We start from the raw sequence: 288,358 nt of genomic DNA, 5'->3' as shown, positions 1-288,358 counted from the left end.
CACTTGGCTGTAACCACTCTTAATGGAAAACTACCAAGTCTAAACCTCACATACAAGCTCTTGGCAAGTGATGGATTAATGAGATCCAAATAGGGTTCAAAAGCTGAGACTGGCTTGAATACCGAAAACTGTTCAGTCAAATGCCCTCTGTTCTCACTAGTATTTATATCATTATTCATGTAAGACCAAAACAGGGTTTTCAAAAGTCTTGCATCCTCTTTAGAGATAGACTGTGGCGCTTCCCAAATTCTAAGTAATCCCAACTTCGTACACCACCTTTGTATAAAACCTAACCACGGTATCTTTGCAGCTTCCTTCTGGGATAGCAGGTCTTTCAAGGAATCCCTATAATCCACTAATTCAGGAATTAATCAAATCGAGATCCAAAACAAGTGCTTCAATTGAGCCAAATCAGCCACTCGTCTCAGGCCCAGATCAGAATACAGTGGAATGACAGGGGTACGTACTGGTACAGAAACCAGAGCTCTAACAAAATGTTTTCTCGGCCACCTGCAACTTTTGCAAATCAACATAACCCCAAGTTTCTGCCCCATATAGGGCGGCACTCTGGGCTTTAGCCCTATATACCTCTTTCGCTGGGGAAATGGAACGGGTGCAGGTATTCTTTTGAAATTGAACTATGGCTTTGGATCGATTTGAGATTAACAATGAGCCTTTATTAATTTGTGACACTCATTTATATTTATCAGTCAAGGCCACCCACAAATAGTCAAATCCATAAGCCCCTTCCAAATGCTCCGTACCATTATTACCAGTATGTCTTTTGGCTGCATTTTTACCAAAAAATATAAAGTTTCTTTTGGTCGTATTTCGTTCTAGCCCCCTGTTCTCACAGAACTCGAAACATTTGTCAAACAATAGAAGGGGTATTTTAATCCAATTCAAAATTGGAAAATCAATAGCACATTGCATTAGCGCCTTAGCCACATCATTGATATATAATATAAACAGGGTTGGTGCCAGTACGCAACCTTGACGCACTCCCCGTGAAATGGCAAAGAGCTAATTTTCCCTCACGTGGCCTGATTTTAAGAGCTAATAAGCTCTGTGGGACCCCCATATCCGCTTATACACTCCAGAGTTTTTTGTGTGGGACCAAATCAAACACAGCACGCAAATCAACAAATGCCAAGTACAACTTTTGATTGCTAAACAAGGCATATTTCCAATACAAGAGCGAAAATGTAAATACCTGATATAAAGTACTTGTCCTAACTCGAAACCCTGCCCAAGGGGGAAGAAAACTCTTCCTTGTCCATCCAAACATGTAATTTATTTAACACTTGCCTGGCAAAAATGTTTGTAGATTGTCTATCAGACTAATAGGTCTGTAATAGCCAGGACAACCAGGATCACCTTTTTTTAAAATCGGCAGTATCTCTGCCTCTCTTCATGAGTCAGGAATCGTCCCTCCTTCAGCAATAGCGTTTGATAAAAGATTCACAAAAAAGGCCCATAAACTGGTTTCTGATTTGTAAAAATCACCTGGTTAGCAATCCGGACTTGATGCCTTAAAGGGCTTTAAGCTATCAATAGCAGAGTCTCCTTAAGGCCAAAAAGTACTTTTGTAGTCAGGGAATCTGCCCATCCTACTTCACTTCTAATACAATCATTAGTCCCATTACAAACTTTTTTAGGTTCAAGCTTAGTGGTATACAGTTTGTGGTTCTAAAAATTCTGGACCCATGTAATTTACTTTGCCACAGCAGTACAATTTTAGTATCAAAAGACCGATAATGACTAGTACACTAAGCATGAGCATTTTCGCTCAATTCCAGCACCGTTTTCACCTCGAAATCGCCATTTTCGTCCTGCACTCGTGGCTCCCATTTTATACACGGCAGCCATTTTTAAAAGTTGCCCTCACATAGGCTTATAATTCAGTCAGATTTGATTCCAAGGACACGTACACCTTGATTGACTTTTCTCTGACCTGGGCAAGCTGGAACCATTGCCTCAGGCCAAACCTGTTTGGTCAGTCCCTCTCCCAGTGGCCGAATCAGATAGCATCAAGGCACACCATGCCATAAAACCCTTATTATCGCTCACACACCCTGCATAATCTTGCTCACACCTGCACCTGCTCTTTTCTTCTTCTTACTTTACGAGGGGGAGGTGCCCGTTTTTATTGGGGGTCCACACTTATCTGATGTAAAATACTAGGCCTTGCCGGGTAATTTATTATGGGTTGGATGACATGAAATATGAGGATTCATCATGACACTGTTTTTTCCTTTGTAGTGAAAACATGTGAATGACCAACCAAAATGTCAAGAATGTTTGCCTGAAGCTTAAAAAACTGTATATAAGGAAACCTGACTTTGCATTGAAACACAGTCTCCTGAGAACATACAAACCGTGCTGTTGTACTTCTAGGACGCTTGTTACTTGGCTGCAGCCAATAAATTCGATCTTTGACTTCACCTAGAAGACTCTGAGTTTCTGTGGTCTGAATCAGGAAAGTACCCGAGGTCTTTGGGTGTACCCTGGCACCGCTGGGTTACCGGATCAGTACCGGTTCTGAAAAACCCAGTACCTCAGTTGGCACCCAACGTGGGGCAATACCAGCGGCACCGGTCCAAGCCTGAGGTCCGTGGGGAGCTTTGTGTGAAAATTCTGGAGGAAGGCCGCCACTTCATCGACCCCTGCATGTCGACGTGGTCCGAAAGTCTTTGCTGCGAGGTTCCCCGCTTCCCGACGGCTACGAAGGACTGCTGCCCTGGCTATCGCCCTGATTTGGAACCTTGATGTTTGGTAGAGCGAAAAGATAAGACGAGTCTTCTGGTGACGTCATCAATATTTTCAGTTAAGTATTAGTGGAGCGTCTCCCAGTCCTTAGTTGGACACTTGGTTTGGTCCTTAGTTGGACATTTGGTTTGGTATCCCTTTGGGATCACTTTGATTTGGAACTTGCAAGTACCAAAGCCGAAGGACTCGTGTATTCACGAGACTATCGTAAACGATAATCCTTTGAAGTTTGAAGCTAGACTAGTGAGCGAAGATGCCTGGTCTTAGCAGACTTGGAAATTTGTTTTGTCTTGGTTGTAAAAGGGACTCCCGGTTGGAGGACTCATGTCCGGTTCCTCCGATTGGAACTCCAACCTATGAACTATATGTGAAGCACGGAGTAGGCCCCATCACGTTTAATAAAGTATGGGTCCGCTATTCTTGAAAATAATTGAGAAAAGTTTTCTTTTTTTCTTGTGAATATGACTTACAACTAGGATCTGCAAACGGTTCTGTAAGTAAATTGCGACGGCGCTATTTATGAAAAATGGCTAAAGCGCGCTGTATTGTGTGTACTGAGTGTTTTCTGTTTATATCTGAAATGAGCTCAATGTGTGTTTGTGGGTCTTCTTGATGTTTACAGTTTGTTAAGTAAAATGTTGGTTAATTAATATTAAGTAGAAACTTAGAAAAAATCCAGAAATGAACCATGTGATGTGCTAACATAGCTATATGTTGCTCTTTAATTTATAGAATGAGCAATTGTGCACATATACAAAACTGCCGTTAAATGCTTAATAAATTAGAAAACACATTCAATAGATATAAATAGGGCCCCAAAAAAACGAAATTATCTATTTTTGCAAAAAATAAATAAATACATTTACAGCATTTTTCTTAGATGCATTGTATTAGATGTTCACAGGCAAACTTTTCAGCTGCAGTATATTTGATAGGAATGTTCAATTCAGCCAGCACTTTCCCAGTTAAACATGGGTGGAATTTTGCATAACCTTCCTTTTAAATGAAAGTGGCGCAAAAATGTGACGCATTTTAAGTTAGGCTTATGCGCTTAGGCTTGTGAGTTAATGTATCCCAAATAATAGGCAAGGGATGCAGCTTGCTTTTATATGTGGAATTATCACAAACAAAAAAAAAGAATAATTTTTTTTTTTTTTTTTTTTTAAAGGAAATTATTAATTATGGAAAAATTATTTAAAAAATAAGTGCCTTTCAAAATCGTTTTTTAATATTTATAAAGCTTAATACCTATACTATGACCTCCTAACATTAAAATTTAATTTAAGTTATGTTGCACTGCTAAAATGACATTTGTATGTGCAATTTTCCCTTGGCGCAGGAGCAAACAAGCTCATTTCTATAAAGTATAAATTAATATTTTCAATGGCTGACTCATGGATTGTGTAATAGACATTCTGGTAATGCATATTATGCAAGAAAATTGTAGGATATTGATTTTTTAATGCCTAAAATATCAAAGTCGATTTTGGGCAAAAGCACTGTTTAAACTGCATTTTCTTTCATTCAGAGTACTTTTTAAAGTGTCTCAGGCTTCAGTAAATGCATACATTTAGGTTTGATATATATTTGCAGGTTGTGCCTTCTTATGATTCAATGAGTCAATGTGCCAGTACAAAGGCTTGTTTTAATATCAAGGTTGAAGGTTCTAACTTCAGCTGGGCCTACTGAGACGTTCATTCATTCGAGGTTGATGAAATATGTACCATTGCATGGGATTGCAACAAGCATTTATTCTAACAACTGGTATGTGTGTTATTAAGGTTTGTGAATTATTCACAGTAAATGTAGTTTAATAATCTGGAAATAGAGATACATTTTTTTAGCGCCTAAAAAGGAAAAAATATTTTTTTAAATAGAGTGAATTATTGCAGGTTAGAAGGAAAATAGGAAGGCCTACTGTCTTTGACAGATTCAGAGTGGCAGAAGCTAGGAGAGCTACAGAGGCTGGCTCAAGTCACGCTGCTGAGATGCTATCTTTAGTTTTCCCATAAACAATGGAGGAGGCTGTAATGTTGACACTTGTGACCTTTTAAATTAGGGCCTTGTCTCTGTGAAATGCAGAATGACCCTACGGCCTCTAAAAGTGGGATTTCTGGTTTCTCCAGAAGAACATCAACACAATTAAAGAACTTAATTCCAAAGGGAAAATATAAAAAAAGGGGTTTCTTCGAAAGTCCCAACATCATGTTAAATGCTCTGCAGAACTGATACATTTGTGTCTCCGCTCTAAAAAAATAAAATGATGCCTGCTAGTTGCTTTTATTTGACAGAAAACGAAGTGTTGCATTAAGTCTTAGACAGAAAATAAGATGCAGCCCTTTTCTAAAATTTTGAAGGCTACATGCCTTAATGAGAACGATTTGCCAATTAAGACTTATTTTTCACAGTGGAAATTGTAGGTGCCAAATTAATATGGAGTGTCAGTGTAACAATTTTTACTTTTAGAAAGGTAAAACTAAGGTGGCTTGATGTTGCGAAGTAACTGACAAGAGGGTAACAGTTAAGTAATGGAAATTTATTTTTATGTATTTGGTCCTATCATGAATTGTTCTTGCTGGTCCTGTATGTTAGAAGAGAAACAGTAAAGTTATATTTGACAGCAGATTTCCATTTCCTGGTGATCTACTGTCAAAAGGAGGGTAAGGATTTTAAACCTGACAAATTAAACAGGCCCAAATATTGGGTTTTGGGCTGCAGGTTTACAGTGCATAAAGTACATGACATGGTGTTGTGTGTCACCGCTTATTCACACATGCTATTGTTTTGTCTATGCTTTTTGTGCTTGATACACAGCAAGTATATCTGATGGCTTGACGTTTTGTGCGTTTTTTTAATTTTTTATTTGTTTTTTGCATGTTTGTTGCTGCTTTTGATACTATTACAAGCTCCCCTGTGTTGTGAGGGGATGGTCATGACGATGCCCATCGCTACGCAACAGTTGGTTGAACTTGTTCTGGTTACTAAATTCCACAGATAATGATATTTCATGCTGTGAACATAAAAGACAACACTTCACCAGTGCATGTCTATTTGGCTATAATGGTATTGAAGGAAAATAAAAAAAAATATACAGGATCAAAGTGTGTCACCTGCAGTTAGTCACGTCACTGCCCCTTCCCTTAAAGGAACAGGCAGCCCTACATTTATGTAGCCTTGATTGGACCTAAAGATGAAATTATAGATCTGTGACTCAAGGTGGCCTAATTTCTATATTTCATTAGTTAATGATGTTCTGTTTCCTAAGTAGCATATGGCTTTCGTTCCTTAAAAGAAAACCAGGTTTTCATTTTTTTCTGAAGAAGGAACTGAAACATTAGCTAGGAGTACCGTATATGGTGTAGTCGCCAACGGTAGAGTTAAAATTTGTGTAACTTTGGCCTTTGTGTATCACCCGTACTCTCGGTGTTGTGTCACATGCCTGACTATCACCCAAATAATTTTTTTTGTTCTTCCTATAGATTTTTTCTTTTGTTACTTCCCCTGACCAATGTCGCATCATGCTTAGTTATTGAGATTTTAGCTATGTCCTAGTCCCATTTCTCTTTTTCGAATTCCTATCACCAGTCAGCCCTTTTATTATTATTGATGTATTGTTTAGGTTCACATTTCCAGACTGCAGTGATGTACCAGGGACCCCCATGTTATGTATAATTCCCTTTGGTATGACCAGACTGTTTTTCAAGAATTTGCCTTAGGCCTGCTTCAATGTTTTCCAGCCTGACTGTCAGGGTAGCGATAGACTGGTTAACTGACTCAATATTATAGTAAGACAAGTTTTCCATTTCAATAGGAGATATCTTATGTTTACCTTTTTGAACATGACGAATTTTCAATGTCTATTTTAATTTGGTTTTCGGTTCCCTTCTGTTCCTGCTACTTTAATTTTTGGTGGGATCAGATGTGTCCTAATCATGCAAATATCAGGACCCTCTAGTTCTTGTCTTTTTGTTTGCACATTTGACTATTAGCCTGTGTATTGCATAGTGCACCTGATGCACAGTTTTTAAAGGAAGGTTTCTACATGTCCCTGATAATCGGTATCATGTGATTTCTCTATTGAGATGTTCTAAGGTAAGGAGGAACACCTAGACTTAATCATTGAGGAAAATATGTGTTTACCCCATTAGACAATGCCACTGTGTGAGGAAATCCATTCAGATAGAATTCTCATGTAGCTATAGATGGCAGAGAATAATAGAGAGAACCCAATTAAAGATGCTAGAGACCCTGTTTTGCCCCTCTGCCTTTGTCTTTGTATTTTATGCCCATGGTGTATGGCTACTCCTTTGAAGATTGCAAACCACCTGCTTGCAGTCCCCTTGTTAAAAACCATGAACTGTTTTTTTTTCCTAAATTGAAGGAAACTAACAACTGTGGCACATTTCCTACGTCACTAGATTCTGCGGGTATCAAGTCATAACAACCTGCAGGACATTGATTTAAGCCTAATTCCCATCAGTGACAGCTACAGATGAAAGACGGACGTCTTGGCCCTACAGTCTCAGCACCCAGAAAGTAGCAAAGCTGGACAGCGATCGCCAGCGCATGGTATCGTACTTGCTCCATCAGACGGCGTTGGACATCGCAGAGCCAAAGTTTCAGTGTAAAGGAGCTAAAGAGAAGGATTCCTGTTGTTGATGGCAGAGCTGTTTTGAGGTTTCATTTCTCTACCTGTCATGTGCTGGTAACCTCTGACAGTGTGCAATCCCTTGAGCCCCTTGGCCTGAGTTTTGGCCACACACACCCTTTTCTTTGCTCCAACGGAAGAAGGGCAGTGCACCGGAGATTTCAAGTTTGGAAAAAGGCACTATATTGTAGTGCCATGAAAGAGCAGCTTGAGCATCCTCTGACACTAAATAATGAGTGTTGGAGTCTGAAAGTGCTGCTGAGCTTGAGCTATTTCCCAATTAATGGTGCTTGGGTCTGCACGAGATGATTTGTGCCCTTGATCAATGAAGAGCACATTGTTTGTAGTGTCTGCCACAGAGGAGAGACACTGGTGCATTGCTTTAAGACATTGAGACTTTCGAGTGAGCTGTGGGTGTTTGCCAGGAGGGCACTCCAACTAAGCAGTACTTTTCTCACGAAGAGGCCTGAATTGAGAGGCCCATGCGAAAGAAAACAACAAAAGAAAATTTGATGGACAATAGAAGCCTGCCAGAGAGGCTTTTTGAACGGACTCTGGGCATAGTTGGTTTCACAAGAGGTTTCCGTGTGATTGTATAGACTAGGTGTTAGGAGACTGATTGTTTTGCTGGCATTGTTTTAAAGTACTATTCTGTTTAGTAAAAGCAGAATAAAGTCAATTTTCTGTGGAAAGAGTACCCCCTTTTCACCTTAGAGCATTGATGAGAGTCACCACTGTTCCACCTGAACATACAAAAATTACTGAAATGCAGAGGAGCCCTAAAAATTTTACTAGATAATTTTAGGATTTGCTTTTTGGTTAGGGTTGTGAAAAATTATTATTTCATTTGTAATAGTGGTCACTACTTTTTCCCGTTGTCTATATGTTCTTAATAACGTGTTTTCTAGTGTCTTTTAAACATGACGTTGTCATTTATGGGTGGGATTGTTTTTCTCTACTCAATTGACTTCTGCACCCACTTCCCAACCTATGTCTTTTCCTAATATTGTTTCTTTGCACTCTTTTCACCCTTTTCCTGAACATGAGCAGGTTAGAAGATCAGAATTCGTAAGCAATTCTTTTGTACAGCTTCTGCATCAACACTAGTTAGTAGTGAACATCACTAATTGTTGGGTGTGTGATCTTATGCCACCTACTGCAGATAGAGGTATTCCTTATTTTTTCCTGCCATATGTGGCCTTTTGTGCTACTTCATGTTCGAGGAGACCTGTCCAGAGAGAGTTACCAAGTACTAGAATTTTGCTCCATCAACATCTCCATGGCCTTATAAACATAGACCTGGACTCAGATTAGCATGAGAATAGGTTTATTGCCTATGTAAGGGCAAAAGGAGGGTTTGTGGTTCTAAAAATTCAGGACCCATGTAATTTACTTTGCCACAGCAGTACGATTTTAGTATCAAAAGACCGATAATGACTAGTACACTAAGCATGAGCATTTTCGCTCAATTCCAGCAGTGTTTTCACCTCGAAATCGCCATTTTCGTCCTGCACTCGTGGCTCCCATTTTATACACGCCACCCATTTTTAAAAGTTGCCCTCACATAGGCTTATAATACAGTCAGATTTGATTCCAAGGACACGTACACCTTGATTGACTTTTCTCTGACCTGGGCAAGCTGGAACCATTGCCTCAGGCCAAACCTGTTTGGTCAGTCCCTCTCCCAGTGGCCGAATCAGATAGCATCAAGGCACACCATGCCATAAAACCCTTATTATCGCTCACACACCCTGCCTAATCTTGCTCACACCTGCACCTGCTCTTTTCTTCTTCTTACTTTACGAGGGGGAGGTGCCCGTTTTTATTGGGGGTCCACACTTATCTGATGTAAAATACTAGGCCTTGCCGGGTAATTTATTATGGGTTGGATGACATGAAATATGAGGTTTCATCATGACACTGTTTTTTCCTTTGAAGTGAAAACATGTGAATGACCAACCAAAATGTCAAGAATGTTTGCCTGAAGCTTAAAAAACTGTATATAAGGAAACCTGACTTTGCATTGAAACACAGTCTCCTGAGAACATACAAACCGTGCTGTTGTACTTCTAGGACGCTTGTTACTTGGCTGCAGCCAATAAATTCGATCTTTGACTTCACCTAGAAGACTCTGAGCTTCTGTGGTCTGAATCAGGAAAGTACCCGAGGTCTTTGGGTGTACCCTGGCACCGCTGGGTTACCGGATCAGTACCGGCTCTGAAAAACCCAGTACCTCAAGTTTTGAAAAATGCTCTTCCCACTTCTCTGGTTGAATGTTACACCGCCTGGGTTTTAGATATCAAGTGGACCCATGGGAGATAATGTACCAAAAAGTTCCACTATCGCCAACGTTTAGTGCCTGGTTTATCTGCTCCCAGTTGTTGTCCTCCTTCTCGCATTTGGCCTATGTGATGGCTACCTTGAGCAGGCTACACAAATCTACTGGCAGTTATGTCCTTTAATGGCTTTTCTAGGATCTTGCCTGGCCCTAATACAATCATTTGAGTACCACCTGGGCTCTTTAACTACAATGCCCAATTTCCTAAAATATTCTCTGCAGAAAATGCTCTTTAAATAAATTGGCATGGATGTCTAGTATAGGAATATCCCCTATCGGTGTGCCCTCATATTTGGACAAATAATGCACAAACAAATAATGAATCTCTGCATGAAGTTCGTAATTTGCCAGGAGACTAGGCCAAATCACTTTCTTGCGATTATTTGCCACAGTTGGTTCAGGGATCACAGTATGTTGAAAATTCCCAGATCTTTTAAAATCATCCCAAGCGAAATAACATAAAGGGCATTGTCATCACAGTCACTTCCATTATTTACCTCCATATCATTGAGTTGTGACCACAACCAAACATCTAATAGAATGTAATTAATAATGCTGGAAGTAAACCCTCTCTCGAAAGTGACAGCTCTCTTTGGGTCACAGCGAGTCCTCCCATTACAGACCCTTAGGCCTCAACACACAACTATGGAGGCAATTTGCAGGGCCACACTGTAAGGATGACAAAGCAATTTGCCTCTAACACTTAGGGCCATATTTATACTTTTTGACGCAAAACTGCGCTAACGCAGTTTTGCGTCAAAAAAATTAGCGCCGGCTAACGCCATTCTGAAGCGCCATGCGGGCGCCGTATTTATTCAATGACGTTAGCCGCCGGCGCTGCCTGGTGTGCGTGAAAAAAAAACGACGTACACCAGGCAGCGCCGGCGTAGGGGGATATGGAGCTTGGGCGCCAAAAAATGGGGCAAGTCAGGCTGAGGCAAATTTTTCGCCTCAACCCGATTTGCGCCATTTTGTTCGACTCCCAACCCCCATTGAAATGACTCCTGTCTTAGCAAAGACAGGAGTCATGCCCCCTTGCCCAATGGCCATGCCCAGGGGACTTCTGTCCCCTGGGCATGGTCATTGGGCATAGTGGCATGTAGGGGGGCACAAATCAGGCCCCCCTATGCCACAAAAAAATAAAAAATAAAAACTTACCTGAACTTACCTTAATGTCCCTGGGATGGGTCCTTCCAGCCTTGGGTGTCCTCCTGGGGTGGGCAAGGGTGGCAGGGGGTGTCCCTGGGGGCTTGGGAGGGCACCTCTGGGCTCCTTCCGAGCCCACAGGTCCCTTAATGCCGGCCCGACCAGGCGCTAAAAAACGGCGCAAAAGCGGCCGGATGTCATTTTTTTTGACCCGCCCACTCCCGGGCGTGAATTTTGCCCGGGAGTGTAAATACGGCGCACATGCCTCGGAGTCAATTTTTTAGACGGGAACGCCTACCTTGCATATCATTAACGTAAAGTAGGTGTTCACGCTAAAAAATGACGCAAACTCCATGGACTTTGGCGCTAGACGCGTCTAACGCCAAAGTATAAATAGGGAGTTAGTTTTGCATCGGAATTGCGGCAAAAAAAAACAACGCAATTCCGGAGCAAACAGAGTATAAATATGCCCCTAAGAACGCCTCAATACTCATATCGTGACTCAGTTATTAAATCAATAAAGGAGAAGGTTCAAATAGAGTATTACAATCACCTGCTACCAGAATTTTAGCTTCCCGTTGGTACTGGGCACTTAAGTCATCCAACAAACCCACAGTTGGCGAATCACTACAAGCTGGCATAGACCTATCATAGATTTTTAACACTGTCAATTTCAAACCAGTTGGACAGCTAATCAATATACCCATTAAATCAGGGGAATCAATATTCAATAAGTGGTGCGAACAAGCCAGGTCAGTTTTAACCAAACTCATCATGCCGCCTGTCCAAAATTCTTTGGGGGGGGGGTCTAACATTATTAGTAACATAACTATCAATAAATACATCTTGCACATCCTAAGTTTCCTGTAGTAAACAGAGGTCAAAACCTCCAATAAAAGATAACCATTCATTCTCACCAAGCTTTGACTTGATACCTGCCACATTCCGTGAAACTAGTGATATACCTTCCTTTAAGATGGAAATAGGGAAAGACTTTACATATATTAGGCTGCAACTCGAACTGAATACTGCACCATGACTAGAATTATCACCGTGGCCACATTTTGGTGCAAATACTGTAGAAAAATGACATTGAAATCAAATCGTCCCTAAACTCCTGTCCACCAACTCTATTTAGTCGTTCAACCTGAGCCCCCTGCTTGACTAACACAGTTTTGCTGTGACTATGACTGGTCTGGCATTTTTTGCAAATGCTGCTGTCACATGGGGTCTCTGATGGTAGATGATTGTACATTATGGATTTGACAACAGCTGATAAGTACAACTCATCTCAAAGATCACCAGTTTTAGCCTATCTGGGCCTCATCAGTAGGGTGGAGCTTGGCTCCAGTAGCACATTGAGCACATAACCCATATCTCTGCACACCTGTCACACCAAGGATTTTAATGTCCTAAGTGGCCATCGGCATGCCCCAAAGCAGAACCCTTGCTCCCTGTCCTACAGGATTGAAGCTCTACTTCACTGATGAGGCCAACCATGACGAAACCAGTCAGAGGTTTGGGGTGTTTCCTTGTGGTGGGTGTCTAGCCAAGCAGTTTGAGATGGACCGTTTCCATGATGAGCAGGGTCAGTACGTATGCCCATAAGTTGGGTCTCTATCTTGATTGGTCCAGGAGGAGAAAAATGATAGATTTGAATGCAATTCACTGTGACTTATAGTAGTATAGACTATTTGCAAGTATTCTTCCTATTACCTTTTGCATCTGATATGTGCCTGTCAGGCATGATTATAAGATGTCACTCTGTGACTGCCTAATATTTTGAGAGAAGCCCTTTTGTGATTGGTGGACATCTTTGCAAGATGTCAGTGTGTTATTGATAAACTTGTACAAAGTCAAATAAGTGATGCTGACAAAACAGACAAACATACTTCTAGAGCCAGCACTTGCTTTGGTGAGTTAAGGCAGCATTTGGACCTCACCTAGTAGTGGCACAAATAACCCCCAAAAATCCCCAAATAGTTGTCTTTTTTGGTGTATATAGAGCATTTCAGCAAACACAATTGACAAAAAAATAGCTATGCACATTGCTCACTACTGCTTTTCAAACAAATACAACACAGCTGACACAATACAGCACTGTAGGTATATATCTGGCAGAGGGACAGCTGCTAAAAGCAGAACCAGCAAGGCAATGGGCAACCATTCACTGTGGAATGGAAAAAACAACTGTGTCCTACAGCTAACTTGATCAGACAAAAGGCATCCACATCAAAAGTCTCCATAAAAACTCTGAAATAATAGGGCTACAGGGGTATCCTCAATTAAAATTATAGGCATAATTACAAGCCCTCCTCCAAACAAAACCATTGTTGTAGAGACCCAACAAAGTCTGAAACCTTTTCAGAAAGGCACCCTCAGAGCCATGAGCTCTCCTGGTTCATACAAGTGGTAGAATAGTTTTATGTAAATGCAGATCATAAAAAATATATTCATCATTGTGTGGATGAGCTTGGTGGAGTTACCATTATTAAAACAGGTGATTACGATTGCTATGGTCACTACATATTATGAGGTTGACTGAGCCAGCTGGGGTGAAAGTATGATGGGAGAAATATGTTTGATTGGGAACCTCTGTTGAGGGTGGGTTTAGAACTGGGGTTTGTGGTTGTCAGAGTATGCACTCTGTAAAAGCAAGAACCACCACTCTACTCAAGGCAACCCGGTACACAGTTAGAGATAACCCGTGCTTACCCTCTGGTAGCTTAACACAGAGCAGTGAGGCTTATCTAAAGAGTCAGGGGCATATATATACTGCACTAACGCTGTTTTGCATTGAAAAGTTTAGCATCGTCTTGCACCATTCCTGAGCATCAGCCGGGTGCCAGATTTATGGAATGGTGCAAGCCGATGCAAAGGGTGGGCTAGCGTAAAAAAAAAATTACGTTAGCCATGTGGGGGTGTCGGTATGGGAGAAGGTGGTTTTGCACCACAAAATGGCGTTAAATTAGATAGAGGCAAAAAAATGCTTCTAACCAGCCTAGCGTCATTTTCTGATGCAAAACCATCCATTCCACGACTCTTGTCTTAGAAGAGACAGAAGTTATTCCAACCACCCCAATGGCCAACACAGGGGACCAGTGTCCCCTGGGCATGGCCATTTTACCCTGTGCCATGCAGGGGGTCCCAGGTTGGGCCCCTGATGGCACTTTATTAGAAAACAAAATACTTTCCTATACTTACCCTACTTACTTCGGATGGGGTCCCTCATCCTCCGGTGTCCCTCTGGTGTGGGTGGGGGTGTTCCTAGGGCTTGAGGAGGGCGCCTATGAACCCATTCCATGGTGTTTAACTATGGAAATGGGTCCACAGGTCCCCTAACACCTGATCTGACCCAGGCAAGCTTTGCAACATTATTTAGCCCCTCCTCCAACCTGCGCTTCATTTTAGCCCAGTGGGATAAGTATGGGGCTAAAGGCTAGCACCATTTTTTCAGATGGTAACGCCTACCTTGCATTTCATTGACGCAAGGTAGGTTCCCGCATTTAAAAAATGGTGCAAACTCCAATATTTTGACGTTAGACGTGTCTAACGCCAAAATTTAAAGATGGTGTTCGTTTTGCACTGAATTTGCGTGAAAAGAATTCAGCGCAAATGGAGTATAAATATGCCCCGAAATGTGTAAAGTATTTGTGCAACAAACACATACAGCAACACAATGAAAACACCACAAAAAGTACTCATCACAAGGTTAGAATAATAGATTATATTTTTATGAATAAAACAAGACCGATATCCAATCAGTAGAAGTTGAGATAAGAACTTTTGAAGAATAAACCAACAATAGTGCTTACAAGTCAATAGCGCGAACAGGTCGCACTAGACTGGGGTAAGTCCAAAGCTTACGACGTCCGCAATGAAAGGCAGGCTGGCTACAGAAACCACGCAGAACTGCTGAGAAAGTACCTTGGATGTAAGAAGCATCAACGTCGAGGACTCGATGCATGAAACAGAGGAGGAGATGCATTGCTGTCAATCGAGGAGATATAGGCAATGCGTTGGCTCCAAGCTGCATAGCATCGAGAATGCATTGAAGAAAAGATAGTGTTGAGGGTCAAAGCGATGCTTTGTCATCAAACTGCTGGTTTGGAACAATGCGTTTGTGCCGAGCCGCGCATGGTCGTAGATCAATGGGCAACTCATTGTCCAGTTGGCAATGCAGGGTCCGCAGGTTGGGCAGCAGAGTTGATGCGTCACCATCAAGAGGAAATGCAAACTGTTTTTAGTGGTGGAATGTTGTTGATGCGTTGATTTCCTTGGGTTGTAGCACAGATTCCCACTTCCAAGGGCCTAGAACTGGATTGGCACCACTTGGAAGAGTAGGACTCACAGCAGATAGAGTGCAGGTGCTGGTTGCAGGTTGAAATTCTCTTACTAACAGGGTATGCCCAAATAACCCCACATACCCTGGGCAATACACAAAGTAGAGAAAAAGACAAAAGGCATTTAATGTGGGAACTAAGGCCCACATTAATACTTTTTTAGCGCCGCATTTGCATCATTTTTTGCCCCAAAAGCGGCACAAACTTACAAAATAGAATTATATTTTGTATGTTTGCGCTGCTTTTGTGTCAAAAAATGATACAAATGTGGTGCTAAAAGTGTATAAATATGGGCCTCGTTGTTGAACAAAACAATCACACAGTGAAAACTTTAATTAATCACTTGTATATTAGTATATTAGGGGCATATTTATACTCTGTTTGCGCCGGAATTGCGTCAATTTTTTTTTACGCAAAGCTAACTCCATATTTATACTTTGGCGTTAGACCCATCTAGCGCCAAAGATCTTGGAGTTTGCGTCATTTTTTAACGCATCATTTGCGTTAATGATATGCAAGGTAGGCGTTCCCGTCTAAAAAATGACTCCAAGGCATGTGCGCCTTATTTAAACTCCCGTGCAAAAATGACGCACGGGAGTGGGCGGGTCAAAAAAAATGACGTCCAGCAGCTTTTGCGTAATTTTTTAACGCCTGGTCAGGGCAGGCGTTAAGGGACCTGTGGGATCGGAAGGAGCCCAGAGGTGCCCTCCCATGCCCCCAGGGACACCCCCTGCCACCCTTGCCCACCCCAGGAGGATGCCCAAGGATGGAGGGACCCATCCCAGGGAACTTAAGGTAAGTTCAGGTAAGTATTTTTTTATTTATTTTTTTGTGGCATAGGGGGGCCTGATTTGTGCCCCCCTACATGCCACTATGCCCAATGACCATGCCCAGGGGACTTAAGTCCCCTGGGCATAGCCATTGGGCAAGGGGGCATGACTCCTGTCTGTGCTAAGACAGGAGTCATTTCAATGGGGGTTGGGAGTAAAAAAAAACGGCACAAATCGGGTTGAGGCCAATATTTTGCCTCAGCCCTGACTTGCCCTATTTTTTGACGCCCAAGCTCCATTTTCCCCTACGCCGGCGCTGCCTGGTGTGGGTAATTTTTTTTGACGCACACCAGTCAGCTGCGCCGGCTAACGTCATTCCATAAATAAGGCGCCCGCATGGCGCTTTGGAATGGCATTAGCCGGTGTTAACATTTTTGATGCACAACTGCGTTGGCGCAGTTGTGCGTCAAAAAGTATAAACATGGCCCTTAGTCTCTAAAAACATTTAATGAAATATCTTTACTGAAGCTCAAACCCTGTCGTCACATTGCTCCTCCATGGAGTGAATATATAAATCGCCATGCAAATGACATAAAGAATGAATACACATTATCATAAACAGACATAAGGTGGCGCAAGAATCTGGAGCATTCACAGACTTGTAAATCTGGGAATGCGTCAGATTCCTTAGCGTACAATGGGTGTTGCATGGAAACACCCCATGCAACACCTATGGAACGTCCCTTTCACGCAGTGTTATGAGTGAAAGGGGCCCATATTTACAAGGCCATGAAAAGCCACACAAGGTGGTGTTGCGTGGCCTTGTAAATATAGGACGGCACACTGCGCCACTGAAGCGTAAAAAAATGAGCTCTAAGGCCCTCCTTTACAAGAAACTGGTGCATCCCTCACGATGCGCCAGTTTGCTTCCACTGCCCTGCGCCCCCCCCCCTAACAACACCATTTATTTACAATACAGCACACCATGGTGGTCAGTAGCACAGCTGCGTCAGGTTTTCTGACGTAGTTGTGGCCCTTTGCTGGACTAGCGTAAAAAATGTTTAGGCTAGTCCAGCAAGGCTCAAGCTGGCCCATAGAACAAAGCACAGCAGGCGTGCTAGAGTGAAGCAGTAAAAGCTTGTAGATTTCACTGCTTTGTTCCGAAGGGCCTCCATGCCGAAAACACCTGCCTTGCATACATTATACCTGGCGCAAGTATAATGTGGCGTAAGCGTCTACAAACTGGTGCAATGTGCCTATTGTGCCAATTTGTAAATACTGTGCGGGGGGGGGGGGGCGCTGTTCTGCTCTGCCGTAGCGTAAAAATAAATTACGCCACGGAGGCGTAAAGGGCTTGTAAATGAGCCCCATAGTGCTTTAAACACCAAAGTCCACGTTATTACTCATGAACACCTAATAGGTGTTATTTAAAGCTCCTGTTAAATAAGTACCCCGTGGTAACGTTATGTATCAGGGGCGCTAAATAACTCCTTAGCTCGTAATCAGGGCCTTTGTCTTTGCCGCGCAAAAAACAGTAAATATTTTTTTTCCGATTAAAATCTTTTATGTGCTGTTGCTGCCATCCAGTGGAAAGATGATGTATGGCACCTACAAATGTGGCGTAAAAAGTAAATGTTGGCCTATTTTATAGACAGTGTATTTATCTTCCTGTATGAATGTATGAGTGCCACGCATTGATCAATATATAGGTAATCAAAAGAGCGGATGCCGCCAGGTCAAAGAAATACAAGAAGACCACAAATACAAGTGGTGACCCATGCATGGGTCGTACTTGTAGTCCTTCATTTTAGCAGAAACCTGCTCTTCCCTATGGATGTAAGCATCCACTGACCCTTTAAAAAGAGCTAGAATCATTTCTCTTAGCTAGCAGAATGGGGTCACTTATATATGGGCGCTGTAGAACACTGCCAGCACCTACCAACATAAAAGGCAGGTTATTTGGTATTTGCGGGCTGAAATCTCATTCATATTTGCACTCTTACGAACATAACTTTGGTGACTAAATGCACCAGTTTAAACTAACAGATGGGCATGTTTATACTTTTTGGTGTGAAACTGCACTAACGAAGTTTTCCATCAAAAAGTTTTGCACCGACGTGCACCGTTCTTGCGTGCCAGTCGAGGACCATATTTTTGGAATGTGCAAGTCGGCACAAAGGGTAGGCTCCCATACCACATGTCTTAAAAATGACAGGAGTCGTGCCCACCACCCCAATGGCCAGCACAGAGGACCAGTGTCCCCTGGGCATGGCCATTGCACTCAGTGCCATGTAGGGGGCACATTTCAGGGTCCCTAATGGCACTTCAAAAAACAAAAAATAATTTCCTGTACTTACCTATACTTACCTGTGACAGGGTCCTCCATCCTCCGGTGTCCCTCTGGTGTGGGTGGGGGTGCCCCCGGGACCAGGGGAGGGCACCTGTGTGCTTATTCCATGGTCTTCCACCATTGAAATAGGCCCACATGTCCCCTAACGCCTGCCCTGACCCAGGCTTTGAATAATGGTGCAAAGCAATGCACAAGGTAGGTTTACACTTCTAAAAAATAACTTTAGCTCCATAACTTTGGAGCTAGACGGGTCTGGCACCAAAGTATAAATATGGAGCTAGTTTTGCACTGAATTTGCATAAAAAAAATGATGCAAAGTCGGCACAAAACAAGTACAAATATGCCCCAAAATGTCTACCTCGTTCAAACTTTCTAAAAGTTCACTATTCCTATGTAAATCATTCTTTTAGTAATGCAAAAAAGTGGAAGTTTAAGAGTGACATAAAGGCTTCTCCTCCAAAGAATGTAAATTGCCAGCCCTGCAGTAGTCAGCTGATATAACATGGAAGCAGATTTTCACATCAGTTATGCATTTCAGTGTGAGTATAATTCTGTTTCCTCAGAGATTGATGCATAAACCTGGTACTTCTAAAGTCCCTGCCCGTGTGTAGTCCACCTGGGTTGGCATACAAATAAATACTCCTGTGACATCAAGTATGTTGTACTGTGGATACCTTTGACAAGTAAGTTCTGTAAATGAACTTGGTTGACGAGCAGAACAAGGCCGGTATGCAGCCTGGGCATCACTTTTTGTGACACATTTTGCGTGGCTTTTCATGGCCTTGTAGATATGGTGTAAGGCAAGGCAACGCAAGTCGCTGTGTTGCCTTAGATGGTGTCAGGGAGACATACCATGGGCATAGCGGTGGGTGGTCCTACACAACACTCAGGGCTTTTGACATGTTCCCAGATTTATAAGAATCTGTAAAGCTGGGAATGCATCAAAACTGTATGTCTCCCCACAACAGGTGCCGTGAGGAGAAATGTCTTTATTTCTCCTTGTTGCTTTCTCTTTCCATTTGTGCTGCATTCTGCAGCACACATTGAAAGAGTAAAAAATGCCTCTCTGGATTGTTTATTTGCAGGAAGGTATCCCTTCCTGCACAGAAACAATCCTGCTTACAACTCAGACAACCTTGCACCATGGTGCAAGAGTGCCTCCATTAGCACTAGGCAGCAATTTGTGCACCAGCGCAGGGGAAAAGGACAAAAATGCACTGTATCTTTTAAATACAGTTAATTTCTGGCCTTTTAAATTGGCGTAGGGTCGCACAGCCAAAAATCTTGTGGCACTGCCCTACACCAATCTCAGTATATCAGCCCCTAGGCTGGGCTGCACTGCAGCAGATTCACTGTGATTTTATAAGTTGGGGTTTCCACTTCGTAATATTAGTGGCAGTGTTCCTGCGCTGAGAAAATATGGGTGCTGGATCATCAGACCACTTTGAATTGAGCAGAGTGGCATTCCAACTAGGAATTTTACACCATTCTACTTATTATCAGGGCAATAGGATACACAGTCAGATGTAAACGACACACACAGGGCCATATTTACTAACCTTTCATGCAACGTACTGTAGGAAGGCAATTTGCTGCCCTGCGCTGCTTTGCGTGAAAGGGAGAGAGGAGAAATGAATAAGCACAAAACATAGGAAAAGGAGAAATAGATGATGCTCCTATAAATTCCAGAGCAATATTTGTTGGGAAACTACGCAAGGTTCTTAAACATTGTGGTGGGTGAGGGCACTTTTTAAGAACATTATTTCCTAACAGATGTTGCTCTGGAATTTATAGGCGCATCATCCACTCCTCCTTTTCCAATGTTGTGTGCATGTGGTTTATAGAGATAAGGGAGAATGGAAAAGGAGAAGTACCTCTCTCCCCTTCTTTTGTGTTGTGTGAGAGGAGTTATGCACCATATCTACTAAGATATGTCACACTTCTGCTCTCTCATAGTGCTGGCACACTTCAGGTAGCCTAGAGCCAACATAGGAACCCTTGCAAGTGAGCCTGCGTTACAAGGAGAATTGTTTTTGTGCATGAAGGGACACCTTCCTGCACAAAACAATCTCTTGAGGCATTTTCCTCTTTCTACGAGTGCTGCAGATTACAGTACACATAGAAAGAGGAAATAATAAGGAGAAAAAAGATTTTCCTCCTTGTTACGCCATCCTCTGGGAGACATAGCAATTTCATGCAATCCCAGGTTTACAAACCTTTGTAAATCTGGGATTGCGTGAAATCCATAGATGGATACATGAGAACGCTCATGTTCCACCCATGTTTCACCTCCCATAATGAAATGTAAGGCAATGAAGCGCAAGCTGCTGCATTGCGTTACATTTTTTTACAAAGCCATAGAAGGCAGTGCAAATCACCCCTTTCGAGGCTTTGTAAATATCTACTAGCATTTTGCATCATGGATGTCCCACAACAGTAGTGCAACCCTTACACAAAATTTTGGTAAGTATGGCCCACAGTTTTGTACTTTGACCCATATTTACTAACACTTTCCATTGAGTTTGTGACACAAATCTGCACAAACTGTCAAATTGGGATTAGCTTTCTAGCACAAATCTTGTTTTGTACAGAAAGTAGCCCTAAAGTAACACAAATTAACTTAACTTTGCACTTTCTTGCATCACATGGGTGATCACCATGGAAGGTACATGACCATTCCAAAACAACTACCCTTGGAATTTTATGCAAAACCCTATGTACTAAAAACGTTGTTATGGCTGTGCATCAAATATGTATGTCTTTTCAAGGTAGTTGTAACATTGGGTAAAAATTTTCAGCCCAGTTCTACTAAAATGTTGCAACTAATTTACATCAAAATGGGTGATGCAAACTGATGCAAAGTGTTTGTCAGAAATGGGATCTCCAGTCGGCAGGGGTATACACCCTTCTCCAAGAAGGGACCACAATCCTAGTTAGGGTAAGTCACAACACAATCCAAATTATCCTGTACCCACTCTCTGGTAGCTTGGCACTTGTGAGAAGCAGGCCTGGTTTGTAGTGGGTACCAGAGACACTTAAACCTTATACCATGTCCAATGATCAACCTTAATAATGTAGGCAGTGTCTAGCAGCTTAGGCTGTCTAGAGGTAGTTGTAGCAGATCAGCCAAGGCTGAACTAGGAGACATGCAAAGCCCTTGAAATACCACTGTAGTCACACAGTACTGATTCACAAGAAAGACAATACCAAAAATAAAGGTACTTATGGCCTGATGTAGGAAAAAGGGAAATTGCGACTTGCAATTTACGAGTCCGTGCGACTCGCAAATTGCAACTCGCAATTTGCCATGCAGAAAGGTGTCTCAGACACCTTCTGCGACTCGCAATGGGGTCGAAAAGACCCACCTCATTAATATTAATGAGGTGGGGCGCAGTTTGCGACCCCATTGCGAGTCTGGGCACTCACGGGGATGGTGGCCTGCTGGAGACAGCAGACCACCATGTCCGTGACTGCTTTTTAATAAAGCTGTTTTTTTTTTCTATCTGCAGCCCGTTTTCCTTAAAGGAAAACGAACTGCACTTAGAAAAAAAAACGAAACCTTTTGTTTCGGTATTTTTCCCAGCAGGCAGTGGTCCATAGGACCACTCACTACCTGCTCTGAAAAATTGTGTTTGTGATCATTCACAAAGGGGAAGGGGTCCCATGGGGACCCCTTCCCATTTGCGAATGAGTTACCATCCACTTCAAGTGGATGGTAACTGCGAGTTCATTTCTTGCATAGCGTTGCGAGTCGCAAATAGGAAGGGAACACCCCTTCGTATTTGTGAGTCGGAAACGCATTTTGTGAGTTGGATCCGACTCGCAAAATGCATTTCTGCATCGCAGAGAGGCTTTTGCGCCTCGCAAACGGTGTTTTTCGCCGTTTGCGAGTCGCAAAACCCTTCCTACATCTGGCCCTTAATTTCAGTGACACAAGGCAAAAAATATCTTAGAGGCTTTGGAGGTAAGTATTATACACAATATATACACTAGTAACCAAAATCTGGTAGGTAAACAGTCATAAAATAGTACAAACAGTGAAAAACACAATAGATTGCAATGGGCCTAGGGGCAACAAAAACCATGTACTAAAATAGTGGAATGTGAATGTCGGTTTCCCCCCTAGGCAATTGTAGTGTGTAGAGGGGCTCTGGGATTGTAAGAAAACACCAAAGATAAGAAAAATACCCCACCCAGAGCCTAGGAAAACAGGAGTAAAGTACAGCAAGTTTCCTCAGGACACACTAGAAGTCTTGGTAAAGGATTATGCAAAAACCAAGCAATACTGCAAGACACCAATGATGGATTCCTGGACCTGAAGACCTGTGGAGAGAGGAGACCAAGTCAAGAAGTCAATGAGGAGTCCAGGAAGAACAGGAGCCCTGGCTAACCCGGATGAAGGTGCAAGAGTGGATTCTCCGCTTGGAAGAAAAAGTCAGAAATGCACCAAAGAAGAAAGCTGAGGGTTCCTGCTTGGTGCAGGATATGTCCCACGTCGAGTCGTTGGATGCAGGCTGGTTTCCGTCATTGGATTCCGCCAACAAGCCTTGGCTCATGTAAATGTCGCAATTGGCAGGAAAAGGCACTACCTGGTCCCAGGAGGGACCTGGGGGTCTCAACTTGGACTGAGGAGACAGAGGGGACTCTCAGCACTTTAGAGAGCCCTCAGAAGACCAGGCAGCACCCACAGGAGTCCCAGGATATGGGGGCAAAGGAGTTGCAAAACAATGTCATCGCAGCACTACTCAAAAGGATCCCACGCCGCCGGAGAACAAACCAGGGTGCTTAGCGTCACAGGATAGAGTGCTGGGGACCTGGGTTACGTTGTACATGAAGGATTGCTGGAATAAGTGCACAGAAGCCCAAGAAGCTACATAACACGTGGTGGACAGGGGTACTGTCTGGCACGAGGAGGCAAGCTCTTACCTCCACCAAATTTGGATAGCTGGACCTTAGGACAGTCAGGGCCACTTCAGTCCAGATAAGAGGGTACCCAGAGTACCGGTTGTCAATGCAGAAGTGTGCCTGCTGATGCAGGGAAGTAATGCCTTCACTCCACTGGAGATTCCTTTGGTCCTTCTGGTGCAGAATGAAGACAGGCAGTCCTCAGAGCGTGCACAACCAGGAAACTTGAAGTTGCTGGCAGGTGCTGAAGTTATAGAGTTGCAGTAGCCTTCTTGGATACTTTGTTGCAGTTACCGTGTCCTTGGTGTAGTCTGCAGTTGATCAGACGGTCAGAAGCTGAAGCAGATGATGCAGAGGAGTCCTGGAGGAGTCTTGCAAACCGAATCTGAGGAAACACCCACAGGAGAGAGCCCTCAGAGGGGGATTGGTCACCTAACCAGGAAAGCACCTATTAGGATGGGTCTCTGATGTCACCTGCTTGCACTGGCCACTCAGATCAGTTCGGTTTCTGGGGGTCCCAGAACCGGTGTAAACTGGATTGTACAATGAGGTCACCGTTTGTGCCCTTCAAAGCATTTACAGAGGCTCTGAGTGGATACCCCTCCCATACATGTAACACCTATTTCCAATTGGAGAGGTTGTAACACCCCTTTCCTAAAGGAAATGCATTGTTCTGCCTCTCTGGGATTGACCTGTCTTTGAGGTGGCAGCAGCTTGGGCTCCAGTGGAAACTTCGGAGGGCTGGTTTGGCAGTACTGGGGATTATGGTGGGGCCCCAGGGTGCATGGAATTGCCCCCAAATACCAGAATGAGATTGGGGGTACAATTTCTCAAACCTAGACACCGCACGTGCCATATTCGAGGTTACCATTGTGAAGCTACATATATGTATTGACATATGTAGTGCACGTGTATAACAGTGTCCCCGAAGTCCCGTAGTCCGGGAAATTGGTACTGGACAAAGTGGGGGCACCTTTGCTAGTGCAAGGGTGCCCTCACACATAGTAACCTTGCACCTAGCCTCCAGTAACTGAAGTTTAGACATACAGGCGACTTATAAGTTACCATGTGCAGTGAAAATAGCTGTGAAATAGTGTTTGCACTATTTCACTCAGGCTACATTGGCAGTCCTGAAGGAGTGTTTGTATGAGCTCCTTATGGGTGGCAAAATAAATGCTGCGGGCCATAAGGATCTCCTGGAACCCCAATGCCCTGGGTACCTAGGCACCATGTTCTAGGGACTTATAAGGGGTGTCCAGTGTGCCAATTTGGAGTAGAATAATGGGTTACCAGCATTTAAGTTCAAACTTGGAATCAGAGAGAGCATAAGCACTGGAGTTCAGGTTAGCAGGACTCCAGTGACACAGTCAAGCATACTGACAAAACAGTAAAATATACTGACATGTAGGCCACAAACTATGAGCACTGGGGTCCTGACTAGCAGGATCACAGTGAGACAGTAAAAACACACGGACAAACACTGATAAACAGGCCAAAAATGGGGGTTACCATGCTCAAAAGAGAGTACTTTCTCACAGCAATGAGCAGTCAGACTTAACTTAGTGGGCAATGTGTAATGTATTTGTGCAATAAATCATAAAGTACCACAGTGAGAACACCACAACCCTACACCACAAAGGGTTAGTTAAATATTGTTGAAACAATGAAAATTCAATGTACTCAAGTGAAGGTATGAATTTCTAAAGGTTAAATCCAACTGAAGCGCTTAGGAAACAATAGCTCCAGCTGAGTCATTCCTAACAATCCGACACCACCGGTGCCGGTCACGGAGTCACACAGACCCCCAGGTACAGTACCTTTTGGAAATGAAGAACAAGGACGTCACACAGAGTCGGAAAGTGCAGTCACTGGAGTTGGTGTTGCTTCAGTCCCTTATGGCTTCAGAGGAGAGAGGCGTTGGTTCTGCGCTGCTAAGCAGGTGGAAGTGAGGCGTCGGTTCCACCTGGATGCAGGGGGAGATGATGTGTTTTCATCTGTGATGCGTCGATTCCTTGGGACCCGGCGGGGTTACTGGTTCCGGTCCATCAGAATGTGATGTGTCGACTTTACAGTGTTGCGAGGACCCTGAAAGACGTCGGCCGAGTTGCGGCAATGTCAGACCTGCTTTGCAGGCCGCGGTTGTTGCGTGCAGTGAGGTCCATGGAGCGCAAGCAGGCTGCAGCATCGCTGGCATCACTGAAGTCGTTGTGGAGTTGCTGGAGTCGGAAAACTAGCTAAAAGCTAGCTGGTGAAGCCTTTGTTGCCCTGAGACTTCAGAACAGGAGGCAAGCTCAATCCACACCCATGAAGAGCACTTTTGATGAAGCCAGAGTCTTTCCCGGAAAGTCAGAGGCCAGCAGGGCAGCAGGGCAACAGCAATGCAGCAGTCCTTCTCAGCAAAGCAGTTCAGATGAGTCCTTTGGGCAACAAGGTAGCTCCTCTGACAGAGATCAGGTGTAGATCCAGAAGTGTCTGATCTACACCTGATCTCCTTCGAAGAGTGGCTTTGAAGTCCAAAAGTTTCCCTTTCAGCCCAGTCCTGTCTGCCAGGGTCCCAGTGGGGACAATCAGTCCATTGTGTGAGGGAAGGTCACTTAGCATTTAAGATGTAAGTATCAGGCCCTCCACCCTACCAGCCCAGGAAGACTCATTCAGTATGCAGATTAATGCAGATGTGACTGAGTGTCCTGTGTTTGTGGTTGTCTCTTTGGAATGCAAAAGGGAGCTGTCAACCAGCACAGACCAGATGCAGATTGGAGATAGACTGTAAGGCACAGATGGTTTTAAGTGCAGAGAAATACTCACTTTCTAAAAGTGACATTTATAAAATAGTAATATTAAATCCAACCTCACCAATAAGCAGGATTTCCTGTTACCATTCGGGCCATGCTTAATATGATCTGTTTACCCCTTTCAGATCAGGATCTACCACTCAAAAAGTATATGAGAGCAGCCCTAATTCTGGGCTATGAAAGGTGCAGGTCTCACAGTAGTGGAAAACAAATTTAGGGGCATATTTATACTCTGTTTGTGCCAAATGTGCGTAAACATTTTTGTCGCACATTCGGCGCAAATCTTGCCCCATATTTAAGCTATGATGCCCGACCCCGAGGACATCAAAAAACCTCTGTGTGCGTCATTTATTGGATGCGGGAAACCGCCTTGTGTTAATGACATGCAAGGTAGGCGTTCCCATCCAAAATATGACTTTAAGGCCTGTGACGCACAGGAGGGGGTGGGCCTTAAAAAACAGCGCACAGCCTGATGTGCAACGTTTTTTAATGCCTGGGTGAGGGCAGGCATTAAGGGACCTGTGGGCTCACTTCCATGGTCTCAGACCATGGTAGGCAGTCCAGAGGTGCCCGTACCTGCCCCCAGGGACATCCCCTGCCGCCCTTGCCCACCCCAGGAGAACACCCATGGATTGGGGGACCCATGCCAGGTAAGTACAGGCAATTTGAGTTAAGTATTATTTTTTTGTTTTTTAAAGTGGCATGGGGGGCCTAATTTGGGCCCCTCTACATGCCACTGTGCCCAATGGCCATGCCCAGGGGCAGAAGTCCCCTGGGCATGGCCATTGGGCAAGGTGGCATGCCTCCTGCCATTGCTAAGACAGGAGTCATTTCAATGGGGATTGTGCGTCAAAAAATGTCGGAAGTCTGATTTGAGCCATGATTTTTTACTCAAACCTGACTTGCACCATTTTTTGATGCACAACCCCCATTTTTCCCGGCTAACTTCAATCCTTAAATAAGGTGCCCGCATGGCGCGTAGGAATTGCATTAGCCGGCGGTAACTTTTTTGACGCAAACCAACGCTGGCGCTGGTTTGCGTTAACAAATATAAATATGGGCTTTAGTTTTTCACTACCAGGACATATAAACCACATATGTACATATCCTGCCTTTTACCTACATAGCACCGTGCCCCTTGGTTTACCTAGGGCCTACCTTAGGGGTGACTAATATAAGAAGAAAGACAGTTTAAGGCTTGGCAAGTACTTTTAAATGTCCAGTCAAAGTGGCAGTGAAACTGCACACCTAAGCCTTGCAATGGCAGGCCTGAGACATCGTTAAAGGGCTACTTATGCGGATGGCACATTCACTGCTGCAGGCCCACTAGTAGCATTCAGGCCCAGATTTATGCAAAAGTGGCACAGATCGGTGCTCTGCTAAAAATAGCAGGGCCGCTCTGCACCACTTTTGAAATGCAATGCTCTGCCGTATTTAGAGGCATACGGTGCACCCCTGCATTACCCCTGCGCTGGCACTGCATAAAGCTGCCTAGTGCCAACGCAAACATCCTTGCAAAATAGTGCAAGGGTGTCCGCGTTGAGGGGATAGATTGTTTATGTGCAGGAAGGTGTCCCTGCTGGTCAGGACTCCAGTGCTCATAGTTTGTGGCCTAATGTGTGTGTTGTCAATAGTGCTTAACCGTGTCAATGAAGTTCTGCTAACCAGAACTTCGGTGCTTATGCTCTCTCTGCTTCCAAATTAGTCACTATAGTTTAGTGACTATATATTCCAATTCCAGTTGGCACACTGGACCCCGCTTATAAGTCCCTAGTATATGGTACCTTGGTACCCAGGGCAATGGGGTTCCAGGAGATCCTTAGGGCTGCAGCAATTCTTTTGCCACCCATATGGAGCTCATACAAACCTGTTCTTCTGGACTGCCACTGTAGCCTGAGTGAAATATTGCACACACTATTTCACAGCCATTTTTCACTGCTCCAGGAAACTTAGAAGTCACCTATATGTCTAACCTTCATTTACTGAAGGCTAGATGCAAAGTTACTGTGTGTGAGGGCACCCTTGCACTAGCAAAGGTGCCCCTACATTGTCAGGGCCAATTCCCCAGACTTTGTGAGTGCAGGGACAGAATTATAAGCATGCACTGCATTTATGTCAATACATATATGTAGCTTCGCAGTGGTAACTCTGAATTTGGGCATGTGAGTTGTCTAAAATTGTGGAATTGAACCCCTAATCCAAATCTGATGCTGGGGGGCCAATCCCATGCATCCTGGGGGCTCCACCATGGACCCCCAGTACTGCCAAACCAGCTCTCTGAGGTTTCCACTGCAGCCCCAACTGCTGCCACCTCACAGACAGGTTCCTGCCCTCCTGGGGATTGATCAGCTCAATCCCAGAAAGGCAGAACAATACATTTCCTTTAGAAGAGGGGTGTTACACCCTCTCCCGTTGGAAATAGGAATTACAGGCATGGGAGGGGTATGCTCCCAGAGCCTCTGGAAATGCTTTGAAGGGCACAAACAGTGCCCTCTTTGCTTTATCCAGTCTACACCGGTCCAGGGACCCCCAGTCCCTGCTCTGGCATGAAACTAGACAAAGGAAAGGGGAGTGATTACTCCCCTGTCCATCACCACCCCAGGGGTGGTGCCCAAAGCTCCTCCAGAGTGTCCCTGGCGTTAGCCATCTTGTTTTCCAAGGTGTGGGGACCCTCTGTGAGCATCTGAGTGGACAGTGCCAGCAGGTGATGTCAGAGACCTCTCCTGATGGGTGCATACCTCTCAGGACTCTTTAGGGTCTCTCCTCTAGGTGTTTCCTCAGATTCAGTTTGCAAGATTCCTCCAGGACTCCTCTGCATCCTCTGCTTCAGCTTCTGACCATCGAATCAACCGCAGACTGCTCCTGGAACCGCTGTAACTGCAACAAAGTATCCAGGGTGACTCCTGTGACCTGCAATTTCAGCTCCAGCCAGCATTTGCAACAGTTTCCAAGGTGTGCACACTCTGAGGATGGCCTGTCTTCACCCTGCACCAGAATAACCAAAGGAATCTCCAGTGCAGAAAGGGAGTCACTTCTGTGTTTCTGCAGGCACCCTTCTGCAATGACAACCGGTACTCTGGGACTCCTCTCCTGACGATGAGCATGCTCCCTGGAACACGGGTGGTGAACCAAAGTGACCCAGACTGTCCAAAGGTCCAGCTGTCCAAATTTAGTGGAGGTAAGAGCTTGCCTGCCCATGCAGTGACAGTACCCATGTGCAACACGTCTTCAGCAGCTCCTTGGGTTTCTGTGCACTTCTTCCAAGAATCCTTCATGCACAGTGTAGCCCAGGTCACCAGCACTCCATCCTGCGACGCACAGCTCCCTGAGTTGTTTTCCGGCAGCATGGGACCTTCTAGTGTAGTACTGCAACAATTGCACTTTGCATCTTCTTTGTCCCCATGTTCTGGGACTCCCGTGGGTGCTGCCAGGTCTTCTGAGGGATCTCTGAAGTGCTAAGAGCCCCCTCTGTCTCTTCAGTCTGAGTTGAGGCCCATTGGTCCCTCCTGGGTCCAGGCAGCTCCTTTTTGATGCAAACCACGTTCTTGCTTGAACCAAGGCTTGTTGGTGGAATCCAGCAACATAAACAGCCTGCATCCAACAACTCGACGTGGGACATGTCCTGCACCAAGCAGAAACCCACAGCCATCTTCTTTGGTGCTCTTCAGTACTTTTCTTCTGACCTGAGAATCCACTTTTGCACCTTCTTCTAGGTTGGCAAGGGCTTCTGTCCTTCCTGGACTCTTATTTGATGTATGGACTTGGTCTCCTCTCTCCAGAGGTCTTCAGGTCCAGGAATCCATCATTTGTTGCTTGTAGTCTTGCTTGGGTCCTGCAAAATCTTTTATCACAACTTGTAGTGTGTCCTGAAGAAACTTGCTGTACTTTACTCCTGCTTTCCTGAGCTCTGGGGTGGGGTACTTTACTTACCTTTGGTGTTTTCCTACACTCCCAGGGCCCCTCTACACAGTACACATTCCTAGATGGGAAACTGACTTTTGCATTCCACTATTTTAGTATATGGTTTGTGTTCCCCCAGGCCCATTTCTAACTATTGTGATTTTCACTATTTGCACTGTTTTCTCACTGTTTTTACAGCTATTACTGCAGTCTAGTGAATATACTGTGTATATTAATGACCTCCTGAGGAAGTATAGTCTCTAAGGTATTTTGGGAATTTGTGTCACCAAAATAAAGTACCTTTATTTTTGTAACACTGAGTATTTTCTTTCATATGTGTGAGTACTGTGTGACTACAGTGGTATTGCATGAGCTTTGCATGTCTCCTAGTTAGTCCTTGGCTGCACATCCACACTACCCCTAGGGAGCCTAGCTTCAAAACACCATCTGCTTTTCACCAATAAGGGATAACTGGACGTGGTATAAGGTGTATGTACCATAGGTATTCACTACAAAGCAGGCCAGCCACCTACAGCTGCTTACTGGTGTAGGTGGATTTTTTATTACCGTTACAGAATGCCACTTCTAGAAAGTGGGCATTTCTCTGTGCTGGTAGCTCTGGTGTTTTGCAGCTTGACTCAATCTACGTCTGGAGCAGAGTGACAGCTGGGCTTTGTGCATACTTTTCAGACAGCCTGTACACGGGGAGGGTAGAGGTGTCATAGAGGTGTATCTGCAAATTAAATGGGCTTCCTGGGCTGACAGAGTGAGAGGCGTGGCACACCTGCATTTGTAAAGGCTGTGCCCTGTCCTCACACAAAGGGCTCGTTTACCCCCCACTGACATCTGGAGCCTGTGCTGGAGGAGAGAGGGGACACTCCTAGAACCAGTTAGGACTGGTTGGATCCCCTTTTCCCCCTTTTTGTGGAGACTGTGCAAAATGAGTATAAGTGCAAAGGGCTTTCCCCCACATTTAGAGATCTTTTAGAACTGGGACCGAACCTCTGCCATAGAGGCTATTGGACTGCACAAAGGACTCATCAGGACTGCCCTTCTGTTTGTTGCCCTGTTGCCTCGCTACTGCTAGGTGGTACAAAGGACTCATCAGGATTGCTTTTCTGCTTGTTGCCCTGCAGACCAGCTCTCCCCCTAGGCTTGGGCTGGACTGTCTTTGCTGGGTTGGTTGTGGAGTCTACCCCTACCTGTCTCTGGGGTGCTGGTCACCCAGTCCACTACTGCCTGCCTTCATGTCCCCATGAGTATTACCCTAGAGCCCATTGCATGTGTAGCGCTGTGTGTAGCTCCTTACTTTATTTTTTTTCTTCAACTGATGGAGAGCACTGCATTCCTGCAGTAGAGTGTGGAGAGCGCTTAATTGTGTTTCTACATTCCTAAGCACGCAAAGAGAGCTTGGCTTATGTCCTCCTGGGCACCAGGGCCCCTTCATCATCCAGAGGATGGGCTCCTCCTCCCCTCTCTATGTGGTAGAGCGGGCACGAGTAAGCGCAATGAGTGTGCTCTCTTAGGCTCCCCCGGGGGCACAAGTGGACCCTCACTCCTGTCGGGATCCTTGGAGTGAGTCCGCAGTGTACTTTGTGGTGGCAGACGGAATCACTGCCGGGCCCGGCATCAGCGAGTGCCCACAGCCAGCCCCGGAAGTTAGGTGGGGAGCCAGGACCATCCTGCCAGAGTGGGTGACTCAGCGAAGAGAAGAGGAGTGGAGCAGCGGGAAGCAGCTGCTCCGTTGCTGCAGGAGGTGAGGACAGCTCAGGGCTCCCTGAAGGAGCCTGTGATGGCTGGGAAGACCGAGCGAGGTCTCTCTGTGGGAGTCTGCCCTCTGGACATCTGCAGCTGGGATTTCTTGGCCTTTTGGAGGTGAGACAGAGCCAGCAGGAGCTGCCCTCCCCCCAGCTATGGCACTGCATTCCAATTTCTTCCATGGGGATGCCCAGGGACGGTTGCACATGTCACTCTATGTAGTTGCAGCCCTGCACAAGGAGTTGGGCTGCTTCCCCCCCACCCCCATAGTGAAAGTGGCATTCATGATATTGTATAGCTCCCAAATGACAAGGTATGCCCTCCTCATTTATGCTGCATCCTCCATGTCCTGATGACGTGTCTTACTTACCATGTTGGGAGTAGCCACCGTAGTCACAGGGCCGGTATGTTTATTTTGGGAGAGTACGGTTTTGAGGACTTGCCCATTTGGTGAAGGCTTCACTTTATGTGCACTCATGATGGCGCCTGGCGTCTCTGATGTTATGTTTATGCTGACATGTGCATTCCTTTAGTAATGTTTACCTGACTATTGCTTATGTTGCAGGATGACCAGTAACCTATGTGTTTATGTGACTACTGCTTATTATTTCAGAATACTAGTAACTGTGTAATGTTCTGACAACTGCTTGGGTAGCAGGGTATTACTGATGTGTTATGTTTGGTCGAATTATGTTTTGTGTAATACATTTTATTTTTACATAACTGGGTGTTGTGTTTCCTTTGAGGTGTACATATTGCTTCACGTGTGTAGTGTGTGTTGTGCAATTGTTTTACACATTGCCTCCAGGTTAGGCCTGACTCCTCATGCCAGGCTACCATGGAGGTGACCAGGGGTTATCCTGGGTGTGTAACTCTCCCGTCCTAACTAGAGTGGGTGGGTTCTGTCTGGCTTAGGTGCATAGCCTAGCCAACCAGAACCCCCATTTCTAACATTGGTTGGCAGAGGTGAGGATAGGACTTGCGCTTGCACAAGACCTTTATGACTCACTATTGCACTACAATTGCACTTAGACCATTACATGTTCTAATTCTCTTTTTTTTTACTATTCTCCTGTTCTCTCAAAACAGTTGTTTTGATTTAGTACTCCTGTGAAAATGTATACTCTTTCTAGCATGGTTACCCCCCACTTTCAGCCTGTCTGTGAGTGTTTGTCAGTGTGTGTTTACTGTCTCACTGGGATTCTGCCAGCCAGGACCCCACTGCTCATAGTTAAAACTCTATTTGTCAGTGTGTTTTGCCTGTCTCACTGGGATCCTGCTAGCCAGGACCTCAGTGCTCATAGTTTGTGGCCTAATGTGTGTTGTTAGTATGCTTAACTGTGTCACTGAAGTTCTGCTAACTAGAACTCCAGTGCTTATGCTCTCTCTACTTAACAAATTAGTCACTATAGTTTAGTGACTCCATATTCCAATTCCAATTGGCACACTGGACCCCCCCCTTATAAGTCCCTAGTATATGATACCTAGGTACCCAGGGCATTGGGGTTCCAAGAGATCCTTATGGGTTGCAACATTTCTTTTGCCACCCATGAGGAGATCAGACATACCTTTCTTCAGGACTACCACTGCAGCCTGATTGAAATAGTGCCCACACTATTTCACAGCCATTTTCACTGCACTTAAGTAACCTATAAGTCACCTATATGTCTAACCTTCATTTACTGAAGGCTGGGTGCAAAGTTACTAAGTGTGAGGGCAACCCTGCACTAGCAAAAGTGCCCCATGATGTTTAGGGCCAATTCCCCAGACTTTGTGAGTCCAGGGATACCATTACACGTGTGCAGTACATATACGTGAATACATATATGTAGCTTCACAATGGTATGTGGCCATGTGAGGTGTCTAAGATCATTTAATTGTCCCCCCATTCCAAATCTGGTATCTGGAATCATGCCAATCCCATGCACCTTGGGGGCTCCCCCATGGACCCCCAGTACTGCCAAACCATCTCTCTGGGGTTTCCACAGAAGCCCAAGCTGCTTCCACCTCAAAGACAGGTTTCTGCCCTCCTTGGGACTGGGCAGCTCAATCTCAGGAAAGCAGAACAATGCATTTACTTTCACAGGAGGGTATTACACACTTTCCCTTTGGAAATAGGTGTTACAGGCTTGGGAGTGGTAGCCTCCGAGAGCCTCTGGAAATGCTTTGAAGAGCACAGGTGGTGCCCTCCTTGCATAAGCCAGTCTATACCGGTTCAGGGACCCCCAGTCTCTGCTCTGGAGTAAAACTGAACAAAGGAAAGGGGGGTGACCACTCCCCTGTCCATCACCACCCCAGGGGCGGTGCCCAGAGCTCCTCCAGTGTGTCCCTGTCATTAGCCATCTTGGATTCCAATGTGTGGGGACACTTTGGAGAGCTCTACCATTTTTACTTCTAGGGGTATCACTCCTGGTGGGAGGGCGCGGAACTCTAGAAGAAAGGGCAGGGTGAGGAAGGACTCTTCCCTGACCCCAGCTCAGCCAGAACAGGAGGACCCTAGGTTGGGAAGCCAGTTACAGAGGGACTCCTCTGAGCTGGTGGGTGAGCTGAGCAAGGCGACTGACACCAGCACCCTGGCAGATATAGATTCTGGGGGTACTATTCTCAAAATGAGCAGTGGGAGGAAGAACTCTCTCCTGACCCCTATTCATTCTATAGGACCAGTCCCTAGGCTGGAGGACCAGTGGCAGGGTAGAACCCCTGAACTGGTGGGAAGTAGAGTGGAGAGAGGATGCTGTGCATCTGGGGCTACCACCCCTGCCCCCCACACTCAGAGAAGTTTCAGACACCAGAGGCCCCTTGATGGCCTGGGACCTGGCTCTGTCCACAGACAACTAGGACGCCTTGATAGTTTAGCTTAGATTTCCTGGGAAGCATAGACAGAGGGATCCAACTGGGTTCAGATTGGCGTAGAACTGGAAGGTGCCCCTGCAGTTGCGGGCCAGGGTCCATTTTCTATTGCCCCAAGCAGTGAAGTCCATCAAGGTATTGATTGGTTTCCCTGGTTTTAGGCTTGTAAGGGGTCATTTTTTACCTGGCTCTTTTTACAGGGTCATTACCCAAGTTTTTGCCTTTCCCTCCTATGTTTATCTGACCCTTTTTGCTGACGTTATGACTCTGGTCACTTTATCACTGCTGATCAGTGCTAAAGTGCATGAGCTCTCCCTTGTAAATAATTGGCTTATACCTTTATATCACATTTAATTTTCCTTTAAGTGACTTGTACGGTGGTATCACTATACCCAGGGCCTGTAAATTAAATGCTACTAGTAGGTCTGCCGCTCAGCTTGCACCACCCACAGAAGTAGCCTTTCAGACCTTTCTCAGGCCTACTAGAGCAGGGCCTGTGTGCACAGTTTACTGCCACAGGAACCTGGAATCTAAATTTACTTGCTAGGCCTGGAACTCCCCTTTTACTAAATATAAGTCACCCCTCAGTTAGGACCTAGCTAGCCGTATCGGCAGGGTGCTATGTATGTAAAAGGCAGGACATGTGCCTAGTTGTGTGGTCTGTTGTGGCAGTGACAAACAACCTATTTAGTTTCTCTCTGCTGAGTGTTGCCTTCTCATAGGGTTGCATTGGAAATGCCCTTCCTTATATCTGTGTGGTATTGTCTGATCTATGAGGGGTAGCATAGGCATGTTTGGTATGGTTGTAATGGTGGTGAGAAACGCTGCTTACTGGTGTAGGTGGATTTTTATTACCATTATAGAAATGCCACTTCTTGATCCTGGGCATTTCTCTGTGCTCATAACTCTGGTGTTCTGCAGCTTGACTCCAATCCACATCTGGGGAAGAGTGACAGCTGGGATTTGTGCATACTTTTTTAGACAGCCTGCACACAGGGAGGGTGGAGGTGTCACAGAGGTGCATCTGCATATTGAATGGTCTTTCTGGGCTGAGAGAGGGCGAGGCGGGACCCATCTTCATTTGTTAAGGCTGTGGCTGGCCTCACACAAAGGGCTTGTTTACCCCTCACTGATGTCTGGAGCCTGTGCTGGAGGAGAGAGGGGACACTCCTAGAACCAGCTAGGACTGGTTGGATCCCCTTCTCCCCCTTTTGTGGAGACTGCTCAAAATGAGTATAAGTACAGGGGACTTTCCCCTACATTTAGAGCACTTTTGGGTCTGGGATCAAACCTCTGCCATAGAGGCTACTGGACTGCACAAAGAATTCATCTGGACTGCCCTTCTGTTTGTTGCCCTGTTGCCTGGCTACTGCTAGGTGGCACAAAGGACTCATCAGGATCGCTTTTCTGCTTGTTGCCCTGCTGACCAGCTGCCATCCCTCGGCTCAGGCTGGACTGTCTTGGGTTGGTTGTGGAGATCGACCCTACCTGCCTCTGGGGTGTTGGTCTCCCTGTCCACTACCGCCTGCCTTTGTGTCCCCTTGAGTGTTACCATGGAGCCCATCACGTGGGTAGCACTGTATGTAGCTCTTTAGTTTATTTCTTTTTTTCTTCAGTGCATGGGTAGCGCTGCATTCCTGAAGTAGAGTGTGAAGAGCACTTTATTGTGTATCTACATTCCAAAGCACATGAAGAGCGCTTGACTTATTTTCTTCTGAGCGCCAGGCACCCTGCATAATCCGATGGATGGGCTCTACCCTCTCTGTGGGGTACAGCAGGCGCGAGGAGCCCGGGGAGTGAGCGTGACGAGTGCCCTCTCCTAGGTGTCCCCGGGGCACAAGCGGACCCTCACTCCTGTCAGTGATCCTTAAAGTGAGGCCGCGCTGTGATTGGTGGTGGAAGACGGAATCACTGCCGGGTCCGGCATCAGTGAGTTCCAGCAGCCGGCCCCAGGAGTTAGGTGGGGAGCTGGGACCGTGCTGCCGGATAGGGCGGCTCAGTGAGGAAAAGAGGAGCGGAGCTGCTGGAAGCAGCTGCTCCTCTGACCTAGGAGGTGAGAAAGGCTCGGGCTCCTTGAAGGAGCCTGTGACAGAAGGGAAGACTAATCAAGCTCTTTCTGTGGGAGTCTGCCCGTCTGGACATCTGCTGATGGAATTCCTTGGCCTTTGGGAGGAAAGACAGAGCCGTCAGGAGCCGTCCTCCCCAGCTATGGCACCGTGTTCCTGGTGGCAGTAGCCCCGGTATGAAATCTTCCATGGGAAGGCCCTGGGAGGGTTGCCCACGTCACTCTTTGTGGTTGCAGACCCACAGTAGGAGTGGGGCTGCTCCCCTTCCCCCCCCACCGTGAAAGGGGCATTCATGATATTGCGTAGTAACCAAATGACAGGTTATGCTCTCCTCACTTATGCTACATTCTCCATGTCTTGGGAGTAGCCACTATAGTCTCAGGGCTGGTATAATTTCTATTGGGAGGGCACTGTTTTGAGGACTTGTCCATTTGGTGAAGACTTCACTTTATGTGTGGTGCCTGGCATATCTGATGTTATGTTTATACTGACATGTGCATTCCTTTATTAATGTTTACCTGACTTCTGCTTATGTTGCAGGATAACCAGTATCCTGTGTTTATGTGACTACTGCTTATTATTGCAGAGTACTAGTAACTGTGTAATGTTCTAACAATTGCTTGGGTAGCAGAATATCACTAAAGTGTTATGCTTGGTTCAATTATGTTTTGTGCAATACAGTTTATTTTGACAGAACTGGGTGTTGTGTTTCCTTTGTGGTGTACATATTGCATCACGTGTGTTGAGTGTGTTGTGCAATCACTTTACACATTGCCTCTGGGTTAGACCTGACCGCTCATGCACAGGCTATCATGGGGGGGAGCAGGGCTCATCCTGGGGGTGTAACTCCATCGCCCTGACTGGAGTGGGTGGGTTCTGCCTGTTTTAGGTGCATACCCTAGCCAACCAAAAACCCAATTTATAACAGTGACCATACTTGGAGCACTCTGCACATTGGGGTACAAACTTTCTTTGTCTTATCGTCAAAGAACCTTGTAGGAAAGTACCCTCTTTTTGGCATGTTACCCCGATTTCTGCCTGTTGTCAGTGTGTTTGACTGTGTTACTGGGATCCTGATTACCAGGACCCCAGTGCTTATGCTCTCTCTCCTCTAAATGTTGTCATTGCATATTGGTAACCCAGGATTTTGTCCCAAATTGGCATACTGGTCACCCCTTATAAGTCCCTAGTATATGGTACTTAGGTACCCACGGCATTGGGGTTCCAGGGGATCCCTATGGGCTGACGCATTACTTTTGCAACCCACAGGGAGCCAATGCAAAGGCATCTACAGGACTGCCATTGCAGCCTGTGTGAAATGGTGCAAGCACCCTTCCACACCCATTTACACTGCACCAGGTCACTTCTAAGTCACCCATATACCTGGCCTTCCAACCCTGAAGCCGGGGTGCAGAGTACCTGTATGTGAGGTCACCCCTGCACCAGCAGAGGTGCCCCACATGGTCCAGGACCATTTTCCCGGACTTTGTGAGTGTGGTGACGCCATTTTACAAGTGCACTGGACGTAGGTCAATACCTATGTTCAGCTTCACAATGGTGACTCCGAATATGGCCAAGTAAGGTGTCTAACATCTTGTAATTATACTCCAATGGTGATTCTAACATTGGTTGTATAGTTCCATTCACTCTGGGGGCTCCACAGTGGACCCCCAGCACTGCCATACCGGTCTTCTGAGGTTTTTCAGGCAGCCCCAGCTGCTGTCACTTCACAGACAGGTTTCTGCCCTCCTGTTGCTCAAGCAGCTCAGGTCCAGTGTAGAACCTGTGCTGAAGGCAGAACAAAGGATTTTCTTTGGGAGAGGTGTGTTCAACCCTCTTCCTTCAGAATTAGGTGTTACACGCATAGGAGGGGTAGCCTCCCAGAGCCTCTGGAAACGCTTTGAAGGGCACATATGGTGCCCTCCTTGCATAATCAAGTCTACACCAGTTCAGGGACTCCCAGTCCCTGCTCTGACATGAAATTGGTCAAAGGAAAGGGGACCTTTCCCCTGTCCATCACCACCCAAGGGGTGGTGCCCAGAGGTCCTCGAGGCTGTGCCTGGGTTTTGCCATCTTGGATTCCAAGGTGGTGGGGCACTCTGGGACCATCTGAGTGGGCAGTGCCAGCAGGTGATGCCAGAGCCCTCTCCTTAATAGGTGCTTACCGGTGTAGCTGACCAATACCCCTTTCAGGGCTATTTAGGGTCTCTCCTCTGGGTGTTTCCTCAGATTCTGATTGCAAGACTCCTGCAGGAATCCTCTACATCCTTTACTTCACCTTCTACTGACTAAACTGCATCTGGACCTTCCAGAAACTCTACAAAATGCAACAAAGAAGCAAAGATGACTTCTGCAACATTGTATCTTTAGCTCCTGCCAGCAACTGCAACTGCAACTGTTTCCAGGTCATGCATCCTCTGAGGAAATCTAGTCATCAGCCTGCACCAGAAGAACAAATGAATCTCCCTTGAAGTGAAGGAGTCATTTTCCTGCTTCAGCAGGCACCTGTAGGAAGGTGGTTTTCTTCTACCATGGTTACCCCCATCTCTGGCCTTCCAGTGTGTTTTTACTGTCTCACTGGGATCCTGCTAGTCAGGACCCTAGTACTCATAGTTTGTGGCCTATATGTCAGTATGTTTTATTTTGTTGTCAGAACGCTTGACTGTGTGACTGGAGTCCTGGTGACCAGAATTCCAATGCTTATGCCCTCTCTGATGGCAAAATTGTACTTACATTTTGGTAACCCAGTATTCCACTATAAATTGGCATACTCGACCCCCCCCTTACAAGTCCCTAGTATATGGTACCTAGGTACCCAGGGCTTTCGGGTTCCAGGATATCCTTATGGGCTGCAACATTTCTTTTGCCACCCATAAAGAGCTCATACAAACACTTCATCAGGACTGCCATTGCAGCCTGCGTGAAATAGTGCAAGCACTATTTCACAGCCATTTTCACTGCACCAGGTAACTTATAAGTCACCTATATGTCTAACCTTCAGTTCCTGAAGGCTAGGTGCAAAGTTACTGTGTTTCTAGTAGAGGTGCCCCCACGTTGTCCAGGACCAATTTCCCAGACATTGTGAGTGCAGGGACGCCATTGAAAGTGTGCACTATATATAGGTCAATACATACTGTATATATATATAGCTTCACAATGGTAACTCTGAATGTGGCCATGTGAGGTGTCTAGGATTGAGATATTGTACCCTCAATCTGATTCTGGTATTGGGGGGGCAATACCATGCACCCTGGGGGCTCCACCATAAACCCCCAATGCTGCCATACCAGCCTTCTGAGGTTTTCACTGCAGCCCCAGGTGCAGCCACCTCATAGACAGGCTTCTGCTCTCCTGGGGCTTGACTAGCTCAATCTCAGGAAGGCAGAACAATGCATTTCCTTTAGAAGAGGGGTGTTACACCCTCTCCCTTTGGAAATATGAGTTACAGGCATGGGAGGGGTTTCCTCCCAGAGCCTCTGGAAGTGCTTTGAAGGGCACAGATGGTGCCCTCCTTGCATAATCCAGTGTACACTGGTTCAGGGACCCCCAGTCCCTGCTCTGGCACACAACTGGACAAAAAAAGGGGGAGGTACCACTCCCCTGTCCATCACCACCCAGGGGTGGTGCCCAGAGCTCCTCCAGAGTGTCCCTGGGCTCTGCCATCTTGTTTTCAGGATGGTCAGGGAACTCTGGGAGCATCTGAGTGGCCAGTGCCTGCTGGTGATGACAGAGAACCCTTCTGATAGGTCATACCTGGTTAGGTGACCAATCCCCCTCTGAGGGCTATTTAGGGTCTCTCCTGTGGGTGTTTCCTCAGATTCGGATTGCAAGACTCCAACAGGCATCATCTGCATCCTTTACTTCATCTTCTACCGTCGGATCAACAGCCACACTGCTCCAGGAACTCTACAGCTGCAACAAAGTATCCAAGAAGGCTACTGCAACTATGTAACTTTAGCTCCTGCCAGCAACTGCAACAGTTTCCAGGTTGTGTACACTCCAAGGACTGCCTGTCTTCATCCTGCACCAGAAGAACCGAAGGAATCTCCAGTGGAGTGAGGAGTCATTTCCCTGTTTCCGGAGGCACCACTCTGCAGCTTTGACCGTTACTCTGGGTCGCCTCTCCTGATGACGAGCATGAATCCTGGAACACAGGTGGTGGACTAAAGTGATCCTGACAGTCCAAAGATTCAACTGTCCAAATGTGGTGGAGGTAAGAACTTGGCTTCCAGTGCCAGACAGTATCCCTGTGCATGCGTGTTTTGCAGCTCCTAGTACTTCTGTGCACTTCTCCAAGGCATCCTTCGTACACAGCGTAGTCCACATCCCAGCACTCTATCCTGTGATGCTCATCTCCATGAATTGTTCCCCGGCGGTGTGAGATTCCTTTGTGTTGTGCTGCAATGACTGCCATTTGCAACTTATTTGTCCATTTTCTGTGGGACTCCGGTGCATGCTGCCTGGTCTTTTGAGAGCTTTCTGAGTTGCTTAGAGCCGCCTCCGTCTCCCCCTCCTGGGTAGAGTTGACCCGGTCCCTCCTAGCCCCAGACAGCACCATTTTTTGTGAAATGTGTGTTTTTCATTTACCAAGGCTTGCTGGTGGAATCCCACAACACAAACCAGACTGCATTCATCCATACGGCGTGGGACATCTTCTGCACCAACCAGGAATCCGCATCTATCTTCTTTGGTGCAATACTGACTGTGTCTTCTCACTGGTGGTTCTCCTTTTTCACCTTGTAGGAGGCTGGACTGGCTTGTAGTGAGTACCAAGGGGTACTTGCACCTTGCACCAGGCCCAGTTATCCCTTATTAGTGTATAGGGTGTCTAGCAGCTTAGGCTGATAGATAATGGTAGCTTAGCAGAGCAGCTTGGGCTGAACTAGGAGACGTGTGAAGCTACTACAGTACCACTTAGTGTCATATGCACAATATCATAAGAAAACACAATACACAGTTATACTAAAAATAAAGGTACTTTATTTTTATGACAATATGCCAAAGTATCTTAGAGTGTACCCTCAGTGAGAGGATAGGAAATATACACAAGATATATATACACAATAGCAAAAATATGCAGTATAGTCTTAGAAAACAGTGCAAACAATGTATAGTTACAATAGGATGCAATGGGGAAACATAGGGATAGGGGCAACACAAACCATATGCTCCAAAAGTGGAATGCGAACCACGAATGGACCCCAAACCTATGTGACCTTGTAGAGGGTCGCTGGGACTATTAGAAAATAGTGAGAGTTAGAAAAATAACCCTCCCCAAGACCCTGAAAAGTGAGTGCAAAGTGCACTAAAGTTCCCCTAAGGACAAAATAGTTGTGTTAGAGGAATAATGCAGGAAAGACACAAACCAGCAATGCAACAACTGTGGATTTCCAATCTAGGGTACCTGTGGAACAAGGGGACCAAGTCCAAAAGTCACAAGCAAGTCGGAGATGGGCAGATGCCCAGGAAATGCCAGCTGCGGGTGCAAAGAAGCTTCGACTGGACAGAAGAAGCTGAGGTTTCTGCAGGAACGAAAAGGGCTAGAGACTTCCCCTTAGGTGGACGGATTCCTCTCGCCTTGGAGAGTCGTGCAGAAGTGTTTTCCCGCCGAAAGGACGCCAACAAGACTTGCTAGGCGCAAATCGTGCGTTTGGCGTTTTTGGACGCTGCTGGGGCCCAGGAGGGACCAGGAGGTCGCAAATTGGAACTGAAGAGAGAGGGGACGTCAAGCAAGAGAAAGAGCCCTCACTGAAGCAGGTAGCACCCGGAGAAGTGCCAGAAACAGGCACTACAAGGATGCGTGAAACGGTGCTCGCCGAAGTTGCACAAAGGAGTCCCACGTCGCCGGAGACCAACTTAGGAAGTCGTGCAATGCAGGTTAGAGTGCCGTGGACCCAGGCTTGGCTGTGCACAAAGGATTTCCACCGGAAGTGCACAAGGGCCGGAGTAGCTGCAAAGTCGCGGTTCCCAGCAATGCAGCCCAGCGAGGTGAGGCAAGGACTTACCTCCACCAAACTTGGGCTGAAGAGTCACTGGACTGTGGGGGTCACTTGGACAGAGTCGCTGGATTCGAGGGACCTCGCTCGTCGTGCTGAGAGGAGACCCAAGGGACCGGTGATGCAGCTTTTTGGTGCCTGCGGTTGCAGGGGGAAGATTCCGTCGACCCACGGGAGATTTCTTCGGAGTTTCTGGTGCAGAGAGGAGGCAGGCTACCCCCACAGCATGCACAAGCAGGAAAACAGTCGAGAAGGCGGCAGGATCAGCGTTACAGAGTTGCAGTAGTCGTCTTTGCTACTATGTTGCAGGTTTGCAGGCTTCCAGCGCGGTCAGCGGTCGTTTCCTTATCAGAAGGTGAAGAGAGAGATGCAGAGGAACTCGGCTGAGCTCATGCATTCGTTATCTAAAGTTTCCCCAGAGACAGAGACCCTAAATAGCCAGAAAAGAGGGTTTGGCTACTTAGGAGAGAGGAAAGGCTACTAACACCTGAAGGAGCCTATCAGCAGGAGTCTCTGACGTCACCTGGTGGCACTGGCCACTCAGAGCAGTCCAGTGTGCCAGCAGCACCTCTGTTTCCAAGATGGCAGAGGTCTGGAGCACACTGGAGGAGCTCTGGACACCTCCCAGGGGAGGTGCAGGTCAGGGGAGTGGTCACTCCCCTTTCCTTTGTCCAGTTTCGCGCCAGAGCAGGGGCTAAGGGGTCCCTGAACCGGTGTAGACTGGCTTATGCAGAATTGGGCACATCTGTGCCCAACAAAGCATTTCCAGAGGCTGGGGGAGGCTACTCCTCCCCTGCCTTCACACCATTTTCCAAAGGGAGAGGGTGTCACACCCTCTCTCAGAGGAAGTTCTTTGTTCTGCCATCCTGGGCCAGGCCTGGCTGGACCCCAGGAGGGCAGCTGCCTGTCTGAGGGGTTGGCAGCAGCAGCAGCTGCAGTGAAACCCCAGGAAGGGCAGTTTGGCAGTACCAGGGTCTGTGCTACAGACCACTGGGATCATGGGATTGTGCCAACTATGCCAGGATGGTATAGAGGGGGCAATTCCATGATCATAGACATGTTACATGGCCATATTCGGAGTTACCATGGTGGAGCTACATATAGGTAGTGACCTATATGTAGTGCACGCGTGTAATGGTGTCCCCGCACTCACAAAGTTCAGGGAATTGGCTCTGAACAATGTGAGGGCACCTTGGCTAGTGCCAGGGTGCCCTCACACTAAGTAACTTTGCACCCAACCTTTACCAGGTAAAGGTTAGACATATAGGTGACTTATAAGTTACTTAAGTGCAGTGTAAAATGGCTGTGAAATAACGTGGACGTTATTTCACTCAGGCTGCAGTGGCAGGCCTGTGTAAGAATTGTCAGAGCTCCCTATGGGTGGCAAAAGAAATGCTGCAGCCCATAGGGATCTCCTGGAACCCCAATACCCTGGGTACCTCAGTACCATATACTAGGGAATTATAAGGGTGTTCCAGTAAGCCAATGTAAATTGGTAAAATTGGTCACTAGCCTGTTAGTGACAATTTGAAAGTAATGAGAGAGCATAACCACTGAGGTTCTGGTTAGCAGAGCCTCAGTGAGACAGTTAGGCACCACACAGGGAACATATACATGCACACCTATGAGCACTGGGGCCCTGTGTGACAGGGTCCCAGTGACACATACATATAGGCCACAAACCTATGAGCACTGGGGTCCTGACTAGCAGGATCCCAGTGACACATAACAACCATACTGAAAACATGGTGTTTTCACTATGAGCACTGAGGCCTGGCTATCAGGATCCCAGTGAGACAGTGAAAACAGTGACAAACACCCTGACATACACTCACAAACAGGCCAAAAGTGGGGGTAACAAGGCTAGAAAGAGGCTACCTTCTCACACAACCCCCCCCAAACGAAGGACAATAAGGCTAACCTTGGCCAGTTGAGACTTTATTGTCTAAGTGGTGATAAGTAGAGAGTAGCTCTGCAATAGACTGGTTACTCCCTTTATCATCCACTATATGGTTACTTCCCTGTGGGGATGTAAACCACCCTGTTTGAAGTTTTTTAGCTAAGCAACAATGTGAAGATGTATTTTCAGAGTTTCTATCAGTAAGTTTTAGTTTAGAGCAGTGGGAATTGTCCACTGAACCTATTTGTAGTGATGGAAATGCTAGACAGGGATGCTGTCTCAATAAAGCCATAGCTGGGCAAAAACTTTGTCCATTTGGCTGGAAGAGAGAACAGGGATGCTGTTTCTCTTGAGTTGGAGCAGGGCAGGGATGCTGTCCTATGAGCTCCACACTAGGGCAGGGATGCTGTCCTAAGTGTTGTGAGGCAGTGCAGGGTTTCTGCACTAAAGTTTCTCTGGGAGGGTTGGAGGGATGCTCCATGTTAACTAAAATGGTGCTCTTTTTGTCACCAATGTTAGTTATCCCACAGAGAGGTACTTCTACCTCAGGGAGTCCAGCTTTGCCAGCTGATGATTCCCTTGGAACAGGTGCCACCCCAGGAGAGGTTTCTCCCACCACAGGAATGGTATCCTGAATGGTAGGGTGGTTAGGGGATACTGTGATACCCTTTTTACCTGTTGATGGAGAGGGATCCTGAGTTTTCAGGCCTTCTCTCCTTTGCTTTTTCATTTCAGTAGAAATGAGAGGGAACAATTCCTCAGGGATGCCCAGCATGGCTGCATGGGCATAAAACTCTACATCAGCCCAACCTGAGGCCTCTAGGTCATTACCTAAGAGACAGTCTACAGGCAAGCTAGGTGATACCACCACCTGCTTAGGGCCAGTAACTCCACCCCAACTAAACTGAATTATAGCTAAGGGAAGAAACTTAGTGGAGTTATGGACATCAATAATCTTATACTGTTGTCCAATGATGTGTTGATCAGGGTGCACTAGGTTTTCAGTCACCAAAGTGAAACTGGCACCTGTGTCCCTGTAGGCCAAGGCCTCAACACCATTTATTGTAACTGTCTGCCTGTACTTATCCATTGCAAGGGGACAAGCAGCCAGTGTGGCAAGGCCAGTGCCACTAGGTGTGACAGAAACTGTCTTGGGACTGATGACATCAGTTTCCACTATGGACCCATAAGTGAACCCAACTACACCCTTTGCTTGACTGTTGCCAGCAGTCCCACCACTAGTACCACTACTGCTAGGGGCACTAGAGCTTGATGTATTAGTGGTGGTAGGCTCAGGGGGTTTACCTGGACAGGACTTATCCCCTGGCCTATGGCCTCTATTTTTACACACAGAGCACCGAGGCTTTTTAATGTGTGCAGGTTGGGAAGAAGAGGAAGAATTTGTTTTATCCCCACCCTCTGAAGAGTGTTTAAGATTTGAAGTGGGATCTTTGGTTTTACCCCTATCCCCATGCTTATCTTGAGATTTTTCACCATCTTTCTTCTTATTGCCATCTTTGTCACCCCCTGTATGAACTTTTCTGTTCACCCTTGTTCTGACCCATTTGTCTGCCTTCTTTCCCAATTCTTGGGGAGAGGTCAGATCAGAGTCTACCAGGTACTGGTGCAAAAAATCAGACACACAATTATTAAGTATATGCTCTCTCAGGATTGTGTTATACAGGCTTTCATAATCAGTAACTTTACTGCCATGTAACCACCCCTCCAAGGCCTTCACTGCCTGGTCAATGAAATCAACCCAGTCTTGTGAAGACTCCTTTTTGGTCTCTCTGAACTTTATCCTGTACTGTTCAGTGGTTAAGCCATAACCATCCAGGAGTGCATTCTTAAGAACTGTAAAATTAGTGGCATCATTTTCTTTCACAGTAAGGAGCCTATCCCTACCTTTTCCACTAAATGATAGCCATAGGATAGCAGCCCACTGCTTTTGAGGGACATCCTGTACAGCACAGGCCCTCTCAAGTGCAGCAAACCACTTGTTAATGTCATCCCCCTCCTTATAAGGGGGAACTATCTTGTGCAGATTCCTGGAATCATGCTCTTTTGCAGGATGACTATGGGGAATACTGCTGCTGCCACCATGGGTATCTAAACCCAACTTCTGTCTTTCCTTCTCTAATTCTAAAGACTGTCTATCCAAATCCAGCTGTTGCTTCTTGAGCTTCAGTCTGGTTTGCTCCACTCTCAATCTATTGAGCTACCTTTCTAACAATCTGTCATCAGGGTGGGTGGGAGGGACATTTCTAGATACAGAGGTATGATGGGAATGAACAGAAGGAGACCTGTCCCTTACAGAGGGCACCCTAACAGCTTGGCTAACAGTATAATGTGAGAGCACACCATCAGTATGGTGTGATTCAACCTCTGTACCAACTATGCTAGACTGTCTAGTAATGGGCAGGCTGAGAAGTTTCTTTCCTGAATCTTTTCCTGGGGGAGTCCCTGGATCAGATTGAGAACCATTAGCTACTTTTTCACCAGATTGGGCACTTATGGCCTTATCCTGTACTCTAAGCATGTTAATTAACAGTTCTAAGGAAGGATTCTTCCCTACACTCAAACCTCTCTCTATGCAGAGACTCCTTGCTCCTTTCCAGCTAAGGTGATCATATGCAAGTTTGGACAGTTCAACATTTTTGCCTGTGCCAGACATTTTTTAGAGAGAGTTAAAGTGATAGAAAAAGAGAAAAAAGTTTTCAGAACTTTTTGGAAAGACAGAAAAAAAACTTCATTAAACTTTTAAGAACTTTGTGAAAGTTTTAGAAGTACTTTTCAGCACTTAGAAAAGAGTGAAAAGAGGAAATGCAAAACTTTTTGGCTATGTGTATATAAACTGACCTTGTTTTGTATATTTTTCTCTTATGAAAAGTACAATGACAAGAGTGGTAAGCAGTCTCAAGCACTTATCCCACCACTGCACAACCAATGTAGGAGGCTGGACTGGCTTGTAGTGAGTACCAAGGGGTACTTGCACCTTGCACCAGGCCCAGTTATCCCTTATTAGTGTATAGGGTGTCTAGCAGCTTAGGCTGATAGATAATGGTAGCTTAGCAGAGCAGCTTAGGCTGAACTAGGAGACGTGTGAAGCTACTACAGTACCACTTAGTGTCATATGCACAATATCATAAGAAAACACAATACACAGTTATACTAAAAATAAAGGTACTTTATTTTTATGACAATATGCCAAAGTATCTTAGAGTGTACCCTCAGTGAGAGGATAGAAAATATACACAAGATATATATACACAATAGCAAAAATATGCAGTATAGTCTTAGAAAACAGTGCAAACAATGAATAGTTACAATAGGATGCAATGGGGAAACATAGGGATAGGGGCAACACAAACCATATACTCCAAAAGTGGAATGCGAACCACGAATGGACCCCAAACCTATGTGACCTTGTAGAGGGTCGCTGGGACTATTAGAAAATAGTGAGAGTTAGAAAAATAACCCTCCCCAAGACCCTGAAAAGTGAGTGCAAAGTGCACTAAAGTTCCCCTAAGGACAAAATAGTCGTGTTAGAGGAATAATGCAGGAAAGACACAAACCAGCAATGCAACAACTGTGGATTTCCAATCTAGGGTACCTGTGGAACAAGGGGACCAAGTCCAAAAGTCACAAGCAAGTCGGAGATGGGCAGATGCCCAGGAAATGCCAGCTGCGGGTGCAAAGAAGCTTCGACTGCACAGAAGAAGCTGAGGTTTCTGCAGGAACGAAAAGGGCTAGAGACTTCCCCTTTGGTGGACAGATTCAACTCGCCTTGGAGAGTCGTGCAGAAGTGTTTTTCCGCCGAAAGGACGCCAACAAGACTTGCTAGGCGCAAATCATGCGTTTGGCGTTTTTGGACGCTGCTGGGGCTCAGGAGGGACCAGTAGGTCGCAAATTGGACCTGAAGAGAGAGGGGACGTCGAGCAAGACAAAGAGCCCTCACTAAAGCAGGTAGCACCTAGAGAAGTGCCAGAAACAGGCACTACAAGGATGCGTGAAACGGTGCTCGCCGAAGTTGCACAAAGGAGTCCCACGTCGCCGGAGACCAACTTAGGAAGTCGTGCAATGCAGGTTAGAGTGCCGTGGACCCAGGCTTGGCTGTGCACAAAGGATTTCCGCCGGAAGTGCACAGGGGCCGGAGTAGCTGCAAAGTCGCGGTTCCCAGCAATGCAGCCCAGCGAGGTGAGGCAAGGACTTACCTCCACCAAACTTGGGCTGAAGAGTCACTGGACTGTGGGGGTCACTTGGACAGAGTCGCTGGATTCGAGGGACCTCGCTCGTCGTGCTGAGAGGAGACCCAAGGGACCGGTGATGCAGCTTTTTGGTGCCTGCGGTTGCAGGGGGAAGATTCCGTCGACCCACGGGAGATTTCTTCGGAGCTTCTGGTGCAGAGAAGAGGCAGGCTACCCCCACAGCATGCACAAGCAGGAAAACAGTCGAGAAGGCGGCAGGATCAGCGTTACAGAGTTGCAGTAGTCGTCTTTGCTACTATGTTGCAGGTTTGCAGGCTTCCAGCGCGGTCAGCGGTCGTTTCCTTATCAGAAGGTGAAGAGAGAGATGCAGAGGAACTCAGCTGAGCTCATGCATTCGTTATCTAAAGTTTCCCCAGAGACAGAGACCCTAAATAGCCAGAAAAGAGGGTTTGGCTACTTAGGAGAGAGGAAAGGCTACTAACACCTGAAGGAGCCTATCAGCAGGAGTCTCTGACGTCACCTGGTGGCACTGGCCACTCAGAGCAGTCCAGTGTGCCAGCAGCACCTCTGTTTCCAAGATGGCAGAGGTCTGGAGCACACTGGAGGAGCTCTGGACACCTCCCAGGGGAGGTGCAGGTCAGGGGAGTGGTCACTCCCCTTTCCTTTGTCCAGTTTCGCGCCAGAGCAGGGGCTAAGGGGTCCCTGAACCGGTGTAGACTGGCTTATGCAGAATTGGGCACATCTGTGCCCAACAAAGCATTTCCAGAGGCTGGGGGAGGCTACTCCTCCCCTGCCTTCACACCATTTTCCAAAGGGAGAGGGTGTCACACCCTCTCTCAGAGGAAGTTCTTTGTTCTGCCATCCTGGGCCAGGCCTGGCTGGACCCCAGGAGGGCAGCTGCCTGTCTGAGGGGTTGGCAGCAGCAGCAGCTGCAGTGAAACCCCAGGAAGGGCAGTTTGGCAGTACCAGGGTCTGTGCTACAGACCACTGGGATCATGGGATTGTGCCAACTAGGCCAGGATGGTATAGAGGGGGCAATTCCATGATCATAGACATGTTACATGGCCATATTCGGAGTTACCATGGTGGAGCTACATATAGGTAGTGACCTATATGTAGTGCACGCGTGTAATGGTGTCCCCGCACTCACAAAGTTCAGGGAATTGGCTCTGAACAATGTGGGGGCACCTTGGCTAGTGCCAGGGTGCCCTCACACTAAGTAACTTTGCACCCAACCTTTACCAGGTAAAGGTTAGACATATAGGTGACTTATAAGTTACTTAAGTGCAGTGTAAAATGGCTGTGAAATAACGTGGACGTTATTTCACTCAGGCTGCAGTGGCAGGCCTGTGTAAGAATTGTCAGAGCTCCCTATGGGTGGCAAAAGAAATGCTGCAGCCCATAGGGATCTCCTGGAACCCCAATACCCTGGGTACCTCAGTACCATATACTAGGGAATTATAAGGGTGTTCCAGTAAGCCAATGTAAATTGGTAAAATTGGTCACTAGCCTGTTAGTGACAATTTGAAAGTAATGAGAGAGCATAACCACTGAGGTTCTGGTTAGCAGAGCCTCAGTGAGACAGTTAGGCACCACACAGGGAACATATACATGCACACCTATGAGCACTGGGGCCCTGTGTGACAGGGTCCCAGTGACACATACATATAGGCCACAAACCTATGAGCACTGGGGTCCTGACTAGCAGGATCCCAGTGACACATAACAACCATACTGAAAACATGGTGTTTTCACTATGAGCACTGAGGCCTGGCTATCAGGATCCCAGTGAGACAGTGAAAACAGTGACAAACACCCTGACATACACTCACAAACAGGCCAAAAGTGGGGGTAACAAGGCTAGAAAGAGGCTACCGTCTCACACACCTTCATCTGGGTTAGCAGGGGCTCCTATTCTCCCTGGACTCTTCATTGCTTCTTGGACTCAGTCCCCTTCTTCCACAGGTCATCAGGTCCAGGAATCCATCGTTGGTATCTTGCAGTCTCGTCTGGTTCTTGCACTGTCTTCTACCATAACTTCTAGTGTGTTTTAGGAAACCTGTTGTGTTTTACTCCTGATTTCCTGGGCTCTGGGGTGGAGTATTTTACTTACCTTTGGTGTTTTTTACACTCCCAGCACCCCTCTGCAGACTACACTTGCCTAGGTGGGAAACCGACTTTCACATTCCACTATTTTAGTATATGGTTTTTGTCCCCCCAGGCCAATTGCAACGTATTGTGATTTTCACTATTTGCACTATTTTCTGACTGTTTACTTACCTGTTTTAGGTTAATAGTGTTTATATTGTGTGATTAACTTACCTCCTAAGGGAGTATAGTCTCCAAAGTATTTTTGGCCTTGTGTCAGTAAAATAAAGTACCTTTATTTTTGGTAACACTGAGTATTTTCTTTCATGTGTGTGAGTACTTTTTGACTAGCATGAGCTTTGCATGTCTCCTGGTTAGGCCTTGGCTACTCATACACACTACCCCTATAGAGCCTGGCTTCTAGACACTAACTACATTTCACTATTAAGGGATAACTGGACCTGATATAAGGTGTAGGTACCTTTGACACCCACTACAAACCAGGCAAGCCTCCTACAAACCCTTTCTTTTTAATATCTAACTGGGACTGGTTAACACTATTCCCTAGGGGATTATTTTGGGGGGGTTTAGAGAAATCCTAAATGTTTTAGTTTTTCTCCTCCCTCTTTCTTCTGTTGGGAACCCTGATCACCTTTGTGGGTGTCCCTCCCAGATATCTTTTTGGACACTCTTGTGCTAGCCCAGAGGTTCACCTTCTCAGCAAACCTCCTGGGATCAGTCAGCTTACTGTCAACTAGGTGCTGGCTCAACTCTGTAAAGCAAGTGGAAAGCATTTGCCCTCTCAGGATTGAACTGTACAACCTAACATGATCACTGACTTTACTGTCCCCGCACCCAGCCATTCGGTGCCTTACTTGAAAAATTTATAAAGTCTACCCAGGTTTGGTTGATGAGCTCGCTACTGTCCCTGAATATTTGGCAATATCTTTCAGGGGTCAGTCTAAATTTGGCAATCAAAATGTCTTTCATAGAGCAATACTTGCTCTGGTCCCCAACCTCTAGTGTAAGAAGTGTGTCCCTCCCAAGTATTGGCCTGTGTTTCCACTAGCCCACCCCCAGTGCTCTTCGGGAACCCCGTGTGCCCTCTGTGCAACTTCATAAGCAGAAAACCAATTATCAATGTCATCTCCCACCTAACTTGGCACCAAACCCTAGGGCATAGAAACCTTCTTTGTCTCCAGCAGGTCCTGTGAGAATGCTGCCATTATCACTGCTGGACTCAGACTGCCCCGACTTGAGCTCCAGCTCTTTCAGACTCAGGGGCAAATGTAGACTCTTTTTGCGCAGTTTTAGCATAATTGTTTACTCTAAAATGGTGCAAACTAAACTCCATATTTACATTTTGACTCTAGACACATCTAGCGTCACAATGTTGGAGTTAGCAAAATTATTTAGACGTGTGAACCCCCCTTGTGTCAATGAGATGCAAGGTAGGCATTCCAGTCCAAAAAATTACTTATCCTCCCATGCAAAAATGGTGCATGGGTGGAAGGCGGACCTAAATAATGGCACTAAGCCTGCTTAGCACCATTATTTAACACCTGGGTTAGACCAGGCGTGAAGGTGCCTGTGGACCCATTTCCATGGCCAAACACCATTGAATGGGCCCACAGGTGCCCACCCCACACCCCAGAAACACCTCCACCCACACCAGAGGGACACCAGAGGACAAGTGACCCCATCCTGGGTAAGTATAGGTAAGTAAAGGTAAGTATAATTATTTTGTTTTGTGCTATTGGGGGCCCCTTGCATGGGCCCCCTGCATGGCACTGGGTCTAATGGCCATGCCCAGGGGACGCTGGTCCCCTGGGCTTGGCCACTGTGATGGTGGACATCACTCCTGTCTTTACTAAGACAGGAGTCATTTTTGGGTGCTATTGCGTCAAGATATGATGCTAGGCTGGTTAATGACAAATATATTGGCATTAACCAGCCTAGTGTAATTTCTGGTGCCCTAACACCATATTCCCTTACCGCCACCCCGCTAACGCCTTTTGTTTTGACTCTAGACGATTCTTAGTACTGGCTCGAGCCATTCTATAAATATGGCACCCAGCAGGCGGTCAGGAATGATGCAAGCTGGCGGTACATTTTTTGACGCAAATCAGCGTTTGCACAGTTTGGCGTCAAAAAGTATAAATATTCCCCTCAGTTCATGAGCCAAGATAAGTTTGTTATCTGCCAAGGCTTTTGCAGCCACAGCTCTCCTCTGCCTCCATTTTTAACCTTGCCAACTGCAGCTGGAATTCTCTCTCCTTTCTTCTGCGGTCGGGCTGTGACTGGAGCACTGCTTCCAGGTCTCACAGAAGGAACAAGTCCTGGGGTGTCACCCTACACTACTGTTGGTAGCTCCTTGGGAGCGCCATCACCTTGCTACCCCAACTCACCATTGATGACCCTGCTTGACACCAGCGGTGTCGCAGCAACGTTGGACTTGCGTTGCAGGCCACGGTCGCCATTGCATGCAGCGATGTCCACAGAGCAGGAGCAGGCTGCAGCGTCGATGCTGGCATGGCTGAAGTCGTTCCTGGCATCCCTGCAGTTGACAAACTAGCTAATAGCTAGTGGGTGATGTCTTTGCTGTCCCTGAGACTTCAAAACAGGAGGTAAGCTCAATCCAAGCCCTTGGAGAGCACTTTGGGGAAAGGTAGAGTCCTTCCAGCAAAGTCAGAGGACTGCAGGGCAACAGCAGGGCATCCGTCCTTTTCAGCAAAGCAGTCCAGATGAGTCCTTTGGGCAGCCAGGTGGCTCCTCTGACAGAATTCAGGTGTAAATCCAGAAGTGTCTGAGTTGGTGGGGTCAGAGGCGCAGTGTATATACCCAAAAATGCCTTTGAAGTGGAAGAGACTTCAAAGAGTGGGTTTGAAGTGCTTAAGCTCCCCTTTCAGCCCAGACCTGTCTTCCAGGGTCCCTGTGGGGGGGGGGGGGGGTTCTCGGTCATTTGTGTGAGGGAAGGCCACAGGCCTTTGAAATGTAAGTGCGAGGCCCTCCACCCTTCCAGCCGAGGAAGACCCATTCAGTATGCAAATGAATGCAGATGTGACTGAGTGTCCTGTGTTTGTGCTTGATTGGAGACATGCTGTAAGGCACAGATGGTATTAAGTGAAGAGAAATGCCCAGTTTCTAAAAGTGGCCTTTCTAAAATAGTAATATTAAATCCAACCTCACCAATAAGCAGATTTACTATTTCCATTGTGGCCATACTAAATATGACCTAGTTACTCCTTCCAGATCAGAATCTGATGGCAGTGACAATGCCTGTCCCTGGAAGGAGCAGGGCAGCCAGGCAGCTCCTCTTGGCAGGTTGCAGGATGTGGTTCAGAGTGTCTGTCTCAGGAAGTGTCTGAGTTGATGGGGTCAGGGACCCAGGTTATATACTAAAAAGTGCCTTTGAAGTAGGGGAGACTTCAAAGAGTAGTCAAGGTCCCCTTTCAGTAGTGTCTGCCAGGGTCCCAGTAGGGGGTTTGGCAGTCCATTGTGTGAGGGCAGGCCACTGTCCTTTGAAATGTAAGTGTCAGTCCCTCCACCCTTCCAGCCCAGGAAGACCCATTCAGTATGCAGATGTGTGCAAGTGTGATTGAGCATCCTGTGTTTGTCTGGTTGAAATGCAGAAGGGGACTGTCACCCAGCCCAGCTCAGACGTGGATTGGAGACAGGCTGTAATGCACAGAATGATTTAAGTGCAGAGAAATGCTCACTTTCTAAAAGTAGCATTTCTAAATTAGTAATATAAAATCCAACCTCATCAGTAAGCAGGATCTTCTATTACCATTCTGGTCATACTAAATATGACCTGTTTACCCCTTTCCGATCAGAATCTACCACTCAAACAGTATATGAGTGCAGCTCTAATGTAAACCTATGAAAGGAGCAAGCCTTACAGTAGTGGAAAACGAATTTAGGAGTTTTCCACTACCATGACATATAAAACACACAGACATATGTCCTTCCTTTTACCTACACAGCACCCTGCCCTCTGGGTTACCTAGGGCTTACCTTAGGGGTCACTTATATGTAGAAAAAGCGATGTTTAAGGCTTGGCAAGCACATATAAATGCCAAGTCGAACTGCACACACAGGCCTTCCAATGGCAGGCATGAGACATGGTTAAGGGGCTACTTATATGGGTGGCACACCCAGTGCTGCAGGCCCACTCTAATGGTCCTGGGAACATGTAATGCACTCTACTAGGGACTTACAAGTAGATCAAATATGCCATTTGGGTACGAACCAAAGTTTCCTTGTTTTGAGAGAGAAAGCATATGCACTTTAGCACTGATTAACAGTGGTAAAGTGTGCAGAGTCCTAAAACCAGCAAAAACAGTGTCAAAATGTGGAAGGTGACCACCCTAAAGCTGTCAGGTCTAACACTGACTATAGAGGAAAGTGACTGATTGAATATCAGTTGACTTAATGTGCCGGCAACACAGATTTTCCTGGACCATTTGGAGCATAGTGCCTCTTTTGATTATATTGTGCTGTCCACTCGATTTGCATTGTGGGATGAAGAATAGTTTGCTTGCACTCTCAGGACTGTTGCATTCCTTCAACTCAATTTTCTTGCTTGAGGTCATGGTAGACTCAGAAGAGGGTAAAGAGCTTTATAATAACCACTGGGTCAGTCCTTATAGTGTTTGAGTACTCCGAACCACCCTTAGGAGAGTAACAAAGGTTCAATGGCTATGTGTTGATCATCTGATTTGCATTACTGCTTGCTTGGCACTGATAAGTAGTCTGACTTGCTTCAGTTTGAACAACAGATTTATCAGCATATGCCAAGTGATGTGGTCCCTCATATGTGTTTGGTGTTCTATCAGGATCAGTCAGGGCCTCCCGAGATACTTTCCTTGCCAGTTGGTAATTTCGTGTGGAAGGTAATTTCATCTGCACAGGTAGTGCAGATAGAGCTTTAGGACTCTCAACATTACCATGAATTGCTTTGACAAAGATTGGCTCACTAGTCGGCTTTGCTTTCGCAAGTAAGGCCCGTGGAGTCTCCTGGCACCGTTATCTACATTAGTGCAGGTTGGCCTGCTAGGTGATCTCACCTCAGGGCAAGATACAGCTTCCTCCTGTCAGAGTTTAGCTTTTACTGCAGTCCTAGCAACTGTTCTAAAGATGGAGTATATTTGGTCATGCTGTGTAGTTGAGGCTCCTTAAATGAGCTGTTTGTTACAGGAGTTTCTAAGGGCCACATGTACCAACGCTTGGTTTTGCGACTCGCAATTTGCAAGTCGCAAAACCAAATGTTGTATAGTGTCAATGACACTATTAGCGATTCACAAGGGGGTCTCAAATGCCCACCTCATGATTATTCTTGAGGTAGGTCGCAATTTGCAACCCCTTTAGGAATGGCGGCCCTCACAGGGATAGTGGCCTGCTGGAGACAGCAGCCCACCATGTCTGTGACTGCTTTCAAATAAAGCAGTTTTTTGTATTTTTTTAAATGCAGCCGTTTTCCTTAAAGGAAAACGAGATGCATTTCAAAATCAAAAAATGAAACGTAGGACCACTGCCTGCTCTGAAAAAATGTTTTCACTGACATTAACAAAAGGCACCCGTTTGCGAATGGGTTAGCACCAGTGTGACACTGGAGCTAACTGCGATTGTTTTGTAAAGTATACCGAATCGCAAAAATGGGTTTGAACATGGGGAAGTGCATTTTGCATGTCGCAATCAGCCCGGTTCACTGTTTGCGACGTGCAAAAGCCTTCGTACATGTGGCCCTAAGTCTCTTAGGCTGCTTTCTTGGTGGCAGCATTTTTCCGGCAAGCTTTGACTTGGCTGGCCCAGGGCTGTGAGCTTTTGTGCTAGGAGGAGGCTGGTCGTTCGCATTGCACTGGTGGCTTGTTTCTTCCTGTTTGTGGTGCTGTCCATAATACTTTGAGCAGCTGATTCATGTGATACCATAGATTTTGGGTTTCATTGGAGCTTTATTTCTGACAGATACTGTGGCTTGAGTAGCAGGGAAACATGCAAGTTTAACTAAAACCGGGCAGCATGAGCAGGCTAAGGGCTGTTGCTCTGTCATCTATTTTGGAGTTGATTGCTGTAAGAGATTGCCATGGTGTTGAGAAAGTCCACATGCAGGTCAAGTTTATTTGACTGATATGCTAGTGCATTGACTACTAGTTGAAACAAACGTAACAAAGCCACAAGGTATGCCTCAACCCTTCTTTTTGTCATGTTTCCAGGCACTGGAGAGCCTCTGGATTGGGTCTAAACTGATCTGTGCTGTGAAGAGGGGAACTGTAAGAGTCTGCTGGGAGCCTGTTTGAGTCAGAAGCTACTGGTCTCAATCCATGGAGCAGAGGTGTAGCTTCTAGAGACAGAATTAATGCTCTTTCGAGATGAGGGGACTTCATCCTTTACTGGCTGGGGAGCTGGTCAATGAGCCAGGGCAGTTTTGCAGAAAGACACCCTTCATCTCAAGTGGAAACTTCAGGGGCTTTGTAGCTGGTTGTAGGAAAGTACCATCTTGCCTGGCATGTTACCCCCATTTTTCCACTGTATGTATGTTGTTTTAGCCCTTGTGTCACTGGGATCCTGCTAGGCAGGACCCCATTGCTCATAGTATGTGCCCTGTATGTGTTTCCCGTGCGGTGCCTAACTGTCTCACTGAGGCTCTGCTAACCAGAACCTCAGTGTTTATGCTCTCTCTGCTTTCTAAATTTGTCACTGCAAGCTAATTACTACATTTACCAATTCTCATTGGCACACTGGTACACCCATATAATTCCCTTGTACTGTATATGGTACTTAGGTACCCAGGGTATTGGGGCTCCAGGAGATCCCTATGGGCTGCAGCATTTCTTTAGCCACCCATAGGGAGCTCAGACAATTCTTACACAGGCCTGCCACTGCAGCCTGAGTGAAATAACGTCCACGTTATTTCACAGCCATTTTTCACTGCACATAAGCAACTTATAAGTCACCTATATGTCTAACCTTCACCGGGTGAAGGTTGGGTGCCAAGTTACTTAGTGTGTGGGCACCCTGGCACTAGCCAAGGTGCCCCCACATCGTTCAGGGCAAATTCCCCAGACTTTGTGAGTGCGGGGACACCATTACACGCGTGCACTATACATAGGTCACTACCTATATATAGCGTCACAATGGTAACTCTGAACATGGCCATGTAACATGTCTAGGTTCATGGAATTGTCATCCCAATACCATTCTGGTATTGGGGGGACAATTCCATGATCCCCCGGGTCTCTAGCACAGAACCCGGGTACTGCCAAACTGTGTTTCCGGGGTTTCCACTGCAGCTGCTGCTCCTGCCAACCCCTCAGACAGGATTCTGCCCTCCTGGGGTCTAGGCAGCCCTGGCCCAGGAAGGCAGAACAAAGGATTTTCTCTGAGAGAGGGTGTTACACCCTCTCCCTTTGGAAATAGGTGTGAAGGGCTGAGGAGGAGTAGCCTCCCCCAGCCTCTGGAAATGCTTTGATGGACACAGATGGTGCCCATCTCTGCATAAGCCAGTCTACATTGGTTCAGGGATCCCCCAACCCTGCTCTGGGGCGCAACTGGACAAAGGAAAGGGGACTGACCACTACCCTGACCAGTACCTCCCAGGGGAGGTGCCCAGAGCTCCTCCAGTGTGTCCCAGACCTCTGCCATCTTGGAAACAGAGGTGTTGGGGGCACACTAGACTGCTCTGAGTGGCTAGTGCCAGCAGGTGACGTCAGAGACCCCGTCTGATAGGTTCTTACCTTTCTTGGTAGCCAATCCTCCTTTCTTGGTAGCCAAACCTCCTTTTCTGGCTATTTAGGGTCTCTCCTCTGGGGTATTCTTCAGATAACGAATGCAAGAGCTCACCAGAGTTCCTCTGCACTTCCCTCTTCGACTTCTGCCAAAGACCGACCGCTGACTGCTCCAGGACGCCTGCAAAACCGCAACAAAGTAGCAAGACGACTACCAGCAACATTGTAGCGCCTAATCCTGCCGGCTTTCTAGACTGTTTCCTGGTGGTGCATGATCTGGGGGTCACCTGCCTTCACTCTGCACTGAAAGCCAAGAAGAAATCTCCAGTGGGTTGACGGAATCTTTCCCCTGCTAACGCAGGCACCAAAAGACTGCATCACCGGTCCTCTGGGTCTCCACTCATCCTGACGAGCATGGTCCCTGGAACACAAGAACTCTATCCAAGTGACTCCCACAGTCCAGTGATCCTTCAGTCAAAGTTTGGTGGAGGTAAGTCCTTGCCTCCCCACGCTAGACTGCAAACCTGTGTACTGCGTGATTTGCAGCTGCTCCGGCTTCTGTGCACTCCTCCAAGGATTCCTTCATGCACAGCCTAGCCTGGGTCCCCAGCACTCCATCCTGCAGTGATCAACCCTCTGAATTGGACTCTGACGTCGTGGGACCCTCCTTTGTCCGTTAAGAAGTTTCTAGCATTGTTAGGAGTACACTCAAATGTAGACCAGCCTGCGGGTGACCGTTGTTTTGCATGCTACCGCCGAGCTTTCTGTTGGTATGGGCCAATTTTGTATTGTAATTGAGGAGTTGTGCGCTGTCCGTGCGCTTTGTTCATAGTTTTTGGGGCAAGAGGAGGCGGTAATAAGAGTGAAGAATGCTGGGAATGCTGAGATGGAAGGCAAAGGAGCATTGAGCAGGGGGTGAGCAAGCACCGTCCAGTCCACACAAGCTGCAACCCAGCTTAGTAGGGCCACTTCTGCGTCACTTGGTTAAACCGTATGTGGAGCCCTAGGCAACCACAGTGCCACAACACTGCCACTTACTAACTGCCTCCTAGCAGTTTCCAAGGAACGACCAGTTGGCTCACAAGTACAAGTTCACGGTGCTCGCTCAGGGTGCTGAAACAGCTCTGCACTCCCTTTCTGCTGCTGTGACCCGGCTCCAGCTGGTAATACTGGTGCAACTGCTCTCTGCTCTACAGTGTAGATGCCCTCCAGCTAAGGGCCTGGTTCATCCTAGCAGCTGCTCACAATAGCTGCTGGATGTGCGGCGTGGGCTGTGAGCCACAAACAAACCACAAACAAGTGGCTTAGGGTTAAAGGATTCAGTGGAGCGGTCAAGAGGGTTGGAGTTATGCGAATTCAGCTCTATCAGCTTTGGAGCTGCTAGCTGATGGTGATCCTCACTGCAGCAGGCAGCTAGTGGCAAGCGTGACGGCACACTGCAGGTAGTGGCAGTCAATCACGATGCTCCATAGAGCTCCATGGACCAGGTGACCGCAAAGCCAGGCTGCTCCGGACACCGACTCATGCTTCAAGCCCCCACCACCTCACCAGCCACCGCAAACGCTCTGCAGGAGCAACGAAAAATGATGGCGTCTCTTCGCATCTCTAAGTGTCTTTCTACAGCATCGCCGTTGGCTGAGCATAACCATATACAGATGTAGCAAATCTGACACAGCAAGAAGTAAGACAGTTACTGACTCAGGTAGTGTCTTTTTATAGGCGACTTTGATAGTTACGGTAGAAAATGATCCTGGGTCACCACTAAATGTGCATGCAGTAATAAAGGAAAATAGTCTACAGGCTATTATTGCTATCATGGGCAAAGCACCTACAAAAACAAATGAAATTCCATTTTGGATTGCCCATTAGGCTAACCAGTTGTACGCAGTCTATACTCATACAACATCCTAAGTCAATTTTGACCATGTGTCTTTCCCTTGGAATGGTACCACCGGTGGAGGACTGTAACACCTGGGGAACAGTATTTGTGAGTATTTACTGTACCTCACATGGTTCACCCTCCTTGGCAGTGTTATCAGATGCACAAATTGAGCACAGGGCTGAACCGGCCCTGAGTTTAGGGATGAATTTGATGCACAATTTCAAGACAGTCTCCTTGATAGTACTGAGTAATGTTCAAGAAAAAGCCACAGCTCCGGCAGTGCACCAGTGGTTGGTAAGTGGTTCCCCATCAGAATCTTGAAAGCGAACATCCAAAAATAACTTCAGAAGTTTACACCTTTGTGGATGTGACACCTTATGTTCATGGGCTTTTAAACTGAAACTCAAAGTTAAAATTAGGTTGAGGGTTCCAACAAGTAAGAAAGCCATTCCAGAGGCTAAAAGAGGCAGAAGAAGAAAAAGGTCTGGATCTCCCTAATTTTCAGAGTCCAGCAGTGACATAATAAAAAAAACAGATCAATATCTTTCCATTCTTTTCAGGACTCAGGGAGCATTGGCCACTTAAGCCTTTTGCGCCTCACAAACTGCAAAAAACGCAGATTGCGAGGCGCAAAAGGCCAAACGCGATACACAACCGCAAATTGGGAGTCGGTACCGACTCCCAATTTGTGGCTGCGACTCACAAATAGGAAGGGATGTTCCCTTCCTATTTGCGACCGCATCGCCATGCATGGTTGCTTTGGGATCGCAAATGCGGTCGCAAACCAACTCGCAGTTACCATCCACTTGAAGTGGATGGTAACTCATTCGCAAAAGGGAAGGGGACCCCATGGGACCCCTTCCCCTTTGTGAATGCCCCAAAAACTATTTTTTCAGAGCAGACAGTGGTCCCATGGACCACTGCCTACTCTGAAAAAAACGAAACTAAATGGTTTCGGTATTTTTTCTTTTTGCAGCTCGTTTTCCTTTAAGGAAAACGGGCTGCAAAAAGAAAAAAAAAACTGCTTTATTAAAAAAGCAGTTACGGACATGGTGGTCTGCTGTCTCCAGCAGGCCACCATCCCTGTGAGTGCCTAGACTCGCTATGGGGTCGCAAACTGCGACCCACCTCATAAATATTCATGAGGTGGGTCTTTACGACCCCATAGCGAGTCGCAGAAGGTGTCTGAGACACCTTTCTGCATCTCGTGTTGTGAGTTGCAATTTGCAAGTCGCTATGACTCGCAAATTGCAAGTCGCAATTTTTTACTTACCTACATCTGCCCCTTAGTTTGGTTTATTTCCCACTCCCATGGTAAGCTGTTGGATACTGTCCCCTTTTCGTGATCACGTGCTCCCCATTCTGCATTGTGATTAATTTTGACCTAATTATCCCGGAACATGTTCGTTCTTAAGATTTCTAATTTTTTCGCAGTTTTATATAGCTCAAACTCAACACAAGGGTATTGGAGCACTTTACATGAGCATTACATTACACAAGGACACATTCATTTTTGGTAGGCACCAGGAGATTAAGCGATTTGCCCACAATCACAGGATGTTGAGCCAATGCCCAGCCTTGAACCTGGTTCCCCAGCTCCAAAACTGGCAGGCCTGGCCGCTACGCCACACCCTCTCCCTATATATAAGATATCCACTTGATAGCCGGTGTTTGATCATTACATAATTCGGTTCACCCCCCCCATTTTATTTCCATATTGTTCGTCCCTCCTGGCTTTCCTGCTAACAGATCCATATATACCTCATGTGGTGCACATTTTAATCTCCTTAAACTATTTTCTTATTCCCCCCCCCCAGTGCAATCAAACACTTTTCTTCCCCTTTAGTATATCGGATACCCACTAGTCTTTCTTTCTTTCTTCCTTTCTTTCTTTCTTTCTTTCTTTCTTTCTTTCTTTCTTTCTTTCTTTCTTTCTTTCTTTCTTTTTTAAAGTACAGCTTTTTTTTCTCTTCTATGCTAACTATAGTAATGTTTAAAAAAAATGAAATAAATGTAAACGATATATCGAAGAAGGTAATCAAAACCACCTCGTAAAGTGTTTTATTATAAAAACAAATGTATTCGTTATTTAAACATAATGCACGATCAAAGAAAAACAAAATGAGTCCCTAGCACAAATGTATTTTTCGTTTACAAAATACATCTGTTTTTGTTAGCATGTGGATATGCTGTGTACTAAGTACTTTATTTTGTGGATGGAAATTACAGCAACACAAAATGTTTACTACCATCTGCCACATACAGTATAGTTGCTCACCAACACTTGGACAAGTATATGAAAAATAATTTACCAAACTGCATGATACAGTAGCCGGGGGTTTTACACTGCCCAGGAGTTAGTTTGCTCTCTTCAGCTTTTCGAAAAAACTCAAATAGCTATATAGCTCTTGCTGTGGTTGCTGAGTTTAACTTTTTCCGGGAAAATTATCTTAACAGAAATATCCTCACCACTGCTGGATTTCAGATAGCAATCTTTCTTCTTGCGTAGCAGGTGGCTATATTTAGCATTTGCCAGCCACATTTCACATTTGGAGAAAAATACTATACCTGTTGTCACTAATACCACAAGGCATGTGAGCAGGCCTAGTACAATGAAACATATCACTTGGCTTTTATTGAGAAAGGGGTGAGTGTGGTGAATAGTTTCCTTAACGGTTATCTTTAGCACTTCATGTTCTTGGTGTTGAACTGGTCTTGGATGTGACTGCAGATTGTGGCTCTGTACGTGTTTAATACCTACTTTCATGATGTGCATGGTTGTGTTTTTGTTATACCTGGTGCACCTATCCCCCATGAACTCTGGTTTACAAGTACATACAAACCCTCTCACTGGGTGCTCGTGGCAAGTTCCTTCATTTTGGCAGGGACTGCTCCCACAAAATAGTACTGGGCTTTTACATAATTCACCGGTGAAATGTGCAGGGCAATTGCACCGAAAGCCAGGGCCAGTGTTTTCACAAATCCCACCATTTCTACAAGGATTGGGTTTACAATTGTCTGAGCTGATTTCACAAAAAGTGCCAACAAATCCTGGTAGGCATTGGCATGTAGCTTGGGCAGCAAAGCCATTGGCATCAACACAAGTTCCTCCATTTTGACAGGGAGAGCTTAGGTAGAAATAAGAAAAAGAAAAGTAAATTATTAGCATGATTGAAACACTATCTTTGTATTTTATGAAAAATCTTAAACGATGTGTTTTTCAAGCAAACCTAAAAGCACTGTATTATTGGAAGCAACATATTTTTAATATTATTTCTATTGAACAGTTTAACATTCTGGTATTGTCGTAGTTTGGACTCTTGCTCTGGGCAAGACTGCTGGTTCAAGGATGACAGTACTTACGTTTGTAGGTGAATATGCCCATCCTACAACAAGTTGCAACTGTAGTCCCAACCCTTCTGGCTCACTGGCAGTACAACTCAAACTGTTAAAGATGATGTGTGGCAGTCTTTACGCATGGACTCAGAAATATGATATCTCAGGGAGTGTCGTGGTTAAACGGAGATTACCCCTTTCTCACAGATACATCATGTCTCAACCAAACACAGGCAATTACGAAGATGCAGTAATGTTTCAATAGTTTTTATTTAATACAATGTGGTAAATTGTATTGGCTGCAATGATTAGGATGACAAACAGTACAAGAGATAGAATGGTAAAGATGAGGGTCATGATTATGAAGACCCCCACCATCTTGTATTAGCATAGAAAGACATAAAGTGTATCATATGTCTGTGTATCCTATCATAATAGGCCTAACCTTCTACCTAGAGGAGAGCTGGGCATTTTAAACCTAATCTGCCAATGTCATGTCCCAGGAAGGAGCCTCCAACCCTGGTTACCTGGAGTGAGGGCTCAAGCTCAGACTTCGGAAGAGCACGAAGTCCAGGTCAGCATCAAGGCGATGTGCAGCATCGATAGCAGCGATTGTATCTGGTCGGAATACCTCTGATTATCTGTAAAGTGTGATGTATTTACACAGATCTCCTTGGACCCCTGACGTAGGTTGTTCCAAAACAATAGATAACACTGCATGCTTGGAACGGTAATTTCTAATGTGAGCACCTACAGTTTGTTTGTCTTTGTTGTATGAGTTGACGCCTTAGCGCGGTGACACTGGTAACATAACTCCAAACAAAAGAGCCTAACTATAAACCAGGCAGCCATCTTAGAAGTATTAATTAAATAAATGGTCTAAGATAGAGCAAGCTAAGTAGGTTAAAAGTCCCTAGGTGACTGGAGCACGAGTCTGAAGCCAAAGGCGAAGCTAACTCCTGTTATCCCATTAAAACAAACTAGAACTCACTACACCCTCACCATTGTCGTAACAAGTATGACGCCAGTACTGGCCGCCACTGAAGGTGAGGTAATCCAAAAGCTATGGAAGCTGTTCTGAACTAAAAGTGAAGCATAAAAACCAAAGTTAAAAACATAGTTAAAATTGAACATTTAAAACATACTAAAGAGACTTAAAGTCAACCATGACAAGCACAGCAGGTCAAAGTAACTCATTGTGGTGTGGAACTATAGTCATGATCTTGAAGACTAGCTCCGAAGTCACCTTGCAAAAAGTCATCAAAAAATGAGGCCAAACCATCTGATGTGAGATTGATCACTTGGGTGGATGGATTCACGGAGCAAAAGTGCGCAATAGTCTCATGTGCGGGTCCACTTGCGTCAGTGCCATTGTCCGTAGATGTTAGAACCAACTCGGAGTGTTCATAAGTGGCCTCGTGGATCAGCCTTAGTCTCATGGGGCACGACTGTTTATGAACCCTCATTGAGGACATCAGCAGTTCTGGGTCCACAGGAGATACTGGCAGGACAGCAAGACACACAATTGGCAAATGTTCGAAGAAGCACTATACGCAATGAAAGACCGGCTGCATGCACCAGAGGAGTGGTCGAAATGACAATGACCAATTGTACTCTAGTTCCTCCAGCAAGGAATCATTGAAGATCTGAACCATGTGTTCACGGCACAGTTGTGCTGGTGGCAGTGGCTCCATCACTTCGTGTAGCTGGAAAGACACAACCACTTCGAATCAGAAAAAACAGAGGTAGTATTCCGCCAAATAATGCCAAAATTATAGGAAAGCCACCAAACACACTTGAAAAGAGTGAATGGATGGCCGACGGGATGACTCAGAAGATAGCCTGGAAGACTGACACAAATCTAGACCTGACAGCCTTGAAGAAGTGGGCAATCCCACAAGTGCTCAATGCATTGAATATTCTGGATATAAGCTCACCAAAGTGCTTGGGGAAGTTGGTATTTAATAGGGATTGTATCTCAGCTGATGATCTCGCAATCTGGAGCACATACGTCTCTCTAGCGGATGGCAACGCGACCTGTTTCTGAAACAGTAGCGCCTTTAGTCTACTCAGCTTGTCGTAATTCACATTAATAGTATCAATGTGAGGCCACATTTCAGATACCTTTATATCTTGTGTGGGGGGACATAAAACATGTCTACAACACGTAACGACCTGAGAGACCAAAATTGTGTAGGCAATGCCTGGTCGCATACCACAACAGCTTTGATCGCTCAGCACCACGTAACTGCCATTGGTAAGTACATGAAATGCTGGTCAAATCAAAGAGACAGGAGTACCCTTCAGAAAACAGGCCAAGTTCGCAACCACCGCATTGCAGTGGCCGTGAAGGAACACTTGCTTGCAGATCATAGAATGACTAACAGTTGTCTCACAGTCGCTTTTGCTAAGAAAGACTTCTGTTTTGTCGTTCAGACATTTATAATCAAAAGGCAACTCCCACTCTTCCTTAATAAAGCTATCACCCAAACGCTCGTACCTGCCCACGGCAAGATGTTTCAAGCACTTCGAAAAACGAAAGGTGGATATGGGCAGATTAATAATGCCATGTACAAGCCAGACAGTCGAAGGACTCTCTGCAATCGTAAAAGGCAACTTTTCCCACTTTTCTATTTGAAGCATGGTGAAACTCGCTTCCCTTTTAGCCATTGTCTGTTGTTTCTCAGAGATATTAAAAGCAGCAAACAGTTCACTACCGTTAATGTATCTCCATGGAACACGCCCATTTTTCAATGTTTGTGATGTACAACCAAGCTGCATAATTGAATGCAGCTGACTTTGTCCATGGTATAAACAGGACATGTCTGACTAAATAATATCAATCGTAGATGACACTATATTTGTGAGCGAATACATTCTGTTGGACAGAGTGTTCATGCCGTTATCGACAACCGCCAAAGTTCTTTCTACGTTTTCCTTATCTATCTGCCTTAAACGTGCAGCGACTTCTATCTGAGAAAGTTTCCATATCTCATTATACATTGCATATACAAATCTTTTAGAGCGCTGTTTCCTAGGACCTAACAGGAAGTCCTGCATGTCTGTATTTTCACAAAGTGTGTTCAGGTGTTCCATAACTGTTGCTAACGTGTTAGACTGTACCCATCGTTGACACAGTTTATTCACACTGTACGTAGAGACTATCCCCGTGTGTTGGCCTGAGATGAAGCGAGGATCTGGCCGGCTAATCTTAAAACCCCATGAGGAATTTAAGAAACGATCCTGACATCCATTGGTGTCTATTGGCCAAACTAACCACCCTCCGGGACTGGAAAGTGAAGAATTATAGGTACCAGCCTGAACTTTTTAATCTAGCTCTTCCTCAGTGTTATTCAAAAAGAATTGCCAACCATTGAATTTAGCCGGTGTGGGGATACTGGGCGTGTTCATTTCTTTTATTTTTGTTAACCCGAGGCAGGACGTCTTTTGAACAGTGTCATTCCAAAAAATCATTTGTTCAGAAATCAGGCATGCCCTAAACAAGGCATCCCTACCCTGTATTTGCCAATCCTGTGTCCTTCATACACTCTTTAAATCAAAATTGTTCTTCCAGTGATCCTAACTTTCAATGGTAAGACGGGAAACAAAGGCACCTGAATATATACATTTTTTATCTGTTAGCAACATTTTCCTAATTTTTGAACAAGGCAATTTGAAAAAATATGACTAGGAGTTTCTTGAGCCATGCCCAGAAAAGTCAGTGAATTTTTCTAAATAACATAACTCTAAACAAAAGAGCCTAACTATCAACAAGGCAGCCATCTTAGAAGAATTAATTAAATAAATGGTCTAAGACCGAGCAAGCTAAGTAGGTTAAAAGTCACTAGGTGACAGGGGCATGAGTCTGCAAGCCAAAGGCTAAGCTAACTCCCGTTATCCCATTAAAACAAATTAAGATTCACTACAGTATTTAACATTCCCTGCTATTGGATGAAACATATTGGTGCTGTTAGAAACATTTAGGCCTGCTGCCTAGTTTAAGAAATGTGGACATTATCATTAATGCATAAGATATCCTGACATACTAGTTGTTAACAACAATAGTTTGATTCCTTTTAAAATCTAATTCTGACCATGGCTATATGTTAAGGGAGGAGGGAAGTTGGAAAGTCATGGACTTACTAATATTTCAGTTTTGTGAGCTGTAAGCTTCAGCGCCTTTTCATCTATGGAAAAGCCAATAGGTTCCATTTTGTTTTATCAGAATTATTGCGAACTTGCAGTTGGCTCACAGCCTCCAATTGTTTACCATTGGTTGCCTTTATTGTCATGTCTCTCAGTTGCTTACTTCTACTTCTATGTCTAGCCTTTCTCTTCTCTGTTTGTAGCTCCCCTGGAGCACATCCTCTTTACCATTCTTTTGATTTATAGCTTCCCACTACTCTCTTTTAGGGAATGACTTTTTTTCATTTTGGTTAAGCAATCCTTGAGTGTACAGTATGTGTTTTCCATCTCTCTCCCTTGTGTGCTTCTCCCAGTGCCAAATAACTGCCCCAACACTCTGTGTTGCTCTGTCTTAAGAGCTGCATTATCTCTCTCGTGTGTTCATCTCACCCAACCTCCATCATCCCCCTGCTTCATTTTGTTCTCTTCCTTGAGCACTTTTCCTCCATTCCCATAGAGCTCTTTCCCTTGGGTGCTGCTTGTTCTGTCTCTCAGGTGCTTCTCCAATTCAAACTCCCCAACCCCTTTCACTCCCTGTCGCTGTTTTCATCATATGCTTCTCTGTGCCCCATATGCTGCTCTCTCCCTCATGTGCAGTTTTTCCCCTCCTTTTCCCAACAATTATTTTTTATTTTGAGCTATTGCTCTAAAAGAAATTCTTGTTTTATACTGATCTAATTGGCATCTGCCATCAAAGCCAGTAGGTCCAAAAGGCAAGACCTAGGTCCTCATTATAACCTCGGCGGTCTTCTGAGAAGACAGCCGAGACTGCGGGAGCCAGAATACCCCCAGTGCTGGCGGTAGTTCTGGCTCCCCATTTTGACTTTTCTGCTCGGCCAGCGGATGGTAACAGTGTTCCCATCCGCAGGCCCAGCAGAAAAGTCTTATCAACATTGCTGCTGGCTCGTAATAGAGCCGACGACAATGCTGATGTGCAGTGGGTGCAGTAGCACCCGTCGCACATTTCACTGCCCGGAAATGCGTGATGGAGCTGTGCCTGGGGGCCCCTGCACTGCCCATGCCAAGTGCATGGGCAGGTCAGGGGCCCCCAGGGGCACCCCGAGTCCCCTTGCCGCCAGCCTTACCGTGGCGATGTCCACCATCGTGGACAGGCTGACGGTAAGGGGAGTCGAAATCCCCAGGGCAGCGCTGCTTACAGATTACGACCGCCCGGACCACCATGTTGGTATACCGCTGGTCCCGGCAGTATACCATAGCGGAAGCGACACAGGTAAAATGAGGCAGGAAGTACCGCCAGCCTCTTGGCGGTACTACCGCCACAATAGCCCTGGCAGTCACCGACTGCCAGGGTTATATTGAGGGCCCTATTGTCTTTGTATATGCTGCTTGGTAAAATCATGAACTAAGCTAACAGGACTAGTAAATAAATAACAGTGTTTGGATGCTTTGTATGCAGACGTCCATCTATTCACCCACTCATTCATTCATCCTTTCACTTATGCATTTATTCCTTTACCATTGACTTATTCTTGCATTCGCTCACTAGCAATCTATAAAGAAATGTCAAGAAAGAAGCACTTTGAGTTATGCAATAATGAGAAAGATTTATTGTCTCTGCTGGTAGGTTGAGGCTTGTGAAAGTGCTTTCAGTATTGTGCAGCTATTGGTCTTTCAGAGATGATAGTCCATGGGATAGCATGAACCGCTACTTTGATGGGTTGAAGAGAGTTGCTGGCAATAAGAGACTGCAAGTTTCTGAGAGGTGGAAGAGTACTGCTGGTAGTGTGTAACTGCTTCTCTGAGAGTGGTGTGAAAGTGCTATCAGTAGTCTGTAACTGCTTGTGAGGGGTGTGGGTGCTTTTGGTAGTGTGCAACTGCTAGTTTGTGAGGGTTCTGAGCGTGTTTTCTATGGTGTGACTGCTAGGTCCAGACTTACTGAAGGCATGTGTTGCCCTTGCACCATGCAAGAGGACGTAAGGACAACGCAAGCCCATAAGTGATATTTACTATCTGACGCAGAGCCACCCTGCATGGCTCTGTGTGGCATAGTAAATCTGGAGTAAAGCAAGACAGTTCAAGTTGCTGCCTTGCCTTACTCTGCCCTGGGAAGGCATTCAATGGGAGGAGCATTGATGTTCCTACGTATCCACCCAAGATTGCTTACGCATTTTCAGACGTACAACCAATAGCCAAAATGCTATGCTTTCGCAGAGGAGGTGTAATGAGGAGAAATATGTGTATTTCTCTTTTTTTCTCTGTCTATGTGGTGCTGAAGAATGAAGCAAACGTAGAAAAAATGCAGAATGCTGCACACATAAAAAGAGGATTGGTTCTGTATTCCTGAACAAAAACAATCCTGCCTGCATGCAGGCACCCTTGCATCATTGTGCAAGGGTGCCTGCATTGGCAGCCACTAGTGTGCCAGCACAGACAGAGAGCAGGCATGTGCCATATCTTAATAGATATGATGCATTCATGCCCTCTCCATTTGATGCAGCTCAGTGCAGAAAGTTGTCTTGCTGCATTGCACTGCATCAATTGTTAGTAAATCACTCCCTTAGTCTTTTAGGGCACAAGTTTTTGAGCCTGCTCATAATAGTGTGACAGTGTGGGCTTGGAGTACAGACATCTAACCAATGGTTAATACTGAAAACTACTAAGGGAGCGGAGTCAGGTCAGGATCAAGAAGGCCAGTTCCTGTTGCAGTGCTTGCTCTACACTGGGACCAAACCTGTTGTTTCCTTGCTCCTGGGCTGCCTTGACCCCAACAACTGAGCGACATGTCCTCTGAACAGATTGGGTACCCACTGTGGGAGTCTTGGGGACCACCGACTTTTTGCTAAGGAAGGTGCACTCTGACTAAGCTGTACCTCGATGATGACTGGGAGGAACTGCGTTCTTGCCATTGCCCAGAAGTACACTAGTGAAGAGAGAGCAGGGGGTTGCCCTGTGATTGGCAATGAAAACCAAATGGTTTGACCAGTGCCCTTGCCGCCTTCAGGCTTTACCCCCCCCCCCCCACTCCTAGCACACCTCACAGCAGCCAGGTCAGCATCCCTACTGGCTCAAGGCCTATGAGGTGGAGGCTGTAGGAGTCACATGGAATGTGCAAACTGAGGGCAGCATTGAGATTGCCCCTAGGAGACGAGCACTGGATGGTGCCCTCAGCTCATTGCCAGTCAGTATGGACTGTGGGTGGCTGGGGAGCTCATCATCCAATAATCATTGTCACATTCTGAGACTCTCCCCTGTTGGTTACTTGCTTCATGGGGTAAGGAGCCTTGGTTCTACTGATCATGGAACTAAGGGCTTTTGGATTGCATTTTGAGGCATTTGGGAGGCTAAACTCGAGTGCTACTGACACACTGGGTTGACTGAATTGGCACCCTCCACCCTTATAGTGTGACCATGTAAAGTGGACATTGCGGGCAGTTGTGATGTGGCATCTATTTTGAGAGGATGACTGTGCCTAAAGAACCAGGTTGGACATGGCTATATGCCTATGATATCCTGACTTACAGCCCCACAGAGTCCTCCAGTAGAACTACAGATATGAGTGCCCACCTGCAACACAGTCCTTGAATTGACTCCCAATCAAATTGAATACATAAGGCTCAGTTTTGCCATCACAATGGGCGTAAAGTGTTCCTAGTTCCTTTGCCTTCCAACCCAGCATAGGCAACCTACGTAAGGGCAAATGCTCCACTCCAAAGGTAAAGCAACTCAACAGCTCTTTTTTTCAGAGGCAGTGGCCAGCCAGGTGCTCTCCCACCACAACAGGTTGGCTTGCCTCCATAAAGACGACAATGAACTTGGTCCGTGAGGTCACAAACATGACTGCCAGGAACCTTAAATCAAAGAGAGCTGAACTTAATTCATTTCAGACAACAACTTGCAACAACAGATCCTAAGGTTATGGCTCTGAAAGACCTCGTAGACACCTGCAACAACAAACCAGATGTGGGCCATTACCTCTGGCAGCTCCAGAAGAAGTAGGTTGATTTTGAGAACCCCAGTAGTAGGAACAATGTCCATGTTATGGGAGTCCCAGAGGGGGCAGAGGAATTGGATATTGAAGGGTTCTTAGCCACCTTCTTAAATATCTCCACCAGCCTGGTGTTCTCGCCTCCCCTGGAATTACAGAGTACACTGCATACACACTTGCACAGACAGCATTAGTACAGCTTTATGGCCAACAACTGCGTGTTCCCTTCAAAACCATCAATCTCAACAGTTCATCATGGCTGCGAAGAAGAACAATGGCCCTTTTTTCTACAAAGACTCCAGAAGTTACATTGCTGTGGATATCTCTCAGGACATGATGCTCCATAGACATAAATTCTTAGCTCTACGACCATATCTCTGAAAACAGGACATTTGATGCTTCTTACCATTAATGGATTTCATAGTGAAGTTGCTGAACCTGAGGACCTGAAACAATCCCTTGACATGCTGAATGTGGGAGAAATGTACAGGTACACCCAGGGGAACCCCATGAACATTGCTGCATCCCTTCCACCTGCTAAGCCGCCCACTGTTGCTCCGGATCAAGATGACTCTGTGTCAGAAAGACAGCGCTTAGAGACTGTTATTAAAAGAAAGTGGAAGAGAGGGGACACTAGGGTCCCTCCTAGACCTGGCGCTAAAGAAGGAGGCAGAGACAAATCCTGATCATTGAAGACGTCAAGTACTAGGGGGCTGTTGCATGTTCAGGAGGGGAAGATACATTTCAGTGTTGGCAGGCTTGGCAGACGTCTGGACTGAGGTTGACCGGATAAGGTCCAACAATACCTGCATGAACGCTCTTCTGTGACAGTGTGAGACTGGGAAGTGAGCTGTCACCATTTCACTGGAGGCAAGATGGACAGAAAACTGAGAGGTTCCTCTTTAGATACGAGACCTAGCCTTTCAGGGGCATGCTACTGCCACTATTTGCTGTAAATTGTTTGCTGTTTGCCGTTTACTTTGCTCTGCATTCTTATTACTATTGTGGTTGAATGGGAGACCACTCGTTCCCTGCAAGGGTCCCAGGGACAACTGGTGTATTCTACCTCACAGTCCATTTGGTGCCTGGGGAGGCGCATGAGAGATTGGAGTAAACAAGCCTATTCAAAGTAGATATGGTTTGGGTGATTGTCACCACAGTGTGTTTCAGAATATAGGCCCTCATTATGACCCTGGTGGTAAATCCTGCTTACTGCCATGCTGACGGCCGGGGTAAATCCCGCTTACCGCCACGCTGACGGCCACCAACTTACTGCCACGGCAGTGGATATCCGTTCACCAAATTATGACACACACACACTAATCTGACCGAAAATCAACCACAGACACATATCCGCCAGACCAAAGGTCAGTGATAAAGTGGCGGTATAAAAAACCACACTGTTACGCCAACAGAAAACTGCCCACCACATTATGACCCATGAATCACCATGGCGGACATTCAACGGCGGTAAACCATTGGTGGTACACACTGCCGAGCTCACAATGGACATCCACAGACAAAACACCACATTGGACAATTCAAACAACACACACCTGACACCCATACACACACCACACCCATACACCCACGCCACTATAAAACACACACCCACATTACCCACAATCCCTTACGAATACAAATCATTGGCATGAGACTGACACCAAGACCACTGCCACAACTACATACACACACCACATACACCCATACATCCCTCACGCACCCCACTTCACACACCCCAACACAACCTCACCAACACACATCACATAACACCCATGGCACCACAAAGGCACCCCCGTTTCACTGAGGAGGAGTTAAAGGTCATGGTGGAGGAAATTGTGAGGGTACAGCCACAGCTGTTTGGAGCTCAGGTAAGATATCTATAGCAAGGAAGATGGAGCTATGGCGGAGAATCATCGTGTGACAGCACCCCAGAACAAGGGAAGACAGCAGAAAGAGGTGGAACGACCTACGGGGGAAGGTACATTTCATAGCAGCAAGACACCAGCTCTCAATACAAAGGACTGGTGGTGGACCCCCACCTCCTCCCCCACAACTCACAGCATGGGAGGAGCAAGTCTTGGCAATACTGCATCCTGAGGGCCTGGCCGGAGTCAGAGGAGGACTGGACTCTGGTAAGTCAACTCTCTACCATCACACCACTACATCCCACACACTCCAAAATCACATCTCCTCAATCCAAATGCCAAACCCTGCATGCTGTACCAATGCATGGACACCCCTCACAGCCCTACATGGACATTCATCACTAAAGCATGCACAGCATAGAGAACTAACAATCCCACCATACACCAACATACACAAGTAAAAGCTGGCAGGGCAACACTAACCATAGAGGGGAAGCCAGGGATGTACTATATGTAATACACACTAACCATAATACATCATTTACATCCCCACAGGTACCTCCGCCAATGTCACCGGAGAGGAGGTGCCAGTCTCCCAACTGAAGAAGCCCACAGTGATGACAGTAACTCTGGTCTTCAGGATCTGGACGATATACCTGGCCCATTAGGGACTACTGGACAGCCGGTTATCCAAGCCCAGTCACAGACCACCACAGAGCCTCCCCCATCAGGAAACAACATCACAGCACCCACCCAGCATCTCCAAACCTCTGTCCCTAGGACAAATCAATCAGCAGTGTGCCCACATGTACAGAGAACCCAGGCCACACCTTGCACACAACACAATCAAGGACCTGGGGTCAGTGGCAGTGGGCACACGGTTCAGGGGACAGAGGCACAGGCCAACAAGGACACTGGGAGGACTGCAGTGAGCCAGGGGGAGGACAGGCCCAGGAAACTGACTCTCCAGGAGGCGCTGTCTGAGATCCTGGGAGCCTATCAACATTCCTAGGACACGATGGGCCAGATCCTAGACAACGTGCAGGAGAACAGGTGGCTGCAGGAGCGACAGTACCAGGAGATCAGGGAGGACTTGCAGGCCATCAACAACACCCTGATCACCATAGCAGGGGTGCTGGCAGACATGACCAACATTATGAGGGAGGCAGTATCACACCAGCGGGCCCCTGCCACTAGCCAGTCATCTGAACAGCCTTCCACTTCTGCTGCCGCTAGTGGCCAGGAGGCCACGCCACAGGACTCACAGGCCAACAGCACCCCTCCACCTGCAGAAGGTGAACCACCTCGCAAACATTCCCTGCGATCCAGACAGGAGCCAGAGACGCTTGCCAAGACCCCCACCAGGAAATGAGACTCTCCTGGTTGTCACCCTTGTGTTCCACTCAGTCAACCTGTACACCTTGAACTGCCATTGCTCCCCTTCCTATGTCCCCATGAACAATGCACCTGTGCTACAAACAGACTGGAACAATACCCTGGACTTTCCTCCATCATCACCCCATCCCATTGCACTTTCCCCTCTATATATTAGCACTACAATAAACACCCTTTGATATTAATCTTTTTCGAGCATGTCATGTATTTCAAATATGTATTGATTGAAAAAGGTACAACCATTGCAAATGAACTGCACATAGAATGAGCACAGAATTAATGACCTGTAGCTGGCTGTTGTGATCACTTCAGGAGTATTTGTCAAATCACCAACATCTGCAAAATGAATAGCCAGAGGGAATAGTAAGTGGGTATAGAAGTGGGAAAAACCAGCATGCCAATGCCACACAGAATACAACCAAAGTCATTGAAATGTAAAGTTGTACTGTCTCACTTTTGTTTAATTGGAAGTACTGACAGGCTACAGATGTTCTTTTGTCCACATCCTCATCTTCTACCTCCTCATCCTCACTGTCCACAGAGTCCACTGCTGCCACAGGGGCATCTCCAGTCTCCTCCTCCTGCAGAAAAGGGACATGGCGTCTGAGGGCCAGGTTGTGCAACATGCAGCATGCCACCACTATCTCGCAGACCCTTGTGGGTGAGTAGCACAGGGATCCACATGTTAGATGTAGGCACCAGAATCTGGCCTTCAGGATGCCAAAAGTCCTTTCAATGATCCCTCTGGTTCGCCCATGTGCCTCATTATAACATTCTTCTACCCTTGTCCTGGCATTCCTCACAGGGGTCAGCAGCCATGATAGGTTTGGGTACCCAGTCACCTGCAAATATTGAGGGACAACATTTAGCCACACACTATCACATATGGCCAACACCATAGGCATACACCAACATATACTGGATGGGAACCAGGGCTCACCTATTAGCCACACCCTGTGCCTCTGTAGTTGGGCCACCACATTTGGGATGCTGCTATTCCTTAGAACAAAGGCATCATGCACCGACCCAGGATACTTAGCATTGACGTGGGAGATATACTGGTCCACCAAGCACACCATCTGCACATTCATAGAGTAGAAACTGTTCATTCCCGTGGGTGGGGGGACAAATGCCATATGTGTTCCGTCAGTCGCCCCTATTTTATTGGGGATATGTCCCATTGCATAAAACCTGGCCTTCACAGCGCCAAATCCTCAACCTGGGGGAATGCAATGTAGCTGCACATGTGTTTTATCGGGGCAGACAACACTCTTGTCAGCACTATTGAGAAGATGGGCTGTAACGATCCTGCTGGCAAGCCTACTGTCACTTGGAAAGAGCCAGTTGCCAGGAAATGGAGAAGTGATAGCACTTGCACAAGACGGGGTATCCCAGTAGGAAGATGGATAGCTGATGTCAGGTCAGGTTCCAATTGGGCATACAGCTCTGTGATTGTGGCCAAGTCCAGTCTATAGGTGAGTATTATGTGCATATCCTCCAGTGTAGCCAAGTCCACCAGGGGTCTCTACATGGGGTTCTGTCTCCATCTCCTATTCATTAGCAGCGGAAAGTATCTAAGGGACAAAAGATTGACAAGGCTGCCACAAACTAAACAATAGAGCCACAACAGTAGTCTGCAATCTGTAAACATGTTATGGGACAGTGTGATATATCAAGTATGTGCTTATTTATCCTGTGACACAGCATTATTCCATAGGTCTGCCCCCCCCGAAATGGCGTCCGTCGGTCCTGTGTGGAGGGACAAGTGGAAGTGAAGTAATGCCCTGATGTTGTGCACTGTGGTGGGAGGCGGTTGGGAACCGTCGTACAATTCCTCATTGGTTAATATTGGGCCCGATGGGTTACAGTGGTCAATAGTGATCTACGCCGGTGGTGACGGTATGCACTGTGGCAGACGTGACCGCCATTTTCTATCTGATCCCTCACTTATTTCCTGACCTTCCATAGGAGAAGACCTACACTGCATGTGCTGCTGTGACCTGTGTCTGGAACCTACCATGGCCTGTGTGACCGGGGAAAGGGCCCCAGCCTTCACCTCAGAGGAATTGGAGAGACTGGTGGATGGATCCTACCCCAGTACGGACTGCTGTATAAGCCTCCAGACCAACAGGTGAGTACACTGTGGGCACGATGCATGTGCATTAATGTATGGAGGTGTGTGTGAAGGCATCACGTAAGGGGGGAGGGATGTCCTCTTGGCTGGGAGCACATTGAGTGCTGGGCTATGTGTGTGCCAACAGTGATGGAATGGGTATGGTGGGTCATTCGTGTTACATGCTGGACTGTTTGTTGAATGGTGTTCTCTTGTCTGTATTCCCTCTGCAGGTCTGCGCCCATCAAAAGAAGGGTATATGGAGTGCCATCGCCAAGGAGGTGCAGACCCTGGGGGTCTATAGCAGGCAGAGCACCCACTATCAGAAACGGTGGGAGGACCTGAGATGGCCTCTCAACGAGGAAGGGGTGTCCGTCGACCTGAGATGGCCTTACAATGAGGAAGGGGTGTCTGTCGAACCTTGACCCCCGTGATGGCCCACATACTGTCAGTGGCCTATCCAGAGGTGGATGGGTGCTTGAGAGCATCACAGCAGCCACAAGGGGGCAAGTACAGTGGCCATCTTTGAAGGAAACGGCTGGAGGGGTAGTATCCGGGTGGTGGGTGTGTGTCAGTGGGTGCCCCTAGGCCAAGCCAGACATAGCAGCGTAGGCCCACAGGTGGCTAAGAGTCTGAAGGGGAAATACTGCCTACCTAGCTTGTTAGCTTCCACTACTGGTCAGGGTTGCATATGTCCCAGATGTGCTGCAGTTGGCGGTGTGTGCTCCTCCTCATGCCTTGGTGGCTAGCAATATCACTGGTAGTGCAATGCATAGTGCGTAGGCCTGTACCCTGTGTGTGAGGGTGCTCTGTACGCCAATGGTGGTGTTGGTGCAGTCATTGACCCAGTGTATCCTTTGTCTCTCTCCCCCCTCTCTTGTGTTGTCATCCTGTCCTTATGTGCATTAGCATCATCTGGTGGAGGACCAGAGGCACCGGTGATGGAGGGAGCTGCATCTCACAAGACTTTGGATGCCGAGTCCACCGACGCTGAGGGCTCCAGTGGGACGGAGGGCGAGGGGAGCACCACGGCAGAGACTGGAGGGGACAATACAGACTCTGATACCTCCTCCGATGGGAGCTCCCTGGTGGTGGCAAACACATCTGTGACCAGAAGCCCCTCAGCGAGTTACCCGTGCCCGCTGACCCAGGAAGGTGGGCATCCTCAGGCCCTGCCCCAGTGAGTCCTGCTGCCTTGAGTGAGGAGGCTATTGACCTCCTGAGATCCATCTGTATAGGGCAGTCAACCATTGTGAATGCCATCCAGTGGCTGGCAGCCCAGATGCAGCAGTCTAATGCATTCCTGGAGGGCATTCACAGTGGATTGGCGACCCAACAGAGATCGATCCAGGCTCTGGCCTCCTCTCTAATGGCAGCCATTGACCCTGTTTCAACCGTCCCCCCTTCAGCTACCACTTCCCAGTCCCATTCTCCTCAACCCCAACCCGTCCCAAGCACACAGCCAGACGAGCATGCACACAGGACAACACCCAAGAGTGTCATAGGCAAACACAAGCACCACACTTCATCCCACAGGCACACACACAAGCACCATTCATTTGCAGACACTACAACATCCACAGTCTCCACTGTCTCCCCCTCCTCCTCCTCTACCTCTCACCCAGTTACGTCCACACTCACACCTGCAAGCACTACATCAATATCCACTACCATCATCATCATCACACCAAGCAGAACACACACCTCACTGGCAGACACCTCCACAACATCCATGCACACGTCCCTTGTGTCCTGTCCCACCATGTCTGTTCCCCCTCCTAAAGTACACAAACGCAAGCACTCAGACACCCACCAGCCATCCACCTCACAACAGCATCCAACCCATGCACCTGCACCCAAATCCAGCAGACAAACACATCCAACAACCACTCCCTCATCCTCCACTCCCATTACTTCTCCATCTTCCCACCCCAATGTCCCTGAAAAGCTTTTCCTTTCCTAGATTGACCTCTTCCCTCCGCCTCCCCCCTCGTCCTGCACATATGGCCAGGGTATCACAGACCCAGCCAAGCACCTCATTCAAACAGTCCACGGGCCCAGTTTCATCAGCACCTACTCATGGTGGAAAGGGTTCCAGGCCATAAATACTGAAGGGGAAGGAGCCTGCACCAGCCAGAAAGAAGGGGAAGGATCCTGCACCAGCCAGCAAGAGAGGGAAAGAGCCTGCACCAGCCAGCAAGAAGGGGAAGTAGCCTACACCAGCCAGCAAGAAGGGGAAGGAGCCTGCACCAGCAGCTGTCACAGATCCCCTACCACCAGCCATTGTTGTGCAGCCATCAGTGAGTGCAGGGGCTGAGCATGAGCATCCCAAAACCACCACCACAGTGCAGCCGTCGGAGTGTCGAGGGGCTGAGCAGGAGCCTCCCACTACCACCACCACAGTGCAGCCATCGGAGGGTGCAGGGGCTGAGCAGGGGCCTCCCACTACCACCACCATAGTGCAGCCATCGGAGAGTGCAGGGGCTGAGCAGGAGCCTCCCACTACCACCACCACAGTGCAGCCATCGGAGGGTGCAGGGGCTGAGCAGGAGTCTCCCACTACTACCACCACAGTGCAGCCATCAGAGGGTGCAGGGGCTGAGTAGGAGCTTCCTACATCCACCACCACATTGCAGCCATCGGAGGGTGCAAGAGCTGAGCAGGAGCCTCCCACTACCACCACCACAGTACAGCAGTCAACGCCGGTGAACGCCATATGATCCAGCCTCCATGGGCTGCTGTGCAGCCTGCCACCACCAGAATCAGTGGGCAAGTCACCCACTTGAGAGACTATGGCCTTGCACTCCCCAGGACCAAGAACAAAGCATGTTGCCCCCTCCAGAACCAGTGGGCAAGTCACCCACTCCAGAGACGGTGGTCCATCACTCCCCAGGACCAAACACAGGGCATGTTACCCCCGCCAGAACCAGAGGGCAAGTAACCCACTCCAGAGACTGTGGCCCATCACACCCGAGGACCAAGCACAAGGCATATTGCTCCCTTCAGAACCAGTGGGCAAGTCACCCACTCCAGAGATTGTGGCCTTGCACTTCCCAGGACCAAGCACAGGGCATGTTGCCCCCTTCAGAACCAGTGGGCAAGTCACCCATTCCGGAGACTGGCCCATCACTCCCCAGGACGAAGCACAGAGCATGAACCAGTGGGCAAGTCACCCACTCCAGAGACTGTGACCTATCACTCCCCAGGACACAGCACGAGGCATGTTGCCCCCTCCAGAACCAGTGGTCTTGTTTCTGCATCCAGCTGAGGTGCCCTCCCCTCCCCTGAGGTGCCTGCCTATTTGCCAACTGATGCCCCTGCAGTGTTCTCTCCGTATTGGTGCAGGGATCGAGTGGGGCCTCGGACTTTGCCCTGTGGCCATGTGGCCCCTGTGAACTGTGAACTGGGCAGTGAACCTTTATTGTACATTTGTACATATCTGTTGTATTGCCACATCAACTTATTATTTTTTTATGTTGATGTTATTACAATCACTTTAGTGAATTCCTGTTGTCCTTGCATTATTCCGCCAATTTTTGGGGATAACTTATTTTCTTGTGCAGCTGGTTTTGTGTATGGTGTGTGTGTGTATGGGGTTTGTGTTGTGCGTGTGTGTGTCACTGTCATTTTCCTTCCACCCTCCTTTGTGTGCTAGGTGGCTGTACTCACTATTATCGTCTTCGCCGGCATTGGTGTTTGTGGTGGAGCATAAAGTAGAAAATCATCGGAAAGACTTGCAGTTCTGGTTTCATGGTGGCTTGGTTCTTCCCTGTGTCTCCAATGGTGAGTCCTTTGACTTCTGAGCTCTGTTTCCGCCAGGCTTTTGATGGTGTTGGTATCACCCTGGAAAAGGTGGCGGATTGCCATCTCATAATGTGGTGGGTGGAACTTTGTCTTCCGCCTGGCTGTAGGCAGCTACCACCGTGGTACTGTTGTTTCTTCCCTGGTGGTCGGTGTGGTACATTGGCTGTCTTTCAGACATATCACTGTTATAGTCATAATTTGGCAGTAGTTACCGCCAGCCTGTTGACGGTATTACCACCATGTTATTACCGACCGCCAGGGTCGTACTGAGGGCCATAGTCTTCAAGGTCTTCTTGCTCCTTGTTTTTTTGCTGTGTTTATCTTTATTGTGTGGTTTAATTGTAGTTAAGGACAATATTACACTGCCCGAATAGCATTACCCACTGCATCATATACATTACTCCACCCTCCCACCATTCAATACCAACACCCTCATATACCCTCAGACAAAGAAGACATCATTTCGACATGCTAACTTGCAAGACAATGGATGGTCAAACATGGATAACAAGAGTGTGAGGCAAGTCGTCAGGTGGACAATTTGGTATGTCTGTGGCATAGGGATATAGGGGTCCTCTATGATGAAGGGACTTTCAAATCCTTCCTAGAGTTATGAATGGAATATGCCCTGCTGGTGTCAATGTAATGGTGCTATTGTCAGTTGCGTCACTCTATGACAGTCAGGTTGGTTCACGTTACTTCAATCTTCCACTTTTGAGAAATACCTACTCACATAGGTAACAGCAAGGGATACAGTCACCAGTCTCTACCAGATCCTCACAGATATTGCAAACTCCACTAGCATGTGCATAGACAAAAATACACACTGGTAGGAGATGCTGGTTCTACAATACACAAATGAGTACCGGGCTGCCCTACTAGAAATGCATACGTGAGTCCAGAATAGGATATACATACTATATAATGCTCTATAGTTGGTACTGGACCCCACACAGTCTGAAACAAGCCAGATTAGCCTTGAATGTCAGTTGTTGGCTGTCTATGCAACCTGAATGCAGTTGGTACCATGTAGTGTGGTCCTGTCCACAGCTTGGTGGTTAATTGGCTTCCGTCTGCAATGCACTATGTAACACTAGCCTTTAACACTTCTTGGAATATACAAAACTAGCCCAGTTACATGACACCTGCCAAATCGATGAGGTTATCTCCCCATGGAAGAGATGGATATATACAGCACTCATGGTGGCGAAGATATACACCTTTTAGCATTTGTGTACCATACTGATACCCACATATTAGGAGTAGCCGACTGACATGTTTCAACTGGCCAGCTATGAAAGAAGCATCTACAAGATGCAAGACCAACTTCAGATGTTTGATAAAGTGTGAAAACTACACAGGAGCCAATGGCTGTAGGGGGCTCTCTAAAATCCACTCTCCTTACTAAATCCGAAAATAAATGTACTTTTGAAAATATTTGCAAGATTGGATTTTCAAGCTATCTAAAACTGTCTGTAGTGAGACTTAAAAATGGGACATAAAAGTTACCTTGAAGTACAGAATGAGCAGGGAGTATGGTACTGAGAATTTGCTTACTTTTGATGGCCTGGCTAGAGGCCAAATCTCATGTAAAATAAAAAAAAGAGGAAAAAGGAGCATATAGAGGGATAATGTTACTTCATCCTTTTGTTAATCTGCATCTTAATGGAAGCTCTACATCTAGTTGACCAGCAGCTCTATCAGTCTGCCTAAGTAATGTTGCATTTGCCCGAGGTGATAGGAGCACAGAACAGACTGCTGATGCACATATTGGATTAATGAATCACAGTAAAGAAGATTAGGAACACAGCAGAGACTATAGTAGAACAGTACAAGTAGTTTAAGAAAAACAGGGACAGCTGGGGCACAGCATACACTGCTGGAGCATTGCAGAGTTTGCATGGTACAAGAGCAGACCTCTGGAGCACATCAATGGCTATTTGAGCACAACAGAAATTACAGAAATACATCACAGGCTCCCGAACCACAGCAGAGACTGCTGGGGCACATCACAGACTGTGAGATCACAGCAGAGACTACAGGAGCATGCAAAAAGTAGAAGCACAGGTAAAACTGTAGCTGCACATAAGAAACTCCAGGGTCACAGCACAAACGGTAAAAACATACTGCAGATCAAAAGATCCAAACATTAACTGTGACAGAACACAGGAGGCTGATGGCGCAAAGTGAAGCCTGCAGCAGCACATCAGATATGCAGGGCCACATCAGAGGCTAAAGGGATACACCAAAAATGGCCGATGCACAACAAGGATTCCATGAGCATATCATATGAGAATCCGTGAGCAAAAACTGTGCAAGAAAAACAGAGAATACTAGAGAACAGAACAGAATTCTGTTGAAGGTCAGGTAATTCTGATGCAAAACACATCTTGTAAGAGTTCCACATAGAATGCTCAAGTATGGCACAGACTTCTGGAGCACAAGAGATGCTGTAGGAACAAGGCATAGATTGTAGAAGTACATCACAGATGTCTGGGCACAGCACAAGCTGCAAGAGCACTGTAGAGACTACTGTGGCACAGCACAGACTGGTAGACCAAACCACAGATAGCAAGAGAACAGCAGAAACCTCTGGAGCACATAAGAGACTAGAAGCATAATCTCCCATAAGAGCACAGCAGAGACTTAAAGAACAGGACACATAAAGCAGAAAACAAAAATGGCTGCAGTAACACAGCAGAAACCGCAAAAGCACATCATCGACAGCAAGAGCAGAAAATACTGATGGGACACAGCAAAACCTCCAGGACTAAATCCCTGGAGAGATTGCATCATGACACGGTACTCATTGAAAAAGCAACAAAGAGAATGCAAAAGCAGCACAGCAAACACTACAGAATCAAGCAGAGGCTGCTAGATTACAGCAATGATGGTAGGAGAACATCAGAGAATGCAGATGTAAAAGCTGCATGAATATGGCACAGGGAGCATGAGCAAGGCTGGACTGGGAATCCAAAGCCCTGGAAAAGTTGTTAGACCAACCCCTGTAGGGTGCATAGTGAGTGAGCCTGACCACTACAATGAGGTTTGGAAAGTTTATGCCCCGTGAGAAAATTCGGTAAAAAATGGCAAAAAAACAGTACATTCTACAACACATTTTTCAGTATATATTCAATGTTATTTGTTTTTGAGACTTAGTACATGATAACCTTAACGTGCACCAAAATACAGCGATCTTTATTGGGGTTCTTTAATGATTTTCTCACCATCACCGTCCAACAAAGCCTCTCTTCTCTCAATAGCCCCTCTCTCACATGTATTCAATTTTTTTAGAGGGCCTCTCTAACTAGCCTAGGGTGCTGGGGCACTTTCCATCTCACACACGTACAGAGACAATGAATCATACTTGTGTAAGTCAGTGTATAGAAAATGTAGACAAAGTGTTCGACAAAGTATAGGATTCACGTCATCCATATTGGTAGGCATTTTTTTAAAGTGCTGGGTCTGAGAAAGTATAAACTCAGGATTCAGAACATAACAGAGTAAAGATCTAAGATGTCTAGAAAAGCTGCAGGAGCACACCAGGGACTGCTGCAATAAAGGAAATACAGCATAAACAGAGCAGGGAATACAGAGCAAGAATGGACTACAAAACGTAAACAGCTGGAGAACAGCAAATACCTCAGGAGCATAGCAGAGATGGCACATATCTTTGAGTGCTACATTTTTGCAATCCATAAGGACACAATACATAGCCAACTCTCTGAGCATGACCCTCTTATAATTCACAAACACACCCCTCTGTGAACACAATGCTCTCTCATGAACTACACACTCAAAATGCATGTATCCAAGCATCACACCTTCTTACAATCCATGTACAAACATATATACTTTATAACATTTTCTAAGCACTACATGCTCTCACAATCCACCTATATACCTCCAACACACAGATCACCCGAACTGCTGTACTGTGCGAAAAAAACACTCAGAGATCTCGGGTATGCATTAATCATCCAGGTACTGTTAAAAAGTGCTCACTTTGCTGAATGATCTTGCCCTCTATTCAACAGCAAGAATTGTTCTTGGATGAACATCAGAATCGCCAGCTGAGCCATGGAACATATGAGCACCAGTTCTTTGTGGTGCTTAACCTAGTCATTGTGAACCTTATCAAAAACATAATCTGAACCCAGCCTAACTCATGTCTTCTTCTTTAGATAAGAAAATTAGTTTTGTTGCTAAAGTTAATGTTCCTGGTCATCCACGACAAGCTCAGATTTTTTTAAGTTTCTTATAGTAGACAACCACAAGAATGGTGTGTCTGTCTATGTTTGGGATGTGATAACATGTTTATGTGTGTGAGAAAGAAAGTAAAGGAGAAAGAGAGAGGTAAATAGTTTGTGTGTGTTTACAGTGTATAGAAGTACATATGAGTCTGTATGAGTCTTAAAATATGGTTGGGTTCGAAGGTATGTGTGGAAGGGGAAATGTATGTGTGGAATGTGTGCATAATGCGAATGTGTGTTTATAAGTGTACATGACAGTATAGGTCTGTGTCACACACACACACACACCTACACACACCCACACACACACACACACACACAACACACATATATACCAGCCATGGAAACTTCTCCTGCTCACTCTTTCTCATACACATGCACACACACACACGCCTACACACACACTCACACACACACTCACACATTAGAGCTCAAGCATAGTCACAAAAAAATTGCATTCTTTCTCCGCCATCTAACAACAAACAAAAGTGCTATTGAACACTGGAAGAGAGGCCACATTTTGTACTATCAAATAATTCTAGGTCTTGTTTTATCATAAACATTCTGGCCACAGCCAGTCTCAATGTATACTAGAAAGTAAAACTACAGGTACCAGAATGTACTTTAAACAAACATTGGCAAACCCAACAGACCTGGCGTATTACTTAAGGTGCCTCTTCATTGTGAGTGTGTGTGGGCGCTATTGTGGATGGGTTAGCAGAAGAATGCTTGAAATCTTCTCTCACCTTCTTAACTCTAAGTCTGACTCCAACAGCCTTTTAAAATTTTCCATAACTATGTGGAAAGCTATTTGAACATCCATGGCCCAATCACAAAATGCAAGTGCAAGTCAAACACTTCAACTCCTTGGTAATCTAAAAACCTTGCTTACAATAAAAAAACATCTACAGATAGGAAAGAAAATAAAACTTTTGAGAACCTCTTGATACTGAAGTCCATCCGTGCAACACCCCGACAGCTCATCACATCAGCCAAAGAAAAGTACTACACCATCAATAAATCTACCACCAGAAGCAGAACGTTTTCCATGACAATCAAGCATTGAATCAGTACCCTGCTAGCCCTACCATACCTTCAAGGCATCTTCCCATAAGCAGGTCAGATCCTCCCACTCCTAAAGGAACCTACACTACACCCTGCTATCCTTACCAGCTAATGCCTCCAACCACCATTCATCGTAAGATCATTGAAAAAGCAGTCTGAGGAAGATATAGTAGCATCTTGGTGTGAACTATGGCTGTGTTACACCAGTACCCAGATTAGGAGGCAAAACACTTACAAAAAGGAACACATTGGCTCACATTTGATAGCTTTGACTGAGCAGCAAGACAGTCGCCAAAGAAATGTATATGTAAACTAAGCAAAAATAGAGTTGTGAAATAAACAGCTTATTCTTTCTGTATTCTTCCTAAAAATAGAAACATTAAGAAAAACCTTAAATGTTGGGAATTGCAAACAAGGTTGGAAGTTTATGCAAAAAGGAAAATAAAGTCCCTTGAATACCATTGTGTTTGAAGTTAATGAAAAATGAAAGCAAAACCAAAAAAAATACTGAGTGTCCTTCAAAGTTGTGATTTAGACCTTCATACAGTAAGCTGATGACCCATGAATGCACACAGCCCAATAGATGATGGTGGTTGGGCCCAATCAAAGTTTTTACCTTCACTCCTATATTGGAAAGTGGGTTATTGGTAAGGACAGATAAGTGCCTACACTTAGCAAGAGGCCACAAGCCCCCACTAGGTCCAGTCAGGGTCTCAATGGATTAATCCCAGCTCAACCATTGGTAGCTTGGCAACGAGCAGTTAGGCTTAACTTAGGAGACATGTGTGTAAGGCATTTAAAAATCACAAAACAGTAAATAAGTAAAACACAAAACATAATCAAAATCCACCAAATTATAAAAAATTGTAACAGAAGATTATATTGTTATCTTTAGAATGACACTCAAACGACAAAAATCCAATAAAGAGAACTGGAGATATGAATTTTTAAAGAATAAATATTTTCTAGCGCGTAGAAATCAAACGCACAAATCTGGACATCTGATCATACTCGACCGGGGCAAAATTTGAGGCTGACCATGATGGGCCCTGCTCGGGTACAGTGAGTGGGAGGCCTCGGTTAAAGTTTTACCTTGGGACTTAGGGCCACATTTACGAGCCTTTGGAATTGCGATTTCCTAATTGTGATTCCATGCGAATCACAATTAGAAAATCGCAATTCCAAATGTAAGAAACTCCAATGAGTTTCTTTTACAATTCCCGGTGGGTCGCAAATATTGGGATTTGTACATCCCAAAAAGCATTTTACTAGTCTCAAATGGGCTGATTCTGTGAATCGTCCCAGTTGCGACTAGAAAAATGCTTCAAACATGTGGCCCTTAGTCTTTTTCTTGAAGATTTTCTGGACCGGGACGAAGTCACCTGTTGAAGCTGACCTCCTTGGTGCCCTCTTGCGATATGCGTCGCAGGAAGCCTCGGTCAAGGATTCTACATTCCGACTTAGACAATTTTTTGGGATGGAAATCTTTTTCAAGGACAAGGTTGAAACTGAAGCTGACCTCCCTGGAGCCCTCTGTGGATCTATTGCGTGGGAAACCTTGATCAACTTTTTATGTTTGGCCTTAGAAACTTTTTTGGAGCTTTTTCCCTCCGTCATTGGACGACCTTCAACAGCAATCCGATTTCGATGTGACCTTTCCATGAGCCCCCGGTGAAATCTTGGAAGTCTGGGGCTCCAGAGATTTTCTGAGGGATGAACCTGCAGGTTAGGCGTGTCACGTTCGACGTTAGCCGGCTCGACGCAAGTCGTCGGTCCACTTATGGAGCTTTTTTTCCAAAGTTGCTCCAAACTTCTGGATCTTCTTCCAGAAGTTCTTCTAAGGTTCTTTGGGAGTCCACAACTTACCCCAAGGTTCCAGAAGCTCTGAGTTGCTCCTTGAAGGTAAGGACTTCGACTCCAAGAATGCAACTGGCTCAAATCCCAAAATGACCACTGGTCACTGGCCAGTTGGTCAGGTTCTTCATGGCTTGATGTAGGGGACTCAAAGCTATTGTCCAAACTGGGGTGGCATGGTTAGCAAGAGAATGATGGATTAAACCTAGATCTGTGACTGGGGGTGAGTGGTTGAAAAGTTTCAGCACTCCGTCCAGCATCCTTTTGTGTTGCCTATGTTGCCCTAAGTGGGAAGGGTATGCCCAGACGTGAGTCCCTTGATCACTGTGCCACTGGATTAAAGCTAGCCTGGCTGATGGAGGGGTGATATCCTGAAACCCGTCCTAGAATGCTTCGTTCTGGTACAGGGAAGACTTGGCCTGACAGTTCGGGCTGGACTATTCCCATGGGAACAGGGTCAAGACTGATTTGCATATGGCTGGATCCAAATTGGGATGGCATGGTGGGCAAAACAACGATGGATTAAACCTAGGTCTGTGACTGAGGGTGAGTGGTTGAAAAGTTTCAACACTCCGTTCATCATCCTTTTGTGTTGCTAAAGTCACGATCTGCTAAGGCAGATCTCCTCCCACCGGATGCTTCCTTTGTGTGAGCTCAGGCCACTTAGGACCTCATCAAGGCAGCTGTGCCCAGGCTGCCAGAGGCTAACCAATCAGAGAAGGGCGCTACAGAGTTGAAACTGATAACTTTTAGAAAGAGTTATACAACTCTTTCTAGGTACAAGTTATATTAAATTATATTAACTTTAACAGAGGCACGTTGTTGGATTTTTCCTAATTTATAATTTGATGCGAAAAATGCCAGATTTAGCTCCTTCCGAGGAAAAATAAGACTTTATTATTTTAAAATAAAGTCTCTCCATCTTAGCCTATGGACCTGATTCACTACAATGAGGAAAAGCAAATCTAGCTATTTTTCCCTCACCAGGGCTTATAAAATATCTTTTATGAAGTCCCTGCTTATAGTTACACTGCACCTAACCCTGGGAGCGCCTAGGGCACACCCTAAGGGTGACGTATATGTACAAATAAGGTAGTTTAGGACTTTGGAAGTACTTTTAATTCCAAAGTCGAATTTGGGGTTAACTTTAATTTAAAAGCAGCCAGTAAGGCAGGCCTGCCTGTAAAATGACACTGGGCACTACAGCTGTGCACCTATGGGTGCACTACCTATGCTGGAATCCCTAAACCTAGATGCCCTACCATATATTAGGGACCTATGGGTAGTTTGATATAGCCAATTATAAGTAGCATATTTTTCATAATCCAATTTACACAGAGCACTGGCCTTGGGACTGGTTAGCAGTACCCAGGGCCCAGTCAGAGTTAGTAACCACCAGTATCTGTCCAAAAGGTTTGGGGGTGACCAGGACAAAAAGGAGGACATTCCTACAACCTAGAAATATTTTTAAAGCAATAAGAAGTGTGAAAACGCCATAGTATGTATGTAGGGTTTCATGAACTTAAGATTTGCAAAATCAGAACCCTGCTCAGAATGTGACAAGGTGACAAACTGAAGTTGGTCTCAAATAAATGTAGCTTGAGCAGATACATTGATAGTGCTTGCAGAAGAATTACATGTTTGGACATTAGGGGCCATTGAGCTCTTTACAGGAGGCTCATCAGATTGAGGGTGCGGTGGAGGCAGGCATGACTTCATGGATTCCTTTAGAAAAAGTGCTGCCAGCTGCACAATACAAGCATTTTCATCAAAACTGTTATGTGAGACAGCCGTCATTTAATGGTAGTCAGTCAGTATTTGTGCATGTCTCCATAGTGAGGGGTTATTTCTGCAAAAGCATACCAAAAGCTGTGACAAGCAGGTATCTTTCCCTGTGCCCGAGGGCCAGTGGCTCATTTTTTCCACTTGAGGCCACTGGGCATTCCATAATGGCCCAGGGAATGCAAACATGTTTTTGGACGCATGTCTGAAGGCACTGTACATACATCAGACCTTCTAATTCATTGAGGAAGTTGCAATGGTGCAGATGAGCTGCTGGGTCATAGGTTTTGTAAGAGCAGAGCCAGATGAGGCTTTACCCGTAAACACCTAACAGTTCTCCCACCTTTAAATGAGGTGGGAAAATGGCAGGTTTGATGTAGCAGCAGCCATGCCAATTTAGAGTGGGGTTCCCACTCTGCCAAGCTCAAATGAGCCTTTCAGTCACTTTTCTAGTGCTCAACGAGGTCTGGAAGAACAAAGACACGGTATACCCAGTAAAGATTCTCATGTTCAGCTTGGTCAGCATCATGGCAGATTAAGAAAAGCTGTGAGCATGACTAAACTGTGCAGCTATTTGTCAACACCATCTACGATATAGAAGTAGACTTTTCCTTCACTCTAGAATTCTGAAACCAGATAAAATTGAGCTTTTGCCCACAAATCAGACAAATGTCCCATAAAGAAAGTTTCATTTATTTACATTGAGTACCTTAGTGAGTTCTAAAGTTTACAGTTGTGTTTTTCAGGACTGGCCAATGAGGTCCTTGTCATTTTGTAATTAGATGAAGAGTTGGCCCAAAGTTTGTAAAGGTCTTCCAAAGTTATGTCAGAAGCAACTTAATTGGGATCATGTGTTGTGGTGGGTAGCTTTTTAAGGTTGTAGACCTTCTCCAACCTCTGTGATTTCAGATTCTCCAAACATATTTTGATACGATAAAAAGTAGATAAAACACACTAAAAGTACATCTACATACATACTTCATAAACAGACAGAAAGTAGGGTCAGTCCTATAAATAACACCTTGTTATTCATAACTATTTCTCAATCTCACAGCAGCTTTTAAGAAACTTATTTCAACTGGGATCATTTGGAGGTACATGAGAGCTGGTCGAACTTGAGTAAAATTAGCTCTCTTCAGTATAGGGATAATGTAGGTCTTTCTGGGGGCCATATAAAAATGACAAAATATTATAAAATGAAGGGTGTCACTCCTAAGTTGGGCCTTAGTTAGCCGCATTGGCAGGGTGCTATGTATGTAAAAGGCAGGACATGTGCCTAGTTTTGTGGCCTGTCCTGGTAGTGACAAACAGCCTATTTGGTTTCTCGCTGCTGTGAGTGCGGCCTTTCTCATAGGATTGTATTGGAATGCCCTACCTTATGTCTGGGTGGTATTGTCTGATCTATGAGGGGTAGCATAGTCATATTTGGTATGGATGTAATGGTAGTGAGAAATACTGCTTACTGGTGTAAGTGGATTTTTTATTACCATAATATAAATGCCACTTTTTGAAAGTGAGCATTTCTCTGTGCTTATGACTCTGATGTTTTGCAGTTTGACTCAAATATACGTCTGGGGTAGGGTGACAGCTGGGCTTTGTGCATACTTTTCAGACAGCCTGTACACAGGGAGGGTGGAAGTGTCACAGAGGTGAATTTGCATATTGAATGGTCTTCCTGGGCTGAGAGAAGGAGAGGCGGGGCACACCTGCATTTGTAAAGGCTGTGCCCTGGCCTCACACAAAGGGCTTGTTTACCCCCCACTGATGTCTGGAGCCTGTGCTGGAGGAGAGAGGGGCCACTCCTAGAGCCAGTTAGGACTGGTCAGATCCCCTTCTGCCCCTATTGTGGAGATTGCACAAAATAAGCATAAGTACAGGGCGCTTTCCCCTACCTTTCTAGAGCACTTTTGGAACAGGGACCAAACCTCTGCCAGAGAGGCTACTGGACTGCACCAAGAACTCATCTGGACTGCCTTTTGTTTGTTGCCATGTGACCTGGCTCCTGCTAGGTGGCACAAAGGACTCATCAGGATCACTTTTCTGCTTGTTGCCCTGCTGACAAGGTGCCTTCCTAGGTATGGGCTGGACTGGCCCTGCTGGACTATCCATGGTGATCGCCCCACCTGCCTGTGGGGTGCTGGTCTGCCCGTTCGCTGCCACCTATCTTTGTGGCCCCCTTTGGGGCCTCTGGGGAGCCTAGTGGGTAAAGAGCACTGTGGATATCTCCTAGCTTTGCTTCACCTCTCTGCATTCTGAGCAAGTGAAGAGCTCTTTGTGTAGGGCCCCTGGGACACAGGAGCGCTTTGTAAAGTGCCCCTGGGGCACAAGCAGAAACTGCTTTCCGGAGGATAACCACTGCGCCCAGGTGAAAAAAGAGGAGCCGGCTAGCCACGAATTCCCAGCTGGGATTTCCCCAGGCTGAGCTGCCTCGAGGAGAAAGAGACAGAGGAGTCCACCAGTAGCCTCCCAAACACAGGTGGCTGAAGCACGCTATTTTGAAGTGCCCCCAGGGATAGGATCGCTTTAAGGAGTGCCCCCGGGGCACAAGCAGGCACCTGCTGTGGGTGCATTCACCGCTGCGGCCCCCCAAGAGACGGCGTTGAAGCTGGGCAGTGCGCGGGCTGCAGCTGCCCCTCTGTGGCAGCTCAGCCCTTTGAATGAAGGACGACCTCAATGGAAGTCTCTCGCTCCCCCCTCGGCCTCCTTTTGCTTTGATTGGCTCGCGGGCTGGGGGGTGACCTCTACAGAGGTCCCCTGATCATACTAGGCTCCTCCTTATTTATGTTGTAACTCGCAGGTGGGGTGCAAAGCTCCTTGGAAGTCCTCCATTACTGCTTGTCCCTCCTCTCCCACTGCATTTTAGTGCCACATAGCAGGCCAGGGTGGCGACCCTCGGCGGAGGTCCCCGGCCCTGCCAGCACTACACAGGGATTGGAGTGGAGGAGCTCTGAACTCGGGACACGGATGTCCCTATTTTCACCCCCATCATTCCTTGTTGTGGCGCCTGGGGTGAGAAGCCAAATATATTCGCTGGTTCGGGTGAGAAAAGTATATAGTAGTATTCACAGGCCTTTTTAGTGCCTTTTATGATACTGTTTTGGCAGTTATGATTGTAGGTGTTACCATAATATGTGCCTTCTAATGACAATGTTTGCCTGACTACTACTTATGTTGCAGGACAACCAGTAACCTATGTGTTTTATTATGGTTACTGTTGGTTTTCACAGAGTAATAGTATCTGAGTAATGTTCTGACAACTACTTGTGTGGCAGGGTATTACTGGCATGTTGTCTTTGGTCTCACACAATACAGTTTATTTTTATATAACCTGGTGTTGCATTTCCTTTGTGGTGAGGATAGTGTGTCACTTGTGTTGTGTGTGTTGTGCAATCGCTTTACACATTGCCTCCGGGTTAGGCCTGACTGCTCGTGACAAGCTACCAAGGGGGGGGGGAGCAGGGATTTTCTTGGGTGTATAACTCCATCACCCCTGACTAGAATGGGTGGGTTCTGCCTGGCTTAGGGGCATGCCCTAGCCAACCAGAAACCCCATTTCTAACAAAAATCAATGAAAGATTCACAATCCCTCCCAATGAGCGTAGGGGTAGTAGCACTGTCTTTAGCGCTAGCAAGCTTAACAAGAGATAATATTAAGTTATTCTCATTCACAATCCCATTTAAGGCAGGGCCTTGGTTCCAATATTCCATATGGAGACCTGATAGGGCCATACAGCAATGAGTAGATTTCCTCTTCTCCCTAGGATCCTCATAAAGATGAACATTAATATCCCCTGCCAAAATAATGTTGGCTGTAGACCATTTTGATCGGTTCTGTTTAATCACAAACAATCCCAGCAATAGGATATGACATACATCTGTCGAAGCAAACTTGGCATTATAAAAATTCAACAATACCATGCTTGGAAAACCCGGCATTGAAAAAGATATAGCCGAATGGTTGAGGAACCTGTAGGAAGGACTGCCCGCTTTCCCTTCAATGCCGGGAAGATGAAGACAACCAAATCTCCTTTTGGTGTACAGAGCCAAGATTCAATTGCAGGGATGAAAAAAGTTTTATACCCCTCAAGAAAATAACGGTTTGGTTTGCAGCAGCCCAGGTTTCTTGTAAGCAAATCACCCCAAACCCTCTGATAAACACCAGATCAGGACAGGACAGGATCCTCAAACTTGAATGCAAGCCCAGGAATGTTCCAGCTAACTAGATCAAGCACCTTTGGACTGGTAGTTAAGTAGTCATGAACACCATAACCCATAACCCATTGACGCCCCCAAGGAGACACTCAGATTAGCTCACCCACCAAGTAAGTCACAGGCATCCAGGGTGGTCAACGGGGTAAATCAATTAAAAGTATCCACTCTGTCCTTACTATAGGTTGACAGGTCTTCTCCCCGATATGGTTCCATGAAGATTCTGGTCGTTCAAGTTTCAATGGAGAATAGGCTGCCATAGGCCTATAAAAGAATCCCAGGGGGAGTACTATGATAGAAGCTGAAGTGCAGCCAAACTAAGGGCAACAAATGGGGATAAGAATGCTGCCAGCGGCAAGAGGTCTATTAAAAGTTTACAATCACGCAGTCCCCTCCAAAGGGTTTTGGACCCTCACCAATTCAGCTTACCCTCCTATCCAAGTTGATCCATCTACTCCCTTCCGCCCCAGTGATGAATTCGAACACAACCAGTTTGTAGCTTTGTTCCTAAATTGACCAAAGCTTTCAGCAGACCCATCTTCCAAAGGGGGCACATTGTCCAAAACAACATAGGGTGCAGCTTTCGGGGGTAAGTTTATGTTAACAATGCTGGAAGAATAGAACATTCTCCCCCCTGCCGTAGAGATGATATTAGATGCCAAGACCTCCAAGGCATTTCGGGCAATGGAGGAACTGGGTTGGCTAGTTACAGGTCTGACAGTAATGCATCAATCCTTTCCATGTTCTTATTGCAAACCTGAAGGACGAGAGGTATTCCCCTAGGTGCGTTTTGACTCACAATTCCTTTTCATCGTCTTATCCACACCCTCCACCACTTCAGATTCTAAGGCTACTGCAGGTTTGGGTTCCCTCAAGGGAGATATATGATCGATAGCTAGAGAGGGACTGCTCAAGGCCCTGCTCTCTCACAACTCATTCACAATTCCCGGCTCTCTAGCTACGGGGACTTTGCTTTGCTTGGAGGGGGAAACTGGAGGGGGAACAGGGGAGACGAGCGATAAGCGGCATTCAGACAATTTGATTTCTTTACTGATGACTCCTACATCACGTCTTAATAAGCCAGTGTGCGGTGCAGGGAAACTGACAGTAACAGTCCTTCACCTCTCAGTAATGTCTTATGGGACAGGGAGCCCCCAGCAGAAACTCAACACAGCTCACAAACATAAAAAAATTGACACAAAGACACATTTCAAGCCAAAATATAGTGCTAAATAATGGATTCTCAATTTGTGTTACTATGCATAATTTCACATAATATTCCAAAAGTTTCACATCAACATAAATAACAAAGTACAACCAGTTAATAATCATGAGTGGAAAAAGTGATGTTAACATCATATCTGTAGTGCGTGACAAGTTACCCATTTGTGAGGCATGGTCCTTTTTTAAGATGGCAATGTTTTCCAGTAAATCCCTGGGCACACAAACAAATATGTCCACCATCTCCAGTCTCTATACATGTTGAATTGTTCTCACATGGTTTTGCTGTACAAGGGTGAACATCTGAAGACAAAAAACATGAACGTACATTAATGTTATTCATTTTATTTCAGTACTGATAGAGCCAAATTATGGTATTGCTAAGAACATTCCAAACGACTATATATGTATCTATCTTAGTTTAGGTAGAAGTGTTAGGAAATATTGTTATATTGTTGAAATTACCAGATCCCGATTTACAAAATCTAGGAATAACTAGAATTAATGAAAAATTTTAGAATTCCTAAAAGAAAGATTATTCGTTTTATCCATTGAAATGGCATGTCCACTGACATTTGCATGAGCTGTGTCATAAGGTGGAGTCATCATGGATAAGCAGAACAGAGGCATACATGGCAAATTATGCATGCTCTGGCTCACGTCTTCAGCATTACAATTTTGAATAGAATACAGGTGGTCTTAAGAGAAGTATAATCATCTTTGAAATGTATCCACGGAACGCAGTAAATGGTTGTCTACAGTACCTTAAAAGTTTCCAGTATAGAAAGAAAATTCTGGAAGTTATTCAAAATGGTAGGTATAAATTCATCTAAGAAATCATCAGCATAGTTCATTTGCAAAAACTGTGTGGAACCCATGTTAGAGCTAACAAAATGTGAGTGGTTTGTGTGTTATGAACGTTAAAGGCTAGCTTGCACCCTTTGAATTATATTACTTCCTTGCATTGTTGGAGGCGGCCTTACATAGTGCTAAAAGTTACAGATGTGAAATTGGGGTGTGACCCTACACTGATTTGTACCAAAAAGTGATAGATGGGTGAATTAATCGCAGCCAGTGGTACTCTGGCTAGTTTGCACACAATGCCACCTCAGTTTGGCCCAAGTCATGTGTAAATAAGTCTTGACCCTAAGTGGCAAGGCATGGGTCCTGTGCTCACTATGCACTGGAGCCAAGTTGCACCTGACTGACGATCCCTATTCAGGGGGAAATCGGTCCTGGGTTGCTAACCTTCTGGTTCAGGGAGGACGTCACCTCATGCTTTGGGTTTGACTGTTCCTATTGCAGTAGGGATGAGACTGATTTGCATATGGCTGTGTCCAAAGTGAGGTGGCAAGGCGGGCATAAGAACATTGGGTTGCCATACTACTTCAAGGGATTGCCAGTGGTTAGACTTATTGCAAGCATTCCTTCCATCACCTTTAGTTTCTCTGACCTATGCTCTTTACAGTATACCCAATGCAGCCAGGTATCCCACTGGCAGTTTGCTGAATACAGTTGCTGTCCTTTGGCACCCTTCACTTCTCATGTCACACAATGCTAAGCAAGGCTAATTTGCAGGTAAGAATTAATTACAGAATTCTTGCACTCTTGGATAATCCCAATCTGTTAAAGTGTATTAAGCAGAATGAACAGCATGAAAACAACTGGTTATATTAGGTCATAAACCACAAACTCCCTTTTTAGGGCTGGTGTTAACGTAGACCTTATGCCTTATTTTTATTTTCTAATCCTAATACATATATATATTTATATATATATATATATATATATATATATATATATATATATATATATATATATATATATTATTTTTATATATATATATATATAGGCTTTCATTCAGTCCTTTTCACCCATTGGTCTGCTAAGGTGCCACTCTCAATTTGCTTCAGCACAGCACACCCTACAATACAGGACAGTAGTTCTGAACACTTTATCCATAGGCAGTCTTGCTCTGTGAGTGACAGCATTTTGCCTGCTCACACGTGCACAACTACGTACGTAGTGCCAATCAGTATAGTTATTGTGGCTCTTCACATCAGTTCTCTCACTTTCTCTCCTATCTCTCACGCTTTGTAATTTTCCCATCTGTTAGTCTTTTCTTCCTTCCCTCAAACGTGTCCTATGGACATCCTGTAGCAGTTCACTATCTCGGATGATGGCAATTAAAAGCAGCAAATCAGGGTGTAGAGTGTAGGAATTTGTGGTTTTTGGTTGGGGGGGGGGATTTGACCCTCCTCAAGCAACAACCACAATCCCTGTCACGGTGAACATTAAAAAGTTACTAATTTAACTTCTTTTTAACCCTCTGGTAGCTTGCCTCAAAACTAGTCAGGCCTAACTTAAAGGCAATGTGTAAGGTATCAATGCAGCACACAAACAGTTATAAAGTGAAAACACAACAAAATCCTACACAAATTTAGAAAGAGGGTAAAACCTGCTAAATAATATGACACCAAAATGCCAAAAATCCAGTCAGAAGCAATCTTAAATTTTTAGTAAACACTAGTGACAAAATATCACAGTGCCAACTGCGGTCATCTAGTCATGAGAGACTGCTGTAAAGTTGAAAGTTATGGCCAACCACAATGAAGCTTGGGTCTGATACAAGGATTCGATTGAGCTCGGTCTCTGCTTACCTTCAGACTTTGAGGAAATTTCAAGGAAAAATGTCCAAGAAGGTAAAGTTCAGCGGTGGTGTCTGAGGAAGTGGCATAATTGTCGGGGAGCCACTGGATGAAGTCATGGTGAAGATTTCTATGTTTTTCTACATTTTTGGAAGTCAAAATTCTCCAGTGGGACAAAGATGAAGGCTGGGGCATAATAGGGCTCCACAGTGCTGGATATCCCACCTGTGAGGAGCCGCCAAACAGGATTTGCTGTTTTGGAGAAGAACCTAATTGGAGCTACCGCAAAATTAGGCCAATCTTTGATGCAACTTGGGTGGTTCGGTAAGCAGTCAGGTTCCAGTCTTCTGTTGAGTCTCAGTGCACTTTTCTGCAGAAAATGTTTCAAGTTTCAAGTTTTGGATTTTGGCTGTTTGGGCACCTTAAGGACCACTTCTAAGGGTCCAGGAGTGGCTGTGCACCATGTGGAGGGTAGAATTCACTTCAGGCAGGGTCTAAGTAAAGCGCTCAAGTTGTTGGAGTTTTTTGTGTCCCTGTGGCTCAGAACAGGAGGCCAGCCAACTACCCTTTGAAGATACCATGGTTGTCCTGAGTTCAAGCAGTAAGCGGGGCTTCCTGCAGCAGGGAAGTCCTCTAACACCGGTAGAATATTCTTCTGAGGTACAAAACAGGCCTCAAGCTGCAGGGTAGTCCCATGACGTACAAGGCAGGCCTTCTGAGTGTCCTTCACAGGTCCAGGAGTGTATAAAGAGTGGGTATGAGGGTCCCATTTTTATACCTGGTGCCAGATTGGAATTTGATCTCTGGAGTTTTTCCTCCACAGATGGTTCTGGGATTACTTTCCTCCCTGACCAAGCTCCAAGAACTCTGTGGGGATAAAAGGCTAGTGTGAAGATTAAGTAGCAACTTACAATTTACACTCCACTACATAGTTCAACTCTCAGAGGCCACGTTTAGTGTGGCTAAAGACTCTAGCCATCTTGGATATGTCCTTATATGTTGCATTTTTGCCTGTTTGCAGAATGGCAAACAAGATCAACTGAGAAACAAGTAGGCAAGGGCATGGGAAGATTTACTCCATTAATCAGGGAAGGACTGGGGCATCCAGTGGGGTCTGCCACATGGCAGGCTAGTTATCCTACAAATCTGGACCTCCTCCAGCCTTCCTCATGACACTGCTGAACTTCTCATTCACACTGATTGGGAAGCACATTTTATTCACTCTAGTTTGACAGAATTGTTTGATTACAACAAGAATCTAACAAACCCAGAGTGTTCCTTCTCATCAGTTCCTGGTTTGGTGATCTTAAATATTTGGTATGTAAATTTGGACCTTAATAGAGCTGCATGAAAAATTGTTCTGTGTATGATGTTTGGAAAACCCTTGTGCTTTTCTATCTTGAGTTCAGTTTTCATCTTTGGTATTGCTGTGAGATCAATTAAGGCTAGCCAAGGGCATCAGCTGCTTGCACTGAACTGCCATTTGGTAGCTTCTCACTGCCCTTGCTACCCATGGCCTCTTGAGTCATGAAAGCTGATATCGGAATTGAGGGTAAACTGTACTTTGTGAACCTTCTTTACTTTCTCTAGTTCCCAATCCTTTACCTTCATTTTGCTCTCTGCAACAATGCGGAGGCCACTGTGGGTGAGGTGACCACCTGTCTGTAATTTTACTTGACTGCCCGTAATTTAGGCCTACCGTCCATTTTCCATGATGAAAGGCTTAACGGACAGCATTTGTCCATAATTTTTGCCTTTTAGCTAAAGGACAAATTTAATTCGGACAATTCCCTGAGAGAGGGAGGGGCAGACAGATTAGAAACAGGCCTTCTTGACAGGGTGTCCCCTACCCAGAAGAAATGCAAATGTGCACAACTCGTAAATTTGCGAATGTAAAAGGGGTTGGAAACCTGTATTGACTTCAATCGAAGGAGTCACTTGAAGCTTTCTGATGGCAAAGATATTTTCTTTTAGAGAGGTACTGTAAGGGTGTTCTGAGCTGTCGAGTGTGTGGTTTTAATAGGCAGTTATAAAAAATGTTTGCACTAGGTATAATCTGTATATTATTGAAATCTGTATTTTAGAAGGACTTTTTTTTAACTTAACCTAAATGCATTTGGCATTTTGTAGCAGCCTATATTATGATGTGTGTAATGCATGTTTAAAATAAGGGCTTACACATTCACTGTGCTTTCAGGGACCTTGACACCTCATAGTACTCACAAACATTGGCAAAGCCAATAGGTTGTGTCCTTGCAAGAGTTATTGGCTTTGCCAAAGTGTTTTAGCCATGTTATACACCAGAGTGGCTGCTGTTCAGCATGGATAAAAGTTAGTGGCATAGATGAGAGTGGCACGGAGTGTCGCAGAGTGGAAAGGCAAAAAGTGAAGTAGGGTGTTGTAGAATGGAGTGGCAGAGAGTGTTGTGTTTAGGAGTGGCACACTGTGGAGTCTGGTAGAGTGGCATATCGTGGGTTGGTATGCTGTGGAGTTGACTGGTGTAGGGTGCATTTGTGTAGAGTGTTGCAGAATATAGTGGTGTAGAGTAAGGTGGCATTGAATACAGAGGCATAGAATTCAGTGGCTTTCAATGTAGTGTCATAGAATGCAGAGTCATAGATTAAAGTAGTGTATAGTTGAGTGCAGTGGTGAAGAGTGGAGTGGTGCAGAGTAGAGTGGTATATAATACAATGGCAGCATGTGCAGTAGTAGTAGACTCGAGTGGCATAGAGTGCAGTGGTGTAGAGTAGAGCCGAGTGGAGTAGTGTAGAATTGTGCAGTGCAGAGTAGAGTACAGAGCTGTAAAGTGCAGTGGCATAAAGTGGAGTAATACAGAGTAGAGTGGGACAGAGTGCAGTGGTTTAGAGTGTAGTGGTGTAGATGTATTGGCATAGGCTGCAGTAGTACAGAGTAGAGTGGTGTGGAGTACAGTGGTGGTGAGTGCAGAATAGACTGTCAGTGCAGTGGTGTAGAGTGGCACAGAGAGCAGTGACATAGACTACAGTGGCACAGAGTAGAGTGCAGTGGTGTACAATGCAGTTGTTTAGAGTGCATTACCCTAGAGTGCAGTGGTTTAGAGTGCAGTGCCTTAGATTGGTGTTGGCAGAGTAGAGTGGCAAAGAGTGCACTGGAGTAGAGTGGCTTACAATAGAGTGGCAGAGAGTGCAGTAGTGTGGAGTGGTGCTGTGGCATAGAGTGTAGAGTAGAGTCAAGTTCAATGGAGTGCAGTAGTGTAGAGTGGTGCAGTGCAGAGTGATGTATAGTGTTGTCCATCCAGTTACACTATCCCACAGCGTTTGTGTTTTGCTTTGCTTTTGCCGCCCTAAGTGCACCGGGTATGCCCAGACGTGGGTCCGGGCTCACTGTGCCACTGGATTCAAGCTAGCCTGGCTGATGAGGGGTGAAACCCTGAAACCGGTCCCAGGATGCTTGTTTCCGGTCCAGGGAGAACCTGGCCTGGCAGTTCGGGCTGGAATGTTCCCTTGAGGAACAGGGTCAAGACTGATTTGCATATGGCTGGGTTCAAACTGGGGTGGCATGGTGAGCAAAATAATGGATGGATTAAACCCAGATCTGTGACTGGGGGTGAATGTTTGATTGGTTCCGCATTCCGTCCATCCAGTTACGCTATCCCACAGCGTTTGTGTTTTGCTTTGCTTTTGCCGCCCTAAGTGCGCCGGGTATGCCCAGACGTGGGTCCCGGGCTCACTGTGCCACTGGATTCAAGCTAGCCTGGTTGATGAGGGGTGAAACCCTGAAACCGGTCCCAGGATGCTTGTTTCCGATCCAGGGAGAACCTGGCCTGGCAGTTCGGGCTGGACTGTTCCCTTGAGGAACAGGGTCAAGACTGATTTGCATATGGCTGGGTTCAAACTGGGGTGGCATGGTGAGCAAAATAATGGATGGATTAAACCCAGATCTGTGACTGGGGGTGAATGTTTGATTGGTTCCGCATTCCGTCCATCCAGTTACGCTATCCCACAGCGTTGGTGTTTTGCTTTGCTAGTGCTGTAGAGTGCAGTGGCACAGAGTGGAATTATGCAGAGTAGAGTGGCATAGCGTGCAGTGACATAGAGTGTATTGATGCAGAATGCAGTAGTACAGAGTAGCGTGGTGTAGAGTATAGTGGTGGAGAGTGCAGTGTGACAGAGTAGAGTGTCATAGAGTGCAGCAGTGAATAGTGAAGTAGAGTGGCATACAGAGCAGTGGCATTGAGTACAGTGGTGCAGAATAGAGTGCAGTGCCATATAGTGAAGTTGTTTACACTGCATTGAAGTAGAGGGCACTGATTTAGAGTATAATAGGGCAGAATGGAGTAAAGTGCAGTGGCGTAGAGTGCAGTGGTGTAGAGAAAATTGTTTCAGAGTAGAGTGCAGTGGTGTAGAGTGGAGAGGTACAGGAAGAGTGCAGTTGCATTGAGTGGCATAGAGTTTGTTGGCATAGAGTAAAGTGGTATAGAGTGCTGTGGCATAGAGTACAGTGGTGCAGAGTAGATTAGAGTGAGGTACAGTGAATTTATGTAGATTGCAGGGGCATAGAGTTGAGGGCACTAGCATTGGCAAGGAGTGCAGTGGCGCACAGTGCAGTGTTGCAGAGTGACATAGAGTGGAGTTGTGTGAAGTAGATTGGTGTGTCCTAGATTTGAGTGGCATAGCATGCAGAGGGGCATAGCGCAGTGGTTGGTGTATAGAGGCATTAGGTGCATTGGCATAGAATAGAGAGGTACTGAGTAGAGTAGAGAGGCTTAGTGCGAAGTGGCATATAGTGCAGTGGCATAGAGTGGAGTGGAGAAAAATGGAGAAGAGTGCAGTGTCCCAGAGTGCAGTGGTATGTAGTGGTGTAAAGTGGAGTAGTGCAGTGTAGGGTGCAGTGGTGTGGAGTGGTTCAGAGTAGAGTGGAGTATGCATGGTGTGGTAGAACACTGCCATTAAAGACAACACATTTTTGATTGAAATGACCATTACATTTGCACAGACATGGTTTTTCAAATAAAACTATACAGTGCACAGACAATGATGAGTGGAAATTGCATCACCTAGTGTAATAATTTGTTTTAATCATATAAAGCTATTTGTTTCCGGCACAGTTCAGAATTAACAGAAATGTGCTTCATTTGTACCCCTAGTTCTGATATATTCTGAAATCTTTGCACAGGGTATTTAAATGATGTCATGTGATAGAAAAAACACTTTCCTACCCCCAGCATTCAGTACGATTGTCACATAAATCCTCTCACTTTTAAGTAAGAGAAAGAAAAGCAAACACTAAGGTCCACATTTCTTTTACACAAATTTGGCGCAAACTTAACTCCATATTTATATTTTGATGTTAGACACGTCTAATGTCAAATTATAGGAGTTTGTATTATTTTTTGGATGAGTGAACCCCCCTTGTGTCAATGAGATGCAAGGTACGTGTTCTCATCCAAAAAATGGTGCTATCCCGATAGTCCCATACTTGTCGCCCCATGCTAAAATGATGCATGTGTGGAAGGAGGGGCTAAATAATGGTGCTAAGCTTGCTTAGCACCATTATTTAACACCTGAGTCAGACCAGGAGTTAGGGAACCCATGGTCAGACACCATGGAAGAGGTCCACAGGTGCCCATCCCAAGCCCCAGGAACACCCCCAACCACACCAGAGGGACACACGGGATGGGGGACCCCACTCCAGGTAAGTAGGGTAAGTATGTACTTTTGTTTTTAAAGTGCCATTGGGGGCCCTAACTTGGACCCCCTGCATGCTACAGGGTGCAAAGGCCATGCCGAGGGGGAACTTGTTCCCTGTGCTGGCTATTGGGGTGGTGGGCAGGAATCCTGTCTTTCCTAAGAGAGGAGTCACGTTTTTGGTGGTTGTGCGCCAGGAAATGGCGCTAGTCTGGTTAGAGGCATTTTATTGCCTCTAACCAGGCTAACCCCATTGTTTTGGCGTACAACATTCTCCTTCCCTACCGCCACCCCCACCCAGCTAGCATCATTTTAGTTGATGCTAGCCCAAGCTGAGCGCCGGCTTGCGCCATTCCATTATTTTGGCGCACACGGCTGGCGCACAGGAATGGTGCAAGCTGGCGCTATACTTTTTGGTGCAAAACTGTGTTCCCGCAGTTTTGCACAAAAAAGTATAAATTCAAGCCTAAATACCCCATTTGTGCCGAATTTGAGTAAATTTTTTTATGCAAATTCGGCGCTAACCTAACTTTTAGATGCCTGAACCTACCTTGCATTAATGAGATGCAAGGTAGGCATTCCCATCTAAAAAATGGTGCTATCCCCATTGCACCAGTTTTATCCCTCATGCTAAAATGATACACGGTTGGAGGAGGGGCCAAATAATGGTGCAAAGCTTGCTTTGCCTCATTATTTAACACTTGGGTCAGACCAGGCATTAGGTGACCTTGGACCCATTGCCATGGTTAAACACCATGAAATGGGTCCACAGGTGCCCTCCCCAAGCCCCAGGAACACCCCCACCCCCACAAGAGGGACACCGGAGGATTGGTGTCAGTATTGGTAAGTATTTTTTTTTTTTGCCATCTGGGGGGCCTTAACTTGGGCCCCCCCTTGCATGGCACAGGGTGCAATGGCCATGCCTAGGGGACACTTGTCCCCTGTGCTGGCCACTGGGACGGTGGGCATGACTCCTGTTTTTTCTAAGACAGGAGTCATGTTTTTGGTGGTTGTTTTGCCAGGAAATTGCATTAGTCTGGTTAGAGGCATTTTTTTGCCTCTAACCAGGATGGCTAAATTTTTTGATGCACAATCCCCTCCTTCCCTACCGCCACCCCCACCCGGCTTGCTTCTTTTTTGAAGACGCTAGCCCAAGTTTAGCAGCGGCTTGTGCCATTCCCTTAAAATTACACCCAACTGGTGCTATGGAATGGTGCAAGCCGGCCCTATACTTTTTGCCACAAAACTGCATTTGCGCAGTTTTGTGGCAAAAAGTATAAATTAAGGCCAAAGTTCCCACTGAAGACAGAGCGTGACATTTCACCTTGTTCTTTGAATGCACAGCAAATGTGATGAGATAGGAACAAGATTTACAGACCTTTTTTACAGAAAGGGAGCACTCAGAAAGATAATGTAAATAAGGTTTGGGCAAGGGAAGGGACAAACTCAAGCTGGATAGCCTAAAACAAATAAAGCCAGAAAATTGAATGCAACAAAATGTGAGTTACAAACTACAAAGCCAATGGCAAGCAGCGAAAGGAATGCATTTGCAAGGAAGCTCCATGAATGTACCTAAAGTGGCAGCCATGGGATAATTTGTGAGGAAAGTCCAGTATTTTCATACAATCCATATCTTGCAGAAGTTTGGCCACATCAATCTCCTAGGTAGAATGACAAGAAGACCTGGAGTGGTCTTTGAGTTGCAGGAAAGGTCTGTACACTCATCTTATCAGCTTGCTGCCAGTCCTTATGATGTAGAGCTTGTGGCACACCTCATGTAGGGTTAGTGCTCGGTGGCAGACATGAAATAGGGCATTTAATGATTGTTTGAAGTGTTTGTAAGTAAGGAGTTGACCGGGGTGAAGATGGCAGTCTGCGACGAGGGTTTGGAAATTTAGTAGTTCGCCGTGCAGAAACAAATCCCCCAATTTTGAGATGCCTGCAGCATGCCACTGACGGAGGTGCTCTGGGCACGGCCGTCCAGTGCGAGTGCGAAGGCCTAGCAAAGGTAGTTGAAGAGCACAGGGTTTCTTCATGTCAGTAAGATTACAGGTTCGAGCAAGGCAAGAAAAAATTGTGCATGATAACCCTGGATGATGTTCCGTAGAATGGTCAATAATAAACATTGCGAAGTGTAGTAAGCCCTTATTAAAGTCTTTATGGATAAACCCCCATCTCATGAAGAGGGGTGGACAGACAGACAGCGAGCCACCCATTGGACCTGTGGAGCCAAATAAAATTGTTCTACTTCTGGAAGGCCTAATCCACCTGCAGTCACAGGTAGCTTTAGAGTGGAAAGTACTACCGGACTGGGCCCCAGCAACCAAATCTTATGTGTGGCATGTCGGAAGAATGAATGAAGGATGAGCAGGGGAAGGATTGCAAAATATATAATAATAGGGGTAGCACACCGTCTTCACTAGTGCCAGGTGGACCGCCATAGCAAGCACAAGAGAAGACTAAAAAGCAAACTGGGCTGGGAGGGACCGTGACGCTCTGCTGAGATTTCCATCCTGCAAATCAGTGTGGAAATGGTAGATATTAATCCCTAGGTATCGAAAGGTAACTGTTCCCAGTTCAATCTGAGGTCTAATTGTATATAAAGGGCAAGACACTAATTACATTTTTAAATCTTTTTCATGTTCTTATATTTTGTTTTTGCAATTTTACAAACTAAATAGTTTTAAGATTCTATGTGTACTTGACACTTAGGGATAGCCCCAATCACTGGTTTGGCTTTTGCTTAATTGCAAATCCATTTTAAGACATGGACAACGTGCACAACCTTGCAAGGGGTCTGGTCCCGGCTCACCCATCAAAAGCTTGATCTGCCGACCATTGCACCAGAAGAATTTGACTGGGTGGGTTGGTGCTGCATTCATTTTCAACTACTTGACAGTGCCTCTTCTGTTTCTCTCCTGTCTGCAGAGACAACTTCCCAGATACACCATACCTTCCGATAGTCTTAGTGAACCCATATTGTCTGATTTTAGGAATTGTCCCACCTTGTTCTTCTCTTCCTTATTTATGTAGTTCTTAGCAACAACCCTTTGAATCAGTTGCTGTGGAATTCCCATTTGATCTTGATTCAATCCTCCTCTTTTATTATCTTTCATTGGTAGTCTGGGCTCTCAGTTCAGAGATAAATGTACCCTCTAGTGCTGTGTGAATGGAAGTCCTCCTTTTTGCCCTGGTCAGCCCCAAACTTCATGGACAGATACTGGTGGTTACTGACTCTTGGCTGTGCCCTGGGTACTGCTTACCCTCCCCAGGGCCAGTGCTTTGTGTAAAGTAGATACGCAAATTAGGGTAATTATAATAGGCAGTACCAACCTATGTATACATCCCTAGTATATGGTAGGGCATGTAGGTTTAGAAACACCAGCATAGAAAGTGCACTAATTGGTGCACTGCTTAGGTGCTCAGTGTCATTTTAAAGGCAGGCCTGCGTTGCTGGCTGCTTGCAAACTAAGTGCCACTCGGGTTGGGTGTTATGTAACTGTAAGCAGGGACCTTATAAAAACAAATTATAAGCCCTGGTGAGGTAAAATAGACAAATTTGTTTTCCTTCACTGTAGTGAATGGGCTCCATAGGCTAAAATGGTGAGACTTTATTTTAAGTAATACATTCCCAAAAGGTGACAGATATTTTGTGTTTGGTATGAAACTAATTGTTATACTAAATCCCAAAACTTGACATTGTTGGATTTAATATAACTAGTTCAGGGAAAGAGTTGCAAACTCTACCTGAAAGTTGCCAACTTCAGCTCTGTAGTGCCCTTCTCTGATTCACCAGCCTCTGGCAGCCTGGCCGGGCAGTGGGCTGGGCTGAACACAAAGGAAGTGCCTGGGGGAGGAGATCTGCCTCAGCAGATAGTGAAACTGGATGGTGGGAGAGCAGCCAAACTGTTCTTCAAAGGAGAGAAGGACATTTGGAGCAGCTAAGGAATTTCCCTATTTCCTACAGCCCCAGACAAACAGGTGTCCTCTTGATTAGATTAGGAGAGGGCAGTGGAGGGGTGTGTTAAGGAGGTTTAGCCACACAAGTGGGTGGGCTCAGCTAGACCTAACCTCAAAAATTCTGTTTCAGCCATGTTGGATTATTGAAGAATGTTGGTCCCTGTGATTGATTTTTGCCACACTTCCCAGGAAGTCGTCATCCAAGGGAGTAGTGGCCTGCCTGTGATTGGACAGCCTCCCCCCCCTTTCATCCCAGGAGCAAGGATAAATATGGCAGAGCTACACCCACATCTCAGATCCCTACAAGGAACAACATTACAAGAAGAAGGTCTGCCCCGCTGGACCCCTGACCTGCACCAGGACCCTGCACTCTGAAGGACTGCACCAGCTGCACTCTTGGTTTCACCACAAAAAGAGCTTTGCCTGGCTTCAACTGGTTCAAGAAGGAACTCCCTGCTTGCTACATGTGCAAAATAGCTAACCAGTGTCCCCTGCATCACATCCTGAAGAAACTGACCAGCTGACCACTGTCCAGTGGTCATTTTGGCGTTTGAGCCAGGTGCTTCTGGGAGTTGGAGTCCTAGCCCTCAAGGAGCAACTCAAAGCTTCTGGAACCTTGGGGTGAGCTGTAGACTCCTAAAGGATTTTCAAAGACCTTCTGGAAGAGATACAGAAGTTTGGAGAAGATTGGAGAACTTTTGGTAAAAACTCCATAATTTGACTGAACCGCTATCGTGAGTCAAGCTGGATTCTGTCGACTGCGACCCGGCCTGACTTGCAGGTTTGTCCCACTGAAATGCCTCGGAGCCCCTGACTTCCGGGATTTCACTGGGGGCTCCTGGAAAGGAAATCAGATTACGTCAACTTGAAATCGGCTTGCTGTGAAGGGTCACCCAGTGTTGGAGAGAAAAAGTACTAAAAAAGTGACCAAGGCCGAACGTAAAAAGTTGACCGGGACTTCAGGGTATCCGAGGAGGGCTCCAGGAATGTCAGATCCAAATTAAGCTTTGGCCAGACAAAGATTTCCATCTTGAAAAATCGTCTAAGTCCGAAGGTAGAATTCTTCACTGAGGTCTCCTGCAAATCTTAACCGAAGAGGGCTCCAGAGAGGTTGAATCGGATTCGTGACTTTGTCCCCCTGAAGACAATCTTCAAGAAAAAGTCAGAAGGTAAACTTTTGACCGAGGCCTCATGCTTGTTGTAGACAAGCAGGGCTCCATTGCGGTCAGCCTTAGCTTTGACTTTGCTCTGTTCAAGGTGTAACCAGATATCCTGAGTGGCGCTTTTAGTTTCTCAGCGCTACAAAACCATTAATTCTTTAAAAATGTATATCTCTCATTCCCCTTATCCGATTTTATTTGTTTTGGTGTCAATATAAATATAAAAATACTTCCTATTTTTATACATTGGTTTTGGATTTTTTAACTTTTCTTTGTGTTTTATTTTGTTACTGCTTTGTGATACTCAAATGCTTTACACACTTTGGCCCTCATTATGACATTGGCGGTAAGTACCGCTTACCGCCATGCTGACTGCCACCAACATACCGCCGCCGCAACGGATTACTGCTACCCATATTATGACACACACATAGCAATCTGGCACTATACAGCCACACACACAAGTTTGCCAGCCCGAAGGTCAGTGATAAACTGGAAGTAATAAAACCCACACCATTATGCCAACAGAACTATACCCACAGCATTATGACCCGCGAATCACTGCAGCGGATATTCAACGGTGCTAAACCGCTGCGCTCAAAATGCACACACACATACAAAACAATACCACATTGGACAATTTAATCTACACAGACCTGACACCCATACACACACCACACCCACACACCCACACCACTATAAAACACACACCCACATTACCCACAACTCTTTACCAACACAAACAAGTGCCACCAGAGAGATAGCAAGACCACAGACAAGACCAGAGACTCACACCGCCATCACCTATACACCACCCACGCACCTTACATCACACACCCCAACACATCACCCCACACACTACTTACACTACACCCATGGCACCACAATGACACCCCAGGTTCTCTGAGGAGGAGCTAAGGGTCATGGTGGAGGAAATCATCCGGGTAGAGCCACAGCTATTCGGATACCAGGTGCAGCAGAAATCCATTGCTAGGAATATGGAGCTATGGCGGACGATCATAGAGAGGGTCAACGCCGTGGGACAGCACCGCAGAACAAGGAATGACATCAGGAAGAACCTACGGGGGACGGTGCGTTCCACAGCAGCAAGACACCAAATAGCTGTACAGAGGACTGGCAGTGGACTCCCACCTCCTCCCCCACAACTAACAACATGGGAGGAGCAAGTCTTGGCAATCGTGCATCCTGAGGGCCTGGCAGGAATAGGAGGAGGACTGGACACCGGTAAGTCAACTCTTTACTACTTTCAGCCCCACACCTGCATGCCATCACATACCCACACCCTTACCCTCACTTCCATCACTCCACCACCTCACACACACCCCACCATCAAACCCATCCCTCCCAATACCAAGCCCTGCATGTAACACCAATGCACGGACCCCCATCACAGACCTGCATGGACACCCATCAATAAAGCATGCACATTAGAGAGAATCACCTAGCCTACCAAATAACTACTCACACAAGGCAAAACTGCCAGGGAAATAACAACCATAGAGGGCAGCACACCCATGCACAAGATGTCACACACAAAAACAATAACACTGCATTTACATCCCCACAGGTCCCTCACCCAACGTCTCCTGAGAAGAGGTGCCAGCAACATCCAGTCCACCCGCAGAAGAGGCCCACAGTGATGAGAGCAGCTCTAGATGCCTGGATCTGGATGACCAACCTGGTCCTTCAGGGATCTCCGGACAGTGGGTTACTCAGCACAGTACCCACCCAGCGTCCCCATACCTCTGTCCCCAGGACACGTCAATCAGCAGTGTGTCCACCACTACAGGGACCCCAGGGCATACCACAAACACAGGACGATCAGGGACCTGGGGTCAGTGGCAGTGGGCACACGGTTCAGGGTACAGGGGAACAGGACAGCAGGGAAGCTGGGAGGACTACTGTGCGACAGGGGGAGGACAGGCCCAGGGAACCGATTCTCCAGGAGGCACTCACTAACATCCTGGGACCATACCACCATTCCCAGGAGACGATGGGCCAGATACTGGACAAGTTGCAGGAAACCCAGTGGCTGCAGCAGGGACAGTACCTGGGGATCAGGGAGGACTTGAAGGACATCAACACCACCCTGGTCACCATTGCAGGGGTGCTGGGAGACATGGCCAACACCATGAGGGAGGTAGTGGCACACCAGCGGGCACCTGACACTAGCCAAACAAATTGAACAGCCTTCCACCTCCGCTGACGCTAGTGGACAGGAGGCCCCGCCACAGGACCAACAGGCCACCAGCACCCCACCCCCTGCAGAAGGCAAACTACCCCACAAATGGTCCCTGCGATCCAGGCAGAAACAAGAGACAATTGCAAAGACCCCCGCCAGGAAATAAGACTCTCCTGATTGTCACCCTTGTGTCCCACTCTGTCACCCTGTCCACCTTGAACTACCATTACTCCACTTCCTATGCCCCCTTGGACAATGTACCTGTAATAAAAATAGACTGGACTCAATCCTGGACATTCCTTCACCATCACCCCAGCCCATTGCACATCCCCCTCTGCTTATTAGCACTTAAATAAACACCATTTGAATAAATACAAGTATGGCGTGTAGGAGGCTGGCCTGGCTTATAGTGGGTACCTGATGGTACTTACACTTTGTGCCAGGTCCAGTTATCCCTTATTAGTAGATTAGTAGTGTTCTAGCAGCTTAGGCTGATAGAGGTAGCTATAGCAGAGGAGCTTAGGCTGAACTAGGAGACATGGAAAGCTCCTACTATAGCACTTATATCATATAGGTACTATATCATAAGAATCACAATACTAGGAGTTACTAAAAATAAAGGTACTTTATTTTAGTGACAATGTGCCAAAAATATCTCAGAGGATATACTCCCTTAGGAGGTCAGTAAAATACACAAAATATACACACACACCAAAATCAGGTAAGTAAACAGTTAGAAAAGTAGTGCAAACACTGTAGAATACAATAGGATGCAATAGGCCTACCAGCAACACAAACCATATACTATGAAAGTGGAATGCGAACCACAAATGGACCCCTGGCCTAGTGTAGTGTGTAGAGGGTCACTGGGAGTGTACGAAAACACTAAGGGTGTCCAAGATACCCCAACCCACGTCCCTCAAAAGTAGGAGTAAATTGACCCTACTTCCCCAGAAACACACTAAAGTCGTGATAGGAGATTCTGCAAAGACCACAACAGACTGCAAAGCACTGAAGATGGATCCCTGGACCTAAAGACCTGTAAAGGAAGGGGACCAAGTCCAAGAGTCGTTAAAGTGTCCAGGGGGGCAGGAGCCCACTAAACCCCGGATCAAGGTGCAAAATGGCTGCCTCTGGGTGGAAGAAGCTGAAGATTCTGCAACAACGGAAGATGCCAGGAACTTCTGCTTTGCACAGAAGATGTCCCACGGAGGGCTGCAGGATGCAGAGTTGTTTCCTTGGAGAAAGACCACAAACAAGCCTTGCTATCTGCAAAGGTCGCGGTTGAAGAAAAAGGGTACTTCCCGGGCCCAGGAAGGAACAGGAGGTCGCCACTTGTAACTTTGCACCTAACCTTCACCAAGTGAGGGTTAGACATATAGGTGACTTATCAGTTACTTAAGTGCAGTGTAAAATGGCTGTGAAATAACGTGGGCGTTATTTCACTCAGGCTGCAGAGGCAGTCCTGTGTAAGATTTGTCTGAGCTACCTATGGGTGGCAAAAGAAATGCTGCAGCCCATAGGGATCTCCTGGAACCCCAATACCCTGGCTACCTAGGCACCATATAGTAGGGAATTATAAGGGTGTTCCAGTGTGCCAATCAGAATTGGTACAAATGGTCACTAGCCTGCAGTGACAATTTTAAAGGCAAAGAGAGCATAAGCACTGAGTTTCTGATTAGCAGTTAGTCACTACACACGGACACACATTCAGGCCACAAACTATGAGCACTGGGGTCCTGGCTAGCAGGAGCCCAGTGAGACAGGCAAAAACAAACTGACATACATGTAAAAATGGGGGTAACATGCCAGGCAAGATGGTACTTTCCTACATGGAGTCTGTCAAATGGTTGAACTCTGTATTTGTTTAACAAGCGTTAAACACTGCAATGCAATACAACTGTACAGTAATGTATACATTGGAATAACCTCTAGATGGCTGAAATCAACACACCAGGAGCTATAGTGGGGCACAAATATCTGTAAATAGAGATGCCAAAGGGTACAGTAAGTGGTCATAGAAGTGGGAAAATCAGCCAGCCAGTGACAATGTCAAACACAAACCTGTTAATGTAAAGTGAATTTACATTGTCTTACCTGTGTGTCATTGGAAATATTGTTGTATTATTGCACTTCTGTTGTGCTCATCCTCATCCTCTGCCTCCTCATCTTCATTGTCCACAGGGTCCACTACTGCCGCACGCACATCTCCAGCCTCATCCTCCTGCAGAAAAGGCACCTGGCGACGTAAGGCAAGGTTGTGCAACATACAGCATGCCATGATGATCTGGCACATCTTCTTGGGTGAGTAGTACAGGGATTCACCTGTTAGATGGAGGCAATGAAACCTGGCCTTCAGGAGGCCGAATGTCCTTTCTATGATTCTTCTTGTTCGCCCATGTGCCTCATTGTAATGTTCCTCTGCCCTTGTCCTTGGATTCCTCACTGGTCAGTAGCCATGAGAGGTTGGGGTAACCAGAGTCACCTGCAAATATCAAGGGATACCTGTTAGACACACACTAACACTTAGGTCCCACACCATACCCATACACCAACACCTACAGGGTGGGAACCGGGGCTCCCCTATTAGCCACACCCGGTGCCTCTGGAGTTGAACCATCACATATGGATGCTGCTATTCCTCAGGATAAAGGCACCATGCACAGACCCAGGATACTTTGCATTGACATGGGAGATGTACTGGTCCGCCAGGCACACTATCTGCACATTCATGGAGTGAAAGCTCTTTCGATTTCTGAACACCTGTTCATTTCTCCTGGGGGAGGGACAAATGCAACATGGTTACCATCAAAAGCCCAATTATGCTGGGGATATGTCCCTTTGCATAGAAATCAGCTTTCACTGCAGCCAAATCCTCCACCTGGGGGAAAACGATATAGCTGCGCATGTGTTTAATCAGGGCAGACAACACTCTGGTAAGCACTATTGAGAACATTGGCTGAGACATTCCTGCTGCCAAGCCCACTGTCACTTGGAAGGAGCCAGTTGCCAGGAAATGGAGCACAGATAGGACTTGCACAAGAGGGGGGATCCCGGTGGGCTGACGAATAGCATATATCAGGTCAGGTTTCAATTGGGCACACAGCTCTGTGATTGTGGCCCTGTCCAGTCTATAGGTGAGGATAATGTGCCTGTCCTCCATTGTTGCCAAGTCCACCAGGGGCCTGTACATGGGGGGATGTCTCCATCTCCTATTCATCCACAGCGGTTGCAATCTAGGGGGCAAACGGTGAGCAGCTGGTCAGTATTCCATATTTCCAAACACTACACTGCAATTTATGTTGTGACTGTAACAGTATATTGTTGGATAGGCCCAAATGGTGCCTATGTGTACTGTGACGCAGTTAGGTTCCATGGCCTGCCCCACCACTGAAATGGCATCTCCATGTCCTGAATGGAGGGACATGTGGATATGAGTTCATTCCACTGACGTTGTGCGCCGTTGCGGGAGGCGGTCGAGAACTGCCGTGCAACTCCTCATTGGATGCCATAGGGCCCCATGGGGTACAGTGGCCAATGGTGATGTACGCCGGTGGTGATGGTACGCACCGCCGCGGACGTGACCGCCATTTTCTATCTGTTCACTCACTTGCTACCTGACCTTCAACAGGAGAGGACCTACACTGCAAGTGCTGCTGTGACCTGTGTCTGGAACCGACCATGGCTCGTGTCACTGGGGAAAGAGCCCCTGCCTTTACCGCTGCAGAGTTGGAGAGACTGGTGGATGGGGTCTTACCCCAGTACCGAATGCTGTATGGGCCTTCAGACGAACAGGTGTGTAAACAGTTAGCACGATGCATTGGGCATGAATGCATGGAGTGCTCGGTGTGAGGGCCTCATGTGGGGCTGTTGGTGGAATGGCCCAGGGCAGCGTGCTGCATGTATGGTGGGCAATGTCTGTTCATAAGTGGGTGTGAGGGCTATGGTGGGCTATGAATGTAACAGGCAGGACGGTCTCACTAATACCTTTTCCTGTGTGTATTTCTCTGCAGGTCAGCGCCCATCAATGAAAGGGTATATGGCGAGCCATCGCCAAGGAAGTGCGGACCCTTGGGGTCTACAGCAGGCGGAGCACCCACTGTCAGAAACAGTGGGAGGACCTGAAGCGCTGGGCACAGAAGATGGCGGAGGCCCAGCAGAGGATGGCCTCCTAACGAGGAAGGGGTGCCCGTTGAACCCTGACCCCCTGGATGGCCCGCATACTGGCGGTGGCCTATCCGGAGCTGGATGGGCGCTTGGGAGCATCACAGCAGCCACAAGGGGGTGAGTACAGTGCCCCAATATACTACTTGCGCATGGTGGGGTGGCATCCGGGTGGGCATGTTGGCTTGTGGGTGCCCCTAGGCCAAGCTGGACATTGCAGGGTAGGGCCCATGCTGGGCAGGTTCTGATGTAAACCTCCTCCACCCAAGCTAGTAGGCATCCACTACTGGGCAGGTGTCTGTGGGTTTCAGGTATGCAGCAATTGGCGTTAGGTATCCTTGCCCATGGGCTGCTGACTAGCATTGTGACTGTTAGTGCATTGCCTAGTGTGTAGGGCTGTTCCCTGTGTGTGTGTGTGTCGTGTACGCCAACGGTGGTGTTATTGTCACCATTGGCCAAGGGTATCCTTTGTCTCTTCCCCCCCTTTTTGTTTTGTCACCCTGTCCTTATGTGCATTAGCATCATCAGGCGGAGGAGCAGAGGCACCGGCGAAGGGGAGAGCTGCATCCCACAGGGCCCAGGAGGCCGAATCCACTGACGGTGAGGGCACCCGTGGGAGAGAGGGCGAGGGGAACACCACGGTGGAGACTGGAGGGGACAGTTCTGACAGTGATACCTCCTTCGATGGAAGCTCCTTGGTGGTGGCAGACACCTCTGTGCCCACCCCAACTACAGTTACAGCTGCCATCCCCTGTACCAGCACCGACCTCCCAGCAGCCCCTCAGCATGTTTCCCGTGCCTGCTCACCCAGGAGGGTGGGCATCTCCTTTGCCCCAGGCACCTCAGGCCCTGCCCAAGTTAGCCCTGCTGCCCTGACTGAGGAGGCTGTTGACCTCCTGCGATCCATCTCTGTTGGGCAGTCAACCGTTGTGAATGCCATCCAGGGTCTGGCAGTCCATTTGCAACAAACAAATGCATTCCTGGAGGGCATTCACTCTTGCAGGATGACCCAACAGAAATCAATCCAGGCTCTGGCCTCCTCCCTGATGGCAGCCATTGTCTCTGTTTCTAGCCTACCACCTCCAAACTTCTTCTACCCAATCCCATTCCCATCAACCCCAACCTATCTCAAGCACTCAGGCAGACCAGCATGCACCCAGGACAACACACAGGAGTGGTTCAGGCAAACACAAGCACCACAAATCATCCCACAGGCACTCACACAAACACCATCCAGAAGCAGACATACCAACATCCACTGCCTCCACTGCGTCCCCCTCCTCCTCCACGTCCACCTCCCTCCCAGTAGCGTCTACACTCACACCTCCTGCATGCATTACATCCTCATCCACTACTACCATCACGCCTATCACTACACGCCCCTCACTGGCAGTCACCACCCCCACATCCATGCACACATTCCCTGTGTCCTCTCCCACTGTGTCTGGCCCCCTACTCCCAAAGTAAACAAACGCAAGCAATCAGACACCCAACAGCCATCCACCTCACAACAGCATCCAACCAATGCACCTGCGCCCAAACACAGCAGACACCTCCTAAAACCACTTCCTCTTCCTCCACTCCCAAACCTTCACCCTCTTCCCACCCCAATGCCCCAAAGAAGCTTTTCCTCTCCACCCTTGACCTCTTACCTACCACTCCCCCCGTCCTTCACATTGGGCCAGGGTGGTCAGAACCCAGGCGAGCACCTCAGCCACGCAGTCCACGGCCACAGTAGTTTTGACAGATACTGCAGGTGGGAGAGGATCCTGGGCACCAGGCAGCAACACTGAAAGGGTGCCTGCATCAGGTGCATCTAAGAAGGGGAGGGAGGCACCCCCAGCTGCGACAGGGAATGGCAAGGAGGCACCACGAGCTGCGAGAGGGAAGGGCAAGGAGGCACCACCAGCAGCGTCTAGGAAGGGCAAGGAGGCACCACCAGCTGCAGGAGGGAAGGGCAATGGGCAATCCCCGGCTGCTGCCAGTAAGGGCAAGGGACCTGCCCCAGCAGGCAGGAAGGACAGGAGGCCTGGTGCTGGGTATCATTCGGAGCCCCCAACACCAACCATGGTGGTTCAGCCGTCCGAGGCTGCAGGGGATGGGCTGGAGCCTCCCTCCACCACTGCCAGCACTGTCACCAGCACCACCACCAACACCGCCACCAGCATCGCCGCCAGCACTGCCACCAGCACCACTTCCAGCAGCAGCAGCCCCAGTGGGAAGCCATCCGAGGCTGCAGGGGATGGGCTGGACACCAGCCCCACCACTGAGCAGCGGTCACCAATCAATCAATCAATCAATCACTGCATTTGTAAAGCGCGCTACATCCCGCAAGGGTCTCAAGGCGCTGGGGAGGGGGGGATGCTACTGGTCGAAGAGCCAGGTCTTGAGGAGTCTTCTGAAGGCCAGCAGGTCCTGTGTCTGTCGTAGGATGGTGGGGAGAGTGTTCCAGGTCTTGGCGGCGAGGTAGGAGAAGGATCTGCCGCCGGCGGTGGTTTTTCAGATGCGGGGGACTGTGGCGAGGGCGAGGTTGGCTGAGCGGAGGCTTCTGGTGGGGGTGTGGAAGCTGAGTCGGTTGTTGAGGTAGGTGGGTCCGGTGTTGTGCAGTGCTTTGTGTGCGTGGATCAGGATCAGGAGCTTGAAGGTGATCCTTTTGTTGATGGGGAGCCAGTGCAGGCCTCTCAGGTGGAGTGTGATGTGGCTGTGGCGGGGGACATCGAGGATGAGTCGGGCCGAGGCGTTCTGGATGCGTTGGAGTCGTCTCAGGAGCTTGTTTGTAGTTCCTGAGTAGAGGGCGTTCCCGTAGTCGAGTCTGTTGGTGATGAGGGCCTGGGTAACGGTTTTTCTCGTGTCGAGGGGGATCCATTTGAAGATCCTGCGGAGCATACGGAGGGTGTTGAAGCAGGACACGGAGACGGCGTTGACTTGCCTGGTCATGGAGAGAGTGGAGTCGAGGATGACCCCCAGGTTGCATGCGTGGTCCATGGGTTCCGGGGCTGTGCCTAGTGACGTGGGTCACCAAGAGTCGTCCCAGGCTGATGGGGTGGGTCCGAGAATGAGGACCTCCGTCTTGTCTGAGTTCAGCTTCAGTCTGCTGTCCTTCATCCAGTCGGCTATGGCCTTCATTCCTCGGTGGAGGTTAGCTTTGGCGGTGTCGGGATCTTCGGTGAGGGATATGATCAGCTGGGTGTCGTCGGCGTAGGAGATGATGTTGAGGTTTTGTTGTCGTGCGACTTGGGCGAGGGGGGCCATGTAGATATTGAACAGTGTCGGGCTGAGGGAGGATCCCTGTGGGACGCCGCAGATGATCTCAGTGGTTTTGGAGCGGAAGGGTGGGAGGCGGACGCTCTGGGTTCTGCCGGAGAGGAAAGATGTGGTCCAGGCCAGGGCCTTCTCTTGGATACCGGCGTCATGGAGGCGTGCTGATAGGGTGCGGTGGCAGACCGTGTCAAAGGCTGCTGATAGGTCCAGGAGGATGAGGGCAGCTGTTTCTCCTTTGTCCATCAGGGTCCGGATGTCGTTAGTGGCAGCGATGAGGGCGGTCTCGGTGCTGTGGTTACTGCGAAAACCAGATTGGGACGGGTCCAGGATGTTGTTGACTTCGGGGTAGCGGGTCAGCTGTTTGTTGACAATCTTCTCGGTCACTTTTGCTGGGAAAGGGAGCAGGGAGATGGGACGGAAGTTCTTGAGGTCCTTGGGGTCCGCCTTGGGCTTCTTCAGAAGGGCGTTGATCTCGGCGTGCTTCCAGCTTTCTGGGAAGGTTGCTGTCTCGAAGGAACAGTTGATTGTTTTCCGGAGGTGGGGCGCGATGGCTGCGCTGGCTTTGTTGAAGACGTGGTGAGGGCAGGGGTCCGATGGGGATCCGGAGTGGATGGAGTTCATGGTTTTGATGGTGTCTTCGTCGCTGACGCTGGACCAGACGATCAGGCGACTGGTGCGAGTGGTAGTCGCAGGGGTGGTGGACTCGGTGGTGGGTGAGGGGGGGTCGGGGTTGAAGCTGTCATGGATGTCGGTGATCTTGCGGTGGAAGAAGGTGGCCAGGGAGTCGCACAGGTCTTGAGATGGCGGGATGTCATTGGTGATGGAGCTGGGGTTGGAGAGTTCTTTCACGATGCTGAAGAGCTCTTTGGTGTTGTGTGCGTTGTTGTCTAGGCGGTCCTTGAAGGCGGTCTTCTTGGCGGTCCTGATGAGTTGGTGATGTCTGCGGGTGGCGCTCTTGAGGGCTGTGTGGTTGTCTGGTGTTCGGTTGTGGAGACATTTCTTCTCCAGCTTCCAACAGGTGTGCTTGGAGATCCAGAGGTCCTCGGTGAACCAGGCGGCTTTCTTGTTGGTGTGGTTGGTTGTAAAGGTCTTGAGAGGGGCGAGGGTGTTGGCGCAGTCGTTGATCCACTGTGTGAGGTTGGTCGCGGCAGTGTCTGGGTCGGTGGGGTCGGTGGGTGGTCTCAGGGCGAGGGCGGTAGTCAGTTGGTCCCCGGTGACCTTGCCCCAGCAGCGGCGTGGTAGCTGTTGGGTGCGGTGGTGTGTGGTGGGTTTTCTGAAGGTGAAGTGGACGCATCTGTGGTCGGTCCAGTGTGGTTCGGTGGTGTGGTTGAAGGAGACGTGGGGGCTTGCGGAGAAGATGGGGTCAAGCGTGTGTCCAGCGGCGTGAGTGAGTGTCGTTACTAGCTGTTTGAGTCCGAGGTTGGCGAGGTTGTCGATCAGGGCGGTGGAGTTGGCGTCGTTGTTGTTCTCGAGGTGGAAGTTCAGGTCCCCGAGGAGGATGTAGTCCGTGGAAGCGAGGGCGTGAGTGCTGATGAGGTCAGCGATGGTGTCACTGAACTGTGGGCGCGGTCCGGGAGGTCTGTAGATGAGAGTTCCTCTGAGGGTGGTGTTGGGGTCGGTGTGGATCTGGAAGTGCATGTGCTCGGCGGTGGTGAGGGTGTCATCGGTGTTCGTTGAGATTTTGATGGAGTCTTTGTGGATGATGGCGATTCCTCCTCCCACTCCGTTGGTGCGGTCTCTGCGGGAGATCTTGTAGCCCTGTGGGATGGCTATGGCAATGTCTGGTGCTGAGGTGGCGTTCAGCCAGGTCTCCGTCAGGAAGGCAACATCAGGGGCAGTGGAGTCTAGGAGGTCCCAAAGTTCGATGGCGTGTTTGCGAGCGGAGCGGGTGTTGAGGAGGATGCAGCGGAGGTGGTTGGGTTCTCTCGCTGGTGGTGTGGAGGGTTGGATGCTGGTGAATCTGCAGTTCCGGCAGGTGAAAGGCCCCTGGGTGCGTTTCGGGGTGGCCCGGTAGCAGGGTTGGTCTCGTCTGGTGTTGAGTGCGTGGAGGGTGCTTGCGTCGTAGTGCAGTCTGGCGTTGCGGGGAGTGCGGGTTCCAGGGGTTCTGGTGCTGGGTGCGGTCCAGGCGCGGACGGGCTCAGACGGGCTTGCCTTAGGCACGCCTTCGGAACGCCAGCGGCGAGCCCGCTGCGCGCGTCCGCTGCGCGCACGCTTCGCAGCCTCCATATGAGGGCAGAGGGAGGGAGGAGCAGCTGGGAGGTGGGAGCGGGGCGGCCAATGGGAGTGAAGGGGGCGGGGCAGCAGGGGCTCAGCAGCAAGGGAAAAACCCGGGGAAAAACCCAGGGGAAAACCCGGGGAAAAAACGGCGGGAAAAGACGCCGGGAGAGGGACAACAGAGCACAGGGGTACAGAAAGCAAAACACAGGGGCAAGAATGGAAAAAACAAGTGGCACAGAAGCACAAGCTCAGGGGAATAGAAAAAAGGGAGCGAGTAGTCAGGTGGCAAAAGTGGCAACGGAGGTTCAACCCACAGGGGGCTGCGTGGCAGATGGGGGGAGCGACCTGCCTGGTGACAGGGTCAACGACCAACGGCGGACAATGTGTAGTCCTGCCTCCATGGGCTGTTGTGCGTCCTGGCCCCTGCAAATCCTGTTAGTCTGACACCCAGGTGAGAGACTGTGACCTTGCACTCCCCAAAATCTGCATCACAGGGCACAATGCCCCCTCCAGAACTAGTGAGAAGCCATCCACTCACCCCATCCTTCCCAGGATGAAGCACACTGGGCACAAGGCCCCTTCCAGAACCAGTGGAGAAGCCACCCACTACAGAGACTGTGGCCTTGCACTTCCCAGGACCAAGCAGTGGGCAAATCACCCACTAGAGAGACTGTGGCCTTGCACTCCCCAGGACCAAGCAGTGACCAAACCACCCACTTGAGAGACTCTGGACTTGCACTCCCCATGACCAAGCAGTGGGCAAACTACCCACTAGAGAGACTATGGCCTTGCACTCCCCAGGACAAGCAGTGGGCAAACCACCCACTTGAGAGACTGTAGGCTTGCACTCCCCAGGACAGTGCACAGGGCATGTAGCCCCCTCCAGGACAAGTGGTGTTGTACCATCTTCCGGCTGAGGTGCCCCCCCCCCTTCCCCATCCTCCTGAGGTGCCTGTGTATTTTCAACCTAATGCCCCTGCAGTGTTCTCCCTCCATGTTGTTGCAGGAGTGAGTGGGGCCTTGGCCTATATGTTGTGGCCCTATGGCCCTCGGACATTGAGGACTGGGCAGTGTCCCTACATTTGTACCATGTATATACGTTTGTATTTTGATGCACTTATTCATGTTATTTTATCGTATTACACTTACTTCCTTCAAATCATTTTGTCCTTGCATTATTCCTGAGGGGTATGGGGTGAATATATAATGTTTGTGCATCTGGTTGTGTGCATGGTGTTGGGGTATTGCGTGTTGCATGTGTGTGTCACTCTCTTTTTCCTCCCCCCTCCCTTGTGTGCTAGGCGGCAGTACTCACCGTGATCGTCTTTGCAGGCATTGATGTTCATAATGCAGAAAAAGGTAGACGAGCATCAGAAATATGTGCAGCTCAGGCTCCATGGCGTCGTTGTTGTTCCCTGAGTCTACACAGGTGAGTCCATTAACTTCTGTGTTCTGAATCCGCCATGCTTTTAATGTTGTTGGTACCGCCCGCAAAAGCTGGCAGATAGGCCTGTCATAATAGTGTGGGCGGTACATTGTCTTCCACCTGGCTGTTGGCGATTACTGCCATAGTGCTTTTTGATACCACCGTGGCAGTCGGTGTGTTAAAGTGGCTGTCTGTCTGAGCAGTTTCCGCTGTGGTCATAATTCCATTTTGGTTACCGCCGGCCTGTTGGCGGTATTACCGCTGCTTTATCACCTACCGCCGGGGTTGTAATGAGGGCCTTTGTCTCCTAAATTAAGCCTTGTTGCTCTTTGCCAAGCTACCAAGGGTTGAGCTGGGGCTAGGTTATTGAGACCTAACTGAACCTAGTGGGGGTTAGTGGCCTATTACTAAGTGTAGGTACTTACCTGCCCTTACCAATAATCCACTTTCCAACACTGTGAGACTACAGACAAGTTGTGGCTACCTCATATCCTGACTTTAGGTGTGAGATTGTTGCCCACACCATCTGCTCTGTCTCATTATGTTTTTTTTCAGGTTGAAAGTCCATTGGAGGTTGAGGTGAGCCAGATTTGTTCAACTTATTTAAACTAGCATAAGGTCACTTACCTTACCTTAATATTTACTAAACTGATTGCCATGGGTTTTAAAATGTTTAGGAATATAATCAAAGTGTTGCTGTTGCTTTCTCTCCAACAAAGATTGAGTATATTTGGGTAGGGGTGATGGCCTTGACAGAGTGCTTAAGGGCATTAATTTACTACTGAACAAGGACTTAATGTGACACCTAAATGAAGCATACTAGGAGCCAGTCACAAAAAGACCACAGTAAATAAATAGTACGATATAAAAAAAAGAGTAAATAAATGTACTGATAACAGGGTATGGACTCTCTTCGATGTGTCTGTAAAACTGACTTTTGTTCTTGAATATTTGTCCTGAATTTCGACCCTTCGTCCTGAATATTTTACAGGCCTGTCCAGAATTTACCTCCATGCCAGATGGTCACTCTAACTGCGGGGCTAAGCGTGGAGCAAAGAATCATCAATTTGATGTCATCAGAGCAAAAGGTTCTGTGATGCCGCCTTTATTACACTGGCATTTAGCAGAATGGTTATCCAGGTGGTATTACTCTTAAATCTTAATCCATTAGGTACTACTCAACATTTCATTGGATTGATACGGGGCAAAGCTATAAGTAGTGTGGCAGTTGCAGTGGCACAAAGGCACGGGAATATGATGGGACCACTACACCCTGACTATGGCTGTTTTTTATTTCCCACGCAGGGACCATAGGGCCTTTTTTATTTGTTATTGCATGAGGCCCCATGGCACTCTTGCAACGCTAGTGAATAAACAACGTGACTAAAAGAAGCGCAAGCAACATAATTATCAAGAATAAAAATCAACAGCCCCTTGCCATAGCCTTTGATGTGAGAAAATTCTAGGAACTCTTAACAAAAATCGCTAGCTACTTAAAATTATTTTAATAGACAACCCATACATAGGATCTCTTGTCATATTAATTGCTACATTATTTTGCTAATAGCTGACATTCTAATATTCTAAATTTTAAGACATCGACCAATGTCCGTACATTTTTAAATGTGTAATAGTTATATATTATGATTGGAAGGCAGTCTTAAAAATGATCACACAAACTGTATTTAGTCTTCTTTCCATCTTCTTGCATTGTAATTCATTTTCACTAGGATATTGATTATTTTATAGTGCACTGCTCGTGCCTTGTGTGCTTAATGTGAGGTGGTCATCACTCCTGTGGAGACTTTCTATTCACTTTTTAAAAGCAATATAGGATAAGGCCAAAATCCCGTGGTCAGACAGACCAGGGTAAAGTGAAGGCTAATAAGAGACAGGTGTAGGAGGCTGGCCTGGTTTGTAGTGGGTACCAAGGGGTACTTACACTCTGCACCAGGTCCAGTTATCCCTTATTAGTGTAGAAGAGGTGTTTCTAGCAGCTTAGGCTGGTAGAAGGTAGCTATAGAAGAGCAGCTTAGGCTGACCTAGGAGACATGCAAAGCTCCTACTATACCACTGGTGTCATATGCACAATATCATAAGAAAACACAATACACAGATATATCAAAAATAAAGGTACTTTATTTTTATGACAATATGCCAAAAGTATCTCAGTGAGTACCCTCAGTATGAGGATAGCAAATATACACAAGATATATGTACACAATACCAAAAATATGCAGTAATAGCAAAAGGAAGTAATGCAAGCAGTGTATAGTTACAATAGATTGCAATAGGAGCACATAGGTATAGGGGCAACACAAACCATATACTCCAAAAGTGGAATGCGAATAACGTATGGTCCCCAAACCTACGTGAGCTTGTAGAGGGTCGCTGGGACTGTAAGGAAACAGTGAGGGTTAGAAAAATAGCCCACCCCAAGACCCTGAAAAGTAGGTGTAAAGTGCACCTATATTCCCCAGAGAGCACAGAAGTCGTGATAGGGGAATTCTGCAAGGAAGACCAACACCAGCAATGCAACCAAAGTGGATTTCCAGACGAGAGTACCTGTGGAACAAGGGGACCAAGTCCAAGAGTCGCGACAAAGTCGAGATTGGGCAGATGCCCAGGAATTGCCAGCTGAGGGTGCAAAGAAGCTGCCACCGGATGGTAGAAGCTGTGGTTTCTGCAAGAACAAAGAGGGCTAGAAACTTCCCCTTTAGAGGATGGATGTCCCATGTTGTGAAGAAGCTTGTAGAGGTGTTCCCACACAGAAAGACTGCAAACAAGCCTTGTTAGCTGCAAGGGTTGCAGTTAAGGTTTTTGGATGCTGCTGTGGCCCAGGAGGGACCAGGATATCTCCAATTGCGTGAGGAGACAGCGGGGGTGCCCAGCAAGGTAGGGAGCCCTCACAGAAGCAGGCAGCACCCACAAAAGTGCCAGAACAGGCACTACAAAGAGGAGTGAACCAGAGCTCACCCGAAGTCACAAAAGGAGATCCCACGACGCCGGTGGACAACTAAGGAGGTTGTGCACTGCAGGTTAGAGTGTTGGGGAACCAGGCTTGGATGTGTACAAAGGAAATCCTGGAAGAGTGCACAGGAGCCGGAGTAGCTGCAAATCATGCGGTACCCAGCAATTGAGTCTAGCGTGGGGAGGCAAGGACTTAACTCCACCAAACTTGGACTGAAGAGTCACTGGACTGTGGGAGTCACTTGGGCAGAGTTGTTGAGTTCCAGGGACCACGCTCGTCATGCTGAGAGGGGACCCAGAGGACCGGTGATGCAGTTCTTTTGGTGCCTGCTGTTGCAGGGGGAGGATTCTGTCATCCCACAGGACATTTCTTCGGAGCTTCTAGTGCAGAGAGGAGGCAGACTACCCCCACAGCAAGCACCACCAGGAAAACAGCTGAGAAGGCGGCAGGATCAGCGATACAAGGTTGCAGTAGTCATCTTTGCTACTTTGTTGCGGTTTTGCAGGCGTCCTGAGCAGTCAGCGGTCGATTCCTTGGCAGAAGGTGAAGAGAGAGATGCAGAGGAACTCTGATGAGCTCTTGCATTCATTATCTAAAGAATTCCCCAAAGCAGAGACCCTAAATAGCCAGAAAAGGAGGTTTGGCTACCTTGGAAGGAGGATAGGCTAGCAACACAGGTAAGAGCCTATCAGAAGGAGTCTCTGACGTCACCTGCTGGCACTGGCCACTCAGAGAAGTCCAGTGTGCCAGCAGCACCTCTGTTTCCAAGATGGCAGAGGTCTGGAGCACACTGGAGGAGCTCTGGGCACCTCCCCTGGGAGGTGCAGGTCAGGGGAGTGGTCACTCCCCTTTCCTTTGTCCAGTTTCGCCCCAGAGCAGGGCTGGGGGATCCATGAACCGGTGTAGACTGGCTTATGCAGAGATGGGCACCATCTGTGCCCATCAAAACATTTCCAGAGGCTGGGGGAGGCTACTCCTCCCCAGCCCTGACACCTTTTTCCAAAGGGAGAGGGTGTAACACCCTCTCTCTGAGGAAGTCCTTTGTTCTGCCTTCCTGGGCCAAGCCTGGCTGGACCCCAGGAGGGCAGAAACCTGTCTGAGGGGTTGGCAGCAGCAGCAGCTGCAGTGAATCCCCGGGAAAGGTAGTTTGGCAGTACCCGGGTCTGTGCTAGAGACTCGGGGGATCATGGAATTGTCTCCCCAATGCCAGAATGGCATTGGGGTGACAATTCCATGATCTTAGACATGTTACATGGCCATGTTCGGAGTTACCATTGTGGCGCTATACATAGGTAGTGACCTTTGTATAGTGCACGTGTGTAATGGTGTCCCCACACTCACAAAGTCTGGGGAATTTGCCCTGAACCGTGTGGGGGCACCTTGGCTAGTGCCAGGGTGCCCACACACTAAGTAGCTTAGCGCCCAACCTTTACCAGGTAAAGGTTAGACATATAGGTGACTTATAAGTTACTTAAGTGCAGTGGTAAATGGCTGTGAAATAACGTGGACGTTATTTCACTCAGGCTGCAGTGGCAGGCCTGTGTAAGAATTGTCAGAGCTCCCCATGGGTGGCAAAAGAAATGCTGCAGCCCATAGGGATCTCCTGGAACCCCAATACCCTTGGTACCTCAGTACCATATACTAGGGAATTATAAGGGTGTTCCAGTATGCCAATATGAATTGGTGAAATTGGTCACTAGCCTGTTAGTGACAATTTGGAAAGCAGAGAGAGCATAACCACTGAGGTTCTGGTTAGCAGAGCGTCAGTGAGACAGTTAGTCATAACACAGGGAACACATACAGGGCACACTTATGAGCACTGGGGCCCTGGCTGGCAGGGTCCCAGTGACACATACACTAAAACAACATATATACAGTGAAATATGGGGGTAACATGCCAGGCAAGATGGTACTTTCCTACAACAGGAAATAGATATTATAACTTCTAAAGATTCTGTGCAGCACAGTAGTTTTTAATGTCTATATTAATACGTGAAATGGGTATTGATTGCGGCATTTTTTCTCAGACAAATCCCATATAGGAAATGGGAAGGTTTGTTTGGCAATCGCTGTTTATCGGTTGAATTCAGTACTATCTTCTCAGTGCCCTTTCAACGTGGACTGCATTTTTGGTCACGAATTAAAATGCGCCAGGAGCTTAAATCCCTAGATCATTTTGGTAATACGTGTTTATCTAATGCACACTCCGAAAAATATTTGCCAAGATGTTCGATCAAGCTTCCAGGGAGACACTCCGGTAGCAGAATGTTATCTGATTGACGTAGCCAAATGATTTAAAATCACAGTAGAGAATAATATTATGTGTTTTAGAAGTACATTTGTATATCCATTTTCTAGTAATTCATTAAATACAATTCGAAATGTTATCAAATATCACTATCAAATCATAAATTGATACAAAGCAAAGAGATCGATACAATATGAGCTTTTTTTTTCTAAAAGATTAGCATGTACTTATGTGTTGGTAAATATTTATTTAAAACTATATCTTACAGCAAGAGACTAAACATTGCATTTGCATGTATATACAATACATTAGAATTAGTCGTTTGGAAGGAACGTGGTTCATTGGAACTGAAAGAAAACTCTACAGTGAACATTTCACCTTCTACTCACTAGATGGCGCTGTTGATATCTGACTGTTAACTGATTTAATAGATTAAAGTATTTTCAAACCTATGTCACAAAGGCTTCCCACCCAGCCTTCTTGACAGACGCACTGCCACGGGCTGGTGCATTTCCCATGCAGACAGCCAGGAAAAGGCAGACACCGATCGCAAAGTTCTCCCTGCCATCCTGGTTGACACCTGCAAAAGAAACAAAAGGAAAAATCCATCGAGTCATTACAACGTTTGCAAGGGCCTGGACCAGAGACAAACGCATTTAAAGTCGGTTTGCACCAGGCATTGAAACAAACATTCCACAAAGAACTATCTTGAAAAGTCAATTTAAGATAAAACAAAATATTCATATACTACTCGTTATGGAAAGTCGTCAAAATCACAATTGGTCCTAAAATTAATCACCTATCCCTAGACACATAGATAAACTCACCTGCAATTAACACATGAAAAATGTACAATGTTTATGTTTTTATTTTTAGTTTTTTAAACCTCCTCAAAAAAGTGTAAACGGTTTACAATCAACTAACTATTCTATATTGTTAGAGAGTAGCGTTGTAATCATCCGGATGCACGTACTCTGCTGATGTTCATCAGAATAGGGAACATGAATGGAACAAACATCACTCTGCTCCATGCCCCTCTTCAAATTGATGATGCTGTCCTTCCCACTAAACAAATTCACTATTTTGGGTTTTCTCCACGTGCAAGGGAAGTGGCGTGAGACCAATCCATTACAAGCAGCAGAGTCCCGCGGCCTTGCGAAGAAATACCAGGAAGCCTTTATTCGTTTAGCCTACAGAAATGCTGCATTTGGTCAAACCGTTGTCAGGTCAACACATTTAAAATGAATTATGTGGACCACAACGTGTAAGCAACCCATTGTCGCATCCTTGGTGTGTAACCTCACTAAAATGTCATTAAACCTTCCAATCCAATCCCAAAATTGGAGAGGAAATGTAGCCATGGTTCTTTTTAGAATTTCAGAAAATATCAGAAGGAGAGAGAGAAGCAAGAAATAAGGTTTCCCACTCAGATTCTCAAAGAGTAATTTTAAATATCAAAATGAGAGGGGAAACCGAGCATCACATATAGGGGGTTTCTCTTAAAATCGAGACCTTCACCAGCTACTTTCGGTCAGCGGCATGTTTTCCCCACTAGCGTTCTAGTAACTGGTAGCTCTGTTATCGGGTCATCCCTCCACCAGGAGGGGATGTCTCAAATAGCTGATACAGTGTGGGATCCGTTACACAAAAGTAGTGATCTAAAATTACCTCCTGTTGATCCGTTATTGTTTGCCTCAAATCCAACTGCCATTGGGCTTTGACCTGGCCGAAGCCACAATCTTTCTTCTCTAGTAATATGATATAACCACTATTTATCTATAGTAAAAGGTGGCTTACCAATCATTCATCTCTAGTAATAGATACTATAAACTAAATTTTCTTTACCAATAGATGATCTAACCAGCATTCACCCCTACTAATAAATTATCTAACCACTGTTCATCGCTAGTAGCAGATGGTGTAATCACTATTCTTCTCTAGTGTTAGAAATTAGGCCTCTAGTTGGCAGATATATGCAGCCTGTCCAAGTAGGGACCACAATCCTAGTCAGAGTAAGTCAGCTCCTCTCCCTAAATTAACCTGTGCTCACCCTCTAGTAGCTTGGCACAGAGCAGTCAGGCTTAACTTACAGGCAATGTGTAAAGTATTTGTGCATTAACAGTGAAAACATGACATAAAGACTCCACCACAGGTTAGAGAAATAGATTATCATTTTTTAAATAAAATAAGACCAGAACAACAAAAATCCAGTGAACCAGGAACAGGAGCAGTGGTAGAGATTTTCATATCCCTGAGTCTCAAGCAACAGGAGGCAAGTCAACAAGCCCTTAGATATCACCTGTGGTGCAGGACAGAGTCCAACTCTCCCTCAGCAGGGACAGAGAGTAGCAAGCAGCACAGCAGTACAGCAGAAAATCAGACCTTCCAGGTCAGCAGTTTAGCATAATAGCAAACCTTGTTGCACCATAGCAGTGTTTTGTCAGATTCCAGTGGTAAGTACAGAAGTTTCTGATTTGGTGGGGTCACAGCCAGAGTACGTTTACTCAGTTGTGCCTTTGAAGGGTGGAAACTTCAAAGAAGGGTCTTTAAAGTGCACAGATGCCCTTTCTTGCCAGCTCTGGCACCAGGATATCAGTAGAGGGTAATAAGCCCTTAGTGTGGAGACAGGCACTGCATATTCAGGTGTAAGTGTAATTCCCACCAGTCCTTCATGCCCAGGAAGAGCCATCACAATGCAAATGAATCCAGATGAATAATCGGATACACCTAACCTCCCTGTGTTTGTGTCTGTCTAGAGGGATTGCACAAAGTGTAGCTGTCACCCAACCCAGACATGTACAGGGGACAGGCTGCAGGCACACATCGCTGTAATGAGCAGAATAATAACTACTTTATAAAAGTGGTGTTTTTCAAATAGTAATGTTAAATCAAGCTTTACCAGTAAAGAGGATTTATCTTTACTATTACAAAGATATGAAACATGACACAGCTACACCTTTATAATCAGGAATTACATTTTTAAAGTGTATCAAGGAATTACCAATGTTAGCCCATGAGAGGAGTAGGCCTCGCAGTAGTGAAAAAACAGCTTTGGGAGTTTTCTACTACCAGGACATGTAAAACTTAAAAGTACATGATCTACCTTTTACTTAAATAGCACCTTGCCCTAACAGCCACCTGGGGCTTAACATAGCGATGGCATATATGTAATAAAAGTGAAGTTTAAGGCTTGGCAAGGGGTTTTAAATGCCAAGTCAAATTGGCAGGAAACTGTTCACACAGGCCCTGCAATGACAGGCCTGAGACATGGTTAAGGGGCTCCTTATGTGGTGGCACAATCAGAGCTGCAGGCCCTCTAACAACATTTCATATACAGGCCCTGGGCCCATGTAGTGCCCTTTACTAGGGACTTAGATGTAAATGAAATCTACCAATTGGGTATGAACCAATATTACCTTGTTTAAGGGAGAGAGTGCAAGCACTTTAGCACTGGTCAGCAGTGATAAAGTGCACAGAGCCCTTAGCCCAGCAGAAACAAGGTCAGAAAACATGAAGAGGCAGGCAAAAGGTTGGGGGAAGACCACCCTAAGGCTGTACCTAGTCATCTGCTGTTGACAAAAAACTAGTGTCAAACAGAAAACCACATAGAAAAAATGATGAATACCACATTCCTCCTTTGGACTGTTAAGAAGTGCACAGACTTCCATTTATAAGACTCTCTGCCATACTACTAAAATACAGTTCACTTCCTCTTTCTAATGTTCTTCCATTTGACAGGGTAGATCAGGTACATTCCCTTGTCAAAACGCTCAAAATTAAGCTTTAATATGTTATCATGTGCTATTGTATTAACTGAACCTCCTCAAGTGAGGTGGTCTGATGCTGGGCAGTCAAAAGCTGTGAGTAAAGTCCAGTACTTGCAAGCCGTTACTTTCTATAGCTCTGCGCATGTACTACTATTGGATACTATTTTTCTTGGCTAATTGGGCCTTAAGGATTTACATTCTTTATGAAAGGGATGTACTCTGAATTAATGATAAATCACTGACTACAAATACAACTTTAGTATAATTATAGTTTTTCTGAAGGCTATTTTGCTTTCTGTTAGAAATAGAGTCTCTGATTGGCAGTCAGTTTGCACTCTGTCCAAGCAGTGACCCTCACTCTAGTCAGGGTAAGGGAGTTACACTCCTAGGACAACTCCTGCTCACCTTTTGGTAGTTTGGCACAAGCAGTCAGGCTTATCTCAAAGGCAATGTGTAATGTATTTGTACCAACACACAGTAATGCAGTGAAAACACTACAAAAGGGAAACAATGACCTATATTTCTCTAAATCAAAAAAGACCAAAATGACAAAAATCCAACATACAAAGCAAAGTTCTTAATTTTTAAAGTTAAAATGAGTCTTAATCAATAGAAATCAATGGATGTGTTGTTTTTACACAAAGTACCTGGTTTGTGTAAAAAATAAAGCTGCTTGTGGAAAAGTCAGTGGTGCGTCGATTCCTTACTCGCAGGTGAGGCCGAGCATTGTTTTTGATTCAGTCGGGTAGGGGATGCATCATTTTTCTCTCCCGCAGAAGAGCAATGCGTCGATTTCCATACAGACAACCTCAGCACCACGCAGGTTCACTGTGGTTTTGACACCCAGCGATGATGTGTGCGAAATTCCGGTGCACGGTGGTGAAGAGCCGCGCTGCATGGGTGATGCATCAATTATGGCAGCCAGCCGTGATGCAGGTGGTGCATCGATTTTTCAGCTGAAAAGCAGGCGCTGTGTCGCTTTATCTCCTACATGGCTCCTGTATGTGGATTTCAGTCTTGTTTCCACCAGCTTCTCCTTTCAAGGACCCAGGGACCGGATTAGGCACGACTTGGCAAGGTAGGAGTCTCAGAACGAGAATCCAGGTGCTGACAGAGGAAGTCTTTGATGGCCCTGTGACTTCAGAACTGAGGGCAAATTTAGTCCTCGCCCTTGGAGTCACTTCACAAGCAGGAAAGCACAGCAAAGTCCACTTGTTGTCCTCTCAAAGGCAGAAGAAGCAACAGCAGGCACACCCAGCAAAGCACACTCACAGGCAAAGAGGCAGTACTCCTCTTTCAGCTCTTCAGCTATTCTCCTTGCAGAGGTTCCCCTTTATCCAGAAGTAATTTAAGTGTCTCAGGTTTTCCCAGCTCTGCCTTTGAAGTAGGCAAACTTCAAAGGAAAGTCTCTGTGTTCAAAAGATCCTGCCTTGCTCAGACCTGGCCCCGGACACACCAGAGGGTTGGAGAGTGCATTGTGTGAGGACAGGCACAGTCCTTCAGGTGTGTCAGCTCCCCCCTCCCCACTCTAGCCCAGGAGACGCATCAGGTTATGCAGGTTACACCTAGCTTCCTCTGTGTCACTGTCTAGAGGAAATTCACAAGTAGCCCAACTTTCAGTCTGACTCAGACGTGGATATCACAAGCAGGCAGAGGCACAGCATGGTTAAGCAAAAAAATGCCCACTTTCTAAAAGTGGCGGTTTCAAACTGACATTCTGAAAACCATCTTCACCAAAAGATGTATTTTTAAATTGTGGGTTCAGAGATCCCAAACTCCAAATCTCTATCTGTTCCCAATGGGAAACTGCATTTAAAAGATATTTAAGGGCAATCCCCATGTTAACCTATGAGAGATATAGGCCTTGCAACAGTGAAAACTGAATTTGGCAGTATTTCACAGCCAGGACATGTAAAACACATCACTGCATGTCCTACCTTTAACATACACTGGACACTGCCCATGGGGCTACCTAGAGCCTACCTTAGGGGTGCCTTACATCTACCATAAGGGAAGACTTGGGCCTAGCAAGTGGGTACACTTGCCAGGTCGAATTGTCAGTTTAAAACTGCATACACAGACACTGAAGTGGCAGGTCTGAGCCAAGTGTACAGGGCTACTAATGTGGGTGGCACGATCAGTGCTGCAAGACCACTAGTAGCATTTGCTTTACAGGACCTTGGTACCTCTAGTGCACATTATTAAGCACTTGCTAGTAAATCAAATATGGCAATCAAAGAAAAGCGAATTACACATACAGTTTACACAGCGAGCACTTGCACTTTAGTGCTGGTCATCAGTAGTAAAATGCCCAGAGTACCAAAACCAGCAAAAACAGAGTCCAGCACACAGTCAGAAACACAGAAAACAGAGGCAAAAAGACGGGGCTAACCACACCAAGGATGACAGGCCTAATACTTTCTATCTAGACTGAGGTCCTCATTGCAACCCTGGCGGTAAATCCTGCTTTCCGCCGTGCAGAAGTCCACCAACATACCGTTGCAGCTGTGGAATTCCGCTACAGGTATTACGACTCACAGCTCGGAATCCGCCACAATACAGACACCCACACAAGTCCACCACACCAAAGGTCAGTGATAAACTGCTGATACCAAAACCTACACCGTCACACCAACAGGAATATGCCCACAGTATCACGACCCGCGCTAAAAATACACACACATTTACAAAACACCCCCACGTTGGAAAATTCAAAATACACACACCTGACACACATACACACTCCACACCCACACACCCAATCAAATATAAAGCACCCACATCACCCACAAACCCTTACAAACTAAATTTTGAAAGAAAACCAGAGAGGGAGATTACCTAACACAACACCAGCATCCACAGACACACAACACAATCACTTCTACAACATTCACACACCTCAAACAACACACGCCAACACATCCCCTCACACATCACAACAGACAGCACCTCACACATCACCCACACCACATTACGGCACCTCAAAGACACCCCAGGTTCTCTGAGGAGGAGCTCAGGGTCATGGTGGAGGAAGTCATCCAGGTAGAGCCACAGCTATTCGGATCACATGTGCAGCAGATGTCCATTGCAAGGAAGATGGAGCTATGGCAGAGAATTGTCGACAGGGTCAACACAGTGGGACAGCATCCAAGAACATGGGATGACATCAGGAAGAGGTGGAACGACCTACAGTGGGAGGTATGTTCCGTGGTATCCAGACACCAGATTGCTGTACAGAGGACTGGCAGTGGACCCCCACCTCCTCTCCCACAACTAACAACATGGGAGGAGCAAGTCTTGGCAATACTGCATTCTGAGGGCCTTGCAGGAGTAGCAGGAGGACTGGACTCTGCTAAGGCATATCTTTACTACTAAATCCTCCCCACCCCACCTGCATGCCATCACATACTTCCACCCTCACCCTCAGACCCATCACCCCAACAACCCAGAGATACCCCACTAACACAACCCACACATCCCAAAATTAAGGCCTGCATGTAACACCAATGCATGGACACCCATCACCAAAGCATGTCCAGTAGAGAGACTCACTCATGCCCCAAAATCACCACTCACACAAGGGCCATGGCAATAATGCAAGCACAGGAGTAGAGGTTAATCCACCCATTGCACAAGATGGCACACACAGATACTAACATTATGTATTCACAACCCAACAGGACCCCTACCCAACGTCATCGGACAGGAGGTGCCAGACATATCCAGTCCCCCCACAGAAGAGGCCCACAGTGATGACTGCAGCTCTGCACTCCTGGATCAAGATGACCAGCCCAGCCCATCAGGGACCTCGGGACAGTTGGTTCCCCTGACACAGTCACAAACCACCACTGAACCTCCCCCTCAGGAAACACCACCACAGCACCTAACCAGCGGGCCCATCCCTCTGTCCCTAGGACACGTCAAACAGCAGTGTGTCCACCACTACAGGGAACCCAGGCAACCCCACTAACACAGGACGATGAGGGACCTGGGGGCAGTGGCAGTGGGCACACGGTTCAGGGGACAGAGGCACAGGATAACAGGGAAGCTGGGAGGACTGCTGTTCGACAGGGGGAGGACAGGCCCAGGGAACCCACTCTCCATGAGGCACTCTCCAACATCATGGGAGCTTACCACCATTCCCAGGAGACCATGGCACGGTAGTGGCGAAGTTTGAGGAGACCCAGCGGCTGCAGGAGGAACACTACCTGGGGATCAGGGAGGACTTGAAGCCCATCAACACCACCCTGGTCACCATTGCTGGGGTGCTGGCAGACCTTGTCAACACCCGGAGGGACACAGTGGCACACCATCGGGCCCCTGACACTAGCCAGGACGATGAACAGCCCTCCACCTCTGCCGGCGCTAGTGGACAGGAGGCACCGCCACAGGAACAACAGGCCACCAGCACCCCACCCCCTGCAGAAGGAGAACCACCCCACAAACAGTCCCAGAGATCCAGGAACAAGACAGAGAACATTGCCAAGACCCACGCCAGGAAATACGACCCCCCTGGATGTCACCCTTCTGTCCCACTTTGTCACCCTGTCCACCTTCAACTGCCATTGCTATACTTCCTATGCCCCATTGGACAATGCACCTGTCCAAATAGACTGGACTCTGCCATGGACATTCCTCCACCATCACCCCAGCCCATTTCACACCCCCCTCCACTTATTTGCATAGAAATAAACACACTTGAATCAAAAAACAATCTCGAGTCTGTCTGTGCTTTCACTAATGTGTAATTGCAAAACCTCTAGAATAGAGCAATGTCAATGTACCTGTTCATATACCAGTGTAACACAGCTGTAGGTCAGCTGTAAACATAGCATAGGCCACAAAGTGGGGCCCAGATCTGTGAAATGGAAAGGCAAAGTAACAAGTCAGGGTCCATACACTGAGTGAAATTGACAGACTTATGCTAGCTGCAACAATAGTATGAGATGTGGAAGCAGTTACATCTTCTTACCTGTGTCTCACTGGAAGTATTGCATGATGATGTTGTTTCGGTTGTCGACATCTTCTTCTTCTGCCTCCTCTTCCTCACTGTCCACAGGCTCCACAGCTGCCACAAGACCACCATCTGGCCCATCCTGCTGCAGAAAAGGCACCTGGCGTCGCAAAGCCAGGTTGTGCAGCATACAGGAGGCCACGATTATCTGGCACACCTTCTTCGGTAAATAGTAAAGGGAGCCACGTGTAAGATGGAGGCACCGGAATCTGGCCATCAGGAGGCCGAAGGTGCGTTCTATAATCCTCCTAGTTCACCCATGTGCCTCATTGTAGTGTTCCTCTGCCCTTGTCCTGGGATTCCTCACTGGGGTCAGTAGCCATGACAGGTTGGGGTAACCAGAGTCACCTGCAAATGTCGAGGGACAACTGTTAGACAGACACTAACCCTTAGGGACAACCCCATACCCATACACCTATGTCAACTGTGTTGGGACCTTGGGCTCAGCTATTAGCCACACACGGTGCCTCAGGAGTTGCCCCATCACATAAGGGATGCTGCTATTCCTCAAAATGTAAGTGTCATGCACAGAGCCAGGATATTTGGCATTCACATGGGAGATGTACTGGTCTGCCAAACACACCATCTGCACATCCATGGAATGGCAGCTTTTCCAGTTTCTGTACACCTGTTGATTCCTGCGGGGGGGGGGACAAATGCCACATGTGTACCATCAATGGCACCAATGATGTTGGGGATATGTACCAGGGCATAAAAATCACCTTTCACTGTGGGCAAATCCTCCACCTGAGGGAAAACGATGTAGCTGCGCATGTGTTTCAGCAGGGCAGATAACACTCTGGACAACACGTTAGAGAACTTTGGCTGGGACATGCCTGATGCCATGGCCACTGTTGTTTGAAAAGACCCACTGGCCAGGAAATGGAATACAGACAGAACCTGCACTAGAGGGGGGATTCCTGTGGGATGGCAGATAGCTGAAATCAGGTCTGGCTCCAACTGGGCACACAGTTCCAGGATTGTTGCACGATCAAGTCTGTATGTGGTAATGATGTGTCTCTCTTCCATTGTCGACAGGTTCACCAGGGGTCTGTACACCAGTGGATGCTGCCATCTCATCACCTGCCCCAGCAGAAGTGCCCTATGGAGGAGAACAGCGAGCAGAGGGTTATCCAACACTTAGGTATCACAATGTGTTATTTGGTAAAATGTTGGAAAATCGCAATGTGCCGGTATCTGTCTGTATTCCAGGCCTAAATAAGTGTGACGCAGTTTTTTCCATGCCATGTGGCCCCCTGATATGGCGGCTGCCTGACCTGTTGGGTGGGGAAAGGGGAAATGAGGTAACTACGTTGGCGTTGTACACCGTCGCGGTGGGTGGTCGAAGAGCGCGGTGCAATTCAGCATTGGTTAACATTGGGCCCTATGGGTCCCAGGAGCCAATGACGATGTACACCAGTGGTGACGGTACGCACTGTCACGGACGTGGCCGCCATTTTCTTCCTGTTCCCTCATTTGATACCTGACCTTCAACAGGAGAGGACCTACACTGCAAGTGCTGCTGTGACCTGTGTCTGGAAGCAACTATGGCTACAGTGTCTTGGGAAAGGGCACCTGCCTTCCCTTTGGAGGAGTTGGAGAAACTGGTGGATGGGGTCCTCACCCAGTACACGCAACTGTACGGTCCTCCAGACAAACAGGTGAGTACACTGTGAGCATAGTGGATGGCACATGAGTGTATGGAGTGCCGTGGATGGAAGAGGGCGGGGAGGGTGACAGGCCAGCATGTCAGAATGGTGTATGTATATATGGCTGGGCCAGGGTGGGAGGTGTTTGGCAATGCGTGAAATGAAATGTACGGGCTAGAAACATCCTTTTTTTACTTCACTTTTCCTCTAGGTCAGCGCCCACCAGAAGAAGGGTATTTGGCGTGCCATTACCAAGGACATCCGGACCCTGGGGGTCTACCATAGACAGAGCACCCACTGCCTTAAAAGATGGGAGGACCTGCGCCACTGGAGCAAGAAGACGGCAGAGGCCCAGCTGGGGATGGCCTCCCAACGTGGAAGGGGTGCCGTCGCACCATGACCCCCCCTGATGTACCGGATCCTGGTGGTGGCATATCCGGAGTTGGATGGGTGCGTGAAGGCATCACACCAGCCACAAGGGGGTGAGTACACTAATTCAGCTGACTCTGCGCGCTTTCCGAGGTGTCTGGGTGGTCGAAGTGGGCTGTGGGTTCCCCTAGGCAAGGGTGAACTTGGTAGGCTAGGTCCCTTGTTAGGCAGGCTCTGTGGCAGCCCAACCCCACTACTGGTAATAGCCATCTACACCTAGTCAGGCTCCTGTGACTTCCAGGTGTGCAGCAATTGGGCATAGGCCTAGTCCCCTATAGGCATGTGAATTTGCTAGGAACTGTTAGTGCATGGCTTAGTGCATAGGGCTGCTCCCTGTGTGTTGTGTCAGCCAACGGTAGTGGTGTTGCATGCACTGAACATGTGTTTCTTCTGTCTCCCCCACTTTTTGTTTTGTCTCCCTGTTCTTGAGTGCAATAGCATCATCTGGCAGAGGAGCATTGGCACCAGAGCAGGAGGGAGCTGCAACCCACATGGCCCTGAAGGGTGAAGCAACGGAGTCTGAAGCCACCAGTGGGAAGGAGGGCGAGGGGAGCTCCACGACGGGGACAGGAGCATACACCAGCGACAGCGACTCCTCCTCTGATGGGAGCTCCCTTGCGGTGGCTGGCACCTCTGTGCCCACCGCATCAACAGGTACAGCCACCACCCCCACTACCAGCACCGCCCTCCCAGCGGCCCCTTAGCGTGAGTCCTGTGCCCACTCACCTAGGAGGGTGGGCATCTCCTTCACCCCAGGCACCTCAGGCCCTGCCCCAGTCATTCCTGCTGCCCTCAGTGAGGAGGCTATTGACCTTCTGAGATCCCTCACTGTTGGGCAATCTACCATTTTGAATGCCATCCAGGGAGTTGAGAGGCATTTGCAACAAACAAATGCATACCTGGAGGGCATTCATTCTGGGCAGGCGGCCCAACAGAGAGCATTTCAGTCTTTGGCCTCAGCAATGATGGCAGCCATTGTCCCTGTGTCCAGCCTCCCCCTCCAACTTCCTCCAACCTGAACCAATCCCCTGTACCTCAGCCTATCCCAAGCACACCATCAGACCAGCATGCACACTCATCAACACACAAAAGTGGACATGACAAACATAAGCACCACCAATCCCACAAGCATTCACACAAGCACCATCCCCATGCAGACACAGCAACATCCACTGCTCCACTGTGTCCCCCTCCTCCACGTCCTCCTCCTCCCTCCGTGTCTCGTCTCCACTCACACCTGCATGCACTACATCCTCAGCCACTACCTCCATCACCAGCACGCCCAGCAGCACACACCTCTCATGTGCAATCACCACCCCCACTACCATGCACACATCCCCAGTGTCCTCTCCCAGTGTGTCTGTGAGCCCTCCTCCCAAAGTACACAAACGCAGGCACACACCCACCCAACAGCCATCCACCTCCCAACAGCCTCCAGCCCATGCACCTTGACCCAAATCCAGCAAACATACACCTCCTACAACCACTACCTCTTCCTCCACTCCCAAACCCCCTCCATCCTCCCGTCCCAGTGTGTCTAAGAAGCTTTTCCTGGCTAACATTGACCTCTTCCCTACACCCCCCCCCATCCTTCACCTAGGGACAGGCTTTCCAGGTCCCAGCCCAGACCTCAGCCACCAAATCCACAGGGACAGTGGTGCCAGCAACTGCGGGGTCATCGAGTGCGCCTCCCATCAGGGCTGCCAGTGTGCCACCTTGCGAGGCCAAGGACTTTCCGCCACCTGCCAAGGTGAAGAAGGTGCCCACATCCCAGAGCAAGAAGCCGCACCTACCAGCCACCAAGGGCTCCACCAAAACAAAAGGGGACAGTGGTAAGACACCTGCAGCACCATCAAAGGTGGGGAAGGAACAAAAGCCGAAGAACAGGTCAGGACAGGGCACGGTGGCACAGACTGAGGGACTAGTGTCACCCCTTCTGTCAACGACTACACCAACCTGTACGGCGGCGAATACCGCAACATGCACCACCACCAGCACCGCCACCTGCACCGCCACCAGCACCGTCACCTGCACATCACCTGCGCAGCCACCTGCACCGCCACCTGCATGTCTGCAGCCTCAGCAACAGTGCCCAGCATCTTCCCCAGTTGGCAGCCGTCAAAGGCTGCAGAAGATGTCCTGCTGTGTCCCTCAACAGGTGCTGACACGTGCACCACCGCTAGCACCGCCGCCACAGACACCGCCGCAAGCACCGCCACCAGCACCACAATGTGCTCGGACAGTGGTACCATAGCTGACATGGCTACCATCCCCAGTGGGCAGCCGTCCAAGGCTGGAGGAGACTTCCTGGACCCTGCCCAGCTTCCATGAGGCATGACTCTCATCACTGTTTTCACCTGCAGGTGGCAGGCGAAGCCGCAGCAGGGTGGGGTATGTCTCTGCCTCCATGGCGTATCATGCTACCTGTTCCTAGGCAATCTTGTGACACACACACCCATGTGAGGTAATTGGACCAGCCACACTGCATGTGGAACACTCTGGGCACCAAGCCCCCTCCAGAACCAGTGGAGAATCACATCCACAACCTCGGTCCTTGGTAGGATGAAACACTCTGGGCACAAAGCCCCCTCCAGAACCAGTGGAGAATTACATCCACTACCTCAGTCCTTGGCAGGATGAAGCACTCTGGGCACCAAGCCCCCTCCAGAACCAGTGGAGAATCACATCCACTACCTCAGTCCTTGGTAGGATGAAGCACTCTGGGCACCAAGCCCCCTCCAGAACCAGTGGAGAATCACATCCACTTGAGAGACTGTGGCTTTGCACTCCCCAAGATAAAGCAGTGGGCAAACCACCCACTGGAAAGACTTGAGAGACTGTGGCTTTGCACTCCCCGGGATAAAGCAGTGGGCAAACCACCCACTGGAAAGACCTGAGAGGCTGTGGCTTTGCACTCCCCAGGATACAGCAATGGGCATGGAGCCCCCTCGAGGAGCAGTGGCATTGTGCGTTCATCCGGTTGAGGTCCCCTCCCTTCCACCTGAGGTGCATGCTTATTTTCGATCTGATGCCCCTGCAGTGCTCTCTCCGTTTCGAGTCAGGTATCTTGTGTGGGCTTCACCCATGCATTTTGGGACCACTGGTCCACGGACAATGATTGGTACACTATTCGGACATGTGTAGTTGAGGTACATATTAGTATATACTGATTTTTGAACTTTCACTATCTGATTTTTCATGATTACAATCGTTACAATGATTTAATTTTGTCCTTGTGTTCTTCCAGTGGGTGAGGGGGTGTATATCTAATGTTGCTGCATGTATTTGTGTGTATGGTGTTGTGGGTGAGGGTGGGGGTGGGGGTATTGTGTGTTGCGTGTGTGTATGTCAATCTCTTTTCCCTCCCCCCTCCCCTGTGTTGTAGGTGCAGTACTCACTGTGGTCGTCGACGGCGTCTGTCCTGCTTCTGATACAGCAGGAGGAAGACCAGCATGGGCAGTACGTGTAACTCGAGCTCCATGGCGTCCTGGTTCCTCGTTGGGTATTGAAGGGTGAGTGGTTTCCCTTCTGTGTACTGTTTCCGCCGTGCTTTTGATAGCGTTGGTTCCATCCCGGAAAAGGTGGCGGATAGGCATGTTGAAATACAGTGGGCGGTACTTTGTCTTCCACCTGTCTGTTGGCGGTTACCACTGCGGTGTTTGTTTCTACCGCCGTAGCGGTCGGAGTGTTAAAGTGGCTGTCTATGTTGGCGGTTTCCGCCATGGTCGTGATTCCATTTTTTTTCCGCCAGCCTGTTTGCGGTATTACCGCTGCTTTAAAACTGTCCGCTTAACACAGTTATAAGAGGGCCTGAGTGTCTAGAGCATTTGTTCACTCTAGGTTGAAGTATTCTATTGTGTTGTACAACATGTGTTGGAACATGGATTTGTCATCTTGATATATGTGAACCATCTTGATATATGTGAACCCCCTAACACTAAAATGAATGGCCCACTAAAATGGTAGGTGTGCTTCATCATCTACTTTCAGCACCTAAGTGAGACCATTTGAAGTGTTTTGGACCCATTAATTAAAAGTTCAGAAAGCAAGCCAAATTGGTCTAAACAATCCAGTGCTTTCTACATGTCTCTTAAAGCAATATGTCATCAGCATTTAGCAAAATGATTAATTCTACATCTTGCTAGTAAATCATTTACCTTGAAATTTTTACATGAATGGTATGTATCAAGGGCCCCATTGCAAGTGCAAATAGCCGTGGTGATGGTGCGCAACCTTATTTTGTCCTTACTTTAACACAAACAGCCACTCATTCATTTACACATATTGCTGCTACATACAATGTCTATTCAAATACGCCCACTGACAAAATATCAATTTAAGTGAATGGTGCAGTATTTGTAGCATGTATACCTATGACATGGGGTACCACTGGTGAACAAGTTTTTCAGAGCAATGTTTGATTGAGACATCACTTTCCACATGGTAAGGAACAGCCAGCTCAGATTTTGTGGTGAGCACCTCACTGGGATGAACCCTATCAGATCTGGTTAGGAATGGTTAGCTGCGTTACTATGAATTTTGCAGATATGTTTACAGCAACATTTTACAGTGATGTCCGGTGACTTGAACAGAAATTCATGCTCTTTATCTGTTTTTTTAAATTCTACTATTGAAACATCTCTCATTGACATGGGTAGATTTGCACAGCACATAACATTTGTATGCAGAGCATAGGTACAATGTAGAGCCTAGGTACAATTTAATGGTGAGATGACCCTGGCACAAGGCTTTACTTAATTTTAAAGATATAGGCGGTCATTCTGACCCTGGCGGTCAAAGACCGCCAGGGCGGAGGACCGCGGGAGCACCGCCGACAGGCCGGCGGTGCTCCAATGGGGATTCCGACCGCGGCGGTAAAGCCGCGGTCGGACCGGCAACACTGGCGGTCTCCCGCCAGTGTACCGCCGCCCCATTGAATCCTCCAAGGCGGCGCAGCTTGCTGCGCCGCCGAGGGGATTCCGACCCCCCCTACCGCCATCCAGATCCCGGCGGTCCGACCGCCGGGAACCGGATGGCGGTAGGGGGGGTCGCGGGCCCCTGGGGGCCCCTGCAGTGCCCATGCCACTGGCATGGGCATTGCAGGGGCCCCCGTAAGAGGGCCCCTACAAGTATTTCACTGTCTGCTTGGCAGACAGTGAAATACACGACGGGTGCCACTGCACCCGTCGCACAGCTTCCACTCCGCCGGCTCGATTCCGAGCCGGCTTCATCGTGGAAGCATCTTTCCCGCTGGGCTGGCGGGCGGCCTGAAGGCGGCCGCCCGCCAGCCCAGCGGGAAAGTCAGAATTACCGCGGCAGTCTTTTGACCGCGCAGCGGTATTCTGGCGGCCCCCGACAGGCCGGCGGCGACCGCCGCCGGTCAAAGTCGGAATGAGGGCCATAATATCCTATGCCACTTCTACTACTGTAAGCTCCTCGTCCAGATGGATGGCCATATCTGCTTCCAATTGGAGAAATTTGACCTAATTTCGATATACTCTGCCATATTACGTAACAGCATTTTCTGTATTCCAGACCTCCTCCCATCTCCATACTAAAGGTAAAGCCTTGGCTGGGCTATCTTCTGTGATACATTTCGTAGCATAAGTGATTTGAGACATACATTTCTCTGACCAAGTTGGAAAAGTTAATCTGATTCCTAAAATGGGATTCTGAATGGATACCAATTTGATCTAGAAGGGGCATACTTCATGCATTCCTTCTAGATACCAAACAGATATCTTAAGTATTAATATTTTTGACCAAAATCAGGTCGCAACACATTGATATTTCACTGACACCATAAAGACGGTTGAGTCCACTAGGATCCCTTCCACTTTGTGAATATTAAAGAAAAGATTGTGTAAGAGTAGGCAGCGGTCCACTAAACAAACACAAATAGTAAACTTTCTTTTTTAAATTTGTAAGGAAATGTCTCTTTTTTTTTAGGGTAATCGTCAAGTTTTTAATTGATGCTGCTGTTTGTTTGGCTCTGGGAGTGCACTGGGGTCTCCTAAGAAGACTTCAGAGCTAGTGCTCTGATCTTAAAATGGATGTTGAATTGGCTGCACCCAATTGAAAATGGATAAGTCCCTAGTAAATGGTACCCTAGTACCAAAAGCATGTAGGTTACAGTGGCACCCCAGGGCTTGTAGCACTAGTTGTGCCACCATGGAGGTCCCCCAAGTAAAATAAGTTCTCCAGTTCGCCACTGCAGACTGGAAGAGCAGTCCTGCACTGCTAGCCTGACTTTGCTGTTAAAAACATTGGTAAAGCCACCACTTCCCATGTACATATGTGTAAGTCATCACCCTGGCAAGCCTGCCAAGCCCTAAAGGCAGGGTGCAACATAGGACAAAGGCATGATATGCACTGCACATGTCCTGACAATTAAACCCACAAAACTACTGTTTTTCTGTGGAAAGACTGGGTTGCCCAGTTGGCGAGTACAGGGTTGCATGCTGATCCCTCAGCTGTGCTAACTCCTGAAAGGTGAAACCAAAGTAAGCACTCTAGGGTATCAAAAATTTGTTACATTAAACTTGACTTGTATATCAAGTCGAAATTTTTGTAACTTGTTGCTGTGTGTAGCTTTAGCAAAGTTGCCACTTTGTTGCCTTTAAAACTCCTGCGCCTTGGACACATGGAGCCTGCTCAATGAGACAGACTTCTGCCCTCTAGGAGAGACATGCTAATGACTCTCAGGAAGGAGAACAATAAGGGATTTGTAGGAAAGTACCATCTTGCCTGGCATGCTATCCCCATGTTTACTTTAGTGTCAGTTTGTTTTTGCCTGTCTAACTGGGATCCTGCTAGCCAGGACCCCAGTGCTCATTGTTGTGGCCTGAATGTGTTCCCTGTGTGGTGCCTAACTGTGTCACTGAGGCTCTGCTAATCAGAACCTCAGTGCTTATGCTCTCTCTGCCTTTAAAATTGGCACTGCAGGCTAGTGACCATTTTTACCAATTCTGATTAGCACACTGGAACACCCTTATAATTCCCTAGTATATAGTACCTAGGGACCCAGGGCATTGGGGTTCCAGGAGATCTCTATGGACTGCAGCATTTCTTTTGCCACTCATTGGGAGCTCAGACAATTCTTGCACAGGACTGACACTGCAGCCTGAGTTAAGTAATGTCCATGTTATCTCACAGCCATTTTACACTGCACTTAATTAACTTATAAGTCACCTATATGTCTAACCCTCACTTGGTGAAGGTTAGGTGCAAAGTTACTAAGTGTGAGGGCACCATGGCACTAGCCAAGACGCCGCCACATAGTTCAGGGCAATTTCCCCAGACTTTGTGAGTGCGGGGACACCATTACACATGTGCACTACATATAGGTCAATGCCTATGTGTAATTTCACAATGGTAAGTCTGAAAATGGCCATGCAACATTTCTAAGATCGTGGAATTGTCCCCCAATGCCAAATCTGGTTTTGGGGTGCCAATCCCATGCATCCCCGGGGCTCCAGCATGGACCCCGGGTACTGCCAAACCAGCTCTCTGGGGTTTTTACTGCAGCTACCGCTGCTGCCAACCCACAGACAGGCTTCTGCCCTCCTGTGGGTCTGGCCAGCCCAGTCCCAGAAAGGCAGAACAAAGGATTTCCTCAGAGAGAGGGTATTACACCCTCTCCCTTTGGAAACGTGTGTTAAGGGCCTGAGAGGAGTAGCCTCTCCAGGCCTCTGGAAATGCTTTGCATAAACTAGTCTACACCAGTTCAGGGATCCACCAGCCCCTGCTCTGGCGCAAAACTGGACAAAGGAAAGGGGAGTGGCCACTACCCTTTCCATCACCACCCCAGGGGTGGTGGCCAGAGCTCCTCCAGTGTGTCCCAGACCTCTGCCATCTTGAATGCAGAGGTGTGAGGGCACAATGGAGGCCTCTGAGTGGCCAGTGCCAGCAGGGGAAGTCAATGAGCCCCCTTGCTATATGTGTTTACATGACTAGGTGGCCAATCCTCCTCTGAGGGCTATTTAGGGTCTCTCCTGTGGGCTTCTCGTCAGCTAACAAATGCCAGACCTCACCAGAGTTCCTCTGCATCTCTCTCTTCGACTTCTGCCAAGGATTGACCGCTGACTGGTACAGGACGCCTGCAAAACTGCAACAAAGTAGCGAGAAGACTACCAGTAACATTGTAGCACCTAATCCTGCTGGCTTTCTTGACTGCTTCCTGGTGGTGCATGCTCTGGGGGCTGTCTGCCTTCTCCCTGCACTGAAAGCCAAGAAGAAATCTCCCATGGGATGACGGAATCTTCTCCCTGCTAACGCAGGCACCAAACTTCTGCTTCACCGGTCCTCTGGGTCCCCTCTCATTGTGACGAGCATGGTCCCTTGAAAACAGGAGCTGGATCCAAGTGACCATGACAGTCAATCGGTCCATCTGTCCAAATTTGGCAGAGGTAAGTCCTTGCCTCCCCTCGCCAGACAGTAATCCTGTGTACTTCGTGAACTGCAGCTGCTAGGGCTTCTGTGCACTTTTGCAAAGAATCCTTCATGCACAGCACAACCCAGGTCCCCAGCACTCCGTCCTGCATTGCTGAACTCGCTGAGTTGACCACCGGCTTCGTGGGACCCTCTTTTGTAGTGTTGAGATGACTGCCGTGCTCAGTTTTCTTGAACCCATGTTCAAGTACTTCTGCAGGTGCTGCCTTCTTCTGCAGGGGCTCTCTGTATTGCTGAGCGGATCCTCTGTCTCCTCCTCCAAGGGGCGACCTCCTGGTCCTTCCTGGGCCTGGGCAGCATCCATTTTTTTTAAATGTGACCGTTGCAGCTAGCAAGGCTTGTTTGCAGTCTTTCTGCCAGGAAACAAGGATGCATCCTCCAGCGTTCCGTGGGACATCTTCTGTGCAAAGGAGAAGTTCCTGGCATCTTCCGTTGTTGCAGAATCTTCAGCTTCTTCCACCCAGAGGCAGGCATTTTGCACCTTCATCCAGGGTTAGTGGGATCCTGCCCCCCCAGACACTTTCGTGACTCTTGGACTTGGTCCCCTTCCTTTACAGGTCCTCAGGTCCAGGAATCCATCTTCAGTGCTTTGCAGTCAGTTGTGGTCTTCTGGGTTTCTGGGGAAGTAGGGTAACTTTACTTCTACTTTTCAAGGTCTTGCGGTGGGGTATCTTAGACACCCTTAGTGTTTTCTTACACTCTCAGTGACCCTCTACACACTACACTAGGCCTGGGGTTGCTAAGTGGTTCGATTTCCACTTTCTCAGTATATGGTTTGTGTTGCCCCAGGCCTATTGCATCCTAATGTATTCTACAGTGTTTGCACTACTTTTCTAACTGTTAACTTGCCTGATTTTGGTGTGTGTGTGTGTGTGTGTATATTTTGTGTATTTTACTTACCTCCTAAGGGAGTATATCCTCTGAGATATTTTTGGCACATTTTCACTAAAATAAAGTACCTTTTTTTTTAGTTACTCTGAGTATTGTGTTTCTTATGGCATAGTACCTATATGATATAAGTGGTAAAGTAGGAGCTTTGCATGTCTCCTAGTTCAGCCTAAGCTGCTCTGCTATAGCTACCCCTATCAGCCTAAGCTGCTAGAACACTACTAATCTACTAATAAGGGATAACTGGACCTGGCACAAGGTGTACGTACCATCAGGTACCCACTATAAGCCAGTCCAGTCTCCTACATTGGTGGTGCAGCAGTGGGATAAGTACTTGTAACTGCTTTACCACTTTGTCATTGGTGCTTTTCATAAGAAAAATATATTCCAAATACTTAAAGATATACACATTTAACCTAAACAGTTTAACTTTATTTCTACAAACTTTCTACAAAGTTTCTAAAAAGTTTTGAAAAGTTTGAAAAGTTTTTCTCTTTTCTTTAAAAGTTTCAAAAACTTTTTTCTCTCCATCTTAAACTCTTTCTTAGCAACTATGTCTGCAGTAGAGCTTACTCCCACAGTTGTCCAGGCAACCTATGGTAGTTTACATTTTAAAAGTTTGAGGGGTCTCTCCATAGAAATAGGTTTCAGCATTGGTAAGAACCCAACCAAAGATTTTCTCCTTAGCCTTCTCCTAGAAAGTGACCATAACCAGTCTGGCACATCCCAGGATCAGGAGGTAGAGGAGAGGGGTACCCAGCAAGAATCAGGGGAGGGCCCTGAGGACTCTGGGGAGAGTTCATCAAAAGACCTGTCAGCTAACAGGCCATCTAGTGAAGCTGGTAGTGGGAAGGGGTCACACATCAGTAGGGCATCTTTCACTCCAAAAGGACAGGTAACTAGGGTCCAGCCAGTTAGAGACAGGTCTACTTCTGCCAATTCACACATTTCCTCTGTGTCTCAGAGTTCCCAAGACTCGCACCCTGAGAATGACACCCTAGACAGGGTTGGAAGAGGCCAGATTGAAGCTGAGACAGCAGCAGTTGGTCTTAGACAGGGCATCCCTAGATGTAGAGAGGGAAAGGCAGAGGTTGGGGTTAGTTCCCCATGGTGGCAGTAGCAGTATCCTTGATAGTAGTCCTGTAAGAGAACAAGATTCTAGGAATCTGCGTAAGATAGCCCCTCCTTAGAGGGAGGGGGGTGACATTAACAAGTGGTGTGCTGCACTTGAGAGGGAATGTATGGTACAGTTGGTCCCTCAAAGGCAATGGACTACTATTTTGTGCCTATCTTTCACTGGTAAGGGTAGGGATAGGCTCCTTACTTTCAGAGAAATTGATGCCAACAACTACAAAGTTTTAAAGGATGCACTCTTAGATGGATTTGGCTTAATCACTGAACAATACAGGATAAAGTTCAGAGATACCAGGAAAGAGCCCTCTCAAGACTAGACAGACTTTGTAGACTGTTCAGTGAAGGCCTTGGAGAGATAGTTACATGGCAGTAAGGTGACTGACTATGAAAGCATGTATAATATAATCCTGAGAGAGCATATTCTTAATAACTGTGTGTCTGACTTGTTGCATCAGTACTTGGTAGACTCATATCTGACTATCCCCCCCTTAGAATTGGGAAAGAAGGCAGACAAATGGGTCAGAACAAGAGTGAACCGAAAAGTTCATACAGGTGGTTACAAGGATGGCAAGAAGAAGGATGGTAAGTCTTCTGACAAGGTTAGGGACAAGGATAAAAAGCATTCTCAGTCTTTATCAGGCCCACACAAATCCTATGGGGTGGTGGGTCCAAATACGAGTGATTCCACCTGCCCAAAGCAAAACACCAAGGCTCCCACTACCACAACCCCAACTGTGTCCTCTAGTGCCCCTAGTAATAGCAGTGGTGGTGGGAAGTCTACTACAAATAGCCAATCAAGCTGGGCTCACCATTGGTAATGTAGTTGGAGTTGGTCTTGTTAGGGAGACCACAGAAGCTACTTTAGTCTCTGATGGTGGTATTGACTTTGCCACCTTGGTTGCTTGTCCCCGTAATATGGGTAAGTACAAGCATTTTCCCCTAATAAGTGGTGTTGAGGTTGAAGCCTACAGGGATACAGGAGCCAGTGTCACTACAGTGATTGAGAAACTGGTTCACCCTGATCAACACCTACTTGGTCAGCAGTACCAAGTGACTGATGCTCATAACAACACTCTTAGCCACCCCATGGCTGTTGTGAATCTCAACTGGGGGGGGGGAGTGGTTACTGGACCAAAGAAAGTTGTGGTAGCCACTGATTTACCTGTAGACTGCTTACTAGGCAATGATTTGGAGACATCAGCTTGGGCTGACATGGAGTTAGAGGCTCATGCAGCAATGCTGGGCATTCCAGGGCATATCTTTGCTGTCACAAGGGCTCAGGCCCAGAAGCGAAGAGGACAGGGAAGCTTGGATCCTGGAACAATGAACCAAGTGCTCCCAAAAGCTAGGGGTAGAAAGGGTAAATCATTGCCCACTATCCCTCCCTTCCCAGAAGATTCCCCTTTTGAGGAAGAGGAATCCTCTCCCGGTGCATAACCTACACCAGATGAGCTGGCAGCAGACACTGCTGAGCTTTTGGGTGCAGGGAGGACTGCTAGGGAAGAGCTGATTGTGGCACAGCAGACCTGTCCCACACTAGAGGGTTTGAGACAGCAAGCTGTCAAACAGCAGAATGCGGATATCACTGATAGCCATAAGGTCTACTGGGAAGATTACCTCCTTTATACTGAGCTGCAAGAAGATTGGTCATCCCTTTGCAGTATAGGGAGTTTCTTTTGACCTTGGCACATGATAGTCCTTTGGCTGGGCATTTGGGCCAGAGTAAAACTTGGGACAGGCTTGTTCCATTGTTTCACTGGCCTCATATGTCAGAGGACACTAAGGAGTTTTGTTGCTCCTGTGTGACCTGCCAAGCCAGTGGCAAGACTGGTGGCACACCTAAGCCCCTCTTAATTCCACTCCCAGTGGTTGGGGTGCCCTTTGAAAGGGTAGGGGTTGACATAGTTGCCCCCCTTGACCCTCCAACAGCTTCAGGCAACAGGTTTATCCTTGTGGTAGTGGACCATGCCACTAGGTATCCTGAAACAATTCCCTTAAGGACCACTACAGCTCCTGCAGTGGCAAAGGCCCTCCTGGGAATCTTTTCCAGAGTGGGTTTCCCTAAGGAAGTGGTGTCAGACAGAGGTAGTAACTTCATGTCTGCATACCTCAAAGCTATGTGGAAGGAGTGTGTTGTAACTTATAAGTTCACTACTCCTTATCATCCACAGACAAATGGTCTGGTTGAGAGGTTTAATAAAACTTTCAAAGATATGATTATGGGACTCCCTGAAAAACTCAGAAGGAGATGGGATGTCCTGTTGCTATGCCACCCTTTTGCTTAGAGAGAGGTACCCCAAAAAGGAGTGGGCTTTAGCCCCTTTGAGCTTCTCTTTGGGCACCCTGTAAGAGGTCCCCTTGCACTTGTGAAGGAGGGTTAGGTACAACCTTTAAAAGCTCCAAAGCAAGACATTGTGGACTATGTACTTGGCCTAAGATCAAGAATGGCTGAGTACATGAAAAAGGCCAGTAAAAGCCTTCAGGCCAGGCAAGAGCACCAAAAGCAATTGCATGACTAGAAGGCTGTCCTGACTCAGTGCCACCCAGGACAGAAGGTGTGGGTATTGGAGCCTGAGGCCCAAAGAGCACTCCAGGACAAATGGAGTAGACCCCATCTAATTGTTGAAAAGAAGGGTGAGGTCACCTATTCGGTAGACCTGGGCACTGTCAGGAGTCCCCTTAGGGTGCTCCATGTCAATTGCCTGAAACCTTACTATGACAGGGCTGACTTAACCCTGCTCATGGCAACTGATGAGGGGCAGGGAGAAGAGAGTGACCCTCTCCCTGACCTCTTCTCCACCACTGAAGCTGATGGCTTAGTGGAGGGAGTGGTGCTTGCAGATTGCCTTACTGCTGAACAGAAGGACAACTGTATGAATCTCCTAGGCCAATTCTCTGATCTCTTCTCACTAATACCAGGTACAACTACCTGGTGTGAGCACACAATCAACACTGGAAACAGTTTACCTGTCAAAAGTTAGATTTATAGGCAGCCTGGCCACGACAGGGATTGCATAAAACAAGAGGTACAGAAAAAGCTAGACCTCGGAGTGATTGAGCCTTCAGAGATCCCATGGGCTAGCCCAGTAGTGCTTGTCCCAAAACCTCACAGTTAAGATGGTAAAAGAGAAATGAGGTATTGTGTTGACTACAGGGGTCTCAATCAAGTAACCAAAACTGATGCTCACCCTATACCCAGAGCAGATGATCTAATAGATACACTGGCTTCTGCCAAGTATCTAAGCACTTTTGATTTAGCTGCAGGATATTGGGAGATTAAATTATAATAAGACGCAACACCTAAAACTGCATTTTCCACCATTGGAGGGCACTATCAGTTTACTGTTATGCCCTTCAGTTTGAAGAATGCACCTGCTACTTTGCAGAGGTTGGTGAACACAGTCCTGCAAGGTTTGGAAGCTTTTAGTGCAGCATATTTAGATGATGTAGCTGTCTTTAGCTCCACCTGGGATGAGCACCTGGTCCACCTATGGAAAGTTTTGGAGGCCCTGCAAAAGGCAGGCCTCACTATCAAGGCTTCAAAGTGCCAGATAGGGCAGGGAAAAGTGGTTTATCTGGGCCACCTAGTAGGTGGGGAACAGATTGCACCACTGCAGGGGAAGATCCAGACCATTACGGAATGGGCTCCCCCTACAACTCAAACCCAGGTGAGAGCCTTCCTAGGCCTCACAGGATAGGAGGTTCATCAAGAATTATGGCTCCATTGCAGCTCCTCTTAATGACCTCACTAGTAAGTAGATGCCTAAAAAGGTATTGTGGACAGCTAGCTGTCAAAAGGCTTTTGATGAGCTAAAACAGGCCATGTGCTCTGCACCTGTCCTAAAACGCTCTTGTTACTCCAAGAAATTCATAGTCCAGACTGATACTTCTAAATTAGGGGTAGGGGACAGTTCTATCACAGCTTAACACTGAGGGCCAGGATAAATCTGTTGCTTTTATCAGCAGGAGGTTGACCCCTAGAGAAAAGCGTTGGTCTGCCATAGAGAGGGAGGCCTTTGCTGTGGTCTGGGCAATGAAAAAGTTGAGACCATACCTGTTTGGTACTCACTTTATCGTTCAGACAGATCACAAACCTCTATTATGGCTTAAACAAATGAAAGGTGAAAACCCTATATTGTTGAGGTGGTCCATCTCCCTACAGGGAATGGACTATACAGTTGAACATAGACCTGGGAGTACCCACTCCAATGCAGATGGACTCTCCAGATATTTCCACTTAGACAATGAAGACTCATCTGGGCAAGGTTAGCCTTATTGTCCCTCGTTTGGGGGGGTTGTGTAGGAAAGTGCCATCTTGCCTGGCATGTTACCCCTATTTTTACTTGTGTGTCAGTTTGTTTTTGCTTGTCTTACTGGGATCCTGCAAGCCAGGACTCCAGTGCTCATTGTTGTGGCCTTAATGTGTTCCCTGTGTGGTGCCTAAATGTGTCACTGAGGCTCTGCTTACCAAATGTAGAGGATTTGGTGGGATGTCGACCCTGCAAACAGGTCCCCACTCACCATCTTTGTGGATCGAGGAATCCCTGCAGGATGACACTTCTTAACTGCTTCACATTCATCGCATCCTTGGAGCATCTTCAACATCCTTCATCACTTGCCTAAGGAACACTCTATAGACATCCATTGCAGCATAGTTAAAGTGCCTAGAACTGGTGCGGGACTGCTTCTTCTCTGAAGTTAACTGCTCTTGAGGACCCCCTGACTAGCTTCCTGACAGGGTTGGTGGCCCCAAGTACTTCTAACCACCTGCATTGACATATACCTAGGTTTCTTTGAAAATATGTCTGTGTCCAATTTGTTGAGTTTGCCAAGGCTTGTTCGGGGTTAAGTGAAATTGCTTTGATTTAATATTGCTTGTAAAATCAATACCTCTGTAACCTTCTGGTGGGTCTTTTTACATTCTAGTGTCTAAATGTTTATAAAAATAGTCTATTTTTACAAATTGGTGTTGATTTTCTTGAGTGGTGTGTCCTTTTCTTCATCAGTTGCTTTGGATGCTGTTTAAATGCTTTACATTTGTTCCTCTGCGTACGCTTTACTGCTCAGTGCCATAGCTACTGAGGTTTGCGATAAGGGTTTTATAGACGAAACCTACTGAACTTAAAGGGACTGGTTAGTGTATTGCACAGTAAGGTTGCACAATCACACCTTATAATACAACCCATTTCCTCACAAAATGTACTGCTGTTTCCTTTAGGTAAAATGGGATGGATTTAAACACACATTGGCAAAGCTGAAAAGTCAGGCTTTAAAAGAATGTTTTATGGTAATGTAAGGCTTTACAGGGAGTGCAGAATTATTAGGCAAGTTGTATTTTTGAGGATTAATTTTATTATTGAACAACAACCATGTTCTCAATGAACCCAAAAAACTCATTAATATCAAAACTGAATATTTTTGGAAGTAGTTTTTAGTTTGTTTTTAGTTTTAGCTATGTTAGGGGGATATCTGTGTGTGCAGGTGACTATCACTGTGCATAATTATTAGGCAACTTAACAAAAAAAAATATATACCCATTTCAATTATTTATCATTACCAGTGAAACCAATATAACATCTCAACATTCGCAAATATACATTTCTGACATTCAAAAACAAAACAAAAACAAATCAGTGACCAATATAGTCACCTTTCTTTGCAAGGACACTCAAAAGCCTGCCATCCATGGATTCTGTCAGTGTTTTGATCTGTTCACCATCAACATTGCGTGCAGCAGCAACCACAGCCTCCCAGACACTGTTCAGAGAGGTGTACTGTTTTCCCTCCTTGTAAATCTCACATTTGATGATGGACCACAGGTTGTCAATGGGGTTCAGATCAGGTGAACAAGGAGGCCATGTCATTAGATTTCCTTCTTTTATACCCTTTCTTGCCAGCCACGCTGTGGAGTACTTGGAGGCGTGTGATGGAGCATTGTCCTGCATGAAAATCATGTTTTTCTTGAAGGATGCAGACTTCTTCCTGTACCACTGCTTGAAGAAGGTGTCTTCCAGGAACTGGCAGTAGGACTGGGAGTTGAGCTCGACTCCATCCTCAACCCGAAAAGGCCCCACAAGCTCATCTTTGATGATACCAGCCCAAACCAGTACTCCACCTCCACCTTGCTGGCGTCTGAGTCGGACTGGAGCTCTCTGCCCTTTACCAATCCAGCCACGGGCCCATCCATCTGGCCCATCAAGACTCACTCTCATTTCATCAGTCCATAAAACCTTAGAAAAATCAGTCTTGAGATATTTCTTGGCCCAGTCTTGACGTTTCAGCTTGTGTGTCTTGTTCAGTGGTGGTCGTCTTTCAGCCTTTCTTACCTTGGCCATGTCTCTGAGTATTGCACACCTTGTGCTTTTGGGCACTCCAGTGATGTTGCAGCTCTGAAATATGGCCAAACTGGTGGTAAGTGGCATTGTGGCAGCTGCACGCTTGACTTTTCTCAGTTCATGGGCAGTTATTTTGCGCCTTGGTTTTTCCACACGCTTCTTGCGACCCTGTTGACTATTTTGAATGAAACGCTTGATTGTTCGATGATCACGCTTCAGAAGCTTTGCAATTTTAAGAGTGCTGCATCCCTCTGCAAGATCTCACTATTTTTGACTTTTCTGAGCCTGTCAAGTCCTTCTTTTGACCCATTTTGCCAAAGGAAAGGAAGTTGCCTAATAATTATGCACACCTGATATAGGGTGTTGATGTCATTAGACCACACCCCTTCTCATTACAGAGATGCACATCACCTAATATGCTTAATTGGTAGTAGGCTTTCGAGCCTATACAGCTTGGAGTAAGACAACATGCATAAAGAGGATGATGTGGTCAAAATACTCATTTGCCTAATAATTCTGCACTCCCTGTACAAGTAAATAGCACGGGAATGAAAATGTATTTATGTGGAAGCAAAGAACTGTAAAATAATATTGGTGTAGGTTAAAGGTCAAGTTAAAATCCATGTAGGTTAATGACTGCTCTTGTTCCACCTGTGCTGCTGCTTTAGAAAAACAACATAAATGATCAAGTTATCTAAGACACTTTATTTGCACTACAATGACATGTGTGTGGCCCTCAATGTTCTAGTTCAGGCAGCTGGATAAATAAAATCCTCACAGCTGTTTGGAGGGTCAGTACTTTTCTCTCTGGAGCACACAACCTCTGCCCAATCCACCCAAAAACATTTACTCCTAGCTACTAACTTGTGGGTGGAGCCAAGGCCTTTCTCCAGTAATGCTAACATAATTACATCACTGCAGCTGTGCCTTCACCCCAGACCATAAAAATGAGCTTGCTTTATTAAAAAGCAGTTGCAGACATGGTGGTCTGCTGCTCCCAGCATCCCATAATCCCTCCAATCTTAGTGAGTCTTAATTTGTGACCTGCCTCCTTAATATTTATGATCTGGACTTTTAAGAACCAGCCTATTAGAACATGGGGGGATTCCTGAAAACCTTTACTGACCACTAAAATACTGGCTGCAACCAATATTTTGTGACTAGATATTCGTACATCTGGCCCTGTACTCATCAAAGGTGGAAAATCATAAACATTGCTCAGGCAGGGTATCATTCAGTGGGGTTCACAGAAGTCAAAAGGTTAAGAACCACTGCAGTAGAGAAATTACATTTCAGTCACCGCTTCTGGCTTCAGCCTTCATTCCTTTAGTGTGCAGAATGTCCCAGGAATACATTCTCCGCTTCCAAAGTCCCATTGTTTGATAGTGTATATGTGTGGATTTGATCTCTCTTAACAAATGTACCCAATTCTTTTGGCATTAGTAACATATTAATGTTTGATGAATAATCATACACCATGAAGTAGAATGCATGTTGGTGTTTCCCAAAATGCAATCCATCAACCCAAAAAATTAATGTTTTCTAGACATTCAGCCGCTCTGGCAATTTGTTTCACCCTTGAAATGCAGCCTAAAACGGTGCCTTTTGTCTAAACCAATTCAAAGTTCTCTTTGGGGCATATTTAAGAAAAATGGCGCTGCACACAGTGCAGCGCCACTTTTCTTGCGCACCTTAGCGCCCCGCTAATGCCACCATGTGTGGGTCGTATCTAAAATACAGCACACCATGGCGGTAGTTAGGGGACTAGCATCAAAATGTTTGACGTTAGTCCAGTGCTTTGCAGGATTAGCATCAAAAATGTTCCTTCATGGCACCCAGAGGCCAATTGAAAACAATAATGTGCCTCCTTTTAAAGTCTGCTCTGAGCAGGCGTTAAAAGTGCCGAAAAACATGCACAAGGAAATCTCTTAGATTTCCTTGTGCCATTTTTTTGCCCCCCCCCTAAAAGAAGAACACCCTCTTTGCATACATTGTGCCTATCACAAGTGTTACAAAGTGGCGCAATGCATGGGGCGGCGTTTTTGGCCTTCTAATGCCACATTAGCATAAAAAAATGACGCTAATGTGGCCTTGGAATGGCACTAGGGGCTCTTAAATATGCCCCTTAGTGCATCATGACACTGCCCGAATAAGGTGCTGAAAATTAGGGCTATGTATTTTTTTAACCAAAAATATTGAATGATACTATACTTTTTCTAGTTAGAGTACAAATCACCAATATACATCATAAGACATAAATATAGGGACTCATTTAACATTTCAACAAGAATGGGATGTCTACCAAGAAATGGTATGTGTCAGGATTGGAACCTGACGTAGGCCCTGCATTATTAACAAGTCAAAGATTGTGGATTTCCTGGTGACGGAGTCACTGCCGTCTCTGGTATCAGAAAATACCACCATTGCAAATGCTATTAGTAAGGCTATTTTGTTTGTAGCCCTTCCAATGTGGTATCTACGATTCTTCTTCCAGCCCAAGTCAAACGTGTGCATCATGGTGGTCCCAGAAATGAAATTCAGTCAGATGTCTCCAAAAAAAATTCAGGATTCATTAGGTTTTTAGTTTCCATCGAAAAACCCCTACTTTGTTGATCTCACTTAAGAGATTCAAAAAGTGCTGAAAGCATTTCTTGCTGCCACATAATGGTCAATATACTGTCAATGTTATTTTTATGTTTATATATCTTTTTCTTTAACATAACTCCTGTCATGGAGGTGGAATCTGCTTTGGAAATAAATGCGACCCAATGTAATCTGTAACTCTAGAGGGATTTGTGTATAAAGGTAATAGACTCCCGACCCTCACAATTCAGACATCTGTTCTGCTGCAAATAAGTGTTGTGCCTATCCGGGAGAGAACGTATCATGCTAGGACTTTAACAAATGTATCTTCTGTAACACCATGATTTTTCTTTCTTCTAACATGTTGTGAAGCCCTTAGTGTTCCATTACAGGAATTAAAATAACACATCTCCCACCACTTACTTACAGATAAAACACCACAAATCTCTGACAATACAAGAGAAAGGATGCTGCCTCTGGTCACTCTTCGATCCTCCAGAGGGCCATATTTGTTAATATCATGAATCCTGTGTATGTCTAACAGAAAGTATTATGCTATTCCAATTCTAACCAGTCACATAAAAAACATCTATGTACGTCCTCCCTCAAAGCCCTCACCTTGTCATAAAGCTGAGCAGTGTTTCCCTTTATAGCGACTCAAGTGAGTCGCCAATAAGTCAGTACCATTTTACAGTTATCCACATATACATGTCTGCCAGCAGAATCATCTACGCCAATTCTGCTAGTTTAAAAAACTGTGACATTTAGTCCTTGCGATCCACTTTTCCTGCTCCTCTGAAATGTCCAACGTCTCAGTGTACCATCCCATCTGCAGCAACCCACATTACACTGTCTTCACAATATAGGTATGAGATCTCCGTGTCGGAGTTCTTTACCCTTTCCAGCTGTATTTTGAAGCTGGGACACACTTTTATCAGTCCTATCGTGGTTTTTGGTACCTGGGTGATCATATAAAGCACTCTCAGATGTCCTACACAAATATTTCTTTGTGTTTTGTAGATATTGGTCTTGTGGGTTAAGTACTGTAGTATCCGCATGCACCAATCCTTCCTGCCATTAGAGAAGGACTATCTAACCTGCAACCACCTTTCTGCTAAGGCTCAGGGGATCTCTTTCTCCCACACCATGAAACAAATCAGCTGCTCTTTTGTAAACCATCATCACCACTGTGTTGCACATGTGACTCACAACCTATCGGAAAGAGCTAAGGTAGGTCCTCTATGTTTGAGCTCAGGGGTACTGCAGATTGTGAAAGATGTACTGGTGCTCATCTGCTTATACGAAGACTATTCTGACCACAAAGCCACCATTTCGACCCCAGACAGGTCATAAATGTATGACTCAAGCACAGAGCCATTAATCAGTTAATAGTAGTTTGACAATAGTAGCATACACCATCACAACACTATTTATGTCTCTACTCTAGGACACAGCTAGAATATTTGAATTTATGTCCTCAAAGCAGTCTGCTTATTATACATGCATAGCCACAGAAACGCAATGTAATTAAGCTTAGTGCACAAGTGTACGAGTCCAAACGCACTGATGAATGTCAAGTTCCATTCCACTTCTGGTTGAAGTACACATGCATTTCCAGGACTCCGTTCTTAGTTGCGACCTATATATTTAATGTTAACCCCTCCCAGCCTTTACGCATGCTGGGATTGTGAGCATTTTTGCCTTTTCATGGACGACTTGCTCTGCACAACGTGCTCTGTAAACAAATGCTCCCCATCTCCTAGGTTGACTTTCCATGTTCAGGAAGAAGAAATGCAAATGTGTTTTCTGTCCTCCAATTTCTGTATTCGGTGTGTCTAATTGTCTTCCTGCTTTTTCGACAGCCAGAATGAAATCCGAGCAGTTGCTTATCTGACCAGCTTTTAGTATGGCATCTCTAGGTCTATCTTTCAGAATTCTAGTGATAATTGAACTGAGAGTATCTCCTGGCACTGGTTTTGGCCCAAGAGTTTGCTCAATTTCACTAACAAGAGTAGAATAGGGAATGTTTCATAAATTTAACCGTTTCGATTAAAGTATCAGTTTAGTCCCTAAATTGTAAAGAATTTTATTTCGACAAAGAATCCGTCCTTTTTTGCTCTTTTTATGTCCGCTGACATTCTCTGTATAGGCAGATACTTCATTGTCCCTTCTAGGGTGCTAATATTCAGTCTCCGAACCTCTCCCTCTAGTTACATTAATAGTATATTGCTTAAATGCTATTTTTTCAAATTGGGGTTTTCAGTAAACATCCAAAACCTCAAATAGCAGTACATCAAACACTATCACGTTCTGACATCTAGACTATACAAGCTGTACCACTATACACTAGCAAATGACCAGTTCAACAGTACATTCCAGTTTCGCCATTGGCAGGTACATTGCCACCGCTAGGAGCCGTCCCAAACAGTTAACAGGTAGGTGGCGAGGACGGTCTAGATGTCCTTAGGGTGTGAAATTGTAGGCATTTCCCCAGCGTACCGTTCTAGCTGCTCTTTATATGTAGGCTAGGTCAGAGAGCCATTGCTGTTTCGTGGGTGACTCCTGTTTACCCAGCACATGGCAACCCTCCCCTTGGCCAGCAATAATGCCACTGCTGCGAGTCTACGCACTCTTGGCTTCAAGTCCTTTACCAGACCAAGGTGCTTCATATCCTGTTTGATAACGATGCCATTGGCTTTATTTTCTTGTACAGTTGTAAGTTCTCTAAACTTCTTAAGTAGAAAGGTCATTTACGGGGGACATCGTTTCAATAGATTTATCTATTGCTTTGACTGCAATGATGCCTCCTGCAGAGTATTGACGATGGGGGTTGTAGCTCTACAGTTGTATGTACATTAAACTAATTAGTTTCTTGCCTTTCTTGCCTTTTCTTGTAGAGAGCCATTCCCCGTTTACATTTCAGGTTTTTGGAACAGTGGTGATATTGCGGAATGAGAAATGTGCTAAAAAGTTGATGTTTGATGTAAGGGGGTATGACCTCAGTCCAGACACAACTTCTCACCTGAAGTGTGTCACAGTGGTGTAAAGAAACTTGATGCCCACCCCTGCAAAGTACATGGAGGGGCTCCCTCTGGACTTATTCAGTAGCTTCCGGCCAGGGTACTGTGTTGAGAGGGCCCCCTGGAACGTGCCCCGTTCCCTGCAAAGCTGTGGCTGCGGGGGCCTTTGTTACGCCTATGGTGTATTATTGAATCCCAATATGTTTTGAGTTTCACTGTGCTTCGTGGAAAAGATGAGTGACAGTTGCAGTGATAGATGTCACTTACTAGAAAATAGTGTGGGTGCAGAGAATGTGGAGGAAGGAAGAGAAGGTGTAACGAGTTTGGTAAGTCAGTCCACTACCAGGCATGAGACATAAAGCCTGATGAGGGATAAACTCCATTATCAACTGGAACAATATAATATGTCAGGGAGCACAGACAAAAGCTTGCAAAGTTGTCAGAAGTCTACCTCTATGTGATTTACTAGCCTGCTGCATTGATACAGCAGAAAGCAGCAGTCACCTGGAGACAGGGGCTCTGACACCCTGCGTATGTGCAGTCGTCACAAGCGCATATCAGAACTGCCTCCTCTTGCTTCTGAGATGAAATGCATGAGTGAAGATGGCAGTTTGGGTTTCATACCACCATGATATGCAGGCATAAGGTAGGCATAAGGTAGGCACCTTTACCTGTATGCGTGCTTGCCATGTGGCTATCCATGATGTAAAGACAAGCTGGGAACGAAGCCTGGAACAATTTTCTATGCCACTGGTTGTTGGTATTTGCTGGCAGCAGCACCCCACAACATAGTCTTGTGAGATTTACGACCACAGAAGCCATCTTTAATCTGATTAGTGCCTTGACGCTAGATAACGCACAAACAGGATACTCAAAAATCACACACACCCACACATTGTCATCTCAGCTAACTATAAGCAATTATATCGTCCCATTTGCTAAGGCATTAGAGCACAAACGCACACTTAGCCAATTACACCCTGGTCCTTCTACAACTAGGAAGATCTAAAAGAAATTAGCAAAAGTGCTTAACTATTACAAATATCAAGCAAAAACAATGTGCCTTGCTCTTCAAGCAACTTCCTTTCAACATAACTTTATAACTTACAAACATTCACTAAGGCAACTCTGGTAGAAGTACCAAACGAAGTCTGAGAATTACCTATAAGCCACCTGCAAGAACTTCTCTGATGACACATGCAATATACATCCTGTCAAATTAAGGGTTGATGACAGTAATGGCCTGTTGATTACTTTTCTTTCAGATGAGAGCTAGACACACAACTAACAAATAATTGTCCCACATAAATGATAAAGCTATATGATTGATCGTTGTTGAAAATTGCTACTCTACCTGTTACCGGAAGAAATTACAGAAATAATATTTAATACTCGTAAAGACATTGACCATGGCAAGAATACAGTAGAGGCAAGTGTAATAATCAAAATAAATGTAACCTATCTTGGATAAGAAGTAAAATCAAATGTTGCAGTTGAATAGTTGGATGTGGGAAAGAAAAAGAAAGAATAAAGGCAAAACCAAATGCTACACATTTCTGCTTTAATTTGGCATAGGTCCACACTGGCTATGGACTAGAGATGTTGCAATTTCAATCTACAAAATAACTTCGCTGAAGTCCTCAAAGCAAGTGCAGACACTTTAAAAAAGTGTTGACGCCTCACAATTGAAGTCCTTAGCAATGAGATCATTTATTTACAACTTTGTTATGCATTCCTTGTCTGGTGTGTATCGCCAAACCTAAATTCAGGGATTATGAGTTATTTTAACTGGGAAGGGGATTAAAAGGTGTAACAGTGAATACAATGTCGAAATCAATGTATTTTCCTCCTTCCAAGGAAAATACCAGGTCCAAATCTGCATTTATTTATCGCCTGCATGGTGTAGGTGGTAAGTGTCAAAGGGGGCCTTGATAAGGACGGTAGTGGAATTGGTGGGCATCGAGAGAGCTGGAGGTGGGCGCAGTAGGTAAAGAGAGACCTGGGGGAGTATTTGCAGTTGCCCTATGGTGCAGGAGCAGAGCGGGTGGGACCAGACGCAGCAGCCGCCCACAGCCCATGCAGCACCATACATGATTCTGAGTCTGGTGTCACTAGACCCAAAAGTACTTGGCCTAAACTTTTCAGACCCAGTAATATCTTGGCCGGGAACATCATGCAATTTAAATAGTCTCAGAGTAGCCCGCACATCCTCTTCCATGGGTATACCGCTTCAGGCTCCTTCTAAAGAGAGCATTAGTGATTGCTGCTGCATGCTACTCTTCAATGTTAAATCCAAATGATGTAATCAGAGTTTGAAATGCTGTTTGAAAACCGTCTGCGTGAAGGGTATGAAATAGGTATAAGCAACAACATAAGTGCAAAGAAATGGCATTATATTGATTATGCAATTAGTACTGGAAACAAATTAGATGCTTGAGAATCACAGAATGTTAGTCAATCTCTCCTACGATGCCTTAACCCCTTAGCTTCTGGGCTGTTTCCCCCCCCACCACAGTGCTGAGCCCTTTTTTGGCTATTTGGGGTAGTTCGCGCTTAGGCCTTCATAACTTTTTGTCCACATAAGCTATCCACGCCAAATTTGCGTCCTTTTTTTACAACATCCTAGGGGTTCTAATGGTACACAGAGTTTGTGGTTTCCCCTGGAGGAGACCAAGAAATTAGCCAAAATACAGTGAAAATTTAGTTTTTTCCAAAAAAATGGGGAAAAAGGGCTGCCGAAGAAGGCTTGTGGTTTTTTCCCTGAAAATGGCATCAACAAAGCGTTTCTGGTGCTAAAATCACCATCTTCCCACCTTTCAGGAACGGGCAGACTTCAGTCAGAAAAGCACATTTTTCAACACAAATTTGGCATTTTACTGGGACATACCCCATTTTTACTATTTTTGGTGCTTTCAGCCTCCTTCCAGTTAGTGACAGGAATGGGTTTGAAACCAATGCTGGATCCCGGAAAGCTAAACATTTCTGAAAACTAGACAAAATTCTGAATTCAGCAAGGGGTCATTTGTGTAGATCCTACAAGGTTTTCCTACAGAAAATAACAGCTGAAATAAAACAATATTGAAATTGAGCTGAAAACAACAGCCACTTTTCTTTGTGTTTTACTCTGTAACTTTTTCCTGCGATGTCAGATTTTTGAAAGCAATATACCGCTATGTCTGCTGGACTCTTCTGGTTGCGGAGATATAAAGGGCTTGTAGGTTCATCAAGAACCCTAGGTATCCAGAGCCAATAAATGAGCTGCACCCTGCAGTTGGTTTTCATTCTATACTGGGTATTCAGCAATTCATTTGCTGAAATATGAAGAGTGAAAAATAGGTCTCAAGAAAACCTTTGCATTTCCAAAATGGGCTCAGGATAAGGTTTTGAGGAGCAGTGGTTATTTGCACATCTCTGAATTCCGGGGTGCCCATACTAGCATGTGAATTGCAGGGCATTTCTCAAATAGACGTCTTTTTTACACACTATCTTATATTTTGAAGGAAAAAATGTAGAGAAAGATAAGGGGCAATAACACTTGTTTTGCTATTCTATGTTCCCCCAAGTCTCCCGATAAAAATGATACCTCACTTGTGTGGGTAGGCCTAGCGCCCGCGACAGGAAATGCCCCAAAACACAACGTGGACACATCCCATTTTTTGACAGAAAACAGAGCTGTTTTTTGCAAATGCCTACCTGTAGATTTTGGCCTCTAGCTCAGCCCGCACCCAGGGAAACCTACCAACCATGTGCATTTTTGAAAACTAGAGACCTAGGGGAATCCAAGATGGGGTGACTTGTGGGGCTCTGACCAGGTTCTGTTACCCAGAATCCTTTGCAAACCTCAAAATGTGGCTAAAAAAACACGTTTTCCTCACATTTCGGTAACAGAAAGTTCTGGAATCTGAGAGGAGCCACAAATGTACTGCCACCCAGCATTCCCACAAGTCTCCCGATAAAAACCTCACTTGTGTGGGTAGGCCTAGCGCCCGTGACAAGAAATGTCTCAAAACACAACGTGGACACATCCCATTTTTTGACAGAAAACAGAGCTGTTTTTTGCAAAGTGCCTGCCTGTAGATTTTGGCCTCTAGCTCAGCCGGCACCTAGGGAAACCTACCAAACCTGTGCATTTTTTTAAACTAGAGACCTAGGGGAATCCAAGATGGGGTGACTTGTGGGGCTCTGACCAGCTTCTCTTACCCAGAATCCTTTGCAAACCTCAAAATGTGGCTAAAATAACAAGTTTTCCTCACATTTCGGTGACAGAAAGTTCTGGAATCTGAAAGGAGCCACAAATTTCCTTCCACCCAGCGTTCCCCCAAGTCTCCCGATAAAAATTATACTTCATTTGTGTGGGTAGGCCTAGCGCCCCGACAGGAAATGCCCCAAAACACAACGTGGACACATCACATTTTTTCATAGAAAACAGTGCCTACCTGTGGATTTTGGCCTCTAGCTCAGCCGGCACCTTGGGAAACCTAGCAAACCAGCGCATTTTTGAAAACTAGAAATCCAGGGAAATCCAAGATGGGGTGACTTGTGGGGCTCTGACCAGGTTCTGTTACCCAGAATCCTTTGCAAACATCAAAAGTTGGCCAAAGAAACACTTTTTCCTCTCATTTCGGTGACAGAAAGTTCTGGAATCTGAGAGGAGCCCCAAATTTCCTTCCACCCAGCATTCCCCCAAGTCTCCCGATAAAAATGGTACCTCACTTGTGTGGGTATGCCTGGTGCCCGCGACAGGAATAGATCGCACAACGGTCAATGTTGGTCCTTACATGAGTCAGCTGTTGACCCTGGGGTGATACATTCCTGACGCAGGCACTAGGTGTAGGCACTCAAGTGGGGTAGTGTTTTTATAAGGACAGGTGAAGAATCACTGGGTGGTAGGAATTTTGTGGATCCCAGCATATTCCTGTAGTTTGTGTGACAGAAATGCGAGAAAAATAGAGTTTTTATTCAACATTTTAGCTTTGCAGGGTATTCTGGGTAAGAAAACTTTGGGGAATCCACACAAGTCACACCTCTGTGGACTCCCCCGAATGTCTAGTTTCCAGATATGTTTGGGTTTAGTGTGTTTCTCTATATGGCCGCCGAACCCAGGACCAAAAACACAGGTGCCTGCCTTACTTTGTTTTGCGATAGATAATTTTGATGTCTCAACAATACGATTTGGGTGGTGGAATTTGGGGCTGAACTAAATTGGGGAGCTCCCAAGAGAGCACTCTCTCTCTCTCTCTGCATGCCGCCGCATTCACCTGCTCTCTGGGTTGGGCTAACCCACTATTACCCAGTTGCACAGACTGCTTGCGAAGGGACAGCAGGACTGTCCTCTTCACCTCCCTCATAATGTACTGGAAGAGGAGTTATCGAAAGGGACTCCTCCGACTGAAAAATCACTCCCAGAGTCTGCGCCATTGTCCTATCCCTCAGATGCTGTCTCAGTATCTGATGTCCCAGTCTCTGATCGTATGTCAGAGCTGTCCTCTATAACCCGAGTGACGGCAGCAGTCATCCATCAAGATGCCATCTCTGCTATTGGCTAAACTGTTGCTCCAAAACACTATCCTACGTAGACAGTCACAAAAACGATGGTGTGTGTGAGATACGTGCAACAGTAGAGGCCACCTTACCTGCGCTTCTTCCCTCAATCAGCACGTTCTTTCAAGACACTCAAAAAACACCTTGTCACATACCATTCGTCACAGTCTTTAGCACCTCCTGCGCCCAGTCCAACAATCATTATTGGTGCTCCCACTCCCTCCTCCTCGGATTCCCTCATTACCACCCAGCAAAAGTGCTCTTCATCTCTCCATAGCCGCCCTCCACCCCGCACATACATTTCATTTGTATTATAGCGCAGGTAATGGCTGACTTTACTAATGTACTCAGCTATTTACATAAAATACAGATTTGCTCTGTAGGCATATAAACCTTCTGCGCTTCTTTAGAGCACTAATACTGCCACTAGACAAGTCTGACCCTTTTGTAGCAGAAACATAATCACAATACTTACTTGACTTTTTTATTGCTGCCTAAAAGCTACAGTTGAAAAGCGTCAGTTGAAGTATGTGCATTGCTTTGAAGACGCAAGCTGCAACTGCAAGACAACTGGTGGCAAATCTATCTATCTATATATATATATCATTTTTATATGTGGGTCTGGTTTTCCTGGGGGCCGAACGCAGCCCCCAGGGAAACCACACACATATTGACAAAAGTGATATATATATATATATATATATATATATGTACATAGATATATCTATAGATAGATGGCCCCCAGGAAACCCTACAACAACAAAAAAATAATATTGCCCTGTCCAATTATTATTATTTTTATTTAAAAAAAAAAAACAAAAAAAAAAAGACCCTGGGGGCCGACCCCCCAAGTGAAATCCCTGGTGTCTAGTGGTGTTTCCTGGCCCCCGATTGCAGCTGTGATCACACTTTCAGAAGGCCTCGTAAGAAAGGGGAGACTCTCCCCTTTCTTACGAGGCCTTCCCGAACATGGGGAAGGCCGTTTGTTGCTGTTTTCCCCATTGGAGCAGGAAGCGGCCGCAAGGCTGCTTCCTGCTCCGATGGGGAAATCAAGATTGTAACGTAAGCGTGCCTCGCGGTGCGCTGATGTCACAAAGGGGCAGGTGAGGGGCGGGTGGGAGGCGGGGGTAGACACGGAAGAGCTTCCGTGTCTCCCAGGGATCAAAAAATAAAAAATAAATCCTTGGATGCGACGCACCCGAGGATTTATTAACCCCCTCCCTGGTGTCGGCCACTGGTCGTGACCCGCACCATGGAGGTAGTGTGGGCATCGGCCAGTGGCCGACGCCCGCACTTAAGCGGTTAAGGGTAGATCATTTTACCTAATCTTTAATCTTTCAAATATCAAGTGATGAATGCCAGAATAAAGGGGTTATACTATGTAGAGGGTCATATGGTGTATGATGCTTTTATTAAGGGGGATATTTTGAAATCAGTGACTCACTTCATCATTTTAGCGTCAGTTCAGTCTATGACCACTTTGCCAAAGTTAAAATTGTACCTTATAGATCTACTTTAGATAATTTCTCCTAAAAGTTCATTGCCAGCCCAAATGAAATCTCAGTAGACAATTTCTTATGTTTAAGAAGAGCTATCAACCCATTAAGAAGAGCTATCAACCCAAAGGAGGCAAAAACATTTTGCCGATTATGAATGAGGCAAACACTGAAATAGGAAGAAACTTGCTAGAATTGAATGCAGTGTTTTTCCTAGTGGTTAGGTAGGCGGATTCCCGCCAGCTGTGTTTAGATTTTACAGTTGTGCAGGTAGTGTACTAACAGCGGTTCGCTGGTGAAAGGAGGACATTGCTGGACCCAATGGACATCATACAAGGGCAGTGGCAGCGGAATGGAGGTAAGTCATACACACACACACACACTTTACCCTTGACAACACACCAAATACACACCACACCATTATCCATTGCCATTTCACCACAACATAACATGTACATCCTACAAACACACATTGAAGTACATGCATGACAGAACAGACACATACTATTGACATTGCACCTACACACGACACAATCACAACTACACACTCATCAACACAAACACACGCACACACAAGCACAGCAACACACATAATGACAATGACCACCACACCACAACATGCACATGAATATTGCATGCAGCAACACAACACCAACATCCATGCCATATGCAAGTGGCACACATACTGACACAACCACATTACCCACTACATCTCCTTCCATCTCACCCAGCCGTCTGCATTGCACACAAACAAACAAGTATGGACTCACACACACAACTCGATGCACAGCATGACAGGTGCAGTTCCCCTTGTAATGTGCAAACATGGACACAGTTGACACGTGTGATAGTACTGTCATTTTGATGCCAGCATTAATTTGGAAATGAATTCTGGCACCAAAATGACAGTTGTGTATGTGTTCGATATGTATTGTCTACCAATAAGTCCTCATTCACGTCTAACCCACTTGTGTCCCCGACATATGCATATGCATGTCACAATAATTTAAGTAAATTACTGTGACTTGCATATGTCTGCAGTGGTCCTGTGCTCATGTTCAAACTGAAGCTACACAAACTTAACAGGATATACAAATCATCAATCAAAAAAGCTAAAAAAGGTACTACTCAGACAGAATTCAAAATGCTCAATCTACAACCAAGGAATTTTGTAAAATTCTCAATGAATTTCGAAAACCTACATGCATGGAAGGAAGTAATTCCACTACTCAGTTTTCGCAAACAAATTGGCAACTCACTACACAACCAAGGCAGACACATTGGACTCCTATTTAAAACAGAAGAAAACCATAAGCACCAACCCCTTTCCTCAAATACCCTCTAAGAATAAACCAACCCAAACTCTACAGTCCTTCAAACAAATATCCCAGGATGAATTTATGGATTTTGTCAAAGCAAGCAGACCTTGTGATTGCCCTTCTGACCCTTGCCCACCGCAAGTCTTCAAGAACATTCTTCTATCTACTTCTGCTGCCACACCTGTAAGAAGAATCATCAACAACTCTTTAACTTCAGGAACCTTTGCTGTAGACCTGAAAAAGGCATACATACGACCTTTATTAAAGAAAACAAACCTAGCCCCGTAAGACCCCAACAACTACAGACCAATCACAAATGGACCTTTCCTGGGCAAATTGATAGAAAGAGCAGCTTTCGCCCAGATGTCACAATTCATTGAAGACAATTCTACACTTTCAGACTTCCAAACTGGATTCCACCCAGGAAGAAGCACTGAATCGGCACTCATAGCAATCTGGGATGATCTTAAAAACACAGTCGACCGAAATGGAGTTGCTGCACTACTTCTCTTGGACCTCTCGGCTGCCTTTGATACGGTTGACTATGACACCCTAATTCAAGGACTCCACGAAGCCGGCATACAAGGGATTGCTCTCGACTGGATTACTTACTATCTTCAAAAAAGATCGAATATCATCCACTCGCCCCCTTCTCATCCGAACCCTATCTCACAAATGCAGTGGTCCCCCAAGGTTCAATAATCTCACCTTTGCTTTTCAACATCTACATGATATCTTTACCAGAACTGATCAATGATTTCCATCTCACATGCTACAACTATGCAGATGACATACAAATACTACTTAAATTAGAATGCCACAAAACATTGAAAACTCAGAAATCTTCAGTTGCCTCAGAGCCGCTGATCAGTGGATGACCTGGAGCCATCTCAAACGAAATCCTCCAAAACAGAAATACTTATATGTGGTGACTGGAAAAGTTATGACCCTCTGTGAGTCTGGCCTGATGATCTCGGACCTCCTCCTCAATTATCCAAGGAAGTTAAAAACCTAGGAATCACCATGGATTCCAAGTTAACTATGAATGCCCAAGTGGACAAATTAGCACAAACAAGCTTCATCACCTTGAAGACTTTACGACGCATCTTCCCCCACCTCAGATTTCTACACAAGGTGCAAGCTGCTATCTCGCTTGTACTATCCAAACTGGATTATGCCAATGGCCTCTACCATGGATCATCTCTATCTGTTATGAAAAAACTACAAAGTATCCAGAATTCCGCAGCCAGGCTACTATTACATGTAAAGCCGCAAGCCCACATCTCCCCTGCCTTGAGAGCACTACACTGGTTACCCGTTGCCAGAAGATGCACTTTCAAGCTGCTTTGTATCACCCACAAAGCTATACATGGAACAGGACCGCTTTTTATCAGAAACAAAATAACTAAATACATCCAACAAGGAAACCTCAGCTGAAGATTGGCACCCCGCCTTAGAATACCACCATACAAGAAAAAGACTATAGGTGGTACATCCTTCTCCGTTCAAGCAGCCAAACTATGGAATTCATTACCCCCAGCTATAAGAGCCACAGATAACTTTCTTGTCTTCAGAAAACTACTCAAGAGTTGGCTCTTTCCTTCATAACTACCATATTCAAACAACTATGAACTGCATATGCTTATGTTGATAAATAGTTTTTTCAGATTATGTGTATATTTCTAGTTATGTATAGCTTCTATAGAAAATATGTATCGCTACTATGTCATAACAATAAAATACACACGCACTCTTTAAACCTGTTTGACTAAGTAAATTTTACCCATGGTTCTAATTATGTATTGTATGTGCATATGTGTGTGTATTCATGTGTGTGTGTATATATATATATATATATATATATATATATATATATATAGATAGTATATGTTGTTTCTGTGCTTGCCATGTTCGTGGGTCATTGCATGGCTCCTGGGTGGGTTGTTATACTAGATATCTATGAATTCCTGTTCTCATCTTATCACACTTATCTACCCATCATCATATGTCATGTCTCTATCAAACTATCCTCCATTCTCACTCTGACTCATCCCAAATCCTTTCTTCTACTTTCATCTCATAAATAACTCTGCCTAAGCTCTTCCCTCCACTTCCACATCTAACTCACCAAACCACACTCTACTACCGTGACCTCCCACACAACCCTACTAAATTCTCCCGCAATTATCTCACCCTGCTAATATGCTCTCCCTAACCCTTCCACATACTCTTCCCTCCTCCATCCCCCTTTATTCATCCCAAGCCTTTGGGTTCAGTAAATTAAGGAAATACTCCCAATTAACACTTCTGGATTTCTTTCCTCCTCCACCCCTCCATTACTCCAGTCAATCTAACTAACAAACTCTCATATCCGTGCTCAAATTAACTCATAATAATACTAAAACTGTACTCATTATTTCCCGATACTAATCCATCACTAATTCTTGTTGGGTTCCAGAGTACCGTGCTACTCACCGAAAAGCGCTTCGACGCCTCGTCAGGGGTAGTAAGCACAATACAATACAATGTGCAGTGACCCCCCAACATACTGTCACGTAGGTTCTCATTATGCTAATGAGGCTACTGGATTTGGGCAGCAAAATCGCATGGACTGTTGGATACTAAGTAAAATACCACACCATGTGATGCCTGTCGGCCTAATCCGGGTTTTCCGGCTAACCAGCAGCTCCTCATCTCCACCCAAGGACAGGGATGATGGTGGCAAACGGGCACATGACAAGAGAGACTCCTCAGGGGAATCATGGTTGATCAGATCTCACCCCTTACTCTCAGTTACCTTAGTCTCACACAGGCAAAGACAACAGAAGCAGAATATAGTTCAAAAAGGGTTTATTAAACTAACTGCATCCTAGATAAAATGGCATGTATTGCAGTAACTAGGATGATAAAACAAAATAAAAGCAATAAGGTGACAAGGAAAGTGAAACAAAAAACTAGCCCCACCATATTGTCACTAGGAGTAAAATATAGTTCTCCTACCTACGCTATGTTAGAGCACAGCATGCTAAGCCTAATCCACCCTTCAGGTTTTCCCCTGGGAAAACATCATCCCTCATATCTGAGTAAAGTAGCCTGTAGTCTAGAAAGGCACCGTCCCCATATAGATCAGGGGTTCAGCTGTCTAAGCAAGCAGCTTTTGTGAGGCAATCAGCAATCAGCATGCAGTAGTTGTTATCTGGCTGGAATCACCCTATTACGTGTATGGGACAAAGGAGTGTTATTATAATAAAACAGTTGACATTCTAAGAACTGGTCCCTACATAGTAGTGTGTAAGTTTCTGTGAATGTTGGAGACACAGCGTACCACTTTTGCAGGCAAACTATCTGACTGTTGCCTTGAAAAAAGCACAAAGTGAAATCAATATCCTACTGAAAACATATTGCTTTCCCAGGCAAAAGAACAATTAGATAACGAGAAATAAAACAACACCGCATATGTGGCTGTTGCTAGAAAAATAAAGTGATGCTCGAACTGGGCGAAAGTGCACAGCGGCAGGCCTAGTTTGCTAAAATAACATGACTAAAAATATGGCTAAAATAGATATGCAACAAAACACAAACAATGCAGGTTCCCTACCTATGTGTCCAGTGATGGGGGGGTAATGTTTTCTCTGAAGTCGAGTTGAAGCAGTGACAGAGGGTCCTGTCCAGTTGCGTCCAGCCAGAAACAGAAGTAAAATTGGAAGAAAAGGTGATTTTTCAACCCTTTTCCCCCAAGTCCACCAATTAAGTTGTATAGGTCAGACCGCCACTTTTTGTTTGCCGGCATGGCACATCCAAATCTGCTTGGTGATAGGTTTGGCTGGTGTCCTGCCATCAGCTACTCTTTTCTATGGCGTAGTCACTGTGGTTGGGAATCCTTGGCAGAGTTGGTGGGACTCGGGCGGGTTACATTTTAAGGGCCGGCCATCATCTAAATTGGGCAGGCGGACCATTAAGGCAGCTGACAGGTTTTTTAGTGAGAAAACCGTTGGTGGGACTGTTACCATCAATATCTAAATCAGGCCCTATGTCTCTTTACATGAACGTATGGAATAGTTTAAATGTCATTTATGCAGTGAACTCATGGTCGGAGTTAGGATGGAGGAGTTTGGCACCTTGCTTGAATTACATAGATGTTGGAAAAAGTCAGCAAGAAATAAAACGGAGCCTCACTAATGCTGATAAAGATCAATCTCACACTGGAATTGAAGAACTCAGGTGTAGCGATTGCTTGGGTGTTTGTCAAAGCACCTCATTCAATAGAACACAGAAGCAAAGCACAACATATGAAGAGAACATAGATCTATACAACTGGACCTAAATGGACATACTCAGAATACACTAAAATATTACAATGTGTAGAAGATGCAGACCTGGAACCCATGGATGCAGGCATATTTTATTTACACATTAGTCTGATTTGCTGATTGGCAGGAATCATGGTTTGGATGCTGCCGGGCATAGGAATTGTGATGTTATGGTGAAAAACAAGAGGAAGCTAAAATGAGTCCTATTATTTAGAACACATAGTATGTAAAATTCTACGCTAGCATTCTTGAATATTAATTCCCCCTTTTAACACGACTGTAAGTATATGCATTTTCCAAAGTCTGAGAAAATTTTAGTTACATTTGTGAAGTTTACGAAATTACAGATTTTCCATTTTGCAAATTTAATGAAATTTCACATGGAGAAATCTGTGTAATCTCATGTAATCTTTGTCCATCGATGATTAGTTTGCTTAGAAAATGCCTTGCTGATAGACATTTTGCATTCAAACTATTCTTCTGCCAGTATCTCATGAGACTTTTATATATGACACATGTTCTTGGTTGAAAAAAAATCAAAGAATATGCTGGCAAACCCAATTTTATATTTAAATCATAATTGTGCATAGGTTTGTCAAACTTCCATGAACTTTCATCAGGGGTTTAGCTCAGTCAGTTAGATTCAGCAGGTGAATCTCAAGTTCCCCAACTGAAAAGCAATGGGCCACAGGGTAAATGAATGTGATGACCATCAGTTTGGGATGGACTGTTCCCATGAGGAGCAGTGTCAATACTAATTTACCTTAGGTAGGCTGTTGGGGCCAGTACACTGTGGTAAGGAAAGCAGAGAACCCTGTCAACCAAACTCAAGCTCTTCCCACCCGATTTTTATTCACGCGGACCACAAGTTTTACACCAATGGTGTACAACTTACTCTGGGGGAGTACAACTACCCCCGATGGCCCAACAGAGTTGGGACAGCCAAAGGAAATCCATCTGATCGTCTACGCTATTTAGAGTAGACAATAGAATGGGTTTTTTAAACCCCATCACCATCTGGTCATATGTCCTGGTGGTTAAGGCAGTAGAAGATAAAAGAAAAATAACCATCACACCATGGGAGAAATGATTTCTCTCTTGCCTGAAATGAGCTGTGCAATACTTCAATGACATTCAAGAATGAAGTAGAACACTTTTGTGCCTGTTACATATATGTCAGGCATTCAACTAGCTAACAGTTCACCTTGGTACACTTTGCAATATGTGGTCAATTGATAACAATTATTCAGTCCTCAATCCTCTCAATTGAATTGACTATAATGATTATCTGGCCTTGTAATATCACCAATACTTCCAAATTATTTCAAAAGGTTCTTTTATAGTTTCTGTTGTTTCCTCATTGTTCACATATACGCCCACGTGGCCTCTACATTGATCCTTGTGATTTAAAAAAGTTCAACCAAGTCCTTTAAATATTCATACCAAATATTTTGTGTTAAGTCTTCACATCATATCACCATTGAATCCGTCAAGCCAGCCAACACGTGTTTTGCCTGGGAGTAGTCTCCCATTAGACTTCATCAGGGTCTGATAATATATAACACAGATCATAGTAAAACAGCTGTTCAATGTCACTAATAATGTTCCCATGCGGTGCTCAGTGAAGATCACTCCAATATTATCAACATTACTGTTGATTTTCCGTGATAATAGGTTGTGCTCCATTCCCTCAAAATAAGTTCTAACTTAAATTATAAATAATTTGTACTGTCAAGTGGTAAGAATATCAGTCTTTGCAATATATTAAAGTTATAACAAGTATTATGCAAATGTATATATAAATGTAAATAGCCTGTATCTAAATACATAAACCTCTTGTGAACATGCACATACTTGTGAGTTCTCACTTTTTTACCATAAGAACCAACCTTCACTTGTTCTTAGATCCCTTATTTTCAGATTTTTGTCCTCATGGTATCATAAATTCCTTCTTCATTACTGATCATAGTTTTGGATTCTGTCTACCTAAAACAGTGATAGTTGATGTAACTGTCTTCCATGATGCTTAAAACTATAATTATTTATGCAAAGTTCAGAGCCAGTGGATCATAGTTCAATATATTAATTCATCCCCATCCAAACTAAACATATCTGTGATTTCTCAGTAACCCTATTTGGAATAATCTCAAATGTAACCCGAAACCTTTAAAATGCCCGCAAATGAAAACTACAATTCTAATAACATCCTGGTTGAGTTGTAAATTAATTCATTAGAACTTCACCTTTCAATTTGTGCATATTGCCCTTAGTATTTAAATATTACCGTTCTAGAGCTGAACTAATAAAATGCTATTTGTAGCATTTCTGGTCACTCACCTGATTCTATCTCTTCGCATTCTTATTAGTATCCTTTCATGCCATTATGCGAGTACGCTTAACAACTAAGCGCGGCCGATACTCGCTTGTTAAATAATAGCTCCTACCTACTGTGAGCGTAGGCCGACACCCCGTTCACATTAGTCCTACTTTGATCTCCCTGTTTCCTGGAATTCATGGAAACTAAAACGGGACTATTTTATCATTTCCTCAAACAGCGAGTCCGTTCAGCATGTTAGCCCAGCACTCTCTTAGTATTCCTATGAATTTTACTCAAAAGAAATACACGTGTGAGCCTATATCGCTCCCCAATTTATCTAATCCAAGTTCATATCTTCTTAGTGTTTGTAATAGTAGTTTTTGACCACATCTATTTTCATAAATATTGTGTAGACTATTGCTTTCCTATATTACTACACAAACCGTTCCCACTTGTATAAATCATAAAATTAGACTTAGAGCTGGGCATAAGTATACCACACTTCTGGATTCCCACACTGTTTGATAAGATAATCCAGTTGCCTGCTCTAACATCAGTTGACACCATAATATATGCGTATGTTGAGTAGGAATGATTCATAGCAATCTCTAAATGTCATTCATTCCACACCATATGGCTGATGATACACTGTCTAATGTTATTTATATAAGTACCCTCAGTTCCCACCATACTCTCATTGACAGACTCCACAGCATCAGAATACAGTAAAGCACTCTCAAATGGATTGCCTCTTTCCCGATAGGATGCACACAGAGCATCCGACTACCTCGCTTCACCTCTGCACCCAAGGATATCATATGCTGCATTCTCCAAGGATCATTCTTCAGCCCCAACCTCTTCAACATCTACATGACCCTCCCCAGAAGATGCTGTCAGATCCCATGGACTCAGTATAATCTCCTACACAGACAACACTCAACTTATCCTCTTGCTTACCAATGACCCTTCCAATGCCAAAACCAACTTCTGCACTGCTATGACCAAAGTAGCCAAATGGATGAGAAACAACTGCCTCAAACTGAACACAGACAAAACAGAAGTATTAATCTTTAGAAAGAGCACCTCCATATGGGACCACAGCTGGTGACCAGCTGAACTGGAACCAACACCCACACCGACAGACCATGCACTCAACCCGGGCATCATCCTCAACAGCCAACTGACCATGAAATGACAGATCCTGTCAACTGCTTCCACAGCCTCTGCATACTCTGCAGAATCTTCAGATGAATCCCAAAAATCACGGGAAAGACTGTCATGCAGGCCCTCATCACCAGCCACCTCGACTACAGCAACACTCTCTACACCAGAATCACCAATCAGCTTCTCAGAAGACTCCAGACCTTACAGAACACAGCAGCCAGACTCATCTTTGGCCTCCCCAGAAGGACCCCATCCCCGCCCACCTTCGAGACCTCCAATGGCTCTCCATCCAGAAGAGATGCCAGTATATATCCTCAAACTAGCCTACAAACCTCTACATAACCTGGGACCCTCTTACATGAACCTTCAACTGAGATTCCATCAGCCCACAAGACACATGTGGTCCTCCTCACTCACCCTCGCTTACAACCCCATATCCGTCACAGCTGCATTAGAGGCTGATCCTTCTCCTACATCGCTGCTAAGAAATGGAAGGACCTGCCTTTCCACCTCCAAACTGCATCTACCCTAGCAGACTTCAGGAAGAAACTCAAGACCTGGCTCTTTGACTGAGACACAGCGCCATCAACGTCCAGGTTCTCCTAGGGGTGACAGTGTTGCAGTCTACAAATGCTGGTTGACTAATTGATTGATTGAAAATATGAATGTATAACTTATGTGGAGACCGACACAACAGTCTAGACCTAGACCTACACTTTCTACTCTGGAATGTGGGAGATGATCAGAAATTATAAGGTTTCATGTCAACACACTAGGTCTCAAATGTGCCCATGGGTAAAGATCTCCTCTTTAGCCACTTAGTCAACCAGGAGTCATGTGAAACAAGATCTGTAAGTTACCTTGGGCAGCAGAGGGAAGAGCAGCTAGACATACCCTCAGGTAAGAGAACCTTCATGGTCCGAAGTACAGGCTCTCTCACGTTAGAAAAATAAGGACCAAATTTAACCTTGCAATCACAAGAACATGGATTGCTTTAAAAGGTTTAATCCTAGAGTGACACTATGGCTCCTGTGAGAACTCGGGTTGTTGGTTGAGGGGATGAAACCATACTCAAGCTACAGCCGCAGTCCTTGATTGGGTGAACTACAAAAAAATCACTCAATTAAACTGTGTTTAACCTTCTGGTACCATGACAACAAAACTGTCAGGCTTAACTTAGAGGCAATGTGTAAAGTACTTATGTAGTACTTAAACAGCAGTAAAGGGAGAACACAGCATAAGAAAACCCCACACTAATTTAGAAAATAGAGTAAATATTTATACATGTTTTAACACAAAAATGACAAACATCTAATCAGCAGAACCAGAGTAAATAATTGTTCAAGTTTAAAGTGTAAAATAGCAATTGAAAGATCAAAGTCTCAACCACGGACAACTGGGCAAGGTGTTGGAGCACAGATTGGATACACAAAGTGGATTGAGCCTGATCTCTGCTTACCTTTGGACTTAGGAGAAATTTTGAAGCAAAATGTCTGATAAGCTATGACTTCTGGAGGGCAACACAGTCGGTGGTGTCCGAGCAGAAGGTGTCATCAGCAAGGAGCCACTGGACAAAGTCATAGTGAAGATTTCTACATTTGGGCTTCAGTCTCTTTTTTGGAAGTCGAAAATCACCAGCAAGATCAAGCAGCAGGCTGTAGCTACAGAAGGCTGAGTACCCCTTCTGTACGGAGTCACAGAACAGGCATGGTTGCTGCAGAGGAGAACATAGCAGGAGCCATAGCAGGAGCTGCCCAAAGTCTGGCCAACCCACAATGCATCTTGGGCAGGTAGGTCCTAATCTCCTCTTGATTCTCAGTGCATTTTTTGGTTGAAAATATTTTAAGTCCCACGTTTTGGCTTTGGGCTATCTGCGCATCTTCAGCACCACAAAATTCCAGGACTGGAGTGGCACCACTTCGAGGGACAGGACTCACTCAGGTTTGGTCCAGGTGTGGGTTTAAGATGTTTGAAGCTATTTCTGTGCCTGAAGCTCTAGTCAGGAGGCCAGCCAGCTTGCCTTTGAGGACCCCTGGAAGTCTTGGACTAATGCAGAAAAGCATCTCTCAAGTAGAGCAGTCTTCTGAGGGCACAGAGCTGGCTTAAGGCAGTAGGGCAGGCCTTCTTGTTGCAGTAAGGCAATTCTTCCGAAAGTCCTTTAGCAAGTCCAGAAGTGAATAGAAGAGTGGGTCTGAGGATCCTACTTTTACACCAGGTGTCCCCTATGAAGTGGGCGAAATATCTGGAGGTCTCCTCCCACAGAAGTGTCTGGAATTTCCAGCCTCCCTGCCCTGGTCCCAGTCTGTCTGCAGGCACAATAGGGTAGTGTGAAGTTCTTTGGTTGAGAGTAGAACCACAGCCTTTGAAGTGCAAGTGTGGCTCTGCACAACTCCAAGCCCATCTTGCCTGAGATCCCCAATCCAGGCAACCCCTAGTCCCTCCATTGGGCACCTGTCTAGGAGGGCAGGCTAACAAAGGCACAAAGGCTAACTACACCTATATAACCCAGGAACAGGCTGCAGGAACTAAATAGCTAGGACAAGAAAATGACAACTTCATAAAAGTGGCACTTTCAGAATTGTGACGTAAAATCTGACTTATAGCATTAGAGATAATTTAAAATTATAATTACTCAGACACCAAACATGATTTTCCTACATGCTCCCAACCAAATGTTGACACATATTAAATGTAATAAGGTAACCCAGATTTACCTTATGGGAGAAGTAGGCCTCACAGTAGCAAAAAACATATTTGTGTGTGAGTTTTTCACTGTAAAACTTAAAGTACATGTCCAACTTCTTAATTACAATGCACCTTGCTCTATGGGCTGTCTAGGCCTACCTTAGGGTGACGTATATGCAGGAGGTTGAGGGCCTGTCCAGGGGAAGACAGATTGGCAGTGTGAAACTGCTCACAGGCTGCAATGGCAGACCTGAGACATGTTTAAAAAGGCTACTTAAGTGTGTGGCACAAAAAATGTGACAGGCCCACTAGTATTACTTAATGTACAGTTCCTGGCTATATGTAGTGCCTATTTTGCTGGGGACTTATAAGTAAATTAAAAGTGCCAATTGGGTGTAAGCCAATTTTACCATGTTCCAGGGAGTGAGCACAAGCACACTAGCACTGGTTAGCAGTGTTAAAATGCACCGAGTCCTAGGGCCAACAAAAACAAGTTAAGAACAAACATTTTTAGTTGCTCAAGCACAGAAGCCCATGTCCATCAGCTCCAATAGAATGGTGTTGCATCACAATATCACATTAACTATTGACCTACAGATATATTGTGACCCTAAACCTCTAAAATATTGTTACAGTGGAATTATTACCAGTAAATCTACACTTGCCTGGATGATGTTTTGTATCCCAATATCTGTACTTCTGAATTTCAGGAGTAGATATTATGACATACAATACTAAGAATTACAGAAAGGTATTTCAACATTTGACTAATCCCCTTAACACACTTTGGGGCTTATTTACAAGCCCCAAGCACCACCAAAGAGTTACTTTCAGCAATGCTCCGGTGGTGCTGTGAACTTTTCCACATTTACAAGGTGGCACTAAACAACTTTGTGTGGCTTAACGCCACCTTGTAACGATGGGCCCCCAACTCAGTTTTCTGCAGTAGATGGGTGTTGCTGTGGGTGTTTCCATGCAACACCGATTGCTTTTGACACTGCCCAAGATTTACAAGAAAATGTAAACCTGAGGAAGCGTCAAAAACAAACACCACCCCAGGGGTGGTGTTAGAGAGGTGCAATGAAAAGAAATACTTCTATCTCTCCTTTTTTTTGCTTTTTCTATGTGGGCTGCATTCTGCAAAACATAATTAATGATTGTTTATGATTGTTTATGTGCAGGAAGGCGTCCCTTCCTGCACATAAACAATAATTAAATAAGGATGATTTTCCACTTCTATGTTTTCACAATCACACCCAGTATGTGCACAATGTCTCAATTATAGTATAACAAGAAATTATGCACTGGCACACGTAGGCAATTTGAAACTAGTCTACACAGTAAGATACTGTGTACTTTAAGACACATGTTTACTTTGCATAATGTGCAGCACATAGAGACTGTTTAATGGTATGGATCTCTTTACAATCATCGCTGCTCTTAATTGTACATACAGTAGAAATTTCAGGGGCAAATAAAAAATACGTGTGTACACAAATCACAAGTTTCTAAGTGCCACTGAATATACCCAGGACCAGCTGATTTTTTGTTTTTAAAGCAACACAGTGTGTGTCTACGGCAGCAGATGAATGAGTGTGTGTACATTGTATGTATTGTAACACTTTCACACATCTTTATAAGGTGAAATAAGTCTATGCACTGTTACCAGTGTGTTTGTACAGTAGTACTCCTGTTTACTTTTATTAATATGTGAACAGAAACAAATGCCTGCCTGCTGTTACCAGTGTGTTTCTCCAGTAGAATGCCAGTTTACTGCAATTAGTATGTACAGTAACACCGGCCAGTACACTACTCCCAATGCACGAATAGCTCCATTTAGTACTTGGTGGATGGAAGCTATTTGCCGCAGTCACTTTTATATGTATGGACTTGGTTGTTATTTACATATATCTCTTTATCCAGGAATAATACTCTTCTTAGACTTATATTATAAGAAAAGGTCAAATGTGCTGAGTTTTTGTTCAGTTTTTCAAAGTATTCTTTTTTCTGTTCCATCCCAGATGATAAAGAGATCAGCAATAAAACAAGCCAAGGTACTATTTTCTGCACATATGTCTCATGTTGTACTGACCAAGCCACTTGTTGTTCATACCACCCTATTGTTAGGGTTGCAAGGTTGAGAGAAAAAGAAAAACCCATAACTGTGCCTTTGACTTGAAGATATAACTGTTTGTTGAAAAGAAGGACATTATTTGGCAAACACATCCTTATCATATTCAATAGCATGTTATTGTATTGGTAAAATTGGATGCTATGCTGCAATAAAGAATATTCACATGCTTTGATACCTATATCATGGTCAATGTTGGTTTACAGGGCCAATATATCCATTGTGACCAATTTCTAAGTTTCATGCCTTTGAAACCCCTCCTGGTGTTTCAGAAGGTCTCCAGTGTTGTATAATTGGCAGAATGCTCCCTTTGCATAATCTTCTTTGGTTAGAATTACAATGTTGCTGCCTTTGTCTGCCTGTTTGATCTCTATTGTGTCATCTGATCTCAGACTCAGGTCCAGCTTTATGTTTTTTACTGAAGTGTTACATCAAGGGGTCCACATTCTATGTCACCGGCCATGGGTAATAGATAGGATAGTATGTGTACAGTAGTAAGCTCTAAGTTATGAGATTTATATATAGAAATAATGTCTTTGATTAATGAATATAGTGAGAATTGCCTCAGTCATGGAGGGTGGTTGTTATTTGAGTGTCAGCAGGTACTTGAACCAAGAGACGGAGAGATACTTTACTACAGTTTCATTGGCTACAATCTGCTCCATTCAAGTTTTATCTGTTTAGTATTAGTTCCATAGCATTGATGGGATTGGACAATAAGGGGTCCACGTACCATGTAGAGGAGCATATGTATAATAGCGAGCCCCAGTCATGAAATGTATATATAAAAATAGGAGCCCAGCTTAAATAATAAAATGTGATCTGCCTCAGCGGTGGACGGTGGTTGCCAATTGAATGGTAGTAGGCACTGGTGCAAGGAACATAGGGAAATCCCTGAGGCTTACTGGCACCCACTATACAAAAATAAGAGCAAGTGAAACCATACATGCATACATAAGAAATTACCTCAGCCATTGGCGCTAAGACTTGTAGTGGGATAGGAATTCATTAGTGGTAGGAATGGTGTAAGAGGCAACTTCTATGATACAGAGAAATTAGTGTTGCATTGGCTGTGCACACACAGCGGACAGATCGCAAACTATAAGCCCCGCATTTTGGAAATCACAATTTTTGCAAAAAGCAGAGCAAAAAGGTATACGTTTGACAATCTATGTGATCAATTGGGCGGAATCACTAATAATTGTAATATACAATTTATTAAAGATCTTCATAAGTGGGATTAAGAACTAACCAAACAATCACAGGTTGAAAGTATTTGAATGAAATAACAATGACAAAATGTATTCCTTTTGATCACTACAATAACCATAATGCACCAGGAATATGGTTTTGTGATTCTACATTGAAAAACTTGGTGATTAATGGGGATATGAATAAAATAACGAAAATGTAATATTATAGCTTTGCGTAAAGGACATGTGAGACACCGGTATGGTAATTGGTTTCTAAAGTTTAATTCACTGGTGAATTTCTTTTTTGATGTTAACTAATGGTTGATTTAAATCGGAAAAATTGTATATAAACACAATGGAAGGACTAGTGATTTATAATTGTGAACAAGGTCCAGGAGACCGAAACACGTCAAGCTTTTTTCTGCCAGATACATTTGCTTGAAAATAAAGAACAACTGAGTAGCAACCCTGGAGTGCATTTTTTTCTTCATTTGGAAAAGTGTAACTGTGGTACCTGTCGCAAAATTTGCCAAAACCTCAAAATCGAATCACACGCGACTCAGGAGAAGTAGGGAGGAAGAATTTATTTTGGTGCTCCCAGTCCACGCAACATGTTTCGCCAAAAGGCCTTGATCATGCATGGGGAAACGTAGTGATACAAACATTTAAATGCTCTTGCCTCCAAACCAATGGTGACATCGCTATGGAAACCTAAAAGTGCTAAAGAGCAGACTGGATGCCTATCTGTGTTACAGGTTTCCCAAGAATGTGTTGGCCATTTTGAAATGACAAATTACTCATTGCAGAACTTTAGAAGCATCATACATTCAAAAGTCCACTGTACCCCGCAAGGTAACCTGGATGGCGAACTTAGTAATTCCAGAATATTCACAATATCATGTGGACTGTGCATCTTGCATAAGCATACTCCAAAGTGCAACATCTGCAATATTAAAATTAAAATTACATTGTGTAAAGATATTGTCAATGACATGTTAATTTATGGAGATACATCAGAATACTAAAATACTAAATATGTAAATATTACAAAATATGTCATACACCTGGAGTGTGTTATGAAAGGGGAGTGTTGCCACATTTTAGATCCTTACAAATAAATCTATCTCAAGGTCATTACTACTAGATTGAAAAACTCACAGTAATGCACCTCATGCTAATGTACACCATTCCAAGGTCTGGTCTTCATAGGAAACCATGTAATATATGCCGACATCTGAGGAAACATGCACATTGTAAAGCAAGCCTCACGTAAACAAAGGCTATAATAATACTGTGCCACCATTGGGCTAAAAAGGTAATGTACAAAGCCAGACTCTATTTGGTAGAGATAAGAGTCTGCGAGAATCATGCCCACATGGACGTGGCACAACGAAGCAGCATACTGTGGTCAATCATCAAAACCCTGGATTTAATAAATACAATAACAATACGTTCAGGACCACACTTCTAAGTAAAGGGGTCCAGTGAGTTGGGAGAATCCACAATGCTCAAGGACATGATTGTGTGTGGGACCAGAGGTCATGTGGGCATGATTCTGCTGTGAGCAATATCGGATCACTGTTATGTCACTCGTAGGAGGAGAAACATTTCACTTAAAAGGTCCATTTCAGAGGTGTGCATTAGGAATTGCACCATAAACTAACATGGCTTGATATCAAATTGTGAAATAGTTTTATGGCAAACAGAATATCAGACAGACATGCTAATGTTTTATAATGAACATTCTGTACAGCCTCTGGGAGACTGATAGAAATGGAAAAATCCAGAGAGAGATAGACTCCCTTGATCCTTGCTTCACTGAATCTGTATCCTTAGATTTCACCACACTGCACCAGAGGTTGGCAACCATACAAAGATCGGTTAGTTTGTTATCCTGTTGACAGGTAGGTAAAAGGTTTACATTTTGTGGGTGATGGCCATTTTATGAAGCATCTGAAATGTAATTAAAATGGTAGAGCTAGGCACATTGTAATGAGGGTTCATTCTCTTTAGTCAGAAAGGATAAAACAAACTAGAATTCAGAGCATGTTGAAAGGTTACTGGAGAGTTATTTTTTTATATGATCAACTGACACATCAACAAATCATCCTTACTGTCAGGTCATAAATGAAGCAAGCTATCATAGAGACCTGCATTTTGTGTCCCTCCAAGAGTGTCTGACCTTCAAGACAAAAGTGCCAAGTAAGAAGATGTGCATGAGAACCAGCTTCACAGTGAATCATTTTGTCTCTCTTCCAGGCAAGCACAATGCAGAGATACCTGGTGGAGTCATCACAGAAGGCCAAGGGGTATTCCACTGTGCTTGATTGCATGGTGTCCGTCAGCAGAAAGAGTTCTGATTTGTTGCAATTCATAGAGAGGCTCCAAAAATGGATAATTTCACAAATACTTTGAGCAAAGGTAAATGTAGGGTCTTGGACAAACAAAAGGATAACATCAGCGTACATTGAGATCAGAATTGGGCCATGCTGGAAACTTAAACAACAGCGTATGTGCTTCTCCTGCTGCTGCATGAGAAGTGAGTCCAAGGCAATTATGAAGAGTAAGGGTGAAAGGGGCAGCACAGTTGGGTCCCCCTGAACACTGTGATGGGGCAGTGATAGAGCCATGAACGTGTAAGTGGGCCACTGGGCTGGAATATAATAACAAGATCAGATCGAGGAAGACTCGCGGAAGACCCATTTGATCAATGTTGCATTCAAAAGGGGTCATTCAAATGAATCAAATGCCTTCTCGGCATCTAGAAGGGAAACAGTGGCAGGGAAATCCAGAGAGATATGATTCAGCACAGCAAAAATGGTCCTGAGTGCAAAGCCTTTTCAGAGTCACAACTGGCTCAAGAACACTGGCAAAAGCAAACAGCAGTGCTTCAGAGCTTCAGTGAAGGCGATGCAGTTGTCAGTGATCTCGATTGTTGGGCATTTATCGATTGTGATTCCATGTCCCGCTCTCTGGGGTTCAGAGCAATCATGCTTGGTGGCCATCTTGCTTCGACACCAGCCATACCCCTGAATTTAGCACTTATTAATTGTAATTGTATAAATCAGTTTTAACCTTTGAGAAAGCCAGCCTTGAAGCAGTGAAAAACACCTTGGCAGGTTTCTCTCTGTTAGGACACTTAAAGCATTAAATAAACATGTACTACTTTAAAAAAAATCATGCATCTTGCCCTATTGGCCTTTAAAGCCTACCTTTGTGGTGACTTATAAGTATTAAAAAAAGGTTTGTTGCTGGCAAGAGGATTATTTTGTTAGGTTGGAATGTCAGTTTAAACCTGCACACCCAGGCTGCTGTGGCTGGGCTGGAGACATTTTTTATAGTGCTACTTTATTGGGTGGCACAATGAGTGCTGCAGCCCACTAGCAGCATTTGATTTACAGGCCCTGGGCACAGGTAGTACCATAAAGCAGGGACCTATAAGCAATGCCAAATGTAACATGTTTAAAATTGAGAGAATTATCACTTTACCACTGGTTGGCAGGTGTAATGTGGACAGAGTTCTATGGCCAACAGAAAATGGGTTCAGCAACAAAAGGCAAAAAGTTGGAGAGACCCTGCTTGATGGGTACATTTCCAACAAATGACATGCCTAATTTGATCAGATGATCAGTTCAGTCTAACCGTGCGCACGCACACACACACTCAAGAGTGCACATCAAGGTTCAACATAAAGACTGAAGAGTAATAGGGCTAAAATACAAACAGGCTTGTTGCACACAGAAAGGAAAAGGGTCTTTTGAAGGTGAGTTGTCTATAAGCACTGGAACCAACATAACTGTATCTTTGAAATCCATATGTTCTGCCAGACGTATGAGGAACATAATTAAACATCTCAGATGCTGAAGATAAAAAAGTAACACTAGGAGTCATGAAAAGACTTTGTCACAGTGTTGGCAAAAGTTGTCGATTATCTTGAGGAGGCTACTGACTGAAAACCCCCTAGGAGTTCTCGTTGTTGAAGTTGTCGTTCAGTTGGCTGGCCACACCTTTTTAAAAATAATTTACCAAGTATGGGAGACAAGTGATATGGATGAAATTTTCCATTTTGGTAGGATCAGCGTCAATCTTTTTTATTTTTGATCGAGTGGGTCTGATACAGTACCACTTGGAGAGGAACAGTGACGAGTAAGGGATTCCCTATGTTTTTGGCTTTGGATAGTGGGACAGGATCACCAGAGTATGTGATGGCTTTTCAATGCTGGGTACTGTGACTGCAGTAAAATGGCACAATTTGGATGATTTTGCTACCTGGTAATTGGGATTGGAAGCCTGCTTCTTTAGGAAGCAGAGTTTTGTTTTAAGCACTTTTTATCATCATTTTGCCTGCCTAAAGGAAATGGGCACTTCACTTTATCTGGAGTTTTTGTGTGTGTCTGTTTTGCAGTAGTGGCCGGCAGTTTTAGGAAGGAGGGGTGGGCAGCACACTTGCACTCATTCTTTCACACACACAAGCACGCATGCACGCACACACATCCATTAACACTCGTCAACATTCAAACATGCATGCACGCACCAAACATTCATTTAAGAAGATCACACACACACACTTACCTTCAGCCTCAGTTCGAGGAGGGTTGGGACTGCTGCCTTCCCTTGCTGGCAGTCCCAACTTCGTCACAGAGTGGGATGGGGTCAGTGAGACTTCTGACCCTACCCCACTCTGTGATGGTGTGTCACTGACTGACAATCGCCCTGGGAGCTTCAGGGCTTAAACCTGAAGCGCCCAGGTCAAAGTCAAAGGGTTACTCTTCCCTCGTCACCCAGGGGAGGGCCTCGAGGCACCTTTGCTGAGCCAAGGAGGTCACGCCCACAGGAGCTGTGACCTCTTCAGCCCAGCAAAGTTCAGCTCAGGCAGCCAGGAGTCTGCGCAAATCGTGCATGTCTGCTCCTGGGTGTCTGACCTGAACATGAAGAGTGTCTGTCAGTCTGACCTGTGTTCAACCTGACAGACATTCTTCCTGAGGGGCAAAAGGTGGGGTTGTGTGGCCCCTCCGCCCTAAAGGACGGGCAGCGCCTGCTGTTTTGTGTTTAAGCTGCATGGGAGCTTTATCAGATGGGAGCTTTATTCTAGTGGTTGTCTCGGTGTGTTTACATCACAAGAATATGTGATGTTTTTTCTAGGTTTCTCTAAACCTTTTAGCTAATGTATAGGAGGTTCAACTGTCAAAACGATTATGATTATGTTCCTGCTTAAGCAATTGAGGATTAGTACATGGAGTTTGAGACGTCTTGAAGTAGGTGGCCTTGCCCTTGAACACATTAAATCAACATTTCTGCTCGTTTTCATGATTGTCTGGATGAAGTACCCCATCTAGGACTGTGAGACTGGTGTTGGAAACTGATCTTAGATTGAGGTTGTGATTTCCAGCGCTTTGATTTGGCTACTTATGGAGCTGTACTTTCAGCAAGTGTTAAAATGTTATGGGGTTCATTCCAATGAGAAGATGATATTAACTTGGTGAGTTGGTGAGAGGAATCAGTGATTTCAAGGTATAGTTATTTAGTGAGAGTAATTCTAAGTGAGATAACTTAACTGGTTTACTAATAAAGCACATGCTCAAATAAGTCTTGGGTTTCCTGGCACTGAAATAACTAATGACAGATGTTTATTATTACCCAGCTCAATGGTTCTCATTTTATCAACCTTGGAAGGCTATACGGCTGAGTTTACCTGTTGGGAGTTGAACCTGTGACCATAAGGTCCAACAAAGATCTCTGGAGTAGATAGTACTTTAGCCCAGTGAGCCAAGGATTCAGCAAGGTAAGCATACAAAAGTAAGGTATTAAATCCTAATGACAATTTGTGTGTGCATAGAATTTCTCTGAGAGGTGTTTCCTTCCAGGTCTAAGAGGCTAATTGTGCTTATTAGAATGTCAACATCAGTTTTATGGGCTTTGGTGTAAATAATTATGTTAATGATGTTGTCATGAAGCTTGAGATGAGTACCTTATAGCAGAAGGTAGGGGTCATAGAGTTTATTGCGGTCATTTGTCTGTATTTGTATGTACAGGGAACAGTTTTTCCCTGGTGCTTGATAGAGGAAGAATGTTGATGGATGAGGAAAGTGTGTTTGAAAATGGGAGAGATAGATAAGCCCAGGGTGTGTCCTATGAGTTGTAGGTGGGAAAAGTGATTTAGGTGAGATAGAGTATTCTGGAGGAAGTCACAAGGAGGCAGCAAGGGAGATTAGGTTGGTCTGTGTTGACTTCATCTTCTTATGAGAAATGAAAATGATTGTGAATGCAAATAGGTTTTTCACTTTGGATTACACAATTTTGATATCTTCAGTAAGACTATTGTGAAGTTAACAAGAATGCCAGAGACATTTTGTTTTTTCCCCTTAAGTTATATGTGATTTTGTTCAGTGGACTAAAAATTACAGACTGCTGTAGTCCATGCATCCACATCATTAATGAAACTTTGATCAGTTTTTATGGCTTCAGACTTTAGAATATGATGTTTATCTGCAACGTGTTTTCTAGATGTTTGCTTATTTATTCATTCTTTGTGTAAACATTTTGTAATTTTCCAACACAACAGTCATTTCTTAACAGTAAGGTGTCAAATAGGAGACTATGAGCCAGGACTTCACTCTCTCTGGGTCAGTCTGCTGTTTGCTTTCATGGTAGTTTATTACTTCAAACACACTTAAAATCAATTCTTCAACCCTTCAGCAGACGATCTTGTTCTTCCCTGATAGTACTCAGTTTGAGGATTTGATGAAGAAGAGCTATTGCTCTGCTCTTTAATGACACCTGTGTTCTAAATATTTTTTACAAGGCTACAGGTTTCAGAAAGCACTGATACCCTGTCCCAATCCTTTTTAGTTTTATTTCTGTAGGATCTGGAAGTGCTTTCTCCAGTAACATTTTCCTGCTCTCCTTATGTGTCTTCAAAAAGATCTGAAGCAACTAGTCTTTAGTCATATCTTTCCAGAAATGTTGTAATTATGCCACCATTCTCAGAAGGGCTGACCCAATAATGTATAGTACTTCTCCCTGTGTTAGACCTGTCAGCTATTGGCATGGTTTTTGATCCTGTGCAAAATTTTGTTTTGCTGGCTTTAGGACTGTGGCCACTTTACCACTGCTGACCAGTGTTAAAGTGCAAGTTCTCCCTGTTTAAATGGTATTGGTGATTGGTTTATCCATGCTTGGCATATTTAATTTATTAGTAAGTCCCTAGTATAGTGCCCAGGGCCTGTAAATCAAATGCTACTAGCGGACTTGCAGCACTGATTGTGTCACCCACATGAGAAGTCCTGTAAACATGACTCAGACCTCCCACTGCAGTGTCTGTGTGGGCAGTTTTAAACTGCCATTTCGATGTGGCAAGTACACCCACTTGCCAGGCCCACACCTTACCTTTTACTGCACTTAAGTCACCCATAAGGTAAGCCCAATGCAGCCCTGTGGCTGGGTGCAGTGTATTAAAATGCTAGGACATGTACTGGTGTGTTTTACATTTCTTGATAGTAAAATACTGTTAAATGTGTTTTTCACTATTGCAAGGGCTATCTCGCCTATAAAGTAACATGGGGATTGCCTTGAAATATCTTTTAAGTGTAATTTACCATTGGGAGAAGATAGAGATGTGGAGTTTGTGATCTTTGAACTCACAATTTGAAACAATACATCTTTTAGTTTTTTAAATTGTAAGTTTAAAAATGCCACTTTTAGAAACTGGGCATTTACTTGCTTAACCATTCAGTGCCTTTGCCTGTCTGTTGAATGCACGTCTGGGTCAGGATGACAGTTGGGCTGTCTGTGGAATCACTCTAGACAGTCACACAAAGGGAGCTGAGGTGTGCCCTGCATACCCTATTGGGTCTTCCTGAGCTAGAGTGGTAGGAGCAGCTGACACTTGCACCTGAATAGGGCTGTGTCTGTCCTTAAACAAAACAATCTCCAATACCCAGGGGTGTGTCTGGGGCCAGGGCAGGAAAAGCAGGGTCTTGTGCACTGCAAAGACTTTTCTTTGAAATGTCCCTGCCTCAAAGGCAGAAATGGGTATGATTACTGGACCTCTGACCACACAAATTTTAAGAATCCTTCTGGACTGAGAACATTCTGGCAGGAAGAGGAGCTGGATGCTATAGGAGGGACAGCCACTCTGCCTGTTGCTTTGCTGTGCTGGACTGCTGCTTGCTGCTTCTGTCCTGGGAGTAAAAGGACTGGACTTTGCTTTCAACATCCTGCTTTCAAAGGTTCTCAAAGAGTTTGGACTGCGCTTGCCTCCTGTTAAGAAGTCTCAGGGACATCAAAGACTTCATCTGCCAGCACCTGGGCTTTCTTGCTGAGGGTCCTGACTTGCCAAGTTGTGCCAAATACATTTCTGTACACCTGGAAGTGGGTTCTGGTACAACCAAGAAGAAACCAGGCACAATGACTCTAGAGCGACTTCGAAACTGGCACCATTGACTGACTCTATATCACTGCCTGCACCAGAGTTGTGGTCCTCAATGAGTGCATTGACTGCGAGCAACATCACAGGCCCGACGCTGCCACAGCTGCTCTGAAGTCCCGCCACGGCACGAGTCCAGAGCGCTGTGTCATCGACGTCCGTGGTAGCCAAATCTGACTCCACCGCAGCACCTGTGATCCCGTGGTGTGATTGCAACTCTACAAAGTCAACTCCTTGTCTAGACCTGTCGGCTTCATCAACCCTGCCTTGTCGTAAAGAACCGACACCTTACAACCGATGCCACATCACCTCCCTTGCAACAGTAAGGAACCAATGCTTAACCACTGCCACCTGGCGACCTGTTGGAAATGGCCCTTTTTGCAAGGTCATCCCTAAACTTTTTGCCTCTTTCCTCCTATTTTTTTATGGCCTGTATTTGTCGCCTCTAGGACTCTGGGCACTTTTCCATGGCTAACCAGGGCTAAAGTGCATATGCTCTCTGTGTAAATGGCATCATTGATTGGTTTATCCAAGATTGGCATATTTGATTGACTAGTAAGTCCCTAGTAAAGTGCACTAGAGGTGCTTAGGCCTGTAAATCAAATGCTACTAGTGAGCCTGCAGCACTGGTAGTGTCACCAACATTAGTAGCCCTGTAAACATGGCTCAGACCTGCCACTGCAGTGTCTGTGGGTTCAGTTTTAAACAGCCAATTCAACTTGGAAAGTGTACCCACTTGCCAGGCCTGTATCTTCTCTTTTTGTACATGTAAGGCACCCCTAAGGTAGGCCCTAGGGAGCCCCATGGGCAGGGTGCAGTGTATGTTAAAGGAGGGAAATGTACGTATGTGTGTTACATGTCCCAACAGTGAAATGCTGCTACATTCAGTTTTCACTGTTGCAATGCCTATCTCTCTCATAAGTTAACATGGGGGCTGCCTTTAAGTAACTGTAATGGCCATATTCCCTATGAGAGCAGATAGAAATGAGAAGTTTGGGGTCTCTGAACTCACAATTTAAAAATACATGTTTTAGTGAAAGTGGTTTTTAGATTGTTAGTTTGAAATTACCACTTTTAGAAGGTAGGCATTTTCTTGCTTAAACCATTCTGTGACCCTGCCTGTTTGTTGATTGCCTGTCTGGGTCAGTTTGACAGTCGGGCTGTTGGTGAATCCCCTCTAGACAGTGAGACAAAGGGAGCTGCTGTGTAGCCTGCATACCTGGATGAGTCATCTGTGCTGGAGTGGAGGGAGGAGAGGTCACTTACACCTGAATGGCCTGTGCCTGCCCTCTGACAATGCAGTCTCCAACCCCCTGGTGTGTGTCTGGGGCCTGGCCTGGGCAAGGAAGGATCTTGTGAACAACAGAGACTTTCCTTTGAAGTAGGCCTACTTCAAAGGCAGAAAGGGGTCTATATGTTGGACCCAAAACCCCTGAAAATTAGATCACTTCTGGATTCAAGAGGAACCTTTGCCAAGGAGAAGAGCTGAAGAGCTGAGGAGAAGTGCTTCCGCTGCCTGTAACTGTGCTTTGTTGGGTTATCCTGCAGTTGCTGCTTCTGCCTGTGAAAGGGGACAAAGACTGGACTTTGTTGTGCAGTCCTGCTTTTGAAGAATTTCCAAGGGCTTGAGTTGAGCTTGCCTCCTTTTTCGATGTCTAAGGAGAATTTTCAACGCACCATCTCCAAAGCGGCTGATAAATGACGCGCTGCCGGCTTCGATGCTCCACCTGCATTGCGGCTGGGAGATCAATGCATTGTGGCTGGAGAAACGATGCACAACATCCACTTGCGGCTGCTGATAATGACGCAAACCTCATGCAGTGCAGTTTTCTAACACTGTGCGACAGGATTTTCCACGTATCGTCCCTGGGCGTCAAAGTCAACCCAACTCTGTGCTGATCCGAGGTGCACCGTCCGGAAATTGATGTATCGCTCTCTTGCGAGGGAGTAAAGCAACGCATCGCCAACCAAACCGGAGAAGAAACTATGCATGGCCTCCCTTGCGAGAAAGGAATTGACGCATCACTGCCTTTTCCGATGCACGCTTGCCCGTGCGGCTTTATTTTTGATGCTAACCAGGTACTTTGTGCAAAAACAATGTTCTCACTGTTTTTAATAAATTAAGACTCTTAGGCCCTCATTCTGACCTTGGCGGGCGGCGGAGGCCGCCCGCCAAAGTCCCGCCGTCAGATTACCGTTCCGCGGTCGAAAGACCGCGGCGGTCATTCTGACTTTCCCGCTGGGCTGGCGGGCGGTCGCCTTCAGACCGCCCGCCAGCCCAGTGGGAAAGAGGCTTCCACGATGAAGCCGGCTCGGAATCGAGCCGGCGGAGTGGAAGCTGTGCGACGGGTGCAGTTGCACCCGTCGCGTATTTCACTGTCTGCGCAGCAGACAGTGAAATACATGTAGGGGCCCTCTTACCGGGGCCCCTGCAATGCCCATGCCAGTGGCATGGGCACTGCAGGGGCCCCCAGGGGCCCCGCGACCCCCCCTACCGCCATCCGGATCCCGGCGGTCCGACCGCCGGGATCTGGATGGCAGTAGGGGGGGTCGGAATCCCCGCGGCGGTGCAGCAAGCTGCGCCGCCGTGGAGGATTCAATGGGGCGGCGGTACACTGGCGGGAGCCCGCCAGTGGTGCCGGTCCGACCGCGGCTTTACCGCCGCGGTCGGAATCCCCATTGGAGCACCGCCGGCCTGTCGGCGGTGCTCCCGCGGTCCTCCGCCCTGGCGGTCAAAGACCGCCAGGGTCAGAATGACCCCCTTATTCTTTTGAAAATTCCTATCTTGACATGTTGGGTTTTTGTTGTTTTGGTCTTGCTTGATTTAGATAAATATTACCTATTTTTCTAAACTGGTGTGGTGTCCATTTTGTGGTGTTTTTACTGTATTACTGTGTGTGTTGGTACAAAGACTTTGCACATTGCTTCTGAGATAAGCCTGACTGCTTGTGCCAAGCTACCAAGGAGGTAAGCAGGGGTTATCTAAGTGTGTTTCTCCATTACACTGACTAGAGTGAGGGTCCTTACTTGGACAGGGGTAACCTGACTGCCAACCAAAAACCCCATTTCTATCAGGACCCCGTTTCTAACACCCTGCAATTGTTTTACTTCCTCTGTATGGTCCTTGCTATATTGCATTGGTTGTATCGAAGAGTATAGTTTTGGCTTGTGACATTTTTGTACTGCTTTCAACAAATCTGCATGTGGAGCACTCTGATAGCTTTTGCTTGTAAGTATTTCAAGCAACACAAATAGGTAAAGAAAGAAACCATAGTATCATTCATCTGTGTCATCTGTGCTTGTTTGCCAAGAGTAGTGTGTTCTGTGAGCTCTGATTGGAATTTTGGCTCTCTGGTATCATTTTACTTATTAACATTTACTTCATTTTTCTGAATTGGTTTTAGTTTTTTCTGTTATTTACTGTTTGTGTGATACCTAAATACTTTATACATTACCTCTAAATTAAGCCTGAAGGCTTTGGGAGAAGCTGCTAGAAGATTAAGCACAAGTTAATTTAGTAACTTTTGTGGTTCAACCTAAGAAGGATTGTGGTTGTTGCTTGAGTGGAGCTTCCACCTCCCTCTACCAATAACCCTGATTTCTTACAGTGACTACAAAAAAAGTAGAAGAGCCAGAGAAACAAAATATCAATGTCAGTGAGACAAGTCAATAAGATGGAAGAACCAGTTAACTATTAAGCTTGATGGCTGCTCTTTAAAAGTTTCACACTGTTTCACTATTTATCCCAGGTTTGTTGATGGCTACAAAACCTCAGAGTGTGCCTGTATGGTTAACAAACCCATAATTCTGCTAATAGAACATGTGTCTCCAACCCATCTACATTTTCCCTGGCCTAAGCTCTTGGGTACCCACACGGCCATTGGAAAATACATACAACACATGTGTGCTGTTCAACAGCAGCCTTTGCACCTCCTTCGTGGTGTCTCTTCACTCTGACCTCACCCAGAAAATCACCATTGAGCTTGCAATAATGGTATCCACATAGACTGTTGTAACACTGGCCACCATGATAAAACTCTATCTATACCTCAATTGGTCCAGAACCATACTACCTGGCCCCTGTTTGGCCTTAATCACTACAACCATATCTCTCCTGCATTTCAAACTCCCAACTGACTCCCAGTGAAGGAACAAGCAAACTTAAGATCCCTATGCTTTATAAACAAAAGCACTTCATCGATGATCAACAGACTATTTGTCTAGTTTGTACAACTCCTATTTTGCATTCAGAAAATTAGGACCTTTCAGACATAACTTACTGTCCAATTGATTGCACTAATATAAGAGGTTTGGTGGCAATAGTCTTCATAAGTATTGATCAATCCTATGGAAATCCCCCCAAAAGTATCTAAAACTTGAATCCCACTTCAGCATATTTAAAAAAATGTTAAAACCCATCCAATCCAACAATTAAATGCTTAACTCTCTGATGTTCTCACCTGCACCTGACCCAGACTAGTAATGTACCTAAAATCATCCCAACCACCTTAGTGAGTTTCTGACGTTCCTTTGTAAGTCTTTGCCATCTACTTACTATTGTTACGATTGCTGCCAGTTGTACCTAAACCAGTAGCACTCTGAAGCTACCTTGGTGGCTTGACCCACTTTACATAAACCCCAAATAAACAAATATATAAGTATTTGGAGGTGAATATTGTCTGACTGGAAATTCCAGAAACCAAATTGCTAAACTAGGAGAGCAAGAGAGGCAAATGGCGTGTGCAACCATGGCTAAACTCCCTCAGAGGCAAGGCATTCAAATTCCTATTAGAAAAACATAATTGTAATAAAAATCTAGTTTTGTACCTCAGCAGAAGCAGAAGAAAGTTGCTCAGAGCATTTGTATGTGATAAAAATAAGCACATTACAATTCCCAAACAAATTCAAATAAAAAGAAAATGCATTAAGAATTAAAAATCACATAAAATTAGGAAAGTCTGATTTAGTAATAAAAGGTCTTTGAAACAACACAAATCATTTTTGGGTGTGAACATGTTTGACCATGCAGTTTTTCACCCTGTCATATGTTATGTACAGGGCTCACAGTTTTCCATTTTTACAAAGAAATACAGAGAGAAAACAATATGTTTCCAGTCTATATTTACTTTTAAAAGCAGAAAAATACTGAAAATTGTGCTTCATGTCAGAGACTCTCCATGTTGTCTTTCATGAATTCCAGGAAGAAACTGAGCAGATAAACTATATGGGGAGTAAAAAACAGGATGAGATTTCCTTAAATACAGGCATGTGTTAAATATGCACCTGCTTAATTTGCTAAAATGTGACAGGCAACCATGCATGAGCGCAAGTCTAAGAGTTAAGTAAATGTGTAAATATACCATTTTACAACTCTAATTATTCTCAGAATACACAATAAATATGGATAAGTACCAATAAGATGGCCAAGAAGTAGCTATGGATAAATACAGACGGAAATGTTAAAAAAATAAATGAAATAAAAACAGAGGTCCTAGTTATGTTAGTTATGTATTGTCAGAATTTAGGCATCCTGTGAGGCTAAACGTCGATGAAGCAAAGTCAGGGAGGGCTTGAAAGTTCATCTTATGGAAAGTTAAATGTTGCCTGTGGGCTTAAGCACTTGTTGTGCCATCCACTAGCGTGTTAACAAAATATGGCTTCAGGCCTAGCATTGAACCTTGACTGTTGCATTTGAAACCTGTAGTATGACCTGTTAAACTAAACACTTTCACAGGCAAAAACTTCTCTTTTAAATAAATAATATAGAGTCACCCCAGTGTAGGCCATGTAGGTCACAAGGTTGGATGCAAGGTATATAAAAGTGGTTCATGTAGAAAATTGTTAAAATGTCCCTATGGTGAAAAGGCCCTTTTCTCACAGCAGCAGGCCTAATTGTCCTCTGTTGAAAATCAGAGAACAGATTAAAGTACTAATGCTTTTTTTCAGGAATGGAACCAGTTAGAAAAATAATTACAACTATTTTGAATAGTTATTATAAATTCAATTTAGTAGTGAAGTCAGATTTTTGATAAATATTTAAGAAGAGTAACTTTTAAAAACTATCACTTTTCCTGGGTTACTGTTTCTGGAGGTGAATTTGTATTAATGTTCAAGCAACTCCTAGCCTCTGCTCATCCCAGGAAAAGGTGTGAAGGAGGTCTGAAACTCCTCCCAGTAGTACACAGTAGGCTGACCTGAATGGGCAGAGATGACTCCTCTGAGCCCAATGAAATATTCAGTGTAAAAGCTGTGCGTTCTGTTGACACCACAATGTCAAATTTTGACTAATAGGTCTGTGGAGCCACATGTAACACTTTGATGCACTTTCAAGGGAAGGAACAGAATTGCTGGACAATTCTTGAGTATTCTCAGTCTGGTTGCTGAAGGACCCTTCTTTTGTCCTAACAGAATTCTGTGTCAGAGTTTAGTGTGGGTACACTGCCTGCTTCAAAGTGGATTTTAATGATAGATGTGGGAGCACACTAGGATTAACACAGGACAATCCCCACTCACACTCCCAGCCCCAGAGCCCTAGTTCAGTGTGGCTGAAGACCTTCACCATCTTGGATTCTCCTGGCACATTGGATTTTTGCCTGTTTGTACTAAAGCAAACATGAACTAATAAAAATGTAGGTCAATGTAGGTCATGGTCTCTAAGCGTTTACTCCATTGGTACAAGGGGAACTAAAAGTGTCTTATGGTGTCCCTTAGCAGCAGACTGGTGAGCCCTACACATTTTGGCCCTAACCCAATTGTTAGAAATGGGATCTTTGGTTGGCAGTCAGGTTACCCCCTGTCCAAGCAGGACCCTCACTCTAGTCAGGGTAAGTCACACACAATCCAAATTATCCTGTGCCCACCCTTTGGTAGCTTGGCACTGAGCAGTCAGGCTTAACTTAGAAAGCAAAGTGTAAAGTATTTGTGCAATACATCATGCAATAACACAGTAGAACACCACAAAAATACACCACACAGTGTTTAGAAAAATATATCATATTTACTGATAAGATGCAGATCAAAAACGATGAAGATTCAATAAGTATACTTTGAAATATCACTGTGAAAATTTTATAAAGTGTCTTTAGTCTTTAAAATGCAACAAGTGTCTCTTGAAAGGACAAAGTACCTGGTTTTGCATTGAAATTCTCTGTAAGGGACCGCAAAGGAGGAGTTGTGTGGAAAACGGGGAGGCATGCGTCGATTTTTCCAGTGCACACAGACAATGCGTTGTTGAGTTTTCACACAGGGCAGGCTTTGCGTCGATTTCTGGCATGTAGACTGGGATCCTCTTGAGGCTGGTGGGTTTTCAGATGCCCCAGGGATGATGCGTTGAAATCCTGGGCATGCAGGATGAAGTCACGGAGGCTGCGTCGATCCGGTGGGTGTTGCATGAACATTTCTGCCGCAGGGCAGGCGTGACGTTGATTCCTCTCAGGAAGTTGGACTGCATTGTTCTGGTTCGGCTTTGCATTGATCCAGAAGGCCGTAAGTCGAACTTCCGGTCGCAACGTTGGCGCTGCGTCGATCACCTCATCGGAAAGTCGGGCTGCGTCATTCCAGTTCGGCGTGCAGTAATTTTCTCACTGTGAGGCAAGCTGTACATTGTTACTTGCAGTAGTTCTTCTGCAGAGATAAAGTCTTTTTGGTCCTGAGACTTCAAGGACCAGGAGAAGAGCTCTATCCAGGCTCTTGGAGATCACGTCTCAGCAGGGCCAGAGGGCAGCAAGGCAGCAGGGCAACATCAGGGCAGCAGTCCTTTGCAGAAAAGCAGTCAGGCAGTTCCTCTTGGCAGCTTGCAGGTTCTGCTTCAGGGTTTCTTCTTGAGTGGTATCATATCCAGAAGTGTCTGAGTTGGTAGGGTCAGAGACCCTGCTTAAATACTCAAATGTGCCTTTGAAGTGGGGGAGACTTCAGAGAGTGGCTTACAATTACACAAGGTCCCCTTTCAGTTCCATCCTGTCTGCCAGGGTCCCAGTAGGGTGTGGCAGTCCATTGTGTGAGGGCAGGCTACTGTCCTTTGACATGTAAGTCTTTGTCCCTCCACCCTCCCAGCCCAGGAAGACCCATTCAATAAACAAATGTATGCAAGTGTGACTGAGCATCCTGTGTTTGGGGTTGTGTGAGTGAATGCACAAGGGAGCTGGCAACTAAACTTACCCAGACATGGATTGTAAGGCACTGAAGGATTTAAGTGCAGAGAAATGCTCACTTTCTAAAAATGGCATTTCTAAAATAGTAATATTAAATCCAACTTCACCATTCAGCAGGATTTTGTATTACTATTCTGGCCATACTAATTATGACCTTGTTACTGCTTTCAGATCATAATCTACCACTCAAACAGTATATGAGGGCAGTCATAATGTTCACCTATGAAAGGAGCAGGCCTCACAGCAGTGTAAAAATGAATTTAGGAGCTTTACACTACCAGGACATATAAACTGCACAGGTGCATGTCCTGCCTTTTATCTACATAGCACACTGCGCTATGCGTTACTTAGGGCCTACCTTAGGGGTGACTTATATGTAAAAAAAAGGAGTTTACGGCTTGGCAAGTGCTTCTAAATGCCAAGTTGAAGTGGCAGTGAATTTGCACACACAGGCCTTGCAATGGCAGGCCTGATGCATGGTTAAGAGGCTACTTATGTGGGTTGCACAATCAGTGCTGCAGGGCCACTAGTTGCATTTAATCTATAGGCCTTGGGCACATGCAGTGCACTTCACTGGGGTCTTACAAGTAGATTAAATAAGCCATTTGGGTATGAACCAATGTTTTAAGGGAGAGAGCATATGAACTTTAGCACTGGTTAGCAGTGGTAAAGTGTGCATAGTCATAAAACCAGCAGAAACAGTGTCTACAAAAGTGGAGGGAGGCAGGTAAAACGTTAGGGGTGACCACCCTAAGGCTGTCAGGTCTAACCCCAATCTTCCTCAGAACACTGCTGAATTTGTCAAAGTATACCAGGAGGATTGAACCTGTTCCCATTGGCATCTGTGGCCAGTAGAAAGAGCCTTAATAGGTTAGACCCCCTTCTACTTGAAATCCAAGAGCAGAAATATCTCCAATGTTTATCAGGCTGATATTTTAGGTGAATCCAGGAACATAACAAGCTTAAATTGACATTGCGGTGAAGAATGCTAGCTGACCAAAAGCAACTGGACCTTGACTCCAATTTGCTGTTGCCTTCTTCATGACAACCTTGGAGTCTCTAAGTGCCCCCTGAAATCATGGGTCCTTAGAGGTAAACTCCTGTGTTTGTTTGGGCACCAAAAGAAGTTTGGAAACTTTGATCTACAGCTTAAAAAACAAATATCTCTGGTTCACATAATTGAATTTTTGTCAATTTTTCATAAATGTGGAGTAGGGTTTTATTGTGTTGTGTTTTGTACTTTTTAACTATTTAAGTACTTCTAAATGTTTTACTTTGAGGCTGCCTGTTCTCTGCCATGGCTACTAGTAGCTGAGCTTAGGTTTACATAATGAAACCTATGACTGGACCTATGAAGTTAGTGACTTTATTACTTGTGGTGGACTACTATCCCCTCCAACTAATAAGCCACTTTCTCATAGATAATCTTATTATTATATTGCTTCAGTCTTTCGAATATGAGTATTTTCAAAGATCCTGCATTTAGCAAAAGAGCTCTTATTTGTTCCCTTGTGCTCTAAAAATAATCAAACATCAAGGATAGTCTGCTTGTTCACTAGGTCACATGATCATATCATGAAATGGCTTAAGAAAGTTTACAGTCAGGCCCACAGTCAAATGCCCAGTTAAAATTGGCTTGTTAACTTTCTTTTAGATGGATGCAGCTTTCTCTGTCTACCTTTATTTTTTCTCACCCTCCCAGCTCAAGACAGAAGTTCCAACAGCATTCAGACACCCATAGTAAAAACAGAGATCATCTTCCATTGTGGGTCAGCAAGATGCTACCTTCCTTAGCCCTTACCACATCATCCAGGCCAAAAGATTCAGAGTATACCTGGAGACCCTCTCTTGATACTTGTTTACCAAATAAAATGTTTTTTTTCTAGAAGCAGACAGCATTTTCTCCTTCTCTGTTCTTATTAGTTCTTTCCGCAGTGTGAGGTCGCAGCACTTTTGGAATGTGAACTCAAATGTGATTGTGTCACTGCCTCCTAACTGAATCTAGATAAAGTTCCTCCACATCCTCTACCTATGTCTATTACACTGTGACACAATTTCTGCCTTCGAAAGTTGCCTTACTGTAAAGGCAATCCCACAGCGCTACAGATCCCCAAAATCTCAGTTAATAGCTTTTTATAGATTTCTCCCTTTTTTCCCAAACATGTGCCCAAGCTATGCTATTCCTGCCTCTGGATGACAAAAGATAAACCCCAGCCCTCTTAGTGACATCTGTTTCAACCTCATGTAGAGAAGGTCTATATGACACACATTTGGGTATCCTTAATTGAAAAGTCAGTGTAAACTCTAACACCATGTTAAATATGGTGTGAGCTTATACAAAACAATTTAAGTCCATGTTCCTTAATTTTCAAACCATCACTTGCATCCTCGCAGAGATATGCTTTGTTAGCCATATGTATTGCATAAAAAGCACCTTCACAACCACCATCCTCTAACCTTTAGAAAATATTTTGTACAGTATATAAAATGTTTTTGTTTTTTCAGGTGTCACCTGCATTCTCCTGGACTTTCACAAAATCCATGCAGATCATGGCATCCTGGTTTGCAATCAGTTCCTGAAAGGAAAAAAAGTATCTTTTGTAAATCATCTAGAATGTATAAATACGAAATTGCACAGCTTTCATTTATACATGTGTAGATTAGATGTGTATCACACTAAATAGGTGCACTGTTCAACATTTTTCAAGCACTGTCATTGCAGTTAACTTCAAAATGTCAATCTGTGAAGAGATACTGATGTAAATGGATACATGGAAGACTTAATAAAGAGCTGTACATCTTAATTCATTAAATGCAACCCTATCTCTAGCTCTGATATTGTTTGATCATGAGAGTGTCATGTCAGTGTTTTTTTTTATATCTGGGGGATCTCTGGTGAATCATAGGCACATGTGGAACAAAGGTCCATATTTTTCCACATGTATAATTCTACCTTTTTCACATTTCCCTTTTCTACATACAGTATGCCTCCACAGAAAGATGTCAGTAGTAGTCATAAAATCCCCCTGTGTTTAAATAGTACTGTCATTTGTTTTCAAGTTTTCAACCATGATGCATGCATATCGGCTGCTTCTTAATACGACCAAGCAAACTTTGCACAAGGCTCTGTTGATTAAGACCTCAGCTATGTCCTGGTTCATAGGGTGACATATGCACTCTCTTTCTAGAGATTATATACATTTATAGTGGGTCTATATGGGTGATTACCAAATGAATCTGTTATTAAATGTAATTTCATTCTCTAAGGAAACCATGTTGCTTTCTTATCAAGCATGCATTATCCTTGCTTGAAATGTGTGTCATGGTATGGAATTAGCAACTACTTTGAAACATCGTTGCTCTTTTAATGTTATGTTATGCAGATCTTTAGAGCCTACTATCACCTGGGATGATATTATGGTGCTGAGCAGATGTGTGTCTAGGCGAAACTAAGGCCTAGAGGGACTATTCAAAAAGCCAGGTCTTGAACTTCTTGTAAAATTCATGACATACGTAGGAGGCTCCTTTGTGTAGTGGCAGATAATTATTTGCTTTAGGAGTGATGTAAGAGAAAGCTTAACCACTGGATCTGGTTTTCCATATGTGTGGAATGTGTGAAAGTAGGAGTCTGAATGAGTGAGACACCTGGAAGGTTTGTGAAAGCAGATGTGATTGTTGATGTATGACGGACCAATGGTATGTAGTGCCTTGAGAGTGTGGGTGAGGAGTTTGTAATGTGCTCTTTTGTGTATTGGAGCCAGTGGAGCCCCTTCCTCCCTCAGGTGTGGTTTGATATGAGGGCAGCGTAGAATCTTGAATGTAATTCGGGTCACAAATTCTGAATGGTCTGCAGCCTTCTGGTGAATATTTTGTTGATCCTGACATGTAGGGTTTTCCCATAATCCACAATGATGTGTGTGACAGTTTTCCCAATGCTGATTGGGAGTCATTTGAAAATCTTCCACAGCATCTTCAGACAATGGAAGCATGACAGAGCGGCAATGGCATTGATTTGGGCAATCATGTCAAGTTTGCTCTCTATGACAATTCTGAGGTTTTTGACATGGGTGCTGGGAGTGGGTGTCAGAACTAGTTCTGTTGGACACCAGATGGAGTCCCACAGAGAAGTGCTCTACCTAAAGATCATGATTTCCGTTTTGTCGGTGTTCAGCTTTGGGCAGTTGCTCTTCATCCAGTGAGGATTTTCAGTCATGCATACATTGAACCTTGGCTGGGTACTGGCTTCTTGTCTGTGAGGGAGAAATGAGTTCCCAGCGTCATAGGAATGGACGCTGATGCAGTGTAAGCAGATGGTGCTGGCTCAAGAGATCATATATATGTTGAAGTGAGTCTGGCTAAGGGAAGATCCTTGAGAAGCTCTGCAGATGAGGTCACAGGCTTCCAAGATGTACAGTGACAGCCTGACTGACTGAGTCATTCTAGTCAGGGGGGAGCAGATCCATCAAAGTGTGTTCTTGGACTCCAATGTTGTTGGATGCAGATTGGGTGTGGACCATGTCAAATGCTGTGGAGTGGTCCAGAAGCATGAAGACCTCTGTATCTCCTCCGTCCATACTCATGCATATGTCATCCATGGTGACGATGAGGACAGTTCCCGTGCTGTGGTTGGGTTTCAAATCAGACTGAATGGTGTCAAGTAGTTTGTGATCTTTTAGATATTTGATGAGGCATCTGTTGAGGGTTTTCATTCAGACCCTGGTTTTGAATGGTTGCAGGGAGATTGGTTTGTAGTTGGTGAGTGTGGAAGGGTCCACTGAGGGTTTGTACAGCAATGGGACAACAGTTGAATGTTTCCAAGCATCTGGGAATGTTTCAGAAGAGGTGGAGGCATTCTGAAGGGGTGAGAGCATGGCGCTTATGGGTTGTAGTCCTTGAGGGACCCCAGTGAGGTCCAGGGTCTGATGTGACTCCTGGGTAGATGGTTTCATGATGGCAGCGGTTCCTTCTTGAGCGATGAGGAGCAATGTGGTTAGCATTGGTTCATTTGATGAGGTCTAGAGGCATTTGGTGAGGCCTGTAGGGTCCGGTTGTAGCTGGAATTTGCTGTAAATGGCAGTGATTTTCTTGCTGAACAATTGAACTATTGCAAAGGCTCTGCAAGGGCGTGGTCAAGCTGGAGGCAACTGCTGGTGAGGTGAAAACCATCACAATGACAAAGATATATTTTCTTCTGTTGGTGCTGGCCTCGATGTGGTCTACGAGAGTGGTACATTTGGTAGTCCAGATCATTTGATAATGTCTTCTTGGAGGATATGAATGTGCCAATATCTGTATTGTCCTGGCTTATCCTCTATTTGCTCCCCAGTCATTTGCAGTGGCATTTCATCTGTGTCAGTTCCTCTGTGTACCAAATGGCATGCAGGCTAGATCTTATTGTACTGCTGTGTTTTGGGGAGGGCAGGGAAACAGCACAGTAGGTGATCCAATTGCTAAAAGTCTTGATGAACTTGGGGAGGCTGTTGGTGTGTTCAGGTCAGTGGGTGTTGAGAAGGGTGTTCCAGTCCTTGTCAGTGATGCTGTTCCAGTTTTGGAAAGCTGGTCCGGTGGTGGTGAGCATGTATTGGACCAATACGGGTGATGCTGGACATATGAGGGTGTGATCTGTCCAAAAAACTGAAATTGGCTAGTCGACTCTGATGTTGTTGAAGGTGGGGAAAATAAGGTGCAGGAGTTCCGGCGAAGTAGGTAGGTTTCGATACTCGTTTGGTGAGGCCCAGTCTTCCATCTCTGATGAGTGTTTTTGAGTTGGGGTAGGCGTGATCTTCCTGATGGAAATTCAGGTCTCCAAGAAGGATGTTTTTGCTAGTGTCAAGGGTGAGTAGTGTGATGAAGTCCATGATCATGTCTGGAATGCTGGTGCATGGTCCTGGTGGTCTGTGGTTGTATGTCGGAACGCCACCTGCCGGAACAACAAGTGCCTGAACAACGAGGTCGGAACAACAACCTCGTTGTTACCACTAATGCCTTTACCACGAATGCCTTAACAACGATATTTCGTTGTAAAGGCATTCCTGGTAAAGGCATTAGTAATAGGCATCCATTGTTCCTGCATGTGTCACCCCGACCCCCCACCCCGCCCCAAAACCTAAAACCCCCCAACCCCCACCCCACCCCACCCCAAAACCTAAAACCACCCGACCCCCCCACCCCTGCCCCAAAACCTAAAATCCCCTGACCCCCCACCCCTGCCCCAAAACCTAAAACCCCCGCCCCAAAACCTAAAACCCTCCGACCCCCCACCCCCGCCCCAAAACCTAAAACCACATGACTCCCCGCCCCAAAATCTAAAAACCCCCGACCCCCCACTTACCTGAGTCGTCGCCTCGTCGTCTGAGTCATCCTCCTCAGCCGACTCCCATGTTTGTGCCTTAACCATGCATGTTCATTGTTCAGGACATGCGTGGTTAAGGCACAAAACAACAAAGTCGTGGTTAAGGAAAGCGTTGTTCCACTATTGTTAACCAGGACTTCGTTGTTAAAGAGTCGGCATAGAGGGCGTATCCCATTTTGGAGGCTGACATGTCTATGGAGGTGGTGCACCTGATGGCATTCTTGTGGATGATGGTGATTTTGTCTCCGGGTTTGTGAAGTCTGTCTTGTCTGGCTATTTTGTAGCTGAGTGGTGGTTGTGGTGATGTCATGTGTCGATGCAGGCTTCAGCCAGATTTCAGTGAGAAAAGGAGGTCCAGGGCATTGTTGTGCAGCAGATCTCTATAATGTGTTTGGTGAATGAGGTGTTAAGAAGCATACATGCTAGTGCAAAGTGTTGTGTGGGTGATTGCAGGACTGCAGGTGTGAGAGAGGGTGTATTGGGTGCTGTCGGTGCAGTGACATTTGGGTGTGGGGCTGTGCACCAAGACTTTCAGGAAGAGCAGGAGAATGTTCCTTCAGTGTTCTGTGGTGCAGCACGGCAACAGCATGTGGAGCGATGGCTCGGGTTGAGGGCATGGAGATTTGCCACGGTGTAAGTGGGAGTTGGGAGCACAAGGATTCCTGCCACAGTCCAGGTGTGGACAATCGCAGACGGGCTTGCCTTTAGTGCCCTGTAGCTGTCATTAAGTAGGCCCTGGAAGGCGGGATGTGCATGTCAACTTTTTGTCATATGTGATACCAGGGTGGACAGCATTTCTTCTGAAGAGACAAGAACATAACAAGGAAAGGAAATCTAAGAAAAACCCACTTCTTATGCAACTGGGAAATAACATGGTGCTTATTTCAAACCAAGCATTCCAGTAGATTTCGCCGGGAAAAATCTTGAATCCTAATGGAGTAGAAGTTAAATCTTTTAACAATATGTGAAACTACTTTTCTCATGCAAAACATCTTCTTTTTTTTTTAAATGGCCCTGGAACGCAAAAGTAGGGACATAGAGCTGTTTTCCTCTTCTAAAGGCATGCGGGTAAATCCTCGAATGATTGTCGAGGATATTAAATGGTGTGACTTGAGATGGGTAGATTTTATTACACCCTGAGAGTCAGGTAAAATCATAACAGTTCGGCTTTTGTGAAGTCAGACGAGCTTTTCGGATTGCTTCTCAAGGATGTTCAAGTATCCGACATTCTAAAGCATGAAATGATGGTTGAGGAGGCTGTACATGGTAGGCGTTGGAGAGGTTAGTAGCAGTGGCTAGTACAAGGGCAGTCAGCAGCATGCATTCAAAAGTCTGGGAAAACCAGGCAAGTAAGGAACTGTGGCAACTGGAAATAGGGCCTTACCACGCGGGGCACTTGAGATCAGGGAGCGTGGTTGAGATCATAAGCATGGTAGCAGCTTCCATCTTGAACCAGTTATCCCACTCCCCTCAGCAGCCACTCTCGCCAGGAAAACAATCAGCGCTTGCTGAAAAAGGCTGCGAATACTATTCCATATATTTTTTAAAAAACTACTGCCATCTTCAGTGAAACAAGGCTCGTATAATTTTAAAAAAAGAATGTCGATTACACAACATTGCACACCGTGCCGCGTTGCTTGACGTCACACATAGAAGCGCTCCAGTCATGTCACAGGAGACATGGGGAAACTGGCAAAATTGGGGGAATAATGTCTCATTATTGACACCTAAAATTTTAATTTTACGAAAAAAAACAATGTTATATCTCCTTAAAAACTTTATCTAAAACAAAATAAAGTTTTATCTTTATCGCTCCGAAATTTAAGAAACAATTTGTGGTGCAACAGTTGAAATCTGACATTCACAGTCACGAGTCACTTGATTAAAAATGTAAAACTTTTAACTACAAAAGTTGTCACCAGATGGTGTAGACGATTTCACACTGCAAAGGACACCTCGAGTTTATCTTTACTTAAGGAAGTGCGATACAGACACAATCAGTATTGCCTGCTAGGAATTGTGAAATAGATGTCTTTCAAATGCGATACCATTTTAAATAGAACGTATTCCACGTGTTGCTTTTTGCTTCCACCTCTAAAATCACCATATATAAATAACGTATAGACACAGTATAAAAGCAAGGGCAAGGCGAGAACAAAACGGTCTAGGTGGACATTTTTCAAAGAAAAATGAATCAAATTAAAAATGATATCTCGAAATGTGACTTGCATTTATTTAGTTTTCATACTTTCAAGCTGGTGTTCTAAAATGTACAAACACAGTCAAATGATTCGATACCTTAATAATTATTATGTAATGCCCTGGGAGGCCATTAGGTAATATACAAGGAACTTCTGCCTTGATACACGGAACAGAATTTAAAATGTCAGCGTGCACTGCCTTGAAATGTTAGTTTCAGATATGAGTTTCTTGTGATAACAGTTTAACAACATGTTTTCTCTGAGTCTTGTGTTTAAAAAAACATAGCCTATTAACAGAAACTTCCCTTTAAATCTAAAACATTGTTACAGGAAAGTATTCCAGAAGCACACATATTGTAGAAATAGATATTAAAAACATGGTTGAGTGAAAACAGTGAATTAGAAGGAACATAGGCGATACTTGCAAAAATAGCTAGATAGCCACTGAGGTGTCGACCAGACATTGAGGACTGAAGACAGGAGCAAAGAAGATAGAAGGCAGATACATGGGACGTCTCACAGATGTATTAGCTTATGTGAGTTACAGATAGATAGATAGATAGATAGATAGATAGATAGATAGATAGATAGATAGATAGATAGATAGATAGATAGATAGATAGATAGATCGATCGATAGATAGATAGATAGATAGATAGATAGATAGATAGATAGATAGATAGATAGATTGATTTAAGAGTGTGTCTGAAAAAATATAAAAAGGAGAAATATAATATCATATAGCTAAACGAAAGGAGACATGTAGAAGACTTGATTTAAATAGATAGGTAGATAGATAGATAGATGATTGACGTAAGAATTTACATGATAACATATAAATGGAGTAGTATAATATAATACAAGTAAAAGAAAAAAGAGACGCGTAGAAGACTAGAATTGGATGATAGATAGATAGATAGATAGATAGATAGATAGATAGATAGATAGATAGATAGATAGATAGATTATACAAAAGCCTGTAAAAGACGATGCAGTTATAAAGAAAGAACCATACATAAATGCATCAGGAAAGCGGCAGAAGAAACGGATAAACACACGGTTTATCATGGGATGCCACTGCTTGATTCCTGGGGAGAATTTATTACCGTCATGTTAATTTAATTGTGTAATATCACTAAATGTATCTTAGCACATATAACTAAATGCACCTTTGCACAATAATATATAAACAATGAGAAGGAGAAGTTCTGCCCAAAGTTAAATGCATGCAACTTGCTGATAAGCCTCCTCACTTGCCATCTCCGGGCTGCTCACCCTCTTTGTCACCCGGATTTTGAGGCAAGGGAACCTGGGGCATGGGCAGGCTGAGGGGAAGGAAGAGCGCAGAGTGCACGCGCATCCCTCTTCTTACCTCCGACAGCGAACACTGCGGACGGGAGGAGCACGAAGCAGTAGAGGAGGCTGAGAGGCTGGCAGTTCATGGCCGGTGCTGAGCGCCGCGGGAGCCCGTGGAGTGAGAATGCGGATGAGAGGACAGAGCATGCTGCCCAAGACGCGCGTTGAGCCCGGCGCGGTCCTGCCTGAGCCGCTGCAGTTGATGCGGGTGTGGGGGGCGCTCAACAGCGCCTCAAGCGGCTGCTCTCAGCTCCTCCTCTGGAGATCCGGGGGCGCACGAGAAGGGGAGGGAAGGTACGGGCGGGATCGTATCCCCCTCTGCGAACTGTTTCTCAGCTTTTTAGTACTTACGCTTTTACAAGACGTAGATTTCCCTTTTCCCTCTCAAACACCTTCAACCCTCAGTGCATGCTTAAGCGGTCCGATCCTCAGTCATTCCGGACTGATGCCCCTGATAACTAATGGCATAGCGGGCAAGATCTTTGTATGATGAATGGCGACTGGTCGCCTATGATTATTTACAATCCAGAACACCTGATGGTCCTGAAAGGTCAGAGCCCCTCCCCACCCTTTTCGAAAATCTATTCTCCTAGACACTACAGTGTATACGGACCCCATGCTTTAGCTTCACTTAGTGCGTGGCCAAAGGTGAAAATAGACAGATGGAATCTGACTCTTTAACTGTTTTTATCTCTTCTATCTACTTGCAGAGGATAATAAAGCATGTTGCGTGGCCATACGGGTATTTTATGCCTTTTGCGTGCTTCTGTATCGCAGCCTCGTATGCGAGCACGAAATATGACATTTTTTTCTTGTATTATGCATAATAAGCCTTTAGTCTGGCATAGCTGCTGTGCAGGTGCGCTGGCAGTTCACCTGCTCGGATAGCCTCCGTCGAACTGCGCAGAAACTTCGCCAGGGGGCGGGCGCGAGTCGCACCAGTAAACAGCAGTGGAGCAGTAAGCAAAGGCCAGCATAATGCGACGGTCAATGAGAAAGCCTCAGCTGCTCCTTTCTCAAGAAGATGTCACGAAGGGTTGCTTCTCTGAGAAACGTGCACGCGTCGTGTATGCAAGACACTCAGGCCTTACTCACCTTTTGCTCCAACTGCTGTTGTTCAGTTTTTTAATATGTTTCCCGCGAATCCTTTTGTTGCCTGTCTGATGGTTATAGAGACCCGCTAATCAAAACTGATCGATAACGCTCCATGGATTGTAATGACCCCCTCCCTGGAGACTGAGTGGTTACGGTAACTGTCGGGGACACTATGACATACATTGTTGGCCCCAAGGTCACTTACTGGTCCACGACCTCAGGTAAATACATTTTCTATGTTTAGCTCAAAATCAACGCCTCCATACAAGTGCTGCTTGTCAAACCTACACGTAGGAAGTTCCATAATCCGCATTAGTCGGTTTGTAGATAGCACGAAATGTGAATTATCTACTTAAAGCAGTAACACTCACAAAAATAAAATATCCACCACCATACGCACTCCACAAAGCATCGGACATTATGTATGCAGGTGTATTTCGTTCAGGGGAACGGGCTACCTCTGTAGCAATTTAGAAAATTGGTTCTGCACGCTTTGCTTTCTGTAGTATGCAGGACAGATACAGCATGTTGTACAGAGACAAGTGATAATACCACATCTAATTTTCCCATGGCGTCTTCAGGCAAGTGTAACAGCTCTGTGGAACCATGTCAAATTATTTTCTTTGATGTTACAGGGCTCGTACAGCTGTAGGAGGCTGGCCTGGCTTGTAGTGGGTACCAAGGGGTACTTACACTCTGTACCAGGTCCAGTTATCCCTTATTAGTGTAGAAGAGGTGTTTCTAGCAGCTTAGGCTGATAGAAGGTAGCTTTAGCAGATCATCTTAGGCTGAACTAGGAGACATGCAAAGCTCCTACTATACCACTGGTGTCATATGCACAATATCATAAGAAAACACAATACACAGACATACTAAAAATAAAGGTACTTTATTTTTATGACAATATGCCAAAATTATCTCAGTGAGTACCCTCAGTATGAGGATACCAAATATACACAAGATATATGTACACAATACCAAAAGTATGCAGTAATAGCAAAAGGAAGTAATGCAAGCAATGTAAAGTTACAGTAGATTGCAATAGGAGCACATAGGTATAGGGGCAACACAAACCATATACTCCAAAAGTGGAATGCGAATCACAAATGGACCCCAAACCTATGTGAGCTCGTAGAGGGTCGCTGGGACTGTAAGAAAACAGTGAGGGTTAGAAAAATAGCCCACCCCAAGACCCTGAAAAGTAGGTGTAAAGTGCACCTATATTCCCCAGAGAGCACAGAAGTCGTGATGGGGAATTCTGCAAGGAAGACCAACACCAGCAATGCAACCAAAGTGGATTTCCAGACGAGAGTACCTGTGGGACAAGGGGACCAAGTCCAGAGTCGCGACAAAGTCGAGATTGGGCAGATGCCCAGGAAATGCCAGCTGAGGGTGCAAAGAAGCTGCCACCGGATGGTAGAAGCTGTGGATTCTGCAAGAACGAAGAGGACTAGGAGCTTCCCCTTTGGAGGATGGATGTCTGTAGGAGGCTGGACTGGCTTGTAGTGGGTACCAAGAGGTACTTACACCTTGCACCAGGCCCAGGTATCCCTTATTAGTGTAGAGGGGTGTCTAGCAGCTTAGGCTGATAGAAAAGGTAGCTTAGCAGAGCAGCTTAGGCTGAACTAGGAGACGAGTGAAGCTCCTACAGTGCCACTAGTGTCATATGCACAATATCATAAGAAAACACAATACACAGATATACTAAAAATAAAGGTACTTTATTTTTATGACAATATGCCAAAGTATCTCAGTGAGTACCCTCAGTATGAGGATAGCAAATATACACAAGATATATGTACCCAATACCAAAATATGCAGTAATAGCAATAGAAAACAGTGCAAACAATGTATTGTCACAATAGAATGCAATGGGGGCACATAGGGATAGGGGCAACACAAACCATATACTCTAGAAGTGGAATGCGAACCACGAATGGACCCCAAACCTATGTGACCTTGTAGAGGGTCGCTGGGACTGTAAAGAAACAGTGAGGGTTAGAAAAATAGCCCACCCCAAGACCCTGAAAAGTGGGTGCCAAGTGCACCTAAGTTCCCCAAAGAGCACAGAAGTCGTGATAGGGGAATTCTGCAGGAAAGACCAACACCAGCAATGCAACAATGATGAATTTTCAGACGAGAGTACCTGTGGAACAAGGGGACCAAGTCCAAAAGTCACGATCAAGTCGGGAGTGGGCAGATGCCCAGGGAATGCAAGCTGTGGGTGCAAAGAAGCTGCCACCGGATGGTAGAAGCTATGGATTCTGCAAGAACGACAAGGACTAGAAACTTCCCCTTTGGAGCATGGATGTCCCACGTCGTGAAGAGTCGTGCAGAAGTGTTTTCGTGCAGAAACACCGCAAACAAGCCTTGCTACCTGCAAGGGTTGCATTTAGGGTTTTTGGATGCTGCTGTGGCCCAGGAGGGACCAGGATGTCGCCAATTGCGTGAGGAGACAGATGAGGCATCCTGCAAGACAAAGAGCCCACTCAGAAGTAAGCAGCACCCGCAGAAGTGCTGGAACAGGAACTACAAAGTGGAGAGAACCAGAGCTCACCCGAAGTTGCACAAGAGGGTCCCACGAAGCCGGAGGACAACTCAGGAGGTTGTGCAATGCAGGTTAGAGTGCCGGGGACACAGGCTTGGCTCTGCACAAAGGAAATCCTGGAAGAGTGCACAGGGGCCGGAGTAGCTGCAAAACACGCGGTTCCCAGCAATGCAGTCTAGCGTGGGGAGGCAAGGACTTACCTCCACCAAACTTGGACTGAAGAGTCACTGGACTGTGGGAGTCACTTGGACAGAGTTGCTGAGTTCAAGGGACCTCGCTCGTCGTGCTGAGAGGAGACCCAGAGGACCAGTGATGCAGTTCTTTGGTGCCTGCGGTTGCATGGGGAAGATTCCGTCGACCCACTGGAGATTTCTTCGGAGCTTCTAGTGCAGAGAGGAGGCAGACGACCCCCACAGCATGCACCACCAGGAAAACAGCAGAGAAGGCGGCAGGATCAGCATTACAAGGTCGCAGTAGTCATCTTTGCTACTTTGTTGCTGTTTTGCAGGCTTTCAGCGCGGTCAGCAGTCGATTCCTTGGCAGAAGGTGAAGAGAGAGATGCAGAGGAACTCTGATGAGCTCTTGCATTCGTTATCTAAGGATTTCCCCAAAGCAGAGACCCTAAATAGCCAGAAAAGGAGGTTTGGCTACTTAGGAGAGAGGATAGGCTAGCAACACCTGAAGAAGCCTATCAGAAGGAGTCTCTGACGTCACCTGCTGGCACTGGCCACTCAGAGCAGTCCAGTGTGCCAGCAGCACCTCTGTTTCCTAAATGGCAGAGGTCTGGAGCACACTGGAGGAGCTCTGGGCACCTCCCAGGGGAGGTGCAGGTCAGCGGAGTGGTCACTCCCCTTTCCTTTGTCCAGTTTCACGCCAGAGCAGGGCTGAGGGATCCCTGAACCGGTGCAGACTGGCTTATGCAGAGATGGGCACCATCTGTGCCCATCAAAGCATTTCCAGAGGCTGGGGGATGCTACTCCTCCCCAGCCCTGACACCTTTTTCCAAAGGGAGAGGGTGTAACACCCTCTCTCTGAGGAAGTCCTTTGTTCTGCCTTCCTGGGCCAATCCTGGCTGGACCCCAGGAGGGCAGAAACCTGTCTGAGGGGTTGGCAGCAGCAGCAGCTGCAGTGAAACCCCGGGAATACGTAGTTTGGCAGTACCCGGGTCTGAGCTAGAGACTCGGGGGATCATGGAATTGTCTCCCCAATGCCAGAATGGCACTGGGGTGACAATTCCATGATCTTAGACATGTTACATGGCCATGTTCGGAGTTCCCATTGTGACGCTATACATATGTCGTGACATATGTATAGTGCACACGTGTAATGGTGTCCCCGCACTCACAAAGTCTGGGGAATTTGCCCTGAACAATGTGGGAGCACGTTGGCTAGTGCCAGGGTGCCCACACACTAAGTAACTTAGCACCCAACCTTTACCAGGTAAAGGTTAGACATATAGGTGACTTATAAGTTACTTAAGTGCAGTGGTAAATGGCTGTGAAGTAACGTGGACGTTATTTCACTCAGGCTGCACTGGCAGGCCTGTGTAAGAATTGTCAGATCTCCCTATGGGTGGCACGAGAAGTGCTGCAGCCCATAGGGATCTCCTGGAACCCCAATACCCTGGGTACCTCAGTACCATATACTAGGGAATTATAAGGGTGTTCCAGTATGCCAATGTAAATTGGTGAAATTGGTCACTAGCCTGTTAGTGACAATTTGGAAAGAAAATGAGAGAGCATAACCACTGAGGTTCTGGATAGCAGAGCCTCAGTGAGACAGTTAGTCATAACACAGGTAACACATACAGGGCACACTTATGAGCACTGGGGCCCTGGCTGGCAGGGTCCCAGTGACACATACAACTAAAACAACATATATACAGTGAAATATGGGGGTAACATGCCAGGCAAGATGGTACTTTCCTACAATGTCCCACGTCGTGAAGAAGCTTGCAGAGGTGTTCCCATGCAGAAAGACCGCAAACAAGCTTTGCTAGCTGCAAGGGTTGCGGTTAGGGTTTTTGGATGCTGCTGTGGCCCAGGAGGGACCAGGATGTCGCCACTTGGATGAGGAGACAGAGGGGGCACCCAGCAAGTCAGGGAGCCCTCACAGAAGCAGGCAGCACCCGCAGAAGTGCCGGAACAGGCACTACAAAGAGGAGTGAACCAGAGCTCACCCGAAGATACAAAAGGGAGTCCCACGACGCCAGAGGACAACTCAGAAGGTTGTGCACTGCAGGTTAGAGTGTCGGGGACCCAGGCTTGGCTGTGCACAAAGGAAATCCTGGAAGACTGCACAGGAGCCGGAGCAGCTGCAAATCACGCGGAACCCAGCAATGCAGTCTAGCGTGGGGAGGCAAGGACTTACCTCCACCAAACTTGGACTGAAGAGTCACTGGACTGTGGGAGTCACTTGGACAGAGTTGCTGAGTACCAGGGACCACGCTCGTTGTGCTGAGAGGGGACCCAGAGGACCGGTGATGCAGTCTTTTGTTGCCTGCGGTTGCAGGGGGAAGATTCAGTCGACCCACGGGAGATTTCTTCAGAGCTCCTAGTGCAGAGAGAAGGCAGGCTACCCCCAGAGCATGCACCACCAGGAAACAGTCGAAAAGGCGGCAGGATCAGCGATACAAGGTTGCAGTAGTCGTGTTTGCTACTTTGTTGCGGTTTTGCAGGCGTCCTGAGCAGTCAGCGGTTGATCCTTTGGCAGAAGGTGAAGAGAGAGATGCAGAGGAACTCTGATGAGCTCTTGCATTCGTTATCTAAAGAATTCCCCAAAGCAGAGACCCTAAATAGCCATAAAAGGAGGTTTGGCTACTTAGGAAGGAGGATAGGCTAGCAACACAAGTAAGAGCCTATCAGAAGGAGTCTCTGACGTCACCTGCTGGCACTGGCCACTCAGAGCAGTCCAGTGTGCCAGCAGCACCTCTGTTTCCAAGATGGCAGAGGTCTGGAGCACACTGGAGGAGCTCTGGGCACCTCCCAGGGGAGGTGCAGGTCAGGGGAGTGGTCACTCCCCTTTCCTTTGTCCAGTTTCGTGCCAGAGCAGGGCTGGGGGATCCCTGAACCGGTGTAGACTGGCTTATGCAGAGATGGGCACCATCTGTGCCTATCAAAGCATTTTCAGAGGCTGGGGGAGGCTACTCCTCCCCAGCCCTGACACCTTTTTCCAAAGGGAGAGGGTGTAACACCCTCTCTCTGAGGAAGTCCTTTGTTCTGCCTTCCTGGGCCAAGCCTGGCTGGACCCCATGAGGGCAGAAACCTGTCTGAGGGGTTGGCAGCAGCAGCAGCTGCAGTGAAACCCCGGGAAAGGTAGTTTGGCAGTACCCGGGTCTGTGCTAGAAACTCGGGGGGTCATGGAATTGTCTCCCCAATGCCAGAATGGCATTGGGGTGACAATTCCATGATCTTAGACATGTTACATGGCCATGTTCGGAGGTACCACTGTGACGCTGTACATAGGTAGTGACCTATGTCCAGTGCACGCGTGTAATGGTGTCCCAGCACTCACAAAGTCCAGGGAATTTGCCCTGAACGATGTGGGGGCACCTTGGCTAGTGCCAGGGTGCCCACACACTAAGTAACTTAGCACCCAACCTTCACCAGGTGAAGGTTAGACATATAGGTGACTTATAAGTTACTTAAGTGCAGTGGTAAATGGCTGTGAAATAACATGGACGTTATTTCACTCAGGCTGCAGTGGCAGGCCTGTGTAAGAATTGTCAGAGCTCCCTATGGGTGGCAAAAGAAATGCTGCAGCCCATAGGGATCTCTTGGAACCCCAATACCCTGGGTACCTCAGTACCATATACTAGGGAATTATATGGGTGTTCCAGTATGCCAATGTGAATTGGTGAAATTGGTCACTAGCCTGTTAGTGACAATTTAGAAAGCAGAGAGAGCATAACCACTGAGGTCCTGGTTAGCAGATCCTCAGTGAGACAGTCAGTCATCACACAGACAACACATACAGGGCACACTTATGAGCACTGGGGCCCTGGCTGGCAGGGTCCCAGTGACACATACACTAAAACAACATATATACAGTGAAATATGGGGGTAACATGCCAGGCAAGATGGTACTTTACTACAACACCCCACAACTATATTTAAATTCTGGCTTCTCCAACGAGTAGCCCTAAGGTAGCTATAACTGGCGCCCCCGCTATGCACAGTTTTTTCTTTCAAACATTTTACTGCAAATACTACATTGATATTATCAATGATATTACCAAAGATATCATGAGTGCTGAATTTGTGGGGTAATTAGCAGTGCATGTTGAGGGCATAAGTCATAGTTACCTTAGGGCACGAATTATAGTAACTTAAGAGAACTCTAACTATAACAGGTGAATTTCTATGGTTTGGTACGTTTAAAATTTGAGCATAACTATAATGCCCCTCTAATCTTAGTTTTTTTAAGTGAATTACTATCTTTTAAAATTCTATTTCCTAACTATAACGTCCCTGTAACCTTTGTTTTTTCAGTGAATTTCTATGGTTTTTTAAATGTAAAGTAATTTTCATTACAATACGTTAATCCAGCCACCACCATGCATGGCCTTTGGCCGCTGCACAGCCGCAGTTGGTCACAGAGCTTGGCCTGTCCCTCCAGCCAACCCCCCCAACCACCCAACCCTGAGAAAGAGATAGTGAAGGTGAGAGATTGAGAGAGATAGAGACATTTAGGCTTTGATGAATCATATACTTAGAATGAGATATTTCCAGACAAATTGAAAAGAAAAATGTTTTTGTCAATTTAAATGAGGAACATAAACTTTCAGATTGACCCTTAAACTTTTGACGTTTAAAAGAAATTAAGAAAGGAAAATAGACATGGACGCACCTGGAGTAGAATCCTCAACATTCAGGCCCTCATTACGACTTCGGCGGTCTTTTGGAAAGACTGCCGAAGTCGCAGACACCCAGAGACCGCCAATGTTGGCAGTCTGAAGACTGCCATATTTGGAGTCACTCAAGGATTTCCACCCATTTAATGGTGGAAATACAACACCATTGGTCTGACTGATGGCGGGTGAGAGGCGGTTCCACTGCCAGCACTGCCAGGGCAAAAGGGCTCAGTCGACTCTATTACGAGATGTAATATGGCATGGCTGTTCTTGCGTGGTGGTGCGGTACTGGCGGTGGAAATGCCGACACCCATCCCCTCTTGGATGACCACCTCGCCCAGACAGATAGGTGGACCATCCCAAAGTGGGTTGGGGGGCTGTGTGCATGTGTGTGGTGTGTGCATGTATGTGTATGTGTAGCGGTATGAGTGTGCATGTGTGTATGTATGTGTGTGTGGAGGGTGTGTGTGTCTGAATGGAACCCGAGGGAGGGGTGTTGGGGTGCAAGTGAGTAGGTGTGTGTATTGGGATGCATGTGAGTAGGGGTGTTTATATGAGTGTGTGCGAGCAAGTGGGAGTGTATGCCAGGGAGTGTGTTGATGAGTGGGGGTGCGTGTATGAAGGTGTGCATATGGGGGGGTGCATGTATGAAGGTGTGTGGATGAGTAGGGGTGCATGTATGAAGGTATGCGGATGAGTAGGGGTGTTTGTAGTTTGTGAGCAAGTGGGAGTATTTGTATGTCAGTGTGTGAGGGAATGGAGTGTTTGTATGTCAGTGTTTGAGTGAGTGGGGGTGTTTGTATGTCACTTGTGTGTGAGTGGGGGTGTTTGTATCTCAGTGTGTGAGTGAGTGGAGGTGTTTGTATGTATGCGTGCGGTTGGGTGGGGTGTTTGTATGTATGCATGCAGCTGGCTGGGGCTGTGTGTTTGAAAGTGTGTGGTCGGGTAGGAGTGCGTGTTTGCAAGCATGCGGTCAGGTGGGGATGTGTGTTTGTAAATGTGCGGTCGGGTGGGGGTGTGTATGGATGTAGAGGAGGTGGGAGTGTGAATTAATGTGGAGTGGAGGTGGGAGTGTGTATGGATGTGGAGTGGGAGTGGGGGGGTGTAAAGTTGCAGAGTGGGCGTGTGTGTGTGATTGGGTGTGGGCATGTGGGGGTGATTGCATGTGTGCAGTTAGGTGGGGGCAGATTCCTGTCGCTGGTTGCATTACCATCAGGGTTTTCGTGGTGAGGTGGCTGTCACGAAAAGTCTGGCGGTTTTCAGACAAAAAATATGGCCGGCAGCATTAGGCATGCCACCAGCCCAGAGGAGCTCACAGTCGGCTGCACCAGCCTGACTGCACTGGTGGGACGGAGCCGTTCTGGCGGTTTGTCTTTGCCCAAACTGCCAAACATGTAATGCAGCGGTTTTCACCACCAGGACCACAGTGATATGACCGCAACCGTGATTGTGGCGGTCTTAAGATAGCCACACTCGTAATGAGGGCCTCAGTGTAAGGGGCGGAGACCTTAACCTTTAGGCTATTGGCAGATACTTACTGTGATGCTTCCAGACATATCTATGGCAGTCAACCCACATATGCGATTGGAAACAAATGTGAATGTTCCATCACCTGTAACAGTCAAAAAACTAGTAAATAAAAAAACACACTGCCAAGTGATACTAGGATTGGAACCTTCAGTTGACTGAGTGTTAGCACTAGACATTGACCCTTAGGCCAGAAGTGACTCTGTTTCGCTTTTCATCCAAACATAACTATAACATTTGTACCAAACATCTTGTTAGTCTGACTCTGTGAAGTGATTGCACGGAGAGAGCATAGCTGTGGCAATATCTCTCTCTCTTTCATCCCATTATGGGATGGAAGAGAAAGAGAGTGACGGGACTGCGGTGGGCCCCTGCGGTCCTAGTCGGCTACCCACGTCCTGCAGAGGCTGGCATTGCTCATACAAACAGGGAGCTGCTTTAAGTAGCAGCTCCCTGCTTGTGGCAGCAATGTTATCATCTGTTTCCCTGCACACATATTTGAGTGCAGGGAAACAGATGAAAATGTCACTTTCTGCAAGTGAGGCTCCCCTCCAACATGGAAATAGCCCAGTGAGGTGTGGATAGTGATTAGTTAAAGCCCCAGGGAGGTGGTGGTCCCTGGGGCTACGGGGGTTCTGCTCCCCCACATTGTATTTACTTAATGTCCCAAGGAGGTGGCAGTCCTTGGGGCTGTAGGTCGGCCAGGCAACCCCCGTATTACATGTACTTCAAGACCCAGGGAGGAGGCAGTCCCTGGGTCAGCAGGGAGGCTGGGCGACCACCCCACATTATATTTTATTATTGTCCAGGGGAGGGGGTAGCCCCGGGGCTGTGGGGGGGGGACTTCATGGCCACCCGCATTACATTTACTTCAAGCCCCAGGGAGATGGTGGTCCCTAAGGCAGCAGGGGGGCTAGGTGCCCGCCAATCAAAATATATTTGCCCCCGGGACCTGGCCCACCTGGGGGCTGTTAACACAACAAGTGTGGGAGCCTGTGCTTGTCTGTTTTAAATATTTGTTGGATCTGTGGATCCACACCAAAAATGAAAAAAAAGCTTTTGAAGCCCAAGGGGGGGGGGGGGGCTCTCTGGGACCCCAGCAGTAGAGCTAAGGGGTCAGGATGATTCTACCCTGGCCCCTTGTGGGTTTTGTTCATCAATTTTGTCTGGGACCCAGCTGAAGTTGCGCCTTGAAGTGTTGGCAGCCAATCAGATCTTTGTGTCCCTATAAATACAAATTTGGATTTTCTTACATTTCTCCAAAGCTACTGAATGAATTTATACCAAATAACTATAAGGTGCTTTTTGGACCAAGAGCTACCTTTCTGTCAAATTTGGTGTAATTCCATCAAGTGGTTGGGTCTGTAGGCCTGTTCAAAATCCCTATGGGAATTAACATAGGAAACGCACTTTTTTTTGACCCACCCTTTTTCTCAACCCCTGCTTGACGGATCACCCCAAAACTTTCCAGACATCAGCTGACTTCACTGTCAAAAATGTTCAGAGATTTTGGGAAGATTCGTCAAGCGGCGCCAAAGATATAGGCAAGTCAAAATGTTTTTTTATAGAAAGTAATCCTAACTATAACTACGTAGTGGTGACCGTCACTAGGTAATATATATATATATATTGTTAGAAATGGGGACTTTGGTTGGCAGTCAGATTACCCCCATCCAAGCAAGGACCCTCACTCTAGTCAGGGTAAGTCACACACAATCCAAATTATCCTGTGCCCACCCTCTGTTATCTTGGCACTGAGCAGTGAGGCTTCACATAGAAGGCAATGTGTAAAGTATTTATGCAATAACTTATATAATAACACCATATAGCACCACAAAAATACACCACACAGTATTTAGAAAAATATGTAACATTTATCTGATAAGATGCAGGTCAAAACGATTAAAATGCAATAAGTAGATGCTGAGATATCACTGTAAAAGTGATATAAAGTGTCTTAAGTCTTTGCAAAACAAATAAATGTCTCTTAAAAACAATAAGGGTCTCTTGCAAGCACAAAGTCCCTGGTTTGTGTTCAAACTCTCTGCAAGGGACCGCAGAGGAGGTGATGAGTGGAAAACAGGGAGGTGAGCGTCAGTTTCGCCCCTTTGCTCACCGAGTTGCGTTGTTATTTTCCATGAATGGGAAGGCTTTGCGTCGATTTCCGGAATGCGGACTTGGTTCCTCTTTGGGTTGCGGGGTTTTCTGGCGCCCCGGGAACTGTGAGTTGAATCCTGGGCTTGTGGAGCAAAGTCACAAGCGCTGCATCGATCCAGTGGGCATTGCGTGGAGATTTCTCCTGCACGGCAGGCACTGCGTCGATTCCTCTCTGGAAATCGGGCTGCGTCGTCCCGGGTCAGCTGGGCGTCGATCCGTTGGACCGTGCGTCGAAGTTCCGGTCGCAACGCAGGCGCCGCGTCAATCTTCTTCTTGCAAAGTTGTGCTGCATCATTCTGGTTCAGTGTGCGGTGAATTTCTCACCGCAGGGTAGGCTGTGCGTCATTTTTAGCAGGCTGTGCATCAAAATTTCGCCGCACAAGAAGTCCAGTTGCAGTAGTGAACTCTTTTTGGTCCTGAGACTTCAGGTAACAGGAGGCAAGCTCTATCCAGGCCCTTGGAGAGCACTTCTCAGCACATCCAGAGTGCAGCAAGGCAGCAGGGCAACAGCAAGGCAGCAGTCCTTGTCAGAAAAGCAGTCCCAGTGACTCCTTTGGGCAGACAGGCAGTTCCTCTTGGCAGGTCTGGTTCAGGGAATCTTCACCAGCAGGTTTCTTGTCCAGAAGTGTCTGTGAGGTAGAGTTTCTACCCCAAGAAGTGTCTAAAGTCTGTGGTTTTGGGTCCTCTTCTTATACCGATTTTGGCCTTTGAAGTAGGCTTCTTCAAAGGAAAAGTCTCACTTGTTTGTGAAATCCAGCCTTGCCCAGGCAAGGCCACAGACACACACCAAGGGGTTGGAGTCTGCAATGTGTGAAGGCAGGCACAGCCCTTTCAGGTCTGAGTGACCATTCCTCCCCTCCCTCCCAGCACAAATGGCTCATCCGAATATGCAGGCTACACCCCAACCCCCTTTGTGTCACTGTCTGGAGAGAGGTGCAAACAACCTAACTGTCAAACTAACCCAGACTGGGAATCCACAAACAAGCAGAGTCACAAAAGTGGTTGAAGCAAGAAAAAGCCCATTTTCTAAAAGAGGCATTTTCAAACACGCAATCTCAAAATCAACTTTACTTAAAGATGTATTTCTAAATTGTGAGTCCAGAGGTCCCAAACTCCATGTCTATCTGCTCCCAAAGGGAAGCTACGCTTTAATCATGTTTAGAGGCAGCCCCCAGGTTAACCTTTGAGAGAGATAAGCCTTGCAACAGTGAAAGTCTGGAGAGAGGTGCAAACAACGCAACTGTCAAACTAAACCAGACTGGGAATCCACAAACAGGCAGAGTAACAAAAGTGGTTCAAGCAAGAAAATGCCCATTTTCTAAAAGAGGCATTTTCAAACACACAATCTCAAAATCAACTTTACTAAAAGATGTATTTCTAAATTGTGAGTTCAGAGGTCCAAAACTCCACATCTATCTGCTCCCAAAGGGAAGCTATGCTTTAATCATGTTTAAAGGCAGCCCCCAGGTTAACCTATGAGAGAGATAGGCCTTGCAACAGTGAAAAACGAATTTGGCAGTGTTTCACTGTCAGGACATATAAAACATATTAGTATATGTTCTACCTTATCCATACGCTGCACCCTGCCCATGGGGCTACCTAGGGTCTACCTTAGGGGTGTCTTATATGTAGGAAAAGGGAAGGGTTAGGCTTGGCAAGTGGGTACACTTGCCAAGTCGAATTTATAGTTTACACCTGCACACACAAGACACTGCAGTGGCAGGTCTGAGACATGATTACAGGGCTACTTATGTGGGTGGCACAATCAGTGCTGCAGGCCCACTAGTAGGATTTGATTTGCAGGTCCTGGGCACCTCTAGCGCTCTACTAGGGACTTACTAGCAAATCAAATATGCCAATCACGGATAAACCAAGTAACAGTATAATTTACACAGAGAGCATATGAACTTTAGCACTGGTTAGCAGTGGTAAAGTGTTCAGAGTTCAAAAGCCAACAAATACAGGTCAGAAAAATAAGAGGAAGGAGGCAAAAAGTTTGGGGATGACTCTGCAAAAAGGGCCAGGTCCAACATATATATATATATATATATATATATATATATATATATATATATACTGTATGCTTAATTGTTTGTGGGAACTGACAGTTATTTTTCTGCATCAACAATTTACCTAGAGCGAGAAAGGGAAAATTCACAAAGCAGAAAGAGAAAGACTGGAAAAACGTCTCAAGGGGGAAAGCAGGAACCTCCAAGAGTACAATAAATGTTCAGGTGCTTTCTGGTAGTAGATTAAAAAGCATGAGTTGATTCAAGACTACGCAAGCCTTGCACGTGCTTCCGAGTAGAGCTTTGACCACCACACTCATTGTTTTACAAATTAAGCACTGTATAAATTCTAAAATTCAAATTTATGTATTTAAGAAAAAAAATCGTTTTTCAGAACTCATAAGCTGTTGTTTGGAGAAAATGTTTGAATTTACAAACTATATTGAAAGCTGATATTTGAGTGCTAAATCGTGGGGAATTAGGTAGACGTATCATTAATTTCACCACCTTGATGCCAGGGGCCTTGAGGCTATGGCAGATATATTTTACCCATTTAGAGGCACTGCATAATGACTTTAGACCTGATTATGAGTGGCTAGGGAAACGGTGCTATTTATCACACCTCATAAAAAACAATATCCCAGAGTGCTCTATGTATCCAATGCAATAAATAGAGCCTATTACAAGTTTTAAGGCAATAACATGCATATTTTGGTGTCCAAAGCACCAAAATCTGCATGGTACAGTAAACACTGCACACATTTTTCTGCTACCTTTTGGGAGGGAATGAACGGATACTCTGGCTCCAATACAAGATGTTCCGCCAGTCCGATCAGCCTCATATAGGATACCACCATATAAACTATTCAGGAAGTGTTCTTTCTCAATGAAATAGTATGGGAATTCCATTTAAGAAACAAGAACAGCTTGGGAACAGTGATCCCAATAGCTCCCATTCACTTCAGCCTATGACTTTGGGAAACGTTCATAGCAACTGTCACAACATCTTAACTCATGCATTCTTTAATACTAACCATGCACAATAACACATTTTAGTTTACCCTCTTTAATTAAAAATCCATATATTATCACTCAATTATAAAAAATAGCAAACTGGTGAAAGGCTATTGCCTGAATGTGATGATCAAATTAACATAAAATAGTGATACAGAGAATATTTCTTTCAGAAGTATGTAAATAATATTCAACAGTAATCATAATATCATCTGCACGTTTCTATGAAAAAAAAATTAGGATTCAGAGAGTTTACATATTAGCCATGAACATCTTGGGCCATATTTATACTCCGTTTGCGCCGGATTTGCGTCGTTTTTTTTTATGCAAATTCGACGCAAAACGAACTCCATATTTATACTCTGGCGTTAGATGCGTCTAGCGCCAAAGTCCATGGAGTTTGCGTCATCTTTTAGCGTGGACACCTACTTTGCGTTAATGATATGCAAGGTAGGCGTTCCCGTCTAAAAAATTTAGTCCGAGGCATGTGCTCCGTCTTTACACTCCCGGGCAAAACTGACACCCGGGAGTGGGCGGGTCAAAAAAAATGACGTCCAGCCGCTTTTGCGTCGTTATTTAGCGCCTGGTCAGGGCAGGCGTTAAGGGACCTGTGGGCTCGGAAGGAGCCCAGAGGTGCCCTCCCATGCCCCCAGGGACACCCCCTGTCACCCTTGCCCACCCCAGGAGGACGCCTAAGGATGGAGGGACCCATCCCAGGGAACATAAGGTAAGTTCAGCTAAGTAATTTTTTTTTTTTTTTTGGGTGGCATAGGGGGGCCTGATTTGTGCCCCCCTACATGCCACCATGCCCAATGACCAGGCCCAGGGGACAGAAGTCCCCTGGGCATGGCCATTGAGCAAGGGGGCATGACTCCTGTCTTTGCTAAGACAGGAGTCATTTCAATGGGGGTTGGGAGTCTAAAAAAATGGCGCAAATCGGGTTGAGGTGAAAATTTTGCCTCAGCCTGACTTGCCCCATTTTTTGGCGCCCAAGCTCCATATTCCCCTACGCCGGCGCTGCCTGGTGTACGTCATTTTTTTTTACGCACACCAGGCAGCTCCGCCGGCTAACGTAATTGAATAAATACGGCGCCCGCATGGCGCTTCAGAATGGCGTTAGCCGGCGTTAGATTTTTTGACGCACAACTGCGTTGGCGCAGTTGTGCGTCGAAAAGTATAAATATGGCCCCTTGTTTTTTAAAGCTAGGGTCTGGTCTATTTTTCACTTTCCTAATGACCTATACAAACATCACCTTGCGCTCTTTTGCGTTATTTGTAGAGATAACAATAGTGAAAACAAACATCTCAGACAAAGCTGAAACAAGGGGTACAAAGTAAAAGCACATTCTCGAAACTAAAGAAACTTGTAAGCATTAGACCCTGTTCCTCCCACCATAAGCCATACTATTCCCATTATTGTGGCTAGAAAATGTCTACATGCCTTACTTGGACGTCAAAAACACAAAAGGTGATCAGATTAATAGTTACAATTTGTCCACTAGCAACCGCTTGGGGTAGCATTCCAACCCATAATTCTATACCCATGATGCCATCTAAGTTTGGACCATTAGTATGAAAATCAGTCCTGAACCTACTTCAATAGGAACAGTCTAGCATGAACAGCTAGGCCAAGTGAACCAGAACACAAGCAACCCCAGACTGTTTTCACCCTGATTGGGGCTCTTCAGTCTGGTGTAGCTTGGCTGTAATGGCAGAGTGAGCATGGGACCCACATGACTAGAGAGAGAAAAGGGAGGTAGGACTAGGAGTTAGCCTCACTTGTCAGTAGCAAGATAGACATCCTTTGAAGCTAAGGAAGGGGCTAGGCAGAACCTCCAGGCCATCCTTTCAAGGGAGGAGCTCCCCTAACACTCATAGCCATTTGCCTGAGAGCAATACACATGTCACTACTTGGGAACCATCAGGCGTTAGCTGAAAGCTGACACCGGCAGAAAACCCTTTTGGTTTTAGAAAGGAAAATGAAAACTTACTAAAAGAGTGATTTTCAAAATAGTAATATAAATTCTGACTTAACCATTAAGTTGGATTTTGAATTAATATTGAAATAAGCCCTTGAACCATTTTAACTACCTGCTCCCAAACTGTAATTAAGCCCTACAATTTGTTATAGTGTAACTCAGTGTTTCCTTTGAGAGAGTCAGTCTCGCCATAGTGAGAAACAACTTTGGACAGAGGTGTGCCAAAAAGCATTTGACACCCTGACAGAGGCCATGTGTTAAGCGCCAATACTTAAGGCACCTGCCTTCAGTAGGGAATTACTTATGCAGATAGATGTTTCAGGGCACAATATTAGGCTGCTCTATTACAGCTAAATGGCGAGAGCCTAGACCAAACTTTAGCCTTCATCAACAGGCAGAGACTATCTTGGGAACACAGGTTGCATACAATCGAGATAAAAGCATTTGCCATGGTCTGGGCACCCAAAAAACTGCAAACATTCCTGTTTGGCACTAATTTCTGGTTTCATACAGACCCTATCCTTATGTTGGATGATTCCCACAGGGTGGCAATCCAAAACTGTTGAGGTTGTCTATTTCCCGACAGGGTATGAACTTTAGAGTGCATAATTCCCCTTCAATTGACCACACCAATGGTGATGGTCTTTCCAAGCTTTTCTGCCTTAGCAATAAGAACTCCCATGGAGATGGGTAGTTCTCTTCACTTTCTGCTGGGGGAGTCTGTGTAGGAAATGACAATCTTGTATCCCCAGATTTTTGACTTTTCTGTTTCTTCTGGCAGTAGAACTCTGATCACTTTATCTCGATAACTTGATAGTGCTGGTGCTCACACTTTCATGATAATGAAGTTGGAATACCCCTAATTTGCCTATTTAACTTACATATATGTCTCTAGTATCTAGTACGAAGGTGTGCCAAGGGCCTTAATGTTCAATGTCACAAGTGAAGTGCAGCACCCATTGTGCCATTTACTACAGTGACAGTGTAAACATGACTGTTACCCTATGTAGCATGGTTGTGCAGCTTTAAACTGAAAATTCAAACTGCCAAAATACCCACTTTTGACAGGCCTAATCCTTTCTTTTAAATAATTGTAAGTCACCCCAAAGTATGCTTTACAGCCCAGAAGGTAGGGTGACTGGTATTTAGAGGTGGGGCATGAAAAATATTAATGTAAAATCTGTCTTGATAGGGAAAAGACCCTAAAAGCTCTTTTCACTGTAGGAGGGTTGACTGCTTCTTAGGAAAGTATTGGGAATCACTATTAAATTTAATATTGTTATCTCTAACTGGGAAGCACAATCAAAGTTAATTTCTTGACTTTTTAAATATTACAAGCTTATTTCACTAATCTGGATTTGTAATACACATTTGGGCACAGCTACCTGTGAAAAGTCATATTTCCCTTGCCTAAAGCCTCTGGATGTCGTTTGCATGAACACAAATGTCACCTGGCAGCTGAATAGCTCCCTTGATGTGGTGTTGACTTGCTGCCTTTGTCCTAAGAATAGCCTACAAGTCTGGACCTGCTCTCCCTTTTGTACAGAACATAAGCAAGTAGACTCTGAAAGTCTAAAGGCTGACAGCCTGATCAAGCTAAAAGGGGCCTTTCCTGACCAGTTCCCATTGGGCATTCCCTAGATCCGACAGTTGGCCTCTGCTTGAGTGAGTCCTGCCCCCCAGCTACTGTCCCCAGGGTCCTGGAACCTTCACTGAAGCAAAGAGTACTCATCCAAAAAAAACCTGAAACCTGGACTTAGAAACCTTTTTGCTTCCAGGACCTCCAAAGGACCAAGACTAACCAGTCAAGCAAATTCAATGAAGGCACATTGTCATTGGAGCAAAAATTCAGGTTTCTCCCACTTTGAGCCTTTCCACAGCAGCAAATCCGATTCAGTGGGACCTTGCGGAGGAGGTATACTGCCTTGTGGAGTCCTCTTTGATAGGATCGTGCAGCCCTTCCACGCTGAAAACATTTGAGCTCCAATATAGTGTCTAAGTTTGAAGGTAGAAATCTTCACAGGGTGAAGGTGTGGTAAATACTACCGGGAATGAACCTTTTTTGGGCATGAATATCACCAAGATTTTGTCTAGTGGCTATCTAACGATGTGGAACATTTTTCGGCCACAGCCTGTTGCCTTGCCACTTTGAATATTTTTAACATACATTTCAAAGACAAAGGGCCTCATTATGAGTTTGGCGGTCCATCGACCACCATGGCAGCAGCCATGGCGGTCATTCTGCCATTGGCTTGGCAGTCGTATTGTCGTTGGCTTGGCGGTCGTACCGCCGTATTGTGAGTCATGTGGGTCTCTGGAGCAAAGACCCTAGTGTTTCTGCTGGCACAGCCAGGCAGCACAGACCTCCATGGTCACGAGGCAGCACAAACACCCTGTATTTCTACCGGCCACATTACGAGGTTGCACACCGCCTTTGTACCTGTGGAGTTCCAACTGCCGTGTCCCAGCAGGTGGAAATGGGGACTATAAAAGAAGACACTCACTTGCAGGTAGCCTCACATGTTCGCTGCTGCCATGGAGCCCATCACACAGGTCCTGTCTCTGCTGATGGTCCTTGAAAGGGACCAAAATCGATGCCGACGTGGGTGCAGCTGACCTTACGTACACACATCTACCGGTGTTAACAACCGTTACAGCAGATCATTTCACCGCCTTCACCATGGAATAGGGCTCACGCTACAGCACCAAGTACACGTCTCATTGTATACACAGTCGGAATCATGGATAAAGATGGACACGATCACAGGCACAATACAGCTCCTTTGGGTAGGTCACTCACACTAGACCGCAACATTACACAAAAGCACATGTCGGACCATCACAGGCACAGGGACAGTGAAGGGTACACAGCATTGTCTCACACAACACGAATAACACACCAACATCACATATACACATACATCTCACACACTAACATGGCACACATGCCATTGACTGTCATTACATTCATCACACATTGTATGAATGTGGCACAAAACACAAACAACACTCAAAGTAAATAGCCCTGCAATGGCCATACACATCACACACATTACACCACAATGGAAGGCCAATGGCATTCCCAATAGTCAGAGACATAAATGTCCCAAGCTCACTATGCAAACCATACCTGCACAATTGGGATAGGACCATCAGGAGCACTCAGGGAATGATGCTGCACTGGCACTCATATCCCTACACACATGCCCCTCAAAGAGCATTTTCTCAGAAAATGTTAAGACATGTATCTCAGGGACAAACAACTCTAAACCCAAATTGCATTCCAATCTACACAATGTTGAAAGGCACATCAAAAAAGCACATACAACTCCAACGGCATGGGACATATACCTACAGGAACTAGCTTCAAGGTAGACACAGCTCAATGGAAACATGCAGAGTCAATTGCAAACAAAGGTAGCACAACTGAACACCAATCCATGTCTGCAAAAACAAAACTCAAACTGACACGCATCAGATGAATACATGATCCATATTGGGGGGACAGTTTTAACACCATACATGCTCACATTGGAAAACACAAGATGAAATACTTACCATGACAGACAGATAACACCACAATTGCATTTACACCCTCATATCCAGACTATCAACAAATACCCATGTCTTGGGGGACAACAACACTACCCACAAAGTCACATACTACAAACAACACCAATAGGAACAGCAAGCAGGCTGAAACACACACAACAGTGAGCAGACAACACAAATTACTCAGGAACAACATGGCAGTAGCAAATGAATTGTGGGGCAAACCTGTGCCCATTAAAAAAAACAACTGTTTGGGTTTATTTAAACTAAATAAATCAGAACAAAGGCCAGTCCATTTTCCTGTCCACAGTAGCACAGTATTGTGCCAAAACCTGACTTCAAATTGCCTCAGAACCTTCCCAGGAAGGGCCATCAAGTGGGCAGGCAGACACCACAGGGATCATCCCTGGGGGGCAGATTTCGGGAGGGGGTTTGGTCTTGGGTTTGGGAGGGGCGGGCTACTTCTTGGGAGGAGAGGTTTGGGTGCTTGCAGGTGGGGCAGGGGAGGCCGTGGAGTAGGAAGGGAGGAGCTGGGAGGTGGGTCTATGCCTCTTGGGTCTGAGATGGGGCTGCAAGGAACAAGGGAAAGGTCAAACATAAAAACTTTCTTAGGGACACGAGAACGGTCAGCATAAGGGAGTCAGATTTTGGAGGTCGAGGGAGTGTTTTTCTGCTGTGTAGGTGTGGATGTTGTAGGTGCTTGCCTCTGGGAGATATGCTTGTGTTTGGTGGGTGTCTGTTAGGTGGGTGAGTAAGTGTGTTTGTGTGTCTTGGGGGCAGGGAGGAGGAGGTGCTGGGGATAGAGTGGTTGATGTGTGTGTGGCTGTTGGTGTGGTGACTGCGGGTATGCTGGATGTGGTGGATGTATGTGTGTCTGTTGTTGTGGTGTCTGTGGGTATGGTGCTTGTGGTAGATGTCTGGGGGTCTGTTGGGGAGGTGTCTGCTGGTATGATAGGTGTGGTGGGTGTATCACTGACTGTTGGTTTGGTGCCAGTGGGTATGGTGGATGTGGTGTGTGTAATGCTGGGCGTGGTGGGGGCATCTGGGGAAGTGGTGACTGTTGTTGTGTCTGTGGGTGGATATTGTTTGTGTGTGTGCCAGTGTGTTTTGTGCTGCTTGTGTTTGTGTGTGCTGCTTTGGTGTGTTGATGTTGATGCGTACAGATCTGTCTGTGTCCTTTGGGAAGGTAGGGGAAAGGGGCATTTAGAGTGGGAAGAGGGAGGTGGAGGGAGAACAGAAGGTTGGGGGATGATTGGCTGCCGTCAGTGTGGAGGCCAGAGCCTGAAAATCTTTGTAGGCCAGACATTGTACCATGAATGTCTTCCAGGAATGCATGGTCTGTTGTAGCTGACTTGCCAATCCCTGAATGGCATTCCCAATGTTTGTCTGACCCACAGAAATACTTCTCAGGAGGTCAATAGCCTCCTCACTGAGGGCAGCAGGGATAACAGGGGCTGGGCGGAGGTGCCTGTGGCAAAGGAGACACCCACCCTCTCGGGTGAGGGTGCACAGGCAAGTTGGCGGGAAGCAACAGGGAAGGCAGTGATAGAACGAGGGTGCCGGACGAGGATGGTACAGGGGGATACCTTGATGGGTTCCGCCACCAGCAGGGAGTGTCCACTGGAGGAAGAATCCGCTGATGAAGACGATGTTACGGTCTCCCCCGTGGCACTCCCCTCCCCTTCCAGGCCACTGGGTCCCTGTGTGTCAGTGGGTCTTGACCTGAAGTCCCATGGCCAGATGCTTCCACACTCGGCTGTGCCCAGTCTCCTTCACATGCCGGTACTGATGCTGCATATACAGAGAGAAATAGTGTCATCACATGTCCATCATCACACTTGAACAACAGTTCTGATAAGAAAACATTACCAAGATATCAAGTAGGCCCCAGCAACAAACTCTACCTCAGTGGCCCGTACATGTACCATGACATATGCATGACTGCCATCTGAACTATCAATAGTTGCCCACAGGTAAATCAGGATCTCAGACAACTACAATTGCATGACTGAAGTTGTGCAATCTCAATAACCTGTCAACAAGTAGGAGACACCATCACCCTCAAACCTTTCCCCCATGGACAAGACCACAGTTATCTGTTGGCATACAATAGTAGCCCAATGCCAAATGCATTTCCACAGATCCCACACAAGGTCATGCACACATTCATTTGTCACATACATAATGACCCTACAATGAGAAATGAAGGAACAAAATCCTGCCATGTTGATGACAAAAGTACAATGGCCTGAAGAAAGAGAAATGGAAATACCTACGTCACACTGGAGACATCAACAATGCACACTTCACCAAGTGAAATTTGTCCCAACAAGGACACAGAGGTAGTTTAAATGTCACTTAGATAGGCCATACATGAGGCATGGAAATGGACACTGTAGCCATCATGTGCAATATGTCAGGAAGAGATACCCCCAAAATCCACAACACAATGCATGAGCAAGCCCCAGGCTAATCACCACGAACAGCTGGCACACATTACAATTACATAATCTGAATGCATCAGTAGATGCAATTAGTCCCTTGGATTTTGGAGAGGCCGTGAGATTTGCAAGCTCTTGCTGAAGGAACCGAGAATATTGCCCAATTGGAAGCTACATCATTGTCTCAAATATGGTCATGCAGACCCTGATGTCTGTGAATAAATGGTTGTTCCCAACCACATGTGATTGCAACATAACTGAAAGCCACTCCATTATGGTGGCCTATAGTCAGGGCATAAACCTTACCCATTACACATGTGCAGTACACTTTTCCACATGATGCCACATCAAGAGCAGAGCTATTTACTTTGTGACTCCAAATTCTTGGAATACCTGTCATGTCCCTCATTGCCCCTGTAGTTGTACATGCCAAATGACATGCTATGATGGGTGAAGGTATGTGTCAAACAACTAACATTGATGACTCACTCATGTCTGTGGCACAACATGAAATGTATCCCCATTGTGATTGTACTATTCCACAAAAAGTTTGCCATGCACATATAGGTGAGGGAATACCGACATCATCCCATCAACATAGGCAGACAATGCATGAGACAGCAGCTTACAAATGTTTTACAAAACAGAAAATGCACATGCTGACATGTAGGCACAAGGAATATTGGCAACAGTGATGACACAGAAATCATGTCAATGGACATTCCTCACTTACCAAGGGAAAGTGGTGACCTAAACCTGCCTCCAAAGAACAATGTAAGCTCTGTCACAAGTATGTTGGACATCTTTACATTACAGACTGCAGTGAGGCAGCAGCACCCATCATACGGTGAAGACAACTGGCCTCTGGCTGGCAGATGTCTATATACACTTTTACCCAGACACATGGTTGAGGACAGTGATCCATCACTTACTTTCCTTTGACCTGTAACATTTAGGAGTAGTGGTCTGTTGCATAGATATTATCCACACTACAACAACAAACAGTAGTTGTTTGAGCAATGTACCCAGTCATATGTCATCCCCGGAGAGCAATTAGTTTGTGAATTCTACTCAGTTGTGTCTGAGGGTTCTGGGCCAATATGCAAGGCACATCAGTATGCACCACATGACATGTCTACACAAACAATCATGCATCTACTGAGTGACACATGGCTCATCCCTAATAGTCAGGATGAGTTTCAGAATCAAACTCATTCACTTGGCAATGTGACAGGAAGAATTATGCCCTGTGTTCACCCCAATGTGGCTGCCATGCTGCCCTCAAATGCCCATCAAGCTCCGTAGAGGCTACCGCTAGAATGCGGGCCATTGTGGGGTGGGATTCATGGTCCGATGAGCACTCCCCACCACGTTTTGGAGGACAACCCCAGCTGGACCTCTGTGATCTTCTGGGCCCGGCGTCTCAGGTCCTCCCACCTTTTCCTACAATGGGGGCTCTGCTGGCTGAGAACCCCCAGGGTCCTCACTCTTTTGGCGATGGCTCTCCATAATCCCTTCTTTTGTTGGGTGTTGACCTGCATGGATGCAAAAGACAAAACAAAAGATAATGATCACAAGTTTCCTCACAAATGGTTGAGTCACATACATATCAGAAACATCAAGCTAGGACTTTTCTATTTGTCAATACCCCTTAAGTGTGACACATACGAGCTAACAAGTACAGGTAAATGACTACAGACACATTGGGGGTCATTCCGACCCCAGCGGTCAAGGACCGCCGGGGCCGGGGATGCGGGAGCACCGCCAACAGGCTGGCGGTGCTCCTCAGGACATTCTGACCGCGGCGGTTCAGCCGCGGTCAGAACAGGAAAACCGGCGGTCTCCCGCCGGTTTTCCGCTGTCCTGCAGAATCCTCCATGGCGGCGCAGCTTGCTGCGCCGCCATGGGGATTCTGACACCCCATACCGCCATCCTGTTCCTGGCGGGTCGCCCGGCAGGAACAGGATGGCGGTATGGGGTGTTGTGGGGCCCCTGCAGTGCCCATGGCAATGGCATGGGCACTGCAGGGGCCCCCGTAAGAGGGCCCCACTTTGTATTTCAGTGTCTGCTTTGCAGACACTGAAATACGCGACGGGTGCCACTGCACCTGTCGCACATACCCACTCCGCCGGCTCCATTCGGAGCCGGCTTCCTCGTGGGGAGGGGTTTCCCGCTGGGCTGGCGGGCGGCCTTCTGGCGGTCGCCCGCCAGCCCAGCGGGAAAGCCAGAATGGCCTCCGCGGTCTTTCGACCGCGGAGCGGCCATATGGCGGCTCCCTCCAGGCGGGCGGCGACCGTCGCCCGCGGGGGTCAGAATGACCCCCATTATTCTCTGCAGACTAACACACTACCCTGCTCAGGGTCTACAATGACTAAGCAGGCTTACTGACATTGTATTGTATTGTATTGTAATTGTATTTATATAGCGCTTACTACCCCTGATGAGGCGTCGAAGAGCTTTTCGATGAGTAGCACGCTATTCTGGAACCCAACAAGAATTAGTGATGGATTACTATTGGGAAATAATGAGTACAGTTTTAGTATTATTATGAGGTAATTTGAGCCGCGGATATGAGAGTTTGTTAGTTAGATTGACTGGAGTAAGGGAGGGGTGGAGGAGGAAAGAAATCTTGAAGTGTTAATTGGGAGTATATCCTTTATTAACTCAACCCAAATGCTTGGGATGAGTAAAGGGGGGTGGAGGAGGGAAGAGTATGTGGAAGGGTTAGGGAGAGCATAGTAGCAGGGCGAGATAAATGCGGGAGAATTTAGTAGGATTGTGTGGGAGGTAACAGTAGTAGAGTGAGGTTTGGTGAGTTGGATGTGGAAGCGGAGGTAAGAGCTTAGGCAGAGTTATATAGGAGATTAAAGTAGTAGAAGGGATTTGGGATGAGTCAGAGTGAGAATGGAGGATAGTTTGATTGAGACATGGCATATGATATGAGTAGATAAGTGTGATAAGATGAGAGCAGGAATTCATAGATCTCTAGTATAACAACCCACCCAGGAACCATGCAATGATCCACGAACATGCCAAGCACAGAAACAACATATACACCTACATGTATATATATATATATATATATATACACACACACACACACATGAATGCACACACATATGCACATACAATACATAATTAGAACCATGGGTCAAAAATACATAGTCAAACAGGTTTAAAGAGTGTGTGTGTATTTTATTGTTATGACATAGTAGCGATACATATTTTCTAAAGAAACTATAAATAAATAGAAATATACACATAGGTGGTCATTACAACCTCGGCGGTCTTTTAAGAAGACCGCCGTGCAAAAGACCGCCAGTAGTGGCGGTTTGCCGCGCGGCGTATTATGACCGTTGGCTGCCACGCCAACAGAACACCGCCGAGCTAATCACGTCCTGTGATTCTGCGCGGCGGTGTTCTGTTGGCGGTGTGGTGTTGGCGTAGCTGCCCCCATGGCTCACGTCCCCTCCCGGAGGATCGACGGAACAGGTAAGTCGATCGCCCGTTAGGGGAGGGCGGTGGGGGGAATTGTGTGTTGTGTGGGTGAATAGGGGTGTGCGTCTGTGTATGTAGGGGTGTGTGTGTGTGCGTGTATGCTTGCGGGGGTGATGCGTGTTTCGGAAATGTGTGCATGTCTGTCTATATGTATGTCTGTATGGATGTGTGCGTGAATGTGTGAATGTGGGTGTACGTGTCTGAGTGTGTGTGTTGATGTTGGCATGTATGTTGGTGTGTGTGTGTGTATATGTGTGTTGGTGGTGCCTGCGTGCGTGTCGGGTGTGTGTCAGTAATGTTATGTTGGGGGTCGGGGTGGGGAGGGGGGCCCTGCCACCTTTGGGGGGTGGCAGGGGTGGTGGGGGGTGTAGGGGAGGGAGTCGGGTGGGGGTGGGGGGTGGGGGAGACCCCTATCAGTGCCAGGGAAGGAATTCCCTGGCACTGATAGTGCTTACCGCCATGGATTTCATGGCAGTTCCTACCGCTGGAAATCCACGGTGGTAAGCCGGGTCACAATACCAGCAGTGGTATTGTCACGCGGTCATCTCCGCCCTGGTGGGCGGAACGGGGAAGCTGCGGATGACCATGGCGGTAACCGCCATGGTCTTGATACTAAAAAAAAGACCGCCAGCCTGTTGGCGGTCTTACCGCCGCTTTAACACCGTCCGCCAGGGTTGTAATGAACCCCATAATCTGAAAAAATATTTATCAACGTAGCCATATAAAGTTCACAGTTGTTTGAATATGGTGGTTATGAAAGAAAGAGACAACTCTTGAGTAGTTTTCTGAAGACAAGAAAGTTATCTGTGGCTCTTATAGTTGGGGGTGATGAATTCCATAGTTTGGCTGCTTGGACGGAGAAGGATGTACCACCCATAGTCTTTTTCTTGTATGGTGGTGTTCTAAGGCGGGGTGCCAATCTTGAGCGGAGGTTTCTTTGTTGGATGTATTTGGTAATTTTCTTTCTGATAAAAAGCGGTCCTGTTCCATGTATAGCTTTGTGGGTGATACAAAGCAGCTTGAAAGTGCATCTTCTGGCAACGGGTAACCAGTGTAGTGCTCTCAAGGCAGAGGAGATGTGGGCTTGCGGCTTTACATGTAATAGTAGCCTGGCTGCGGAATTCTGGATACGTTGTAGTTTTTTCATAACAGATAGAGATGATCCATGGTAGAGGCCATTGGCATAATCCAGTTTGGATAGTACAAGCGAGATAGTAGCTTGCACCTTGTATGGAAATCCGAGGTGGGGGGAGATGCGTCGTAAAGTCTTCAAGGTGATGAAGCTTGTTTGTGCTAATTTGTCCACTTGGGCATTCATAGTTAACTTGGAATCCATGGTGATTCCTAGGTTTTTACCTTCCTTGGATAATTGAGGAGGTGGTCCGAGATCTTCAGGCCAGACGCACAGAGGGTCATAATTTTCAAGTCACCACATATGAGTATTTCTGTTTTGGAGGTATTTAGTTTCAGATAATGTAGCCCATGCTCTAGCAACCTGACTGTGATGTAAGCCAGTATGAAACACATCACACCTATGTGGCTTCTGAAGAGTAAACCCCTTAAGCATAAATGGACCAACACATTCACAATCTGTGAGAATGACTGTCCACATACAGTCCCTACAGCCAACTTCCAGAGTACAAACTCAAACATTTCACATAGGTAACAATGAAGGGACTGGCATGGTGGGTACAGGAAGAGACTTCCCTGTCCATATGTGTACTTGTGCTATAAGAAATGCAGTCTCATGCCTCTTCAAGTGGTGGTGGTCTGTGGTGTGTACCTGTACCACATAACAGTCCTTTGAATATATATGTCCATCCTACAGAGATGGCATTCAACAAACAAACAAAGGGATGCGTATAGTTACTGCTATGTGACAAAGCTACTGAGTCACATATGATGTCCTCCCTGGAATCAACACTGTCTGTACTGTGGGACTGTCATTCATGCAATAAGCTTGCACAGTACAAGTATGACCTGTGTGAAGGTGACAACAAGGCAGTGGGAGTAAGTGTCATGAGTCAAAGACACACATTGACAATGATGCCAAGTTCACATATGGCTTAGATCAATAACTTACCTCTGTACCCATTCCTAATCTAATCAAAGAAATGAGGCATTCTGGGTAGGTTTGCCACCACAGCCTCATATTGGCCACATGACAGGATCTGCTGGGGTACAGGGAGTGCCAGAGTTGCATAGCCACAGTGACCCTATCCCAACCTACACTAGAACCCATACTGGTAGATACATATGACAGGCCCTGGTCTCTGCAGGCTGAGCAGAAAGAACCTACATGACACTCCATTCCCATCACTTCCATGCATGACAGCACATCATGTAGACAACTGCAAATTGGCATGTTGCACATGTGGCAACCTGAAGGGCAGAGTGACTCATGATATGCCTTCCAAACAATTTAGCAAGGACAGATGTGTTAATGAATCTCTATGGCATCTACACATTGCTCACATTACTCACAACTGAATCATACACCATGCATAGTCAGCTCATGCTGTCATGTACATACATGTTGCCTGACATTTACAACAATAATGAGGAAAGATGTGTCTGTGGATGGCAGTCATGTCTCCTCACCTAGTTATGTACATTCAACTCAAGGATTATCTTGGAATCCAAAAAAAGCCACACAACAAACTGTGAATTAACTTTACAAACGTCACTCATCACTAATACATGCACATTGTCAATCCCATTGATGCCACATAGACTGCAACAACAAGCATTTAAATAGTCAACCTGAAACATATGGAGACATTTTAGCCTGTGAGGATGGAAAGGATGGTGAAGTACAGAGAAAACTGTGCACATGAGGTACTTACCTGGACCTCTAGTGCACCATAGAGCTGTTCATACAGGGATAAGACCTCATCCAGTAGCCTCGCCCGCTCCTCTGAAGAGAAGGCAGGGGCCCTATCACCTGCTGGACATGGCATGATTGCTCCCAGAGGCGATACACAGCAGCTCAGGTAGCGGAGGTCTTGCTGGCAGTCGTGTTAGAAGTCAAGTGAGTGAGTCTGCAAAACATGATGGTCACGTACCCACGTACACAGTCATTACTACCGGCATGATCATCAACAGTTCCTTCAAGACCGCCACCTTCCCGGAGAGTTGGAAGCACACCGAAGTAAACGCCCTGCTAAAGAAACCCAAAGCAGACCCCAGAGATCTCAAGAACTACGGGCCCATCTCCCTCCTTCCCTTTCCAGTAAAGGTCATTGAGAAGATCCTCAACGGTCAACTGACCCGCTTCCTGGAGGACAACAACATGCTGGACACCTCTCAATCCTGATTCCGTAGGAACCACAGCAGCGAGACTGCCCTCATCGCCGCAACCGACGACATCAGAACCATGCTCGACAAAGGCAAAACCGCTGCCCTCATCCTACTGGACCTCTCGACTGCCTTTGACACCGTCTGTCACCACACCACGATCATTAAAAATAACATGCATGGAGACTGATGAGGAGGAGATGCGTGGAAAAATAGGGTGTGCATCAGAATTTCCGGCACGGCACAGATGATGCGTTGTTTCTTTTCACGCTAGAAGGGGCTTTGTGCTGATTTCCGGCACGCAGTCTTGGTTCCTCACTGCGATGCAGGAATCTTTTTGATGCCCAGGGATGATGTGGGGAAAATCCTGGGCATGCCGGATGAAGTCAGAGGCGAACTTGCTGTTGCACGGCAGGCACTGCGTCAATTCTTCACTTGGGAAGTCAAGCTGCGTCTTTCGGGTTTGGCTGTGCATCGATCCGGTAGGCTATATTTCGAATTTCCAGCCGCAAGGCAGGCGCTGCATCGAATCATCACTCGGGAAGTCGGGCTGCATCGTTCTGATTTTCTCGTCGCAAGGCAGGCTGTTCATCGCTTCCGGCAGGCTGTGTATCAATTTTCAGCACACAAGGAGTTTCCTCAAGAGATCAAGCTCAATCCAAGCCCTTGGAGAGCACTTCTCAGCAGAGTCTGAGGGCAGCAAGGCAGCAGGGCAACAGCAGGGCAGCAGTTCTTTCCAGCAAAGCAGTTCAGATGAGTCCTTTGGGCAGCCAGGCAACGTTCAGGGATGACCACCCAAAGGCTGTCAGGTCTAACATGTGTCCCCCCAGCTGAAAGTGGGGAGAGCTACCCAACCCCTTGGGAGCTCTCATCGCTAAGGCAGAAGTATCTAGATAGACCATCAGTATTTGCATGGCCAGTCCCCGGGCAATACTCCACTGTAAAGTCCATCCCCTGTAGGGAAATGGACCACCTCAAGAGTTTAGGATTTTCACCCCTCATCTGCACGAGCCATCTGAGGGTCTGTGGTCTGTCTGAACCCAGAAGAGAGTCCCAAACAGGTAGGGACTCAGCTTCTTCTGTGCCCAGACCACAGCAATTGCTTCTCTTTCTATGGCATTCCACCTGTGTTCCCGTGGTAATAGCCTTCCACTAATAAAGGCTACTGGTTGGTATAGGCCCTCCTCATTCAGCTGTGCTGTAACCACCCCTTTGCCATGCTCTGAAGTGTGCATCTGCACAATGAACTCCTTGGAGTAGTCAGGGGCCCTGAGCACAGGTGCCGTGCACATGGTTTCCTTTAGAGAGTCAAAGGCTTTCTGACATGCCTCTGTCCAATTCACCAACCTAAGTTGCTTTTTGGAAGTAAGGAGCATTTATATTTACTCCATTTGAGCCAAATTTGCGTCATTTGTTTTAGTGCAAATTCAGTGCAAAACTAACTCCATATTTATATTTTGACGTCAGACATGTCTAACATCAAAATATTGGAGTTTGCACCAGTTTTTAGATGCATGAACCTATCTTGCGTCAATGAGATGCAAGGTAGGCATTCCCATCTAAAAAAAGGTGCTAACCACATAGCCCCATATTTAATCCTCCCGTGATAAAATGGCGCACGGGTGAGAGAAGGAGCTAAATAATGGTGCACAGCTTGCTTTGCACCATTATTTAATGCCTGGGTCAGAACAGGCGTTAGGGGACCTGTGGACCCATTTCCATGGATAAACACAGGTGCCCTCCTCACGCCCCATGAACACCACCACCCACACCAGAGGGACACCAGAGGACCGAGACCCCATCAAAGGTAAGTATTTCTTTTTTCTACTTGAAGTGCCATCGGGGGCCAACTTGGGGGCCCCTGCATGGCACAGGGTGCAATGGCCATGCCTAGGGGACACTGGTCCCCTGTGCTGGCCACTGCGGTGGTGGGCATGACTCCTGTCTTTTCACAGGAGTCATGTGGTATGGATGGTTTTGCATCAGAAAATTACGCTACGCTGGTTAGAGGCATTTTTTTTGCCTCTAACCAGCCTAACGTACTTTTTTGGTGCAAAACCCCTTTCTCGCATCCTGCCACCCCCACTCAGCTAAGGTAATTTTTTGTTACGCTAGCTCACCCTTTGCACTGGCTTGCACCATTCCATGAATATAGTGCCCAGCTGGGGTCAGGAATGGCGCCAGCCAGTGCTAAACATTTTGATGCAAAACTGCGTTAGTGCAGTTTTGCATCAAAAAGTATAACTATGCCCCTAATTTCTTTTAAGGGGGTCACTTTGGTGCCATAACCCTTAACGAACCTACAGTAGTATCCAGTGAGGCCTAAAAAGGCTTTCACTTCTGTTTAGGTTTTAGGTGTTTGCCAGGCTGTAATTGTCTCAATCTTTGCCTGGAGGGGCTGCACCTTGCCACCATCTACTAGGTGTCCCAAGTACACCATGGAACCCTGCCCAGTCTGGCACTTACTGGCCTTGATTGTCAGGCCTGCCTTTTGCAGGGCTTGGAGCACCTCTTGGTGGTGAAGCAGATGTTCCTCCCAGCTGGAACAGTAGGTGGCAATGTTGTCTCAGTAGGCTGCGCAGAACGCATCCTTACCAGCTAGGACCCTATTTACCAACCGTTAGAAGGTATCGGGGACATTTCTCAACCCAAAGGGCATCACTCTGAAATGGTAACATCCGTGAGGAGCACAAAAAAGGGGATCTCCCTTTAGCCCCCTCAGTAAAGGCGATCTGCCAGTACCCTGATTTGAGATCAAAAGTACTGAGGAATATGGCAGTGCCTAGCCTGTCTATGAACTCATCAGCTCGGGGGATGGGGTGAGCGTCTGTCTTCGTGACAGAATTGAGACCCGTTAGTCCACGCAGAACCTAAGTTCTGGGTTAACACCGGGTGCGGCAGCCTTGGGAACCACAACCACAGGGCTTGACCAGGGACTGCTGGACATCTCAATCACCCCAAGAGCCAGCATCTTGGCAACGTCCTCCTTGATGCTGGCCTTCACCCTGTCTGACACCTGTAAATTTTGTTTGTTACAGGGGGACTGTCTCCCATGTCAATGTCATGGACACACAAGTGTGTGAGTCCAGGGGAGAGGGAAAACAGGGAGGAGTACTGCTCTAGTAACTGGTATCAGTCCAATCGCTGGTCCCGGGACAGGGAGTCAGAGAGCTTGGCACCCTCCACTGACCCATAAGCTTCCTTGGCAGACAGGAGGTCAGGAGAGGTTCACTCTCCTCCTCCACACACCATCTGTAGCCAGAAGCATTTTGACCTCAGTCTTTTCAAAATGAGGCTTCAGTCTATTTACATGGAGCACCCCTAGGGGGTTCTTTGGGGACTAGAGGTCCACTAAGTAAGTGGCCTCTCCTTTTCACTCCTTGATCTCAAATGGGCCAGTCCAGCAGTCCTGTAGGGCTTTCAGCTCCACTGGCTCCATTACCTAAACCTTATCTCCAGGCTGAAACTCCACTAGGGTGGCCTTCTGGTCATACCACCATTTCATCACCTCTTGACTGGCCTTGAGGTTTCTCTTGCCCTTTTTCCAGAAGCGTTGCATCTGGTTGCAGAGGGCCAAAATGTAGCTGACCACATCCTGAGGGGGTGCTTTGGGAGCTTTCTCCCACCCCTCTTTTACAATGCTTAAGAGTCCCCTGACAGGGAACCAATAGAGAAGTTCAAAGGGACTGAACCATTCCCCCTTCTGGGGTACCTCTCTGTAAGCAAAGAGAAGGCATGGCAAGAGGACGTCCCACTTATGCCTCATTGCCTCTGGGAGGCTTGGGATAATGCCTTTCAAGGTCTTGTTGAATCTCTCTACAAGACCATTGGATTGAGGATGACAGGGTGTGGTGAACTTGTAGGTCAACCCACCTGCATCCCACATGGACCTCATGTATGCAGACATGAGGTTTGTGCCTCTGTCAGACACAATCTCCTTTGAGAATCCCACACAGGTAAATATTCCCATCACAGTTCTGGTCACCATCAGTCTGGTTACCGTCCTCAGAGGGATTGCCTCTGGGCAGCAGGTGGCATGGCCCACCAAAACCAGGATAAACATGTTGCCTAGGGCAGATTTGCAGTCCAATGGACCAAATATGTTGATGCCCACCCTTTCAAAGGGGGCGCCAACGACGGGGATAGGGATCAGGGGGGCCTTGAGCCTTTTCCCAGTCTTCCCACTGACCTGGCAGGTGGGACAGGATGTACAGATTGCATTTGAGGCCATCTGCATTCGGGGCCAATAAAAGTGGGTGACAAGCCTGGCAAAGGTCTTGTCTTGCCCTAAATGTCCTGCCAGGGGAATGTCATGAGCCAGGCCCAGTAGGATGGCTCAGTGACTCTGGGGGACCACCAGCACACGTGCTGCCCCACCCTCCAGTACCTTAGGCTCACTGTATAGGAGATCATTCTCCTATATAAGGTGATCACCAGAGGCTTCACCTGCTGTTTGTGCTGAGGCCTGTTGGCTCAAACCCTCAGGAGTGGGGCACTCTTTCCGTGCATTAAAGAATACTTCCCTGGTGGGCCCACCCTCACCATGCCACCCAGCAATCTCAGGCGGGTCACCTAGGGCAGCAATGTCCTCCCCAGTTGGCTCGGAGGCCTCCTCCTCAGGAGCCCCATCAACCACTGCAGGAACTTCTGGGACCTGTTTCCAGCATCCCTTGCCCCTCTCCTTGGCAGCTGTCTGGGCCATTCTTCCAGGCTCCAGATGTCCTTGACTCCCCTCCTGGGCAGCCATTGACCTTGTGGTCATAAAGACCCACTCAGGAAATCCCAACATTTCCAAGTGAGACCTTAGCTCTACTTCCTTCCAGGTAGTTTGCTCAAGGTCGTTGCCTAACAGACAATCTACAGGCATGGCAGGACTCACAGTGACTTTTAGAGTACCAGAGACCCCCATCACTCGAAGGGAACCGGTGGTACCAGTATGTAGCTCTCACAATTATCAGTGACTATGAGTTGATTGAATGTGTTCGGGAGGACCTCCTCTGCTGCAGTAGTCATGCTGCCTCCCGTGTAACACAGATCCTCCACCCGTTGCTCATTGATGGTGACCCACTGCCTATACATAGAATTATTTGCAGGCATGTGGGCTTTTGCCACTATCTCTGCATCCCCCAGGGACACTAGGGTTACCTCTGTCTGTTCTCCCAAGCTGACTGGGACTACCTCCTTCCCGAGCGCTACACTAGCGAACCCAGGTATCTCCCCTCCAGTGGGGGCTTTGTCCTCTTGGGACACTTGCAGTCGCCCTCACCATACTTACCATACTTAGAGCACTCTGCACAGAAGGGGTACAATCCTCCCTGTCTTATGGTCCACAAACCCTTTCTTTTTAGAATCAGACTAGGATTGGTTACCACTATTCCCTTGGGAATTATTTTGAGGGCCTTTTGAGAACTCCTTATTTTTATGTTTTTCTACACCCTCCTACGTCTGGTGGGAACCCTGACCACCTTTGTGGGTGTCCCCCAGATATCTATTTGGACACTCTGGTGCTAGCCCCTCCTCAGCAAGCTTCCTGGTATCAGTTAGCCTACTGTCAATCAGGTGCTGGTGTAACTCTGTAAAGCAAATACAGAGCTTATGCTCTCTCAGGAACAAATTATATAACCCCACATAAACCTTTACTTTACTAACCCACACCCATCCATTCAGTGCCTTGCTGGAGAATACATAAAAGTCTACCCAAGTTTGGGTGGAGAGCTTGGTACTCTCCCTGAATCTTTGACAATACGTCTCAGGGGTCAGTCTAAACTTGGCAGTCAAAATGGCTTTCATAGGGGCATACTTGTTCAGATCCCCAACCTCTAGTGTAAGGAGGGTGTCCCTCCAAGGTATGGGCATGTGTTTTTCTCAAGCTCCCCCCCCCCCTTTGCTCTTCAGGAACCCCATGAGCCCTTACTGCAACTTCATATGCAGCAAACCACTTATCAATGTCATCTCCTGCCACATAACTTGGCACCACATCCTTGGGTATACAAACCTATTTGTCTCCAGCAGGTCCTGTATGTATGCTTCCGCCATCACTGCTGAACTCAGACTGCCTAGACTTGAGGTACAGCTCTTTTAGACTCAGTTCATGAGCCACAAGTAGTTTCTTTTCAGCCAAGGCTCTCTCAGCTGCAGCCTCAGCTCTCCTCTCCTCTACCACTCTCTCTGCTCTCTTTTCTTCTATTTTTAATCTGGCCAACTGCAGTTGCAACTCTCTATCCTCCCTCCTTTCCTCTGTGGTCAGGCCGTGACTTGAGACACTGCTCCTTAGTTTGACAGGGTGCACACATCCAGGGGTGTCTCCCCCCACTGCTATTGGCGAATCCTCTGGAGAGCCATCCTCTGTCTCCTCCCTCTCAACATCCTCTTGTGAACGTACTTCTGCCCAGGCCCTCAGTGCCTTTTGGTACTCCTCCTTCCTGGAGGCACCTCAGGTAGGTACTTCTATCCCCTTGCAGAACACTTTCTGCTTCTCTATCTTAGCTAGTTCAAAAGCTCAAGTTCCTCCGTGAGACACAGCCAGGGATAAGCTGTTTAGGATTAGATTAGAATGTCAAGCAGAAGAAAATTGCAGAAAAAAAGAGAAAAAAATCGAACTGACCTTTAACTGTGGGTAGGTAGTGTACACGTAGCTATTGTATGTTACTGCACAAACACAAGTCCTATCCTCACTGCTGATCACCAGTATTAGAAATGGGGTCTCTAGTTGTCAGAGGTATAACCCCTTATTCAAATAGGGACCACAATTCTAATCAGAGTAAGTCACACACAATCAAAATTATCCTGTGCCCACCCTCTGGTAGTTTGACACTGAGCAGCCAGGCTTAACTTAGAAGGCAATGTATAAAGTATTTGTTCAATAAATCATACAGTAACCCAGTGAAAACACCACAAAAATACACCACATCGGTTTAGAAAAGTATGTCATATTTATCTGGCTAAATTAAGGTAAAAACGATAAAGATTCAATAAGCACAAGTTGAGATATCACTTTTGCAAGAAAAAATAGTCCAGAGTCTTAGAAATCAACAGTTGTTTCTTGTTTGCATTAAGTACCTGATTTGTGTAAAAAATAACACGCACAGAGACCACAGAAGAGGAGATGCATTGAAAAATAGGGTCTGCGTTGGATTTTCCTGCACAACACAGACGATGCATCATTTCTTTCCATGCTGCCAGGGGCTATGCATTGATTTTTGGCGTGCAGTCCTGGTTCCTCACTGCAATGCGGGGATCTTTTTGATGCCCAGGGACGATGCGGGGGAAATCCGGGTGGTGTGGGAAGAAGTCATAGGCATAGTGTTGATCCAGTAGGTGATGCGTTGAATTTTCTGTTGCACTGCAGGCGCTGCATCGATTCTTCACTTGGAAAGTTGTGTTGTGTCATTTTGGTTTGGCTGTGTATCGATCCGGTAGACTGTGTGTTGAATTTCCAGCTGCCAAGCAGATGCTGCGTTGAATTTTCACTCAGAAAGTCGGGCTGTGTCATTCTGGTTCGGCTGCACTGTGATTTTCTCATCGCTAGGCAGGCTGTGTGTTGTTTCCAACAGGCTGTGTGGCAATTTCTGTAGCACAAGGAGGTTCCTCAAGAGATGAAGGGGGTCATTCGAATCTTGGCGGGCGGCGGGAGCCGCCCGCCAAGCGGGAACCGCCAGAAGACCGTACCGCGGTCAAAAGACCGCGGCGGTCATTCTGAGTTTCCCGCTGGGCTGGCGGGCGACCGCCAGAAGGCTGCCCGCCAGCCCAGCGGGAAACCCCCTTCCATGGGGATGCCGGCTCCGAATGGAGCCGGCGGAGTGGAAAGGGTGCGACGGGTGCAGTTGCACCCGTCGCGATTTTCAGTGTCTGCTATGCAGACACTGAAAATCTTTGTGGGGCCCTGTTAGGGGGCCCCTGCAGTGCCCATGCCATTGGCATGGGCACTGCAGGGGCCCCCAGGGGCCCCACGACACCCGTTCCCGCCAGCCAGGTTCTGGCGGTCACAACCGCCAGAACCAGGCTGGCGGGAAGGGGGTCTGAATCCCCATGGCGGCGCTGCCTGCAGCGCCGCCATGGAGGATTCTTCAGGCAAGGGGAAAATCGGCGGGAAACCACCGGTTTCCCTTTTCTGACCGCAGCTTTACCGCCGCGGTCAGAATTGGCCTGGATGCACCGCCAGCCTGTTGGCAGTGCATCCGCGGTCCCCGGCCCTTGCGGTCTATGACCGCCAGGGTCGGAATGACCCCCGAAGTGTTTTTGGCCTCGAGACTTCAGAAAATGACTATGACTGTACAATGGACTGTAGTTGTGAGAATGTGTCAAGTTTGTTTTATACAAAAAAAGCTAAGGAGCTGACACTCTGCAATGGCCAGCCATGGATTGTTCCAGGTAAAGTAGGTATAGTGGGTGTAAGAGAGTTGTGCCAAGACAGCTTGCACAGTGTATCAGTTAAAGGTCAGAAGTACCCATTGGACTTGTATGTGCTGTGTGTGGGCCACTTGCATCATGTGTGTCATCATATGGGCATGAAACATGTAGTCATAGATTGCAAACAGAGCTTTTTTCCTTTACATTGGCTAAACACTTTTAGCAAGGCCGATATGTAGCTGTGAATGTGTTTCATCATTGCAGGCCACAGTGCCTGTTTCACAACACTGACATATGTCATACTACATGGGTCATACTACCAGATTCATGATAGCTGGTTTATGATGGGTGTGTGATCAGAGACTGTTGCACTGCCATCTGTCTGTATCTTGGATTATGTGGTGTTGGAAAACTTTGGTATGGAATGTGATAAGGCTCAAGCTTGTGACATCATCCACTTCCCTGTTTGCCTATTCTATGGGTCAATATTTGGCAAATTCCTATCCTCCGTGGTCTGGGGGGGGGGGCTGCACCTTGGGATATGTACAATGGCTCAGTATGAGTTACACATCCTTGTTTCTAAAAGTTCAGACCTATGGACAGCCTATGTGCTTTACTCTGGAATTAAATGTATTTGTTTGAGCAGATACATGTGCTTATGTGTTGGTGTGTAAGGATTATGGTCCAGAGCCGGACACTGTGTACCTGTGACATATCCCTTCTTGCACAAATGTGTCCTCATCATATGGTCCACATAGTTTACATCTCTACATAGCAACTAGTGGAAATTAAGCAAGCAGACAACAAATTTGTGATGGGTGAAATTATTACAATGCTAGTGCAAAACATAAATTGTGGACAGACATGATCATAAAAGTAAAGTGAAGGGGCCAGACATGGTGGATGACATCAGCTGATTTGATGCCACACCATTGGGAGTCCAAAGTCCAGAGTACTTCTCCCATTGGAACAGGTAGGTGGTTCAGGAAAAGTCAACAGAGTGAATTTGCTGGCAGTGGTGGGTGTCTTGCCATGTGCACCTCCTGGATTCTTTGCTTGACGTCACCGCTTGCAGGAGGATCTGCTGCTACAGAGGCAGGGTTGTCTGGGTCTGTTGGTTCCCCTGGCAGGGCCTTCCTTCCAGTGGCTAGCACTGATATTGAGGGTCCTTGTCAACATCAGGACAGTGGGCGACAAAAATGCAAAAACCCAGCCCTTATGCAAGAGCATAATTCATGCATTGTGTTTATATGCAGTATGCTAACCTTTTTCATTGCAGACTTTAACCTTGAAAAACACTATTAATGATGTTTGCAATAACTGTTCATTTGTAAGGTATTGCTGCAGACTGACTGTGTGTTAGCGTGTGGTCCCTTTCTAGGACCTCCTAGAAGTTTTCTCTGCAGCATGACTGGGTGTGGTTTATGGGCTGGGCCAGACTCTATATAAGGGAGTCAGCCCAGCTCCACATGCTCACTATTCAGAGGTCCCAGTGCAGAGCAGCAGCAATTTCCTGATCTCCTGTTCCGGAGGCCTACCTTGCCGTTCCAGGCCTGCCCCGCATTATCTTGGTGATCCTTGAGCAGGGTGGTAAGACGGAGGTCGGGTTGGGCCCCCAACCCCATTATAAAAAGTCTCTTGAATTTTTGGGCCTACTCGTGAAACTTTCAGAGTACGCAAATCATTGCTCTGATGTAAATCTTGGTGTTCAGATCGGCAAAGGCTTGCACGATCATTTCATGGCATTTGCATATTCTTGTTAGAATCGGCAGTCAGCGGGAATCATTTACCTCATGTAAATCTTGGTGTTCATATCGGCAAAGCCTTGCGCGATCATTTTATTGCATTTACATATTCTTGTTGGAATCAGCAGTGTGCTCGATTCATTTCCCGCATGTAAAACTTGGTGTTCAGATCGGCAAACGCTTGCACGATCATTTCATGGCATTTACATATTCTTGTTAGAATCGGCAGTGTGCGCGATTCATTTACCACATGTAAAACTTGGTGTTCAGATCGGCAAAGGCTTGCGTGATCAGTTCATGGCATTTACCTATTCTTATTAGAATCGGCAGTGTGTGCGATTAATTTCCCGCATGTAAAACTTGGTGTTCAGATCGGCAATGGTCTGCACAATCATTTCATGGCAAGTAAAAACTTTAATGTGTAATGTTTGTTGAAGTACACACATTTATCCTGAGCCTATGGAATTCCTGTGAAGATGATAAATTCAAAATATGACGGTCTTTGTGCATATTAAGTCCCTAGAACAATTCCAATTGTTTTCCAGGGAATGTTCCAGATTGTTTTTTCCTCATGTTAAAAACGCAGTGTTTGTTCTAAAACAGTATTCTGGAAGGTTCTTGTATTTCTAGACATTATGTGACATTTTATGAAAAGCTCATATGAAACATTGCATTAATCATTCTTGATTTGTTCCAGGCACCCAGAGTTCTAGAGGTCTAGTTAAAGTCACTTCTTAGATTATCCATGGTTACAGTAAGACAATGCTTAGAACCGTAGTTTAGTGAAAGTCAATGTGATTATATTCTGATATTGTGTTGGTTAACCTTTTGCTTCCTACAGGTCTCCTTCCCAGCTGATCCCTACCTAATCCCCTTTTCCCCACTTGGACTCTCTTAGGCTCTGTGATATTTCTATCAGAGTTTTGGAGCTGTCTTGCGGTGGACATGTTGGGAACCTGCGCAGACCCCAAGGATCTGGTCTCCCTGACAGTCCTGGTGTTCCTGTGCCAAAGGAAGGTGTGGAGTGATGTTGAATAGCCCTGCCAAGAGTGGTGTTGATGACTCTCAACACCTCTGTTAGGGAGGCAATGTTGGTGTTATGGGCCTCACATTGCTCCCCATGTCCTGATGGATGTCCCTCTCCGGCTGCTTGATTTCCCTGAGTTCATTCAGTACCTGGCCCATCACGCCTTGGGACTCTTTATAGACCCCCAACACGTGGCTGATGGTGTCTTTTCTGGCGGCAGCCCTAGTGGCCTCACCCTGCTGGCCCACAGCATCCCTACCATGCACACCACCCCTCGGGCCTGTACCCTTGCAATAGGCTGCCCTCTCCTACTTGTTCTGGGACACTTATTGTCTGAAGTGTTGGGCCGCAACTCAAGATCCAGGACTGGGGGGCATGATATTGCAGACACTGTGCTTGTTACAGAGGTTGGGGGCTGAATGGTTGCCTCAGATGTTGAGGCAACCGGGCTGAGAAGTGTTGATGTGGGCACAGTGAGACTCACTGTAGCCGTCTGACTAGGTTGCCCAGATAAGGCAGAGGCATCCTCCACATCCAGCAGTCCAGAAGTGCTGTCCTCACAGAGGGCTTCACCTGGAGGGGGGTTGCAGTCTCCTTTGTAGCCTCTGTGTGCCCAGTGGCAGGTCCACCTGTTGATGTGAAACATACAAAGTTACTGGTTGTATTGTGGCATCTCCTGCAACAATCTAGGGTTACAGTAAGCGGAGACCTTCCTCAAACTTAAGTAGCAGTTGATCCAATTGTGCCAAATTACCATAGTTTTCAGTGTTTTGCCTTAACATGTGTGAAGTTTACCAATTAATTTAGACCCAAGCAACTCATTTGCTCTTTGGAGGATGGCCTAGAATTGACATCTTGCCACCAGTGCAGGCAAGACAGTGGCTGTGCAGTATATAGCTCTGGCCATTTTGTGGCCTAATTGATAAAGATGCAGACAAAGGCAGGAATTTGTTGTATATGTGATTAGAATGATCATGTGGTGAGTGCATGTCTCCTGCCAATACCATTCTGGTGATGCATCTTGATGCCTTGGGGCTCATTTTGTCCTCACTAGTTTCCACTGGTCTCGTGTTTAGAATAACAATTACAGGGTCTGCTGGGAATTGCTGTCAGGTCACTCCCTATACTCCCAAACACCTGACAAATATTATCCCCACAGGTGAGTGAAATTCAAATGGGATTTCATAAACAGGGGTATATTGGCAAGTGACCACTGGGCTTGTATTTGTAGTTTCAGAAACAGTGCTTCCTCATTCATGTCACTCTCTCTACTTCCCCCACTTGACAAATGCTGTTCTCCCAGGTGGGTACACTTCAATTGTGGATTACCTAATGAGGGTATTTGGAGACAAGAACACTGGTCTGGTGGTTAGAGTGACAGAAACAGGGGCTATTGCGAGTTGTAGTTAGCCCAATCCCAATACTTCACACGCTGGACAGATGGTATCCCCCAGGTGAGTAAACTACATTTTGGATTCAACAAACAGGTGTATTCGGGCAAGAGTGCACTGGTCTGTTGGTTGGAGTGACAGAAACAGGGCCTATTGTGATCTGTAATCAGCCCAGTCCCTGTACTTCACACACTGGACAGATGGTATTTCCCCAGGGGACTAAATTGTATTTTGAATTAGGCAAACAGGTGTATTTGGGCAAGAGTGCACTGGTCTGGTGGTTGGAGTGACAGAATCAGGGCCTATTGTGATCTGTAGTCAGCCCAGTCCCTGTACAACACAAGCTCTACCAATGGTATCCTCCCAGGGAAGTAGACTTCAATTAAGAGTTCGACAGACAGGGGTACTTTGGTAAGTGGAAATTGGGCTCGTGTTTGTAGTCACATAAATAGTGCCTCCTGGCCTTGTCAGTCTGGCAACTCTCTCTACTACCCAACACTTGACAAATGTTATCCTCCCAGGTGAGTGTAGAGCATTTTAGACAGGTGTATTTGGGCCTGTGAAGCATGTGCTGTTGTTTGGAGTTACAGACCCAACGTCTGCTGGTAGTTGCAGACACGTCACTCTCTGTGCCACTCATAATGTACAAATGTCAACCTCAACACAAAAGGATGATGGACGGAGTGCTGAACAATGCAAACACTCACCCCCAGTCACAGATCTGGGTTTAATCCATCGTTCTTTTGCTCACCATGCTACCCCAGTTTGGACCCAGCTATATGCAAATCAGTCTTGACCCTGTTCCTCATGGGAACAGTCTAGCCCGAACTGCCAAGCCAGGTCCTCCCTGGACTGGAAACAAGCATCCTAGGACCAGTTTCAGGGTATCACCCTTCATCAGCCAAGCTAGCTTAAATCCAGTGGCACAGTGAGCAAGGGACCCACGTCTGGGCATACCCTTCCCACTTAGGGCAACTTTAGCAACACAAAAGTATGATGGGCGGAGTGCTGAACATGTCAACCCCCCAGGTGAGTCCTCTTCAATAGACCTTTGTTACTAGAGATGTCTAGTATTATGATACCACTGTGATAGTGTTTTTAGTTACAGGAACAGTGCATGCTGGGAGTTGTTGTCATGTCAGTCCCTGTACTACACAGACTGTCCAGATGTCATCTCCCCAGGTGAGTACACTTCAATTGTGATTTTTCCAAAAGGTAGACTTTGGACATGTGGACACTGGGCTGGTGAGTGGAGTGACAGTAATGGGGAGGTAAAGGTAACATGCTCAAGTATGACATCATTTGTGTGACATTTTTAGTGTTGTGACTTGCCAGAATCCACTCCCCCAGGTATTCCTGTCTAGCACACAGGATACTGGATGGTCAAGACCTTCTCCTCCCAGGGTAGTAGCTGTAATGGGGCACTGGGAGGGCCAACACCAGTCTTCTTAGCCTGCAGCTGGTGCCTGGAGACCAGGGAATGGACATTGCTTCTGAGGTAGTTCCATCTCTTCCTGATGTCTTCCCTTGTGCATGATGGAGCCAACAGAATTCACTCCTTTGGCTATCCTGTCCCACAGTTCCATTTTCCTACTGAGAGGAGTATGCTGGACTTGTCGGCCAAACAATTGTGGCTCTACTCTTATGATTTCATCCACCATGACTCTCATCTCTCCATCTGTGAAATGGGGATTTTTAAGATGTGACATGGTGGTGAAAATAAACATTGGGGTGACAGGGACTTGCTTAACGGGGGAGGTGCAATAGGGGGTAAATGGCCAAGGGTGTGTGCAGGGTGTTCTATGGGATGGAGAAATATATTGGGGTGTCTAATCTATGTGTTCTCAAGATAAACGTGCTCTGGCTTCTGGGTGTTGCAGTGTAGATACAAAGGATAGTGGTGTGCAAAGGGAAGTGTTTTATTGTGTCCTTTGCAGCTGTGTCCAGTGTGGCAATGTGTGTCAGCTGTGTTGTTTTCAAAATCATCTAATGCGCAGTTGTCTCTTACTGTGCAGACTGCAAACAGCCATGGTTCGGATTGCCATTGGCTAAACGCCATTAAAGGACTGCAACAGTGGCTGTGTGCTTGTAATATGCCCGTTGGTTGGATGTTGGGCTGGCGGGGAAGGAGATCGGACTCTGTTTTCACCAACCGCCTCGCTGCTGGCGGTCTGCTATTTTTGGTTGGAGGTTGGTGGTCGTGCCTGGTTGGTCTGTCAGTTAGACCACCAAATTTGTACTGAGGCCCCTAGTCCGAAGTTAAACCTCTTACTGGATGGAATTTGATTTCTCAATCTGACTTGCACTCCATTATTTAGCCTCTTTTTTCACATTTAAAATTAAAAAATGCATGACTTCAATTTTCCTTATTACATTTTTGTTGAGCAGTGTAATTGTATTTATTCAAATGTACTCTATTTTTCTAAAGTGGTTTAGGATTTTCCTTGCATCATGGTTTGACTTTATTACTCCTTTGGTATTGCCTAAATACTTTACACATTGTTTCTAGGTCAAGCCAGTCTTCTCCGTACTATAGCTATTAGGGAGTTGAGCTCAGATTGATTTAGTGATTTTATTGGTTCATGCTGACAAAGGTTACAGTTATTAATTTAGGGGTAGCCTCCACTTCAACTAATACTACAATTTCCTACAGTGTCCAAACAGTCATAGTTTTGAAAATGCAGTTATCATTTCAATCTATATCATATGCAATTTCTTGATCCATTTTGCAACCACTACAGTAGTGAATATATGGCTCCAAAACTAAGACTTACTGACACCAGGGAACAGATCAAAATGGCCAACTTCTTTTACAACACGTAAACCCGCCCATTTCACACTGACTGGCACAGTTATCAGCCCATTAGACTCTAATCAAGCCTTCCATTGTTTACATGACTATTAAAAATGATCTCCGGCTTATTTGTTTTTGTATTTTATTTTTTGTTTTCTCAGACCTCATTTTTTCATCCCAGAACTGAAAAGGTATTAACACAAAAACTACAGATGTCACATATCTTTTTTAGACTTGTACGCACATTAATTTTTACATATAAATGCACCGAATATTTCATCGTAAAATGTAACAAATGCAGACTGAAAATGTCAGGTTTTATCACAATTTTATCACATATTCTATTTCTGATTAGAGGTTGAGAGTATTAAGGGTTTGCAGTGCATTTCATATGGGACTGTTATATATACTTTTGCTTTACTTATTTACTGTAAAAAAGTGGGTTATTACTTAAGGGAGGTGACTACTTACCTTAAGGAATGAGCACAGCCCTTGTATGAATGAACTACAAAAGACAACAAATTAACCTGAAACAACCCCCTGGTAACCATTGCACAGAGCAGACAGGCATACCTTAAAGGTAATGTGTGAATTATTTATGCAGTAACAAAACAGTAATAAAGCTAAAACACAACACAATAAAAATCCCAAACCCCCCAAACCAATTTTGAAAACTAAGGTTTATTTTAATTAATACAATTATAACAAAACAACCACAAATGAATAAGGGGACTGGAGCTATGAATCTCTACATTTTCAACTACAACTAGAACAAAAAATCCTGGAAGCCCCAGCCACAGTCAACTCTTTGCGGCAGACTGTGCCGTATGCATAATTTGAGGCTGGCAGGGAAGGAACAGGGGGTGGATACAGCAACCAGGTTCAACCTGATTGGAGGTTTTACTTTGGAACTGATCTCAGGCATGGAAATGAGAAGTCTTCAGTGGGACAAGGTAGCACGCTGTGGCCGAAAAGAGCTCCACAAAGCCTGGGAGTTATTAGATAAGGTTCCAGTGAAGGCATTGGTCATTGGCTGGAAAGCTAAGAGCAGGAAAAACTCACATTTTGTGACAAGGAAAGGTTGTTCGGTAGCTGGATACTTTTTGTGCTGTCACCCAATCAAAAGGTCCAGTAGTGTTCTGAGTTGGATACTAGGGATACTGCATGTATTTTCTGTACCAGTTTGTGAGTGGGTGTGACTCCTGGCTTCTCCCTAATCAATTGGGTAAATGTTCTCAGGGATTTCCCATCCCACGTTTGCCTCATTTCTTGTGTGTCCTGCTATAAACAATCACAAAGCACCTCTCTCTGACTTAATCCATTATTGTGAAACCCTTCTCCCCTTGTTAACTTTCTAAAAGTACCTTTTCCTTAATTTTTATTAAGAATCTGATATCATTATTGGTTTGGGCTTTTAACACATCTTACAAAGAGTCCTGGAATAACGTTTCTAGGAATTTCCTTACCAAACATAGCATTAAGTGCATCAGGTGTTTCTCTATGGAACAACCAGCCATGCTACTGTGAAAGTAGCTCATAGATCCCAGTCAATGTAAGGACATATTTAACATTAACTTTCTTCATTTCTTACTTTTAAATGCCACCTGCATTGCTTTAAATTCCATGAAGCCTTCATTGAAGTGACTTATTTATATTTAAAAGGAAGGTTTTGACCTTTCAAAAAGGTTTATTTTGACAGGACAAGTTGCAGTTTTTATACTGCCTCAGTCAGGCTTAAATGGAAGGCCTTAAGCCACGTTGACTCTGCCACTGCAGTGGATGGCACGCTAGGTGCTGCAGTCCACTAGTGGCATTTAACTTTCCGGCCTTGTGTACACCTTGCCCCAAATACTAGGGACTTTTAGGTATGTTAAATATACCAATTAGGAGTAAACCAGTTCAACCATGTTCAAAGGGGGCACACATACACTTTACTACTGGTGATCAGGAATAAAGTGCACAGCGTTCTACAGCCAGCAAAACAGGTTGGGCAAAAATCTGGTACTACATCATGCAAATGATGATGATTTCCTACATTTACATGTGTTGATGTGTTCTTCGTAGCTATTCTGATGAGCTGTTCCCACTCTTTTCACAGCATCGTGAAAGCCACAGGCAAAACAACCAGCATGGGTCAAAAAGAGAATTTTCTCAGTGAAGGCAGACCGGTAGCTACCCCTGTGTCTGTTCCTCAGTGCATTTGAAAGGAACAGACAAAGGTGTAGCTGCTCTTATGCCTCCACTGATAAAAAATCTTATTAGACGTGACCAGACCCACAAAATCCATGGGCCCCTCATCAATTTCAGTTAAGGCTACAAAAAATAGGGAAATCCATGTGAGATTGTTTCTAGTGATTACATTTTTGCACTAAAAATATATAGCACTATGGGAATGATTCAATCCTACTGCATACATTTGGACATTGAATTGGTCCTGATGAATATGATAGAACCTACTGGGCCACAGGAGACAAAAAAACAGTTGAGCCAGTTTGTTCTATGAATAATTAGGTTCAGCTTCTGTTTTTAACCTTTCTATGGAATCCAATTACAAACAAAGAAAAACATTCTTCACCCTGAATTTCCATAGGTAATTTTGGATTCACTTTGTGTTTTGGCCCAGTTAACATACAGCAATCCTCTGTATTAAAAAAAAACACTAGAAGGGAGAAGTCCAATGAGCCACACCATAATTTGAAATTAGAATGAAAGACCTCTACTAAGAGCTTTGCAAGGATGACCGTTGGGAATTGCATTCACCACCAGATGAGGAACAGGACCTAATGATGAAGCTTGCCACCTTGGTGAGTGAAGGTCCCTGTACTCTAATAAAAGAATGCCCCTAAATCAGGTACTATCCCCTTGGTAGTCAAAGGCGCTTGAGGAAATCACAGCAGCTACAAGGGGGTAAGTACAGTGGGTATCATTACAAATATTTGTAGGTGGGCTGGGATCCGGGTGGTGGATGGAGTTAGTGGGTGCCCTTAAGGCCAGCCCAGACATTGCAGCGTAGGTCAACTCTAGGGTAAGTGGTGTATATCAAATACAGGTAACCTAGCTTGTTAGCAGCCAATTTCATGCAGGGCATCTTGGTTTCCAGGTGGGGTGCAGGTGGCGGTGTGTGGCCCTCACCTTGCCTTAGCATCTAGCCATATCACTGGCAGGGCAATGCATTGTGCTTAAGCCTGTTCCCTGTGTGTGATGGTGCTGTGTATGCCAACAGTAGTAATGGTGCTGTCATAGACCCAGTGTTTCCTTTGTCTCTCTCCCCCAATTTTTGTTCTGTCATCCTGTCCTTGTGTGTATTAGCATCATCTGGCGGAGGAGCATGGACACCGGCAACAGAGAGAGCGGCATCCCACAGGACCCAGGAGGCAGAGTCCACTGACGCCGAGGAAACCAGTGGGACGGAGGGCGAGGGGAGCACCAAGCCAGGTTCAGGAGATGACAACACACACTCTGATACCTCCTCTGATGGGAGCTCCCTGGTCGTGCCGAACACCTCTGTGACCACCCTACCTGAAGGTACAGCCGCCACCCTCCGTACCAGCACCACCCTACCAGTAGCCCCTCAGCAAGTTGCCCGTGCCTGCTCACCCAGAAGGGTAGGCATCTCCTTCAGCCCAGGCCCCTCAGGCCCTGCCCCAGTGAGCCCTGCTGCCTTGAGTGAGGAGGCTATTGACCTCCGGAGGTCCTTCCCTGTTGGACAATCAACCATTGTGAATGCCATCCAGGGGCTGGCATTGCAGATGCAGCAATACAATGCATTCCTGGAGGGCATTCACAGTGGATTGGCGGCCCAACAGAGATCGATTCAGGCTCTGGCCCCCTCTCTGATGGCAGCCATTGTCCCTGTTTCTACCGTACCCCCTCCAACTACCACTTCCCAATCCCATTCTCCTCAACCCCAGCCCACCCCAGTCACAAATACTGATAAGCATGTGCACAAGAGAACACCTAAGAGTGGCACAGGGAAACACAAGCACCACATCTCTCCCACCCTGTCTGTCCCCCCTCCTAAAGGACACAAAAGCAAGCACTCAAACACCCAACAACCATCCACCTCACATCAGCATACTGCCCATGCACCTGCACCCAAATCCAGCAGACATACACTTCTTACAACCACTCCTTCAACCTCCACTCCTATCACTCCTTTCACCTCCTGCCCCACCATCCCTAAGAAGCTTTTCCTTGCCCAACTTGACCTCTTCCCTCCCACTCCCATCCCTGTCCTGCCTGTAAGAGCAGGGTCCCTACAACCCAGCCCAGCACCTCAGACAAACAGTCCACGGGGACAGTGGTGGCACCACCTAGTCGTGGTTGAAAGGAGCCCGCACCTCCATGCAAAAAGGGGAAGGAGCCTGCACCTCCAGGCAAGAAGGGGAAGGACCCTGCACCTCCAGGGAAGAAGAGGAAGGAGCCTGCACCTCCAGGAAGGAGGGGAAGAAGCCATCAACACCTGCCAGAAAGGGTAAGGAATCCACACCCCATGTCATGGAAAAGACAGAGCTCTCTACTCCAGCGGAGGCTGTCAGGGTGACACCTCCACCACCACCAGTGGTCACGGGGCCCCCACCGCCAGCTGAGGAAGTGCAGCCATCACCACCTGCAGAGGCTGCCCAGGAGGCACCTCCATCCACCACCACACTACAGACATCACCACCTTTAGAGGCTGCCCAGGAGACACCTCCATATGCCACCACACTGCAGCCATCACCAACTGCAGAGGCTGCCCAAGCGACACCTCCATCTGCCACCACACTGCAGCCATCACCAACTGCAGATGCTGCCCATGAGGCGCATCCATTTGCCACCTCACTGCAGCCATCACCAACTGCAGAGGCTGCCTAGGAGACACCTCCATCTGCCACCAACGTGCAGCCATCACCACCAGTGGACACCATTTAGGCCAACCTCTGGGACTGCTGTACGAGGGGCCCCCTCCAGAACCAGAGACTGTGGCCTTGCACTCCCCAGCACAGAGAAATGGGCATGGAGCCCCCTCCAGGACCAGAGGGCAAGTCACCCACTCCAGAGACTGTGGCCTTGCACTCCCCAGCTCAGAGCAATGGGCATGGAGGCCCTCCAGAACCAGTGGGCTTGTTCCCGACTCCGGCTGAGGTGCCCTCTCAACCCCCTGAGGTGCCTGCCCACTTGCAAACTGATGCCCCTGCAGTGTTCCATCCAGATGAAGTCAGGATTCGAGTTGAGTCTTGGACTGTGCCCTGTGGCCATGTGGGCCCTTTGAACATTGGACTGGGTAGTGTCCCTTTGTGTACATGTGTACACATCTGTTTCACAGACAATTTGATTAGTTATTAGCTGTTGATGTTAATACATTCAACTTTGTGCATTCCTGTTGGCATTATTCTGCCGTGTATCAGGTGAAATGTTTTTTTCATGTGCAGCTGGACGTGGGTATGGTGTGTGTCACTCTCGTTTTCCTCCCTCCCTCCCTTGTGTGCTAGGCAGCTGTACTCACCGACATCGTCTTGGCGTTGGTGTTCCATGTGGAGCATAACATAGAAGATCATCAGGAAAACTTGCAGTTCGGGTTCCATGGCGGCGTTGTTCTTCCCTATTTCTCCGATGATAAGTCATTTTTCTTCGGTGATGTGTTTCCGCTAGGCTTTTGATGGTGTTGGTACCATCCCGGAAAAGGTGGCGGTTTTCTGTGTCATATTATGGTGGGCAGTACTTTGTTTCCCACCTGGCTGGTTCCGGCTACCGCCGTGGTGAGTGTTGTTTCCACCCTGGTGGTTGGCGTGGTACATTGTCTGTCTATGGGAGTTATCACCACCATGGTCATAACTTGGCAGTAGTTACCACCAGCCTTTTGGTGGTATTACCGCCACTTTATCACTCACTGCCAGGGTCATAATGAGGGCCATAGTGTTAGAAATCAGATCTCTGGTTGGCAGTCAGTTTGCACTGTGTCCAAGCAGGGACCCTCACTCTAGTCAGTATAAGGGGGGTACACAGCTCAGCTAACCACTGCTCATCCCCTTGGTAGCTTGACACAAGCGGTCAGGCTTATCTCAGAGACAATGTGTAAAGTATTTGTACAAAACACACACAGTGACACAGTGAAAACATCACAAAAGGATTCCACACCAGTTTAGAAAAATAGCCAGTATTTATCTAAATGAAGCAAGACGAAAACGACAAAAAGCCAACATACACGAGGAAAGATATAAATTAAAAAATAAAGAGTCTTAATTCATAGAAATCAATGGATGCATTGTTTTTGCACAAAGTACCTGGTATGGGTAAAACATAAAGCCGCAAGGGCAATGGTGCATCAGAAAAGCAAGCGATGCGTCAATTCCTTACTTGCAAGTGAGGCAGTATATCTACTCTTTACTCGAACTGTAGGCTGTGCGTCTATTTTTTTCTAGGAAGGGAGGCTGTGCATCGATTTCCGGTGCGCAGCCTCGAGTCAGTGTGGGGAGGTTGAAAATTTGACGCCCAGGATCCGTGCGTGGAAATTTCTGCCATGCCATGAGAAGAGTCTGCGGTGAGCACAGGCACTGCATTGTTTCTCCAGCCGTGATGCAGGCGCTGCGTTGAATATTCAGCCATGGAATGGATCATGCGTAAATCTTTCTGACATGCACACAGCTGTGTGTCGATTTTCCCCCACACGTTATCTGCTTCAACTTCTGAGGGCCCAGGGACTGGATTTGTCATCACTTAGCAAGTCAGGGCTCTCAGTAAAAGAGTCCAGGAACTGGCAGATGAAGTCTTTGATGTCTCTGAGACTTCAGAATAGGGGGCAAGCTCAGTCCAAGCCCTTGGAGAAAATTCACAAGCAAGATTTCAGAAAGCAAAGTCCAGTTCTTTCCCTCTTCAGGGAGAAGTAGCAGTAGGCCAGCACAGCAAAGCAAAAGACAGAGTGGCAGGTCCTCCTCAAGCCGCAAGTTCTTCTCCTTGGCAGAAGTTCCTCTTGATCCAGAATTAATCTGAAAATCTGGGGTTTTGGGTCCACTACTTATACTCATTTCTGTCTTTGAAGTAGGAAAACGTCAAAGGAAAGCCTCTGTTGTTCACAAGATCCTGCCTTGCCCAGGCCTGGCCCCAGACACACTCAAGGAGGTTGGAGTCTGCATTGTGTGAAGACAGGTACAGATTTTTCTGGTGTAAGTGTCAGCTCCTCCTTCCTCACTATAGCACAGGAGACTTATCAGGATATGCAGGACACTCCCCATCTCCCTTTGTATCCCTGTGTAGTGGGAATTCACAAACAGCCCAACTGTCAATCTGACCCAAACATGGATTCCACAGGAATGCAGTGGCACTGAATGGTTAAGCAAAAAAAGTCTACTTTTTAAAAGTGGCATTTTCAAACAGACAATCTAAAAAACAACTCTACCAAAAGATGCATGTTTAAATTCTGCGTTCAGAGACCCCAAACTCCAAGTCTCTATCTGCTCCCAATGGGAATCTGCACTTAAAAGAAATAAAGGCAGACCCCATGTTAACCTATGAGAGGGATAGGCCTTGCAACAGTAAAAACCAAATTTGGCAGTATTCCACTATCAGGACATGTAGAACACATCAGTACATGCACGGCACTGCACCCTGCCAATGGGGCTACCTAGGGCCTACCTTTAGTATATGTACTTAAAGGGAAGGTTTTGGCCTGGCAAGTGGGTGTACTAGCCAGGTCGAACTGGCAGTTTAAAACTGCACACAAAAACACTGCAGTGGCAGGTCTAAGACATGATCACAGGGCTACTCATGTGAGGGGCACAATCAGTGTTGCAAGCCCACTAGTAGCATTTGATTTATGGGCACTGGACACCTCTAGTGCACTTTACTAGGGACTTACTAGTAAATCAGATATGACAATCATGGATAACCAATCACCAATACAATTTAGACACAGAACACTTGCGCTTTAGCACTGGTTAGCAGTGGTAAAGTGCCCAGAATATCAAAACTAACCAAAGTGAATTGCGGCATAGGGTCCAAAAACAGGAGGTCAGAATGAAAGGGAAATTGAGACTCTTTGCAGTGTCCTATAAAAAGAATCTGTACAAGAACTAATGATTCACAATCATGTCTAGTAAACTTTTAGCGAGGACTGGAACTAAGAAGGACACTTCATGATGACAGGAGCCAACTTGACTCAAACAAATAAACAAATGAAACATTTGCTCAAATGCAAGGTCACATCTACTAATATCTGCAAATGCAAAAAGGTAGCTGCATAATTTCACAACTTTCACCTGGTCAACAAGTTTTGAAAAAAAACAAATACATTTTGACTACTGTTAATTCTACAAAAGATAAATAGTGCTGTGCTAGGTAGAGGCCAAAAGAAAAACCCCAAAACTCTAAAACTGGCAACAATTCTGAATACAGAAAAAAAGGCTCAACAAACACAATCTATCACAAAGCAAAGAAAGCTTATTAAATGAGCTAAAAAATAACAGTAGTTGGGGTACAAGGAGAGGATATAAGAGGAAACAAGACAAACTGCTCAATTAAAGTGGGCATCAGATCACACATTATTAGCCAAAGAAGGCACTGTCCTCTGTAGGTGATGTTTACTCTCTGAATATCGATTCAACAATATAGATGGGACATAATATCGAGGACAGAATATCGAAGATAAAATAGTGACAGGTAATTTTAGATTTTCTATACCTAGCTCCATATAAAGTACCTACGTGCAAATATCTTCGAAGTACGTAGGTGTGGAGTTAAGAATAGAAAATCTACACATCTTGATATGCATTTACCTTGGAGTATTTTGCCCATCGATATTCTGGACTCGATCTCAATAGGCCATGATATGTAACCACAACTAGGCAGTGTAGTCACTGGTCTGTCACTGGCCTATAATTAGGAACTAAAAGTAGGAGTAAGAAAAACACAGTAGGTATTGCATTACATATTCTAATCACTTGGCTTTATAGATTCAGGCACTCCTTTCACCAAACAGCTCTCCAACCTTTCTACGTGCCTTTCTGTCCTTGTACTTCATTCCTAAATATGTATAAATCGTTGAGATGCTTATTTCCAATTTGCCAATGCTATTGTTCTTGTGAGGCAGCTGTTTCTTATAGCAGCCCTTCAAAGTTGCACAGATTAAACAAATGGTATCTCGGAATGAGTGCTGAAGTGCCCTACCAAGTATACATTTCTGTCTATGATCATCCTCATCCATTCTTTTTGCATGCAAACTATACTTCTAAGTACAACGCAACACATTAGAGTTTAAAATACCAACCTTCAGGGGAAGATCTTCAGATGGATCTCAAGTGACTGCCGCAAATCCGTGACACACGCCCTGATTACAAGCAAACTTGACTACGGCAATGCTCTCTATGTCGGTACCACCAAGAAGAACCTGAGCAAGCTACAACAAATGCAGAACGCCTCTGTCAGACTCCTCCTGAAATCCCCCACAGAGAACACATCACAGGACACCTGGGAGATCTCCACTGGCTCCCTGTCGAGAAGAAGATCAACTTCAAGATCCTCATACACACCTACAGGGCCCTCCACAACCATGGACCCAGCTACCTCAACCACTGCATCACTGTTTACTCCCCTGCCAGACCTCTCCGCTCCTCCCAGTAGTCGCTAACCACAGTACCACGCATCAAGAAGTCCTCGGCTGGAGAGAGGTAGTTCACCTACGTTATGGCAAAATGTTGGAACACCTTACCTCTCCACCTCAGACAGTTGCCATTGCTACCTCAATTCAGGAAGGACCCCAAGACCTGGCTCTTCGACTGAACCCTGACTACATACCCCACATTGCCTTAAGACCCTACTGGTGAGTAGCATGCTCTAGAAAAGACTGATTGATTGATTGTTTGTTACAATATAACTCATGTGTATAGAATTAAATTCAATGTGAGGTAATCCGTAGTTATAAAAGATGTCACAATTTATTCTTCAGAAAATATTGGGTTTTTGAAAAAAACACAGCAAGTTGATACAGGCTACACATGCATAATGACACAACAAAGAAAATACATATGCTTAAAAACATTGTTGGACTTTTGGCGTTTTTCATTTTGCAAATATGTTGTACAAAGTATCTCTAGGAATAGTCAAAATGATGCATGCAGAGTCAACATTTCAGTTCATTTAATAATTCATCAGGACCATTATCAGAGTGTTATTATAGCATCCATTCCTGGCTGCAAATGGAATAAATCGAAAATATATCCGGCAATTCTAATCAGTGCTTTTGCTCATTTTTATGCATTTTTGTGGTTTAACTGATTTTATAAATTTTATTGAAGGGAATTGCTTTTACAGAGAAGGGGGTCATGGGAAAGTCATAGTGCTGACGTTTTTTATTCTCTTTCCGTAGAGTTGCCTCAAGGGTCGGTGCTCTAGTGGCGGCTGCCTGCATATTTAATCGTGGAAGGGGAGTGGGCGCAGAGGGGAAGTTATTGCTGCACCACTGGGAGCCTTTAATTGAATCTTGAGAGTGCTTTTACTTGTATTCATGCATTTTTATGGTTTTATTGATTTTATTGATGAGAATTGGCTTTACAAAGAAGGGGGTTCAGGGGGAAGTCATAGAGTTGATTTTTTTTATTCTCTCACCATAAAGTCGCCTGAAAGGTCACCACTTTAGTGGCTGCTGCCAGCGTACTCAATGGTGGCTGGGGCGCACGTGCACTGATGGTGCACCAAAGGAGTTAAAAAGGCAAGCCCATCTATGCCCATCCGTGCCCAAAAGGGACCAGGGGCCAGGCACCCTGTCCAACCTCCCTGTGATCAGGTAAGATATTATTCACAACAACTTTACTCTTTGAGAATGGCACAGCACTGTGTGTAGCTACTCCTTGGAAAAACAAGTCAATCCCAGAGTATTTTTATAACCTCCCCTCTCCCAGTAACGAAACCCTGAATTATGTTTTCAGTCTATTGCAGGTCATTCCTGCATCGCAAAATTGAGATCTGCTCGATAACAGAGGATGAATATCCATTTAGAAAAAATAACAAAGAGGGGACATAATGGTTTGTTAGATCTCAGTATCAGTGGGGCATTCGCATTTCAAATAAATAACAAGTAACCAATTCACAGGCTCTATTGAAACATCAGCTAAACTGAGGTATTTACAGTTGACATAAATAATCACTAACTAATAAACATACCATGGCCGTCGAATTTTTAATATTGTGTCTGGCAATTGTATCTCTCTGATTTAAAGCCTGATGGACGATCATAGATCAGGACTGAGTGGGATAGGTAAAAAATAGCTAGATCCATTACAAGTATGTATGTAAATTTTCCTTACATGGGTAACCAGAAATCTGGCACAAATACGGCTCTCTTCGTTCTTCAAAGGATGTCCTGTCATATAGGAAGCATTTGAGTCTATGGGTCTTCAAGTAATAGGAGCCTATCTAGGACCAAAAATGGAAGCCATTCTTCTTTTTATGCACGATCCCAGGCATTATTGTTTTAGTATTTGTATTTAAATCAACACATTCGAAATAAATATTTCCCCAGTAATTGTGAATTTCACTCTAACCTATGTATGGCAGAGGTGGATCTAAAAATCCACTTGCTAAGTTTTCCTGTTGACTAGAACACTCCATTGTGTAGTGAACAAACACATAGGCCCACATTATAACCAAGGCGGTAAATGCCGCTTACCGCCGTGATGACGGCTGCCAAGATACTGTGACTGCGGCGGTAATCCGCCATGGGTATTATGACCCGCACAGAAAATATCGCCACAATAAAGACATCCACACAAGTACGCCACACCAAAGGTCAGTGATAAATTGGCAATAGCAAAACTCACACCGTTACGCCAACAGGAATATGCCCACAGTATCACGACCCACAAATCAACATGGCGGTCTTTCAACCGCGGTAAACCATTGGCTGTACACACCACTGCACTCAAAATACACACACATTTACAAAACACCACCACATTGGACAATTCAAACTACACACACCTGACACACATACACACACTGCACCCTCACACTCATACCACTATAACATACACACCCACATTACCCACAACCCCTTACAAAGAAAGAAAGAGACCAAGCACAGAGAGACAAGGAAAGAGCACCCACTCAATCTGAGCCTCAGAACACCATCACCCATACACCATCCACACACATCACAGTATACAACCCAACACATCACCCCATATATCACCTCGCACATCCACACACACATCACTCACACCACATCCATGGCACCCCAAAGACACCCCAGGTTTCAGAGGAGGAGCTAAGGGTCATGGTGGAGGAATTCATACAGGTAGAGCCACAGCTATTCGGATCACAGGTGCAGCAGATGTCCATTACTAGGAAGATGGAGCTACGGTGGAGAGTTGTTGACAGAGCCAACACCGTGGGACAGCACCCAAGAACAAGGGATGACATCAGGAAGAGGTGAAACGACCTACAAGGGAAGGTGTGTTCTGTCGTTTCAAGACACCAGATTGCTGTACAGAGGACTGGCGGTGGTCCCCAACCTCCTCCCCAACAACTAACAACATGGAAGGAGCAAGTCTTGGCGATAATGCATCCTGAGGGCCTGGCAGGAGCAGCAGGAGGACTGGACTCTGGTAAGTCAAATCTTTACTACTATATCCCCACCCTACCTGTATGCCATCACAAACTCCTACCCCTACCCTCACACCCATCACTCCAACACCTCACATGTACCACACTATCACAACCCACCCATCCCAATACCAAGCCCTGCATGCCACACCAATGCATGGACACCCTTCACAGACCTGCATGGACACCTATCACCACAGCATAAACACTAGATAGACTCACCCAGCCCACATAATCACCACTCACACAAGGCCAAGGCGACAGGGAAAACGCAATTAAACAGTGAAAAACACCCGTTGGCTATATACCTTCATTCTGGTTATTGACATAGATTTCAGGTATACTTTCCTTTTAACACAAAATACTGAATTTCTGTCGAACACTACATTTTGTATTCGGAAAAGTTCGAGTATATGCGTTCATTGAACTATTTGCTCTTCTTAAATAATGATCGGCGAAAATAACTTTTCATGTCTGTGCTTTATTTTGGACCGCACAGCAGGTCTATACCTAACACCATTGAGTTGATGGTTGTGTTTCAATTCAAACATAGCTCCTCTAAGATGGCCGCCACTTCTACTATGGATAAAACTATGTGCCTTTGCCCTCGCAAAGAAGTTTAGTCCTTCTTTGCTTTCTCTTATACTTATATATGTCCGTCATGGCCGATGGCTCGGTGCTTACTACAACCGAATCGCTATCGGCACGACTTAGTAAAGTGTTTGAAAGGTAATGGGGAGGGGCCATTGTTATGGAGGCGCGCTTTACGTACCGCTTTCAGGACGTGTTTGATAATTTCTCTTGTTCTATAACCACTAAAATACTTAACTCTCCATGTATTTACTTTGCGCTTGACTTCCTTGTTCTCTGATATTCTGGACGTGTCCATTGGGGACTGTTATTTCCATTTACTTACTTTGCGCTTGACTTCCTTGTTTTCTGATATTCTGGACGTGTCCATTGGGGGTTGTTATTTCAATGACAAGATTGTTTTATTGGACTCAATACTATGCCCTCGTTTTAGTTTTAGTTCACAATTTAATTCAATATTTAACGCATATACATGCTGGGTTTATCGAGTCTTAGATGACATAAACTTCTTATTAACATTTAGGGTATTATAGGCCTTGTGGGACAATATAAACAACCTAAAACCTTTCTGCCTTGGTGTCACTTTTGGATTTTGATGCTATGATCGGGACATTTGTCCGATATCTCTACTTCATGAATATAATTACACTTATCTAGCTGTGTGAAGTAGTTATATAATATCCATTTATGACGGAATCATTAATAGCAGGTTTTGTTCCTCTTTGTACTAGGCACCTTATCATGGGATGCCATTTGTACTTGACATCTTATTATTTGACTTCCAATACACAGATCTCGCACAATGCAGGTTAGTCAACAATGAGATTTCTGACTTATTATTATCATTTCTCCAGTGCTGTTCTACTTTAGACACATCATTGATTATTTATTTTGCAGATCTCCAATGACATTCTAATACTTCATTTTGGATCTACAATTGCCTCATAAATTATGAAGTTTATTAAACTATCGAATATCTTTTTGAAATCTTAAGGTACAAAACCCAGTGCTTTTATACATTCTTTGGTTGTCAACAAAGGTTTTTGGGCACAAAATTTCTAAATTAACGGGGTTGTCAAGGACTATTACCAGCATTTATGAGTGACTACCATTCTACTTGCGGCATTTAACGATTCACTGTAACTAACGTGCACTATCTCTTGCACTTTGATTGGTCTTTCAACTCACTTTTGGGACTCTTCTGGTTTTTTCTTTGTAATTCTCTTGACCTATATCACTCTCGGACTCATTGCTTACTATTTATTAAACATTTTTGGTTTCTGTTTGCGTAACATATTTAAGATTTAAACAACTCTTATTGGTAATATCATGGTGATTTTCGCACACTTTAGATTAAAAAATTGTCACTATTATGTCGTTTACTTGGCGACTTTTCCTATCTTTTATAGGCATGTCATGCTTGGATTTAAATGACATTAGGACTAAGTAGTAAATCAAATTGATTTGTCTTTCTTTAATCAGCCTTGATAAAGTCCCATAGTGGACGAAACACGTGTCGGCTGAATACAGATGAACTTTATTATTGGCTGAATACGGATGAACTCTATTATTCCTTTTCAATTTGGGGCTGAATACGGATGAATCTCAGCTTCCTTCCTCAAACTGGATGAAGACATCATCTTTCAGTTATTTCTTTGGAATGGACATCTTTTGCTCATCTCAACACTATATGAGATCTGTATATTTTTTCTCCAAAGAGGGGATTCAGTACTTATTGGTTGATGTGACAATTTTTTGTTGGTGATTACATTTGATTTACAAATAGGTCATGTACCACTGAATATTTTGATTGTCAATTGTGACACTGTTCTCCTTTCTATTCTTAATATTTTCTATATTTTTCTACGTTCACATTAAATCTTACATTTATGATATATTCAATCATTCAATCATGAGTCTCATTGACAATCTGTCAAATTGATTAGGCACTATATTGATATCACCTTGATAGGTACATATTATTTGTCATTTTTATACATTTATTGGGTCAAAAATGTTGCAATTTGTTTGATATATTAATTGATGCCCTGTGTGCTCCATTCTTTTTCTAATTAATAAAAACACCCATTGCACAAGATGGCACACACAGATACAGTAACAATGCATCTGCAGCCCAACAGGACCCCTCCCCAACGTCACCAGAGAGGAGGTGCCAGCTACATTCAGCCCCCCCCTAGAAGAGGCCCACAGTGATGACAGCAGCTCTGCATGCCTGGATCACGATGACCAACCTGGCCCATCAGGGACCTCTGGACAGTTGGTTACCCTGCCACAGTCCCAACCCACCACAGAGCCTCTCCCCTCAGGAAACAACAGTACAGCCCCCTCCCAGCGGGCCCATACCACTGTCTCCAGGACACATCACTAGGCAGTGTGTCCACCACTACAGGGACCCCAGGCAACCCCACAAACACAGGACGATCAGGGACCTGAGGTCAGTGGCAGTGGGCACACAGTTCAGGGGACAGAGGCACAGGAAAACAGGGAAGTTGGGAGGACTGCTGTGCAACAGGGGGAGGACAGGCCCAGGGAACTGACCCTCCACGAGGCACTCTCAAACATCATGGGTGCATACCACCAGGAGACCATGGGCATAGTACTGGCCAAGTTACAGGAGACCCAGCGGCTACAGGAGGGACAGTACCTGGGGATCAGGGAGGACCTCACAAAAATCTACACCATCCTGGTCACCATTGCAGGGGTCCGGCTGACATGGGGAAGACCATGAGGGAGGCAGTGGCACAACAAAGGTCCCCTGACACTAGCCAAACTGAGGAACAGCCTTCCACCTCCGCCGGCGCTAGTGGACAGGAGGCCCCGCCACAGGAACAACAGGCCACCAGCACCCCACCCCCTGAAGAAGGAGAACCACCACGCAAACAGTTCCTGAGATCCAGGCAGAAGACAGAGAGCATTGCCAAGACCCCCGCCAGGAAATAGGACTCTCCTGATTGTCACCCTTCTGTCCCACTCAGTCACCCTGTCCACCTAGAACTGCCATTACTCCCTTTCCTATGCCCCATTGGACAAGGCACCTGTGATACCAAGAGACTGGACTCTACCTTGGACCTTCCTCCATCATCACCCCGGCACCTTGCATTTACCCCCATACTATTTAGCACAAAAAATAAACACCCTTGAAATATAAACCATACTGGAGTCAGTGTAATGATTGGAAAGATGTATTCTTACAACATTCTCAAAGCATTGCAACGTCTATGTTCAGTTAATTATACAACAGGATGACAGTTGGTGGGTAGCAGAACATATAGCAGGAGCCTGAATGGGGTACACAGATCTGAAAAAAGGGAATCTAAAGGGAACAGTTAGTGTCCATAGACAGAGGGTAAGAGGCTGCCATGGACAATGTCCAAAATTATACTGAAATGTGAAGTTGAGTTACAGTTTCTTACCTGTGTGTCACTGGAAGTACTGCTGTATAATGTTTGTTCTGTTGTCCACATCTTCTTCATCTGCTGCCTCTTCCTCACTGTCCGCAGGCTCCACTGCTGCCACAAGACCATCTCCAGGCTCATCCTCCTGTAGAAAAGGCACCTGGCATCTCAAGGCCAGGTTGTGCAACATACAGCATGCCACGATGATCTGGCACACCTTCTTGGGTGAGTAGTACAGGGATCCACCTGTCAGATGGAGGCACCGGAACCTGGCCTTCAGGAGGCCGAAGTTTCTCTCAATAATCCTCCTTGTCCGCTCATGTGCCTCATTGTAATGTTCCTCTGTCCTTGTCCTGGGATTCCTCACTGGGGTCAGTAGCCATGAGAGGTTGGGGTAACCAGAGTCACCTGTAAATATTGAGGGACAACTGTTAGACACGCCAACCATTAGGGACAACCCCATACTCAGACCCCAAATTATACTGTGTGGGGACCTTGGCCTCACCTAATAGCCACACCCGGTGCCTCTGGAGTTGCCCCATCACATAAGGGATGCTGCTATTCCTCTAGACATAGGCGTCATGCACTGAGCCAGGATATTTGGCATTCACATGGGAGATGAACTGGTCAGCCAAACACACCATTTGCACATTCATCGAATGATAGCCTTTTCTATTCCTGTAGACCTGTTAATTTCTGTGGGGGGGGACTCATGCCACATGTGTACCATCAATGGAACCAATGATATTGGGGCATAGAAGTCAGCTTTCACTGTGGCCAAATCCTCAACCTGGGGGAATACGATGTAGCTGCGAATGTGTTTCAGCAGGGCAGACAACACTCTGGTCAACACGCTGGAGAACATTGGCTGAGACATCCCTGATGCCATGGCCACTGTTGTTTGAAAGGAACCACTTTCCAGGAAATGGAGCACTGACAGGACCTGCACTAGAGGGGGGATTCCTGTGGGCTGACAAAACGCTGACATCAGGTCTGGCTCCAATTGGGCACACAGTTCTTGGATTGTGGCACGATCAAGTCTGTATGTGATGATAATGTGTCTGTCCTCCATTGTCACCAGGTCCACCAGGGGTCTGTACACCGGAGGATGCTGCCATCTCATCATCTGCCTCAGCGGTTGTAGCCTATGGAGGAGAACGGTGAGCAGAAGGTCATATTTCCACTTTGATGGCACAACTGTTTGTGAATGTATGTCACAGAAGCAGTGTGTGAAGTTGAGAGTCAGTAGATGTGCCAATATGTGCTGTGATGCAGTTATTTGCCATGCCATGTGCCCCCCTGAAATGGCGTTTGCCTGACTTGTGTGGAGGGACAAGGGGCAATGAGGTAAGTGCGCTGGCATTGTGCGCCGTTCGGGTAGGTGGACGATGTACGCTGCGCAACCTCGCATTGGTTTTCATTGGGCCCTATGGGTCTCAGTAACCAATGGTGATGTACGCCGGCGGTGATGGTATGTACTGCCGTGGACATCACCAGCATTTTCTAGCTATTCATTCACTTGCTACCTGACCTTCAACAGGAGAGAACCTACACTGCAAGTGCTACTGTGACCTGAGTCTGGAAGCGACAATGGCTACAGTGTCTGGGGAAAGGGCCCCTGCCTTCACTGTGGAGGAGTTGGAAAAACTGGTGGATGGGGTCCTACCTCAGTGCACGTTACTCTACGGTCCTCCAGACAAACAGGTGAATTCACTGAGAGTATGATGTGTGGGCAATGCATGTTTTGAGTGGTGTGGATGTAAGCCACATGTTGGAGGGGTGCTAAGGCTTCATGGCTTGAGTGCTGCATGAGAGGTGGTCAGTGTATGTGCCTCAAGGCATGGGTGGGAACTGGGGGGCAATGAGTATGTCAGTCTGGACAGGGGAGTAATTACATTTTCCACTGTCTATTCCCTCTAGGTCAGCGCCCACCAGAAAAAGGGTATTTGGCGTGCCATCGCCAAGGAGGTGCGGACCCTGGGGGTCTATCACAGGGGGAGCACCCACTGCCACAAGTGATGGGAGGACCTGCACCGCTGGACCAAGAAGACAGCGGAGGTCCAGCTGGGGCTGGCCTCCCAACGAGGAAGGGGTGCCCGTCGCACCATGACCCCCCTGATGTTCCGCATCCTGGCGGTGGTCTATCCGGAGTTGGATGGGTGCTTGAGGGCATCACAGCAGCCACAAAGGGATGAGTACAGAATCAGAAAGCTGACTTTGCGTGCTGTCGGATCTAGCCGGGTGGGGTATGTAGGCGGTGGGTGGCCCTAGGCCAGGGCGATCATGGCAGGGTAGGTCCCTTGTGTGCAGGCTCTGAAGCACTCCTACCCCAATGGTACAAGTGGCCAACTACTACTGGGCAGGGACCTGTGGGTGTCAGGTGTGCAGATGCTGTCGTTAGCCATTGTACCCCATGGGCTGGTGACTACCTTAGTGACTGGTTGGGCATGGCCTAGTGCATAGGGCAGCTCAGTGTATGTTGTGTCCACCAACGGTAGTGGTGTTGCTGGCACTGACCAATTGTATCCTCTGTCTCTCCCCCCCCCTTTTTGTCACCCTGTCCTTGTGTGCATTAGCATCATCTGGCAGAGGAGCAAAGGCACCGGCGACGGAGGGAGCTGCATCCCACATGGTCCATGAGGGCAAATCCATTGAGGGTGAATGCACCAGTTGGACGGAGGGAGAGGGGAGCTTCATGACAGGGACAGGAGTAGATACCAGTGATAGCGATTCCTCCTCTGATGGAAGCTCCCTGGCAGTGGCAGAGACCTCTGTGCCCACCCCAACAACAGGTACAGCTGCCACCCCCCTACCAGCACCGCCCTCCCAGCAGCCCCTCAGCGTGTTTCCCGTGCCCACTCACCCAGGATGGTGGGCAGCTCCTTCGCCCCAGGCACCTCAGGCCCTGCCCCAGTCAGCCCTGCTGCCCTCATTGAGGAGGCTACTGACCTACTGAGATCCCTCACTGTTGGGCAGTCAACCATTCTGAATGCCATCCAGGGTGTCGAGAGGCATTTGCAACAAACAAATGCATCCCAGGAGTCAGTCATTGTGCCTGTGCCCAGCCTCCCCCCTCCAACTTCCATTACCCCGACCCAATCCCCTCTACCTCACCCTATCCCAAGCATACCTTCAGTCCAGCATGCACACACATCAACACACAAAAGTGGCTCAGGAAAACATAAGCACCACACATCATCACACAGGCACTCACACAAGCACCATACTCATGCAAACATACCAACATCCACTTCCTCCACTGTGTCCCCCTTCTCCTTTTTGTCCACCTCCCTCCCTGTAGCATCTCCACTCACACCTGCATGCACTACCTCATCAGCCACTATCTCCATCACCAGCACGCCCATCACAACACGACCCTCACGAGCAGTTACCACCCCCACAATCATGCACACGTCCCCTGTGTCCTCTCCCAGCGTGTCTGTGAGCCCTCCTCCCAAAGTACACAAACACAGGCACACACCCACTCAACAGCCATCCACCTCACAACAGCCTCCACCCCATGCACCTTCATCCAAACTCAGCAGACGTACACCTCCTACAAACACTACCTGGCGGTCGGAGTGTTAAAGTGGCTGTCTATGTTGGCCGGTTCCACTGTGGTTGTGATCCAATTTTTTTACCACCGGCCTGTTGGCCGTATTATCGCTGCTTTATCACTGACCTCCAGGGTTGTAATGAGGGCCATAATCTCAGTGGAACTAATAAAACCGGTGTTATTTCAAAAGAGTCCCAGGAAGCCGATTCATGCGTCTAGCTGTACCATCTGCCTGCAGATTTAACTATTTTCTGTCAAAATATTTCTCCAAAAATGTTCGATTTTGTGACACGCCCACTGTATGACATGGAAAAATAATAGCTTGGATTTCAAAAAGTGATTTTCAACCAGATGAATGATGGTTGCGTCCAGCGAGAATTTCTACAGGATGCACATTTTTTCAGATTGTCAGTGCAAGGGGACAATTTATTAAAATTTGACAAGGCACTGCAACCAAAATTGCTGTGCTGCCTTATTTCAAAGAAAGTGAGAATAGCAGAACCGTATCAATTAAGGTATGCCAGTTTTCTCACCCTCTTAGGTAGGCATTTTTGGCTACCTTGCATCAACTCATACTCCCTTTCACCATAGTTTAAGGAAGTTTCCATGATGTAAAGTTTAGCTTTTGCACTGGAAGTATACCCTTCCTTTAAAAAAAACTGTGCTCTGACATAGTTTAATATTCTTCCCACTTTGCATGTGTGCAGGTATGCGCACGTACCACCGCCTATGGAATGCCCCCTTGATGCACAGTAGTACATAGCTCTATGTTGTTTCAATTTAGGCAGCTATCCAATGCAAATCAGGGTCTGCACTGGAAAATAAATCTCAACACAACACTGGGTTTGCATGCCTTTTGTGATGCAAAACTGGTAAAAAAGAGTAACTGCTTTTCCCCAAATCATACTGCTTTGGTGAAGTATTGCTTCTAGGAACTTTTCTAGAGGCTGAAGTGCTAAGTTCATAAATTCCCTTAAAAGCCACTTATAAAAACGTAGGCTTTTTACATGATGTAGCTGTAACTATTGTCATAAAATGCATCATTTGCCTCCATGAAATAAAACCCTCCAAAACTCCCCTACCTCCAGTGAGGACTTTTGCTCCATCCCTATGCAAGCTGCAATCATCCCATTTGACTCTATCCCACCTGCATAACCATACAGTGAATATATTTGCAAGGTTGGCAGGACTGTGATTCTTTTACTTTGCAAGCCACCTCATCACTAGGGTTATCTGGCAACTTGTGCTTCTAGTTGTTCCTGTTCCTCTACTACCGTAGCTGCCCTGCCCTCCCAGACTTTGCTGTGCCAAGTTGGCATCTGCCTCATCGCCTGTGCTGCTGATCTGTCATAGCATCACCAGCCTTCTCAACTGCAGGTACAGTGTGAGTGTAGCAGTGCTGCCCATGACATACCAGCATGCCACTGCAGTCACAAGTATAGCAGCACCAAGTGAAAAAGCGATGCTGGTTAGCGCTGAGAACCAATGGGGTAAATTTAAAAATAAAAATGCCTTTGTTAAGAATGATTTGGATACTATCAGACAAAACAGATTTTTCTGTAGGATAAAGTCCATCATAAAGCACACTTGTGGTAAATTCTCTCTTCAACACCTTTCTTTTCAAAGACAACTATAGGAATGACACCATTGGGTGTATTACACAATGTGCCCCAGGGGCCCAACGAGTGTTTGTTTTTGCTTTGCAATACCCGGGGATTTTGGTATTACAGAACGGGGTGCAGAAGGTTGTCCAGCCCCTTCTGTAAAACAGATAGCACTGGTGCACATAGAGTGCCAGCGCTATCATTAGAGGGCATTCCCTCAATTGGATTATGGCATGGCCCCATGCAAATGAGGGAATCTCTTTGCCTCTGCACCTGCACCTTAATATAGACATGAGTGCAGAGGCAAACATGCCTTTTGCAAGCGCACTGAAAGTGCACCATACAAGGTGGCACACTTTCCATGGCCCCTCTAAAGGTGGCCCTCTGGAGAGATTAAAAGGGGTCCCATGGACCCCCCCAGTCATTCCCTTAAGGTGGGTGTAGTGAATTTCTAATCCCTCTGAAAAGTGCAGAGGGGTTGCCACCTGCACAGAGAGACATGGAGCAGCTTTTAAACGGCTGCTCTGGATTTCTCTTGAATGCACTGCCCAGGGTGCAGCACAAGTTCACGGCTGCCCTGAGGACAGTGCATTCTGTCTAATCGGGTGCATTTTCCCTACTAGTACCCAACACACCTGCTTTAAGGTGCACCGTGGGGCAAACTTGGAAATTGAACCCCATAGGGTATACGGGCCTTGGAGCCCCATTATACATAGGGCACACTTTCCCTATTTGCACCATGGCACACCTTAAAATGGGTGTGCCAGGTGCAAACAGGAAAAGTGTGCCCTATTATGGTTGAATGGGCTGTCCTAGGGCAGCCACAGGCTCCTGCTGCCCTATGGGGAGTGTATTCAAGTGAAATACAGAGCGGCTGCCGCAAAGCCGCTCCATGTTTTACAGTGCAGGTGACAACCTGAAGAACGACTGCACCCGTCTGCAAGAGGATGTCTTTGGGGGTGGTCCATGAGACCCCATTTTTTCCCTCCAGAGGCCTGCCTTTAGTATGTGCACTGAAAGTGTGCCTTCTGAAGACATGTCTGCCTCTGCGCTGGCATCTATAAAATGGTGCGGGTTCAGAGGTAAAGTGATTCCCTCATTTGCACGGGCCATGCCCCATGGAAATGAGGGAACACCCTCTAATGATAGCGCTGGCACTACATGTGTGCCAGAGCTATCTGTATTACAGAAGGGGCTTCACAAGCATCTTCAGCCCCTTCTGTAATACCACATACCAAATTGTCCTGGGGGCACACAAAACGGGCGCAAATGCATGTTGTGCTGCTGGGGCACTCTGTAATATGGTCCCAGGTCCACATATTTGTATAACCCCCTTATTACCCACCCACCATTTATTTGGTTTGTCGTGGTGCCCACTTCCTTCCCACCTCCTTTGAGCTCCCATGTTTTTGATTTGACAGATTTCCCATTGTAGAAGGCACATTCATTAGGAACGTCTATATTTTCAATCCTGTTCCAATGATTGGATAGATTTGCAGTGATTATGCTTTATGCAGATTACTTTTGCATAACCTTTAATGTACGCAAGCGTAAACCCAAACGTCCACGTACCCAGGCATAGGTTTTGTCCTTTGTGAATGAGGAAAAAACATGCCATGCAAGAGTTCCACACTTACAAATCGCCAATGTGACCTCCTGGCCATGTCTGTTTTTTTATAATCGGATTCTATGTAGCTGAAAAAAGCTTAGGAAATGAACAGCAAGTCGTGTTGTGCCTGAAACATGATGAATTCTGTAATTTGCCATTTGAATGAATAATTGCATGTGATCGCTTATGATGCTATGAGGAAATAAGTGATAGATAGCGGTAAACATAAATGCAAACGTTTCAATGTGCTTGATGCAACGTGTTAATGAAACAATTCTGCATTTGTTGGGGACAGTGATCAATATGTCGCAACAATATGTAAGGCACTATTTTTAGTTCGAATACGAACAAGTGATACAAAATGCAGTAACAAATTCAAACATCTGAGTAAACCTATAGTTGCATGGTAAAAACGTTTTGAGTAATTAGAAGGGCACTGCTGTTTAATTTCTTACTTTTAGAAACATATATTTTCCCAAACAAATGAATTATAATCGATGATCTCGAAATTCATCTTTGATTGTAAATGTATGTTAAGAAAGAGGACGCTGAATTTTGGTATGGCTTAAACAATAAAGACATTAAGACTGACCATTTTGAACCAGTGTAGGACGATTAACCACATCAGGAAAATGTTGTTAGTTTTAATTGAGTGAAACTACATTGTTACCAAAATGTAATAAAGGAAGTTTAGAGTTTATCTCTTCTGCATGCCAATGTAGACATTCATGTGAAGCATACTGATGTTAAATCTCTGATGCTGAATATCTACGAATGTGTGTTTCCTTTTATGTGAACAGCAAAAAACAGGTTTTCTACAAGTAACATGTTTGATTCTTAGACTGCCGAACTGTAGATGAAGGCTTTGTGAAGGATCTGTATGAATGAGGGTAATGAAAAAAGTGGGTCCCACCGGACATAGGATAGATGTATTGTCATGATGAGGAGGGTGTTTTGCTGAAACACACCTGGCTGTGCTTGTGTTCGGAGGGCACATGGCCAAGGAGTACTGGTTGGGCTATCAATTTGGGGCAAGGCCAAGACTAAGGGCCAGTTGTACTAAGATATAGGTTCGAAAAAAGTGGTTGTAAATGGAGACTGAACTTTTCATGTCCAGTAACTAATTTTGCAAACGGTATGGTATTTGGAAGGGATTCTTAAAAATCCTCCCTTCCCAGGACCGAATCATTACCATTTCGATACCATTTCTAAACACAGTTTGATATTATAAAATATGTTCAGAATTGTAAAATGTATTAGTAGATTAGAAAAATCTTTTTACTGTCCTTTGATATACTGAATAGAGGGTTTGCAACCATTAATTCAATTTGTACATTTGATCCTAAATTCTATTTAGCTGGTCCTAAATGCCTGGCAGGCATTAGCAGGAGGATTGGATGGCACGTGTAATCACATTATGCCAGTAAAACTAGTCAAGACTATGTGGAATTTGAACATTATTTTACAAAGTAGGTTGGAGGTTCTCGTCGAACAACACTATATTATGGTAAGCACATTAGCTATTGACTTTGTCGAGAAAGGTTTATGAACTACTTCACATTGAGTTCATCCTTTCCCGATGTTTTTATTTTTATTTTTGAAGATTGCACTTCCCATATTTATAGATGCTTATCACCATTTCTTTCATAATTATTTTATTACCTGCTTTATTCCTGATTTGCTCGGTCTTACCCTCTTCTCTTCTTCTCCTCCTTATGTCCTTCCTTCTTTACTAGACTCTATTTTTCCTTTCTTACTTCCTTTGTGTACTCATTTGTTTATATATTATGTTACAATTTTCTATAAATTCCTATGTAATGATTTTATCCTTCTACGTGTACCCAATGCTAATGTAACAGTGGCTTAATTTTCCCATGCCTATTTACTTATTTTTGTCTCAATAGAAAAGTATAAAGAGGAAAAAAACATGTATTTCCAGATGTGACATTTATAAGCGCTTTAGACCACTAAGAATGATATTGAAATAGTAAAATCTAAAGGAGTCTTCACAATGGGATACAGAAAAGGCCCAGATCTTGTGGCCCAGCTGGGAGGGGCTGCCTTGACAAGTTAGCGAATTTCATCCCCTGCAAAAAGTACATCTGTTAAAGTGTACTGGCTGCGCTTCAGCTGAGATGTAAAATTGCACACACATTTTGTCAAGGCTGTCCAGATAGTGTCCATGTTCCTTGCAACTGGAGAAGCTGGTTGGGCACCTTCTTAGCTAACCACTTCTTGAGTGGCATGCTTTATGAATGATGACATTTGAAATGTTTATCTTGTTTAGTACAGCAGGCCTAGGAAGGACACAAGGGCATTCAGAGGCAACAGGACATATTCCAAAAACAATCCAAGGCATGAACATAGGTTTTTCATCAATCTCTGACTAGTGCCTTAAACTCCAAGATCATCCTGGAACAGAGGATACGAAAGATAGGAACAGGCAAAGCCAACAGGTTTGGTCTTGAATGGCAGCATTTTAGCTTGTCATGCATGGTGTTTGTAAAACCTTACTGTTGGGGAACCCTTGCCAATATCAAAGAAAACATTGTCTAAAAGCATACATATGATTTGGTCTAAAACACACTGTGGGCCCTGGCACTGACAGGAACTTTGTGTGTGAATGTGCTTCTTGGGAAAGGACAGAATGACATCAATCATAAAGATGTTAACTAATGGCTGAAGTAGGCTAACCCACTGCCCTATACTGAAAGCTGCAGTGGGTGGAAACAAATGTGAATGACACAACAACTGATCAGTGGATGAAGAGGGCTGACAGGAATCCCCATCAGTAAATGTATTATATATGTAATTATGCTTTCCTGTTTTCAGTGTCTATTTGCTGTAAATTCTGGTGATATTTTTTAGTGCTTTCTAATCTATTGAAAAATGAATAAATTGCAGTTAGTGTTTACCCCTTTTCACGCCATAAAGTCACAGGGATATTGGTTGTCCAGTGCTTATTAAACGTTTGGATTTCCTTTTCATGTTGTTTGTTCTATTATTCTCATATCCCACTCCTATTTCACTTCTATGTACCCTTACCTTGAATTTGCTCTTTCAATTAACATTCAGTAATTTCCCACACCTCTACACCTGTGTCATTTCACATCACTCAGATTCCTCTTTCCAGTACCTCCCCATCTGAAGGATGTGTTGTAATGAGATTTGAAGAAGCAAAGAAAAGTTTAATCATGTGTACTTAACACACATTCCTACTTCCCGGCTTCTTCAAACAAATGGCAAAGATCAGCTGAAGGAAGATTTGCTACTTAAGACTTGAGATATATACTATGGGGTGCTTAGTGCTCTATTATTGTAAACCAAGGTCGCTCTGCCCTCTATTCATACAGTGTGATCTAGCCTACGCATGCTCTACCTAGTCATAAAGGAGAAGCCTGCTAAGGAAGATTGTTAACTATAGACTCTTTGGTGGTAAGAAACAGTGCTGCTGTAGGAAGAAGCAGCTGATGTAGTTAACATGCCTTGAATCATTTCGCTCTGAATGTCAGATTGTAAGTGAATTTCATTATACACTGTTGGGATGGGTCTAAGGAATTCTGGGTTTATTTGAAAGCCAGCATTAGGACCACAATGTATTGATTTTTATCAAGCATGTGATGCTTTGTTTATTCGAACCAGAGCAAAGCCCGAATGTTAGAGTTGCACAGGGCACCTTACCTCTGTGTTAAGTGCAGCATACACTGTTTGTGCATTTTACCTCTTCGGAGAAAGAATGAGCATAGCTCAATATGTTTCTAATAAATGCGGCTGCAGAGGTTTTCATGGGTAATGTTGCCAAGTGTCAGGCCTTGTTTCTGCACCATAACTTTCCAAGTTTGATTTTGACATGGAGACATTAGGAATGAGTGCTGAACTTGGTAATGCTGGACTTGAATCTTGAAATTGCTGCACAGCTGTGTGTAGAACAGGTCAATGCACCTGTTTATTGCGGAAACTGCTCTGTCTGAATTAACATACTACAGTATAAATTACAGAGCAGTCTTTTGGGCCAGATGTATCAAAGTCTGTTTGCATTTCCTAAATAGCCATTTTTAAGAAATCGCTATTTAAGAAATGCAAAATGGGATGTATCAAAATTGTGATTCGGTAATAACGATTTCAGAAAAATCGCAATCGCTATTACCGAATTGCTATTAGGCAATGGGACTCCATTCATTCCAATGGGCCTCCAGGCCCACAGGTGCAAATGGTGTTGCATTACCTAATTTGCGAAGTCCTGTTAGGAATTCGCAAATTAGGTAATGCAATCCACAGGGTGGTGGGGGCCTAAGGCCCTCTATGATGCACCCCCAAAAAATATTTGTGGACATGTGAAGTGCACAAATGCCCAAGGGGCATGTTTGTGCTACATGTCATTTTTAAAAATGCATTTATAATGCATTTTTAAAAATTTCACATGCTTGCCACCAAATTGGATTTGGCTGTAATTGCGGGCCAGATGCTGGAAACACTTTGCGAGTCGCAAACGGCAAAATCTGCCGTTTGCGACTCGCAAATGCGTGTTTCCAATGCCGAAATGCATTTTGCGAGTCGGGACCGACTCGCAAAATGCATTTCAGAATCGCAAATAGGAAGGGGTGTTCCCTTCCTATTTGCGATTCGTAGTGGTATGCAATACCATTTGCGACCACATATGCGATCGCAAATGGTGTCGCAGTTACAATCCACTTGAAGTGGATGGTAACCCACTCGCAAATTGGAAGGGGTCCCCATGGGACCCCTTCCCCTTTGTGAATGGACCACAAATTATTTTTTCAGGGTAGGTAGTGGTCCAAGGGACCACTACCTGCCCTGAAAAAATACATAAACGAAAGGTTTCGGAACGGGCTACACTTAAAAAAAAAAAATGCTTTATTTAAAAGCAGTCACGAACATGGAGGTCTGCTGACTACAGCAGGCCTCCATGTTTGCGAGTGCCCATAGTCGGTATGGGGCCGCAATTTGCGACCCACCTCATTAATATTAATGAGGTGGGTCTTTGCGACCCCATACCGACTCGCAGACGGTGTCTGAGACACTGTTCTGCATTGGAAATTGCGATTTGCAATTTGCGAGTCGCTCCGACTCGCAAATTGCAAGTCGCAATTTCCAAGTTTGCTACATCTGGCCCCACATTTCCTAAATGCCCTATTCACATTTAGGAAATTCTTGATACATGTGCTTAAGTTGAACTTGCATTGCGATTCATAAACTTCATAAATCTTGCAAGGCATTTTTGCATTCACAAACGGTCGAATTTTGCGATTTGCACTGTTTGCGAATGCAAAATTGTTTGATACATTTGTCCCTTTGACTCTACAGGTTTCTAATTCATCCTTTTCTCAGTGAAGAAGGATGAGTTAATGGTAGTGCCACATACCCTGGAATGTCATCCTACTTACAGCTACACATTACACAGGAAATACTGGTGTGCCAAAGCAACCCGAAGTGAGCAATTTTACAAAAACAGAGGTGGATGTGGGGCCTCAGAGTATAGGGCCCTTGTGGATGTTCATAATGGCATATTATGCGGCTTACCATGTCTAGAATTGGCCATTGCAGCATCATTCATAACAGAAAAACACTTATAGGTAGTGGCTGCACTTGTACATACACCACCTGGCACCAAAACTGTAAAAGTGCACCAAAATACAGTGCTTTCCAGTTTCAACTGAAAATCAAACAGTCCCTTTGGTGGTGTTTTTTTAATCAGTTATAATCAGGTTTAACTGAAAATCAGAAACTCTATCTATAACTTTAGTAAAACCAAAAGATCTTGGCTAATGACAGACCTAAAACCAATAGTAGCAAGACGTAAACATGGCTAAAGTAATCCCCAAGCTTTTACCTTTACACCCACTCCTTCATGGAAGAGCCCCCTGCCCTTACAGGATTATACAAAGGGCTCTTGGACCCTCAATAGATGCTTAGGAAAGAAATATCAGTAGAGTTTTGCAGGAAGCTTTTTTGTTGTTTTATTGTGACCATAAAAAGACAAGAATCAGTTGTTCATCTCCCATGTTAGAGTGGCTGCTATTAGAGATCCGTGGCTGTTAACAGTTTCAATATTTTTATTTGTTGGAGGAGACTATTTTAAGCATTGTCGAGAGTGAAATTATAATTTGTTACCTATATAGAGTTTTCAAATAAAGTTTTGTAAATACAATGCGTTTCTATACATTTGTTATCACTGATCTATTTTAGCTTCTTTTCTAACAGGACTTTGATTGTGTAAAACCCTATAAATTTCCGTGGTCCAATGATTTATACTTGAGTTTTTTTAATTGTATCTTATCCAAACATTCACATGATAAATATTTGAGAGTTTCAGGACGGATGCTTCTTTTCATAAATATATGCTTCCATCTGCCTGTAGTGTGAAAAATAAAGCTCACAATGTCCTTGTGAGGAACGGTTGAAAATGCAACAGGAGTGGCATGAATAAAAGAGATGCATCTTCCATTGTAAGAATTGTATACATATAGGTTTGAGTTCTGTTGACTGCAATGTTTTCTATGCAAGGGCGTAAAGACTTGAGTTTTTTCTCGCCTTCCATGGTTGGTCCCTACAGTGTCTCTACTATTTTCAAGTGAATATATTTCAAAGACATATAGGCCCTCATTACAACCCTGGCGGTCGGTGGTAAAGCGGCGGTTAAACTGCCAACAGGCCAGCGGTAAACAAAATGGAATTATGACCATGGCAGAAACCGCCAACATAGACAGCCACTTTAACACTCCGACTACCACGGCAGTACAAACAAACAGCATGGTGGTCACCGCCAAAAGACAGGCGGAAGACAATGTACCGCCCACACTATTATGACAGGCCAATCTGACACCTTTTCTGGGGCGGATTCAACGTGAACAAAAACACTGTGGAAACAGGACTTGGAAGGGAAAACACTCACATCTACACACCCCACGAGGAACCAGGACGCCATGGAGCCTGAACTCCAAATCCTCCCTGCAATAGTCTTCCTGCTCCTCAACCAGGAGCAAGAACGACAGCGGCGACGACCACAGTGAGTACTGCACCTACAACACAGGGGGGGGAGGGAAAAGAGAGTGACACACACACGCAACACGCAACACCCCCACCCTCACCCACAACAACATACACACAAATACATGCTGCAACATTACATTTACACCCTCCAACCCCCCGGAAGAATGCAATGACAAAAGGAAATGATTGTAACCATTGTAATCAAGAATAATCCATTAGTCAAAAATGTATATACACTATAAACAATTATGTACACCAAGAATTCAAGTCCAGGTACTGCACCTATATAGTCCGTGGACCACTGGGCCCAAAATGCATGGGCGAGGCCCACACTCAATACCCGATCGAAATGGAGAGAACACTGCAGGGGCATCAGATCGAAATAAAACAGGCACCTCAGGGGGAAGGGAAATGTAGGAGGCTGGACTGGCTTGTAGTGGGTACCAAGGGGTACTTACACTTTGCACCAGGCCCAGGTATCCCTTATTAGTGTAGACAGGTGTCTAGCAGCTTAGGCTGATAGAAAAGGTAGCTTAGCAGAGCAACTTAGGCTGAACTAGGAGACGAGTGAAGCTCCTACAGTACCACTAGTGTCATATGCACAATATCATAAGAAAACACAATACACAGATGTACTAAAAATAAAGGTACTTTATTTTTATGACAATATGCCAAAGTATCTCAGTGAGTACCCTCAGTATGAGGATAGCAAATATACACAAGATATATGTACACAATACCAAAATATGCAGTAATAGCAATAGAAAACAGTGCAAACAATGTATAGTCACAATAGAATGCAATAGGGGCACATAGGGATAGGGGCAACACAAACCATTTACTCTAGAAGTGGAATGCGAACCACGAATGGACCCCAAACCTATGTGACCTTGTAGAGGGTTGCTGGGACTGTAAGAAAACAGTGAGGGTTAGAAAAAATAGCCCACCCCAAGACCCTGAAAAGTGGGTGCAAAGTGCACCTAAGTTCCCCAGAGAGCACAGAAGTCGTGATAGGGGAATTCTGCAAGGAAGACCAACACCAGCAATGCAACAACGAAGGATTTCCTGACGAGAGTACCTGTGGAACAAGGGGACCAAGTCCAAGAGTCACGATCAAGTCGGGAGTGGGCAGATGCCCAGGAAATGCCAGCTGTGGGTGCAAAGAAGCTGCCACCGGATGGTAGAATCTGTGGATTCTGCAAGAACGACAAGGGCTAGAAACTTCCCCTTTGGAGGATGGATGTCCCACGTTGTGAAGAGTCGTGCAGAGGTGTTTCCGTGCAGAAAGACCACAACCAAGCCTTGCTAGCTGCAAGGGTTGCAGTTAGGGTTTTTGGATGCTGCTGTGGCCCAGGAGGGACCAGAATGTGGCAAATTGCGTGAGGAAACAGAGGGGGCGTCCAGAAAGACAAAGAGCCCACTCAGAAGCAAGCAGCACCCACAGAAGTGCCGGAACAGGCACTATGAATTGGAGTGAACCGGAGCTCACCTGAAGTTACAAAGGAGGGTCCCACGATGCCGGAGGACAACTCAGGAGGTCGTGCACTGCAGGTTAGAGTGCCGGGGACCCAGGCTTGGCTGTGCACAAAGGAAATCCTAGAAGAGTGCACAGGAGCCGGAATAGCTGCAAAACACGTGGTTCCCAGCAATGCAGTCTAGCGTGGGGAGGCAAGGACTTACCTCCACCAAACTTGGACTGAAGAGTCACTGGACTGTGGGAGACAATTGGACAGAGTTGCTGAGTTCAAGGGACCTCGCTCGTTGTGCTGAGAGGAGACCCAGAGGACTGGTGATGCAGTTCTTTGGTGCCTGCGGTTGCAGGGGGAAGATTCCGTCGACCCACGGGAGATTTCTTCGGAGCTTCTAGTGCAGAGAGGAGGCAGACTACCCCCACAGCATGCACCACCAGGAAAACAGTCGAGAAGGCGGCCGGATCAGCGTTACAAGGTCGCAGTAGTCGTCTTTGCTACTTTGTTGCAGTTTTGCAGGCTTCCAGAGCAGTCAGCGGTCGATTCCTTGGCAGAAGGTGAAGAGAGAGATGCAGAGGAACTCTGATGAGCTCTTGCATTCGTTACCTAAGGAATTCCCCAAAGCAGAGACCCTAAATAGCCAGAAAAGGAGGTTTGGCTACTTAGGAGAGAGGATAGGCTAGCAACACCTGAAGGAGCCTATCAGAAGTAGTCTCTGACGTCACCTGCTGGCACTGGCCACTCAGAGCAGTCCAGTGGGCCAGCAGCACCTCTGTTTCCAAGATGGCAGAGGTCTGGAGCACACTGGAGGAGCTCTGGGCACCTCCCAGGGGAGGTGCAGGTCAGGGGAGTGGTCACTCCCCTTTCCTTTGTCCAGTTTCGCGCCAGAGCAGGGCTGGGGGATCCCTGAACCGGTGTAGACTGGCTTATGCAGAGATGGGCACCATCTGTGCCCATCAAAGCAGTTTCAGAGGCTGGGGGAGGCTACTCCTCCCCAGCCCTGACACCTTTTTCCAAAGGTAGAGGGTGTAACACCCTCTCTCTGAGGAAGTCCTTTGTTCTGCCTTCCTGGGCCAAGCCTGGCTGGACCCCAGGAGGGCAGAAACCTGTCTGAGGGGTTGGCAGCAGCAGCAGCTGCAGTGAAACCCCGGGAAAGGTAGTTTGGCAGTACCCGGGTCCGTGCTAGAGACTCAGGGGATCATGGAATTGTCTCCCCAATGCCAGAATGGCATTGGGGTGACAATTCCATGATCTTAGACATGTTACATGGCCATGTTCGGAGTTACCATTGTGACGCTATACATATGTCGTGACATATGTATAGTGCACGCGTGTAATGGTGTCCCCGCACTCACAAAGTCCGGGGAATTTGCCCTGAACAATGTGGGAGCACCTTGGCTAGTACCAGGGTGCCCACACACTAAGTAACTTAGCACCCAACCTTTACCAGGTAAAGGTTAGACATATAGGTGACTTATAAGTTACTTAAGTGCAGTGGTAAATGGCTGTGAAATAACGTGGACGTTATTTCACTCAGGCTGCAAGGGCAGGCCTGTGTAAGAATTGTCAGAGCTCCCTATGGGTGGCAAAAGAAATGCTGCAGCCCATAGGGATCTCCTGGAACCCCAATACCCTGGGTACCTCAGTACCATATACTAGGGAATTATAAGGGTGTTCCAGTATGCCAATGTAAATTGGTGAAATTGGTCACTAGCCTGTTAGTGACAATTTAGAAAGAAATGAGAGAGCATAACCACTGAGGTTCTGAATAGCAGAGCCTCAGTGAGACAGTTAGTCATAACACAGGTAACACATACAGGGCACACTTATGAGCACTGGGCCCCTGGCTTGCAGGGTCCCAGTGACACATACAACTAAAACAACATATATACAGTGAAATATGGGGGTAACATGCCAGGCAATATGGTACTTTCCTACAGAAGGGAAGCGGGG

The 288,358-nt window shown here is 45.9% G+C and overlaps 1 protein-coding gene across 1 annotated transcript; it reads right to left on the bottom strand.

The window, feature by feature from the left end:
* Positions 1-62,461: 62,461 nt before the first annotated feature.
* On the bottom strand, positions 62,462-209,789 carry DLK1 (delta like non-canonical Notch ligand 1). Its single transcript, XM_069208341.1, has 5 exons — positions 209,318-209,789; positions 201,905-201,968; positions 127,841-127,971; positions 95,629-95,770; positions 62,462-63,564 (listed from the first exon to the last, which is right to left on the bottom strand). Exons 1-5 carry the CDS (start codon positions 209,385-209,387, stop codon positions 62,826-62,828), a joined length of 1,146 nt encoding a protein of 381 aa, XP_069064442.1. The 5' UTR covers positions 209,388-209,789; the 3' UTR covers positions 62,462-62,825.
* Between the last annotated feature and the right edge of the window lie 78,569 nt (positions 209,790-288,358).

The sequence above is a fragment of the Pleurodeles waltl genome, chromosome 9 (assembly GCF_031143425.1).
Source record: "Pleurodeles waltl isolate 20211129_DDA chromosome 9, aPleWal1.hap1.20221129, whole genome shotgun sequence".
NCBI classification, from domain to species: domain Eukaryota; kingdom Metazoa; phylum Chordata; class Amphibia; order Caudata; family Salamandridae; genus Pleurodeles; species Pleurodeles waltl.
Note: the sequence above shows the minus strand (reverse complement) of the source record. Positions and strands in the feature narration are given on the sequence as shown.

Excerpts from the sequence above, each read along its gene's own strand:
- DLK1 (XM_069208341.1), bottom strand. The coding sequence starts at position 209,387 with ATGAACTGCCAGCCTCTCAGCCTCCTCTACTGCTTCGTGCTCCTCCCG. Across the intron at positions 201,969-209,317 it reads CGCAGTGTTCGCTGTCGGAG|GAACTGATTGCAAACCAGGA; the intron begins GTAAGAAGAGGG and ends TTTTCCTTTCAG. Across the intron at positions 127,972-201,904 it reads GAAAGTCCAGGAGAATGCAG|GTGTCAACCAGGATGGCAGG; the intron begins GTGACACCTGAA and ends TTTCTTTTGCAG.